Source organism: Leptopilina heterotoma, unplaced genomic scaffold, assembly GCF_015476425.1.
Source record: "Leptopilina heterotoma isolate Lh14 unplaced genomic scaffold, ASM1547642v1 Lhet_26, whole genome shotgun sequence".
In the NCBI taxonomy this organism is placed as follows: Eukaryota; Metazoa; Arthropoda; class Insecta; order Hymenoptera; family Figitidae; genus Leptopilina; species Leptopilina heterotoma.
Genome location: NW_025110969.1, coordinates 2802353 through 3090710, shown reverse-complemented (window position 1 = coordinate 3090710; position 288358 = coordinate 2802353). Strand labels below are relative to the sequence as shown.

At 24.7% G+C, this 288358-nt stretch overlaps 10 protein-coding genes across 14 annotated transcripts; 6 read left to right on the top strand and 4 right to left on the bottom strand.

The window, feature by feature from the left end:
* The first annotated feature begins 28503 nt into the window (after positions 1-28503).
* Positions 28504-29502, top strand: LOC122503355. Its single transcript, XM_043613859.1, has one exon. The coding sequence runs from the start codon at positions 28504-28506 to the stop codon at positions 29500-29502; it is 999 nt and encodes a 332-aa protein (XP_043469794.1).
* Positions 29503-29616: 114 nt separating this feature from the next.
* LOC122503354 lies at positions 29617-30168 on the top strand. Its single transcript, XM_043613858.1, has one exon. It carries the CDS (start codon positions 29617-29619, stop codon positions 30166-30168), a length of 552 nt encoding a protein of 183 aa, XP_043469793.1.
* Positions 30169-30182: 14 nt separating this feature from the next.
* Positions 30183-31608, top strand: LOC122503353. Its single transcript, XM_043613857.1, has 2 exons — positions 30183-30190; positions 30573-31608. Exons 1-2 carry the CDS (start codon positions 30183-30185, stop codon positions 31606-31608), a joined length of 1044 nt encoding a protein of 347 aa, XP_043469792.1.
* A 46944-nt stretch (positions 31609-78552) lies between these two features.
* Positions 78553-79775, top strand: LOC122503352. Its single transcript, XM_043613856.1, has 2 exons — positions 78553-79528; positions 79606-79775. Exons 1-2 carry the CDS (start codon positions 78553-78555, stop codon positions 79773-79775), a joined length of 1146 nt encoding a protein of 381 aa, XP_043469791.1.
* Positions 79776-81038: 1263 nt separating this feature from the next.
* Positions 81039-99978, bottom strand: LOC122503374 (cystathionine beta-synthase). Its single transcript, XM_043613881.1, has 6 exons — positions 99564-99978; positions 92960-93069; positions 90473-90822; positions 85410-85663; positions 83821-84091; positions 81039-81721 (listed from the first exon to the last, which is right to left on the bottom strand). The coding sequence occupies exons 1-6, from the start codon at positions 99644-99646 to the stop codon at positions 81230-81232; spliced, it is 1560 nt and encodes a 519-aa protein (XP_043469816.1). The 5' UTR covers positions 99647-99978; the 3' UTR covers positions 81039-81229.
* A 5847-nt stretch (positions 99979-105825) lies between these two features.
* On the bottom strand, positions 105826-136572 carry LOC122503325 (protein pigeon). Its single transcript, XM_043613818.1, has 10 exons — positions 136429-136572; positions 135991-136127; positions 132955-133480; positions 128200-128462; positions 117249-118366; positions 111674-112015; positions 109620-109834; positions 107496-107699; positions 107344-107415; positions 105826-106199 (listed from the first exon to the last, which is right to left on the bottom strand). The coding sequence occupies exons 1-10, from the start codon at positions 136484-136486 to the stop codon at positions 106129-106131; spliced, it is 3006 nt and encodes a 1001-aa protein (XP_043469753.1). The 5' UTR covers positions 136487-136572; the 3' UTR covers positions 105826-106128.
* On the top strand, positions 114643-125694 carry LOC122503329. 3 transcript variants are annotated; one of them, XM_043613824.1, is made up of 5 exons: positions 114643-114750; positions 121549-121716; positions 124286-124445; positions 124573-124747; positions 125593-125694. In XM_043613824.1, exons 2-4 carry the CDS (start codon positions 121625-121627, stop codon positions 124735-124737), a joined length of 417 nt encoding a protein of 138 aa, XP_043469759.1. In that variant the 5' UTR covers positions 114643-114750; positions 121549-121624; the 3' UTR covers positions 124738-124747; positions 125593-125694. The 3 variants fall into 3 exon arrangements, with proteins under 3 accessions (XP_043469759.1, XP_043469760.1, XP_043469758.1); XM_043613825.1 differs by having other exon boundaries at positions 114680-114695; XM_043613823.1 differs by lacking the exon at positions 114643-114750 and having other exon boundaries at positions 121432-121716.
* A 35-nt stretch (positions 136573-136607) lies between the features above and the next one.
* LOC122503327 (tRNA selenocysteine 1-associated protein 1) lies at positions 136608-147595 on the top strand. 3 transcript variants are annotated; one of them, XM_043613822.1, is made up of 5 exons: positions 136608-136739; positions 137852-138049; positions 142443-142762; positions 146734-146840; positions 147220-147595. In XM_043613822.1, exons 1-5 carry the CDS (start codon positions 136659-136661, stop codon positions 147342-147344), a joined length of 831 nt encoding a protein of 276 aa, XP_043469757.1. In that variant the 5' UTR covers positions 136608-136658; the 3' UTR covers positions 147345-147595. The 3 variants fall into 3 exon arrangements, with proteins under 3 accessions (XP_043469757.1, XP_043469755.1, XP_043469756.1); XM_043613820.1 differs by having other exon boundaries at positions 146644-146840; XM_043613821.1 differs by lacking the exon at positions 136608-136739 and adding an exon at positions 137306-137540 and having other exon boundaries at positions 146644-146840.
* Positions 147580-206213, bottom strand: LOC122503326 (protein pellino). The gene is made up of 7 exons (XM_043613819.1): positions 205388-206213; positions 186445-186636; positions 175116-175347; positions 164891-165100; positions 157794-158081; positions 154532-154878; positions 147580-148172 (listed from the first exon to the last, which is right to left on the bottom strand). Exons 1-7 carry the CDS (start codon positions 205396-205398, stop codon positions 148046-148048), a joined length of 1407 nt encoding a protein of 468 aa, XP_043469754.1. The 5' UTR covers positions 205399-206213; the 3' UTR covers positions 147580-148045.
* A 3477-nt stretch (positions 206214-209690) lies between these two features.
* Positions 209691-238392, bottom strand: LOC122503372 (Golgi apparatus protein 1). Its single transcript, XM_043613879.1, has 13 exons — positions 237574-238392; positions 233397-234371; positions 227922-228026; positions 227374-227658; positions 225313-225482; positions 222323-222443; positions 222011-222204; positions 221681-221900; positions 219221-219547; positions 218897-219076; positions 214951-215179; positions 214334-214440; positions 209691-210669 (listed from the first exon to the last, which is right to left on the bottom strand). Exons 1-13 carry the CDS (start codon positions 237910-237912, stop codon positions 210502-210504), a joined length of 3420 nt encoding a protein of 1139 aa, XP_043469814.1. The 5' UTR covers positions 237913-238392; the 3' UTR covers positions 209691-210501.
* Positions 238393-288358: the final 49966 nt, after the last annotated feature.

Sequence of the window (288358 nt, the reverse complement as noted above, 5' to 3'; positions counted from 1 at the left end):
TTTCACTAAACTTAAAACTTTTCGACTTATTTGCAAAAAACTAATTTTTTATTACATTCTCATCATATGAGAAAGTATTAGTTTTGGTCGAAAATTGACTTTCGCTAATTTCATGAAATCTCGACGTTTTGGGGTCCCCTGAGTCCGAAAAACATGGTCTAAAAAAAGTGTCTGTCCGTATGTCTGTCTTCGTGTCTGTCTGTAGACACAATGGTGTCCCTACGATAACTCTTGAAAAACTTATTGCATCAACTTGCAACTTTGTATGCACAAAGTTAGTGTTAAAATACAGATCGAGTTCGTTAGCCAGCAATTTTCGTCGAAAACTACGCAAACTACAGTAGTTTCAAAATTTTGAAAATTCAATTTTTTCAAATTTTATTATTTTTAACTTTATATTACTTTAGATTAGACAAATACAAACAACTTTTCTTTACAACATTTTTTCATAGAAAGTCAAATTTCGAAGTTATAGGCTCTTAAATAGTAAAAAAATACTCAAAAATTCTAAAATAAAGCTAAAAATCAAAATTTCTCAAAGAGAAAAAAATTATTACATTAATTTCTACATATTCTCACCCCATTGTACTCAAAAAATGCTCACATTAACCAAAAACTAGTAATTTCCGGAAAAACCACAGTATATATATATTTTTTATCATTTTTTTAACAAAAAATCCATATTCCGACTCAATTATCTCCAAAACTATTGCCTATGGGAGCTTGCTGCCAGAGACTTTTTTTCTCGTCTTACCATCAGCTACAACTTTGCTGTTGACAACTTTTCACTAAACTTAAAACTTTTCGACTTATTTGCAAAAAACTAATTTTTTATTACATTCTCATCATATGAGAAAGTATTAGTTTTGGTCGAAAATTGACTTTCGCTAATTTCATGAAATCTCGACGTTTTGGGGTCCCCTGAGTCCGAAAAACATGGTCTAAAAAAAGTGTCTGTCCGTATGTCTGTCTTCGTGTCTGTCTGTAGACACAATGGTGTCCCTACGATAACTCTTGAAAAACTTATTGCATCAACTTGCAACTTTGTATGCACAAAGTTAGTGTTAAAATACAGATCGAGTTCGTTAGCCAGCAATTTTCGTCGAAAACTACGCAAACTACAGTAGTTTCAAAATTTTGAAAATTCAATTTTTTCAAATTTCATTATTTTTAACTTTATATTACATTAGATTAGACAAATACAAACAACTTTTCTTTACAACATTTTTTCATAGAAAGTCAAATTTCGAAGTTATAGGCTCTTAAATAGTAAAAAAATACTCAAAAATTCTAAAATAAAGCTAAAAATCAAAATTTCTCAAAGAGAAAAAAATTATTACATTAATTTCTACATATTCTCACCCCATTGTACTCAAAAAATGCTCACATTAACCAAAAACTAGTAATTTCCGGAAAAACCACAGTATATATATATTTTTTATCATTTTTTTAACAAAAAATCCATATTCCGACTCAATTATCTCCAAAACTATTGCCTATGGGAGCTTGCTGCTAGAGACTTTTTTTCTCGTCTTACCATCAGCTACAACTTTGCTGTTGACAACTTTTCACTAAACTTAAAACTTTTCGACTTATTTGCAAAAAACTAATTTTTTATTACATTCTCATCATATGAGAAAGTATTAGTTTTGGTCGAAAATTGACTTTCGCTAATTTCATGAAATCTCGACGTTTTGGGGTCCCCTGAGTCCGAAAAACATGGTCTAAAAAAAGTGTCTGTCCGTATGTCTGTCTTCGTGTCTGTCTGTAGACACAATGGTGTCCCTACGATAACTCTTGAAAAACTTATTGCATCAACTTGCAACTTTGTATGCACAAAGTTAGTGTTAAAATACAGATCGAGTTCGTTAGCCAGCAATTTTCGTCGAAAACTACGCAAACTACAGTAGTTTCAAAATTTTGAAAATTCAATTTTTTCAAATTTCATTATTTTTAACTTTATATTACTTTAGATTAGACAAATACAAACAACTTTTCTCTACAACATTTTTTCATAGAAAGTCAAATTTCGAAGTTATAGGCTCTTAAATAGTAAAAAAATACTCAAAAATTCTAAAATAAAGCTAAAAATCAAAATTTCTCAAAGAGAAAAAAATTATTACATTAATTTCCACATATTCTCACCCCATTGTACTCAAAAAATGCTCACATTAACCAAAAACTAGTAATTTCCGGAAAAACCACAGTATATATATATTTTTTATCATTTTTTTAACAAAAAATCCATATTCCGACTCAATTATCTCCAAAACTATTGCCTATGGGAGCTTGCTGCCAGAGACTTTTTTTCTCGTCTTACCATCAGCTACAACTTTGCTGTTGACAACTTTTCACTAAACTTAAAACTTTTCGACTTATTTGCAAAAAACTAATTTTTTATTACATTCTCATCATATGAGAAAGTATTAGTTTTGGTCGAAAATTGACTTTCGCTAATTTCATGAAATCTCGACGTTTTGGGGTCCCCTGAGTCCAAAAAACATGGTCTAAAAAAAGTGTCTGTCCGTATGTCTGTCTTCGTGTCTGTCTGTAGACACAATGGTGTCCCTACGATAACTCTTGAAAAACTTATTGCATCAACTTGCAACTTTGTATGCAAAAAGTTAGTGTTAAAATACAGATCGAGTTCGTTAGCCAGCAATTTTCGTCGAAAACTACGCAAACTACAGTAGTTTCAAAATTTTAAAAATTCAATTTTTTCAAATTTCATTATTTTTAACTTTATATTACTTTAGATTAGACAAATACAAACAACTTTTCTCTACAACATTTTTTCATAGAAAGTCAAATTTCGAAGTTATAGGCTCTTAAATAGTAAAAAAATACTCAAAAATTCTAAAATAAAGCTAAAAATCAAAATTTCTCAAAGAGAAAAAAATTATTACATTAATTTCCACATATTCTCACCCCATTGTACTCAAAAAATGCCCACATTAACCAAAAACTAGTAATTTCCGGAAAAACCACAGTATATATATATTTTTTATCATTTTTTTAACAAAAAATCCATATTCCGACTCAATTATCTCCAAAACTATTGCCTATGGGAGCTTGCTGCCAGAGACTTTTTTTCTCGTCTTACCATCAGCTACAACTTTGCTGTTGACAACTTTTCACTAAACTTAAAACTTTTCGACTTATTTGCAAAAAACTAATTTTTTATTACATTCTCATCATATGAGAAAGTATTAGTTTTGGTCGAAAATTGACTTTCGCTAATTTCATGAAATCTCGACGTTTTAGGGTCCCCTGAGTCCGAAAAACATGGTCTAAAAAAAGTGTCTGTCCGTATGTCTGTCTTCGTGTCTGTCTGTAGACACAATGGTGTCCCTACGATAACTCTTGAAAAACTTATTGCATCAACTTGCAACTTTGTATGCACAAAGTTAGTGTTAAAATACAGATCGAGTTCGTTAGCCAGCAATTTTCGTCGAAAACTACGCAAACTACAGTAGTTTCAAAATTTTGAAAATTCAATTTTTTCAAATTTCATTATTTTTAACTTTATTTTACTTTAGATTAGACAAATACAAACAACTTTTCTCTACAACATTTTTTCATAGAAAGTCAAATTTCGAAGTTATAGGCTCTTAAATAGTAAAAAAATACTCAAAAATTCTAAAATAAAGCTAAAAATCAAAATTTCTCAAAGAGAAAAAAATTATTACATTAATTTCCACATATTCTCACCCCATTGTACTCAAAAAATGCTCACATTAACCAAAAACTAGTAATTTCCGGAAAAACCACAGTATATATATATTTTTTATCATTTTTTTAACAAAAAATCCATATTCCGACTCAATTATCTCCAAAACTATTGCCTATGGGAGCTTGCTGCCAGAGACTTTTTTTCTCGTCTTACCATCAGCTACAACTTTGCTGTTGACAACTTTTCACTAAACTTAAAACTTTTCGACTTATTTGCAAAAAACTAATTTTTTATTACATTCTCATCATATGAGAAAGTATTAGTTTTGGTCGAAAATTGACTTTCGCTAATTTCATGAAATCTCGACGTTTTGGGGTCCCCTGAGTCCGAAAAACATGGTCTAAAAAAAGTGTCTGTCCGTATGTCTGTCTTCGTGTCTGTCTGTAGACACAATGGTGTCCCTACGATAACTCTTGAAAAACTTATTGCATCAACTTGCAACTTTGCATGCACAAAGTTAGTGTTAAAATACAGATCGAGTTCGTTAGCCAGCAATTTTCGTCGATTACTACGCAAACTACAGTAGTTTCAAAATTTTGAAAATTCAATTTTTTCAAATTTCATTATTTTTAACTTCATATTACTTTAGATTAGACAAATACAAACAACTTTCCTCTACAACATTTTTTCATAGAAAATTAATTTTTTTTTTTTAAAGTTTTTGGGTCAGGCTAGCTTAACTGGGTTAAAAAAGTTTTATTGATTTTCTAAAATGTTATAACTAAAATATATTCATAAAAGTTTTAACATTTTAGAAAATCAATGAAATTTTTTGAATGCAGTTTGTCTGGTCTGACCCTTTTTTAAATTTTAAGTTTTGGTCCTATCTTGTTGGAAATGGTTTTTTACATTCTAATCACATGAGAAGGTATTAGATTTGATGAAAAATTGACTTTTTATACCTCAGGTTGAATGAAAATGGCGACCTTTTTTTCCCATGGACAAAAAAAACAGCTAGTCCTATGCGTTATTTTTGCTCATAGAAAAAAAATGCCGCCATTTTCATAGAAGTCGAACAAGTGAATGAGTTTTACTCCCTGTCGTCTGCTATCTTAAATCGCCACTTTTGTGCCTTTGGAATAAAAAATATCGTAAGTTACACGGGACTTAAAGGCTGCCTTTACGGTACCTTGTTGCTTAATATACTATTTGCTAATTTTATGAAATCTTTGCGTTTTGAGGTGCCCTGAATCCAAGAAACATGGTCTGTCGATTACGTCTGTCTGTCTGTCTGTCCGACGATAACTTTTGAAAAACTTAATTTTTTCAAAAACTTTTTTCGAATTTTTGACTTTTTGTCTCAGCTTAGTGGAGGTGTTTTACTTTTGCTTGTTAAAACGATGGGTAAATATCACATTCACTGTATCCAAATTTACATGTTTTTAATCATACACTTGATATATATTTACAAATCACGTATATAGGGAAAACGGGACATAATGGCTAAGGGGCGTAATGAATAATTGTAATTTATTTAAAAATCGTAAATCGAAATGATTTCACTCCTAAGACAACTTGATGTACTGCAAGTTTCTACAAAGGTTGATTATTTATTATTCAATAACTATTGTAAGAAATATAGTAGAAAATCTGTATTTCACATATGAAAGTAACTTTTCAAAATTTTCATTTTTTCATTCTAATTTTTTTAAAATAACTTTAAAAAAGAAACTAAAATCGCGTTTTAAGCTTGAAACATTTTTTGAGGGTCAATTTTAGATTTTTGATTCACACTTACTGTATTGATAAAAATTACAAAATATTTCCTAAGTACCCCTAGGGCGTGTTGGCTAATGCAACACGCTATGTATAACCCGTGTAGAAATTTACCGTGGAAGTGTATGAGAAACTGTCCAGTTGCGCTAGATTCAATCTAGCAACTAGATGGGAAAAAAATTGGACAAGTGCGAGTTGTACTCGCACTGCAATGGCGGGTTCCGCACACAAATATTAAAACAATACTTGTAACATTGATCGGTAATTGGTAGAATTAAAATAAACAATTATAAAAATATATTAAAATCATTTGATAAAAAAAAATAACTAAAAAAAGTTAAAGTATTGTATATCTAATATTGTAAACAATAATAAGCAGAGGAACTATAATAAATTTTGAAAATTTTGTTCCTCTGCTTATTATTGTTTACAATATTAGATATATACAATACTTTAATTTTTTTTAGTTATTTTTTTTATCAAATGATTTTAATATATTTTTATAATTGTTTATTTTAATTCTACCAATTACCGATCAATGTTACAAGTATTGTTTTAATATTTGTGTGCGGAACCCGCCATTGCAGTGCGAGTACAACTCGCACTTGTCCAATTTTTTTTTATTTTTAGTTAAGAAATTAAAGTCAGAAAACAACCTCTCATTTATTCTCTTAAAATTTAACTCTCTTCCTTAAAATATTTAATGCCACGTGTTTAAACTAAAAAAAATTAAAAAAAATTTTTTTTTTTATTTTTCTTCAAAAAGTTTCTTAAATAAATTTTTTGTCGTCAGACTGTAATAATACACTAAGATACCAATTTTCAGCTCATTAGGTCAAATAATGTAAAAGTTAGGGAAAAAAAAATTTTTTTTTTAAATTTTTTAGTTTTTCCTTGACAACGCTATGGCCATCATTACATATCAAGTTCTCTATATTTTTCCTGTAATATTCGAGTAAAAATACACCAGCATGCAAAATTTCAGCTCTCCATGTCGAATAGTTTAGAAGTTAAGGGGGGGGAATGGTCACTTTTTATGCATTTTTGGCCAAAAATCTTGTTATTTCCTTGACAACGCTATGACCATCATCTCCAAACACATTCTCTATATTTTTCCTGTAATCTACGTGTGAAAATACATATCTGTACCAAATTTGAGCTCTTTAGGTCAAATAGTTTAGCCGCTAGGGGGGGGACACGATTTGGCTACGGTCAAGATTTTGTACAGTTATTTTGTCTAGTCCTTGTCTAGTAAAATAAATCATTCCTAGCCAGTTCCTGGATATTAAAATAAGCAGTTTCTACATACTGGGAATAATTGTTAGGTTTATAAATAATAGAACAATATTTTTCAACTTTACTCTTTTGTTTGTTTAACTTTTAAACAAACAAAACAGTAATACAAAAGTATTTGTTATTATCACAATTCCTCTTACAATTATTTTTGAAATTAATTGTAACATATTTTGCTACATTGGATTTTTTCTTTAAAACACAAACACATTCACTATAAAGATTCGTACTTGTATACCGATAATAAAATTAATTGTATATTATATTGTTGCAATCACAAAAAATTTACTTAAAATTACCAAAGTTTTATTACTTATTATGAACATTATAATATGAAAAACAATCTAGACTATTAATGATGACATCACATGTCCTTTTTCTAATAAATCTTTTTTTCGCTGTAATATATTTAAACTTCTACACTGTCCCTGTTCAAAAATGGAAAACTGAAAACTTTTCACTAGATTTATAAATTTGATTTTATCTTCACAACAAGATAAGTTACAAGTGTAGACTCTTGGTTTCTTTTCATCAAGCACTACGTCAAGAACTGATTTCGTCTGCTAGCTTAGTAGACTCTCAGAGCCACCTTCTCCACGAACTTGTACTAAATTCTTAAGTCAGCGTCCTAGACAGTGCCCAGCTAATTCTTGGACAACCTGCTATACAAACTTGTACTGAATTTTCAATTCAGTATCCTAGACAAATTTTAGCCAGATTCTAGACTGTCTTCATAGCGAAGAAAATAAAGGGGAAAACTGTACATTAACATTTCGGGGCCAGGACAGTTTATTCAGAATAATTTTCCACGACAAATGCTATCTAGCTGTAGTCTATTTCTAGGAAGGCCACGACAAATTTCTACACGGGAAAGAGCAATACCTACGATACCGACGAAGTGTACGTTCATTGTAGAAAAAAAGTAAGCGTAATATAGGGACGTTCGACTTTTTAAAAGAAAGCTGAGGTACTAGAGTAACTTTTCTAGGAGATAAACACTTAATTAAAACAAAAATGTCCGTGTAAATCAACAAAGAGTGAAAAGTTAGCCATTACGCTCCGGTCTACACTACACAAAAACCTTGATACTAATACTTTAAGAATATTTTATCTGCTTCTGCAAATAATATTTCTACTAAGAGTTAGTATAATTAAAAATAACTTCACAATTTAAATCATCAAGACCAAAAATATACATTTAAATCCACTTTATCTCGCAATCATCAGCAAACAAAAACATGTGATGAGAATGTAATCCTTAAAGTCGTAGTAACTTTAAGAAAAAAAATGTTTTACGAAACATATAATAGGAAACAAGAACAAGAACACAAATAATGCACAACAATTGCAGACCGCCGCAAGCGAAGCGAGCCATTTGCGCGCGAAGCGCGTAACAACACACGGAGCGCGAAGCGCGACGTGTGGAATAATCGCCGGAGCGCGAAGCGCGACGATCAATATTCGCGCGCCCCGAGGCGCGCTGAAACTTGCGAGCGAAGTGAGCCCCCGCGCGAAGCGCGGATGAGAATGTGTCCGCGCTTGCGCGGACAGATTTTTTCATCTTAATTCGGTTTTTTGAGTCTGTTTTTGAGTGGTTTTTTGAGTTTATCTCAAAATTTTGAGCAAATCTGTCTATTTTGACTTTGAATTCGGATTCAGCGTGAAAAAATACATAGGAATATACTTTTGCAGTGTCACAGAAAAAATTTTTCATTTTCGTCATTTTAATTCGGTTTTTTGAGTCGTTTTTTGAGTTTAGCTCATAATTTTGAGCACATCTGTCAATTCTGACTTCGAATCCGGATTCAGCGGGAAAAAATACATGGAAATATGCTATTGTCATGTCACAAAAAAAATTTTTAATTTTTTTGGTTCAAATTCGTGTTTTGAGTCGTTTTTTGAGTATAACTCAAAAAAAAGAACCAATTTGAGCATTCGGACTTCAGATTCGGATTCAGCGGCCAAAAATACATGGGAATATACTACTGTAGTGTCTCGGCCACGACACTTTTTTTTTTGTGTGCCTGTGTATTTTAAGAGAAAAGTGGTCGAAAAAATTAACATTGATTTCTGTAACAGTCACATGCTGTTAAAGTCGTTCTACAGGCGCAAAAATTTAAAATAAGTATGTTAGAAAATGTAGTACGTAAGAAAATTTCCTCGGGGACACTTGTAAACGCTAGCATTAAGGCGAAAAGATGAGTGTATAAATAAATAAATAAGGTTTTTGCCTTATGATAAGTTATTTATGCTTATCATCAATTTTTTATTTATTTTCAGTGAATTACATATAAAAATGGATTTGAATACGTGGAATTAAGTCAATATAAACCGAAATTTCAAAAATATTTGATTCGTAGTTTTGTAAAGAAGTCAACTTGAAATAGTAAATTTTAATTTAGAATGATCATGGTAATAATTTTGACGCTATTGAAGATACAGAAGATGTAATCGGTAATTTGGAAAATAATCAAAACGCTGCAAATATTAATGATATAAGTATCGCGGAAAATATTCAAAATTTGCAAGGCAATGTAGACAATTTGGAAAATGTTAGAGATGTCGAGGTAGATATGGATACGGATCGGAATTATGGTAGTGAAGAGTATATTGAAGATGATAGTGATGACAGTAGTGGTGAGAATACTGAAGATGATAGTGATGACAGTAGTGATGAGAATATTGAAGATGATCAAGAAGATAACATTAGTAGAGTAGAATGGGGTAAAATAGGTATGGGGGCAAAATAGGTCGATGGTGTTTCCGTCGGTATGTTATTTCAGATACCGCACTTATTACGTGTATTGGAAACATAGTAGAAATCTACTTTATCGAATATCATTTCGGCTGTCACAGTGGATTGCTTGTCTTAGTTACGGCGTAGTTTATTTTGTCGTTCGTTCTTTTGCGACGAAGCAATATTTTTCTTCTCCATTGCAGTACATTTAAGCAAGGAAAATAATTGTCAAGTAAGTTTTTTCTTACATAAAAATTATCGCTAAACACGAATATTATGTTAGATTTTTGATATTTTTTATTTTGAAAAAAATATCAACACCAACATAAAACATATGCTTGGGGGCACGATAGGTCAGCTGTCTGGGGGCAATGTAGGTCACTATTTTGAATGAAAGAAAGTAAACTTGAATCATTTTTACAGGAAAATGGTGCGTAATTATATGCGTCAAACGCAAAAACGAAGTGAAGACGACATAAAGAACGCAATTGCTGCTGTTCGAGATGGCGCCAGTATTCGATTAACCTCTAAGAAATCCAAGATTCCGTTCGAAACATTACGTGCTCGTGTGAAAGGAAAGTGCTCGTCATCAATGAAAGAGCGTTTACAGATATTTAATGATGAACAAGAAAAGATGTTGCGCGATTACTTGGTTAAATCAGCAAATATGTTCTACGGACTTTCATATCAACAAATACGCTCACTTGCTTTTCAATACGCATGCAAATTGAAAAAAATTGGAGTCATGAAAAAAGTGCCTGATTCCTGGTTTGCTAAAAATTCTGACGAAGAACCAGCAGCTAGCCGAGATTGGCTGGATGGATTTATGAAACGCCACCCTGATTTGAGTTTTCGCCGCCCTGTGCAAACTTAAATCGGTCGTGCCGCAGCTTTCAATAAGCCAGTCGTAAACGCATTTTTTGACATTTACGAAAGAGTGCGCTATTCACATCAGTATAATGCTGCTGATGTGTGGAATATGGATGAGACGGGACTGTCTACTGTCCACAAAACCAAATTTGTTGTCGCACCTAAAGGTACCAGATGTGTTGGCGCAATAAGTTCTGGCGAACGAGGTACGAATGTGACAATGACACTTGCAGTATCAGCTGCAGGCGATCGAATCCCGCCTTTCTTCATTTATCCACGGGCAAAATTCCAGGACAAGTTTTTACTGCATGGAACTGCAAATGCAAAAGGAGTAGCAAACGGTTCAGGATGGCAGACCAACGACACATTTTTGGAATGGCTGCAGCACTTTAAACGTTACGCGATCCGATCCAGCACTGAAAAAACTTTGCTCATTATGGATAACCACGAATCCCACATGACAATTGCTGGATTAGATTTTTGTAAGGAGAATAATATTGAAGTGCTAACTCTACCTCCGCACACCAGCCATCGCATGCAGCCTCTTGATAGAGGAGTATTTGGGCCGCTCAAAACCTATTTTGCCCATTCGTGCAAGGCTTGGATGTTGAACCATCCTGGTGTTCCTATTACCATCGACCTCATTGCTGAACTGGTTGCTAAGCCATTATTGAAAGGTGCTTTAAGCATGAATATTGTCGCTGGATTCAGATCAAGTGGCATATGGCCATTTAATCGTGACATTTTTGCGGAAGATGATTTCATGCCGGCATTTGTAACCGATCGACCTTACGAGGGCGAAGCCGATCAAGCGGCTGATTCATCGAATACCCATCAAGAAGATGCTCCATCGAATGCCCAACAAATGGCTGATTCATCGAATGCCCATCAAGAGGCTGCTTCATCGAATGCCCACCAAGAGGCTGGTCCATCTAATGTTCGTCAAGAGGCTGATCCATCGTATGCCGATCAAGAGCCCGGTCGATTGAATCTAGACCAATTAATTTCAATTGAAGACATTCGACCATTTCCCAAAGCTCCACTGCGCAAACAATCGAATCGAGGCCGGAAGAGACGTACTGCTTTACTTCTCACGGATTCATTGATGCTGGAGTCTTTAAGAGCTGAGCAAGCAGCTACAATTAAAAAAAAATTAGCCGCCGAAGACAGAAAAAAATCAGCAGCTGAAAGAAGAGAAAAAAAGGGAGGCAGAAAAACGACAGAAGCAAAAACAATCCGAAAAAAATGCACCAAAGCGCAAGCGTGGTCGTCCTAAAGCTACGCAAGCACACTCCGACGACAACGAAGACACCGAAGAAGTCATTCGCAAGTACAAAACCAGACGTAACCGTTGAAAATGGATGTCCTTTATTTTTTGTTTTTATGTATTAATTCCAGTATTCATATTCTCGAAATAAAATTTTAAGCGTTAGTTTCCTAAAGTTGTACATGGTTTTATTACATCTCGAATATAGTGACCTATCATGTCCCCAGATTTTTAAAATCTCAAAAAAAAGTACCTTTGCTTTATTGAATCTAACTTGAAAAATATTTAAACAAACCTAAAGTCAGTATGGCCAAAGTGTAGCGAGATAAATTACCTTTCTAATGCGTGGTTATATGTCAAAATCAGTGCAGGCACATTATCGTACGAACGCTCTAAAAAAACCGACCTATCTTACCCCACTCTACTCTAATAATGGCAATATAAATGAAGCAGATAGGGATAACAATGAAAAAAAGAAGGCAATAGGTAAATTTTTGCTACAATTAAGAGTGTTGTCTACGTTATCTGAAGGTGATAAAAACTCTATTTTGTTAAATCTGCAAAATGTTATAAAAGTTCATGAACGTGAAACACTACTTGAAACAGAGATCATCCTGGCAGCGTAAGGTGTCAATTCACGGAAATTTCTTTTTACGGAATTTTTTTCACGGAAAAACAAAAGACGGTTGAATTGTAATTTTAGGAAAGTTGTGAAAATAGCTTTAAAGCTATTCTTATTAATTTACAATTGTTAATTAATTTTTTAATTATATATGTTTTTATTAATCGGTGTTAAATTCTTTATCATGAAACTGCTAAAAAATAAATTTGAACAACAATTTAAAGGTTAATTAAACTTCAATTTTCATTAAAATATTCTCATTAGGAATAAAATACAGAATAATTTTTATTAATTTACATTAATAATAAATAAATAATGTTATTTAATATTCATTTAAGATATAATTTTTTTTAAATCACTGATATACATTGATGAACATTTTATACTTTTTCAGTCAAACATTTTTCACTCATTAGAAATATAATTTTTTATTTAGATTTAAAAAATTGTTTCTCTTTTAATATAGAAGACGGATCTGGAAAACGGGTCCGGTTTCTTTAATTACAGAAAAGTGCGCTCTGAAATCGACAAAATGTGGATATATCAGCTGCTGCATTTTCTTTAGTAACAATAAAATAAGGAAAGTGCAAGTATTCAATTATTTGATTTGGTCCTTTTAATTAACTATTTTTAAAGATTAAAAATAAAAAAGAAATTTTTTTCCTTTAAATTACTCAGAAGTAAGTTTTTTTCAATGTCTTTTTATTGAAAATATTTTTTTCCAAACTACGAGAAATTATTATTGTTTGTATTTTTTTTTATTGTTTGTTTTTTAATTTGTAACTTTTTTCTTAATCATTCGCAATTTTACGAATTTAATTTTTTTCTTACAACTATTAAGAAATTTGTATAAACGTCCGCATGAAATGTGCACATTTTGTCTGTTCTATATTTTTAAAATAATCCAATTTATTAATTTCTATAAAAATTCTTTTTTTATTCTCTATATATGCTGGGCACACCGTAGTTTTAATTAATTTATCGGTAATTTAAATATTTAATTTTCTTGCTTCTTAATAAAAAATAAACGGGCCAATTTGTTGGTTCTTTGTGAATGTTGTAAATTTTTGCCATCTCCGACAGTTCCTTGCATCATAATAGTTTGCTTTTGAATGAAAATACATTGGACTTACACGCATAGAAAGGGTTTGCTGTGGCAGCGAACATTTTGCTGCCACAGCAAACCTTGTTTGTTGAAATAGGGACAGCGAAAAAGTTCGCTGTGAGATCAAACAAGTTCGCTATGACAGCAAACTCGCATAAATTTTTACTAATGTTTGCTGTCACAGCTAACATGTTCGCTGTCACTGCAAACTTTTTAGCTGTGGTAGCTAATTTTCAGAGATTTCGCAGCAAACATCTGTTTTCTGCTGCAGCTAATTTGTTTTTTTCCGTGTATTTATATGGGTAAATTTGGAAATTTTGAGAGGTATTAGAAACCCTTTAGGTAAAGAATTTGATGAGTTACAGAATTTTAAGGTTCTAAATGAAAGAATAAATATTAAAATTGTAGAAGTATTTCACAAATTGAGAAAGAATACGACAAAGCTTAGGGGAGTGTTATTAGAGTTGGGCATAATTTTGACTTTTCTTCATAACTTCCCCTGTAGAACGAATTTCGCGATTTCGCGCATATTGCTGGAAAGATCAACTCAAATGCAATGTTTTTGCTGAACATTATAAAAAAATTTGACCAAAAGATTTGCAGTAATAAGCAATTTAAAAAAAATGTTGTCATAGTTGAACATGGTTGCCAGAGTTAGGCCACTGTTGAAAATCAATAAAATATTTAGGTAAATGATTAAAAATGACCTTCAAATGATATAATGGCACTTGGGAATGAGGAAAGGAACCATGCAATTAAAATAAAATTCCATATTATGCATTTTCATATACCTTTAGATAATTTATTCCTCATGAACGAAATCCAACAATATCTCTGGTTCTTCTAGAAAATTATTCGTGACAATTTTTTTTAGTCAAAAACAGCTTTAAGGGGTCATCCATAAACCACGTAGTCTCTTGAGGGGGAGGGGGGGGTCAAAATTCCCCCAAAAAATAGGGCTACGTGGTTTATGGACGACCCCTAAGATAAAAAGTCAATAGATCTTAAATTTTTGTCCTTCTCCATTTTGAAAATACGTGAGATTAAATAAAAATGGACCATACTCTCTAACTCTGAATCAGTGAAATTACACTAAAGATCAGTGAAATTTGACTTATTTTCAGTGACTCTATTCTCGCGATTTAAATCAGTTGAATTTCACTGAATATCAGTTAAGAATTACTGATGGAATATCAGTCATCTTTCACTGATTAGCTAAATAAAAAATTAATGGAAATTTATGTCACGCAAATGGAAAATTTCAGTTATTTTTTAATTGTCCAATTAGTAAAAAATGACTGATATTTCAATCATTTTTAACTGATCTTGAGTGAAATTTCACTGATTTAAATCGCGAGAATAGTGTCACTAAAAATCAGTGAAATTTCACTGATTTAGTTTTAGAGAGTATTCTAAAACTGAAGAAAAAAGAAATAGTCTTTTAGAATTAAAAATTAATAATATTTTGTGTCCTTTATTAAAAAAATTATAATCATAATTCGACAGCAGGGCTGTCGAATTGTTATATTTTATTCAATATATATTTTAATTCTTTTGTAACATTTTTGTAGTATTTTTTCTAAATATATCCCAAAATTCTCTATAATGTGTATATGTTAGTATGTATTCTCATTTAAAAGCAAACTATAATGTTGCATTCCAAGTGGAAATATTACACGGAATACTTTTTTCAAGAGTTATTACGAAACTTACAGTATAACCTCGGTTATCCGAGCTTAGATTATCCGAGATTCCGGATTATCCGAGGCACTAAACATGCTCGGATAATGCGGAATAACTCGGATAAAACGGATCGAGCGACTAAATTTGGAGAAAAAAATTTACAAAACCACTATTTGTGATCATTGAATTTAAAATTTCGTCCATTTTTGTCGTTTAATATTATTCTAACACTTTAAACGCATAAAAAATAATTTAAAATTATGAAATTTTCATTTGTTCCGTGTTATCCGAGTTTTCGATTATCCGAGGCACCTCTTCCCTACATTACCTCGGATAATCGAGGTTCTACTGTATTCAATAACTCAGGATATGGAAAAAAATTTAGAACTTTTTTTAAAAAAGTTCAATATTCATTAAAGAATTTAATCTCCGCATTAGGCGAAGAGATCTTTTTTAAAATCTCGAGGTCTCAAGTTCGACTACTCACGCGGGCAAATTTTTTTCGTTAATTTCACATTTTTCTATTTTTAAACCAGTTCAGGACTTTTTCAAGAATATTCAACAAGTAGTCCAGAAATCTAGGAATTATTATAATAATTCCTAGAATCACTACCGGGAGATTTTCGGGAATAACTACCGGTAATTTTTCCTAAAAAATCTCCCAGTAGTGATTCTCGGAATTATTACGGGTAAGAAATTTCGGTGAAAATTTGTGGGAATATTTCCACCTGGGAACAAATTTTTGGAAATGACAGAAATTTACAACTTTCACAAAGAAGCTACAAAATGAGCTCTTTTAATTTTTCTTAAGAGGCGATCAAATTAACACTTAAATTACCGACAAATTTTATAGAAATTGATAAATTGGATTATTTTAAAAATATAGAACAGACAAAATGTGCCCATTTCATGCGGACGTTTATACAAATTTCTTAATAGTTGTAAGAAAAAATTAAATTCGTAAAATTGCGAATGATTAAGAAAAAAGTTACAAATTAAAAAACGGCTACCAAATTTTTCAATAATAATTTCTCGTAGATTGGAAAAAAATATTTTCAATAAAAAGACATTGAAAAAAACTTACTTCTGAGTAATTTAAAGGAAAAAAATTTCTTTTTTATTTTTAATCTTTAAAAATAGTTAATTAAAAGGACCAAATCAAATAATTGAATACTCGCACTTTCCTTATTTTATTGTTACTAAAGAAAATGCAGCAGCTGATATATCCACATTTTGTCGATTTCAGAGCGCACTTTTCTGTAATTAAAGAAACCGGACCCGTTTTCCAGATCCGTCTTCTATATTAAAAGAGAAACAATTTTTTGAATCTAAATAAAAAATTATATTTCTAATGAGTGAAAAATGTTTGACTGAAAAAGTATAAAATGTTCATCAATGTATATCAGTGATTTAAAAAAAATTATATCTTAAATGAATATTAAATAACATTATTTATTTATTATTAATGTAAATTAATAAAAATTATTCTGTATTTTATTCCTAATGAGAATATTTTAATGAAAATTGAAGTTTAATTAACCTTTAAATTGTTGTTCAAATTTATTTTTTAGCAGTTTCATGATAAAGAATTTAACACCGATTAATAAAAACATATATAATTAAAAAATTAATTAACAATTGTAAATTAATAAGAATAGCTTTAAAGCTATTTTCACAACTTTCCTAAAATTACAATTCAACCGTCTTTTGTTTTTCCGTGAAAAAAAATTCCGTAAAAAAAATTTCTGTGAATTGACACCTTACGCCTGGCAGTGCAAACGGATATTCACTTATCAGATTTTATTGACATAGAAGAAAAAGTTAATTCTTTAGATTGTATCTATGAACTGAATAAGCGACGAAAACGAGAAAAATTTTTTCAAAAAGAATTCAACGTTGTTAAACCGATAAAACACATTTTAGGGACAAGATTTGTTAAGCATGGTTCTGCTAACAATGGTGAGAATCGAAACATTAAAATTAAGAAAGATGAAATGATGTACGTTCCAATAGCAGATGTCATAAAGATTTGGGTAAGCAATGAGTATTTCCCTTCCTTGCTTTATAATCATGAGGCTCAAGAGAATTTCTATTCATCTTATGAAGATGGATCGTATTTTATGAATCATGAATATTTTAAAAATAAACCTGACGCCCTTCGCATTTTTCTTTACTACGATGATGTAGAAATGTGTGACGGTTTAGGATCTAAATCTTCTGGTATTCAGAAGTTAGGAATGTTTTATTTTTCCATAGGAAACATGCATCCTAAATATCGTTCTGAATTTAAATATATCAACCTAGCTGCTATCGTTAAATGTTCTCGCATTAAACTATACGGTATGAGCAAAGTTTTGGAGCCTCTCATCAAACAATTCAAACTTTTGGAAAATGGAATCGAAGGGCCAAATGGAAGAACAATTTTTGGAAGTTTATTTGTGATACAAGGAGATAATTTAGGTGTTCACGGGGTAACAGGTGTTAAAGAAGGATTCACTGCAAATCATCATTGTCTTGACTGTATGGCGTCTCTTGAAGACGTTCGTGCAATGACCACGGAAGATACTAGTATTCTTAGAACTCCAGAACAATACGATCGTCAAGTTTTGGAAATAGAGGAAGCACAAGGAAGGGAAAAAGACATTTTAAAAACAAATTATGGTATAAATAGAAGATGTGAATTAAACCAACTTACTGGATTCCAAGCAGTATTGAGTGCTCCTCATGATCTTGTCCATAATTATTTACTTGGAACGCTTACCTTACATGTGCAACTTTTTTTTTCAAAAAGTTGTTCTAAAAACTTTAAGTATAAATACTATCAATGAAAGGATAAAAAACTTTGATTATGGTTATAATGAACTTTCATCAAAACCATCGACAATAAGGTCTCAGCATCTTGTACCGGGTAACAATATTCATCAAAATGCAAGTCAGATATTTCTGTTGGCTTTCATTATTCCATTTATTGTTCAAGATGTAGTTGAAGAAAATTGTCCACATCTGGCACTTTATATCCAGTTGTTAGAGATCATATCCATCGATTTTTCAACGTCTATTAGTGTACCAATACTTGAATATTTACAATTTATTATTGAAGATTATTTAGAATCTTTTAGAGATTTATACAAAGATGATGAAATTGATGGAAATGTTTCTCCAAAAAGAAACTTATTACCTAAGCACCATTACTCTACACATGATCCAGGACACATTCGAAGGTTTGGACTGTTGATTACATTTTGATGCATGAGAATGGAGGCAAAACATCAATTCTTTAAAAGAATCGTGCAGGCTATGCGCAACTATAAGAATCTACCGTATACATTATCGAATCGTCATCAGTTATATCAAGCATGGAATTTCCAATTGCCTCTTCTTAAAAGCTTTACTTTCGGACCATCTAAATTAAATTTTGTTGAGAAATTAGAATTTGCTAATATATTTCCAAATGACATAGCTTTAGTGACAGTTCCATGGATTGACTATGAAGGTGTAAAATACGTTTTAAAAAAATGTTACATTCCTGTTGCCTACGATTCAGAACTTCTACCTACTTTTGCGAAATTAATTTCAATTGTCTTAACAGATGGTTTGCCAATTTTCGTTTGCAAAAAAGTATCTACTGTTGTCCACAATCTAAAACTAATGTCTTACAAAATAAAAAGATCTGAAGAATTTATCTGTTACACACCTGAAAACCTTATAGCACATTACATTTACCATAGTCACAAATTTGAAAGAAAAGATTTTATTTTTATCAAACAATGTATTGGCGACTTGCATTAATTTAAAATGAATTAACATTAAAAAACCGACTTTAACGGGTTAGAAAACTATTATACTATACATTTAATAAATATTTTAATTCCATTAATTTATCAAAATATATACTTTTCTTCGCTTCTAATATCACTTTTCGTAGAAAAAATTAATACAAATTTAGATAAATACATAAATAATGAGCTGGAATTTTGATCCGAGAGGAGTCTTAAGGGGGAAATGTTTGTGTAATGAATGTGATGCTAACGAAATGAAGGAAGGTATATTTCCAAACTGTGGATATTGCGGATGTTCTCCAGTAAAACATATTGTTGTCGGTAAGACTTATTTTATATTGATAAAAAAGTATTTAATACGTTTCCCGACATATTCAACTCATAAGGGCGCTAGCTAGACAAAAATATTTTACAAAATTTTTATATAGGGGGCTTCCACGTCAAGGAGAAACACCCCGACCCCAAAAATTGGTTTTGATAAAAAGGGTTCTGTTACCAAAATTTTAGCTAATTATATTTACTTTAAAATTCAAAGTGCTAAAATAGAAAAATGAATATGGCGAATTAAAAAATGGTGAACGAAGTACATAAAAATACTTGATTTTGTTTAAAACTTGTTACCGCAGGGATTTATGATCACTGAACACAAAGCTGATTTAAAATATATTAAGGGGAAATCTTTGTCCTCTGAAGCGGGCTAAAGAGATAGGTTTCTTTTATCTTAGTTCGACTCTAAGAGAAAATTCAACTTTTTCATTTACACATTCAAATTATTTGCACAGTAAGACATCTAACTACTCAGCCTCTTGTAAATCCCCACGCACCCTGCCTCGCGGAGCAGTATATTGTGGGGTTTACACTACATTTTTATTCACACACGATGCATAGTTTTATATGATAACAGGAAAGAATGGCAATAGAGTGCTCGCACAAGAAACCACGTTGCACCTATCCACCCTATCCACATCTGATACATATCCTCCTGACTGTAACGACAAGTCTGTTCGGTAGACCTTGTCGTGGTGGCGGGGCTTTCAACTAAAGGACAACCAAACAGCAAGAAAAAATGAATTCAAAAAATTCTGAGAAGGTACCCCATGTGAGCAGGCCGGAAACAGGAAATCTCACCATCGGTCCCAGGACCGATGCTCAAGTGCGCGCGGATTGTGGGGGCACACAATTTCTTGCAGTGCCACGAGTGATCGTAGAAAGGGTATGCTTGCGGCTCAGAAAGGAGGAGGCGACTTGTCTCGAAAAAATGGAGTTGGAGGTCGCAAAGATGATAAAATCTTGCGACATTCGGAAGACCGTCAATAGGACCGTAAAGGATGGACTCAAGGTCATCGACGTCCTGCTAAAGGAGACAAGGGCAAAGCATGCCGCGGCCGAAGAGTCGGACGTTGATTTGGCATGCGTTCTGAGCGGTGCGGAATGCAACCGCAAGGACCGTAAGAAAGCGAGAGAGCGTTTCTATAGGCGTTATCTCAAAAGCGTCTTAAGAGATGCTCAGAAACGGAAGAGAGAGGGTGACAGTCCAGAGGAGACTCCGATAAGGACGCTTTCACTGCTGAGGTCACCAAGGCGGTTGGAAGCATGGATAAGGTGCAGTCATTGGATCGAAGAGTTACACTCGAGATCCGTGATTTGGATTGCCTTACCCAAGAAGCTGAGGTGCAACAAGTGTTGTCTGAAGCAATGGGTAAGCCAGTAAACAGGAGAGTGACGGTCTTAGGACCCAACCGCCGAGGAATGAAGCTCGCGGTTGTAGTCACCAACCTGGAAGAGGTGAACAGGCTGGAGAAATTGGGACACGTAAAAATTGGTTTTATGTATTGCCCAATCAAAAGAAGAGTAATGGTCGTCCGGTGTCATCGATGCCTGGGATATGGCCATATTGGAGCCAAATGCCAGAAGGAGGACAGATCGGCTGCGTGCTTTAAGTGCGGTGAGGCCGGTCACAGGTTCTCCAACTGTAAAAACAATTCAAGTTGCTTTTTGTGCAAAGAAAAGATTGGCAATAAGGTGTCAACCACCCATATTGCAGGAAGTGGAGGATGTGGAGTCTTCAAGGACGGCCCTTGAGGAGACGAAGAAGACTCTCGCAAGGACTAAAAGTAAATAAGGAATATTAAAAGGAGCGAATAACTTTTAATTATTTATTTTATTTATTTAAATTATTTTTTTGGGTTTTTTTTATACTGTCCTTTTAGTTTTTATTCTTCTGACTTTTATATATTTGTTTATTTTTTGATTTATTTGTGTTTTTATTTAACTTGTCCCTTCACAATTTTATTTTTTGACCTTTATATATATATATATGTTTAATTGATTCATTTCTGTTTTCTATGTCCGTTTACAATTTTATTTTTTAACTTTTTAACATTTGTTCCTTTAATCTTTGACATTGAAATAGTTTAAAATATTAACTATTAACGCAGGAGAACCGCAGAGAATGAACTAAGTCGCACCAGCGACAGAGTTGGAGCGCCACCCTCGAAGGCTAAAGTCTTGCGACAGTTCCGAGGGTGGGTGAAGGGCTTCAAAAGAAGGGTTACGGGTTTTAGTGGGTCGGGGCTGGCAGTAGGTCGCCAGCTTAGTAAACAATTTTATAATTTATCTTTATCTTATACTCTTTCCTTTTATTTTACCAACCCCACATAACCTTGGAATGCGGAATCCAAGGTATCTGTATGCAGATTTCCCAAATTCCCTAAGCAAAAATAAAAAGGAAAATTATGATTTTCTAAATACAAACGAAAAGCAAGCAGTTAAACGCATATGTATTGATGACATTCGTGATGAAAACAATTTTGTATCTAATACAAATGTTCTGACGGACCAAAGTAATTTAATATTTACGAGGTCAATTTCACAAGAAGAAAAAATCTACGACTCTTCTGAAGATTAATTTGACACAACCTGATGCTTTAAATAATGAAGCTTCCTTGCAATTAAAAGGTTTTTTGTTTATTTTACTTTCTTATAAATTTTTACTTTTGCTTTGTCAGACACTAATGATGATATGCATGTTTACAGATAATTGTGATGTAGACAGAAATGATTTATTAAGCAATGCATGTAACGAAAACAGTTTTAAATTAAATACAATTAATGTTCGAACAAATTCATTTCTTTATACTGACATATCTCAAGGGGAAAAAAGTTTGTCAGCAGAACCTCAAAAAGCTAAATCGGTTTCAGAATCACCTACTTCGAATGATCAAGGTAGCTTGCAATTAACAGATATTTTTTGTTCATTTCATAATTTTGGGATTTTTTATTTTGCTTCTTCATAATCTAATTTCAATGCACGTTTGCAGATAATTTTGAATTTAAAAGGAATGAGTTATTTGAGTTTTTGAATAGTAGTTTAGACGGTAAAATTATATTAGGAGTTTATAAGAAAACCAAAGAACTCGACCATAGTAGGCTGAAACACATGGTAATTTGCCATGAATTAAGTGAAGACCCTATAAACTACAAGTAAGTTTCTAGAAAAGTTTCTCATACAAGCTTGTATGAAAACCCTTACAAGAACGGATATTTTTGGTTATCCTATAGAACGTCCTATTAGGGATATCCGAAAATAAGGATGTCTCAAGTATAACCTTTAATATTTAATTTTTGAAAATTTAGAATTTTATTTAGATTTGTTTTGATATAATTAGTTAAAAATTTTATTATTTTAATTTATTTTATATTTACTTTCATATTTATTTTTTTAAGAATAAATTTACACATTAATTTTTAAAAACCTTGTTGTAGGATCTCATCGGAAACGTTTTTAACATTACGTGATTAAATAATTGAGCTTTTCCTAAGTGAAGATCCAGAAGTCTTTTATGTGCCTGCAGAAAGTCGAAAAAATAATTATTCTCGTCAAGACATAGGACCTCGCGGTTCTCTATACAATTATTATAAAATTATAAGGAAGCAATTACGAAAGGCTGGATTATTAGAACTCTCCAAGAATGGAAGATTTAGTACAGAAAGTAATAAAAACATTTATTAAATCAATTTATAAAAATGTTTACATCATAAGTATTTAAATATTAATATATTTGTTGCAAATTATACAGGTGTCTCAGAAAACAGAAACGGCTTAAATTTAAGCGTAGATGACAGTTCAGTCACAGAGGAGCACATTCAGTGGAAAAAATCATTCAAAGAACGTACAAAGTTGCTTACAAAAAAAGGACAGAACAAACAAACCGTACCATTAGCAAAATATTTTAAAAGCTTTTCCTGCCTGTCTGCTCCAAGTGGAGTCTCATTTCTGGAACAAGATTTTCACATGATAATTTCTGATCTTTCAAAAAATGAAATTATATCTCAGGAAAACATTCCCAGATACTCTACCTTATTAATTGAAACTTGGCCTGTCTTGTCGGGAAAAATCATTCAACATGCGAAAAATTTGAAAGGGAAAGAAGTCACGGAATTTCTACTAGAAAACAAACATGTCATCGATGCAGGTTGCTGCGACAACGCAGTGGCTTTGCTGCTAGTTCCCTTATGTTTAAAAATCGTAAAATCGATTAAAGTAGCAGGTGACGAGAAATTGAATTTTACCAAAGAGGAAATTGCGAAAAGCTTCATTTTACATGTAAAGGTAAGAATTATAAAATAAAAATTTGTTGTTTTTTAAAAATAAATTAAATAATAATAATAATTGTTTTTTAAATAATTAATAATTTTTCTAGGAGTTGGACAACATCCATGAAGCAAAAACTAACTTTGAAAATTGGTTCGGAAATGTAGGTTTACCTCTTCATCCGTATTTGATCTTTCACGGAAAAATTGAAAATTTTCAAGCATACCTTGTATTAAACAGTGAGAAATACGTTTACAGTGATCATTTGAAAGCATTAGATGCATGTTACAAAAGTTTAATTGCATTGCATACTGTTCCTTTTTTATGCGATAGTGTATGGGCATTTTTCGAAAAAATAGTTTATGGCTTAAATTTTTTTAAAGCCAATTCATTCGTTTCGAAATTAATTGCTGACATTAATAAGCGTTAACTAAATTTCTAAAAAAGTACGTTTTAATAATTATTTATTATATCATTAATATGAAGTTTTAAATTAATAATTTAAAAATGGATCATTTATTAATGTTGAATCATATTCTAACGTTTATTTTATTTCTCTACGGAGATCCAATGTTACCCAGAAAAATCGTTCAACTTGTTGTTGATTATGTTGATGATTTTATTCGAAACGTGTATTTACCGTCGCTTAAACAGGACGTTATCAACGTTTTAAAAAATAATGTTTCAGATTCTGTATTAAAAAATGTAGAGAAATGTTTTAAAAAGCATTCCACGGTATTCGAACCTGTTAAAACAGAACACAAGAGATTTAATATTTTGAGAAAAAAAGGCTTTATTAATTTTAAAAAATTTAAAATTGGAGAAACGTTCGTTGAAAAAATTGTTAATAACGAAATGCTTTTTGTACCAGAAGACATATTCGGGATTCATGTTCTATTGCGAGAAACACTAAAAATATTTTTGGAAATTCCGGGAATGTTTAGCGAAATATGTAATTACATTCAAAGTCTTTCTCAAGAATCATACGTAATAACTAATATTATACAAGCAAATTTATGGTTAAGCATATATTCCAAAAAATGTGTAGATAGCATAGTTCTTCCCTTGTACAATTATTACGATGAAATTGAAACCGGAAACCCACTTGGAAGTCACGCTGGAACAAATAAATTCGGAGTCAATTGCTTGTTTACCACCACATATCGCTTCCCGATTATCTAGTATCGTTTTTTCTACCTTAATACACATTGACGATAAAAAGAAATCCGATAACGAAAGTGTTTTTAAAAAACTTATTGATGAGTTGAATTTTCTACTAAATACAGGCATTTTTCTTTACATCGATGGTGTTCTCAAACATGTTAAATTTCAGTTAGTATTAATTTTAGGAGATAACTTGGGCTTAAATCAAATATTCGGTCTTGTTGAATCTTTCAAAGCTAACGTTTGGTGTAGAATATGCACAGCAACATCAGAAGAAACTTCTGAAATGGTCAATGAAGATCCATCTAAACTAAGAACAAAAATTAAGTATTATAAAGATAGCACGACGTTGAATACTTCTGAAAGCGGCATAAAAGAACCTTGCGTTTTTCACAAAATGACAGACTTTCATATTGCTCAAAATCTGACTGTTGATATGATGCATGATATTTTAGAGGGTGTTTGCGTATACGTACTTCGCTTTATACTTTCCGCTTTTATTTTTGATAAAGAATATTTTACCTTAGAAAAATTGAACAGTCTCATTCGCAATTTCGATTTTGGTTATGTGGAAAAATCTAACAAGCCACCGATAATTACAATAAATAAAGTAAAAAATAAATTGAATTTAAAAATGTCTGCTGCGGAAATGCTTTGCTTCGTGCGCTATTTAGGCTTAATAATTGGTCATTTTATACCCGAAGGTGATTCCCATTGGCAATTGTATCAATATCTGCGTCAAATAATTGATGTTATAACTTCACCTAGAATAGTTCCAGCTGACGTTAAAATATTGAAACAATTAATACAGAACCACAATGAATTATATATACGGCTAGGTGGAAAACTTAAGCCTAAATTCCATAATATGGTTCACTACCCTCGTATTCTGCTAGAAAATGGACCATGCATCAACTTTTGGTGTATGCGTTTTGAATCACGCCATCGAGAAATTAAAGCAAATGCGCTGGTGAATAGTGGTAGCAAAAATTTGTTAGTTAACATAGCAACAAAGCAAATGCTGCAAATGTGCCAAATGATTCATTCTTTGGAAGTTGAAAAAAGTATTTCATTCTCTAGGCCTGAAAATAGTAGTAAAGAATGGTCGAACTTTTTTAAGCAAAATGAAATTAATAAATGTAAATGTTATCAACAAGTTAATATTCATGGCACTATTTTAAACGTTGGTATGTTTTTGATTCTTAATATACAAAACATTGAGAAAGAATTCGGAGAAATCATCGAAATAATTAATCTTGATAATGATGTTTACTTTTATGTCAATGTTTTTTTTGAAGTGACTTTTGATCACCATTATCATGCTTACATCGTTGAAAGTTGTAATAAAACTGCTCTAATTAAATATAGTGATTTACCTGTGATGGTTACAACTTTATCTATTAAGACGAATGATACTCATTTTATTGCTGTTAGATACGGTTTATAATTTTGTAAACATATTCTTTAAGAAATGAATAATTTAAGTGAAGATCAGTTTAAATAATAAAAAATATAAGCAAAGATTTTTCTGTGTCAAAACAGATGATTTGTAAGCATAATGTTTCAATAAAGGATATTTTTTATTAATAAACTTTATTTTAACACAAAATAACTTTATTTACTTCCGAGGAAATGATCCTATTCTATATTTTAAGAGTAGTAATTTGGTAAATTCATCATTAAATTGAGAAATTGTTGTCTACTACTTAACTTTTTACAAATTATATTGACAAAGATCCGTATAAAAAATTATTTTTTTGTCATACATGTAATGTTTATACAATTTTTAAAATGTAAAAAATGAATTTTATGAAATAAAGTTAAAAAATAAAATAATAAAATTACGAGTAATTGTGTAATTTATACACAAAATTATAAAATAGATATAAAAGTTTCTTAATAATTCGTAAATTTATTAATAAAAATTGTAGAAAATTACAAAAAATTGACTAGATAAAAAGCGATACAAAACTTAAAATTATAAAGTTTTACTACTCTGAATTTTTATTCATTTATTTTAAAAATATTAATTTAAAAAAATAACAAAATAGACACAATTTACAAAAAAGATATTAAAATACTATTTTTTCTAATTGTAAAGGAATGAATTAAGAAATCACAGTTGAGGGCGAAATTAATCATATATCTATCCCTGTCAACCTTATTCCCACTTTTCCAAATTTTGCGCAATTCAGTCAGTCGTCACCTTGATATTGAATTAAAAGCACCGTTTCGTTATTGCTCAAATTCATGTTCAAATTAATTCAATTAATTCTATCTAATTTTAAGAGTGAGTAAGGGGGTAAGTGTAAATAACAGAGTTAAATAAATTGAAAAATTATAACTGTTTTTAATGTGTCAAGTTATTCTATATTAAACCTAGTTCGTTGGTAAACAAAAAAAAGGTTTCGTATGAAAATGAACATAAAAAATTCTACAAATTTCTTAAAGTGAAAATACTCTCCAAAGTTAAAAATTTAAATGAAGTGTAACTCAATTTACAAAATGGCGATCCTGACAGGATACTAACGAACAGTGTGTGTTTAAAAAGTGATAATTTGTGTTAGCATCAACACGTGCTTAGCCATCTTGAAAAGGAGTATAGTGAATTTCCGCCATTATTCAACCACAAGATGATCACGTACCTCATCGTGACGTCATCACCTTATCACCTACACCACACTCTTCACATACCCCCATAAGAAAGGACGACTCATTTCCCTCTGGTGCGAAGAGAAAACCATCGTTCAGTTTGAATAGTCTACTCATTTGACAGTTATAATCATGAGTGACAAAGATAAAGAGAAATCTCTTAGGTTCATGGATCCACTGAAGTCTGAAGTATCCAAAGAAGAGCAAACCCAACTCTTTGATCATCTTTATCAAGAACAATCATTGGAAATAGAAAGCTTATATCGATCAATAAATTATGTTGAAAATCTGCAGGAAGATCAACATCAAGGCCCTATTCTCGAGAATCGCTCTAAACACCTGTATATGTCGTGGTCAAGCATAACATCACGTCATTATCGGCTACATCAGATAGCAACGCCAGAAGTAAAGAAAATTCGCTCTTATTTTACAAAGAAATGTTACGAACATCTAGAAGAAAGGTATCTAAACATCACTGATCTAATCTCACTGTGGATGACTTAATGTCAAAATCAGCTGTCATCAAATCAACTTCAACTACCAAATGTATCAACGCAAGAAGGATCCAACATCAAGCTGCCGACCATCAAGATTCCAACATTCTCCGGTAAGTTCACAGATTGGGTAGCATTCCGAGATTCATTTCAATCTCTTATTATTGATCGAAATTCCTTATCAAGTTTAGAAAAGTTACACTATTTGAAGTCATCTGTTCAAGGTGATGCTAATGAGTTAATTTGTAATGTTCCCCTCAATGCAACCAATTTTAAAACCGCTTGGACTTTGCTTGAAACGAGATATTCAAATATTCGTGCAACTGTAAATGCTCATTTAAATGAAATTTTCTCACTAGAACCGTTAAAAAAAGAATCCGCGACACAATTATTAATGATGCGAAATGTTATAAATCGAAATCTTTCCGCTCTTCAAAACTTAAAACGACCTACTGAATTTTATAGCGACATACTAATAAACCGAGTCGTTGTAAATCTCGATTCCAAAACTCAACGTGATTGGGAATTAAAATTATCGAATAATACAGAATGTGCAACTTTCGAAGAATTTGACAATTTTCTTTTAGCAAGAATTCGAGCTCTTGAGGCGCTCAATCACGTTGATCCGACTCAAAAATCTGTTCAAACGAAACAATCTCAATCTCAAGCAAACTCTACGCCAAAAAAAATCAAAGTCATTAACAGCAAATTCGTATGTAGTTACATTTCCCAAACCAGAGTACCCAATCTGTGAACAAAATCACAAAATTTATAAATGCGATAAATTTGAAAGTATGTCACCATTAGATCGATATAATAAAATAAAACAATGTAAACTCTGTATAAATTGTTTAGCAGCTAAACATAAGGTGCAAGAATGCACGAGCTCATACACGTGTCGAAAATGTAAACAGAAACACTATTCATTGCTTCATCGCGATAACTCGAATACTAACACAACACAATATAAATCGGAAAAGGAACATGAATTAGAGTCTAACAATAATGAAACAGAATGCAAAAACGTTAAAACACATTTTTTATCCACAAATAAAATTGTGCCAAAAACAGTTTTACTCGCGACAGTTCAATTAATGGTTACGTCAAATAATAAAAAAATTCAAGCTCGTGCATTGTTAGACCAAGGTTCAACATTTTCCTTCATATCAAATAAATTAGCAACTGCTTTAAACGCGAAACGAAATCGAGTGTCCGCAACGCTGTCAGGTTTAAGTGGAACGTCAGCAGGAACAGCATCATCAGCTGTTGATATAAATCTCATGCCAATCCACTCTGAAAATCCCGTCTTTCAAACTGAAGCATTAGTCCTTCCTAAAATCACATCTTATATCCCTGAAAAAAGAATTGCGTTAAATAGATGGCCTCACTTAGCAAATCTCGCGTTATCAGACGATCCATCAAATGAATCAGAGATACATATGCTCATAGGTGTCGACCTTTACGGAGCAATAATTTTAGGTGAAATAAAAAAAGGAAATGCGGATGAACCAATAGCACAAAAAATAGTATTTGGCTGGGTGTTATCAGGGCCGATTTCGTCTACAGTCACAGATAATGATCCACTTATTTCGGTACATCATTGTCTGTCACTCAAACAATTAAATTCCACAATCACAAAATTTTGGGATGATGAAAATATTCCTGATAAAAAACTATTATCTCCTGAAGATGAATTTTGCGAATCCCATTTTTTATCTACTCACAGTCGTATTCCAGATGGTCGTTATATGGTTCGTCTTCCGATTAAACAATCACCCCCAAAAATTGGCTAATCTCGTTTTATAGCTGAAAGTTGTTTAAAAAGAAATGAATCTAAACTAGCAAAAAATCCCACTCATCGTGATCTTTACACTCAATTTATGAATGAATATGAAAGTTTGAATCACATGACTCGTCTTAAAAACCCAATACAATCAATATTTCCAATTATTGTTTACCTACCCCATCATCCGATAATTCGGGAAAGCCAAACTACAATACTTCGAGTAGTTTTCAATGGCTCAAGCATAACATCAAATGGAACGTCAATTAATGACCACATGCATATTGGTCCCAAACTTCAGTTAGACTTACTCAGTATTGTTTCTCAATGGCGTTTATATAGTTTTGTTTTGTTAGCGGACATAGCAAAAATGTACCGCCAAATACTCGTTGATCCTCGAGATCGAGACTATCAACGAATATTTTGGCGAGAGTCATCAGAATTAAAGATAGAAGAATTCCAATTAAATACTTTTACGTACGGAACTCGATCCGCTCCATACCTTGCCCTTAGAGTCCTTCAACAATTAGTTAAGGATGAAGGAAACAATTTCCCAGCAGCGTCTTTAGTAATTCAACATGATACATTCGTCGATGATCTTGTTTTCGGGGAACACAATTTGAAGGACGCTTTAAAGGTCCGTAATGAAGTGATTGATTTATTACAAAAGGCTTAACTCCCCCCGCGAAAATGGGCAGGTAATCATCCTGACTTAATTGCAGATATTGATCAAGCAGATCACGGAATTTCATGGAATTTAAGTTCCAACCAAGAAAAGGGTATTAAAGTTTTAGGTATCAAATGGAATGCAAGTACTGATACATTCCATTTTCCCATTAATTTCGAAATCCCAAAAAACTTGACTCAACGTGTAGCGCTGTCATTGCTCTCAAAACTTTTTGACCCTTTAGGATGGATAGCACCAGTCATTATAATTGGAAAAATTCTAATGCAACGTACATGGTTGAGTGAAGTTAATTGGGATGAATCTCTACCAAAACAATTACAAACTGACTGGTTAAATTATTTTCAATCACTTGAATCACTCTCAAACCTATCAATTTCTCGTTGAAATTTCAGTCATCCGTCAAACCAGTGTGCTGAGTTACATGGGTTTGCGGATGCATCGAAAGTTGCCTATGGAGCAGTTATTTATCTTCGCATTATAAATGAATCTGGAGAAATTAAAGTTTTATTAATTTCTAGCAAATCTAAAGTTGCTCCATTAAAAGAACAAACTATTCCAAGATTGGAATTGTTAGCTGCTTTACTCTTAGCACGACTAATTACCTTTATAAAAAATATTCGAGCTTACAAAGACCTTCCTGTGCAATGTTGGACCGATTCTAAGGTTGTCCTCGCCTGGTTGAATGATCATCCATCAAAATGGAAATTATACGTAGCAAATAGGGTCGCTGAGATTCAAACTCTTTTACCAAAAATAAAATGGAAACATGTGTCTACAAAATCAAATCCAGCAGACTTAGTATCGCGAGGTCTCAGTCCTACTGACCTTCAATTTTCTACTCTGTGGTGGAATGGGCCAGATTGGCTCACGAAACCTTTAATTGAACAAAAAAATGAAATTGATTATTCTTTAGGTGAATTTAATTTAAAATGCAGACCGGTTACATGTCAAGTTAACACGTCAAATGATCATAATATAATTAATTCTCTAATGAAATTTTCTTCTTGTCAAAAAACAATTCGTATTCTCGCGTACATTCTTAAATTTATACGAAGGTTAAAAGAAATGGTTGATCACGTTAAAATTCCTATAAAAGAAACAAACAATAATTTGACTGCAATGGATATAATGTTATCAACAGATACTTTATACAAATTAATCCAAGAACAACTATTTCTAAATGAATTAAAAGATTTAAAAAAAGGAATAACAGTATCTCAAAAGAGTAAACTTTATTCATTAAATCCATTTCTCGACGAAAACAATCTTATTCGATTAGGCGGTCGATTAGAAAAATCTCAATTGCCTTTTAATCAAAAACATCCTATAATTCTAGCAAAGCATCCCTTAACAAAATCTTTGATTACTCATATTCATAATAAATGCATACATGGTGGCATGAAATTTACTTTAAGTATACTCAGATAAAATGTGTGGATTCTAAATCCTCGTCCCCAAATCAAGTCCGTAATTGAAAATTGTCTCCCATGTATTAAAATTAAAGCAATTTTAACTTCTCAAATCATGGCTGATTTACCAAAACCTCGTGTAACAAAACCAGAACATGCCTTTGTCCACTGTGGTCTCGATTACGCTGGTCCATTAAATGTACGAATGGAAAGCGGTCGTGAATCTAAATCGTGAAAAAGTTACATTGCCTTATTTGTGTGCCTGTCTGTCAAGGCCGTGCACCTTGAGCTTGTATCTGATTTAACAACAGAAGCATTTTTAGCTGCATTTGATAGATTCACGTCTCGTCGTTGCACTCTCACCCATTTGTATAGCGATCGAGGATTAAATTTTAAAGGTGCTGATCGAATGTTAAATGAGGCATTCAATCAAGCAACATCAGATGTTCGATTTAAAAATTTGCTCGCGAATGATAAAATTACCTGGCATGTCATCCCCCCAGCAGCTCCTCATTTTGGAGGACTCTGGGAAGCTGCTGTTAAAAGCGTAAAATCACATCTAAAACGCATTCTTTTAGACAAAACTCCCACGTTTGAAGAACTCACTACATTATTAGCAAAAATTGAAGGAGTGTTAAATTCTAGACCTCTTGGAGCTTACACTGACAGCGTTGATGACCTTGATCCGTTGACACCGGGTCATTTTCTAACAGGTGGACCTATTATTGCCGTACCTTCTCTATTAAACTTATTAAATCTGAATGCAAATCGATTGTCTCGTTGGCAACAAATTCAATATTTATATGAAAGTTTCTGGAAACGCTAGTCCGATGATTATTTACAATCTCTTCATCATCGAACCAAGTGGAGAATACAAAAATCACCTGTAAAAATCGGACAAATGGTTTTACTGCGAAAACCAGACTTGCCGCCAACAAAATGGAACATTGCTAGAGTAATTGAGTGTTACCCTGGTTCTGATAATGTAACGCGCGTCGTAAAATTAAAAACTAGTACATCCGAGTATGTGAGACCTATCACGGAGCTTGTTATGTTGCCTTTTGAATTAGAAAAGAACGATTAAGAAATTATTTAGATTCATAAAATAATCTAATTAGTATTTTCATTTTGTAAAATTTATTTCATTGTAATTTCATTCAAACTTTACGTTTAGTTTTCAATTATGTTACTTTATTTCGAAATTATTATTTCAAGGTTGGCGGTTTGTAAAGGAATGAATTAAAAGCACCGTTTCGTTAATGCTCAAATTCATGTTCAAATTAATTCAATTAATTCTATTTAATTTTAAGAGTGAGTGAGGGTGTAAGTGTAAATAACAGAGTTAAATAAATTGAAAAATTATAACTGTTTTTAATGTGTCAAGTTATTCTATATTAAACCTAGTTCGTTGGTAAACAAAAAAAAGGTTTCGTATGAAAATGAACATAAAAAATTCTACAATTTTCTTAAAGTGAAAATACTCTCCAAAGTTAAAAATTTAAATAAAGTGTAACTCAATTTTCACTAATAAATTTTAATTTAAATATTAATTTAAGTTATAAAGGTTTTTTGAAAACTACTCAAAAACAATGTTATTACGTAAAATATTGTATATTATTATTTTGAATTTTTCATAAAATAGATAATTTTCTTACAATAAAAATAAATTTAAAAATAAATTAATAAAAATGAATTTCTGTTTGACTAAATTATTTATTTATTTATTAATTTAATAATACTATAACTATATAAATATCCTGTACTTTGTACTATATTCAATGATCTACTGGTTAAATCATTATATTATTATATTTTTATTTGTTATATGTTCATGCGCGCGTGCATTTTAGCTTTTCTTATACGAGTTGAGCATCAACTGAACATGCTGGAATAGACACGCGGTATCCAGAGCATGGGCAGCTCCTACCCACAAGCCTGAGTCGCAGCAGCACACAGTCTATAGATGACTGCTGCTCCGTGTGTAGCGCAGCGCTTGCGCATAATTTTTTCCCGTCCAATCGCACCCGACAGACGATTAAGCGACAAAACAAACCTTGAATGTCACCCTACCGACCTCGCACGCCCTCGTACCACGTGCCTAGATCGAAGAGCCCTTCACCCCTAAGAACCAAACGGAATTGCACTCGTCCGCGATCTCCCCAGTGCCGAACACCCAACTGCCCCATCGACCACGACAATCCCCAAAAATATACAATTAAACCCAACCCGGAATCCGTTACCCCAGGCGAGTATTACAACATTCCCATTATTACTAATCCACTGTCGGACCCCAAAAACCTGCCACCTAAGCGCATACCATCTCTCCTGGACATCGTGGTAAAACCACCCAAGAAGGTTGCACCAGATTTAATAAAATGGCTCCGCCGCAGCAGCAAGAAAGGTTGCTGGACGTGTGGTGACCAGGGTCACTTATGTGAAGATTGCCCCAACCCCATTATCGACATCAAGGATGTTTGCCGGACATGCGGAGACATTCTCACCAACAACAAGTGCCCAAACTGTGCACTGACTTCCCGCTTGTAATTAGAAAATAAAAGTTTTTTTTTATAAATTATGTTTTCCTTTAATTGTTACCCAACTTGCCTTCCCTGAACTAATTTCCTTTTTCTTACTTAGTCTCACAGCGCCCTCTTGGCTTCATCTAAGGATGGGGGTGTTGTAACGTTGCAAATTTTTCATAAAAATATTAACAAAATTTCATGATAAGTTTGCATGAAATTTAATTGTAAACAATCATTTTTTTATAAACAATAATAATAACTAAAACAAAGATTAAAATTAAGACTAGTTTGTTATATAAACATTAATTTAATAATATAAATATTATCTATCGTTTCGCTTTTGCAAATTTTTGTTTTTCGTATTCTCTGAATATTTCTAGTATTTGAAATCATCGAAAACGACGTTCGTCGGTCAACCTGCAAGCAGAGTTCCCCTCTCGTCGTTGACAATTTCCCAATTTCTCTTGAGAAATGACTCCTCGAGACTTGCCGCTCTCGCTATGTTTCCCCCGTTTTCGCTTTCCCCTACCTACCGGAAACTACTTAGTCACCCAAATTAACTTGAAATAATTTTGAAATTGTTACCTTTTCTTGCACCTAACCCGAGAATTGTTATAAATAACAATAATACCCTGAAATTTATTAACTTTAATATTATTCCGGAATTTTTATTATTATTCAGAAGTATTATTTGTGAAACAAATAAGGGAGAATTTTCTCGTCAAATTTTCTTCGTAGTAAAAACTTCTTGTCAATCAGGCCCGAATTAATCGTTACTAAAGGCCCGCTCTGATTTTCGTATTTTTGTATTTTTGATATTTTATTGGATTGTTGGTTGTTTATTTGGTTTGTAATCAGAGTAGCTACAAATTAGGAACTAATTTCCTGAAGCAAGTCGATGGCGAGAAAGACACGGGTCAAGATACCGAAATTTGGATGCCGACAGCTGTTCTTAAAGTTGAAATTGGCCTATGGCTTTTCCAGTGGTTACGCTCCTTTTCCGGCGTAAGAATACAAGATTGACCAAGGGCTACCGGCGGGGAGAAGCAGAGAAGGACCAGCGAGGTAGCACGCCGACAATCATCGTTATCATCGTTCTTTTTTGCTCCTGCCTTCGCTGAAAATGGACGCGTTTTACTCGAATTAAGGAGATATCGTGTGCTTTTTCTTTCTTTGAATTTGCTTTTACTCTCGATATCAATATTAAATTTTCTTCTTCCTTTTGGTGTTTCTTTTTTTTGTGTGGATTCAACTGCAAGTTGCTGTAATTCTTTTATTGCTGCCAAGTAATGTAAGTTTGTAACATTATAATTAAAAGTGCTAAATTTAATTTATTAAATTTCGAAATTTGATTCAGCTGGCCTCATGGCTGAACAAGAGACTTCCTTTTATTTTGTTATTTAAAATTTTATGAATTTGTTTCCATTAAAAATGGATTTTATTAAAATTGAATTTTATTAATTGGTTATTCAATTTTGATTGGATAAAGAGTAAAATAATGTCTCTTGTTCAACCACGTGTTGCCTTTTGTTACCCTTTTTCCCCTTTTATTCTCAAGATTTTATACTAAATTCTTCCCTGTTACCCAAGTTACCAACCCCACAATAATTTTATTTTATTAAATTATTGAAATTACCCCTTAGCTTTCCCCAGTTACCATATTCGTTACCCTTTTTGGTACCCCTTTTTTTGGCTGAACAATTTGTTTAATTTATGAATTTTGTGTGAATATTCATGTATATTTTGTGTATTTATTTGTTGTATTTTATGTTTCTAAAATTGAAATTTTCTATGAAATAGTGATTTGTGCTATATCTTATTAATTCGATTTGTTACCCTCGTTTGTACAATTTTAACGTTTTATTTAAAATATATTTTATAATTTTGTTTTAAATTTCTGAGTATAATTTCTTCGAACCACGACGCTTCCTTTGACCTTTTGGTCCTAGCTAACCGGCAAAATTCTTTATATTTTATTCGTTTCTCAACCAAACCCCTTTTGCTCTTGTTTCGAAATTTTGTGAATTCAGTTTTATATTTGGATTTAAAATTTGGTGAATTTTAATTTTGTTTTATTTGAAGCGACGATTAGTAGAGAATAATGGTCTTATTTCTCTCTAATCTAGGTTCTTGATTTGGTTTGTAACTTGACTGAAATTCATTTTAAATTTGTTTGTTTAAGAGACGATTACTAGAGAATCAATGGTCTTGTTTCTCTGGAATCTAGGTACTTGTTCTTGTCAATAATTTTAGTATTGAAAATTTTAAAAAATCAATGGTCTTGTTTCCTTAAAATTTTATTCGTTTTGTTAATCTCTAATTTTCTTTTATAAGAAAATGTCCTTAGAAAGGACTGGCGCTCAACAAATTATTTGGATTGAGAAATGTATAAAGTATTCCTCTCTCCTTCCTTCCAATTGTATTGGGTATCAAGACTTTGGCTAAAATTTAATATTTTTTTTGTTGTTGTTAATAAATTTTCTTTGTTTACAAATTGGATCTTATTTATTGTTTGCTCTCTTTGTTTCTTGAAAACAATAATTTTTGTTGTTATTATTATTATGATTGTTTATAACAAACTGTTATTTTTGATTGTTCAAAAATTTTATAAATATTATTATTTGTTGAAAAACCCATTACAAAATGAAAGGTGAAATTATAAGGAATATTTTATTATATATCGAAAAATACTCAAAAATCGGTCCCGTGCTTAATAAATCGATTCAACAAAATTTTTTACTGTATTTTTGAAAAAAAAAATTTTATTTTGAAAAATTCTGAAGGGACATGATTTGAAGTATAACATATTTAAATTTCATTAAAATCCATTAAATTGTTTCAGAAATATGCACATTTAAAAAAAATCTTATATAAAAATTTAAAATGGCGTAACTTTTACAATTTTTAAAAATCCTTTAGTACATTTTTTTGTTATTAAATATAACTTCACCAAATTACAGAATAATCTAAAGACCCCATGCAAATTGTAATTTTTCTGATGGAGTCTTACTTTAAAGAATGTAAACAATAGTTATTTATGATACAAGTGCGTAAAATACGTAAGAGTCAAACAAGTATAATCTGATTTACGCACGAGTGCCATACGAAATTTTTTGCAACACTACAACAACTAAACTTGCACCAATATAGCCAATATAACTGTAAGTTTAGGTGTAGTAAGGGAACTGTTAAATAAAGTTTTCCAGAAACTAAAATAAAAGAATGTGATTGTACATTGTTGTTTAAAAGCTTAATGTAATTGTTTCTCATCAAACAGTCACAACGATACGTAAAGTAATAATTTAACGCACTAAAAATCACTTTACACACTAGAAATTACTTTACACACTGCTAGCAGTGTATAAAGTAACACTTTACACACCGCTATAGAAAGAAGTACTTTACACACAGTTTTCTTTGTGTAAAATTCAATTTTACAGGTCAGTGTTGCAAAAATTTTCTTTTTAAATTTTTTATTTAAAAAAAATCTATCGTAGACCCTTTAATTTAAAACAAAGAACACTCAAATGGATTAAAAATTATACGTTTTAAAAAGTTAATTGTAAAAAATAGCCCACTGTGATGCTTGCAAGTGATTTTTGAAAATGTTTTAAAACTCATTTAACACATTAGGCCCATTTCGTGACTTTTTGGAAAATCTTCTCTATAAGGCATAAATAAATTTAAAAAAAATATAAAAATCTGGCCTTACTTAAAGTTAAAGAAATTTATTTATTTATTTAATACATATCTCCGCAGTCTAAAGAGGACCATAAATGGATAACTAAAGTAGTGCTATAGCGAAAAATCGGGGTTCTGTTAATCAACTGTAGATCTTTTTTTGCTATATAAAACGGTTCAATAAAACGAGACAAGATGCGAGGTAGTCTAAAGTTAATCATGTTTAATAGCGTCGGACAATCAATGAGATACCTGATAATCTTAAAAATACATAATACAACCGATATAATACGCCTTTCCTCCAAAGTTACATAATAAAAACGCTGACACAACAATAAATGATCACAGCCTCTGGGCAGGTATCTGCCGTCTTTTTTGAAAACTAAAAATTTAAGAAAACGCTTCTGAACCTTATCTATCTGTTCTGAATACTTTTTAAAATAAGGAGACCCTATTTCCGATGCATACTCCGCAGGGGATCTGACCATTGCATTAAATAATAGCGTTAAAGTTGTAATGTTCGAAAAAATTTTTGATGATCTCATTAGAAAGTCAAGGCGTTTGTTGAGTGTAGTGACCATCGAAGAGATATGATCTTCAAAACTCAAATCATACGTAAAAGTTACTCCAAGGTCACATGTCGATGTCACTCTGGTAACAAGAACATTATCGATAGTGTAAGGAAAAAGAAAAGGGAAACCCGATTTATTGAAAGAAAGGATATGACATTTAGAGTAATTTAGAGGAAGTTTATTATCAGTGTACCAGAGCGAGATCGCATGAAGATCGTCCTGCAAGGCAGTTGCATCGAAAATAGAATTAATACGACGAAATATTTTAAGGTCGTCAGCAAAAATAAGTGCACAAGATTGAATATTATCAGTCGTTAATGAATGAATATTATATGTCGTTAATGTAAACTGTGAAAAGGGTTGATCCCAGAGAGGAACCCTGGGGTACGCCTCGTGTGGGGACGAAGGGAGGAGAAAGGTAGTTTCCCGAGGCTACTCTGTGGGATCGGTCCTTTAAGTAGTTGAGAATTAAAAGTTTGAGATTCATCGGGATATTTAACAAATAAAGTTTTTTACCTAGGATTGTGTGATCAATTGAATCGAAGGCTTTTGCAAAGTCCAGATAAATCACGTCAACTTGATATCCCAACTGCAAGGATTTAGTAATGAAATGCGTTATAATTGCTATGTTAGTCGTGGTTGATCTCTTCGTTATACAACCATGTTGATTCTCAGAGACAATAGACTTAATAGCATTATTAAGAGTTTGTTTAATAGTAAATTCAAAAATTTTAGCAAAATTAGGAATAATAGCAATGGGTCGATAATTCTTGCAGTCGGTCTTATCACCAGATTTAAAAACAGGTATGACCTTGGCGGTTTTCCAGATTCTCGGGAAGGTAGCAGTATTTAGAGCGATATTAAAAATGTAAGATAATGGAAATGCTAATGTAGTTATGCAGTCTTTCACGAGAAAACTTAATTAATTAAATTAATTTGTTTATAAAAAAAATTTTGTTTAATAAAAAATTTAAACAAAAATTTTTTGTTTAGATTTCTTAAAAGTCAAAAGAAAACTAAAACTTTCATTTTTTGACAACTTTTTCCTAAACTCAATATTTTCGTACTTATAAACTACTGAATATGGGTCTTCAATTAAAAGTAAAAAATTTCGAAAATTCATAACTCGAAAATTTGGACAATTAAACAAAAATTAAAAAATACGTATCTGTTTTTTTCGATACAGAACAGAAAAAAATATTTTTGGCCGATTTTAAGAGGTCGACTGAAATCTTAAGTGGAATTGCTCATATATAATGTTGAATATATAAAATTGTAAAAGTGCAGATAAAAATCACAGAATAAATTAAAATAGTAAAAGGACAAGTAAATCACAGAATTAATTAAAATAAACGGAACAAAGGAATTAAAAGCTGATTTAAATTACGCTTTTTGGCGGTCGTCGAAGTCTTTTCTCACCATAATCGACCAGCGACTCCACCTGCCACTGTATCCAACGATGATGATTATGAAAATGACGAAGTGTGCTTGGTTGGGGACTTTTGAATTAATTTACCATTAAATATTTTATTAGAGAATTTAAATTTTTGCGCTATGTGTTAGTTCCCTCTGTCGGAAGAAAAATGAACTACTTTTGGTTGGGGACTTTAAAATTAATTTACCATTAAATGAATGTTCGCGACAAGTGTCGGTAACTTCTAGTGGTTATTAGTTTCCAAAAGCCACCACATTTTTTTGTGAAGTGTAAAAGGGGAAGATGATTCTCCATTGTGGGGGCACACTGGAGAGGGAATTCGGGTATATAAATGAGTGCAGGAGCATAAGACTGCATCAAATGGATCCAAGTAGCAGTAGCAGAATGGAGCTGAACCACGAGGAGCAAGGCAGCCAGGCAGAGACAATCATTCTACTGTCAGATGATGATGAGGGTTATGCTGTATTAAACGATATGCAGGAAATAATCGATAGCGTTGCGGAAGTGGATATGAATCCTGTAAACTTTGTAGAAGATAAAGGATTTTACGAAAACGTGCGTTATTTGCAGGACGCTGAAACACAAACTGATCATCTGCAGTTTTTAGATATAGATATATCTGAGCAAGATGTGCAACAAATTTGATATGTACTGGGTATAACACAGGAAGATTTCTCAACGCTTGATAATATAAATGTAATTATCTTTATTATTAATAAATTTAGAAAATTTAAAGTTATTTACGATTATATTGTTAATTAACTTTGAATTTATTTTTAATTATATTCAGTGATTTTAAATAATTGATTAAAATAATGTTTAATATAAAATATTTGTTTTAGTGTAATGAGTTGATGGAGAAAGCGCCAAGTCCACCAACTTCTGAGGCTTTAAATTTGTCACCAGAGCGACCAGCGACTCCACCTGCCACTGTATCCAACGATGATGATTATGAAAATGACGAAGTGTGCTACAGATGTGAAAGACGAAGATACTTTCATCACTATCGCCCTAGTAATAGAAGTCACAGACGCCATCGTCATCGTCATTGAATGACAGAGAAAAAAAATTCATGAATCATCATTGAACGAAAGAAAAAATAAAAAAAATGTATAACTTCTTAAACAGTTTTAATGAAACCTGAAATATATGTGACGCGATCTGAAGAAAGGGACCTTAGAAGCAAATCATTTTGAGGTTGGGTTAGAGTTACTTTTTTCTTTTTTGAAAGTTTCTTTTTACTTATTTCGAATTAAAATCAGTGTTTATTAAATATTTTAGTTTTAATGAAGACTTAAACTTCAATGATTTATATTGACAGTTGATCCTTTTTTTGTATTTTCATTTAAAAAATTGCAAACATAACCTATAATTTTTTGCTTCTAAGGTCCCTTTCTTCAGATCGCGTCACATATTTTTATAAAAATTTACACTACACAGTTGTTTTATTTTCGTTTTAGTTGCAAAAAAATTATTTTAAAGAAAATAATAATGTTTAAGTTGAAAAAAGCTATAAGTATACTAAGATATATCTGTCACTGGTCTCGCAATACTGATGGTCGTCTCGTGTTCTCAACAATGATTCACTTTCTCTCCACAGTGGCGCTGTTGTCATCGTCATGCTTTCTCCTATGTTACTTCATCTCTCTCTCTTTTATGTTAATTATATTTTGTTTTCTTGTTGGCTTTATGTTGTTGACAACGATTAATCGATATTTTTTCTTCATGGTAGCGCTATTTGAGTCGTGTTTCTGTCGTTCTCTTATTTTAAATTACTTTTTCCACTCTCTTTCTTTCACTATTGCGTTCTACTATCTCTCTACGGTGGCGCTACTGTCCATTAGTACCGTTCCTCGTTCTTGCTTAATAATAATTTTGATTAATTTAGTTTCCACATTAGCGCTACTGTCATCATACTTGCTTTTTTTTGTAGCTTTGTTTCATATTTCAGACGTTCTGCTGTTTACCTTGTTTTCGAGTTTTGTTGTTTTTATTTCAACTTACGTATTATACACACCCATCTCTGCTGTTTGTGGACAAGTTTGTTCATTTAGTGGAAAAGACGCATAAGGTTGCAATATTGTGGATGTGGCTTAAGACTTAGTTGACTTTTGTAAACACGTCGTTAATAAGTTCAAAACAAAAAACGAGAAGAACTGAACGTGACTGTCGCTCAAAGAAAACTAATTTTGTTTTATTTATATGTGTGTATTACAAATTAAGCATGGAGATAAACGATTCCAATGTAATTGCTATTAATTATCACAGAAATAATAAAAAATATTTCTGTCATCGATCCACGAAAGGTTGAATTAATTGATTTGAAAGTGCTGCATTACGAAGTGCAACCAATAAACAAAATAATATTAGAATTGTGTAAGGAAATAGATAACAAGGTAGGATACATTTCGTTTAAAGAAATAAGTTTAAACTTATTATGTTAAGTACATTGTAAGCATGTGATTTACACATAAGCTCGTCTCTTTGTGTAAATAAATTAATCTAATTTAAATTGGTTTATATTTATAGATTCGTAAAAAAGAAGAAATAAGAGAGACTTAGGCAAATGGAGATTGCTTTTGTAAAAATCCAGTCCAAGAAAAGTCAGCTCAAAAGTATGAGTAAACAGTTAGAAAAAATGTGTGAAAAAATAATCGACCAGGTAAGATAAAATTACTTTTAATGAAATAAGATTGAATCTATGACGATAAATATATATTAAGCATTTGATTTGCACAACCTCGTCCCTTTTTTATTACCCATAATAGCAGTGTTTAACGATGCTGTTTTCTCCAGTGCAAGAAATCATTATAAAAAAAATATGAGTAAATTATAAACAATTCGTTCATTTTTTCAGATCTGTGAAGAAGAGAATATTAGAGAAGACATTAGTCAAATGCAGATTACTTTCAAAATTTTTCAAGAAGAAGAAGAAGAAATTCTGCTTAAGGGGACCAGTGGAAAGTTGAGACAAGAAATAAGTACATTACAAATCAAAAAAAGAACAGCAAAAACATGTGAAAAAGTAGATGACCAGGTAAGATTGAACTGAAGTTTACAACGTCAAATCTGACGATTTTCTAAGTAACAATTTTGAAAATTGTCAGGTTTGACGTTGTAAACTTTAGTTCAATCCAGGTGAGATAAGTTACTTTTAAAGAAATATATAAACTATTGAATTAAATTTAGTAAGCATGTGGAAATTCTTGGTTATGATTTTTTTGTCATGCAAGTTAAAAATGACTTATAAATTATTTTCCATTTAGTTTTAATATTAAATAATAATCAATCTTTTATACTACACAATTAAAATAAATATAAGTTTAATTAAGATTATTCTTTTATTTTACAGATCTGTCAAAATGAAAAATTGATTGAAGAAATTCAAAAACGCCAATTTGAGCTCACATCAATTCAATGGAAGCAAGATATACTTAACCAAATGTGGGAACAGTTGAGAGAGGAGAATAAAACACCGGAAAAGCAGAATGGTATGTACACAGAAATTGACAGTGAGATAAATGAACAGTTGAGACAAGAGAATAAAACACTGGAAAAGCAGAATGGTATGTGCACAGAAATTGACAGTGAGATAAATGAACAGCTGAGACAGGAGAATAAAACACCGGAAAAGCAGAATTGTATGTGCACAGAAATTGGCAGTGAGATAAATGAACAGCTGAGACAGGAGAATAAAACACCGGAAAAGCAGAATTGTATGTGCACAGAAATTGACAGTGAGATAAATGAACAGTTGAGACAAGAGAATAAAACACCGGAAAAGCAGAATGGTATGTGCACAGAAATTGACACTAAAGAAGAAATCGATCAAACGTTGAATGATCGTAAAAGAAAATTTGCAGTGATACACAACAAAATAAAACACTTAGATTCAATTCCTTTACCAGAAGAAACTCAAAACTACAGAAGAAAAAAAACAGAACAATCACAGGGGGGGAAATCGAAACCAAAGAAACATGAATTACACCTGGATAAATTGAAAACACAAAACCATTTGAAACAAGAAACACAGGAAAGGAAATCTAATAATAAAAAGGTAAAACACAAGTGGAAAAATTTAAAAATAAAAAAATAAGACAAATAAATCAAACACAAGAAAGTAAATGTAAGCCTGAGCTTACAAAATTTCAAAAAATTATAAGAAAAATAAGGAACACACCTCATCCTAATAGTTGAAACATGAAACAAGCAGAAAAACAACCTATTAAAAAACAAAATCTTCAACAAAACAGTTAAATTCAAATTTATAATCAAGAATTACACAATCACACACACAAGAGGTATTAGACAATTTTATCTTACAGAGAATTTGCATACCACCTAAATTAATCAGCCCAATAAAAACACCACCAGTTTCACAAGCATTAACACTAATTCCGATAACATTAGAAATGTTAATACCCATGTGGAAAAATTCCTAGGAAAGTGCTCCTTGGAATTTCCGCCGGAATTCTTACAGGAATTTCCGACGGAATTCCGTCGGAACCCAATAGGAGTTCCGATAGAATTCCGATAAAAATTCCGTCGGAATTCCGATGGTTAAAAAAAATTTTTTTTTTAGTGCAAGAAATCATTTTCGCAAGTTCTTGCTAGTAATGCCATGTAAAATAGTTCCAGGGAGAAAAAAAAATTTTTTAAGATAAAGAAAACTATCACTTATTTTTTCATTATAAATTAAATTAAAAAACATTGAACAATTAATAAAAGTGTAAAAAGCATCATTGATAGTTTAGACTGTTATTCAAAATTAATCAATTTATCATTATTTCGAAAAAATAATTTAGTTAAAATATGTTTAAAAATTTTTTTTATCAAATAACCTAATTTTATTATGTTTATCAATTAATTACGATTCAGTGAAAATAATAAAGTAAATAAAAACTCACGGAATATAAAGTATTTGCGATAAACTTCTAAATATTTTCTTAACACTTTTTTGTATTTTTTCAGGTTAAAACATGTAATTTGTTTTCAACTAAAAGTTGTCTCATCACTTCAATATTGAAAACTTGCGTACATTAATTTTTTATATATTTAAATGTTTATTAATTATATTCATATATTTAGTAATAACATAAAGAATCGAATTTTTCCATTCTGTACAAAAAGTGTTATCATCATTTGAAAATTTGGAAAGCATCAAAGTGACAATTTGTAATCAAGAATATTTTCTGTTTATTGGTTAACAAAATAAAAAGTATTACTAAATTTAGAAGTTAATCGCAAGTACTTTTTATTCTGTGAGTTTTTATTTAATTTATTATTCTCACTTTTTTGCAATTATTTGATAAAATTATCAAAAATAGGTTATTTGAGAAACATAATTTCAAAGCATATTTTGACTACTATTTTAATTTTTTTGACAGTTTGATTATTAAATAATGATAAATTAATTAATTTTGAATAAAAGTTAATGGGTTTTTACACCTTTATTGAATTTTCAATTTTTCTAATTTAATTTCTAATTTAAGAAAATGACAGTTTTCCGTATCATAAAAAATATTTTTTTTACTCACAGGAATTTCTCGGAAACATTTTCTCATGGATAGTGAAAATTATTGCTTTATCTAAATGGTCAAAATCGCGAAGAACGAAACTTTTGTAACGTAACAGTCTTTTTAAAACGTTTATAACTTTTAATTGATATATAAATACAAAAAATTTATATTCCTATGCAATATTGTTTTAAAAAAATATATTTTAAGATGCAAACATAAAAATTTATTAATTCCTTGTTATTTAAAAGTTACAGACAAAACAAAAAGACTGTTACGTTACATGCTCCGCGATTTTGACCAAATATTTTCCAAATTAAACTTTCACTAATCTTCATTAAACCATTGTAGTAATTTATGTTTAACTATAACAATAATAATGAATTCGATTAAAAAATATTTATTGTGTATGTTTAATGTATTCAATGGTATTTTGATAAAAAAAATTAATAATCATTTAAATTAAATGCACTTAAAACATTGTATTGTATATAATGGTATTTTTATTAAAAAAATTGACACTTTTGATGATTTGCAAATTTTCAAATGCTGATAACACTTTTTGTACAGAATGGAAAAATTCGAATCTTTATGTTATTACTAAATATATAAATATATGAATATAATTAATAAACATTTAAATATATAAAAAATTAATATACGCAAGTTTTCAATGTTGAAGTGATGAGACAACTTTTAGTTGAAAACAAATTACATGTTTTAACCTGAAAAAATAATTAATTAATTGATAAACATAATAAAATTAGGTTATTTGATAAACAAAATTTTTAAACATATTTTAACTAAATTATTTTTTTCGAAATAATGATAAATTGATTAATTTCGGAACTCCTATTGGATTCCGACGGAATTCCGTCGGAAATTCGTGTAAGAATTCCGGCGGAAATTCCAAGGAGCACTTTCCTAGGAATCTTTCCACATGGGTACTTCCACCACCACCACCACTCTTACAACCACGTGAAACAAACACGCAAGAAAACAGGCAATCATCTCTTGATGGAATGAACTCTGCATTGGATTCTATACCCTTAGATATACAATCATACTTATCATCTGATGACGATATATAAAATACTTTTTTTCAACGATTATAATTTTTGTTCAGAAAAAGTTTACTTCACGTAAAAACATAATTATTTTTTTGTATGACAAAGCTTTGTCACAATAAGGTTTTATTTTTTATGATTATGTTTTTATAATAATAATTTTTTGTTCAGAAAAGTTTACTTCACGAAAAAACATATTTTTTGTATGACAATGCTTTGTCATAATAAGGTTTTATTTTTACATTCTCATCACATGAGAAAGTATTAGTTTTGGTCGAAAATTGACTTTCGCTAATTTCATGAAATCTTGACGTTTTGGGGTATTCAAAATACAAACAATTTTCCTCTATAACATTTTTTCATAGAAAATTAATTTTTTTTTAAGTTTTTGGGTCAGGCTAGCTCAACTGGGTTAAAATTTTTTTATTGATTTTATAAAATGTTATAACTAAAATATATTCATAAAAGTTTTAACATTTTAGAAAATTAATGAAATTTTTTTTACACAGTTGGGCTGGTTTGACCTTTTTTTAACATTTCAATTTTTGGTCCTATCTTGTTGGAAATGGTTTTTTACATTCTCATCACATAAGAAGGTATTAGATTTGGTGAAAAATTGACTTTTTATACCTCAGGCACAAAACAGGCGCTTTTAGATAGCATCCAACAGGAACTAAAAGCCATTCATTTTTCCACTTGAATGAAAATGGCGACCTTTTTTCCCCATGGGCAAAAAAAACAGCTAGTACCATGCGTTACTTTTGCTCATGGAAAAAAAGGCCGCCATTTTCATATAAGTCGAACAAGTGAATGACTTTTACTCCCTGTCGTCTGTTAGTAGAAAAACTGTATTTCACATATGAAAGTAACTTTTCAAAATTTTAATTTTTTCGTTCTAATTTTTTTAACATAACTTTAAAAAAGAAAGTAAAATCGCGTTTTAAGCTTGAAACATTTTTTTAGGGTCAATTTGAGATTTTTGATTCACACTTACTGTATTGATAAAAATTACAAAATATTTCCCAAGTACCCTTAGGGCGTGTTGGCTAATGCAACACGCTATGCATAAAGAGCAACCTACGATACCGACGAAGTGTTCGTTCATTGTAGAAAAAAAAGTAAGAGTAATTTAGGGACGTTCGTTTTTTTAAAAGAAAGCTGAGATGCCAGAGTAACTTTTCTAGGAGATAAACACTTAATTAAAACAAAAATGTCCGAGTACATCAACAAAGAGTGAAAAGTCAGCCATTACGCTCCGGTCTACACTACACAAAAACCTTGATACTAATACTTTAAGAATATTTTATCTGCTTCTGCAAATCATGTTTCTGCTAAGAGAGTTAGTATAATTAAAAATAACTTTACAATTTAAATCATCAAGACCAAAAATATACATTTAAATCCACTTTATCTCGCAATCATCAGCAAACAAAAACATGTGATGAGAATGTAATCCTTAAAGTCGTAGTAACTTTAAGAAAAAAAAGTTTTATGAAACGTTTAATAGGAAACAAGAATAATAACACAAATAATGCACAACAATTGCAGACCACCGCGAGCGAAGCGAGCCATTTGCGCGCAACAACACACGGAGCGTGACGATCAATATTCGCGCGCCCCGAGGCGCGCTGAAACTTGCGAGCGAAGCGAGCCCCCGCGCGAAGCGCGGATGAGAATGTGTCCGCGCTTGCGCGGGCAGATTTTTTATGATTATGTTTTTATAATAATAATTTTTTGTTCAGAAAAGTTTACTTCACGAAAAAACATAATTTTTTATGACAATGCTTTGTCACAATAACGTTTCATTTTTTTTTGTTTTTATAATAATTTTGTTAACGAAAGAGTTTTCTTTGAGTAAAAAATCTTTTCTTTATGATAATTATGTTTCCATAATAATAATAATTTTTTTTGTTTTCTTTTTATATTTTTTTATTTACGAATGTAAATTTGTAAATATGTAGAAAGAATGTGTATTTTGTAACGAAACGAAATGTCTTTATTTTGAGAATTAAATGTTAAAAAACGACAGAATAAAAAACAATGTAAATTAAATTGTCAATTGATTTTTTTATTAAAGTATGAACACGTAAATACATATAAACATGTAAAATTTTAAATTATTAATAATTATACAGAAGATTTACACGTTAATATTAAATTCAATATTGTTATAAACACCTCCCAGGTAAATCATTTGCAACTTATTGTTATTTTCTGCTTCCTGCATTGACATCCAGGTGGCGTTTTCAAATTCGAAAGCCTTCGTGAAACGGGCAGGTAGAAACACGTTGAAGGTTTTGTTTAACTCGGAAACAATTCTCTCTCCATTCGTCCAACAGCATTAATTCTTTGTAGATCCATGGTGACCTCAAGTTCCTGGTGATGTCCTCGGAGTTGCTTTCCACCAAACTCGGAGTAGGTTGAATGATTTTTGTTTTAGAATTGGCCCTCTTTTATACCGAAAAATTAACCCCACCACACACTAAATGCGCAAAAACAGTTGCGCAAATGTAAAATTATCCCCACCATAAATGCGCAAAAACAGTTGCGCAAATGTAAAAATATCCCCACCATAAATGTTTAAAAAACAGTTGCGCAGATGGAAAAAAAATTGCACAAAAATGGTTGCGCAGATGCAAATAATTGCACAAATCAATATATACAAATTTTTTTTTAAATACCAAAAATTATTGAAAATTTCTGATTTTTAAGATTTTTATAAAGTGGGAATTCCCCACAGGCGGTCGAGCGCCACAGAGAAAGGGAGTTCCCGCAGAGACTCAACTCAACGCAAGAGTACGGTTCACGTTGCGCGTGCGTTAGCTACCTCTCTGAAACGTATCAAGTACTTCCAAAAACTTCATTTGAAATTAAAGATTATTTAAAATTATTTTTTTTAAATAATATTTATAGTTTATTACTAGTTATGAAAAAAATTAATATTTAAATTATTTTTTTTTAATATTTAAAAACTAGTGAATTTTAATAATTCTTTTATAAACTATTGTTTATTTATAAAAATAGGGTAGGATATGAAAATAATTAAACAAATTAGTTAAATTTATAAAATATATTTTATTTTTTAAAAAAGATTGGCATTTTTATAAAAATCTTTCAGTGTTTCAGTAGAATTTACAGTAAAATATCCATTGCTTGAATCAACTTCATCACGATTTCTTATAAAGAATTCACTCTCAGATTTTAAAATCCAATTTCTTAACATTATAACATTATTTGCTGCACACCATTTTTTATACAGAGTATGATAGGTACATATATGCGATGACGTCTCAAACTTAAGCTTTTTAATTGAAGGACAATTAAAATCTTCAAGGTTTTGTATATTAACTACATATTTTTCAAGCCACCTTTGTTTTTCCAACCCCTTCACATAGATTTTACGTGCGCCTGCTAGTACCTCCTGGAGAATTGATCGTCTTTCTTCGTAAGGTTCGTCACCAGCAGTCCATTTAAGGCCATGGTAGTTATGAATTAACCATAAATTCTCACTCTTATATCGCCCAGGTAGAGAACTCCAGCTGCAGGGTGGCTCGAACAGGTATACCATTGGTTGTTCATCTTCCTCGAGAGGTAGAATGGCCAGCTCCTTGAAGATGAAATCGCTGTATGATCTTTTGAAGCCTTGGATGTCCACGATGAAGTCCATTCCCAAGTAACCTGTAAGTTTGCAGCAAACTTACACAACAAGATTTGCAATCTTACACGTAAGCTTGCTGCAAGTTTGCTGCAAGTACTAAAATGTCGTACTTGCTGCAAGATTGCATAGCAAGCTTACGACAAGCCCACAATGCAAGCTTGCAACAATATTACTATGAAAGTTTGTCACACACTTACATCGACAGCTAACAAAAGTTTTACGCGGCAAGCTTGCTGTGAACTTTAACAGTAAACTTCCCACAAGCTTCTCTGAAATTTTTTTTAATTTGTAATGTATTTTTAATAATAAAAAAACTTACAAATCAATTATTAAAACTACAACTTTCATTATATATATTTGAAATAAAGACACAATTATTAGGATAATAATAATCGTCGTATTCTGTCCATTCTGTCCTGGTCTGTCCAGTCTGTCCACACTTGAAGTTAGACTATTGTGCATGCTTTTGTTTTTTGATATATTCTGATAGATAATATTATACGTCATTATTTTTTCACTAATTTTTTAATTTAATAATATTATTTTTATTTCTCAAATAATTCAAAAATATTTTTATTAATTTAAAAAAATTATTAATGTTATATTATTCATTATTTCCTTTGTTTCTAAAAAATAAATCCTGCAAAATATTTTCTTTTTTTTTATATGAAAAACTTAATTACTTGCCAAAATTTTGACTTCTTCCCTAACCCTAAAGAAAATTCTGATACACTCTAAAAATGATTAGACACTCAAAAAATGTTCTATTACATTTATTTACCAATTTCTGAAATTATTTAAAAACATCAATAACTTCTTTTCTAAATAAATTTTAATCATTATTATTTTCTCACAGGAATAAATTATTTTTAATAATTTTTGAAAAATGTTCTTTGAGAATTTTAAAATCCATTTGTTTGCAAATCAATTTTACGAAATTTAAATTATTCAGAAATTCTTCAATTAAATACGAATTAAAAAATAAACACTTCAAATACTTTCAGGATAAAATTTAATGAAACTTTTTTAATATAATTAATTCTACAGAATTGTTAGTTATAAGTATGAAAAATACAAATTTTTATAGAATTTGATTTGAAACCATTTTAAAATTTAATTATTTCTTAAAATTCATGCTATAATGCTTTTAATAATAAATTATTATGTAAAACTTTAACTGAAATTCATTTTGAAATAAATTTTTATTAGATAATTTAATAATTTAAATGCAAAAATAAATAATTTATTTAATATTTAAAATTTCTTAAACTTGAAGTCTCATAAAGAATTTTATCAAAACATTTTTAAATCATTGATTTCTTTTAACGATTTTTCATAAAATTTTTAAGAACAATTACATTTTCCGATTAATTTGATTAAAATATTGTATTAAAAATAATTTAAACTCTGCCATGAGTTTTATTTATGAAAATAATTGAATTCCTAAAAGAAATTTTATTATTTATAAAAATAATTAAATTATTGCTAAGAAATTTATAAAAATATTGTAAATAATACATTTCTTATTAAATTTTTTAAAAATAATTGACATTTTGACGAGAATATTAAAAAATTCTTGAACATAATTGAAGCGTTTTGTGCAGATACAGCATAAGTCCATAATTCGAAATTGTTCAGGAATCAATAAAAACTATTTTTCTCGTAAATGTTAAGATTTTTTTTAATTCGGCTTTTTGCATTATATTCTACTAACCTATAAGTTAAAAAATCCAATATGATTAATTAATTATCTACTTAAAATAAAAAATTAAAAATAAATTAACATTTGGACTTATGCTGTTTCTGCACAAAATGAAATGAAAAACACAGAAAATTTATTAAATCCAGTGAAATATCAAAGTTTTATAAAATATTTAATAACAATTATTTAAAATATTAAATTTGGATAATTTTTAGTAACATTTTATAAATAATAAAATTGTTTTAAGAATAAATTTAACCAATTTTCAATATTTTCTAATTTTAAAATAATTCAGTCACCTCTGTCACTTTTTGCTTCCCATGAGTGATTTTATTTATTATATAAACTGTTTAATATAAATTATTAAAATACGTCAAGAATATCACAAATAAATATAAAACTTATCATGGACTTGTGCTGTTTCTGCACAAAATGATATTTTAATTATTTTTTTAAGGGTTTAGAGTTTAGTCACTTATTTAATATTTTACCAGATTGAAAAGCTTCATTTAAAGATAAATTTTCAATAAAAAAGTGATTTTCGAAAAAATGGACTTATGCGGTTCAATTGAATTTCTGCGAAAAATTTTATTACTTTTGAAAATAATTGCATTTATGCAATCAGTTATAAATTTTCAAAAATTCAATTTATTATTGGGAGGCTTAAAAATGAATTTTGTGCAAAGTTAGCAAAGCATTCAAAATTTTTGCTCACAAATTTTTTTAGTTTTTTTTGTTATTTGTAACAGGAATTTGTCGTAAATTACTGAAGTAACATTTCAAAGAAATTTAACTAATTCATTTTTTCACCCCGAGTCAACAACCTGACTCGGGGTGATCGATAATTTCAACTCTATTATTTAATTAATTCATTTTTTGAAGGCACAAGTAAGGCACTTATATAATTTTATGCAAAGTTAGCAAAGCAGTGATAAATTTTGTAAATTTTAATTTTTAACGAAATTTATTTTTCCTACTAAACGAAAAAGTAGACATAATTCGATAATTTCTATTTTATAGTCATAATTTTCGCACAAAATTTTGTTTTTTTTAAATATTTGAATTCATTTTTGTGATTACACATGTGTAATCCCGTTTTTATTGTTTATAGGCATTATTATTAATTATCTATTGATACTAAGAGAAAATACACGCGCGCGTTTGTTTAGCTGTTACATAGGTATACAATAATTTAAAAAGATAACATTTTTGTAATTTTTCATAAATTTTTCGAAGAATTTTTTATTAAAATTTTGTAAAGATAATTTTATTTCTTTTGAGTAATAATAATAATAAATTAAATACTTCATTTGGCGGGCGTGACAGTTGCTACTTATTTATATTACTTAATAAAAAAATTTTAAATACAAATTTCATAAAATTCAATTATTTCTTTAATTTTTAAATAAAAAATTATTCATAAAAAATAATTTTTTCTCGACAGTTTTTCAATAATTAAATTATTTTTAAAAAATCAATTTTAAATCTGTAAAGTCTAATTATTGTTAAAAACAGGAAAACTTTGAAATAAATAAAATCTTTTCAACGCTTTTTCAACGCTTTATAAAAATAGTGATTTTGTGTAGAATTCTTCTGAATAATTGAATTTTTTAATGCTAATGACATGAAAATAATATTATTTAATTTTGACTAGAAAACTATTAGAAACAAAATAACAAATAAGTAATTAATTGTAATTAAATGTAATTTATTTTTGATAATTAATAAGTCAAAAATACTGTAATAAACATATCTTCCATTATCGTCTCATTGGCAATCACGCTTTTCTATGAACAATAGTCAACCTTAAAATATAACATGCTTAACGGAATAAAAATTTAAGTCTTATTCTCATGTGACATGTAATGTAAAAATTACATTATTGTTATATATGTTATTCTTCACGCGCGTTATTTGTGCTAGTTAGGATAATAATTTATTAACTTTTAAAATAAATATATACATATTGAATAATTTGTTTTATTATTTATTTTGTTATTTAATTTGAATGTAGCAAAGGAAGCAGTATTAGCCTTTTGCTGCAAGGAATTCTCCATACTTTACACAAAATATTTTTGGTTGATGAAGAAAAAATTCCATTAGTAGGCTTTCCTATTATGATGCTTATGCATCTTGAGTCAGGCTCATCATAAACTTTATCAATGGGCTTGATTTTTTCAAAAAAAAATGTAACTACATTATTTTCAAGTACAATATTTTTCGTTATTGCGAAAGTTCCATCTTTTAAAAGGACACAACTATTTTTCAACGATGTAATAATGAGGGTTAAAAGTTCATTTTTAAAAATTTTATATTGCTCAACTCCTGATGCAAAAGTTCCTAATGGAGCATTGTTATGTTTCCCTTTCAATGTCTCTCCGGAAACAGTGTCATTTAAATTACTGTCCTCGCGCTCAAAGTACCTAGAAGATATTTGTTGTAGAGGTTTATTTCCCATTCTGACCATCCTCTTAATTGTTGACATGTAGTTCTCGAACTTGAAGGCACTAAAATCATCTAGTGGTCCATATTTTCTGACGTCGTCACATAAATGTAATAAATTATGAACGTTGTGTGAAACGTATTGTTTTCCATAATTTTTTTCAAATCCGATAACAAATTTTTTTAATAAAACTTCGCAGTACTCTATGATTTCTTCTTTAATGATGCGCCTTCTATTAGCTAGAATAGAAATTTCTGAGTGTAACAATATAAAATTATTGTATATTTCGAAGGATAGAATATTTTTCAAGACAATTGGACCCGTATATAACAAAAATGTCCGGAATTCAGTTGCTTTCCAGTACTTAAATTCAAATAAAGACCTTGATTTTCTACAAAATTCAACAGGCGTGCTTTTTTTTAAATTAATAATTTTTTAGAAATTTTGTTTATTGTAGTAGCACTCAACCTAACCGACAAAGAACCACTCATCCATAAAGTTAATAATTTTTTCGTAACTCCAAGTAGCACCAGATGCATATAGTCAAGAGGAACTGAGGACATGCAACCAAATTTTGGAATTCGTGTCATAATGTTTTCTCTTTGGGTGAACTCAAGTCGTTATATTGATGATTGATGAACTCGTTGTCAGTTCTTAGTTGAAATGGTCCAATGCCTGGAAAGCACACTGTTCCTGCTTTTTTCTTCTTTCCTCCTCTAACGGATTTACGAAAATATTCCCCCTTTATTTTACATTTCGAACAGCTGTTGTAGCCTGTGTGTTAGGGTGCCCAAAAAAATATCCGACTTTTAATTTTTTTTAATGCTACCTCGAAATATTGTTCTTCAATGAAAAATATTGAGTACGTATTTTTTCTTTTTTAAATAAAATCATTTTTAAAGGTCGCGCTAGTCCATTTTTCATGAAAAAATTGATTTTTTCAGCTTTAAGTTCTGGAATAGCTAAAAACAATGTAAAAATTAGTTACTATGCACGTAAAATTATTTACATACTTCTACCTTAAGTTTACAATGTTTCCAGCAAAGGAATAAATTACATACAAGGCATAAAGGACCTTAGAGTTGGCCATATTTTAGTTTTTCCGTAAAAGTATTTCCAAAATACCCACAAATAAATTTTTTAAATGACAAACATTGGTGGGATTTTGTGGTGGGATAAAAATGCTTTCTCTAAATACTTTGGATAAATAATTAATAAAATTTCAATGGACATAAATCATCAAAAAGTGTAAAAATTGATAGTTTGAAAATGACCTATCACGTCGGGATTTCTTGTAATATTGACATAAATTTCCAAAAAGTGTCTAATTCAGCCATTTCACGAAATTTTTTTTGGTAACCAAATTTTTTTTCATTTTGAAAAATTTCATCGTATAATACTATGTCCAAGCTTTAAAACCCATTTTTAAAAATCGCTTCACGATTTTTTCTAAAAATGTTACGTGGATTTGAAATTGTTTTTATTTAGGCTACATTTAGATAAATGTAGGTATACCAAACTTTTGAAGTTTAAGGTAAGTATATGAAACGGGGTAGAGGTAAAATAACACAATTTTTAACAAACATATACACACGGAGAGAAATATCTGGGCTTTTTAGCATGAAAGTTCTTCATACTACAATTGCAAGAGACCTATGCGATTTCAGTAAAAGTTTTCTGCAATGTGATTGGTCGGCCTAGGCTCTGGGCGTGGCCTAATAGCCAGTTGCAAGAGTCTAATACCGAAAAAGCACAGGATTCTTGCAATCACAGTATGCTGTCTTGCAGTTATAGTATACTAACAATTCATACTTTTAAAATACAAAGCATTCATGCTATAAACGATTGATTTTTCTCTCCGTGCACTACAGTCGGGATTTATCGGTACGGCTTCACGCGCACGGCCCAAAAACATACCAATCTTTAAATCACAATTTTTTTGTAAATACGAATGTCAGAAAATTAACAAATATACCATTCGAAAGATAATTAAATTCTACGATTAATAACACATAACTAAAAATTTTAATAATTTATACAAAATTTGCAGCAAGCGGTAAATTTGACAAAAAAATTTAAAAAATAAAATTTTTTAGGAAATTTTTTCAACTCCTGCACATTTTTTAAAAATTGTAGAAAAAATTTGAAACTTATATAGGTTTAATCATTCAAGTCTCATCTTTAATTTAAGACCAAAAAAGTTAAAAAAATCTCAATCGGTTATCGAGATATCATTATAAACGGCCGAGCATTTTCAGCCAAAAACCGTTCAAAATCGACTAATTCAATGCATTTGTCAAAAAACATGCTCGGACGTTTATAATGATATCTCAAGAACCGAATAAGATTTTTAAACTCTTTTGGTCTTAAATTAAAGATGAGACTTGAATGATTCCACCTATATCAGTTTAAAATTTTTTCTACAATTTTTAAAGAATGTGCAGGGATTGAAAAAATTTCAAAAAAAATTTAATATTTTAAATTGTTTTGTCAAATTTGTCGATTGCTGCAATCTTTGTATAAATTATTAAAATTTTCAGTTAAGTATCATTAATCGTAGAATTTAATAATCTTTCGAATGGTATATTTAATAATTTTCTGACATTTGTATTTACAAAAAAATCGTGGTTTAATGATTGCTATGTTTTTGGGCCGTGCGCGTGCAGCCGTACCGATAATTCCCGACGGTAGTGTATAATCAATTTTTATATTGGTAATTCATTTTAGAAAAATTGTTTAAACAAGTTTTTATACACAAATTAGAAAATATAACTTTACTTTTTAAAATCATTCATTACATTATTCTATAAGTACATTTTGTTGTTCAATGAAAACATTCATTACGTTTAAATTCAGGTAATCCTTTTTTTATTAAAAAAAATAATTTCAAAATTCAAAATACTTACCTCATCCTTCATTGTTTTATATACCTAAGGCAAATTTCTCAACTGCCCAGGTCAAAAAAAATTTATGTTGTTGAATTTTCTCGAAACTTTGCCAAAATGTTACTATTATAAGTGCAAGTGTAAATATAAATATTATTGAATTTAATAAAATGTTTTTTGACTTACGGAGTTTCAAAATTTTGACCCTTATCAAAATATATATTCTTTGATTTAATATATTGATAAGTCAAATTGAATGAAAACATTTTTTTTCATCGCCAGCTTGTAGTTCGTAAAAAACCCTTTAAAAATCACTATTCACAGTTATAATTTGATTAATTTTGCCTATCAATATATTAAATCGAAAAAAATATATTTTGAAAAAAGTCAACATTTTGAAACTCCGTAAATCAAAAAATATTCTATCAAATTAAAAAAAAATTATATTTACACTTCTACTAATAATAGTGACATTTTAGCAAAGTTTCGAGAAAATTCATTTTTTGACAAAAACAGTTGAGGAATTCTGACCCACCTCAAATTTGCTTAAATATAAACAATTTCAAGTCTACGTAACTTTTTTTGAAGAAATCGTAAAACGATTTTAAAAAATGGGTTTTAAAGCTTTTTTTTTGCTTAGGGAATTTTGGGAAATCTGCCTACAGATACCTTGGATTCCGCACTCCAAGGTTATGTGGGGTTGGTGTTATAAAACAAAAGGAAATATACAAAAAGAAAAATAAATATATAAAATAGTAAATTTAATAAACTGGCGACCTACTGCCAGCCCGACCCACTAAAACCCGTAACCCTTCTTCTGGAGCCCTTTACCCTCCCTCGGAACTTAAAGCTTAGACATAGTATTATACGATGCAATTTTTTAAAATGAAAAAAAATTGGTTAACCAAAAAAAATTTCGTGAAATGGCCAAGTTAGCCATTTTTTGGAAATTTAGGCCAATATTAAAAGAAAACCTGACGTGATGGGTCATTTTGAAGGTCGGATTCGTCTTCTACATCGAAAATGCGTAAATTTAATCTAGATGTGATATTTATGTACCAGAATTAAGTCAAAATTTGCAGGCCAGTGTTATTTGTATTTCATTTTCAAACTATCAATTTTTACACTTTTTGATGATTTATGTCCATTGAAAGTTTATTAATTATTTATCCAAAGTATTTAGAGAAAGCATTTTTATCCCACTACAAAATCCCACCAATGTTTGTCATTTAAAAAATTTATTTGTGGGTATTTTGGAAATACTTTTACGGAAAAACTAAAATATGTCCAACTCTAAGGTCCTTTATGCCTTGTAAGTAATTTATTCCTTTGCTGGAAACATTGTAAACTTAAGGTAGAAGTATGTAAATAATTTTACGTGCATAGTAACTAATTTTTACATTGTTTTTAGCTATTCCAGAACTTAAAGCTGAAAAAATCAATTTTTTCATGAAAAATGGACTAGCGCGACCTTTCAAAATGATTTTATTTAAAAAAGAAAAAATACGTATTCAATATTTTTCATTGAAGAACAATATTTCGAGGTATCATTAAAAAAATTATAAGTCGGATATTTTTTTGGGCACCGTGTCCCGTTTTTGAGAATTTAATTGTTGAAATTGCATGTTTTTATATGGGCTCTTATGGGGAGTGTTATGTGAAGTGCACTATTTTGATAATAACTTGTGTAAAAAAGTTAAACTTTTTTTAAAAATCATACTCTTTTAAAGTTTAATACTTTTGGAATAATTTAAACAAATAATTGAGTAAACCGACTGTCCTGATTTTTAGAAATAACATTAAAACTGACGTAAAATTACAGATTTTCTAACCTCTCTAACATATTACACAGAAACGTGGCAACGTCGCAATGTAATCATATACGAATGAAATCTTATTCAGTGTTACCAACACTGTTTCTAGCATGCATATGGAATGCGCTGTTGTCACGATCTCCATGCTCATAAAATTTTTTTACAAAATTTTTTTCACGTAATTAAATAATTATTTTAAAAAATATTTTTTAAGAATAATGAATTGGAATTATTAAAAATACTATTTTTTATGTCTAATATATTAAGTATTGCATATTTCACTTATAAAATATATATTAAAACAGTTGGTATTTGCAGTTTTAATCCCATATAAAAGCATGTGAATTCCCCTCTCGCCGCCTGCCCCGAAAAGACAGTCATCATCCTCCTTAAACATCGAAAAAGTGGAAAGGTTATTTCACAAAAGTGTAAAAATCTACTAATTTCTTCGAATTAAATTCGCGTTTAGTTTACTATTATTATCTATTATTTTTTTTTATTGTTTATACTCCTGCCCTATTGGCCTTACGCACTTCGACAAGAGTCCCCGAGAAATACTTTTTTGGATTAAGCATAACCATTCTACTTAGAAATTTTCTATATATTAACCTAATTTGCGTCTACAGCCGACTTTATTAGGAGTACTCGCATTACGCCTGGACCACCCGTCAATGGGTTTTCTCGCCAGAGAAGAGGGAAACTGTAGAAAACCTCTCCTGAGTACAACCGGTTTATCGACAGTCGAGTTCTAATGGTGTGTACCGGACAATAATCGACGGTGCACATCATTATACCTCGACGTCAAACCTCCCGCTCAGATTGTCTCACGTGCCGGAAAAATACCAAGCCAACTGGGCGCGAACCAAGGGTACTTATACCCTTGGTCCTTAAACGACCACCAACGCCAGGCATCTATCCGACTGAGCCAATCTGTCGGTTATTATCTATTATTTTTTTACTCTGCAGTACTAAATAAAGTTTTCTTAATATACAGACAAAGAAAATTTGTTATACTTGCTTTTATAACACAGGCCTACAAAATTTAGAATTTTGTCAGACCCAGAAACGGGATAAGTCAATTCCGATGTAATTTGTCACCTTGAATCCAAAACTGGCAGCGAAATTGCTCTATCACGCCAGGATTCTTAGATATTCTAACCTAAAAGAGTAAAAAAGGCCATTTTTGGCAACATTCGACTCTCAATAAAATCTACAAAAAATTTTTTTATCATTCCAACAAATTTTAAAGGAAAGTACAATTATTTACCTTTCAAAATATTCTACACCTGATGCGATCCGACTTTTTTTCACGAAGGTACAACAATTTAAAGTTTAGGTTACACGACCTAAAAACTGAAAAAAGGAAGAAAAGAATAATTGGAATGTACTTTAACGTAAGCATCTGATTCTTAATATTTTGGGATCGTTGATTAGAAAACCGATGTCGGATTTTCAAAATTCAAAATGGCGGCTGTTAAAATAAAAAATTGATCGGATTCGCTTGAAACTTTTTACTCAGGGGTTTTTGAGGTCGCTAATTACGAATCTGATGTCAGATTTTCGAAATTCAAAATGGTGGATGTAATATGGCGACATATTTTTAAAAAATTTAACGGATTTGCTTGAGACTCTTCACTCGGGTGTTTTTGAGGTCGCTTATTACGAATCTGATGTCAGATTTTCGAAATTTAAAATTATTGTGGATCTAATATGGTATTATATGTTAGTAAAATCGAAAAAACATGAAATTCAAACATTTGGGGCATAATTTATACACTCTTTTAGTAAAGAAAATTAAAAGTTTTATTTTTCTTAATGAACCTTTACACATTTTTCTTCAAAGGATCTTCGTATAGTTGGTTTCGTTTTTAGAATATAATACAGAATCACTCCCTTGCTTATTATCTGGACCTGTAAATACATCTTTTCTCAATTTAGATATCTATAGCTGTGGTAATCTTTTTTTCAAGTACTCAAAAGACTTCGAATTTCACGTTTTTCGATTTTACTAACATATAATACCATATTAGATCCACAATAATTTTATATTTCGAAAATGTGACATCTGATTCGTAATAAGCGACCTCAAAAACACCCGAGTTAAGAGTCTCAAGCAAATCCTTTAAATTTTTTAAAAATATGTCGCCATATTACATCCGCCATTTTGAATTTCGAAAATCTGACATCAGATTCGTAATTAGCGACCTCAAAAACCCCTGAGTAAAAAGTTTCAAGCGAATCCGATCAATTTTTTATTTTAACAGCCGCCATATTGGATCCGACATTTTAAATTTTGAAAATCCGACATCGGTTTTCTAATCAACGATCCCAAAATATTAAGAATCAGATGCTTAAGTTAAAGCACTTTCCAATTATTCTTTTCTTCCTTTTTTCAGTTTTTAGGTCGTGTAACCTAAAATTTAAATTGTTGTACCTTAGTGAAAAAAAGTCGGATCGGATCGGGTGTAGAATATTTTGAAAGGTGAATAATTGTACTTTTCTTTAAAATTTGTTCGAATGATAAAAAAAATTTTTTGTAGATTTTATTGAGAGTCGAATGTTGCCAAAAATGGCCTTTTTTACTCTTTTAGGTTAGAATATCTCAGAATCCTAAAGTGATAGAGCAATTTCGCTGCCAGTTTTGGATTCAGGGTGACAAATTACATCGGAAACGACTCATCCCGTTTCTGGGTCTGAAATTTGTAGGCCTGTGTAATAAATAGAAAAATCATTATATAAACCCAGGCGCAAAATTTTTTTGTTTTTTTGTTGAGCTGTGTCTGCATTTTCCAAGCTTTTGCATTTCTTGAAATTGTTTTTTCGCTTCGGGTAAATTTTCCGGCAATAACCGGCGCGCTTGTTGAGCCAACGGTGGGCCATGTGTATCCCTATTGAAAAAGAACGACTGTAAATACGGGCGTAAATATGACTGTGAATACGACCCTAAATACGAGCCTCAGTAGGGTGGTGTAATTGAAACAGTAAATACAGCCGTATTTATTTCCGTATTTAGGGTCGTTTTTACAGTCGAATATGAATACTATTTTTTTCCATATACATTAAATATAATATTGCTCTAAAATAATATATTTTTTCAGATAAGTATTAAAATATAATTTATTCTTAAAAATTTGAAATTTTAAAGCGTTCAAATAAAAGAAATGCAGAATGCAAAAAAACAATTTAAGGATATGTTAGGAATGGGGATAATATTATTTAACAGTAGTAGAAGATGATGTTTTAATACTATTATAATTATACTATAATTATAATTGTTATTTAACATATAAAAAATATATCACGGTACCCTGGAACCAATCTCAACCCTCAACGTTCTCCCTTTCAAAGATTCCTGTTGCAACTTGTTTGGGGTACCTCACTGAATATTTTCTAACAAGAAAAATCAAAATCCGTCATGCGCTTTTTTTTATTTTAATTTTTGTGTTTTTAGCGCCAAATTTAAAGAAAGACTGGTTTTTATGATCATTTAAAGAAAAAGTCAACTTCAACTGGTCAAATTTTGTTGAAGAAATTATACAAAACCATAATTCTGGTAGAAAATTTTCCGTAGAATCGGAATCTGACGTCGGCTTTCAAAATTAATGCAGCGGAATCCCAGAAAATCCAGAAAACTATAAATATTCTAAAAAAAAATCTTACCGTCGTTTTTTCAGTGGCGTAGGAACCGGGGGCAAGGGTGACAGTTGCCCCCCCCCCAGTTATATACATATTACATTGTTAAATATATCTATATATGTAGTTTGCTCCCCCGGAAAATAATTCGTTCCTACGCGGCTGCGTTTTTTTAAATTGTCTGGCAAATTTTATAAAAATAAGGACAATTTCAAAATTTATCAATATTTCCCAATAAGTAAAAGTTAAGTTTTTAAATTTGCAAAACAAAATATTATAAAATGAACATCTTTTTGTCAGTAATTAAAATTTTGAATTTAAAAGTTGAGAAAATCTAGGGTCTGTTTACAACGATCCTACTGATTCTAAATTTTCTGATTTAAATTTTCTTTCAGTTATTAAATATATAAATAGTGAAAATTATGTTATTCGATTTTTATTACAACTTTTAATAATAAACAGTTTCACAATTTCCGAAATTAATAGATTTAAAATATAGTTTTAATAACCTCAATTAAAGATATCAAGATTAAACGATTACATGTGATTACTGTTGTAGTCACACACAGATTTTAAAGAAAATTTAAATCAGAAAATTTAAAATCAGTAGAAACGTTGTAAACAAACCCTAGATTTTCTTAACTTTTAAATTCAAAATTTTAATTACTGACAAAAAGATGTTCATTTTATAATATTTTGTTTTGCAAATTTGAAAACGTAACTGTTACTTATTGGTAAATTTTTATAAATTTTGAAATTGCCCTTATTTTTATAAAATTTGACAGACAATTTGAAAAAAACGACGGTGAGATTTTTTTTAGAATATTTACAGTTTTCCGGATTTTCTGAGATTCCGCTGCCAAATTTTCTACCAGAATTATGGTTTTGTATAATTTCTTGAACAAAATTTGACCAGTTGAAGTTTTCTTTAAATTATCATAAAAATAATTTTTTTTTTAATTTAGCGCTTGTCGTAAGATAAATTCTTAAAGATTTTGAATAGTTTCAATCAAAGTAAGTACTAAAGGTAGATTAATCAAATAAGTGCAGCCGACTTTATTTTAAATGACAAAAGATTTATTAGTCCGTATTGACATACACCAACAGATTTGAACAGTGTTAAATGTAAAGATCTTTCTCACGATCTTTACTCGACAATAACCCGACGCGTTCTGTCTTGTTTTTGGGTTTTCCTCGGTTAACCAAGGTTCGCCAAAACGACTCCCTCAATACCAGGACCACTCTTCTCCTTGGTTCCATATGGTTTTCACATGGTCCCCAACTAGTCCTTTCCGCACGAAGCCTTAGAGTCATAAAAAAAGGAAAATCTTTGCCTTCGTTCGTTTCAATGTATTTGTCGAAATATTATTCCGACAGCGGCCTCTCCTGACATAAGTCGTCCACGACTTAATTTTTCCTCTTGACACACTTCGTTCTGTAGTAAACTTATGACAGACAAATTCAACTGAGTTAATGTTTTTGTTTTCACTCTACTAAGAGTTTGGAAAGGATCAATGCGATTCTCATTACAATACAGACTAATGGAGCGAAGTGGCCAATTCGCCTTCATTATCTTATTGACCTGAGAAACGATTGCTTTGGGATTATACAGGAAAAAAATGAAAATGGAATCTCCTAGGGCTTTCCCTCACAGAAAATGGTCAATCACATTTTCCTGCAAGTGCCTAGTTAAAACCATCTGGGCCTACCGGGTTTTCCTCACAGAGAATACCTCTCGTGCATACCCGCATAGACCTACCCGGAATAAAATAGACCTCCTTTCCCCATAAGTATACATTGTAACTAATGTAACTCCCGTGGGTGTCTATTTATTCCGTTTTAAGCGTGCCTTTTTAGTTTTAGCCATGCTACAACTCAAAAGTAATCAGCCGCTTCTTTTAACATAAATACTTAAACCTGTCGTGGTACCGGGCTCATAATACTAACTCGTAATTTCACCCTCGGCACCACAGATTTAATCCTAGTGTTCAGTATCGCTTTGCACCTGGACTCGATAAGATGCTCAAGTCAGAACTCTTATTTACTTATTCTCACCTTATTAGTGCCTAGTCCAGTGCATCGAAGGTGATCCACCTGTGCATACTGTCAACTGCAACAACATTCCTTTTATTCTTTCCCCTCTTCATCTCTCTCAAGTCCTCGACTTCATACCTGTCGTTTGGCAATACCGCAGTGACCTTGAACGGCCCCTTTGCTTTTGCCAACAACTTTCGGCTCGTTCCCGTCGATGGTGGTTCGGCGGTTACCATGACGATGTCATTTACTGAGTACTTTGGCAGCTTGAATCTTTTGGAATCAAATCGTGCCTTCTGTTTCTCCTGTTCGTCATCGGTGACCTCCCTTGCCCTGCGACGCAATTCTGTCAAATCAACTGCGTCCAGAGTGTCTTGTATAGCTGCCAGCAACGATGCGTCAGCGGTACTCTTCGGTTTGTACCCGTAAAGTAATTTCGACGGGCACTGTTGTGTGGTTCGGTTTGTTGTATTGTTTATGCCACTTTGCACCTTTTTGGCATAAAGATCCCAGTCGTCTTCCTCAACTCCTGCACTGGAAGTTGCAAGAGAGTTCAACACCGTTGAATTGATTCTTTCTACTTGTCCATTTGCTCGGGGGGTAGCAGTCGCGTTCAAAATATGCTTTATACCATATTCCTGGCAGAATTTAGTAAACATGTGTGATGTGAAACAGGTGCCTCGGTCACTAATTATTCTTGAAGGAACTCCAAATATTACGAACATTTGGTCTTTGTATTTTTAACGTGCTCAATTACACAGAATTTCGTAAAGCCAACCACGATATTAAGAAGTTGTGTTTTGTTTCTCTTACTTTTGACAAATGGACCCACGTGATCGATGTGTATGGTATGAAAGGGTATCGAAACTTTTTCTATCGGGTGCAATAAACCGGGTTTTCTACCTGACTGAGCTTTGTAATATAAGCAATTCAGACAAGACTTTACGTACTTAGAAACAAATCTACGCATCCCCTTAAACCAGTAATTTTCTTTTATCTTAGCTAGTGTTTTATCTAATCCGAAATGGCCTTGTTCATCATGTCACATTCTGACGATATTGAAACGTGAATTTCTTGGTACAACCCATCTATTTCCCTCTTCCGTACGTCTAAAAACTACACCGGCTCTTAAATCGTACACGTCAAAGTACTGTTTCGTGTCGGGTTTTACCTCGCCATCTCTTAATATTTTTCGTATTAGATAGAGTTGTGCAAAAAGCTCGAAGCTCGAGGCTCGATCGAGCTTTTTCGAGCTTTTCATTTTTCGAGCCGAGCCGAGCCTAATCAGTTCGAGCTCGAGCCGAGTTCGAGCCGAGCCGTGTAAAAAGCTCGAATAGTTTCGAGTACTCGAGTTAATTCGAGTACTCGAATTTTTCGAGCACTCGAGGGAATTCAAGTACTCGAATTTTTTCGAGCTCTTGAGTAAATTCGAGTTCTAGAGAAAATTCATAGAATTTAGCATTTATTATATTTAGCAAATAGAAATATTGATTCAGTAATTCAAATAAATTCGAAATTTCTTACTTATTAATAGTTTTTTTAGTAAGTCAAAAGCTCGAATCCATTCGAGTACTCGAATTCACTCGAGTGTTCGAATTTAATCGAGTACTCGAATTTACCCGAGTACTCGAATTTTTCGAGTACTCGAAGTCACTCCAGTACTCGAAAATTTCGAGTACTCGATACATCGAGCCGGCTTGGGCTCGGCTCGGCTCGAAAAAATTTCGGCTCGGCTCGACTTTTCGAGCTTTTTGCACATCTCTAGTATTAGATCGATGTCAGGATCTTGAATTTGCGCAATTTTAATCCATTCGCTATCAGTGACGTCAACATGCAGGCATTGAATGGGATTTCGACTCAAATAGTCCACATGTGCCCCTTGTATACCAGGCCTGTAAATTATTTCAAAATTGAAATCCTGCATGTAGACCCACCATCTAGCGACCCTAGGTTGTATATCTTTTTTTGTCGCTGTGGCCCGCACAGCGGTACAATCGGTCACAATTACAAATTTTATGCCTAACAAATAAACACGAAATGCTTTGAGTGTCTCATAAACAGCGAGAGTTTCAAGATCGTAAGAATGGTATTTTCCTTCAATAGTCGTTGCTTTTCGACTGTAATAAGAAACCACATGTTTCTTTCCCTCTTTTTTTTTGGATAAGCATAGCCCCCAACTCGATGGAGCTAGCATCTGTATGCAGTTCGGTTTCGAGCAAAGGGTCGTAAATAGACAAAATTGATCTGTACGAGTATTCGTTTTACCTCTTGAATCGCTCTTTTGTGTTGAGGCCCCCAAAGCCACGGGGCGTTCTTTTTTAAGAGATCTGTTAACGGCACAACTAATCTCGCGTAATTTTTTATACATTTTCGAAAATAACCTGTGAGACCAAGAAAAGATCTCACTTGTTTAACGTTAGACGGTTCCGGAGCCCTTTCCAAGGCTCCAATTTTCGCCTTGCCCGGTTTTACTCCATTTTCTGAAATTTCCCTTCCAAGATAATTAATTTCCGGTTGGAAGAATTTACACTTACTTAAATTTAAAGTAAATCCGTCTTTTTGTAATGCTTCGAGAACTAGTCGCAAATTATTGAAAGCTTCCTCGATCGTTGAAGCTGGAATAAGAATGTCGTCGATATACACTAGGGCTATTGTGAAACGTAATTCGCCTAGAGTTCGATTAATAGCTCTCTGAAATATCGCCGGACACTTCCGTCCAAAAGGGACTCTTAAAAATTCCCATTGACCGTCAGGTGTAACGAATGCGGTAATTTCAATAGAGTTTTCACTCATAGGAATTTGATGGAACCCAGACTTAAGGTCTAATGAGGTAAAATATTTTTTTCCCAATAACCGGTCTATGTGATCCTCAATGTGAGGGAGGGGGTATGCATCAGTTTTTGTTTTTTTATTAACACCGCGATAATCGATGCATAAACGTACACTACCGTCTTTCTTCGACTGTAAAGAAATAGGGCTTGAATACGCGGCGCTACTTTTCCGAATCACTTTCAGCTTTTCTAATTCAGTAATTACTTTATTCGCTTTCTGACGGTCGTCGAATGACCATCTACGCGGGTGATAATGAACGGGCTCAAAATCAGTCAACTCTATGCACATTTCGCAACTACTTACTAAACCTATCTCACTCATATTTAGTGATATCGTCGAACGAAACTCGTTCAGAATTGTAAGTAACTTTTCAACATTTTCTCTACTCAATCCCTAAGAATTTATATCTTTTTCTAAAATTGGATCTCTGGCTACTTCAACCATATTAACTTCGTTGACTAATTGTGTATTTTTGCTGGCGGTTTCATTTACGAGTTTTGTTTCGTTTAAGCTTGCTATTCCCGTAACTCCTGGATTATTAAAGACATCGCGCCCGATAAGAATCTCTTTAGTTAATTGATCATTCGGCACCACGAAAGCTTGTACTTTCACAGGTATGTTATCAATAATTAATTCAAGGGAAGTTTTTGCGAGAGGTGTCGTAACTGCATGATTAAACGCCGCGAGAGTCTCAAGTGTAGGCGTTAATTTTAATCGATTATTATCCGATTTCTTATGTTTTGATTCTGGACAATCGCGCCTCACATGACCCGACTTGTGACAAATGTAACAAGTATCTTTATCCTTATCTTCTTTTCTTTTTGATTTTTCCGCTTGTCTATCTCGACCTCGACTTTTATCCGCATCTCCCCTTTTTACCGAATCATTAAACCCGCTAAGACAACTGTATAGTTCATGAAGAGTCCTGCAACGCGCGGCTAGTACCGTAGTACGTATGTGATCGTCATGTATCCCTTGTGCTACATAATCTATCAACCTTTCGTCGGATAAGTCTAATTTTAAAGCGTTTATTTTTCCTAGCTTTTTAAAACAATAGGCCTGAAGGTCCTGACCTGAAGTGCTTTTAAAGCTTGCCGCTTCTAAGAGCGATTTACCGAAACTTACACCATCCGGAAATTGTTTAACAATAGCATGCGAAAATACTGGCCAAGACAGATGTGAGTCATGTAACTCATTGAACCACAACTTGGCGTTCCCTTTTAATTTGCACACCGCTAAATAAAGTTTCGTTTTGTCATCCCAATCATACAAAACCCCACACGTATTTATTTTTTCGAGCCAACCCGATGCTGTAAGATTCTTTTCTGCCGGGTCAAACTCTGGCAGAAATTTGTCATTAATAAAATGATTACCTGACTTCTTCGAGGATAACTTTACAATACCCGTGAGAACATCAGTGAGCTTTGCAAAGTCCGTGTTAGAGCTGGACGCTGTTTCCGTTGGCGAATTCCTCTCCACAGAATCCCGGCTGTAAGTTCGAGTACGACGGGACCTTCCGTCTTTACATCTCCGACTTGATTCGTTAGAATCAGATCGACACCTTTTCTTTCCACTTCCGTGGTGACGGCGTTCGTGCGATCGACTACGGCCCATGGTCGATAAAAACAGCACAAATTGTTTTAAACCTTTGTTAAATTTTAGTTTGTTTGCACAGCACTTGAGTGACACTCACAGTAGCACAATATTAGTTTACTTTACACTGAACCGTGATAAACCACCCACGTTATAAAGGGACGATATTTTATCCCACTTCTGATTTGTCGTAAGATAAATTCTTAAAGATTTTGAATAGTTTCAATCAAAGTAAGTACTAAAGGTAAATTAATCAAATAAGTGCAGCCGACTTTATTTTAAATGACAAAAGATTTATTAGTCCGTATTGACATACACCAACAGATTTGAACAGTGTTAAATGTAAAGATCTTTCTCACGATCTTTACTCGACAATAACCCGACGCGTTCTGTCTTGTTTTTGGGTTTTCCTCGGTTAACCAAGGTTCGCCAAAACGACTCCCTCAATACCAGGACCACTCTTCTCCTTGGTTCCATATGGTTTTCACATGGTCCCCAACTAGTCCTTTCCGCACGAAGCCTTAGAGTCATAAAAAAGGAAAATCGTTGCCTTCGTTCGTTTCGATGTATTTGTCGAAATATTATTCCGACACGCTAAAAACACAAAAATTGAAATTAAAAAAAAGCGCCCGACGGATTTTAATTTTTCTTGTCAGAAAATATTCAGTGAGGTACCCCGAACAAGTTGCAACAGGAATCTTTGAAAGGAAGAAAGTTGAAGGTTATAATTGATTCCAGGGTACCGTGATATATAGGTATATATCACTTTATTTTACTCACAGATACAAAAATACATATAATACAATTTGTAAAAAAAATGATAATTTTTACAAGTTTACATTTATTTTCACAATTTTCACAATATGCTAGATTTTGACAGGTTAATAGCTGTCAAAAAATTTATGATTTACAAAACAATCAAAGTTTTTGTTAAGAAACGAAGTTAAAAAACGAATTTGATCAACCGACGCGACGCGAATCACAACACCGCATGACCGCAAGTAAACACTGTTGTCAAGAAGGTTAGGTATACAGAGATGGAAAGTTACGTGTTACTTGAAATTAAATTAAACTAAACGCACTAAGAGTAACTCCAAAAAAATCTATAAGCTCATTATATTTGTTTGCCTCCACACTAAGTCTATTAATAATAGAGTTATCAAGATATCATGTTCTGGCAGTTGTTAGTTTGAGTAATTGTGATCGACGAGTAGTTTTCCGTGGAACATAAAATTTAAAGAAACTCAAAATAAAAGGACAATCAACCAACCAATTAATTATCTTAAAAAAATAAATGAGATCTGCAAACAATAGTCTCGTAGCAAGCGGGGGGATATTCAGTACAGACTGTAATTCAGTGTAATCATGACTATAAAAATCATAACGCAAACCAATTTGTTTATTATATGTATTTTTGTGGCTGTGAGTAAAATAATGTGATATACATATACCTATATATATTTGTTTGTGTTATATTTTTTATATGTTAAATAACAATTATAATTATAGTATAATTATAATAGTATTAAAACATCATCTTCTACTACTGTTAAATAATATTATCCTCATTCCTAACATATCCTTAAATTGTTTTTTTGCAATTTGCATTTCTTTTATTTGAACGCTTTAAAATTTCAAATTATTTAAGAATAAATTATATTTTAATACTTATCTGAAAAAATATATTATTTTAGAGCAATATTATATTTAATGTATATGGAAAAAAATAGTATTCATATACGACTGTAAAAACGACCCTAAATACGGGAATAAATACGGGAATAAATACGGCTGTATTTACTGTTTCAATTACACCACCCTACTGAGGCTCGTATTTATGCCTGTATTCACAGTCATATTTACGGTCGTTTCTTTTCAGTAGGGTGAATGAAGTGCATTGTGCCCAGTACGGATGTTTCGATGCCCGAATAAGGATTAGTGATTTCAGGAAATTCTTTAAGAATGTCGGCAAAAGGCATTTCGCGATTTATAGTACTGACTGTTACATCCCTAGATATAACTTTCTTTTGTTTTTGCTTCTTATTAATTTTAATTTTAATAGTAAAACAAGGTAAATAATTTTAATTAGATCCTAGACATTGTTATGTTCATTAGTTCATTATTATTAATAATTAATGCTTAAAAATAAAGGGCATGATTTTATATATATATATATATATATATATATATATATATATATATGTGTGTGTGTATGATTGTGTATATAATGCAAATGTAAAAACATATATGATAAAGTAGTAAGTTTTTGCGTTAACAAGTTACCTACTAAGTCTATTGAAATTATAATCGACCGCGATCTAGACTTATGTGATAAGTGGGCGGCGGTCGGTTCATTATCTATACTCATGGTAATTAATCTGCTCCGCTCGCTTATCATAACAGCGCAAAGTCATATACGTGTAAGAAGGTTCTTGATTTAGACACCAGAGTCCTGAATTCAAAACTATAAACATGAATGCATGTAAAATGACTAAGTATATGGGAGTTTAAACAAATTATTGTAAAAGCGAGTGTCATATTACTTGTCTATGTTAATAATTGTTATAAATGAAATGAATACTAACTACGTGCTTTCTAGAAATCGGCTAGAATACGTGACTACGTGACTTATAGATTTTAGCTCGATTACGTGCCTTTTAAACAAATCATCCCCAATCAAGTAGTTTTTAGCTACTATATAAACCCCTAGCTTTCTTAGAGCATTTGTCAAATACTCCGGTGTGTTTCTGCCCGAACGGTATCGTCGAGTCGGCCCTTCGATTGTAATATTGAGTTGTAGAATCAGTGTTAAACATCAAGAGAATATTTGTTTTCTGTAAGGAAATAACTTGCACTATTCTTAATTTATATAATTACTTTCGTCGTATAATAGTTCAAATTTACTATTCTCTTTCTAATTTAATAAAATTAGTGCAAGTTCTTTCCGATTACTAAGAAGACAAGTTTTCTTTTGGTATCAAGGTACAGTGTCAGAAAGAACACTTAGAGTTTGTGAAAAGAGCTATCGAAATAGTCGTTTTAGTGCTAAAAGTGCTAAAATACGAACTAAAAACTTATAACTACATACTATTTGTACTACGGTGACGCAAGCCTGGTTGCAGTCACATCATTGTAATCTCATTATCAACAAAACTTCAAAATTGTAAGTAACTGTAATTGTTTAAACTAAACATTATAAATAAACAATCACATAAAAGGGAATATGCATATATTTATTTAACGGAAACCCGTAGTTTCTTTAAAGTCAAACGAATTCACACTTAAAAATAAATGTCAAGTCTTACCAACTTGACTAATCAGCAACTTGTCTCCATTTTACTAATAAATTAGAAAACTAATCTAAACCTTAGCTCGGGTCGTAACACTGACACTCTTGAATGCGACCGATTTTATTGACCCCTGTTTTCGTAAATTTGTAAGCGCATCAATGATCTTTTTAGATGTAATGTCCACTAACAAAACATGATGTGACAGAAAGTCGGCGCCCAAAATGGGGTAAGGAACATCTGCCGCGCAAAAATCCCACACAAAATCTTTACGCAATCCTAGATCAACTTCTAAATATTTTTCGCCGTACGTTGCAATTTTCGAATTGTTTGCTGCATAGAGTGTAAATTGAGATGGTTTCGAATTCCTAACTTTATTCCTAGGGATTAATAAATTATATATCTGATCCGGTATCAATTAAATAATTAAGATGGTTACGCTTATCGAAAACATGTAACGCTTGGAAACCCCGCCAAAACCGATCGCGTTTATTCGGTATGGCGATTCTGGTTTTCCGGTTTTTGTTGATTTATCCAACTACAGAGTTCGGTACATATTTTTGCAGCTTTTTTATATTTTGAGTGGTACTAACAAAGTCCTGATGAATCTGGAGATTTGGAACAATCGCGAGATTTATTATATCGAGAAAAAGAACGTGAACGGTTTTGCGAATAATCACGACGATGAGGTCGACCGCGTCCTCGCCAATTATTATTTAATTTATTTTTAATATTTTTAATATCTGATAAAATTGCGTCTATCCAAGCTTCGATTGTCGAAGTTGTTGTTTCAATGGCTGACACTGGTACGTTAGGGGTTGTTGGTTCTGCATTTCTTCAGTGATTCTATCCGCGTTACCTGCTAATTCTTTCAAATCTTTAGTTGAACTTGACGCGAGTATTTGTCTGTGTAATGGAGGTAGGTGTTCCATGAAGAGAGAGCGCAAAATATTGTCTCTACAGACACCTTCCGCTTTTCTAATAAGTTGAGCAAGTATAAAGAATGTTTTACCGTCTAAATGTCGGTGATTGAATGGCTTTTTCCCGAAGAATGCGCTCCTGTTCCCGGGTTAGTACCATGCCCTATAAGCATGCGCGATGTAATTTATCATTTGTCTATAGCACCAAAATCAACACGAATCAAATTGCATTAAATTACGTTAAAACCCGTAAATCGGAATTAATATCGAAATGAAAAAATAAAAACAATTATTCAAAAAGATAATATATGACTATTAAATTTAATCCTTAACTATCAATTGTCAATATTCGCCGTATTCCGGACCGCAATTATAATATTTTTGTTCTCCTTATTTATGTTAGAGGAAAAAAAATTATCTCAATTTTCGATCAATATTACTATCACTTGATTAATAATTATTTGTTTTAATAGTGATACACTTTGTATACATTTAAAACAATCACGAGTTGACAGCCATATTCAAATGGTGAATATTATTGAAACGAAACCCCCGAGTAATAAATTTTAACCAAATACAATTATTTTTTAAAATTCATGTCCGCCATATTACATCCGCCATTTTGAATTTTGAACATATAGCGTTATACAGTAAGAATACCTAACTGTCAGTCAGTCCTCTAACTGTCAGTCAGACACTCTTATGCGGCGTTCAATGTTCGCTCACTCGCACTCACGCTTAGGGGTGATTCATAGTTAGATACTCTTACTGTATAAGTCATGGAGTATAGACTTAAGGAGACCAATCTTATATGCATGTACTTCACTGAAAGGCGCAACATTTTGTCGGAAGTACATCAGTAGTACGTGTACATCCTGTAGATGGCAAACGATCGCATATATAGTCGCTTGATTAAGTCCTAACCGTCCTAACCTTATTTTTGCTGTATTTTGAAATTAAAAATAATTTCAAATAATACATAGGTAATATAAAATTATGACAATGAATTTTATTTTCATAAATAATAACATTCTTCGAAAACATTCAATTATTTTTAATACAATTTTTATAAAACTTCACTAAAGGATTCAATTTAAAAAAAACAAAGAAATTCTTCAAAAAATTTAATTATTTATAAAAGTTATAATAAAATTGATTAAAAGAGTTTAATGTTCTATCAATAATTTTAATAAAGTTTTAATAGGCACGTGGCCACTGAATAACATGACCTTTATAGTAAAATTAATTATTACTATAATTTGAGGTTATTAACATAACCTCAAACTAAAAAGTGATCTAACAATTATGACAAATAGTAGCTCATTCTGTTCTTTAAAACATTCTTTACAATTACATTTGTTAAATTTTGTTTAAAATATTTTGTTCAATAGTTAAGCAAATAAAATAAAAAAAATTTTTTTAAATAACTTTTGAACAAAATATTTTAAACAAAATTCAACGAGTGGAAATGTAGAGAATGTTTCAAAGAGTAGAATGAGCTATTATTTATCAAAATTGGTTACTGACCCTTAAAGAAAAAACACATAATGTTTAACAATTATGATTTTACATCAAATTTTGGTCCAACCTAATTTTTCCTGATAATTGTACAACTGGATCTTTCATAATTTGGTGAAATCATTTTATTTATGGTTTTATTTGCTGTTAAAAATCACTTTTTAGTTTGAGGTTATGTCAAGCGATCGACACTCCTGAATCAAAAAACTCTGTAAAAAGCACATTTTTTCACAAAAAAGTCGCACAATCCGAGCCCTGTAATATAAACTTTGTATTGTTATCTTATTATTATTATATTTATATTTATAATTTGAATATATAGTATATACATGAATTAGTAAACTTATAGAAATCCATGTTCATTTTAAAACTTCAGCTATCTATGCGATCGTTGCGCGCTATACGAGAAGATTCAGAACCATGAACTTCCGACATAAAATGGTTGATTTCATACACACTACATTGGTCTCCTTAAGTCTATACTCCCTGGTATAAGTAATGGGTCAGACCAGAAACCCTTGAAAGTTCATTCGCTATTGAAAATAATGCTGCACAGAAAACACATCACAATTAGTTAATTTAAGTCACTTTTGACGGACATATTATAACCTCAAATTTAATTTAGCCTCATATGACAATGTAGACATGAAGAGGGGACTCTAAAGTGATCATACAAAATGAATATGGACAATTAATAGTACATTATGCACCAAGGATCGTAAGTTCATCTTTATGATCGGGCGAGTGTCATGAAGATGAATACGATCCGAGGTGCATACGACTGTTTATGCAACACAGACTGTAATAAAACAAGCTTAGATCGAAAACACTTTTTTATTTACAAACACCTGAAGACAAAAACGAGATAATATGTGACATACTATTAGTGTACCGATATACATTCAAACGTACTCCCCTGTCTTGTCGCGTAGGGGGGGGTTCGGGGGGTCTCCCCCGATGGGGTGCAGGGGCGGAGCCCCAGTCAGGGGGTTCGGGGGGCGAAGCCCCCCGATTACAAAAAACCAACTTAAAAGAATAATAATAATTTTTGACATTTCAAAGAACCCCATTTAATAATACCCCAAGCCACCGGACGCGTCGGGGGCGAAGCCCCCCGAAACCTAGTCGTGTGCTTCGACGTATTAATAAAAATAATTTCATTAAAGAACAAAAACAGAATTTTTCACACGAGCGATCGCGAATCTTAGGTTAGGTTAATTGACAGTAGAGTTGGTTGCCAGGGACCCTCACCAAGCGCGAATGAGCATGCGCATGCATTTGGTGAGAGCCTCTGGGAACTGTGCCTCTGACAGCATCTAGTTACATTACATCCTACTTTTGTACAGAAATAGTAACATTATAACCCGGTTATTGGGTCTATAATGTAACTAACACGAAATAAAGTGTATTCCCCTCCAGCATTATTCGCACCGGGCTATAATAAGTAACTTAAAACCTGCAAAACTGGTGGCGTAAAGTGCGTATTACAGTGCTGTGTTGCATAAACAATCATTATATTTAGATTAAAAATTATTTTCTTGACTTTTTTCCGTTTATTGACAGATTCAGAGTGAACCATTTAAACGGTCAATTTTGCCCCTCGCCATTCAAAGATTGACATTTTTCTGCAAATTTTAAGTGGTATTTAAATGATTTTTGTTCAAACTAAAGATGGGCAGCGTGGTGGTAAAGTTGAGAAAGAATTCCCCATAGGTAAGACGGTCATTGGATCGGCATATTTTCCATATGATAATAAGAATAATCCGCCAATTAAAATTCGCAGGTTGGTAGAATATTGTATGGAAAAAGGACTTCCTCTGCTGCTTGGCTGTGATGCAAACTCACAACATACGGTGTGGGGAAGCACAAAGGACAACCAGAGAGGACAGGAGTTACTTGAATATATAATCGGAACGAATTTGGATATTCTTAACACGGGTTCGACCCCGACTTTTATCAATGCTGTTAGGCAAGAAGTGATTGATATTACTCTCTGCTCTAAAAGTATTGGAAATAAGGTAAAAAAATGGAGAGTGTCTAATGAACCTTCGGTTTCTGATCATTCACAGATTGTCTTGGAGGTGGAATCTGCGGTTCGTTTGGAAGCCAAGTGGATTTGTAATCCCAGAAAGATGGACTGGGCTAAGTATAACTGAGAACTCAGAGAAACACTTTCTGGTTTACCAGGTAAGATTAGAGATCATCAAACCCTGGACGAAGTGGCTAGTAACTTTACAAAGGCCATAAAGGCAGCCTATGAAAATAGCTGCAAACCGACGAAAGAGTTTTTGGGAAAAGATGCATGCTGGTGGAACGAGAAACTAGAAAGTCTCAGGAAAAAGCCAGGAGGCTTTCTAAGCGTGCTAAGCAAAGACGCACGGCTAGTGGTTGGTCTGATATTACTAACATGAGGGACGACTACAGAAACGAAATAAGGAAAGCAAAACAAAATAGTTGGAATGCTTTCTGTTCTAGCATCATATTCAAATCAGTTTTTTTTCAAGAAAAAAAACTGGTGAGAAACTTGCTAGGGCAAGTCTGACGTTGGGTTATGTTCCAAAAGCGTGGAGAGGTACGAAAGTTGTATTCATACCGAAATTGGGCAAGAACGGGTATACCTCACCGAAGGATTTCCGTCCTATTAGCCTCACATCTTTTATTCTAAAATTAGTTGAAAGACTAGTGGATAGATATATCCGCAGTGAGATCTTAAAGCAGTATTCCCTACATAAAGATCAATATGCGTATAGAGCTGGATGCTCTACGAAAACAGCCCCGGCTAAAGCGGTTGACCTAATTGATAGGCAACTGTAAAACCAGGGTTTTGCAGTAGGTGTCTTTATGGACATTGAAGAGGGCTTTTAGTCAGGCCACTCCGGAGTCCATTAAAAGAGCTATGATATCTTTTAATATCCCTACAGTAATTGTTGTTTGGAGTTGTCATATGTTGGAAAACAGAAACCTCCAGTCAGCAAAAGGGTACTCAGTCCTGGAAGGCACAGTCTATTCTGCATGCCCACAGGGGGGTGTCCTTTCACCTCTGCTTTGGTTTCTGGACGAACTACTGAGACTCCTAACTGAAGCAGGATTTCATGCAATTGGTTACGCAGACGATATTTTGTTACCGTTCGTGGTAGTATTACCTTGATGTAATACTCGAGGTGGCTCAAAAGGCATTAACTCTTTGCCGTAAATAAGTTTTCCCCACCTCAGAAACAAGCAGTTTGACAGTTGAATCACGTGGACAATATCAGGGCCGGATGTTAGTTTGATTTTGAGGTTATGTTTACATAGGATATTTATGTTTGATAAAAGTCTTTAACAATCAAATTTACCATTTTTAAATTGTAATAAATTGCAAATATACATTTGCACTTTACACAAAAAATCATATTTTTAGTGATCAATTAGTATAATTAAATATAATTTATTGTAAAATATAAATGGTTCCAATTTTAAGAAGGTACGATCCTGCAAGTTTAGACACTTACATACTCACACATAACTAACTTATCAACACAAGCATAAACGCCTCTTCTCATTGGCTGTTCCCCCAAAAAGGACTCTAGACGACATTTCGTAACATATCAACGGCAAAGGGTTAAACCAGGTAGATAAATGGTTTAAAAAGGTGGGTTTATCTGGTAACCCTGGGAAAACAGAAGCTGTTATCTATACTAGGCGATACAAGTCTTTCCTCGCGTTCACTTGTGGGAAAGAGCTTCAATTTACAGAGCAGGCAAAATATCTATGAAGCGATTCTGCTTCCTAGGCTGACCTATGCTTGTGTGGTCTGGTGGGGTTGAGTTGAATTAAAAACATCACAAACAAAATTGGAAAGGGTAAGGGAAATGGTCCTGAGAGGCATAACGGGTGCGGTGTGCACAACGCCCACTGCTGCCCTTGGTGCTCTCCTGGGGCTGGAACCCTTACACCTTACAATTAAAGCAGCGGCGGCTAAGGCTGCCCTGAGACTTGGCAGTTCTAAGGGCTGCAGAGAAGTGAGCAGATGGCGTCTCCCTAAGAATCTAGTGAGGAGGCCTCTTCTCAATATGATCAGGGACAAGATTGTCCCTTTGTACCTTCTTGATAAAAAGTACAAGATTAACATACCTACCAGAGAGGATTGGATGAATGGACTGGCGACCATTTCGGTTAATGGTGATATCTGGTATACAGATGAATTTAAAAGCGGGAATGAAGTCGGTGCAGGAATCTATCACGTAACATCTCAAGGGGGCCACTCGTATAAGTTAGGGCCCACTGTTACTGTGTTACAAGCCGAAATTATAGCGATATTCTATGGTGCTGTTGAAGCTCTAGAAAGTTGTCATGATAAAAATATTTTTATCCTTTCGGATAGCAAGGCAGCAATTTTCTCCTTGAAACGATATGTAACAACATCACAGCTGGTTGGTGATTGCCATGAGGCTCTTAACAGATTAGCTGGAATTAACCGCGTTACCCTTCTTTGGGTTCCTGGTCACAGTGGATTCATTGGTAACGATAAAGCGAATGAACTAGCCAAAACAGGTGCTAGGGAACAATTTATTGGGCCTGTCCCTCCTGTTGGTGTCTCTGACAAATGCTTGGCCCTGGAATTTAACCGGAGGCTGACAGTAGAGCACCAAAGGGTGTGGCAGGCAACTAAGGTCTATAGGCAGGCCAAAATACTCTTGGGAACAAATATTAATCTCAAGAGGAAAGCGGAATTCCGCAAACCTAATAAAAAAGAGGCAAAAATCATAACAGGGCTGTTGACCGGTCGTGATGATTTGCGCTATCATAGGCATAAAATGGGGATGATAGATGATGATTCTAAATGCCGTAAGTGTGGAGAGGAAAATAAAACTTCGATACATTACGGGCTACTTCTTTCTTGGAGAAACCGTTATTGCCACCAGGAGCCTGGCCGAAGTTCTTTTGTTGTGGAAGGGATTTCGGATGTAGGGGTGGCTATGGGGAACGTAAAGGAATTACCCAAGCGTTGGTGGTCGTGATTCAAAAGGTTTCGTGGCTGCAACCCCTTGGCTCTGCGAACTCGCAAAAGGGCGGACATTTAGTTTTTGCCTGAAGTTCGCAATGCAAACTCACGAACTTCCTGCGAAATGTTGTGTTATGTGGGAGTAAGAATGTGTGTCTTATAGAATAGGTGTGTCTTAAAGCATTCGGGGTCCATGTGCACAGAATTGGTCTGTTTAGCTTTAAAAATTCCATATTAATTTAATTTAATTAATTAATCCTGGATTAAAATTTGAAGGTCAATTCGAATTTTTAATTAATCGCAAATCGTACATAAAAATTGGATTAAATTTCTTTTTCTTGATGATCTTTTAGTTTTTCTCTACTCTCGGAAAATAAACGCCGACTGATTCAGTGGTAGTACCTGTATAGCACTTTTTGTCGCAAGATGTACTAACGTATTTTATTAAACCTCGTTCAGATAAAACAACTGGGATTTTTTAAAATATATTTTTTTTATTGTAAAGTACAATTTTTCAAATGCCGGAGATAATCTTAAATTCAAAGTTAAGTAATTTGCTTGAGTTGAAATTAAAATTTTTTTTGCTGTTTTACATAAATATAGGTAATACAAAATATATATCTTAAGATAATTGAAGCTACAATTTTAGTTTAAAACTATAATTCGTTTCTTTTTATAGGTCATAAATGAATATCCGTTTAAAAAAATCTTGTACAAATTCGTTGATATTTAATGATATGTTAAATACTTGAAAAAACATTAAGTAATTGACTTATTGTAAGAACAAACAAATGTGCTTCGTGATTGACAAAGTTTAAAAGTTGACAAACTATTGATTCACACTTTCGTGATACAGCAGAAAATTCACATAGTTTTTAGTCAAGATGAATATTCACTTTTATTTGAATATTTTAATAAAACGAGTTTTAAAATATTTGTTTCTAAAAAAATAAAGAATTTCAATTTTAAAAAAATTAACAAATTGTCTTTATTAAATTAATTTGTCACAGTAGGTAATTGACTATTGCCACTAAAATGTATAATATTAAAATATCATTAACAATATAATAGTATTTATATAATACAATATATTATATTATAATTTAATATTATATAATTAATAAGATTAATAAAAACATTTACTTTCAATTTCGCTATTTTGATTTAACTTTAATTTTATTTTGATTTGACAATTTTTATAAATTTTTCTTAAAAATAAAAAGAAAAGGGTAGAAAATGTTTGATTTTAGGTGATTTTTTAATTAAAGGATTTTTTTTAATTCTCCTTTTTTATCAAAAAGGAGAAAAGAGGTAAAAAAGGGAAGATTAAGTAAATAAGGGGACTAACTGTGATCCCTGCAATAACTTTACTGCAATAACTTTACTGAAAAAACATATCTTTTGAAACGATATTGAGATTCAAACAAATGAAATAAAACTTCATAAAAAAATAAAAATGAATCAACTGTGTAAATAAAATTAAACTGATTTTGTCACCCAAAGTTCACACAGCGTGTACATTAATTGGTAATTAATTGTGGATATTAATTACCGTTTTTACTAGAATTTACAATGGTACACTTTGTGCCATTTGTGTGTACCTCGCCATTACTAGTTTGACCTTTATTAATAAATTCAAGTAAATCTATTTGACTTGCAATTCCAACAAATGCTCCGTCATTATGTTCATCTAAAATCACAGCGAAATGTTCCTTTTCAAGCATTCTCGAAAGACGACCGAGAGAAGTTGATAAAACTACTTTTCGATATTGATTGGACATTATTTTTTCTGCGTTGTCTGTTTTCACTGCTTTTCCTGATATCAATGAACTTAAAATTTCGTTTAATGAAACGAAACCCAAGATTTCGTTTTTCTGATCAACGATTGGTAGCTGATGAAACTTTCCATCCTGAAGAATGTTAATAGCGTCCTCGCAAGTTGATTCTTTTGATAAACTAGTTGGTTTACTAAAATGAATAGAGGATACTGGAAGATTCCACCACCATTTATTGCTTTCTACCGGCTCTGGAGGATTCTGCAAAAAAATTTCATTTTTAAGCTGCAATAACAGGTTTTGCATTCAATAATTAATTTTTAAAAAGTAGATTTAAGACTGAAAAGAAATAACAAAAAAAATTTGATATCGAAAAATAAGATTTGACGATTATTTAAAAAACTGATTTAAAAATAATTTTTAAAAATAAAAAACAATTCTTTAAAATATAAAATTCATGTCAAATAAATTTGACAACATTTTCAATTAAAATTTAATTAATTTTTTCAAAATTTTTACGAAAATTTATCACTCTTCAAAAAATTTTAATTACAATTTTTCAAAAGACTAATTTTTTCTCTTAATTTCTAAATTAAATTATTCAAAAATTCAATAATTTTTTCTTCAATTTTTAAATTAAATTATTCAATTAATACTTTAATAATTTGTTACGAAATACTAAATTAATAAAATTTACAACAATTAAAATTTTCAAAGACTTTAATTTAAAAACCTCTTGAAGTGCAAAATTATTTCTAAAAATTCATACAATAAATAAAATAAAAATAACTCTTCTATTATTCAATTATTACCTATCTGAAATATTAACTGAAATTCACATTTAAATCAATTCTTATTAAAAATTTCTACGAAAATTCAATCAATTAATTAAATACAAAAATATGTAATTGATAGAATAATTGATTATTTCTTAAAATTAAATTCTAATGAAGAATTTTATTAAAATTTTTGAAAAAGATTAATTTTTCTTTTAAAAAAATGTTATTAAAATTTTTAAGAATAATTGCAATTTTCGAGAAATTTTTTTAAAATTGTATTAAAAAATATTGAATTTTTGAAATTAATTTATTTAACTTGTAATGAAAAATTTTATTATAATTTTATGAAAATTAAATTTTTACAAAGAATTTCGATATTGAATTCTTCCGATGAATTTTATAGAAATCATTTTAAAATGGTATTTGATTTTTTCGAAAATTTTTATGAAAATTGTGTTTTAAATAATTGAATTGCTGTGAAAATTTTATTATTTATGAAAATAATTAAATGTTTGCAAAAAATTTTTTTTAATCTTTAAATTTTTTTGGGAAATGTTATTGAAATAATTGATATTAAAAATAATTGGATTTTGCCAAATTATTATTACGAAGAATTTCGTTAAAATTTTTGAAAATGATTAAATTCTTTCAAGAAATTTAAATGTAATGAAATTAATTTTTAAATTGTAATAAACAAATTATATCAAAATTTTTTTAAATAATTGAATTCTTTGAAGAATTTTAATAAAAAATTTTAAGATTAATTTCATTTTTCAAGGAATGCAATTAAAATTTTATTAAAAATAATTTAAATCCTGCGATAAGTTTTATTAGTTATGAAAATAATTGAACAGTTGCAACGAATTGTATTAAAAATTGTCAAAAATAATTGAATTCCAGAGAAGAATTTTATTATTTATCAAAATAATTGAATTCTTTCGAACAAATTTATTAAAATTTTTGAAAATAAATGAATTTTTTTGAAGCATTTTTCATTAAAATTTTTAAAAATAATTGGATTCCTTCGAGAAATTTAATTACAATATTGTATTGAAAGTAAAATTAGCAAAACTCAATTTTCGACCAATTCTTGAGGTGATTTTTATGAAACTTCTTTTAAATAATTGAATTCATGTGAAAAATGTTATTTCTTGTGGAATTAATAATCAATTCTTACGAAGAATTTTATTAAAAATTTTTAAAATAACTGAATCTTTTTGAAGCATTTTTTATAAAAAATTTTGAAAATAATTAAATTCTTTCGAGGAATTTAATTATAATTATATTGAAAATAATTGAATCCTTTTGAGTAATTTGTTAATTAAAAATTGTATTTTAAATAATTAAACTCCTCCAGAAAATTTATTTTTTATAAAAATAATTTAAATTTTTCAACGATAATTTTATTAAAATTTTCAAAAATAATTGAATTGTTTCAAAGAATTTTATTAAACCTTTTTAAATTGTTTCTAAAAATATTTTAAACATTTTTAAAATAATTTTTTTATTTAAATTATTATCCGATCTCTAAATTATTGGAGAAACCTGAATTTCCCCTTAATTATTTCTTCTAATTCTTACCAAAAATCCTCGACTTTCCATCCAATAATCGGATATGAATTTCGTCATATAATTTCGAATTCCATCAGGCAATAGGACAACAACACGTTTGTCTTCCGGTAAATTTTTCGCCAATTTCAAGGCAGACGATAAATTTGCTCCACTACTTCCTCCGACGAGAAGACCCTCATCTTTTATTAAACTCCGCGCAGCAATAAATGATTCGCAATCGTTCGATTTTATCCACATATCAATGACTTTATTATCCAAAACAGTGGGTACAAAATCATATCTGCAAATTGAAAATAAATTTATTTAATTAATTGAAATAAATTATTTTATCATTAATTAATTACATATAATAATCTAAATTTACGATTTCTTTTAATCGCAAAATTATTCGAAATAACTTCTTTTTTAAATAAAAATATTTAATTATTTTTATTTTTCCACAGGATTGAGATTTCGAATATTCGTAAATTCTTTAAATAAATAAACTGTAAGAAATTTTAGAAATTTTCCCAAGAAAAATTAAGAAGCAAATTCCACTAATTATTTAGAAAAATTTACTAAAATAGATAATGGAATTTTTCTAAAAAATTATCAAAAACTTTCTATGAATTTAGAAACATTCTCATGAAATTGTGTTAAAAAAATCCCAAAAGTTTGGAAAAATTTCCATGTAACTTCCATTTAACTTGAAATTATTTTTTAAAAAAATTAAATTAAACTTTTTCAAAAAAATTAATTCTTCAAAATTTCCAGTTAAAAGTACAGAAAATTCATATTTTCAAATATTTTAATTTGAAACCTTTTCAAAATGATACAATTATTTAAATACAAAAGTAAATATTTTATTTAATAATTGAATGCTTCTTAAAATAGAATTCTCATAAAGAATTTTATCAATAAATTTTTAAATAATTGAATTCTTTTGACGAATTTTAATCAAATTTTTAAGAATAATTACATTTTCGAGGAATTCTATTAAAATTGTACAAAAAATAATTAAAATTCTGCGATGAGTTTTTTTATTTATGAAAATAATTGAATTCCTAAAACAAATTTATTATTTATAAAAATAATTGAATTCATAAAAAAAGTTTATTATTTATGAAATTAATTGAAGTATTGAAAAGAAATTTATAAAAAATTTTGTTAATAATTCAATTCCTATGAAATTTTTATTATTTATGAAAATAATTTGTAAATGTTTGAGTACAATTTTATTAGAAAATTAAATTCTTTCAGGAAATTTATTAAAATAGTAGATATTGAAAATCATTGAAATGAGGAATTTTTTTTTAAATATTTGAATTTTGGAGAAGAATTTTGTTATTTATAAAGATAATTGTGATTTTAACGAGAATTTTTTTAAAATTTCGAACATAATTGAACTTTTGTAAGAAGAATTTTTGCAATCATTTGTAACTTCTCAAAAATTCAATTTTTAAAAATATTTTTAACTAAAATTTTTCTATAAATCCATTATTTTTAATAATTTAATGATAGTTTTTCAAGAATAAAATAAATAAATTGTTGTAAAAAAGAAGTAGAATAAAAATTAAAAATAAGAATAGAGAATTTTATTATTAGAAATTAAAATTTACCCAATTCCTTCGACTTCATAAAATGTAACCGGAGTTTTATTTAATTCTGGAGGATCAGCGAGAATACTGCCTTCTGGGTCAACAGCAACTATTTTTGTACTAGGCGATAATTCGCGAAACTTACGACCAATACCGCTAATAGTACCTCCAGTTCCTGCTCCAGCGACCAAATAATCTATTTTCCCTCCAGCTTGCTCAAAAATCTCCATTGCTGTATTATCATAATGCGCCAACGGATTTCCCGCATTAGTGTACTAAAATGAAAAATATTTCTCAAATAATTAAACTCAAAAATTTATCAAACTAAATTTCTTTGTAAATATTTTTTTTCCTCAACAGACGTTATTTGTTTTCATATTATTTTTTAAAAATAATAAAGGATAAAATTGAAAACAGTAATTTTTAGTAACTATACTTAAAAATTTTTCTATTTCTAAAATTTTTGATTTACGATTCATTTTAATTAAATTTCAATGATTTAATAATTATGTAATTACAAAATTTTCTATTTCTAATATCAACTTCTATTTTTAAATAAAATTCGTGTCAAGAATTAAAAGAATTATTTGCAATGAAATTTTAATAAAATTTCTCGAAAAAATTAAACTATTTTTTTTTAAATTTTAATAAAATGCTTAAAAAGAAATCAATTATCTATTATCAAAAATTTCGAAAAAATTCTTTATAAGATTTCAATTATTTTCAATACAATTTCAACTAAATTCCTCAAAAGAATTTTAAATTTCTTCGAAACAATTATATTGTTTTCTAAAATTTTAATAAAATCCTTGTCAAGAATTCAATTATTTTAATAAAGGGCGTTGCCCTTCTATAGTGATATAAATATAAATATAAAAAAATTAATATTTTCATAAATAATAAAATTTTTCTGAGACATATAATTATTTTAATACAAGCTCAATAAAATTTCTTAGTAAAATTAAATTATTAAAAAAAATTTTAATAAAATTCCTTGAATGAATTCAATTATTTTTAAACACTTTAATAAAATTCTTTAGAAGAATTCAATAAATAATTATTTTCAGTAAAAAGAATTTTAATTAAATTCTTCAAAAGAATGAAACTTTTCTTCGAAACAATTGAATATGTATTTTTTCTTTTATTATCTTCATAAATAATAAAGTGTTTTGCAAAAATCTCATTATTGTCAATACATTTTTAATAAAATTTCTCTAAAGACTTCAATTATTTTCAATTCAATTGCATGACAATTTCTTGATAAAATTCAATAATTTAAAACAATTTTAATAAAATTCCTTGAGAGAATTCTATTTTTTTTTTAAATTTGATAAAACTCTTATTAGAAAAATTCAATTAATTTCAGTACAATTTTTTTGAACTCCTTTAAAGAATTTAAATTTTTTAAAAAGTTTTTTTCAAAAAATTGTAATAAAATTCTATGCAAGAATTAAATTATTTCAGATTCAAAATTACAAAAATTGCAACACTTTTTTTAGCAAAAAATATTATCTTTTAAATTTAAAAAAATTCACTTATTAATTTTAAATTATGGAAAATAAAATGATTTCTAATTTTTTTTCTTTATTTTTATACTTTAGAATGTTAAATTGAATTTAAAAATTAAATTAATACCATTTTCAATTAAAAACAATTTTTTTCAATAAATTTCATTAATGCATAATCTTTAAAACATAAAAACCAGAATTTTATTAATTTTGAAATTCAAAACATTTATGAACAAAAATTAAGAAAAAAGCAAACAAAAACAACTAAAATCAAACTGTGGACAGACTTTCGGAATACAACGATTATTAATAGGGATTATTTATAATAATAATAGTAATGATAATAAAAAAATAATAATTATAACAAGAATATTAATATTAATCCTAATGTAATAATTGAAAAAAATTGAAAAATTTCAAAGCAGAAAACGCAATTTTGAGTTGAAAAAAAGTATCGTCGAAATAAATAATTTACGTGAATTTTGAAATAAAAGTTTTCAAGTGACTTCTTTTAAGAATATAAAAAGGAAATAAATGTGTAATTTCGCAACCATGTAGATGATAAAATGACCTCAAAAAGTTTTCACATTTATTAAGATTTACATAAAATTCTGACGTACGTATTTTTTTTTTAACTTTTTACCTATACCGCAGATTATAGAATTGAAACCGATAAATTTTGGAAATAAATAACGAGTTAAAAATAAAAAAAAAAGAATTAGTAGTAAAAATAGAATCTTGAAAAAGAAAAAAGATTTGAAAGCCACAATAATTTTGATAAGCAAATCTAATATAAATGTATTATGCAATAAATGCGAAGCAGAGTGAACAAAAAAAACCGGATTTAAATATTGTTCAACCGCATGTAATAGATAGGGAATTTATATTTTGTGAAATCAAACTCTTTGTCAACAGGATATTTTTATATTTATTTCTTTTTTCAATTTTAAAATCTAATTTAAGTAAAAATATTTTATTTCAATCTTCCTGAACTATTAAAGTTAAAAATATAGGTATTTGTTTTCTAGAATTCTTTTTAATAAATTTAACGCGGAGATTTTTCATCATCTTCAATAGGAAGTATTTGAAATTGATTATAATTTCCATTTGCATTTAATTTGAATTCGTAATTCATTAATATTTAGCGTTAGAATTGTTTAAATTTAAATGTATAATTACAGTATTTTTTCTTCAAACCGTGAGCTTGATAATTTTGCAAATAAAAAGAAATAATTATTTTGTATTTCAGTGTAATTTATTTTAAGTAAAAAAAAACTTTTTTTTGTTTATGTAATTAAATGGTAAATTTTTTGTTAGAAGTAGATTACTATTTTTGTATATTTGAATATGAATCTGATTATTTATATTTTTAACTATATTATATCATTATTATTTTTAATAATTATTATTAATTTTTTATTTTTCTTAATTCGTTTACTAAATTTTACGAAATAATTATTATTTTCTAAAATTTTAATAAATCCTTCTGAAAAATTCAATTATTTTTTTTAAATAGTAAAATCTTTGCAAAATTTCAATTATTTTCAATAAAATGCCACGAACAAATTTAATTTTTCTCTTAAGGGCATTTGAACCATGATGACGTCACAGCCTTAAAACACATGCTTTGCAGAACCTATGACGTCATAATGGTTCAAATGCCCTTAATTCGTTATAAAATTTCACAAAATAATTAAATTATTTTCTAAAATTTTAATAAATCTTTCGAAACACTTGAATTATTTTTATAAATAGTAAAACTCTTTGCAGGAATTCAATTACTTGCAAAACAATTTTAATTGAATTACTCGGAAGAAATCAATTTTTAAAACAATTTTTAATATATTTCGAATAAATTCAATTATTTTCTAAAATCTTAATAAATTCTTGGAAACAATTCAATTATTTTTATAAATAGTAAAATTCTTCGCAATAATTCAATTATTTCTATAAATAAAATTAAAAATTAAATTAATTAAATTAATTATTAATTAATTAAATATGAAATTAAAATTTTTTGCACGAATTCAATTATGTTCAAAACAATTTTAATTGAATTCCTCGGAAGAATTATAATATTTTCAAATATTTCAAAATATTTCAATTATGTCCTAAAATTTTAATAAATTCTTCCAAACAATTTAATTATTTTTATAAATACTAAAATTCTTTGTAGGAATTAAATTATTTATAATACAATTTAAATACAATTACACGAAAGAATTTAAATGTTTTCAAAAATTTCCATGAAACTCAATTTCAACAAGAATTTAAAATTCTCTAAAAATAATTCAATTGTTCTCAAAATATTTTTAAAAAATTATATAAGAAAATTAAATTACTTTCAATGCAATTTTTAAATATATTCGTCAAAAAAATTGAAAGAATTCAATTATTTTGAATATACTGAATTAATTTTAATAAAATTCTTTACAGAAATTAAATTATTTTTTAAACAATTTTAATTGAATTTCTTGAAAGAATTTAATTATTTTTAAATATTTTCATAAAATTCTCCAAAATAATTCAATTATTTTCTAAAATTTTAATTATAATAATAAATAATTTTATAATAATAGTAAAATCCTTTGCAGAAATTTTGATTTTTTTTTCAAAACAATTTTAATAGAATTCCTCGAAAGAATTTAATTATTTTTAAATAATTAAATTTAATATTAATATTTTCAAATATTTACATAAAGTTCATTTATTTCCTAAAATTTTAATAAATTCTTCGGAACAATTCAATTATTTTTGAAAATAGTAAAATTCTTCGCAAGAATTAAATTATTTTTATAAATATAAAATTCTCCTCAGAAATTCAATTATTTTCAAAGTTGTTTTCAATATAATTTTAATGAAATTCTTCTTTATAAAATTCATTTTTTTTGTTTTCAAAATGGCCAATTAAAATTATTTGAAAAAAACTCCATTATTTAAAGAAAATATAAATGAAATTCTTCAAAAGAATTTAATTAGAATTTTAAAAAATTTTAAGAAAATTCTTGGCGAGAATTTAATTATTTTCATAAATAAAAAAATTCTTCGAAGGAATTCAATTATTCTTTTTAAATTTTTTGATAAGATTCTTTGCAAAAATTCAATGATTTTCAAATTTCAATACATTAATTTTAAAATTAAATTTTTTTTTTTTTTTTTTTTTTAAATTGAGAATATTTAAAAAGAAAAATTTTAAAGAAGTTAGGAAACTAAAAAACAATCAGCAATTAACTTCAAACTAAGAACAGATTACCGGAATACAACGATTATTAAAATATTAATTATATTATTAATTAAAGTATTATTCTTAGATTTTTTTCTTTTTATTTCTCTTCAATTTTCTTTTCTTTGCAAGCCTCTGTTTATATTTTGAAATAAATAAATTGTTAACCTTTATTAATAACTATTTAATAGTTATAAATTGTTATGAATTTAATAATGAAATTTCCATCAGTTATATTTAATGGTTATTAATTGCTTTTAATAATTAATTAAATTAATTTATGATTCTGTAAAAAGTTTAACAGCAAAAAAAAAAAAAAATTGAAGGTGTTTGAATTCTAGGAGAAAACTCACTTGATCGAGAATAACGCTGTCGGGAATTGATCTTTGTAATTTTTGCGATACTGCAATGTGACCTTCGGGACTATTCCAGGCAGCTTCCGTTGGTGTTCTTACAACTTGTGCGCCAAGTGCTTGAAGCGTATAAAGTTTTTCATTCGACATTTTCTGTGGCATTACGATTATACATTTGTATCCTTTTGCAGCAGCTGCCATTGCAAGACCAATTCCTGTATTTCCACTTGTTGGCTCAATTATAGTGCAACCCGGTTTTAATAAACCTTTTTCCTCAGCATCCTGAATCATTCTCACTGCTATTCTATCTTTCACTGAACCACCTGGATTCATGTACTCGCATTTCACAACTGAAAACATTTTTTTCAAATCATTTTACATTAATTATTTATGTTTTATAAAAAATAATTAATTAGTAATTTTGAAAAAAATACAAAAAAAAAATTGAAATCTTCGTTTTTAAGAATCTTTACTAAACCTATTTTTACGTTACCAATTTTAATGTGTTTAATATATTTTTTTATATTAATTTTTTTTTGTAGTAAACTCTCAACTCTAATTTTAAAAAATGTAATAACTAATACAGGATTTCCACAAAAATTTTATTTTGTTTTTCCCTCATTTCCAGACAAAATTTTCACTTTTTCCCTGACCCTAAAGAATATTCTGATTCACTCTAAAAATTATTAGGTAGTCAAAAAAATGTTCTGTTACATTTATTAAATTTAATTGTAACATTATTTGAAATAATTTATTTTGATTTATTTTTAAATAAATATTTAGTCATTATTATTTTTTCATTGGAATTAAGACTTTCAAAAATTTTAAATTCAAACCTTTTGAAATTCAATAACTTATAAGAATATTATTTTCTACAATTTTTAAATAAAATTCTTCTTTAAATCAATTATTTTTAATAATTTTTTAATAAAGTTCTTTTAAGAATTTTCAAATTTATTTGTTTACAATTCAATTTTACGTGAAAATTCGATTATTCGGAAATTCTTCAATTAAATATACATTAGAAAATAAAAACTTGAAATAATTTTAAAAAATACCGATTAAGCTTTTTGAAAAAAAATTAGTTACACAGAATTTTTAATTAAAATTATAAAAAATTCAGATTTTCAAAGATTTTAATTTGAAACCTTTACAAAATTCAATTTATTTCCAAAAATCCCAATTGTTAATTACTTCTCAAAAATTCAATTATTACCTAAAACTTTAATTAAAATTAATTTTTAAATCAATTTTTTTTTTTAAACTTCTACGAGAATTCAATTATTTAAATGCAAACATAGATAATTTATTGAATAATTGAATGTTTCTTAAAATTGAATTCTCGTAAAGAACTTTATTTAAAATATTAAATTTTATTTCTTAAATTTTTATTTTAAATTAAATTTTAAATTTATGTAAATTTTATATATTTAATAATTGAATTCCAGGGAAATTTTCATTATTTTAGAAAATAATTAAATATTCGTGTAAATTTTGTCAAAATTTTTTTGAAATAATTGAATTCTTTTGGGAAATTTTATTATGATTATAGTTATTCAAATTAATGAATTAAGAAAAATTTTTGAAAATAATTAATTGAAATTTTGTCATGAATTTTATTAAAAGTTTTGAAAATAATTGAATTTTATTACTTTTGAAAATAATTGAATACTTGTGATAAATATTGTTATTTACGAATAAAATTGACTTCCTCCGAATGATTTTATTATTTATGAAGATAATTAAATCCCTGAAAGGAATTTTAAAATATATGAAAATAATTGAATTACTGCAAAGAATTTAAATGTCAAATTTTAAAACATTTAAAATTTTCGTAACATTTTTTGCAAATTCTATTTTAAATAATTGAATTCATGTGAAATTAAAAATTTTTTTTTTTTATAATAATTGAATGTTCTAGTAGAATTTTATTAAAATTTTTGTTGAATAATTAAATTCTTTTGGGAAATTTGATTAAAATGGTAGAATATTGAAAATCATTCAATTAAGAAAAATTTTTGAAAATAATTAAATTCTTGTCATGAATATGATTATTTATTTATTATGAAAATAATTGAATTTTCTAATGAATTTTATTAAAATTCCTAAATATAATTAAATTTCGGCGAAAAATTTTCCTATTTATAATCGAAATGTTGACGAGAATTTTTTAAAAAAGTTTTGAAAAGAATTGAATTTCTGGAAAGAATTTTGATATTTACTAAGATAATTGAATTTTTTTTTAATTTTTGACAAAGTTAATAAAAATAAGTGATTAAAAAATATATTATTTCTACTCTGTTGAGTGTAATTAATAGTTTATAATTTCTGAAATGTAATTCGGGAAATATTAATTTGAAAGCTAAAGAAAAAGTGGAAAAATTAAGAATTTATATAAATAACAAAATTCCTTTCTTTTGCTATTTATATTGATTATTAATTTTTATTATTATTTTTATAATAATAATAAATTAAATTAATATTTACACATTTCGCATTTTATTCCGTGTTCCTTGGGAATTTTATTCAATCGTACCATTGGAGTTTGACCAACTGCTTCTAAAATATTTGGTAATGTGGTTTTTCTGTCAGCGGCTCTGAAATCAAAAACAAATACAAACTATAAAAAAAGATCTAGGATTTATATTATATTTTTTTTACGAATAATGGAATAAATTATTTTTTATTTATAATTAAATAATGATAATAATTTTATTTAATTATAAATAATAATAAATAATTATAAATAATAATAATAATAATAATAATAATAATAATAATTATTGATAGCCAATTTTTTTAAAAAACGAAAAAAAACATTTTCCGATGGTAAAAAAAATTATTTTTACATCAAGGCCTTTCTTTTGGCAGAGTTCATGAAAAGAAATCAACTCTAAAGTAAAATAAACAAAAATTTGCAAATTTCTCTTCCGGATATATTGTCAATTCAATGCATTTTTGTGTTTAAAAAAAAGTCTAAAAGTGTTTTTATATTATAATAGCTAAACTTGAGAAGAAAAGAAAACGTTTTTTTACTTGTAACATAATTTTTATTTCTAAAAGTGTAAAAAAAAGAATGGATAAAAAATAAATGATCGTCTTATAATATCCTTGAAAAATAATTGGAATAATAAAAATCTTGAGTCTTCTTTTTACACGTGTTAGATATATGTGATTCACTCATCGTATGTAAATTTAAATACATTGTCTAAACTCTATTATTTAATTTTAATGTGTTTAAGTAATAGAAATTTTTATCTTTTATTTATTAAAATTTAATAATTTTTTGAAGAATTCGTTTAAATATTTAAAAATATATACATTATATTCTTTAGTTTTAAAACTATAAATTAAAATTCAGTTAATTTATTTTACTTAAATCATTATAGATTGAAATAATTTATTATTTAAATAAATAATTTCAAACTTTTTTATTTTTATCAATGAATACTGAAAAATAATTTTTCAACTTTGATAAATTCTTTTACATTAGGTATAAATAGAGTATTCTTTCTAGTAATAACATTTTTTAATTAATATTATTGTTATTATTATTAAATAAATAAAATTATTAATTATTAGTAATTACAATTTTATTTTTTAAATTATTATTAAAAAAATATTTGATTTTAAGAAAGTTGCGCGTTGACGAAACGCAAAAAAAAAGAAAAAAATTCTTTTATTATCATTATTGTCATTTATTGCAATAAAAATTAATACAGTAATAATATTTTGACTCATTTTCACTATTATTAAAGCTGATAAACTTTTAAATCTTTTTAATTCCTTTACCTTCAATTGTCTCAGTCAAGGAGAATAACAATATTCTTATCATCTATTACTTTTTCTTTTAAAAATAATATTTCGGATTATTTTAAAAATAAAATTAATAATAAACTTATTACTTTTGATAACTATTAACTTTTATCTCACACTAGTATTTAATTCTAAATCCTTCGTTTACTTTAAAATTAAATTGTCTTTAAATGTGATTATTACTTTTTAATTCTTCTTTTAAAAAATATCACGAGTATTAAATTTATATATTCTGTACGAAATTATAATTATACCAAAATAATAATAACAATATTTTTTATATTTTCTAACAATTTAATTTAATAATAATAATAATTATTATTATTATTTTGGTAATTTATTTCTTAATATTCGTGATATTTTTAAAAGGTAGAATTAAAATTAATGATAATAGTTATATATTCATACAAATTTATCACTTAGTAATAATTATATAGTTAATATTGAAAAAAAAGGACCAATAATATTCTTTTCAATTTGAACTTGAAGTTCAACTATTTTTTTTTTTTTTTTTTTTTGAATTCGTTTTTAAAAATTTATTCACCGTTAAGAATCTTTTAGAAATATTGTGCGTGCTGATCCAGATATTTACAAATTCAAATAATAACCAAGGCAGAAGTGAAACAGTTATTTCTCCAAGGTTTTACAATTTGCAACAGATGACAATTTTTGTTTACAAAATCAATACAATAGATTATAAGTATTTACACACTATAGTGGCATTTGCAATTAATCAATAAACTTGTATAATAAATTCACTTCTGAATTCTTTATAAACAATTTTATTTATGATTTATTAACTCGTATATTTAATTCTCTAATTACTTATGTATTTATGTTTCTTTAATTATTTAATAATTATAAATAGTAATTAATTAATATCTATATATTCATTTAAATTATAAAAGTTATATTATTATATATTTAATTATAATAAATATATTTTATAAAAAAAAAAACAATTAGTAATTATTACCTATTATATGAATTTAACATAAGTAATTTGTTAGTTAAATTATTACATGTTAATTTATGTAGATAAATTATGAAATAAATTATATGTAATAATTTTTTGGTAATAATTTAATAATTTTTTAATATAGACATAAATAATAAATTTATTAAAAATTTTAAACGATTTTGTAATTTTTGAAAATATGAAAATATCGAAAATAAAAATTTTATCAAATTCTCATGTAAATAAGGCAAATTTTAATGTTCTTGTTGAGTGTAAATTTTTTTTTTATTTTCTCACTTTTTTCTTTCGAACACCTGTGAGAACATATGTTTACATAATTTTTATAAATAAATTACGAAATGAATTGATATATTTCTGACAAAATAATATCGCATTTTACCACTGAAAAAAATTTAGCAGCAAGAAATTCAACTAAACAACTACATTCTGAGATTAGCAAAAAAAAAAAAACTTGATTTTATTTTTCCCTGATTTTCAGATTAAACTTTGACTTTTGTCCAAACCCTAAAAATATTTTAGTTTACTCTTAAAAATAATTGAAACTCCAAAATATGTTTATGATACATTTTTTTGGAATATCTTTAATTGTAAAATCACTTGGAACTTAAATACATTTCTTGAAATAAATATTTAATTATTATCCATTATTTTTCCATTATTTTTCGGAAGATTTAAAAAAAAAATTCAAATTTCAAATCCTTTAAAATCGAATAATTTTTAAGAATTGCTACACTGTAAAGTTATTAAAAATTATTTTCAAAATTCAATTATTTTCTAGAAAATTTAACTATAAAAATTTTTTCTAAAATCCACTTGTTTACAAGACAATTTCACGAAATTTTGAATAATTTTAGTTTTTCAATTAAATATTATAATGTTTACAAATATAACTAATAGTTGGAAAAAATGTGAATAAAAATGTTTCAAAAAACTAACTTATTCGGAATTTTCAATTAAAATCTTTTACAATTCAACTTTTTTAAATCTTCAATTTGAAACTTTTTAAAATTCAATCTATATTAAAAATATTAATTTAAAATTTAAAAAAAAAATAGTTACTTATAAATTGTTGTGGAAAAAGCGAATTGACATTAATGCAAAATACGGTTTTTTAAAAATTTATTTTCTAAGAAAAGAAATTTTATTTATTTTTGATTTTTTATTTACTTCATTTATTATTTAAAAATTCATTTTTATAAATTTCGTATCACTTTTGTTTCTAATTAGTTCAAATTTTTACTAATTCAAATTTGTTTTGTGAAAAAACAATAAAAAAAAAATTTTAAGGATTAAAAAAAATTATAAAGTGATTAATTTTTCACTATTTTAAAGAATGTGAAATTTTTTCTCTTTCAAATTTTTTTGACAAATTTAATAAAAATTATATTTTGTTTAATTATTGTTAGAAATAGAAAGAATTTAAAATTAAATTTAATACAATTTCTTTTTTTAAGTCTGTTACATTGGACAAAAAAAATTAACAATATTTTTTTATAAATTCTAAAAATTGAATATTTTTCCAGTACTTTTGATAAAATTCCATTCCCTGAATTAATTTAAAAAAATTCATAATTTAATTAAATAACAAAATTAAAAACAAAGAAAAATTAACAAAAAAATTCAAAACAAAGGCAAGAGTGTGAAAGAATTCTTTTTATCTTGAACTAAATTTTAATATCTATGTAGGTATGTATATTTATTTTACAATGTGCACATAAACATAAAATCATTGATTTTCTACAGTTTTGTAAAATGTTTCAAAGAAATTTTATATATATGTGCAATGTAAAAGTGGAAAAAAAAATTATTATCATTTTCAAATCATTTTCTTTTTTTCAAACAAATGCCAAGAATTGACCTTGGTTGGACAGAAAATCGATCCTTTTATCATTCAGCTAATGAAATGGTTATAGTTTATAATTATTTAAATGAACCTAGATACTACAAATGATGTTCTACTTTTAATTATTTCTTCTTGTTATTATATTTTCTATTGTGATTATTTTTTATACTGCTAATATTTATTTACATGTTTATTTTAATTATTGTTGTTTATTATATTTGTAGAATTACTTTTTTTTCTTACAATAAATTTTCCTTATTCTTTTTTGCAATTTTGTCCTTCTTTTCCTGTTTTTACTGCACATTTTCTATATATTTATTTCTCTTCTATATTTTTGTATTATTGATTTTGTTATTTGCAATTTTTCCACAAATATTTAAAAAAAAAATCTATTAAAAAATTCTATTATAATTTGTTTACAATTCCATTTTGTTAAATAAAAAATATTAAAATCAAATTTATTTCAAAATTTCTGAAAAATACAATAAAAATAGTAAATTGGCCTTTTTCGAAATATTTTCAACATATTTATTTTCTTACTATTTATCATTTAGATGCATATTTCATATTTATTTTTCATTCTTTACTTTTTTATTTCCGTTATAGAATTTTTTTCACTTTGGGAATAAATAATATTTTGTTTACAATTTCGCAATTTGGTGTATTTTTTTTTACTGTTTTCGTTATTTTTATTGTTAACTTTTGCTATAAAAATAAGTTCAAGAAACATTTAGAATATAAAGTTTTTTCATAAAAAATAACGACCAACTTTGAAAAAAAGCTATAAACAGATATACATTTTAAAAATTTTACCTGAAAATCATTTTTTTAATAAATTTTTATTAGAAAATTTTTCGAGAATTCAATTATTTACACACAAAAATAAATAATTTATTTAAGAATTGAATATTTTTTAAAATTGAATTTTTATGCAGAATTTTATCAAAATTTAAAAAAATAATTGAATTCTTTCGGTGAATTTAAAAAAAAATTTAAAAATAAATGCAATTTTCTATCATTACCTATATTTAAAATATTGTAGGAAAAAATAATTTAAATTCTGCGATAAGTTTTGTTATTTTAAAAATAATTAAATTCTTGTAACGAATTTTATTAAAAAAAAATTTTTTTAAGAATTGAATTCCTGTAAAGAATTTTATTTCCAATGATAATTGAATTCCGGAGAAAAATATTATTATTCCTGAAAATAATTAATTTCTTGTGAAGAATTTTATTCAAATTTTTTTTAAATAATTGAATTTTTCAGAATTTCAGAAAAAAATTTTAAAAATAATAATTAATTTTATCGAAAAATTTCATTAAGAAATTGAAAATAATTCAAATCTGACGAAGAATTAAAAAAAAATTCTTTTTTAAACAATTGAATTCCTGTGAAAATGTTTATTTTTTAAAAGAATTGAATTCTTGGGAAGAATTTTATTCAAATTTTTTTTAAATAATTGAATTCCCATAAAAAATTTATTTATGAAAATAATTGAATTCTCAAGAAGAATTGTATTGAAAATAATTGAATTGTATAGGAAAATTTGATTAAAATTGCAAGTTTATTAACTAAATCTTGTAAAGAATTTTGTCAAAATTTTTTTTAAATAATAGAATTTTTAAAAGAATGTTGTTTAAATTTTTCGAAATAAGTAATTGAATTTCTCAGAACTATTTAAAATTTTTTTCAATTCTCTGAATATATTTGAATTTTTTGGAGAAACTTAATTAAAAAATTAAAAAATTAGTGAAATTTTTATTAAAATTTTGTTTAAAATATAGAATTCTTTTGTAAAATTTTATTAAATAGATATTAAAAATAATTGAAATGAGGAAAATTTTTGAAATTTTGCCAGGAATTTTATTAAACAAAAAACACTAAAATTCATAATGTTCTTATAAATTCTAAAAATTTAATTTTTTCCAGTAGTTTTAATAAAAATTCCCTGACTTTTCCCTGAATTTCCTGCGACTTGTGTCAACCCTGAATATTATATTTTGAACATAAAAATTTATATTTAAAATTATTTTCATTAGTTTTGAAATAAATTAAAAATTTATTGGAATTAAATTCTATTAATTTTTTTATTTATTTCAAAATGAATAAAATCGAAGTAAAAAATTTATCCTTTATATAAAAAATGAATAAAATAATTTATTTTCATAATATAAAAACATTGTTTTCTAAAAATATTGCAAGAGCTTTTCCTTAAAGAAACGTAAACAATACAAAATATCAAATAATGCAATTATAGTCATTTTGAGACTGAAAAACTGAAAATTACTTTGAAAAAAAAGAATATATTTAAATAAAGTGATAATTTTTTTGTAAATAAGGTAAATTTAAAGAATAGGAAAAATAATTGTAAATAAGAAAAAGGAAAAAAATTCAAATGTGATTTTCTCTTTAAAATAAATAAAAATAGAAAAAATGATAATATTTGACTCACTTGCTACGATTTGTATGAGGACTATCCGTAGAATTTGCCTTCCACGTGCACTTTGACGGATTGTCCGGTCTTATGAGCTCCATTTTTTTCTAATTTCTTCTCTCAAAACTATTACAGGTGGAAGAGATTAAAAAAAATTTTTTATGAATATGTAATAGTTGAACTTGTTGAATGACTCGGCGTGATATTCAATAATCGATTGATGCACAAAGAATGGAAATTTCCCTTTTTCAACAGTAAAACGTTTGATTGTAACAATTTGTTTTATAATTAATTGTACAAGCGATAATTATATTACTCAACACTGAAACTCTCGGAAGTACAATGTGAAATTGTGAATGTGACGAGTGAGTGAAAGGAATATAGAAGAGACGAGACTGGTCTGATACTCGCGTCTCGCTACGCATTCGTATGGGGAGAGAACACAGGAGGGGGAAAAATGGAATGTCAATATCCCCACACAATATCAAACTAAGGTTCATCCGGAGACCGGAGTGCATGGAGAATGTCCCATAGAAATCATTTTTTAAAATATGGTTAAAATCTTTAGAATTTTTCTTTCTTCCAAATTTTATTTTATTCTTTTAGTTTTGAATATTTTATAATTTCCAAAGTAGTATTTTTTATGCCGAGAAGTATTTCTTTCGATTCTTATTTTCTTCGACCATATTTGCTATTTCGGTCGATTGAAAATTCGACTTGGACGTTTCAATAGAATTCTATTTATTCTATAATCTATTCTATTCTACGATTCCTAAACTCACAAAAAGTACTGGAAAAAATTAAATTTTAGAATTCATAAGAAAATTCTTAATTTTTTGTGCCTTTTTTGTTTGCCTCAAGCTATTAATTGCATTTTAAAAGACTTGCGTCTACAATTTTCACAAATAAATAAACTTCAAAAAGGTTTCAATTTAAAATTTTGGAAATTTCAATTTTGAATGATTTTATTTAGAAATTTTAATGAACTTGGATTTATGAAAAATTTTAATAATTCAAATTCTTCTAACATTATAGTTACATTTCTCAATGTAAATTTAATTAATTAGCTAATTACAGAAATTCAGTTAATTTCAAAAATAAAAAAATTCTTCGCAGAAATTCAATTATGTTCAAAAAATTTTTTTTAAATTCTCGTGAAAATTTCAATTATCTTTAGAAAAAAAAATTCTTCTCCGAAATTCAATTATTTTCAAAAATTTTAATAAAATTCTTGTCAAAATTTCAATTATTTTCAAAAAATTTTCTCAATTCAATGATTTCCAATATCTACTATTTAAATGAAATTTTCTCAAAGAATTCAATTATTTTAAAAAATATTAATATAAATAAACATTTAATTATTTTCATAAAAAAATAAAAATTTCACAGGAATTCAATTATTTACAAAAATTTTAATAAAATTGGCCGCAAGAATTCAATTATTTTCATAAATAATAAAATTTTGACAGGGATTCAATTATTTTCGTAAATAATAAAATTCTTTTTAGACATTCAATTATTTTCGTAAATAATAAAACTCAATGTTAAATTTCAATTATTTTAAATAAAATTTTAATGAAATTCCTCGAAAAGTATAATTTTATACTTTTTTATTTAAATAATTGAATTCTATAATAAAAATTATTATAAATAATAAAAAAATAATAATAAAATAAATAAATAAATAATAAAATTTATTTTTAATAAAAATTGTTTGAAAAATAGATTTCACTTAAAATTTTAGATAATAATTGAATTTTAAAAACATAGCGTGAATTTTTAGAAATAATTGAATTTTGAAAAGGTTTCTTATTAAAATTTAATTGAATCGGATAATTGAAATTTTGGAAAATTTAATTGTAAACAAATGAATTTGAAAATTCTCAAAGAACATTTTGTAAAATTATTAAAAATAATGGATTTATAGAAGAATTTTAGTTAAAAATATGAAAAAAAATTTATTTTGGAAAAATTACAAATTATTGCAGAAATTCAATTATTTTGCAAGAGTAATAAAATTCTTCGCAGAAATTTATTTATGTTCAAAAATAATAAAATTCTTTTTAAAAATTCAATTATTTTCATAAATAATTAAATTCATAGCAGAATTTCAATTATTTTTAACACAATTTTAAACAAATTTCTCGAAAAATGTAATTATTCTTAGAAATTTTATAAAAATTCCTCAAAAGAATTCAATTATTTAAAAATTTGTTGATAAAATTCTTTATGAGAATTGAATTTTAAAAAAACATTCAATTATTCAAGAAATTATTTATTTTTGTATTTAAATAATTGAATTCTAAAGATGAATTTCAGTTAAAATTTTAGACAATAATTAAATATTAAAAGCAATATAGCGTAAATTTTTGGAAATAATTGAATTTTAAAATTAATTTTTTTGGAAAAGTTTAATTGAATTTTTTTATATTGATTGAAGTTTTTATTTTCTATAATATATTTAATTGAAGAATTAACGAATAATTGAAATTTCGTATAATTGAATATTGTAAACAAATGTATTTGAAAAATTGTCAGAGGGCTTTTTCAAAAATTAATTGATATAACGAAGAAAAACAATTTTTAATTTCTAATTGAGAATCTTGGGAAAATTTCAAACTAAACTTGCGTGTCGAGAAGCAAACAGAAGATGAAGACTGAAAATAGAATAGAATATTAAATAAGTGTGCCAGATATTAAAAATTAATAAGATATTTATTTTCTGTTTAAAATCTTAACGCAATTGCAAATTTTCTTTTCACTATCACATTTGAAAAAAATTGCTTTTTTAATTTATTTTTATTATTTTTATTATACATTAATTTATTTGTTTATAAAATACAGATGGTCAAAATAAACGCATTCTCCGTTCGTTCAAAATACTTTGGAGATATGATGAAATATTCATTTTAATTTATAATTAAATACAGGGTTGCCACAAAAATTTAGTTTTGTGCTTTTCCCTGATTTCCAGACAAAATTTTGACTTTTTCCCTGATCCTAAAAATTATTTTGATTCATTCTAAAAAATGTTAGATACTGAAAAAAATGTTCTATTTACATTTATTTAGAAATTTCTTCAAAAGTAAAATTATTCGTAAACATCAACAACTTCTTTTTTAAATAAATATTTATTTATTACATAAAATAAATATTAAAAATAATATAAAAAAATATATAAATATTAAAATAAAATAAATATTTAAAAGAATGAAAAATTCATAATTTTCAAAAATTTAAATTTGACACCTTTTCAAAATTCAAATATTATTTCAAATTTTAATTGAAATTCATTTCTAAATCAATTTTTATTAGAAAATTCTACGAAAACGGAATGATTTAAATACAAAAATAAATAATTTATTGAATAAATGAATGTTTCTTAAAATTGAATTCTCATAAAGAATTTTATCAACAAATTTTTAAACATGATTGAATTCCTTTGACGAATTTTAATAAAAATTTTAAGAATAATTACATTTTTCAACATGCAAATAATTGAATTCCTGTGAAATTTTTATTATTTATGAAAATTATATATAATAATCGTCGTGATTCCAGATTTCCGGATCTCTGTCCACACTTGAAGTTAGTTATAGTTATTCTTTTGTTTTTTATACGTTTTGATAGAAAATAGAAATATACATATATACATATACATACATTATAATAATCGTAAGTTTCAGCAAATTATCTGCATTCATTTGTTTGTTTTGAAAATTTAATTTTGTGGGTTAAGTATTGGCATTTTTTATATATTTTTTAATGTCAAACTTTTTAATGTGGAAAATACTTTACTTATTAAATTGTCTCGACTTCAACATTTTTTCTTCTCTTTTACAGGATTTAGCTTCATTATTTTTGTGCTTTTGGAAAATACTTTACTTATTAAATTGTCTCGACTCTTTGGTAAAAAATCTAAAATTATTAAAAATTCGAAAAATTTCAAAAATCCGTTTTTCTTAAAATTCAACATTTTTTCTTCTTTTTTATGGGATTTAGCTTCATTATTTTTGTGCTTTTGGAAAATACTTTATATATTTAATAGTCTCGACTCTTTGGTAAAAAATCTAAAATTATCAAAAATTCGAAAAATTTCAAAAATCCGTTTTTCTTAAAATTTAACATTTTTTCTTCTTTTTTATGGGATTTAGCTTCATTATTTTTGTGCTTTTGGAAAATACTTTACTTATTAAATTGTCTCGACTCTTTGGTAACAAATCTAAAATTATCGAAAATTATCAAAAATTCAAAAATCCGATTTTCTTAAAATTCAACATTTTTTCTTCTCTTTTACGGGATTTAGCTTCATTATTTTTGTGCTTTTGGAAAATACTTTACTTATTAAATTGTCTCGACTCTTTGGTAAAAAATCTAAAATTATCAAAAATTCGAAAAAATTCAAAAATCCGATTTTCTTAAAATTCAACATTTTTTCTTCTCTTTTATGGGATTTAGCTTCATTATTTTTGTGCTTTTGGAAAATACTTTACTTATTAAATTGTCTCGACTCTTTGGAAAAAAATAAAAAATTATTAAAAATTATCAAAAATCCGAAAAATTGAATTTCTTAAAATTCAACATTTGTTTTCTCTTTTATACCATTTAGCTTTATTATTATTTGAATTTTTATTCAAGAGAAAAAATGGAAAACTGAAAAAATTTAGAATTTTTTAAAAATTACAGGCCTTTTCCATGATTTCCAGAAGCCTTTTAAAAATTCCATACCATTTCCATGATTTCCATGATTTCCAGATTCTGTAGGAACCCTGCTTTTGTCTGACTTTCTTCTAAATTATCGAATTCAGTGATTTCTGGGGTGAATTTGGTTAAGTTGTAAAATGATTAATTTCTATTTGAATTCGTTTTTTTTTAATGTAGAAATTCTGATGTTAATTTAATTCTTTTTTCGTTATGCACGGCAAAAAATATTTAGCTGGATGAACTACAGATTTCACTTTAGTAGCGAAATTATTTAGTGCTTCAATTAATACTTTCGTTATTCTAGAGAAACTTATCGCTATTTCAAGTAAAACTTTTTTCAGTGTGTAATAATTATTATTTCTTTAAAAAGTATTTAATTTAAAAAGGCTTTATAAAATAAGCAATGCAAAAGTTGACCCAGATACTAATTGTAATTGTTCTAGCCATAGTTTAAGTCTAGTAATGTAAATTCTATTTAAATTGAGACCATTGAGTGAAATTATTTGAATTTTAGTTAGTTAAATCTCTTTGTTAGGTTATAATAATTATTTCTTTAAAATTTTTTAAATTGTTTAAAATAAGCAGCCCCATACAACATTCCCGCGCGCTTGCGCGCGGATAGTTTGGCTAGTAGTTAAATGTTTTCATAGAATTTTCTTAAATTTTTTTAAATATTTGAATTCATTTGGAAAATTTTATTAAAATAGTAGATATTGAAAATAATTGATGTGAGGACAATTTTTGAAAATAATTAAATTTCGGAGATTTTTGTTACTTAGAAAAATAATTGAATTTTTGACGAGATTTTCTAAAAAATTTTGAACATTATTGAATTTCTGCGAAGAATTTTTTATTTTTGAAAATAACTGAATTTCTGTAATTATTTGTAACTTCTCAAAAATTCAATTAAACTAATTTCAGAAGAATTTAAATTATTAAAATTTTTCAAAAATCTAAGTTCATTAAAATTTCTAATTAAATTCATTCAAAATTAAAGTTTCCTAAAATTGTAAATTGAAACCTTTTGAAGTTTATTTATTTGTGAAAATTGTAGACGCAAGTCTTTTAAAATACAATATTAATAGTTTGAGACAAACAAAAAAGGCACCAAAATTCAGAATTTTCTTATGAATCCTAAATTTTAATTTTTTCCATTACTTTTTGGGAGTTTTCAAACTTTAAAAAAATAAAAAGTAAAAAAAATAATAAAAATGTTATAATTTTTCGTGAAAAATGCGAAAGAGATAAAAAGAAAAACAGTTTAGACAGAAGTTAGGCAGCAAAAGTACAATAATAAAACTGTATTTAAAAACTCTCAGGAATAATTTTTATTCCATTTAATAATATTAATAACAAAGTAAATTAATAATCAATAACAATTCAATTTATATTTCAAAATCGATACGATGCATTTCGAGAACTAATCATAAAAAATTAATTAACAAAATAAATAATATTAACAAAAATTATTACATACTCAACAATCAGTAAAATTTTTTTCTAACTTTTACATATTATAAATAACTTTTCATTTCGATTATTTTCATTTCGAATTAGAAATTATTTTTTTGATGAAAAAAATGTATAAAAATTGAAAATAAAAAAAATAATAATCAAAATTAATTTGAAGGCCAAACTACAAATTGATCTCAATTGGATTAGATAAGATTAATAAATTAGATTCATTTAAAAAAATAACGAATTGTACTTTAGAACGTTGAATGATTTTCTTTACACTACAAACGAAAATAACTGCGAATCACAGTTAATGAGAAAATTGAAATAGACTCTTACCTTTTGAGATCAAGAAATTTTTCCTTTTTTTTTAGGAAACGTTAAATGCAAATAAAAAAGAAAATAAAACTTAGATTCCATGAGATCAGATGAAATCTTCGATTGATGTCACAGTTGCTTCGTTCAATAAACCAAAATCTAATTCCGTGAGGCTTGCTGAAAAATAATTTGGTTTTTAATACTTTTTATCACTATTATTGCTGAAAAGAATTCAATAAATTTCTCCAGAATTCATTTCAAGAATTTCATCAAAATTATTTTTAATAATTCAATTCTTTCCAGAAAATGTAATTAAAATTGTATATATAGAAAAGAATTTAATTATTGGCAAGATTTTTATTAAAATTCTTTAAAATAATTAAATTGTTTTGAAGAATTTATTTCAATTTTCTTGAAAATTTTAAAAATAATTGAATTTTAAGGAGATTTTCTTTCAAGTTTTTAAAATAATCGTGTTTATCATAAATTATAAAATTCTTCTGTAAAATTTCAATTATTATCATAAATGATAAAAATCTTCAGTAAAATTTCAATTATTATCATAAATGATAAAATTCTTCAGAAAAATTCAATTATTTACAAAAATTTTAATAAAATTCGCCGCAAGAATTCAATTATTTTCTTAAATAATAAAATTCTTCAGAAAAATTTAATTATTTTCAAAAATTTTAACAAAATTCGCCGCAAGAATTCAATTATTTTCACAAATAATAAAATTCTTCGCTAAATTTCAATTATTTTCTTAAATAATAAAATTCTTAAGTAAAATTCAATTATTTTCATAAATAATAAAATTCTTAAGTAAAATTCAATTATTTTCAAAAATTTTAATAAAATTCGCCTCAAGAATTCAATTATTTTCTTAAATAATAATATTTTTCGCTAAATTTCAATTATTTTCTTTAATAATAAAATTCTTCAGTAAAATTCAATTATTTCCAAATATTTTAATAAAATTCGGCTCAAGAATTCAATTATTTTCATAGTTAATAAAATTCTTCGTAAAAATTCAATTATTTTCAAAAAATTAAATAAAACTCTTGTTAAGAGTCCAGTTATGAATAAAAAGCTGAATTGAAATAAAATAATTGAATTCTAGCGTGGAATGTTATTAAAAATTTTTTATTTTTAAAAAAAAATTTAATTCTTGACAAGAATTTTACAATTTATAAGAATTGATGTTTTTTCTTGAAAATATAAAAAAAAAATGTTTTTAATTCGTAAAAATTAAAATTTTGAAAATGCAAAAAAAATATTTCAAGTCATAAAAATTGAGTTTTTGAGAATATAATGAAAGTACCTTTCGCCGTAAGTAAATCTAGAAAAGTGTCCAAAGGAGATAATCGATTAGCAGAAGGAAAAGCGGAAACTCCTAAAAGAAGTAGTTAATTAGATTTTTTAAATTTTTAATTGTGAATTGAAAGAAAAGTAGTTTTATAAATAAATAAATACCACTGTGAGGATGTCGATGTTGTTGTTGCCTACTTCGATTTGGACAAATTTCACCAGACAAAATATTTGTCGCGTGTTCCCTTGCTCTTAACATGAGACTAATTGGATGCAGCCACTGATTTAATAAACGTTTTGCTCGAGATCTTGGCAGCAATGATAATAGTTGCAATTTTCGTGGAATATTTTCCTTCGTGTCACTCACATCTGAAATAATTATTTTTTACTTTAATCACTTTCTTCACTAATCATTAATATATTTTTATTTCATTTTCTTTATTCTTTTTGATATCTTCATTCTTTCTTCACAATTTTCTTATTTTCAGATTTTTTGCAATTTTCTCCAGTATTTCTTTCACTTATTTTCTTTCTATTTTTAATAAACAATAAATTAGGCTAATAATAATATATAATAAACTTAACTTCAAATAATTAAATTCCAGAATATCAGTAAAAAAAAGTTACTAATTTTAATTAATTTAAAAAAGATTTTATAGTTAAAAATAATTGCAAATTTTCAGAAATAATTAAATTTCAGAAGGTTTTAAACTCAAATTCTTCGAAAATTACAATTGCTTTGAAGAAATTAATAATAATTAAATATTTATTCTAAAAATTATTTTACTTTTAAAGAATTTTATTTATAATTCTGAAGAAATTAGGTTTCTAAGAAATTTTAATTCTATTGTTTAAAAATTTTTGAATTTCATTTAAATTTTGAAATAAATTTTATTAAAGAATTGGCATTAATTTATTGAAATTTTGTGAAACATTTAAATCTTAAAAGCAATCAAATACTTTTAAAAATAGTAATAAAATTTCGGAAAATATTGAATAATTGAATGTTTTAAATAACTATACAAAAGCAACATAAACAATTAAATAATCCACAAATTTTCGAAGAATTTGAAATTTCTTCGAAACAATTATATTATTTTCATACATAATAAAATTCTTGAAAGGAATTCAACTGTTGTTAATTAACAATTTTATAATAACATTTCTGGGAATAATTTAATTTTTTAAAAAAATGTAGTAAAACTCCATAAATACAATTCTTTTGAAAAATGCAATTATTTTCAACAAAATTTCAACTATATTCCTCGAATGTATTTAATTATTTTTAAAAAAATTTAATAAACATCGATGCAAGAATTGAATTATTTTTATAAATGATAAAATTCTTCGGAATAATTCAATTATTTTCAATTTAATTTCAATAAAATTTCTTGATAAAATGCAAATATCTTTAAAAATAATAATAAAATTTCTGAAAATAATTGAATTTTCGAAGAATTTTAGATCAAAATTCTCAAAATAATTGAATGTTTTAAATAATTATACACTAAAAGCACAGAAAATAATTGAACTGTCCACAAATATTAGTTAAAAATTTGAAAACTAATTGATTTTTTAAAAATTATAATACATTTTTGTGAAGAATCAGATTTTCTCAGAATTCTTATTTAAATTTTTTTAAATAATTAAATTCGTTAAAATATATGGAAATTCAGGAAAATAATTAAATTTTCAAAGAATTTTTGTTAAAATATTCTGAAAATAATTGAATTTAATACCTGAATTTTTAAAGAGTTCTTATTTAAAATTTGGAAAAACTGAAAAAATAGTATTACAATTATTAAATATGAATTTGAAACAAATTTAAAATTTTTAAAAATCGTTAAAATTATTTTTGAAAATATTTCAGTTCTATTTTTAAAGTTTAAAATTGAACTTTCAAAATTACGTACTAATTGAATATTTTTAAAGTAATTTAAATTTTCTATAATTTTATTAAAAGTAAAATTGAATTTTATTGTAATTTTTTGAAAATAATTCAGGGAATTTCTCCACAGTTTCTTATTTTGTTTTTAAGATATCTAGGCACCCTGAAGGTATTAAATCTTTTTACTTCTAAATGTTTTCTATTTTTATAATTTCTCTAGAATTTCTTTTTATAGGGATCAGGGAAAAAGGCAAAATTTTGTCTGAAAATCAGAGGAAAGTCGAGAAAAAACAAAATTAAATTTTTTTGGTAATCCTGCAAACCTATGGAAGATGAAAATAAAATTTTCATCAATTAGCATAATCTTATTAATATGAATAAAATTTCTTCAAAATTCTTACCAGCCATAATGATTTTCGCCACGTCTACTTGTAATTCAAAAGCGGAATGTTTCACGTATTGCAGAAACATTGAATATTTCAATGTTCTATATCCCAAATAAGTGAAGAATGAAGTGAATCCTTGAGGTACAGGAAACGCAATACTTTCAGTTGCATATTTATAACGTTCCAGTAACGTAAAAAGCCACCATCGTCTTGCTTCGTCTAATTTATCTCTGTAATAAAAATAAACTTTCATCAGTTTCTTCTTTCACATATAGAATTAGAGAGAAAAAGAAAATTGTCATTTTAGACTAAAATATAAATATACCATATATAAATATAAATATTAATATTAATATAATAGAATTTACACTCAATAATTAATTTTTAAAAAGTAGCAAAAAGTAGCTTTCAAACTAAAAAAAGTAGTAAAAAAGTAGGAAGCTATCGAAAAATTAAACTTGACGACCAAAAAAACTCGTTTTAGACACTTCACAAAATTGGCAAAAATTCCATTTCATACTTCTTATTTTCCTGACTTTTTTCTAATTTTCATCAAAAATATTTTACTTCTTTCTTATCCTGCTAATAAATTCAATTCCTGCAAATTTATAAAACGTTTTAAATAATTGACTTCTTTTGACTTATTTTATGCAAATTCTAATTTAAATAATTGAATTCCTGAGAAATTTGTATTATTCATAAAAATAATTGAATTCTTACGAAGGTTTTTACAAAAAATTTTTTAAATAATTGAATTCTGTTCAGAAATTTTAAGAAAATAGTAGATATTAAAAATCATTGAGTTGCGAAAAATTTTTCAAAATAATTAAATTTTGCAAAGAATTCTATTAAAATTTTTGACAATAATTGAATGTCTGTGTGATATTTTATTAAATTCTTTTGAAAATAATTGAATTCCTAAAAAGCATTTTATTATATGTATATAAAAATAATTGAATTCTTGCGAACGATTTTAATAGAATTTTTTAAAACAATTAAATTTCCAAGAAGAAATTTATTACTTTAAAAAATAATTGAATATTTCTTCTGATGAATATTGTTATTTATAAAAATAATTGAATTTTGCAAAGAATTATATTTAAATGCTTCAAAATAATTGAATTTTCGGAAATAATTTAGTTATTTATCGACATAATTGAATTCTTTCGAAGAATTTCTTTGAATTTCTTTTTAAATAATGGAGTTTCTTTAATAAATTTAATTACAATTTTTAAAGTACAGTAGAACCTCGATTATCCGAGGTAATGTGGGGAAGAGGTACCTCGGATAATCGAAAACTCGGATAACACGGAACCAATGAAAATTTCAAAATTTTAAATTATTTTTCATGTGTTTAAAGTGTTAGAATAATATTAAATGACAAAAATGGACGAAATTTTAAATGCAATGATCACAAATAGTGGTTTTGTAAAATTTATTTTCCAAATTTAGTCGCTCGATCCGTTTTATCCGAGTTATTCCGCATTATCCGAGCATGTTTTGTGCCTCGGATAATCCGGAATCTCGGATAATCGAGGCTCGGATAACCGAGGTTCTACTGTAATTTAATTCTATGAATTCAATTTCTTTCAAGTTTATTTAAATTGTATTAAAAATAATTGAACTCCTGAGAATTTTATTAAAATATTTAAAAACAATTGAATTCATGTGAAAAATTGTAATATTTTTGTATATTAATTGAATTCTTCCAAAGAATTTTAAAAAAACATGTTTTTAAATAATTGATTTTTCGAGGAACTAAAATTAAATTTTTAAGAATAATTACATTTTTCGAGCAATTCCTGTAAAATTGTATTAAAAATAATTGAATTCCTGCGATGAATTTTATTATTTATGAAAATAATTGAATTGTTGCAAAGAATTCGATTATAATTTTTGAGTATAGTTTTTTGATTTACCGAAAAAATTTTTTAATTTAAATCTCGATTAAAATAAGAGAAAAATACTTTGGAGAATATTGAAGAAATTTGATATCTTTTTTTTTCGAAATAAATCATCTCGAGAATTATTATGAATTAGAATTTTAAATGAGTAAGGGATAATCTTACACAAGTGAAAAGCCACGTTCTTGTTCTAATCTTGAATCAACATTTGCAGTTTTGCACAACATTTGACATAAAAGGCGTGAAGTTTCCAATTGAGCGCTAACATGTTTTGAAGACATTGCATGAACGTGCAATGGTGTGCAACTGCCTTGAAAATTCTTCGTCGACGACTGTGTGCCATGTTTCAATAGAAACATTGATAATTCTCTTAAATTAACCGCCACAATGTGCTCCTGTTTCGATGCTGTACAACTCTCCATCTCAATAAATGGGAGATTCGATTCAAAATATTTATGAGATCGACTGCCCATTAATTCTCCGAGTGTTGCCGAAGTCACTGGAAGACTGAAACAATAATTACAAAACAACATTTTTTATTATTTCATAATTTTTAATTTTTATTATTATTATTATTATTTTGGAAATTAAAAAACTTTATATTTTCAAGAACAAACATCAATTATTGAATGATTACAGATTCAAAACTTAAGTAATTCACTTATTAAGTACATAATCTCTAACAGGTTCAATTATTATCTTGAAAAATTGTAATAAAATTGTTTCAAAAAATTCAATTGTTCTCAAAAGTTTTTAATGAAATTCTTTGTAAATTACAATTATACTTTCAAAATTTTCAATTAAAATTATTTTCAAAAATTTCATTACTTTTACGAAATTTTATGAAATTCTTCTTCAAAAAAATATAATTTTTTACAAAAACTCTAATAAAATTGTTTAAAAGAATTCAATTTTTTATGAATAACTTTAATATACTTTAAAAGGAAAATTATTAATTACAATTAATAATAAACACGATTTTTTTAAAAACTTAAAAGAAAATCTTTGTAAAATTCAATTACTTTCAAAATTTACAGTAAAAATTATTTTTAAAAAACTCCATTATTTTCAAGAAAATGGAAATAAATTCGTTAAAATAAGTAAATTATTTTAAAGAATTTTAATAAAAATCTTGCCAATTAAATTATTTTCAATACAATTTTAATGATAATTTCTCGAAAGAATTCAATTATTTTCCAATTTTTTGGTATAAATAATTAAATCCTTGTGAAAAAATTTATCATTTCTGCAAATAATTGGATTTTTGCAAACTTAAAAAATAAGTGAATTTTTGAGAAGAATTTTATGAAAATTGTATATAAAATACTTGAATTCCATCGAAAATTTTATTATTTATGAAAATACTTGAATTTTTAAATAGAATTTCATTCAAATAATTAAATTTTTGGGAAAAAAATTTATTATTTCTGCAAATAATTGAATTTTTGCAAAATTTTAAAAAATAAGTGAATTTTTGCTAAGAATTTTATGAAAATTGTATTTAAAATAATTGAATTCCAGCGAAAATTTTATTATTTATGAAAATAATTGAATTCTTGAATAAAATTTTATTGAAATAATTAAATTCTTGCAAAAAAATTTATTATTTCTGCAAATAATTTATGAAATTTATGAAAATTATATTTAAAATTAAATTAAATTTTCTCGGAGAATTTTTACAAGATTTTTAAAAATAATTGAAATTTTCGAAGAAATCAATTAAATTTGTATTGAAAATAAGTGAAATGCTGAAAAGAATTTTATTATTTTAAAGAATTTAAATTAAAATCTTGCCAAAAATTAAATTATTTTCAATACAATTTTAATTATATTTTCTCGGAAGAATTCAATTATTGAAAAAAATGTTGATAAAATTCTTGAAATGAATTTAATTACATTCATATTTTTTGATAAAATTTTAAGAATTAAAATGTGTAAGAAAATTACACGAACTTTCAAAATTTTTCAAAATTTAATTAAATGCAACTTTTAGCGACTTATTTTCAAAAATTGAGAATTTTACGACATTTTTTCCAAATATAGCAACAAAATACTATATTTTTAATGTAAATTGTAACTTATTTCGATTTTTATAGTGTAAAATCTTTAAAAAATTATTTTTGAATAATTATTTTAAGTTAATTAAATTTTTAAAATGTAAGTATACCTATTTTTAAAAAAATTTTGAATAATTGAAATTTTGTAAAATTTAATTAAAAATAATTGGTTTTTTTTCAAGTAGTTTAAAAAGTTTTGGAAAATCAAATTTTGGAGAATTTTAATTGCAAACTTTGAAAATAATTGAATTCTCAAAAAGTGTAATGAAAAATTTTTAAGTGTAAATTTAAAAATGAAAATTATTAAAATAAAAGCTTCTAAAAATTATATTAAAATATTTTTGAAACTTTCGAAAATAATTGTTTTCTTTCGCAGAAAATTAAAATTCTTCCCAGGGATTTAGTTGAAATTTTATTGAAAATTATTAAATTTTTTAAAAGAATTGTATCAAAAATTAAAAAAAAATAATATAATTTTTTTATGGAGGTTTACTAAATACTTTTAAAAGTGAATGAAGTCTTTCGAGAAGTATTATAAAAATTATATTGTCAACAGTTGAATTCCTTTGAGGAATTGTATTATTTATGAAAATAATTTAATTCTTACCAAGAATTTTAATGAGATTAAAAAAAATATAATTGTTTCGAAGAAAAATTAAAATTCTTCTGAGGATTTTACAAACTTTCAATAATAATATTTATCTATTTATTTACACTAATAGGTAATGCAAATTTAAAAATATTTCTAAACGAGAAAATTAAAAACATTTCCTGTAAATAAAAAAATTGGAAGTTAAATTAAAAATTATTTTTTAAAATAAGAAATATTTCGCTACTCGATTATTTTACCAGTGATACAATAAATAGCGGAATAAAATGTTTTCAAATATCATAAACTTACACGTACGCGATTTCTAGTGTACATTCCTAGTTATTTTCTATTTCTACCAATCTATATTTAAAGATTATGCGAGTGAAGACAGTGAACGATTTTATAAAATAATAGATAGTTTACAAGAGAAACAAAAAAAATTAAATATTAAAATATTCGAAAAATCCGATTTCAAAAGAATGTTAAAAATCTTATTTTCTGAATAAATAAACAGTTTAACTAATTAGTGAGATAAAATGTAAAATTTTCTCAAATGTTTGTCCATTTTATAAGTTTTAACCTCTGAATAAAAAGTTCGTTTCTATTCTTACACTATTTTTTTTTAATCTTTCTAAATACTTTAATACAATCGCATAATATTAACAATACTATATGTATAAAAAAAATTTCAATATTCCAAATTGTGATAAAATGGAAATTAAAAATAATTAATAAAGAATTAAAAATTATGAAATAATAAAAAATTTTATAAATAAATTAATTTTTTCGATTTTTGGAAGACTTATAAAAGGTAAAGGAAAAACTAAATTTCTCGAAAATTGTAGTTAAATTATTTTTACTAATTTGCTTACTTTCTTATTTTCTTATTTACATAAATATTAAAGTATTTCGCAGAAATTCATTTATTGTCGATAGAATTTTAATAATATTTTTCGAAAGAATTCAATTATTTTTAAAAATTTTAATAAAACTGGATGCAAGAATTGGATTATTTTCATAAATTATAAAATTCTTCGATATTCGAAGGAATTAAATTATTTTCAATACAATTTTAATCAAATTTCCACGAAAGGATTCAAATATTTTAAAAAATGTTAATAAAATTCTTTGAAAGAATACAATTATTTTTAAAAATTTTGATTAAAGTTTAGAAGAATTCAATTTGATTATAATACAATTTTTATTAAATTGTTTGATAGAACTTATTAAAGAAATTAATGTATTTTTAAAAACTAACTTTCATTAATTTTCATTTTTAAAACGCACTTGAAGATTTTTCATTAAAATTTTTTGGAATGCCATTACCTATTTTCAAAATTTGCAATTGAAATTCTCCAAAAGTTTATATTCGAAAATTTTAATAAACTACTTGAAAAAAATCAATTATTTCCAATTAAATTTCACAAAATTTCAATGTATTTAAAAATTTTATGTTAACAATTGTAATTATTTATTTTACTATTAAAGTTTTATTAACATTTTTGAAAGAAAATTAAACTCATATTTAAACAATTTTAATAGAGTTTTTTTAAATAACGTAATTTTTTTAATAATTGTAATTGAAAATTTTGAAAATAATTGAACTAAACAAAAATTGAATTCATGAGAATTTTATTACTTAAAAATTAATTGAATTGTTTCGAAGGATTCATTAAAATTTTAGAAAATAATTGAATTCTTTCGTGAAATTTTATTGTAAATAATTGAATTTATGTAAAGAATTATTTTACTATTTATAAAAATAATTGAATTATTTCGAAGGATTTTTTTATATATTTGAGATAATAATTGAATTCTCTTGAAAATTTATGGAAATTTTGTCGAAGATAATTGAGTTTTTGCAAAGAATTTTACTATTTAAAAAAATAATTGAATTGTTTCGAAGGATTAAAGTTCAATTTTCTTGAATATATTGGAGTTTTTCTTAATAATTTTTACTGAAAATTTTGAAAGTAACTGAATTTTATGAAGAATTTAATTATTTTCAATAATTGTAATAAAATTCTTTGCAAAAAGTCAATTTATAAATAATAAAAATCTTCGTAAAAAAAATTCAATTATATTTATTTAATAAAAAAATTCTTTTCAGTTTTTCACTTATTTTCAAAACAATTAAAAATATTATTTGATTTCTTCGAAAATTTCAATTATTTTTAAAAATCTTGTAAAAATTCTCAGAGAAAATTCAATTATTTTTGAAAATAATTGAATTTCTCATAGAAGTTCAATTATATAAAAAACTTTTAATAAAATTCAATTCAAGAATTTAATTATTTTTAGAAATAATTAAATTCTCGATGTACTGAAAATAATTGAATTCTTGTAAAGTATTTATAAAAAAAAATTTGAAAATAAATGAATTCATTTCATTTATCAACATTTTTTTAAATTGTAATTGAATTCTTTCGAGATAATGTAATTATTAATTAAAATTGTATTAAAAGTAATTTGGAATAAGATTTTTATTAAAATTCTTTAAAATAATTAAATTGTTTTGAAGAATTTATTTCAATATTCTTGAAAATAATGAATTTTTTAAAATTAATTTTTACTGAAAATTTGGAAAATTGGAATTTTATGAAGAATTTCTTTGAAATTTTAAAAATAATCGTGTTTATTATTAATTGTAATTAAAAATTTTTCTATTTAATTATATTAAAATTATTCATAGAAAATTAAATTGTTTTCAACAATGTTATTAGGGTTTCTGTAAATAATTATATTTTTTTTAACAATTTCCTTAAATTTCGTAAAATTTTATTAAAATTGAATTGAAAATAATTGAATTTCTCCGAAACATTTTACTATTTATGAAAATAATTGAATTCCTCTCTGAAGAATTTTATTATTTATGGAAAAATTTTTTATTCCTTCAAAGAATTTTTTTATTTATGGAAAAATTCTAATTCTTGCGAAGAATTTTCTTATTTTTGAAAATAATTGAATTCTTGCGGAGGATTTTACATGTTATAAAAATAATTGAATTGTTACGAAGAATTTTATCTGAATTTTTGAAAATAATTGAATTTTTTTGAAGAAATTTGGTTTTTATAAAAATAAAAGAATTTACCCTCCACTTGGTGACATTGGCGTACTGGATCTTGACAAAGCTTCCGGTTGATAGCAAGCCAAAGACATGAGTAATTTTTCAGCAACTTTACTCGGTTTAAATCGTGGTAAATCTCCATTTCGTTTACTCAATTGATCCCACAATTTTGTCCACAAATCACTTCTGTATGGCACTAATCTCTGTTGAGGTGACAATAACATCACAGAAGTATTCCAAAGTTTTTCATGCGTCAAACTCACATTGAGATCATTAATTTTCGCATCCAATTCAGCGCACTCCTCCAATGTAGTGACAGGTAACAATGCCAACAATGGCATTGTATCAACAAGTAAATTTTTCTGCACCAATGTATTTGAGCCGCTTATTAAAAATTCTTGTAAAATTTTTGCCAAATCAAGTGAACGCGGCTTCTCCGCCGCTATTGAAATTAATTCCGAAACAATATCCAAATCGTTACGATGACAAAAGAAATAATGTAAAATCGCCAGGCGTACGTCAATCGACTTTTCGTTCGTGAATGTTTCGATTAAAAATTTCATCGGTATTGTTAGATTGACGAGATTTAATGTTGGAAGATCGATGGTGAATATGTCCGACGAGCATTTTGAGAGGGAATTATTTTCCTTGCTTGACTCCTGGAGATTTAATAGTGGAACGAGATAGGACGATTCTGTGGGTACTGTTGGTAGAGGACCGCATAAAATATGACAACAGGGCTGATGATGAAGACCAATTTCGAGGAGATGAGTGAAGGAATTTTGCACGAAGACAATCATGTGATGATTTCCATAGAGGGCAAATGTTGGTCTCATGAGTTTTGCACGACTCCAAGGAATTCCCGGAATTACACAATGAATTACACAACTGTGATGAAGAAGTGTTATGGAATATGCGAAGTGAACTGTATTCGAGTCGCTCAGTGCTGAATCGAGAACGTGTTGCGGTGGCTTTATTGGACGATAGAGATAATGATGACAGACGCAAACCATTCCTTTTGAATCTGATATTACAATGAGATCCAGAGAGCAATCGTGAACGCGCAATGGAATCACATCATCTTCATAGGTTCCACAGTTGTCCGCATCGGGAAGCTGAGGTAGATTCAGTGGAATGTTCAACTGAAAATAAAAAAAGAAATCATTATTTGAAAAGTTAATAAATTCGGAAATAGAATTTAAGACTTAAAAACTTAACATTATAAATTCACCATAATGAATTGATCAAAAATATTTACTATTTACTTCTTTCTTATCTTGTTAAAGAATTGCATTCTTCCAACGAATTTTATTGAATTGTTTAAAAGAATTTATTAAAATTATAGAAAATAATTGAATTCTTTAGTGAAGTTTTATTGAAAATAATTGAATTTTTGTGAAGAATGTTATCACCTATTTATAAAAATAATTATCAAAAATAATTTCAGGGTTGCCAAGCTTTTACTCATTTCAAATTCCCTGACTTTTCCAGGTTTTCCAGGTTAAAAAACGAAATTTTTCCAGGTTTTTAAAACTACATTTATATTTTACAAAATTTTTAATTCAAACCTTTTTGAAATTAAACATCTTATAAAAAATTGTTATAAAACATGAAAATACCGATATCATTCGATATCTTCATGTTTTATAATAATTAAAAATGTTGGACTGATAAAATCATCATTTTATACCTATTATAAGAATATTGTTACTGTAACTTATTTCTAAATTACTTTCATTATTTTAATTGAATTATTGTTTTCCACAATTTTTAACTAAAATTCTTCTTTATAAAGTGTAAATGAAATATTATTAATAATTTCTGAAAAATTTCATTCAACATTTTCAAATCCTTTTGTTTACAATTCAATTTTACGAAATTTCATCAATTATTCAGGTATTCGGAAATTCTTCAATCAAATATATATTAGAAAATAAAAACTTCAAATAACTTCAAAAAAATTCAATTCAACTTTTACAAAAAAAATTAAATCCACACAATTTTAAGTTAAAAGTATGAAAAATTCAAACATTCAAAGATTATAATTTGAAACCTTTTAAAAACTCAATTATTATCTAAAGTTTGAACTGAAGTTCATATTTGAATCAATTATTATTAGAAAATTCTACGACAATTCAATTATTTAAATACAAAAAAAATAATTTATTGAAGAATTGAATGTTTTTTAAAATTCAACTCTCATTTAAAGAATTTTATCAACAAACTTTTAAATAGGTAATTAAAATTCTTTTGACGAATTTCAATAAAATTTTTAAGAATAATTTCATTTTTCGAGAAATTAGATTAAAATTGTATTAAAAATAATTGAATCTCTGTAAAAAAATTTTATTGAATTGAGAAAAGTTATTAAATTTTTTTGAAAATAATTGAATTCCTAAAAAGCATTTTATTATTTTTAAAAATAATTGAATTCTTGTGATAAATATTGTTGTTTATGAAAATAATTGAATATTGCAAAAAATTTTATTAAAATGCCTCAAAATAATTGAATTTTCAGGAATAATTTTGTTATTTATCGACATAATTGAATTCTTTTGAAGAATTATTTATGTAAATAATTGAATTCTTGGGAAGAATTTTATTAAAATCTAAAAGAATAATTGAATTATTTAAAAAAAATTTATTAAAATTGTATTTAAAATAATAGATTTCTTTCGAACATTTTTATTAAAATATTTTTAAATAATTGAATTCCTGTGAAATTGTATTAAAAATAATTGAATTCCTGAGAAGAATTTTATTAAAATCTAAAAGAATAATTGAATTATTTAAAAAAAATTTAATTAAAATTGTATTTAAAATAATTGATTTCTTTCAAACAATTTTATTAAAATATTTGAAAATAATTAAATTCTTGTGAAAAATTCTAATATTTTTGTAAATAAGTGAATTCTTTCAAAAGAATTTAAAAAAAAATTTTTTTTAAATAATTGATTGTTTCGAGAAACTAAAAATTAAATTGTTTTAAATAATTAATTTTTTCGAAATATAATAAATATTAAGAAAATTTTATTTGTGAAAATAATTGAATTTTTCGATTAATTAAATTCAAATAGCATTAAAAATAATTAAAAATCTTCGATGAGTTTTATTATTTACGAAAATAATTGAATTTTTGATAACAATTTTATCACAATTTTTTTTTAAAAATTGAATTTACATGAAAAATGTCTTTATTAGTAAAAGCAATTGAATTATTGTGAAGAATTGTATAAAAATTTTGTTAAATAATTGATTTTTTTGAAAATGCTTTTCTAAATTAATTTAATTCAAGTGGAAATTATATTATTTATGAAATTAATTGAATTTTTGATGAATTTTATCAATTTTTTTTTAAATAATTGAATTTTTTGCGAAGTTTTATGAAAATATTAGATATTGAAAATAATTGAATTTCGAATTTTTTTTGAAAATAATTGAATCGTTTTAAAGAATTTGATTCCAATCTTTAAGAATAGTTTTTTAATTAGCGAATTTAATCTAGTGGAAATTCTCAAAAAAATTTGAAATTTTTCAGAATTTTAATTATTTTTAGTACAATTTTAATCGAATTCCTCGAAAAATGTAATTATTCTTAAAAATTTGATTAAAATTCATCAACAGAATTCAATTACTTAAAAATTTGTTGATAGCATTCTTTATAAGAATTAAATTTTAAAAAACATTCAGTTATTCAATAAATTATTTAGGTACTTTTGTATTTAAATGCGCAGGCAGTTGAAAATAATACAATGAGAGTGAGGGAGAAAAAGCATGAATTTGAATTTTCTTACTCCCTTACTCTCATTGTATCTCAGCTGCCTGCGCAGACAGCAGCGAGTAAGGTAGTTCAAGTTGGGTGGGGGAAATCCAATATGGCTGACATCAGCTGATTTACCGGAGGACAAACAATGCATTGAATTCAATGGGACAAATCAGTTTTTTAACCATAACTTTTTAAATATTTATTTTTGAACCATAGTGTAATGGAAAATTATTCTTTATTTATCGAAATCTATTTTTTAAAACAATAAAATTTAATTTTTTGGTTTTATTGTTTTAAAAAATAGATTTCGATAAATAAAGAATAATTTTCCATTACACTATGGTTCAAAAATAAATATTTAAAAAGTTATGGTTAAAAAACTGATTTGTCCCATTGAATTCAATGCATTGTTTGTCCTCCGGTAAATCAGCTGATGTCAGCCATATTGGATTTCCCCCACCCAACTTGAACTACCTTGTTGTGGCAGTACCTCTATACGTTTCCATAGAAACGAAAACAAAAGAAGAAACGTTTGTGACTTTGTGTCATATTCTCTAGTTTCTTCTGTTTCTTAAATGGATTCACATATCGAGAGATAAAAAGTGATAAAAAGAAAATACGGAAAATACATATAATGTCGGAAATAGCCGATTATTTTAAAAAGAATATAATAGGATATTCTTCTGACGAAATGATAAAAGCAGTTTGCATCGGAGAATTAACAGTGTAAGTATAATAAATTTATTTATTATAAATAAATATTTGATAAAAATTCTCTAATTATTATATTAATTAATTTTTTTTCAAACAAATTTCATGAAAGAATTTAAGGTTATAAAATATTTAGAAAAAGTTCAATTGTTTTGTAAAATTTTAATAAATCATTCGAAACAATTCAATTTTATTTATAAATAGTAAAATTATTTATTTTCAATACAATTTTAATAACATTTCATGAAAGAATTCAAGTTTTTAAAAAATTTTTAACAATATTTTTCGAAAAAATTCAATTATTTCCTAAAACTTTAATAAATTCAGGGTTGCCACGCTTTTGCTCATTTCAAATTCCCTGACTTTTCCAGGTTTTTAAAACTACATTTATATTTTACAAAAAATTTTTAATTCAAACCTTCTTGAAATTAAACAACTTTTAAAAAAATTGTTATAAAATAATAATTAAAAATTACTTTCATCATTTCAATTCAATTATTGTTTTCCAGAATTTTTAACAAAAATTCTTCTTTAAATTAATTATTCATTCATTTTAAATAATTTTTGAAACATTTCTTTGAACATTTTTAAATCCTTTTGTTTACAATTCAATTTTACGAAATTTCATCGATTATTCGGAAGTACTTCAATCAAATATATATATATTAGAAAATAAAAACTTGAAATAACTTAAAAAAAATGCAATTGAACTTTTACAAAAAAATTAAATCTACACAATTTTAAGTTAAAAGTATGAAATATTCAAACATTCAAAGATTATAATATGAAACCTTTTCAAAACTCAATTATTATAAATAGTTGAATTTTGAATAAAAATTTTAATATTTATAAAAATAATTGGAATTTTGACAATAAATTTTTTAAACTTTTGATCATAATTGAATTTCTGCGAAGAATTTTATTACTTTTGAAAATAGTTGAATTCTTGAGACGAATTTTTCAATAATATTTCTTTTTTAAATACCTAATTATTTTTAATACAAAAATAAATAATTTATTGAATAATTAAATGTTTCTCAAAATTCAATTCTCATAAAGAATTTTATTAACAAATTTTTAAATAATTGAATTCTTTTGACGAATTTTAATAAAATTTTAAGAATAATTACATTTTTCGATGAATTCGATTAAAATTGTATAAAAAATAATTGAAATTCTACAATGAGTTTTATTATTTATGAAAATAATAATTGAATCCCTGTAAAAAATTGTATTACATATTTATAAAAATAATTGAATCTCTGTAAAAATGAATTGAATATTTTAATAATATATATTATTAAAAGTGATAAATTCAATAATATTAAATAAATTGAATATTTTTGAAAATAATGGAATTATTGCAAATAAATTTATAAAAATTTTGTAAATAATTGAATTGCTGTGAAATATTTATTATTTATAAAAAAAATAATAAAAGGTTTGCTTAGAATTTTATCAAAAAATTTTTTAAATAATTTATTTCTTGTGAAAAATTTTATTAAAATAGTAGATATTGAAAGTCATTGAATGAAGAATTTAAAAAAAATTGAATTTGTTAAAAAGAATTTTATTAAAATTATTTTGAAAAAAAATTTCACTAATATTTTTGAAAATAATTTAATTCTTTCAAGAAATTTAATAAAAAATGAATTGATAATAATCATTAAATTCTAATAAATAAATTATAGGAAAGCATTTTAAAATAATTGAGTTTCTTTGATGAATTTTAATAAAATTTTTAAGAATAATGACATTTTTCGAGAAAAATAATCACTTTTTCCATTAAAATTGTATTAAAAATAATTGAAATTTTGCGATGAGTTTTATTATTGATTAAAACAATTGTAAATCTATAAAGTTTTTTATTATTTATGAAAATAATTGAATTATTGCAAAAAAAATTGTAAAGGTAACTCTTTTAAAATTGAATTAATTATGAAATATTTAAGTCAAATTTATTAGATTTCAAGAAAAAGCACAATAACTTTAGAAAACAATAACTTTCCAGGATTCCAATCAAAATTCCCTGACTTTTCCAGGTTTTTTCAAGGTTTATAAAATTCCCTGACATTTCCAGGTTTCCAGGTTGCGTGGCAACCCTGTAAATCCTTTGAAACAATTCAATTATTTTTATAAATAGTAAAATTCTTTGCAAAAATTCAATTATATTCAAAACAGTTACGAGAAAGAATTCAATGTTTTTCTTAATTTGTTATATTAATATTTCCAAAAAAATTCAATTATTTTCTAAAATTTTAATAAAATTCAATAATTAAATGTTCAATTTCAATTATTAACAAACACGTTTATTTTAAATACTTGAAAGAAATATTGTTCTTAAAATTCAATTATTTTCAAAATTTTTAATTAAAATTATTAAAGAAACTCCATTATTTAAAAAAAAATTCAAAGAAATTCTTCAAAAAGAATTTAATTAGAATTTTCAAAAATCTTAACAAAATTCTTCGCGAGAATTTAATTATTTTCCTAAATAATCGATGGCGAACAATTTCCCGGAATACAACGAATATTAATATATGTAATTAAAAAATTATTATTGTATGTAATTTAATTATTTCAGGGAATTAATTGCATATGTAGAATCAGTAATACCTCCTCAACGAGTAGGGAAACAAATGGTACAAAAATGCATTTTAAACAATGCCAGTGGATCAAGAATTTTGGTCAAAATTTGGAACGAACAAATCGATCGTGTGAAAGCATGTATTCAACCAAATTTTGTAAGTAATTTAAAAAAAAAAATTTTGAAAAATATTTAATTCATTCACATTTTTATTGATTAAATGAATTAAGCAATTTGAAATTAATGATTTTTAATATAAATTTATATTTATTTTATTATAATAGATTCTTCATGTGGACTCAGCTTCGGCGAGACATCTCACGAATTTCAGTAAAGAATTAGTAGGTAATGTCAATTTTGAATTGTATATTCAATCACATACAAGAATAAATGTTTTGGGCGTTCGCGAGGTGAATACTGATTGCGAAAAAATTGAGGCTGGAATTTAGAGTTTTGGAGGTAATTATTTAATTATTATACGTAATTTTTAAATTTAATTTTATATAAAATTTATTTTTATTAAAGTAATAAGTTTATATTATATTTTTAAAGTTGTTTATTTTATCATTTGTTATTATGCATATCGGGGTTGTCACAAAAAATTGATTTCCCTTCATCCCAACTTTTCTATTTTCAGACAGAGTTTTGACTTTTTCTCTGATTGTGATTCTTACAAAATGAAATTATTTTAGATGTCATTGATTAACTATATTAATATCTGCTTGATAAAATAATATTACAAATTAGAAAATTTTCAAAAATATTTCTTAATATTTTTGTAGAAAATTCTCAATTTTCATAAGGAATTATTTATGAAAATTGTAAACGCAACTCTTTTAAAATTGAATTAATTTTGAGATATTTAAGTAAAATTATTCATTAAATAATTTATTTATTTTATGATAGTTGTTCAAGATTTAAGTTAGGTAAAAAGAAATTTTTGGCAGAAATTGAAAAAATTGAAGGTTTTGTATTAGAATTCGTGGTGATTTTATTGTTTGAGTCAAATAAAAAAGACAAAAAAAACTCAGAATTTTCTTATGAATTCTATTATTTTTAAAATTGTTAATTTTATTTAAAAAAGCGAGTGAGAAGTTAGCCGCGCGCGAATTGTTACTAGTGATATTAAAACAATATATAAATTTAATAATTACAGGAATAAAAATATCAAAGTATTCTTTTAAAAATAAAAAATTTCCTAACCTGTGGCAACCATGTATGTATAATATCAATAAGAAAAAATAATAAAATTCATATATTTATGTAAATTTCCTTTGAAATGAAATTTAATTTTTGAATTTCAGATCCAGTCTACCTGTCAATTGAATCGTTCAAAAAAAAGAACCAAAAAAAAAATAAAATTGAGTAATTATCTAATTAATATTAAATATATATTATGTTAACTTAAAGTTTAATTAATATTAAAAGTTATTATTAAATAGTTCATATTGTTCGATTTATTAAATAAATAAACAAACTTAAACAAAAAATGAAGTTTTTAAATATAATTTTTACCATTTAACATTTTTATTTTTGTAAATAAACAATAATACTATTCATATTGTAATTGCAAATATATTAATTTAATAAATTAATATCTTTAAATCACTAAATTGAATAAAAATACAATTTTATAATTAAAACGTATTATATTATTAGAAAATTTTTTATTTTAAAATATAAATTTTTGAATAATTTCAGATTCGAACTTTAAAAAAAAATGCAATTATTAACAAATTTACTAATTAACTATTCTTGTTTATTAATTTCAAAAGTTTTAATAAAATTCTTCGCAAGAATTCAATTTATTTTCATAAATAATAACATTCTTCGTAAGAATTTACATTATCTTTATAAAATAGTAAAATTTTTTGCAAAAATTCAATTATTTTTACACAAATTTTTAATAACATTTCACGAATGAATACAATTATTTTCTAAAATTTTCATAAATCCTTCGAAACAATTCAATTATTTTTTTAAATAGTAAAATCTCTGCAAAAATTCAATTATTTTCAAAAAAATTCCACGAAAGAATTAAATTTTTTTCTTAATTCGTTACAAAAAATTTCAATAAAATTCAATTACCTATTTTCGAAAATTTTAATAAATTCTTCGAAAAAATTCAACAGGGCTCGAACAAGTGAAAGTATTTGAAAATACGGACTTTACGTATCAAAAATAAAAAATTGCGGATTAAATCAATTTTTATGAGAAAATTCTACTAGAATTCAATTATTTAAATAAAAAAAACCATTTATTGAATAATTACATGTTTCTTAAATATGAATTCTCATAAAAAATTTTATTAATAAATTTTTAAATAATTGAATTTTAATAAAATCTTTAAGAATAATTACATTTTTTCGAGGAATTCAATAAAAATTGTATTAAAAATAATTGAAATTCTAAAATGAGTTTTATTATTTATCAAAATAATTGAATTCCTAACAAGAATTTTATTATTTACTAAAATAATGGAATTTGTGTGAAATTTTTATTATTTTATGAAAATAATTAAAGGTTTGCGTAGAATTTTATTAAATTGTTTTTAAATAATTTTGAATTCTTTTGGAAAATTTTAATACAATAGTAGATATTAAAAATCATTGAATTGAGGAAAATTTTTGGAAATAATTGTAATTTTGCAAAGAATTTTATTAAAGTTTTTTAAAATAATTGAATTTCGGAGAAGAATTTAATTATTTCTAAAGATAATTGAAATTTTGACAAGAATTTTATTAAAATTTTTGAAAACAATTGAATTTTTGCGAAGAAGTTTATTATATTGAAAAGATAATAATTGAAATTTTGATGAGAACTTTAAAAAAAAAAAATTAATTCTACAGAATTGTTAGTTGAAAAGTATGAAAAATTCAGATCTTCCAAGATTTTAATTTGAAACCATTTCAAAATTCAATTCTTTCTAAAAATTCATGCTCCAATGCTTTTAATATTCCATTACAATCTAAAATTCCAAAAAAAAAATTAATTTTCAAATCAGTTTTGATTAAAAAATTCTACGAAAATTCAATTATTTAAATACAAAAATAAATAATTTATTGAATAATTGATTACATCTTAAAAATAATTTTTTATAAAGAATTTTATCAACAAATTTTTAAATAATTGAATTCTTTTGATGAATGTTAATATAATTTTTATGAATAAATACATTTTTCGAGGAATTCGAATAAAATTTATTGTATTAAAAATAATAAAAATTCTGCCATCAATTTTATTATTTATTGAAAATAATTGTAGTCCTAAAAAGAATTTTGTTATTTATGAAAATAATAGAATTGTGGCTAAGAAATTTAAATAAAATTTGTAAAAAATTTAATTTCTGTGAAATTTTTATTATTTTGTGAAAATAATTGAAGGTTTCTAAATTCTACACAAATTTTATTAAATTTTTTTTTAAATAATTGAATTCTTTTGGAAAATTTCATTAGAATAGTAGATACCTATTAAAAATCATTGAATTGAGGAAACTTTTTAAAAATAATTGAAATTTTGCCAAGAATTTAATTATTTCTAAAAATTATTGAAATTTTGACAAGAATTACGGACCTAGTTCGAGCCCTGATTCAATTATATTTATGAATAGTAAAATATTTTACAAAAATTAAATTATTTTTAATAAAATTTCATGAAAGAATTCAATTTTTAAAAATTTTTTAATAATATTTTTCGAAAAATTACAATAATGTAATTATTGAGTGTCAGATTCTTCGTTTTTTAAAAATACTTTTTACATTTTAAATTCAACTATTTTTGAAATGTATTTATGTCTAAAAAATAATCTAATCATAAAAAAAAGTAAAAAAGGTAACAAATTATGATAATAATTTTTTTAAATCTTAAAGAAATAAATAAAATAACAAGCTTCATCTTTAACAACAACTTACCACCGTCTCGTGAGGAAGATCATCGTGAAATTGAAATCCGCTGAGCGTTGGTGAGGAATTTGATGGTTTAGGTAGAACTCCAGGACTCATGTCAGTGAACAAACTCACCGCAGGTTTTCTTTCGTGAATATGATACAAAACCTGATTCGTCGAGTCCCATTGTGCCCATAAAAAATTTTTCACCAATATTTCTGATCTTAATTCATTTACTAATTGTTCCTCGTTCTCCAATACATCAATCGCAACAGTGTACATTTGAATATCTGTAAATAAACAATTCAAATAAGAGACTACCTTTTTTAAATAAAATTAGTAATTTTAAAAATAATAGAATTGAAAAATTTTCTAATTTAAATTCATGTTGAAAACACTAAAAAAATTCAATTTTGAAGGAATTACAAATAATTGCAGAAATTTAATTATTTAAAAAAAAAATAAAATTCAACTATGTTCAAATTTTAAAAAAAATCCCACTTAACTTTATAAATAACAAAATTCTTCTCCAAAGTTTAATTATTTTCATAAACGTCAAAAAAATTATTGTCCTAAATTTAATAATTTTCAAAAAATTTTCTAATTTCAATGATTTTCAATATCTACGATTTTGTATTTAAAAAAAAAATAAAATTCTTCTGACAAATTCAAGTATTTCGAAAAATAATAAAATTCTTTGCAACATTCAAATTATTTCAAAGATTTAAATCAAAATTCTTGTAAAGAATTTAATTATTTTTATAAATAATTAAATTTTTCAGGAAAATTCAATTATTTTCATAAGTAAAAAATTCTTGTGAGGAATTCAATTATTTCAAAGATTTAAATCAATTTTTTGGAAAGATTTCAATTAATTTCATAAATAATAAAATACTTCTGAGAAATTAAATTATTTTCAAAAATAATAAAATTGTTTGGAAAATTTGAATGATTTAAAAGATTTTAATCAATTTTTTGGGCAAGAATTCAATTAATTTTCTAAATAATAACATTTTTCTTAAGAAATTAATTTTTTTTCAATTCAAATCGCTGCATAAATTCAATTATTTCTATAAATAATAAAACTCATTTGTAGAATTTAAATTATTTTTTCATACAATTTTAAATGAATTCCGCGAAAAGTGCAATTATTTTTAAAAAAATCTGATTTAAAAACAAAATTGATTTTTTTGAAAAAATTTTTAAATAAAATAATAGAATTTTCAAATAATTGCAGAAATTCAATTATTTGAAGAAAAAATAAAATTCTTCTTATAAAATTCAACTATGTTCAAAATTTGAAAAAAATTTTTCGTAAAAATCCCAATTACCTTTATAAATAACAAAATTCTTCTCCAAATTTCAATTATTTTCATAAATGTCAAAAAAATTCTTGTCCTAATTTCAATAATTTTCAAAAAATTTTCTAATTTTAATGATTTTCAATATCTACTATTTTAATAAAATTTCCCAAAAAGGATTCAATTATTTAAAAAAAAGTTTAATAAAATTTTATGCAAACATTTAATTATTTTCATAAATAATAAAAGTTTCTCAGGAATCCAATTATTATTTTTATAAATAATAAATTTTTTTTAAGGAATTCAATTATTTTCATAAAAAATAATTTAAAATCCTAGAAAATAATAATTGAATTAAAATGATGAAAATAATTTTGATGAAGTTACAGTAACAATATTCTTATAATAATATAAAATAATGATTTTATTACTTGGTCATCTTTAATTATTATAAAAAATGAAGAAATCGATCACTCCGAGTCTACGACTCGGAGCAATCGATATCTTCATATTTTATAACAAATACTTTTATAAGTTGTTTAATTTAAAAATGGTTTGAATTCGAAATTTTTGAATGTCTTAATTCCTGTGGAAAATCCTGTTCCAAAAATAAGATTAAAAAAATAGGAATTTTGCGAATATTTTTCTTCTTTTTCTAAAACAAAATAATAATTTTGTTAAAAAAATTGTGATTCATAAACAAAAATAATGCAAAATAAATTGCATTATTATTAACTTTTTTATAATTTTTTTTTTAAATATTTCCAATTTTAAAATTAATATTTTGAAAATCATCGAATTGTTGCAAAGAATTTTATCAAAAAATTTGATGATAATAGAATTCCTTCAAAGAATTTTATTATTTAGGAAAATAACTGAATTCTCACAAAGAATTTTATTAAAATTTTTTAAAATCCTAATTAAATTCTTTTGAAGAATTTCTTTGAATTTTTTTTTTTAAACTAATGGAGTTTCTTTAATAATTTTAATTGAAAATTTTTAAAGCATTTGAATTTTATGAAGAAGAATTTTATTAAAAGTGAATTGAAAATAATTAAATTCTTGCGGAGAATTTTACTAATATTTATAAAAATTGTTCCGAAGAATTTATTAAAATTTTTGGACATAATTGAAATTTATGGAAATATTTAAAAATATTTGAATTCATCCGAGGAATTCAATTAAAATAGTTTAAAAAATCGTTGGGTTTTTGTAAAGATTTTACTATTGAAAAAAATAATTGAATATTGTTTAGAAAGATTTTACTATTTATAAAAAATAATTAAAATGTTTCGCGAGAATTTTTGACAATTTTAAGAAATAATTAAATTGTTATGAAGAATTTTATAGAAATATTTTCAAATAAAGAAATTTTTCGAGAAATTCAATTAAAGTTGTTTCGAAAATAATGGAATTTCTTTAAAGAATTTTATCATGGTTGCCACAAAATCTAGATTTCAAAATTCCAGGCTTTTTCCAGGTTTTCCAGGTTAAAAATATTAAAAATTCCAGGTTCAAATTTAGGAATTATTTGTGATGAAAAAACAAGTATTTTACAAAACAGTGTTAACAATATTCATTATTATGTAGTTATACATTAATGTTCTCTTAAACAGTTAAAATCACAGGCATTTTTATGTTTATTTTTCTGAAAGTGATACTTTTCATATTCGATTTTTATATTTATTTTTTTTTTAATTATATGGTTTTTTCTATTGAAACTACTTTATTTCATACTCAAAAGTAAGAATTTAAGTTGCCCAAAATTAATTTGAAAATATTAAAGTCTTTCTTCTTTGAATTTTACTCGGGCCAATATGTAAAATTTAAATATTTATAAAAGCAATAATATTCCTCTTTTTTATAAATATTATATAGAAAAATTAAACATCAGACCATTAACTTTATTTTAATGTACATTCACATTTTTTTTATAATATTTTTAATGTATAAAAACATCATTAATCATCGTGAAGTAATTTTAACTTAAACTGAAGACAAAATTTAAACATTTTTATCACATATAAAACGGAGGTCCAAAAATTTTTAAAATGCTAATAATGATAGAAAAACATTGTATTTTTTGGTACTATTTTTAAAAAATTTCCAAGAGTTTGAAAAAAACGATAGAAATTTAGTTCTCTTATAAATTATAAATTTTTACTATGAAAATGGTTAATAATATTATTAGAGAGTAGATTCTATAAAATTAATCGAGATATCAAAAATGTAACTTTCAGAAGAATCAGCCATAATTAGAACATTGAAGTCATGTCTAAATTAAATAATTTTTATCTTTAAACTTTGTTCAAAATCTTGAAAAAAAGCAACTAGTAACAAAAAATTTTGACAATCGTAATACTAATAAAGATATAAAATCCTTTTTTTAGAACAATCTTAACAACATTTTTCACAGTTTTAGTCAATAATTAAAAAAAAATTAAATTAATTTAAAAAGAAGATAACATGGAAAAGGAAAATTGCATGTTAACATTTTTAAAGAAAAATAACATGTCTACTATTTTCGTTCAACAAAATTCCCGGTTTTTTCCCAGCTTTGTCCTATTTTTTCCCGATTTTATTCTCATCAATTTTAAATTTATTTGATTTTGAACATAAATAAAACTACAAATGGCTTCCAAAATTTTTATTAGAGTTTTTTTATGAATAATTAAATTCTATTGACGAGTTTCTTTAAATTTTTTGAAAATAATGTTTTTTTAAAAATTTTAATTAAAAATTTGGAAAATAATTGAATTAAACAAAGAATTTTTTCAATTTTTAAAAATAATCTTGTCTGTTCATAATTATAATTGAAAATTTGATTAATTCCTTTCAAAGAATGTTATTATGTATGAAAATAATTTAATTGCGTAGAATTTTCTTAAAATTTTTGAAAATAATTGAATTGCGGAGAACAATTTAATTATTTATAAAGTTAATTGAAATTTTTAGGAGAATTTAAAAAAAATTTTAAACATAATTGAATTTTTGCGAAGAATTTTATGGAAAAGACAAATTTTTTTTTCTTAATTTCTACATTAAATTATTAAAAAATTCAATAATTTTCGTAAAATAAATATTTAAATATCTATTTCTATTTATTTTTTCACAGGAATTAAAATTTTAAATAATTTTAATTTAAAAGCTTTTTGAAATTTAACTATTCATAAAAATTACAACTGTAATTCTTTCAAAATTTACTTATTTTATATGAGCAATTTGACAATTTTTGTTAAATTTTTATTTAAATTTTATTAAATTATTTTTTGAAAATTTTTTTATTAACAATTTTGAAAATAATTAAATTATTTCTATAAATTTAATTACAATTGCATTGAAAATAATTAAATTCTTGTGGTCAATTTTATTATTCATGAAAATAAATCCTAAATTCTTTTGAGAAATTTAATTAAAATTAGTTTTTCCTTAATATTAAAAAAATATTTTTTAATTTCCTAAAATAAATTCCAATACTCACATTCTTGATGAACGAGCAATACAAATTTTTCCATTGTTCGTTGATCTTTCTCACGATATAAAAATTGAATTCGTATTTGTTTCGTTTTTTCCGCTTCTAAAGTATGAATTTTCTTTTCTTCTTTATTTGTAAATTCGAGAAGAAATGCTTGATACACTTCCGATTCAGAAGTAGTTTCATTATTGTTTGTGTGTGTTTCTTTATTTTTTTTCCCTTCATTATCACAATCATTAAAATTTTCCTTCGTTTCTTGATTATCAAGTTTTGAACTTTCAGTTGGAACTTGTTTATTTTCATCTAAACTTTCATTTACTTTTTTATTGTCAACTTGTGAATTTTCTTGTGCACCTTTTTCACTAATTTCGACAATTTCTTTTGTTTCACTGTCTATAATTTTTGACGTACCCTGAGGACAACATTCTTTACTCTTTTCGGAAATATTTTTCGTTATGTATCCTAATAGCGAATGACTTTGATTTATAGTCGCTTGTATAAGATTAATTACCTCGGGGAATTTGTGTAAAACCTGAAATCATTATCTTTATTATTATTAATTATTAAATAAATATTTAAACATTGTTATTTTTCCATAGGAATTAATACAAAAATTTCTAATTTAAACTTTTTTGAAATTCAGCAACTTAGAAGAATATTTTTTATTATAAAACTAATTAAAGATGACCGATTGATAAATTATTTTATATTATAAAAATATTGTTACTCTAACTTCTTCAAAATTATTTCCATCATTTCAATTCAATTATAATTTTCTAATTAAAATTCTTCTTGAAATCAATTATTTTTAATAATTTTTTAAAAAGTTTTTTGATAATTTTCAAATCCATTTGTTTACAATTCAATTTTACAGACATTTCGATTATTTGAAAATTCTTCAATTAAATCTATATTAGAAATTTAATTTTGACACCTTTTCAAAATTGAATTATTTCTAAAAATTTTCTATTATTTGTAATTTCTCAAAAATTCAATTATTTTCTAGAGTTTCTAACAAAAATTTTTTTCTAAATCAATTATTTTTAATATTCAGAGAATATTTTTCTGCATCAATTATTTTTTAATTTTTATGTAAAATTATTCATTAAATAATTTATAAGTAATAATGTTACAATAATTTTTCAAGAATTAAATTGTTTTAAATAAATACAATTTCATATTCTGTTCAAATATTGTCAAAAGTAAAAAAATTTAAGTTTTTTTTGTGAATTCAACTGTAATTCTTACCAAAATTCGTATTTTGACGAATTTAAATAACATTTTTAAGAATTATTACATTTTTCGAGGAATTCGATTAAAATTGTATTAAAAATAATTGAAATTCTGTAATGAGAGTTTTATTATTTATGAAAATAATTGATTGCTAAGAAGAATATTATTATTTATGAAAGTAATTGAATTTCTGTGAAATTTTTATTATTTATGAAAATAATTAAATGTTTGCGTAAAATTTTGTTAAATTTTTTTTTAAATCATTGAAATTTTGACAAGAATTTTATTAGAATTTTTGAAAATAATTGAATTTCGGAAAAGAATTTTATTATTTATAAAAATAATTGTTATTTTGATAAGAGTTAAAAAATTCTTTTGAACATAATTAAATTTCTGCAAAGAATTTTTTTTTGATTTTTTTACCATTCAATTAAAAATTTAAAAAAATACTTCTTTAGAATTGTTTATTAAAAGTATAAATAATTTAATTTTTTTGGGAAACTTTATTGAAAATAATTAAATTTATCTGGAAAATTCAAAATAATTGCAAATCTTCAAAGAAATTTATCAGCCTCTTTTAGAATATTTGAATTTAAATATTTTATTAAAATTGTATTGAAACAATGCAATTATTTTTTTAAATAGTATAATCTTTACAAAAATTCAATTATTTTTAAAACAATTTTAATTGAATTCTTCGAAAGAATTCAGTTTTTAAAAAAAATTTTAACACATTTCAAAAAAATTCAATTATTTTTATAAATAGTAACAATTTTTTGCAAAACTTCAATTAATTTTAAAAATAGTAAAATTTGTTGCAGGAATTAAATTATTTTTAAATCAAATTTAAATAAAATCACACGAAAGAATTTAATTATTTTCAAAAATTTTCATAAAATTCAATTTCAACAAGAATTTAAAATTCTCTAAAAAATAATTCAATTATTCTCAAAATATTTTTAAAAAATTCTATATAAAAATTAAATTACTTTGAATGCAATTTTTAAATATATTCGCCAAAAAAATTGAAAGAATTCTATTATTTTCAAAAAATAATAAAATTCTTGTGATGAATTCAATTATTTTGAATATACTTAATTTTAATAAAATTCTCTAAAGAAATTCAATTATTTTATAAACAACTTTAATTGAATTTCTCGAAAAAATCTCATTATTATCACATATTTCTATAAAATTCTTCATAACAATTTAATTATTTCTTAAAATTTTAATAAATTCTTCGAAACATTTCAATTACTTTTATAAATAGTAAAATTCTTTGCAATAATTCAATTATTTTTATAAAATAGTAAAATCCTTTGCAGAAATTCAATTCTTTTCAAAACAATTTTAATAGAATTCCTCAAAAGAATTCAAATTTTCAAATATTAACATAAAATTAATTTATTCTTTGTAGAAATTCAATTCTTTTCAAGAAAATTTTAATAGAATTCCTCTAAAGAAATTAAATTTTCAAATAATATGAAATTTATTTATTTTCTAAAATTTTCTTTTGGAAAATTTATTAAAGTAGTAGATATTGAAAATCATTGAAGTGAGGAAAAGGTTTGAAAATAATTGAATTAAAAAAATTTTTGAGCATAATTGAATTTTTGCAAATAATTTTATTACTTTTGAAAATAATTGAATTTTTGCAATCATTTTTAACTTCTCCAAAATTTAATTTTTTTAAATGTTTATCACTAGAATTGTTCTTAAAATCCTTTATTTTTAATAATTAATTAAATATAATATATATATATTAAAAAATGGAATTAAATAATTATAATTTATTATGACATAATTTACCTGTAGTTTATTGTTTAATCGGTCGTATCGACCTATCACAGAATAAGACTTGAATTCGTTATTTGACGGAATTTCTTCTACCCATCCTAATAAAATCGAACCATCTTTCTCTTGTCCTAATAATTTCCATTGTATTGCTGAAATTGATAAAAAATTTTGATAATTTTCGTAATCAATAGACTTATTAGTAGATAATAACATTCAATTTAAAAATATTGATTGCTTCTTTTAATAACAATGTAATTCAATTTATTTCTTCATTACAACATATTAAATTCTAAATATTAAAAATTAAAGTTTCGAATAAAACTCCAAAATATATCCAATTTTTAATTCTTTATTTCTTGATAAAGAAAAAATTTTATAATCTTTCAAATCTGATATAAATAATAGTATAAATTACAGAGCAAAAATGTAAATAGAAGAAAAAAAACTCACCCGAGATGTTGCTTTGTTCTAAAAGAAGACATAATTGGGCAGCAAGATTGTCTGCCATTTTCTAAGAATGTTAAAAATCAATTTTTTGTCATTTGTTCACAATTGTTATTGAATGTAGAGAGTGAAAAAAGTTTAGTCAACAACTATACGACAGCTGAGTGCATGCAATTCAGAAACACGCATGTCAACACACTGAAAAGTTTCTGGTACATTCTTGTTGCTTCGCCACAATGCCGCGCTTCAGGGATAATTACGATTTCGATAATAAGTATGGAAAAGAACGCAAAGATTTCTATCAATTATGGTGTATGGTAAGTGTTTTATAATATTTCACGCATCTATCCATCTTTTATCTTAGAATAATCATTAATTATGTGTTTAAAATGAATTTTGTTGACAAAGCCTGGGGAACCTAACCTCAAAATCACATATACAGAATTTATTAAAATTCACCTAATTAATAACAATTATTTTCCATATTTCAACCATTTTTATTAATTCCATCAATATATCATGATAATTGTTTAGATTAAATACTTCATAACTGTCAAACATTATTTAAAATAATATTTTATTCGGTTTCCAGGAAAAACATCTTTAAATTTAGTGTTGTTTCCGGTAAATTCTAGGGAAATTTGTGTACATTAGAAATGTCACTAGATTTTTGAAAAATTTTGTTTAAAACTAACTCAGAATACCTTAAAGTTAAAAAAAAAATTATCGAAAAATGTAAAATATCGAATTAAAATTTTCTTGTAAAATTTTAAAAATCGGTAAAAAATTTCAATTTTATAAATATTTTAGAATTTGTTTGAATATGGAACTCACCAGAATGCGCTAGTGTTTCGTAAGATGAAATGGATGAAATTCAGAACTGTTTTCCCATCTTAATTGTTCAATAAAAAAAACAGCTGTCTGCTGTTTTTTAGTGTGATAGTGTTGTCACCGGTGTTTTTTTTATAAAAAAACACAAACTTTTAAGTGAAATTTCAAAAAATAATATTTTTTTTATTATTTTTATATATTAAATTAATTTCCAAATACTTAGTTTAATTTTAATTCGGAAAAAAATGTCGGGTCCGATGGTTTTGTGTCAATTGTGGATGGGCGGTGTTAGTATTTGCTTATATTGAACGTTTTCATAAAAATAAACAAATACTTAATTATAATAATTTATGAATTTTAACGCTAATTTTAGAAAATTAATTTTTAATGTAATTAACATGTGATTTTCATTGGAAATATTTTAGAAATTATTTTTATTTCGTTATTGCTCCAATTTTTTAATTTTGTTTATTTGTATGATATTTTACATAATATTAATTATTTTACATGGGATTTTAGTTGAATGTTGTGAATTACTCTTTGAAAATTAAAAAATTCAAAGAAGTTGTAAACATAATTGAATATTTTTTATTTACAGTTGGAGCCATATATGACTGAGAGCTTTATTTTAAATGCTTTTCACAAAATGAATGAACAACCACAAACTGTAAAAGTAATGAGGAATCGCTACACTGGAGAACCAGCTGGTTATTGTTTTGTTCATTTTCCCACTGATGAAATGGCTCTCGACGCAATGCATAAATTAAATGGCAAAATTATTCCTGGCTCAAATCCGGTATGTTTATATTTTCTTATTTTATTAACACTTACTTTTCAATTCTTAAATTGGTATAATTGATTTTTTAAGAACAAATTTTAAGCTATTAGGTACAATTAGTAATTTTTCAGCTATTGATTTATTTCCTTTTGTACATTTAATAACAATAACTCACTCTAAATAGCGCCTAAAATTTGGTGGAATAAAATCCATAAGTGCTTTTCTTTAATTGAGCTGCCGGATCAAAGAAGGGCACATAACCCATTTGAATTACATTGGTTATGTGCCCTTCTTTGATCCGGCAGCTCAATTGTAGAATTAATTTATTAATAAAATATTATTAATTGCTTTAGTCAAACAATCGATTTAATTTAAAAAAAAATAAAAAAAGTTTTTGTAAAGTTTTTTAATTAAATTGAGCTCCCGCGGACAATAACTCGATCTGCGCTCGGACGCACTCTCTAATACCAGTCGGGTGGCAGTGAGTGGCGCAGAGGCGCTCACTGCTCCCCGACTGGTACTAGCGCTTGCGTCCGAGCGCAGATCGAGTTATTGCCCGCGGGAGCTCAATTAGAATTAAATTTGTTCATTTATTTATTTACTTTTTAATATAAAACAATCATGGATATGTTTGTTTATATTAAAAAGTAAATAAATAAATAAACAAATTTAATTCCAAATTTTTATTTTTATTATAGGTAATAAATAATATTTTAAACATGTTTTCAGTCCTTATACAATTTAGCAAAATTTTGTTTGTTTGTAATAAAGTAAAAGTAAACAAAACTGTAAACAGTAATTTCAAAAGAATTTCAATTGTATCCCCTTTTTCACATTTTTTGACGATTTGTCACCTTTTTCCCCTCTTTTGCTGATTTGTCCCCTTTCTCACCTTTTTCTAATCAAAAATAAACAAGTTTTTCTTTTTTTGAAATCTTTTTCAAAGTGTAATCATAAAATTTAGACTCAAAGTTATAGAATTCATTGCGTTTTATTTCTGATTTAGATTATTAACACCACAACATAATATAAATATGTTTTTTTATGTTAATAATTTAAATAATATAGATATCGTATAAAGAATTTTATAAATTATAAGGTGGTTCATTCAACAGAATGCAGACCTTTGGAAAAAAATTAATTAACATTCAAATAAATAAAATATTATTATTAATAGTTTTTTCTAGCAAAAAAAAAAAAAATTCTTTTAATATAAAACCTTCAATTTTTTCCATTTCTGACAATAATTTCTTTTTAAATAACTTAATTCTTGAAAATCTTTCATAAAATTATAACTTGAAAAGATTTTAACTTCAAATTTTATAAAATTTCAATTTTTAATGAATTTCATGAGAAATTCTAAAGAACTTACATTTTTGCAAAAATTTTCAAAATTTAAATAATTCTAAAATTAGTTAAATTTTTTAATATATGTACATATTTAATTAATTATTAAAAATAATAAATATATCGAGGAATTTTAGTTAAAAACACTAAAAAAAATTTTTAATTTTGGAGAAGTTTCAAATAATTGCAAAAATTCAATTATTTTAAAAAATAATAAAATTCTTCGCAGAAATTCAATTATTTTCAAAAATTTTAATAAAATTCTTGGCAAAATTTCAATTATTTGCAAAAATTTTCCTAAATTCAATTATATACAATATCTAATATTTTAATAAAATTTTCCCCAAGAATTCAATTATTTAAGAAAATTTTTAATAAAATTCTACGCAAACGTTTAATTATTTTCATAAATAAAAAAAAAATTTCCACAAGAATTCTATTATTTACAAATTTTTTATAAATTTCTTCGCAATAATTCCATTATTTTCATAAATAATCAAACTCATCGCAGAATTACAATTAGTTTTTGTATAATTTTAATCAAAATGATACAAAAAATGTAATTATTTTTAAAAATTTTATTAAAATTCGTCGAAAGAATTTAATTTTTTAAAAATTTGTTGATAAAATTTTTTATGAGAATTCAATATTAAGAAACATTCAATTATTCAATATAAATTCTTTATTTTTTTATTTAAATAATTGAATTCTAGTAGAATTTTCTGATAAAAATTAATTTAAAAATGGATTTCAGTTAAAATTTTCAATTATAATTGAATATTAAAAGCATTATAGCGTGAATTTTTAGAAATAATTGAATTTTGAAAAAGTTTCAAATTGAAGACTTTGAAAATCTTAATTTTTCCTATTTTTAACTAACAATTCTGTAGAATTAATTTTTTCAAAAAGTTTAATTGAAATTATTTGAAGTTTTTATTTTCAAATATATATTTAATTGAAGTATCTCTGAATAATCGATGAAATTTCGTAAAATTGAATTACAAACAAATACATTTGAAAATTCTAAGAATTTTAAAAAAAATTATTGTAAATAATTGATTTAAAGAAAAATTTTAATTAAAAAAATTAGAAAATATTAATTGATTTGAAATGATGAAAATAATTTTGAAGAAGTTACGGTAAAAATATTTTTTATAGTGAAAAATAATGATCTTATCACTCGGTTATCTTTAACGATTATAAATTGTTAAATTTCATAAAGATTTGAATTTGAATGTTTTGAAAATCTTAATTCCTATGGAAAAATAATAATGATTAAATATTTTTTTTTTTAAAGCAGTTATTGTTGTTTTCGAATAATTTTACAGTTAAAGAAATTCGTAAATAAATGTAATAGAACATTTTTTTGAGTATCTAATCATTTTTAGACTGAATCGCAGAATATTCTTTAGGGAAAAAGTCAAAATTTTGTCTTGAAATGAAGGAAAAATTCAAAGTAAGAAAATTTTTTGAAATTAATTGAATTTCGGCGAAGAATTTTTATATTTATAAAGATAATTGAAATATTGAAGAGAATTCAACTTAAAACATCAAGGAAATAAATCTCATTTTTAAGAATTTTAATTTTTCAAGATTTTGTCATAAAATTCAAGGTGTTTTCAAGGTTTTCAAGGAGTAAAAAAAAATTTAAGTATTTTTCAAGGTTTTCAAGGTAGCTGGACACCTTGGTTATATCTGTCTTTCAAAATTTTAAATTTTCATATTAATATGTTTAAAAAAGAGTCAAAAAAGGGCAATTTTAAGATTTTTTCTAAAATTTATTTTCAAAATAATCGTTATTTTTAAAACTTTAAAAATTTTTTAAAATAATTGAATTCCTTGAGAAGAATTTAAATAATAATTTATGAATATAATTGAATTCATGCGAAGAATTTTATTTTTGACAATAATTTAATTCTGGAGACGAATTTCGCTATCATTTTATAAAGATAATTTGATTTGTGACGAAAATTAAATTTTTAAGAAATTTTGATTATTTTTATGGGAAGAATTTTGTTGTTTCTCAAAATAATTGAATTTTTTTTGTAAAATTATTAAAAATTTCTAGAAATTTTCGATTTTTTGCGACGAAATAAAAGTTATTTATAAAAATAATTGAATTATTGCAACGAATTTTATTATTTTATTGAATAATTTAATATTTCTTAAAATTGAATTTTGTCGTCAAGTTTTAATAAAATTTTTAAGAATAATTGCTTTTTTCGAGGAATTTATTTAAAATTCTATTCAACATATTTGAAATTCTGCGATGAAAATAATTGAATTCCTAAAAAAAAATTTATTATTTCTGAAAATAATTGAATGCTTTCGTAGAATTGTATAAAAAATGTTTTCAATAATGAAATTTTTTGATAAATTTTATAAAAATAAATATTGAAAATCATTGAATTGCGAAGAACTTTTGAAAATAATTAAAATTATGCAAAGAATTTTATTTAAATTTTTAAAACTAAGTGGATTTTTGTCGAAAAAGAGATAATCCTTAAAATTGTTAAAAATAATTGAATTTCTTCGAAGAATTTGATTACTTTTGAAAATAATTGAATTCTTATAATGAATATTGTTATTTAAGAAAATAATTGAATTTTGCAAAGAGTTCTATTGAAATTCCTAAAAATAATTGAATTTCTGTGGAGAATTTTGTTATTCATCAAAATAATTGCGTTAAAACTTTTAAAATAAATAAATATTATAAAAATTCATTCTTGTCAGAAATGGAAAAAAATGTTGAAGGTTTTGTATTAGAATTCGTGGTAATTTCATAGTTTATGAGACAAACAAAAAATTTGAGGCCTGAAGAATATTATTAATTATTATACCAATTTTATTTCTGTAGAATCTTTTAACTTATGTTTCTCAATGAAAATTTTAATTTATATTTATTTTTATGAAATTATATGAAAGTACATTATATTTTTGTGAAAAGTTAAAATGAATAATATTAATAAGTTTAAAAAATTTTTAATTAATTTGAAAAATTATTTTAAAGTGGCAAAGTCTTATGTTTGCTATTTGACAACCAGAAAAAAAATTTTAATTGCAGCCAGTTCGGTTTCGACTGAACCACGCAAGTACAACAGGAAAACCAGCATCTGACAGAGAATTCAGCGTTTGGGTTGGTGACCTTTCAACCGACGTAGACGATTATTCTCTGTACAGGACTTTTGCTTCCAAATACAATTCGATTCGAACGGCAAAAGTTATTTTAGACAATAATGGCTTCAGTAAGGGTTATGGTTTCGTTCGTTTTGCTAATGAAGACGAGCAGAAAAATTGTTTGGTTGCAATGAATGGCTATCGAGGACTTGGAACGAAATCTTTAAAAATTTGCAACGCTGTACCAAGGCCTTGGAGTAAATCGGGGTATGTAGAAATTAATTATCAATTATTTCCTGCTTGATAAAGTATTAATATCTATTCCTCAAAAAATTCCCTTATTCATTCGTTATTTTTAAATATACAAAATTAGGCCAGGACTCGAACCAGTGAAAAAAAACCTTACGGATCAAAAATTAAAAATGATGGAACAATTACTGTTGAAATATTGTTGAAGCCAGAATTTAATAAAGTGGAATAATAATGTTATTATTATAGTTGTATTTATTTATACATACTTTTTATACAAAAGATAGAACTTGCGAACAAAGAACGAGTACGATAACGAGCAAAGACGAACAGTGTAGTGGAATTTGTTTGTCATTCAATTTTACAAAATTTCATTTATTAAATATTCGGGAATTTAATTTACCCGGGAATAAGCAGAAAAAAATCGCTTTTTATTTCAATTTTTATAGATATTTATACTGTTCTCCAAATTTAAATTAGTTAAAAATAATTAATTTGGTAGTAAAAAATCAGTAACTGATTCAAATCTAGTATGTAAATAAATTTAAAAAAATTATCGAATTAGAAATTTTGTGAAATTTAACTGAAAATAATTAAATTTGTTAAAGAATTTCATTAAAAACTTGTTAACAAATTGAATTTTCAAAGTATTTTAATTTAATAATTGATAAATAATTGAATTTTATAATGAGTCACATTCTAATGTATTCATGTTTCTTAGTGCGAAGATTAATAATTAAAATTTTTATTAGTTAGTTTAAAAAAAGATAAACACTCAACATTTTTTAATGAAATTGAATTTTTGCAAAGTTTTTTTGAAAATTCTGAAAAATAAGATTTTTAAAATTTTTCTATTCTATTGTTCCAAGATAATTGAATTTTTATAAACAAATAATTGAAAATTTTTGAAATAATTGAAATTTCTTTACATTCTAAAAAGATAACTAAATGCTTTTAAAATATTTTATTTATATTTTTCGAAAATAATCAAGGAAAGTTAGTCACCGTAATTATAATTTTATTTTTAAAAATTTCCTAAATTCAATTATTTTGATAAATAATAAAACTCATTTTAGAATTTCAATTATTTTTAATACAATTTTCATCAAATTCCTCGAAAAATGTAATTATTCTTAAAAATTTTATTAAAATTCGTCGAAAGAATTCAATTATTTCTAAAAACTGTAAAAAATTCTTCTGAAGAATTCAATTATTTCCATAAATTTCCATAAAATTCTGAAAAAAACAATTTAATTGTTTCCAAAAGTAATAAAATTCTTCTCAGAAATTTAATTATGTTTACAAATTTTTTAAATTCTCCTTAAAATTTCAATTATTTTTATAAATAATTAAATTGTTTTCCACGATTGAATTATTTTCAAAAATTTGAATTATTTTCATAAATAATAACATTCTTTGGATGGATTCAATTATTTTTATAAATACAGTAAAATTATTTGCAAAAATTCAATTAGTATCAATACATTTTAATAAAATTGAATTAATGAAATTTTCAATTATAATTATGAACAGACAAGATTATTTTAAAAAGTTGAAAAAATTCTTTGTTTAATTCAATTATTTTCCAAATTTATAATTAAAATTATTAAAAAAAAACATTATTTAAAAAAGTTTAAAGAATCTCGTCAAAAGAATTTAATTATTCATAAAAACACTGTAATAAAAATTTTGGAAACAATTTGTAGATTTATTTATGTTCGAAATGAAATTAAATTTAAATTTAATGAGAAAAATAAACCGGGAAAAATTAGGACAAAGCCGGAAGAAAACCAGGAATTTTGTTTAACGAAAATAGTAGACACCCTGTAAAAGTATACAAAAATTAAATTTTCAAAGAAAAATTTTTGAAAATTTAATTTTTTTTTTTTTTTTTTTAATTGAAACCTTTTCAGAATTCAATTATTTTTAAACATTCATGCTATAATGCTTTTAATATTCAATTATTATCTAAAATTTGAACTAAAATTAATTTTTAAATAATTTTTTATTAGAAAATTCTACGAGAATTCAATTATTTAAATACAAAAATTAATAACTTATTGTATAATTGAATGTTTCTAAAAATTGAATTCTCATAAAGAATTTTGTCAACAAATTTTTAAATAATTGAATTCTTTTGACGAATTTTAATATAATTTTAAAGAATAATTCTATTTTTCGAGGAATTCGATTAAAATTGTATTAAAAATAATCGAAATTCTGCAATGAGTTGTATTATTTACGAATTAAATTAAATCTTTGTAAAAAAATTTATTATTTATGAAAATAATGAAATTATTACGAAGAAATATATAAAAATTTGTAAATAATTGAATTCCTTCGTGAAATTTTTATTATTTATGAAAATAATTAAATGTTTGCGTAGAATTTTAACAAATTTTTTTTCAAATATGTAATTGAATTCTGTTGGAAAACTTTATCAAAATAGTAGATATTGAAAATCATTGAATTAAGAAAAATTTTTTATAATAATTTAAATTTTGCCGAGAATTTTATCAAAATTTTTTAAAATAATTGAATTGATACCAAGAGTTTAATTATTATTTTTAAAAATATAATTAAATTCTTGTCATTTTATTAAAATTTTCAAAAATAATTTAATTCTTACGAAGAACTTTATTAATTTTTTTTAAATAATTACATTCTAGCGAAGAATTTTATAAAAATCATTTTAAATAATTGATTTTTTTCGAAAAATTTTATGAAAATTGTGTTTGAAAATAATTAAATTCCTGTGAAAATTTGATTTTTTTTTTAAAATAATTGAAAATTCAAAAAAAGAATTTTATTATTTAAGAAAATAATTACATGTTTAAGTAGAATTCTATCAAAAATTTTTTAAAAATAATTAAATTCTTTTTTACGAACAACTTTATTAATTTTTTTTAAAAGAATTAAATTCTAGCGCAGAATTTTATAAACATCCTTTCAAATAATTGAATTCTTTTGAAATACATTTGTTGAAATTATATAAAAAATAATTAAATTCCTAAAAAGAATTTAATTATTTGTGATAATAAATGAAAAAAATTTTATTATTTATGGAAAATAATTGAATTATTGCGAAGAAATTTAGAAAAAATTTGTAAATAATTGAATTTCTGTGAAATGTTTAATTTTATTTATGAAAATAATTGAATTATTGCGAAGAAATTTATAAAAAATTTGTAAATAATTAAATTTCTGTGAAATGTTTAATTTTATTTATGAAAATAATTAAATATTTGCGTAGAATTAAAGAGAATTTTTTTTCTTTAAATAATTGAATTTTGTTGGAAATATTTATTAAAATATAGTAGATATATTGAAAATCATTGAATTGAGGAAAATTTTTGATAATATTTGAACTTTTGTCAAGAATTTTATTAAAATTTTTGAAAATAATTGAATTTCGGAGAAGAATTTTATTACTTTTGAAAATAATTGAATTTCTGCAATCATTTGTAACTTCTCCTAAATTCTCCAAATTATAATTTATATAGTAGAATTTACCAACTTTTCTTGCTTTTTCAATCAAATTACGGACTCTTTACAGATCTTTTTTTTTTTTTAAACTGACTTTTACGGACTTTAAACAAATTTACGGACCCAGTTCGAGACCTGAATTAGGCAGAAAATAAAACAACCTTAAAACATTTTCATTAAATATTTGCCATTAATTAAATTATGTTAAAATAACTATTTAATTAAATTTTCTTGGCCCAAATATTAAAATTTTTCCTTTTTTAATTAATTTTTTTTGTTTTGAATACCTAGTTTTTTTCTCCTGAATTAAAAATTTTTTTTTCTATTTTTACTATTGTCGTATGGCTGTAAAGTTCTTCGTAACATTAATTTAATTTTATTATAAAATTCTGTCATATTTATGAACTCGACAGATCTTCTCCTCCGCATTCATCTGCTGATTATTCCTCGAATCTTGGCTCAGAATCTTATAATTATTATGATACATCTTCTTATTGGAACAGCTACAGTGCTTGGCAACAAGGATATTATGAAAGTGAGCCAACATCGGAAAGTTATGGCACTTACATGGCCGATCATAAACCCGAGGAAGACGAACTGGAATTAATAGGTTTGTAGTTTTCTTTTTTATTTAAAAACTTATTTTGTTAACCCTTTCTCTCACAGTGTTAAATTTAAAAAACAAATCTCCTTTTTCGTAAAACAATTGTTTATTAGTTAAATTTTGTCACTTAAAAAAGTTGCGACTATTTTTTATTTAGTAAATAGTTTGATTTTATTAATTCAAAATTTTCGAGGAATTTTTAGGAATTTAATCATTCAATTTTCTATTTTCCCTATATTTAATAATATATGAAAATTTTGTGTTTTTAATTTTATTTATTACAATAAAATCAAAGATATTTTTTTTAAGTAAAAAAAAGTGATACAAAGGGTTAAAATTCAGTATAATTGTTTTTTTTAAATACATTTTTTCTAATTTATTGCAGAGCACTCGACGCCAATCGACACTGACAAATTGAATCGAGAAGTGATCGAGCAAGATTACAATTTATGGGACGCCTTGGAAAGTTCAAAGTGGATTCCATGTGATACTCTTGAATTATGCTACTAACTAATAATTAACTAAAATTCATTTTAGACTAAATAATTTTATCAAGAGAATCAAAAGACAAGAAAAATAAGTCCTCAATCATTCTTCCCATTGTCGTAAGTTCTTCGAAAGCCACACGATATTTTTAAGAATAATTTTTTTTTTTTTCTTAAATAAATCATACTAGGATTTATAAGTATTTGATAATATAATTAATTTAAGAATAAAAAGAAATAAAAAAAATTAATAAACAAAATTACATAGATCAAAAACACTTTATTTTTCTCATACTAACATGTATCTTATGTTTGTAATGAATTTAAAAAAAATGAATATAATCGATATCTGTGGAATGCAGGTTGATAAAAGTTTATACTGGAAGTATACGAATATGCAAGTCGTGTCTTTGGTAAACGAATTTCGAAGCCCTAGAAGGATATTGCGGGAAAGCTTCTTTTTTTTGTACAATATGATTTAATGAAATAGATCTAGATTTTTTTTTGTTTCATTTCAATGGGGTCTACCTACGCGTGCCGATCAAAGAAAACCAAAAAAGCAATCTTCGCTCATTGCACGCAGCTTAATCTTTTTAAAAATTCAATATTTCAATAACTTACAGCAATAAGGCTCTAAAATCCGGAATTTCATCGTTTCGACCCGGAATAAAAAATAATTACTTCTGTACATATTACATATTTTCAATCAACTCTCGTGCAAATACACTAATCTACATGATCTTGAAATATGAGCTTCACGTATCCTGGACTTCCTTCCAGCGGTACCGCGCAGAAAGGACAAATAGCTATGTATCCATTTGTACCATGTGGGATAGCTACCTTTTCCCAATACCTGTAGACAACAATTTTTCATTAATTAACTTTCAACAAATTACCTTAACTGTAATTAACAGGGTTGCCACATGTCAGGAAATTCAAGGAAAAGTCAGGGAAAGTAGAATTAGTCAGGGGAATCAGGGATTTTGATACTAATTTCAAATTTGACATCAGATTTTCAAAATTAAAAATAATTCAACTTTCTTGTACGAGGAAAATTGAATTTCGCAAAAATTGTTATTTGATACCTAAATTAAAAATAATCATCATCACGAAAATTTACAAAATTTTATGCAATTTATTTTTCACAATAATTTAATTACTTTCACTAATAATAAAATTTTTCATGAATTCAAATTCAAATTTTTTAAAAGAATTCTTTGTAAAATTTAATATTATATTTAAAAAATTTTCGCAATTCAATGATTTTCAATATCCCGGGTTGCCACGATTTTGCTCATTTCAAATTCCCTGACTTTTTCAGGTTTTCCAGAATTTTAAAATAAAATTCTTCTTTAAATCAATTTTTTAAAATAATTTTTGAAAAAGTTCTCTTTTGAGAATTTTTAAATCCATTTGTTTACAATTCAATTTTACCTAAAATTTCGATTATTCTGACATTCTTCATATATTAGAAATTAAAAACTTCAAATAATTAAAAAAAAATTCTATTAAACTTTTTGAGAAAAATTAATTCTAAATTTCCTTAAAAATTTTGTCAAGAATTTAATTATTTTTATACCTAGATAATAAAATTATTCGCAGGAATTCAATTATTCTCAAAAATTTTTAATAAAATTTTTCGAAATAATTCAATTATTTTTAAAATTGACAAAATTCTTCGCAAGAATTCAATTACTTTCAAAATTGATAAAATTCTCCGCAAGAATTCAAGTTTTTTCAAAAATTATAAAATTCTTTGTAACTTACGTAATTTTGATTATTCTGACATTCTTCAATTAAATATATATTAGAAAATAAAAACTTGAAGGATTAAAGAAAAATTCAATAAAACTTGTTTAAAAAATAAATTCTACAGAATTGTTAATTAAAAGTATGAAAAGTTCAAATTTTCAAAGATTTTAATTTGAAACTTTTTGGAAATTCAATTATTTCTAAAAATTTACGCTATATTGCTTTCATTATTCAATATTTTATTAAATAATTGAATGTTTCTTGAAATTTAATTTTCTTAAAGAATTTTATGAACAAATTTTTAAATAATTGAATTCTCTTGATAAATTTTAATAAAATTTTTCAGAATAATTTCAATTTTGGAATTTTGACTAAAATTTTAATTAAAAATAATTGAAATTTTGCCAAGAATTTTATTAAAATTTTTGAAAATAATTTAATTCCGGAGAAAAATTTATAAAGATTATTGAAATTTTGATGAGAATTTTTGTAAATTGTTGAACACAAATAAATTTCTGCGAAGAATAAATTATATTATACTTTTGAAAATAATTGAATTCTTGAGATGAATTTTATTAAAATGTCTTTTTAAATAATTGAATTCTTTTATGAAATTTTATTGAAATAGTAGACATTGAAAATAATTTAATTTTGACAAATTTTTGAAATTATTAAAATTTTCTGCGAAGAATTTTATTAAAATTATTTTGAAAAAAAATTGAATTTTTACAAAGAGGTTTTTAAATTAATTGAATTCCTTTGATGAATTTTAATAAAATTTTTAAGAATAATTTCATTTTTCGAGGAATTTGATTAAAATTGTATTAAAAATAATTGAAAGTTTGCGATGAGTTTTATTATTTATGAAAATAATGAAATGTTAACGTAAAATTTAATTTAATTTTTTTTAAATAATTGAATTCCTTTGGGAAATTTTATTAAAGTAGTAGATTTATTAAAAATCATTGAATTGAGGAAAGTTTTTGAAAATAATTGAAATTTTGCCATGAAGTTTATTCAGATTGTTGGAAATAATTGAATTTCTAAGAAGAATTTTACTACTTTTGAAAATAATTGAATTTCTGCAATCATTTGTAATTGCTTCAAAATTCAATTTCTCTTAATGTTTTTAATTAAAATTCTTCTATAAATCCATTATTTTTAATTATCAATTAAAAATATAATTATATTAAAAAATTTAACTAATTTCAGAAGAATTTGAATAATTAAAATTTTTCAAAAATCTACCTACTTTAAGACGATTTCTAATTGAATTCATTCAAAATTGATATTTTACAAAATTTCAAATTAAAATCTTTTGAAATTCATCTGTACTTATGAAAATTGTAAACGCAACTTTTTTAAGATTTAATTAATTTTGAAATATTTATGTAAAATTAGATTTCAAGAATAAACTTTAGAAAATAATAATTTTCCAGGTTTTTTCAAGGTTTATAAAATTCCCTGATATTTCCAGGTTTTCCAGGTTGCGTGGCAACCCTGATATCTACTATTTTCATAAAATTTCCAATCAGAATTCAATTATTTAAAAAATGGTTTGTAAAAATTTTCGTAAGAATTCAAATCTTTTCATGAATAATAAAAATTTTCATCAATTCAATTATTTAAATTAGAATTTACATAAAATTATTCGAAAGAAATGAATAATTTAAAAAATTTTATAAAATTCTTTGCAAGAATTAAATTATTTTTTATAAATATATTTTAAAATCTTTCATGAATAATAAAATTCGTTGCAGGAATTCAAATTATTAGCAGGATAAGAAAAAAGTAAATATTTTTGATAAAAATTAGAAAAATAAAAAATATGGAATGGAATTTTTGTCAATTTTGTGAAGTGAATAAAACGAGCATTTTCAAATCCTTTTGTTTACAATTCAATTTTACGAAATTTCAACGATTATTCGGAAATTCTTCAATCAAATATTGGAAAATAAAAACTTCAAATAACTTAAAAGAAAATTCAATTGAACTTTTTCAAAAAAATTGAATCTACACAAACTTTTAGTTAAAAGTATGAAAAATTCAAACATTCAAAGATCAAAATTCAATTATCTACAATTTTAACTGAAATTTATATTTGAATCAATTATAATTAGAAAATTCTACGACAATTCAATTATTTAAATATAAAAGTAGATTATTTATTGAATAATTGAATGTTTCTTAAAATTCATTTCCCATAAAGAATCGTTCTCAACAGATTTTCAAATAATTGAATTCTATCAACGAATGTTAATAAAAATTTTAAGAATAATTACATTTTTCGAGAAATTCGATTAAAATTATATTAAAAATAATTAAAATTCAGCAATGAGTTTTATTATTTGTAAAATTAATTGAATCCCTAAGAAGAATTTTATTACTTTTGAACAATATTTAATTTTTGCGAAGATTATTATTACTCTTGAAAATAATTGAATTTTTGCAATAGATAATTATATTTTTCACTTCTCATAAAATATTATGATGTCAGAGATTACAGAATCTTTTTTCTTTGAAATAGGTGAAAAAGCGAATGATTTTCTAAAAATACTTTTCTGTTAAAACCGTTTTTTAATTATTTTGTAATAAAAAGGGCAAAATATAAGCAAGGTGAAACATATGGGTGATTAAAATTAAAATGTCATTTTTATATCCTAATAAAATTGTTTTTGGTCAATTAATTTTCGTAATCACTTGTTCTGCTTAAATTAATAAAATCTTTAGTCACTAGAATTACTCTGAAAAAAATGGACACAAAAATTAATGGCAAATATTGTACTTTTTGATTTCGGGTTTCCCTGATTTTTTTTAACATTCTCCCTGATCCTTTTAAAAATCAATTTCAAGAAGAGTTCAATTGTGAAAAAAAAGTTTATTTTTAGAAGCAAAAATTTAATTCAGAACTTTAAGAGTGTCTACCGAAAACGAAAAATTTCATTAAAATTATTAAAAAAAATTCAATTATTTTTAATAGAACTCTGGGAAATTTCAATTACATATTTTCAAATTTTTTAATTACTTGTTTATAAAAATTAAACTATCATTAAAAAATAGGAGAGAAATATTTTAAAAACCTAATTTCTTTTTTATTTTTCAATTTTATTTAATTAAAATTCTTTGAAAATTCGATTTTTTTTAAATAATGAGAGTTATTAACACATTTAATTATTTTTAATTCAATTTCGCAAAATTGCTATTAATTTGATAATTCTTAAAATAATAATCTTTAAAAATTTGAATTAAAATTTCTCAGAAGGTAAATTTTTTCAGAATTTTAAATAAGATTATTAAAAATCTAAATAATTTTGTAAATAAATATTTAATATTTTTAAGGTGAAAAAATAAATTTGGGAAGAATTCAAAGTTTTTAAGTTTTTTAAACATTTTTTTTAAAGACCAAAGAAACAGATTTTTTCTAGTAATGTTAGAAATTTAATATTTTTTCCAGTACTTTTAATAAAATTCCCTGACTTGTGCCTGTGGCATCGCTAATACATCTTATATTCTAGTCAGACAAAAAAAGAGTATCGATATCACTCAATTTCAACACCGAAAAATCGACATTTTGTAGGAGCCAAAAATACTATTTTAATCACTCATATAAGTTTTTACAGACATAAAGAAACTTCCTCTGGTTTTTCTTAAAAATTTTGTAATCTAGTTTAAATTTCGAAGAAGAAATGTATTACTTTTAAAAATAATTGAATTCTTGTAATGTATATTGTTATTTATGAAAATAATTGAATTTTGCAAAGAATTTTATTAAACTGCTTCAAAATAATTGAATTTTCGGGAATAATTTTGTTATTTATCTTTAATAATTGAGGCCTTGGATCCAATAACTCGCCCGACGCTCGAAGCCACGCGCTAATACCAGTCGGGTAGCAGTGAGTGGCCCAGAGGCGCTCACTGCTCACTGACTGGCAGTTGCGCGTTCCTCCAAGCGTCGGGCGAGTTATTGGATCCAAGGCCTCAATTGAATTCTTTCGAAGAATTATTTATGTAAATAATTGAATTCTTGGGAAGAATTTTATTAAAATCTAAAAGAATAATTTAATTTTTTCCAAAAAATTTAATTAAAATTGTATTTCAAATAATATTGATTTCTTTCGAAGAATTTTATTAAAATATTTGAAAGCAATTGAATTCTTGTGAACAATTTTAATATTTTTGTAAATAATTGAATTCTTCCAAAGAATTTAAAAAAACATTTTTTCAAATAATTGATTTTTTCGAGGAACATTACCTGTAAAATTTTATTAAAAATAATTGAAATCCTGCGATAAATTTTATTATTTATAAAAATAATTGAATTCTTGAGGAGAATTTTATTATATTTATGAAAATAATTGAATTATTACGAAAAATTTTATTAAAATTTTTAAAAATAATTGATTTTCTGTGAAAAATTTTGTTATATTTGAAAATAATTGAATTCTTCATAAGAATTTTATAAACATTGTTTTAAATAATTAATTTTTTCGTAATATAATAAATATTATGAAAATTTTATTTTAAATAATTAAATTCTTGTGGAAAATTTTATTTGGGAAAATAATTGTATTTTTCGATTAATGAAATTAAAATAGTATTGAAAATAATTGAAATTCTTCGATGAGTTTTATTATTTATGAAAATAATTGAATAATAGAATAGTTGCAAAGAATTTTATTAAAATTTTCAAAAATAATTGAATTCTTGAGGTGATTTTTATTATATTTATGAAAATAATTGAATTATTGAGAAAAATTTTATTAAAATTTTTAAAAATAATTGAATTTCTGTGAAAAATTTTGTTATTTTTGAAAATAATTGAATTCTTCATAAGAATTTTATAAACATTGTGTTAAATCATTAATTGATTAATTTTGCTTAGAATTTTATCAAAAAATTTTTTAAAAAATTGAATTTCCATGTAAAAAGTTATTATTAGTGAAAATAATAATAATAATAATAATAATAATAATAATAATTTTTATTTTACAATATAAAAATTTTGTTAAATAATTGATTTTTTAGGAAATTTTTTGAAATTGCTTTTCTGAATTAATTGAATTCCTGTGGAAATTTTATTATTTATGAAAGTAATTGAATTTTGGATGAATTGTATCAATTTTTTTTTTTAAATAATTGAATTATTTTGCGAAATTTTATGAAAATGCTAGATATTGAAAATAATTGAATTTGGAATATTCGAATATTTTGAGAATAGTTTTTTGATTATTTCTAGTATTAGCGAATTTAAAGTTGTGGAAATTCTAAAAAAAACAGAAATAGTAGCTTTTTGTAGCTGAAATCTAAAAAAGTACCTAAATAGTATAGCATAACGTAAAAAAAGTAGTATAAATAGTAGGTTTTAGCAGATGAGTGCGAAGCCTGAACTTATAGAGAATTTAGAAAAAAATGAAAGATTGAAAATGAAAATAAGGAATAGAAATTGAAATGGATACGCACTTTACAGTCTTTTCTGTTGCCATGTGCCCGCAGGGGCTAAATGCATACGTTGGTGGGCCACTATCAACGTAAAATGCTGGTTCTATTCCCATGCACAATTTTACTATCGGTCCAGCAATCAAGCACATAGGACATCTCCTGGTCGCTTTGTCCTTCTCCTGACCCCAGTCGTGGTGACCTTGCACGTGCCCACATTTCAAATAAACGTAAGGCTGCTGTGCAGCGTGAGGCTGTGGCATAGGCTCCGCTGAAGATTTTCGAGGAATCACCAGCGTATTCAATCCGACTGGACATTGCGGCCGACCCGCATTTATGGCGTCTACCAGCGCCTCCAAATCGTGTTTTGTCTGGAAAAAAGAAAATCAATTTAAATTTTTCATTTCATAAACGATAATAATACCCTTACTATACACATTTCCTCTTTTCTCCCTTTTACCCTTTTATTACGCATTTAACTTATTTTTCGATAAATTTTATTCACTTTACTCAAATTTTCTTTTATTACAATTTTTAAAAACTTCTACTTATTACTTTTATTTATTTATTTATTTATAGTATATTGTACTTTTGCTTTCTTTTTTTCTACATAATATTTATTCTCTTTTTTGCCCTTTTTCATATCTGCATCCACAAATAATATTTGCGATCATTGTAAAGAAAAAAAATTGTATTAAAGTTTCGAAACCACATCCGGCTTTCTCTTAAAAATTTTTATTCCATAACTGATTTTTTTTAATAACCGCATCAAGTGATCATATTGAGAAATAATCTTTCAGTTCTTTTTCAAAGCTGATAAATTCGTATTTAATTTCCAGGCCTCGGATATTATGATTTTTCCGACTATTTTCAAATAATGCGACTTTTATCGATTTTCTTTGAAAATTTATTTTTGAATATTTTTTCTAATTAAATTTTCAAAATATACAATTAAAAAGATTTTGAATAATTGAAATTTTGTAAAATTTAATTGAAAATAAATCATTTTTTTAAAGTATTTTATTACAATTTTCAAAAATTAATTTTTAAAGAATTTTAATTGAAAATTTTGGAAATAATTGAATTCTCCAAGTTTTTAATAAATAATCTTCAAGTGTAAATTGAATAAAAATGAAAATTAATGAAAATTAGGTTATAAAAATAATATTAAAACAGTTTTGAAAAAAGTAATTCTTTTAATTACCTATATCGTTCTAATTTTTTAATATTCAATTATTTTCAATATTTCCGAAAATTCAAATACATACACAAAATAACAATATTTTTTGTAATTAATAATTTTCTTAATAAATTTTGTTAAAATAATTGAATTTTTCCAAAGAATGTTATTATTTATGACGAGTATAATTGAATTGTTTCTAGGAATTCCAAAAATTTTATTAAAACATTTAAAAATAATTGAATTTTATTAATACTTTTAATAATAATTGTATTCCTTCCAGAAATTTTATTAAAATTCCATTAAAAATAATTAAATTCCTTTGAAGAATATTATTGTTTGTGAAAATAATTGAATTCCTCCGAAGAATTGTATTGTTTAATAACTTTCCTATTAAATTATATTAAAATTATTCATAGAAAGTTAAATTATTTTAAACAATTTTATTAGAGTTTTTTGTAAATAATTACAGTTATTTTTTAAAATTTCATTAAATTTGGTATAAAAAATGTATTTTTTAAAAATAATTTTAATTAAAAATTTTAAAAAATAATTGAAATTTACAAAGAATTTTATTAAAAAGTTTTAAGAACAATTGAATTGTTTAGAAAACTTTTATTAACATTTTTTAAAAATAATTGAAACTGTTAGAGAAATTTTATTAAAATTGTATTGAAAATAATTGAATTTCTCAGAAGAATTTTATTATTTGCAAAAATAATAATTGAATTCTTGACAAAAATTTTACAATTTATATAAATAATTGAATTGTTTTGAAGAATTTGATCACAGAATTGTTAAAAATAATTGAATTTTTATTAAAACTCTTGAAAATAATTGAATTTAAATAATATTTTGAAAAAATAATTGTATTTTTTCGAGAAATATGATTAAAACTGTATTGAAAATAATTGAATTCCTTCAAAACGTTTTATTATTTATGAAAATAATTGAATTTTTGCGGAGGATTTTACAATTCATAAAAATAATTGAATTATTTCGAAGAATTTTATCTAAATTTTTGAAAATAATTGAATTATTTCGAAAAATTTTATCTGAATTTTTGAAAATAATTGAATTTTTTGAAGGAATTTTATTAAAAATTTTGAAAATAATGATTTAAAAAAAAAGAATTTCTTAAAAATTGTCGAAAATAATTGAATTGCTCTAAAAAATTTAAATATTAAATTGTAACAAAGTTAACTAGAACTTCAATCAAAATAAAATACATAAAAATAGTTTTTTTAAAATAAAAATTTGTTAAAACTACAAAAGGCAAATAAATCAATTTGCAATGTCGTAAATTTAAACGTATAAATTTAACTAAAGAAAAGTAAACTGTATCTTTTGAGGTGACGTTAAAGCAAAGACTGGAAAACAAATTGAAAGCGAAACGTGAGAAAACATAAAAAATAGAAATCAATTTTTTCTTTGTTTATAAAGATAAAGACAATGGCGTTAGAATTCAAATCTTAAATCTTTTGTTCATCGTAAACCCGTTCATATGATAATCTTGAAAGATGACTTAACTGCATCTTTTAAGACATCCTGTGTTTGACTTTTCTCGTAAAATTGACATAAAGAGGTCGTAAACGTCAAGTAAAATGTTTACTACAAAAGTCGGACAGTCTTTTTCATGTTGTTCAATAAGTATTTCTATGTTTTTTTCTACTTTCAAAGCATTTAAAATAATTACTGTATAAAAATTAAAAATCGATTCTATTCATCTTATTCATTGGAAATCATTAGGATTCACAATTTTTTTCACAAAAAAAAAATGATACTTAAACAGTTTGCAAATTACTCATTTTTCCAGAAAAGAGGAAAATTTTTTTCACTTTACATTTTTCTTAAAAATAAATTTATTAGTAAAAAGTATACAAATTCTTTTCTTGTATTCTGTTAATTTTTCTAAAAACTATTTTTTATTTTTATTGACAATTAAAAATAGGTAAATACTCAGAAGTTCATATTTCGTTTTTTAAATTGAGTCGAAAGCAAAATGAATTTATTAATTATTATTTCGAGAAATAAAAATAAATGATTTGAATTACGTTCGCCATTTGGAAAAAGGGAATAAAATGAAAAATAATTGAGAGAACTTACGGGAGATTTAGCGAGTCCCTCCGCTGATCTCCAGAGCAAAGTTGCTCCACAAAGATCAATTAAAGTGCCATCTTTGAGAATATTATTCTCATCTTCGACGAGATTGCCCTTTTGTTGAGCGCTGCGACTTTCTCTTAAAGTGAAAACTCCGCCGCCAACGCTAACTTCCCGCCAGCATCCACACTGTGCCTCTCCTCCATAAAATTGTCCACGAGGGTGCATTATCAATACACCATTTGTTGTCAGTCCATCAATCTCTCGATATTCTTGCCATTTTGTCGCCTTTTCCTAATCAAAAAAAACAATTTCTATAATTAAAATCTTGTTAAAAATATATTTCAAAATTCATTTAAAAACAGTGTTGGCACAAAAATTTTAATTTTTTTTTCTCCGACTTTTCCCTAATTTTCAAACAAAATTTTCACTTTTCTCCTGAACCAGGGTTGCCACGCTTTTGCTCATTTCAAATTCCCTGACTTTTCCAGGTTTTCCAGGTTAAAAACGGAATTTTTCACTCGGAGTGATCAATATCTTCATGTTTTATAATAATTAAAAATGAACGACTAATAAAATCATTATTTTATATTATAAGAATATTGTTACTGTAACTTATTCAAAATTACTTTCATCATTTTAATTCAATTATTGTTTTCCAAAATTTTTAATTAAAATTCTTCTTTAAATTAATTATTATTGATTATTATTAATAGTTTTTAAAACATTTCTTTCAACATTTTCAAATCCTTTTGTTTACAATTCAATTTTACAGAAATTTCATCGATTATTCGGAAATTCTTCAATCAAATAATAGAAAATAAAAACTACAAATAACTTGAAAAAAATTCAATTGCACTTTTTCAAAAAAATTAAATCTACACAACTTTCAGTTAAAAGTATGAAAAATTCAAACATTCAAAGATTAAAATTCAATTATCTACAATTTTAACTGAAATTCATATTTGAATCAATTATAATTAGAAAATTCTACGACAATTCAATTATTGAAATACAAAAGTAGATTATTTATTGAATAATTGAATGTTTCTTGAAATTCAATTCCCATAAAGAATCGTTATCAACAGATTTTCAAATAATTGAATCCATAAAAAGAATTTTATTACTTTTAAACAACATTTAATTTTTGAGAAAAATATTATTACTCTTGAAAATAATTGAATTTTTGCAACAATTTGTAACTTTTACAAAATTCAATTTTTTTCGTGTTTTGAACTAAATATCTTCCATAAATTTATTATTTTTAATAATTTTTGAAAAAGTTCTTTCATATTTATAAAAAGAATTGAATCTCTGTGAAAATAAATTGAATATTTTTGAAAATAATGGAACTATTGCAAAGAAATTTATAACAAATTTGTAAATAATTGAATTGCTGTAAAGTATTTGTTATTTATAAAAATAACAAAAGGTTTGCTTAGAATTTTATCAAAAAATTTTTTAAATAATTCATTTCTTTTGGAAAATTTTATTAAAATAGTAGATATTGAAAATCATTGACTGGAGGAGAATTTTTGAAAAAAAATTGAATTTGTTAAAAAGAATTTAATTAAAATTTTTAAAAATAATTGAATTTTGGGGAAAAATTTTAATATTTATAAAGATAATTGAAATTTTGACGATAATTTTTCCAAACTTTTGACCATAATTAAATTTTTGCGAAGAATTTTATTACTTTTGAAAATAATTTAATTCTTCAGACAAATTTTTTAATAACATTTCTTTTTAAATACCTAATTTCACAGATTATTCGGAAATTCTTCAATCAAATATATATATTAGAAAATAAAAACTTGAAATAACTTAAAAAAAATTCAATTCAACTTTTACAAAAAAATTAAATCTACACAATTTTAAGTTAAAAGTATGAAAATTTCAAACATTCAAAGATTATAATTTGAAACCTTTTCAAAACTCAATAATTATCTAAAGTTTTGACTGAAATTCATATTTGAATTAATTATTATTAGAAAATTCTACGACAATTCAGTTATTTAAATACGAAAAAATAGTTTATTGAAGAATTTAATGTTTTTTAAAATTGAACTCTCACTTAAAGAATTTTATTAACAAACTTTTAAATAGGTAATTAAAATTCTTTTGAAGAATTTCAATAAAAATTTTTAAGAATAATTTCATTTTTCGAGAAATTAGATTAAAATTGTTATCAAAATAATTGAATCTCTGTAAAAGATTTGATTGAATTGAAAAAAGTTTTTGAAAATAATTGAAATTTTGTCAAGAATTTTATTAAAATTTTTTTTAAATAATTGAAATATTGCCAAGATTATTATTAAATTTTTTAAACTTTTGATCATAATTGAATTTCTGCGAAGAATTTTATTACTTTTGAAAATAATTGAATTCTTGAGACGAATTTTTAAATAATATTTCTTTTTAAATACCTAATTATTTTTAATACAAAAATAAATAATTTATTAAATAATTGAATGCTTCTCAAAATTGAATTCTCATAAAGAAGTTTATGAACAAATTTTTAAATAATTTAATTCTTTTGGCGAATTATAATAAAATTTTAGAATAATTACACTTTTTGAAGAATTCGATTAAAATTGTATAAAAAATAATTGAAATTCTGCAATGAGTTTTATTGTTTATGAAAATAATAATTGAATCCCTGTAAAAAATTGTATTACATATTTATAAAAATAATTAAATCTCTGTTAAAATGAAATTAATATTTTTGAAAATACATAATGGAAATTATTGCAAAGAAATTAATAAAAAATTTGTAAATAATTGAATTGCTGTGAAATATTTGTTATTTATAAAAATAATAAAAGGTTTGCTTAGAATTTTATCAAAAAATTTTTTTATATAATTAATTTCTTGTAATAAAAAAATAGTAACTATTGAAATCATTGAAATCAGGCAAATTTTTGAAAATAATTGAATTTTGGAGAAAAATTTTAAGTAAAATTATTCATAAAATATTTTATAAGTCTTTTATTATTATTATTATTATTATTATTATTATTATTATTATTATTATTATTATTATTATTATTATTTTATTATAGTTCTTAAAGAATTAAAGTATTTAAAATAAATTATTGTGAGAAAAAGAAAAAATTTAAGGTTTTTTGTATTAGAATTCGAGGCATAAAAAAGACACAAAAATTAAGCATTTTCTTATGAATTCTACAAATTTAATTTTTTTTACATTACTTTTAATAAAATTCCCTAATTTCCCTGGCTTTTTTCTGAATTCCCTGAAGAAATAATCGTAGAAACATTATTCGTAATAAAAATTGAATTTGCAAATTTTGAGAAAAAATTTCAAATTTTTATAGTTAGTGTAAAAAAGACTTTTAATTAACTTACAAAATTAAACAGCAGACCACGATTTTCTTTTCTTGAAATTAATCAAAAAAGATGTGATAAAAAATATTATTAAATAAATACATAAATAAATTATTATTTATTAGTGTACAATATTTAATATTTATTATTTCCATTATTTTTCACAATTTTATACTTTTTGAATATTTGAATATTTTTCTTGTGTTCAATAGATTTATATTGTTTAATTATCTTAAGCATTTTGTAATTATTTCCTGTTATTAGTGATCACAGTTTCTTTTTCCTTTAAAATATGTTAAAAAGTGAAATATTTTTCTAAAATAAATGACGCAGGTAAAAAAAATATTACTTGAAATAAATTAATAGAGGCGACAGTTAAATTTTAGTTCATCGAAATTTACGTTTCCTAGGGGTGACAATTTATATTCCAACATTATTAGAAATGTAAAATTGAGCCTCAAAATTCGATAATTTGAATTGGGACGCCAAATGAAAAATGGAGAAAAATTTCATTATTTAATAAATTTTCTAATAAAACTTCGTTTACAAGTTTAATTGATTTTAAATTAAATTTTTTTTAAATACTCTTGCCGCGATTTGACCGCATAATTTAAAAAAAAATTTCAATTTTTCAAAGGATTAAAAATATAAATTTATAAACTGGTCAAAAATAATTTTTAAATGTTTTATTAATTATAAAATATAAAATAAATAAATACGAATTCGTATTTTTCTTTTCTTTCTTGAAAATTTATATTTAAAAAGTTTAATTAATAATTGAATAGATTTGAAATTTTCGTCGAATAAATGTCGAAGAAATATTTTTTCAACATTTCTAAACTGAATTTAATATTTCAAAAAAAAAAAAAAATTGAATCTGCAATCTGAAAACATTGTAGATTCAATTTTTTTTAAATGCATTTAAAAACTAATCGAAACACTGATCTGAATTTAATATTAAAAAGAAAAATTTATTCTGCAATGTGAACACATCGTAGATTCAATTTTTTTTCAAATTCATTTAGAAATTAATCGAATCATTCAAGATTGAAAAAACTAGTATCAATTGAATTTTATATTGATAATCGTTTGATATCAGTTATTTGTTCGCAGTTTAAAATTGGTAGCTGTTTGCTTTTTTGTAACCAAACTTTTTAAAAAAATTTTCCTTAGAAATATTTTGAATTTTAAAATGAATGTATTGAAAATCATTGAATTCTTGCAAAGAATTTTAGCAAAAAATTTGAAAATAAATGAATTTCTACAAAGATTTTATCAATATTTTTATTCATCAAACAAATTTTTTAAATAATTGTATTATTTCGATAAATTTTATTAAAATTGTATTAAAAATAATTGAATTCTTGAATAGAATTTTATTATTTATGAAAATTTCTCCTTTCAAGTGTTTTGAATAAAAAAAATTTTTATTGAAAATCATTGAATAATTCAATTCTTTCAAAGAATTTAATCAAAATTTTTGCCAAAAATTGAATTCTTTCGACAAATTGTATTAAAAAATTTGGAAATAATTGAATTCCATCAAAGAATTTTATCAAAATTTTTGAAAATAATTGAATGCTTTTGATAAATTTGATTAAAATTGTACTGCAAATAACGTTGAAAATAATTAAATTCATCAATTCTTATAAAACATTTTGTAAAAACTTTTAAGAATAATTAAATTTTTTAGAAAAATGTCTTTGTAATTTTTAAATATAATTGAATCCTTCGGAGAAATTTTATTAAAATAGTATTGAAAAATAATTGAATTCCTAACAAGAATTTTATTATTTATAAAAATAATTTAATGTTTGCAAATAAATTTTATTAAAACTTTGAAAAATAATTGAATTGTTCTTAGAATTATATTAAAATATTAGAAAATAATTGAATTCTTTTAAAAAATTTTATTGAAATTATATCGAAATAATTGAATTTTTTTAAGTAAACTTTAATTGAAATTATATGGAAATAATTGAATTATTTTGAAGAATTTCATCATTACTTTATGCAAATAATTGAATTCTTTCGAGAAATTGTATCAAAATTTTGTAAAATAATTGAATTCTTTTGATAAATTTTATTAAAATTGTATTAAAAATAAATGAATTCTTGCGAAGAATTTTATTAAAACTTTTGTAAATAATTGAATTATTTGAAGAATTTCTTTGAATTTTTTGAAAATAATGAAATTTATTTAATATTTTTCAATAAAAATTTTATTAAAATTTTTAGAAAGCAATTAAATTCTTCTCAGAATTTTATTTCAGATTTCTTAAATATAGTTAAATTCATTCTATGAATTTCATTAATAAAAAAAAAAATTAAAAATTTTTATACTCAATTTTATCAAAATTTTTGAAACTGACTGAATTTTTTCGAGATATTTTAGAAAAATTCTACTGAAAATAATTGAATTCATGCGAAGAAATGTATTATTTATGAAAATAATTCAATTCTCATAAAACATTTTATCAAAACTTTTATAAAAATGTTATTGAAATTTTTAAAAATAATTGAATCCTTTTGAGAAATTTTACTAAAATAGTATTGAAAAAAAATTTAATTCTTGACAAGAATTTTATTATTTATAAAAATAATTAAATATACTGGCGAAGAATTTTATTAAAACTTTGGAAAATAATTCAATTGTTTGAAGAATTTCCTTGAATTAAAAAAAATGGAATTTCTTTAATATTTATATCAATGAAATATGTTGAAAATAAATGAATTTTAAAGAATTTCTTTCCAGTTTTTAGAATAATCGAGTTCGTTAATAATTGTAATTAAACATTCCATTATTGAATGTTATTAAAATTTTTAGAAAGTAATTAAACTCTTCTTAGAATTTTATTAAAATTTTCGAAACTGACTGAATTCGTTCAAGACATTTTAGAAAAATTGAACTGGAAATAATTGATTTCATGCGAAGAAATTTATTATTTATGAAAATAATTCAATTCTTATAAAACATTTTATCAAAACTTCTAAAAATAATTGAATTTTTTAGAAAAATGTTATTGCAATTTTTAAAAATAATTGAATTCTTTTGAGAAGTTTTACTAAAATGGTATTGAAAAAAAATTTAATTTTTGACAAGAATTTTATTATTTATAAAAATAATTTAAAAATAAATAAATAATTTAATAAAATTTTTGAATATATAATTGATTTCTTTCGTGAAATTTTATTAAAATTTTAGAAAATAATTGAATTTTTCAATTTTTGTGAAGAGTTTTATTAAAATCTTTGAAATTAAAGTATGTTATTAAATATGTTCTTAATAAGACAATTTTTTTAATTTTTCTCGAAATTTTGAATTTGAAATTATTCAAAAATTGAAGTTGCTATTTGAGAATAAAAAATATAAATATAAAGTATAAAAATAAAAAATTATGATAAAAAATAATCATGACTCTAAAAATAAATAACATTGCGAAAAAATGAAAAAGTTAAATTATCAAAATAATTTTTCTACGCCTGAAAAAAACAATGTGTGTTCCTTCAAAACTAAAAAGTATAACAAAAACTGCAGATATACCCAGGACGATAGAATTATCATTTAAATTGTTAATTGCTATTCCACGACCTTCGTAACACGTAACGTGCATACGAAGAAGCAGAGAAATAAAAATAGGAAAAAAAAGCTTTGTGTAATCGAAGAAAATGGATAATAATTTGTTTTTATTTTTATGCCTGATTGATTGAGTGAATTGTCAAGGTGAAAAGCTTGGTGGGAAAAATGTTATACTTACGCCTAGGAAAATATTTCTAGAACTATCAAAACCGGCAGCGTAAATTCTTGCGATTCCAGGATCATCGCGATCTGCAAGAATTCGACATGCAAACCTGCTGATGGTGCTCTGGGCAACGCGACCTTCACTCACTGCAGATGCGCCATCAGCACCTCCTGCAGATGTGTCCATTACCACGAAGTCAATAGGCGGTTCCGAGGATCGACCGATCTGTAATGCACATATTATTCAAAAACGTTAGTCATCCATCACTTCTGTTTCTGTTTCTCTTTCTCTTTCTGTTTCTGTTTCAAGTTCATTGGAATTTCAAACAGAAACTCTTCTCTCAAGTCATTTTATTATTTATTATATATTCTCTCAAATTATGTTATTGAGAGATGAAGAGATGAATTTTTGCAACGTTACAGAAAAACGTGAGCTTTCTGTCACATTTCACAAAATAATTTACAATATTTTTATAATATTTATAATTAAACATCTCATTTTCATTAAATTTATTTTGTGTTAAAATTAACATTATTTTCATAATTAAAATTAAGAGAAAAGTAAATAAAATTTAAACGACAAAAAAAATTTATATGGATAGAAGAAACTAATAATTATTATTTTATAAATAATAAATAATAAAATACATACACTTCTTTTTTTACTTATTTTACATATACAGACAGGCATATTGGTTTGACTTTAACAAGATTACCACAAAAATTTAATTTTGTTTTTCCTTGATTTCCAAAAAAAAATTTTGACTTTTTCCCTGATCCTAAAGAAGATTCTGATTCACTCTAAACATGATTAGATACTCAAAAAAAAAGTTCTATTACATTTATTTAAAATAAATATTTAATCCATATTTAAATCAATTTTTATTAGAAAATTCTGCTGGAATTCAATTATTTAAATACAAAAATAAATACTTTATTGAATAATTGAATGTTTTTTAAAATTCAATTCTCATAAAGAAATTTATCAACAAATTTTTAATTAATTGAATTCCTTCGACGAATTTTAATAAAATTTCTAATAATAATTACATTTTTCGAGAAATTTGATTAAAATTGTATTGAAAATAATTGAAATTCTGCGATGAGTTTTATTATTTGTCAAAATAATTGAATCCCTAAGAAGAATTTTATTATTTTTGAAGCATATTTAATTTTTGCGAAGAACATCTTTACTCTCTTGAATTTCTGCAAATAATTGAATTCTGCAATAATTTGTAACTTTTCCAAAATTCAATTATTATCTAAAATTTTAACTAAAACTAATTTTTAAATAAATTTATTGAATAGTTGCATATTTCTTAAAATTGAATTCTCATAAAGAATTTTATCAATAAATTTTTAAATGGTTGAATTCTTTTGACGAAATTGAATAAAATTTTCAAGAATAATAATTACATTTTTCGAGAAAGTCGATTAAAATAGTATTAAAAATAATTGAAATTTTCCAACGAGTTTTATTATTTATGAAAATAATTGAATTTTTAAATGAAATGATTTATGAAAATGATGAAATTAATGCGCAAAAATTTATAAAAAATTTGTAAATAATTGAATTCCTTGTAAAATTTTAATTATTTTATGAAAATCATTAAACATTTGTTCAAAATTTTATTAATATTTTTTCAAATAATTGATTTTTTTCGAAAAATTTTATGAAAATTGTGTTTTGAAAATAATTAAATTCCGGTGAAAATTTTATTATTTATAAAAATAATTGAATTCCTAAAAAGAATTTTATTGTTTACGAAAATAATTGAATCCCTGTAAAAATTTCATATTATTTATGAAAATAATTGAATTATCGCGAAAAAATTTATAAAAAATTTGCTAATCATTGATTTCTTGCAAAGAATTTTATCAGAAAATTTGATAATAATTGAATTTCTTCGTAGAATTTTATTATTTATGAAAATAATTAAATTTTCGAAAAGAATTTTATTAAAATGTTTCATAGGTAATCTTCATTAAATCCTTTTGAAGAATTTCTTTGAATTTCTTTTATATAATGGAGTTTCTTTAATAATTGTAATTGAAAATTCTCAAAATAATTGAATTTTATATGAACAATTTCTTGGAAAAATTTTATTAAAATTTTTGAAAATAATTGGATTTCGAAAAAAAATGTTATTATTTATAAAGCGATAATTAAAAATTTTTGAAAATGATTAAATTTTCGCAATGAATTTTATTACTAAAATTCAAATGCATGAATGAAAATAATTTGTAAATGCTTGAAGTACAATTTTATCAAAAAATTGAATTCTTTTAGGAATTCTTTTTCCCGTGTAAATTAAATAAATAAATAAAATAGTAAATATTGAAATCATTGAAATCAGGCAAATTTTTGAAAATAATTGAATTTTGGAGAAGAATTTTGTTATTTATAAATATAATTGTGATTTTGACAAGAATTTTTTAAAAATTTTGAACATAATTGAACTTTTGTAAGAAGAATTTATCAAAATTTTGAAAAATGATTGAATTCTTGCAACGAATTTTCGACGAATTTTAATAAAATTTTTAATATTAATTACATTTTTCAAGAAATATGATTAAAATTGTATTAAAAATAATTGAAATTCTGCGATGAGTTTTTATTATTTGTGAAAATAATTGAATCTCTAAGAAGAAATTTATTATTTTTTAACAATATTTAATTTTTGCGAAGAATATCATTATACTCTTGAATTTCTGAAAATAATTGAATTTCTGCAATAATTTCTAATTTTTCCTAAATTAAATTTTTTTCCTGTTTTCAACTAAAATTCTTCTATAAATGCATTATTTTTAATAATTTATGAAAAAGGTCTTTGAGAATTTTCAAATCCATCTGTTTACAATTTAATTTTACGAAATTTCAATTATTCGTAAATTCTTCAATTAAATATTATTAGAAAACAACTTCAAAAAATTTCAAAAAAAAAATTCCATTAAACGTTTTGAAAAAAATTAATTTCACAAAATTTTTAGTTAAAATTTTAATTTTCAAAGATTTTAATTTCAAACCTATTCAGAATTCAATTATTTCTAAAAATTCATGCCATATAATGCTTTCAATATTCAATTATTAGGTATTTAAAAATTTAAACTAAAACAATATTGAATGTTTTTTAGAAAATTTAAATTTTTTAAAAAATTTATTTCATCTAGGATTTATGAAAATTGTAACCGCAAATCTTTTAAAATTCAATTAATTTTAAAATATGTAAGTAAAATTATTCATTAAATAATTTATTTATTTTATGATAGTTGTTCAAGATTTAAGTTATTTAAAAAGAAATTATTGTCAGAAATAGAAAAAATTTTAGGTTTTGTATTAGAATTCGTGGTAATTTCATAGTTTACGATCAAACAAAAAAGACCAAAATTCAGAATGTTCTTATAAATTCTAAAAATTTAATTTTTATGAGAATTTAACTTTCTAAAAAAAATTATAATTACAATTCTTCAAAAGACTAATTTTTTTTATATATAGTTTCTAAATTTAATTATTCAAAACTTAAATAATTTTTGTTAAATATAAATATTTGGGGTAAATGTAAACGGAATATCTATTTTTCACAAAAATCGTAAGTTATTTTCGTTAAACGATATTAAGGGGTGGAAAAAATGAAAAAAAAATCGTAGATGTATAGTAATTGAACCAGTTGATTGATAATGCATCATATACCATCAAGAATCGAGTTTTAGAAAATATTATGCAGGTTCAGACCTGCAAATGACTCACACGAAGGAGGTATGGAAGAAGACCCAATATCCTTTTCTATATGTTATTTTACATTATCCACAAAAGAGTCATAAAGAATTTTATCAACAAATTTTTAAAATGGTATTTAAAATTCTTTTGACGAATTTTATTAACATTTTTAAAAATAATTTCAGTTTTCGCGAAACTAGATTAAAATTGTATTAAAAATAATTGAATTTCTGTAAAAAAAATTTGATTGAATATTAAGAAAAGTTTTTTGAAATAATTGAAATTTTGCTAAAAATTTTATTAACATTTTTGAAACATTTTTGAAAATAATTGAATTTTGGAGAAAAACTTTATTATTCATAAAAATAAATGAAATTTTTAAGAGAATTTTTTAAAACTTTTAACCGTAATTGAATTTCTGCGAAGAATTTTATTGCTTTTGAAAATAATTGAATTCTTTCAAGAAATTTAATTAAAAATGTATTCACAATAATACTTCAATTCTAATAAATAAATTATAGGAAGGCTTTTTAAATTAATTGAATTTCTTTGATGAATTTCAATAAAAACCTTTTGAAATTTCAATTATTATAAAAATACAGGCTTTCAATATTCAATTATTTTCTATAATTTTAACTAAAATTCATTTTTAAATCAATTTTTATTAAAAAATTCTACGAGAATTTAATTATTTAAATTCAAAAATAAATAATTTATTAAATAATTGATTAAATAATTCTCATAATTGAATTCTCATAAAGAATTTTATCAACAATTTTTTAAATATTAGAATTATTTCGACGAATTTTAATAAAATTTTTAAGATAATAATTAAATTTTTCGAACAATTCGATTAAAATTATTTGAAATTCTGCGATGAATTTCATTGTTTATAAAAATAATTGAATTGTATTCTTTCGAAGAGTTTTATTAAATTTTTTTCAAATAATTTAATTTCTGCGAAGAATTTTGTTATTTATGAATTACGAAGATAATTGAATTCTTTAGAAGAATTTTATTAAATTTTTTGAAAATAATTTAATTTTTGCACAAAATTTTGTTATTTTGAAAATAATTGAATTTCTGGAAAGAATTTTGTTACAACTTTTGCAAATAATTCAATTCTTGGAATAATTTTATTAAAATTTTTAAGAAGAATTGATTTGTTTTGAAGACTTTTATTAGGAACTTTTAAAAATAATTAAATTATTTCAAAAAATTTAATTAAAATTGTATTGAAAATAATTACATTCTTGAGAAGATTTTTAACAACAAATTCTTAAATAATTGAATTCCTTTGACGAATTTAAATTAAAGTTTTAAGAATAATTGCATTTTTCGAAGAATTCGATTAAAATTGTATTAAAAATAATTGAAATTCTGCGATGAGTATTATTAATTAAAAAATAATTGAATCACTTTAAAAAATTTGATTATTTATGAAAATAATTGAATTATATTAAAATTGATTTTATTAAAATCGAATTAATTTTGAAATATTTAAGAAAAATTAGATTTCAAGAATAAGTATAATAACTTTTTTAGAAAACAATAATTTTCTAGGATTCTGATCAAAATTCCCTGACTTTTCGGACATGAACTATTTTTCCCGGCCATAAAGAAAAACTTAAAAATTATTTTCAAGTTTTCAATTCAATTATACTTTCTAAAAATATTAACTAAAATTCTTCTCTAATGAGAACTTTTAATTAAAATTTTGTAAAACTCAACTTTACTAAATCTTTAATTTAAAACTTTATGAAAAAAATAATTTAACATTCTGAAATATAAAAACAGTTACTTATATAAATTATTATTGAAAAACGAACCAAAAAAAAATTTTTTTTTCCAAAACTAATCGCATTTTTAAGAAATATTTTAATAAGTAATTTTTTTAAAGTTTATTCACATTAACTTTCATTACCAAACTTTTATTTGAAGATTTTTTATTAAATATTTTGAGAATTAAATTATTTTTGAAATTTGTAATTTTACTGTAAAATTTGATTTTCAAAAATTTGAATAAAATACTTTAAAAAATTAATTGTTTTCAATAATATTTTACAAAATTTCAATGAATTAAAAGCTTTTTAATTGTGTATTTAAAAAATTGGGTTATCCAAAAAATTTAATTATCTTAAAGAAATTATTCAAAAATAATTTTATTATTTGACTTATAATTATTTTTCACACTCTAAAAATAAAAATAAATTGTCTTTTGAACCAAAGGCCTGTATACGTAAAAAAATGTTTAATAAAAATTTAATCTGTATAACTTATAATTTATAAAATTTTTGTTCAGTGTAAAAAGTGTCGAAAATTTGAAATTTTTGGCAAATAGAAACTTTCAAAGATTTGATATTTGACTTGTAAATTTTTAATAAATAAAAGTTGAAAAGAAAATCTGTTATTTCCATTAATGACAAAATTAATCGAACATAAAAAATAGGTGAACAAACAAACAAAAGAAAAATAAACATTTGTCCCTTTTCTGCGATTTTCTGAAACCTTTCTTCTAAAAAAAAAAGAAGAAATATATTTTATTTAATAAAGTAACTTATATAAATACAAGAAAGTCGCTTATGTATGTGTACGTATGCGAATACGAGCAAAGTTTACTAAGTCTTCACGAAACATGAGAATTGAATTGCTTTTGCAAAACTCCAGCTTTCCTCATGTTCACGACTTCCTTATGCAATGAGGCCTTCACGAGACACACGCGTATATTGCTAAAACAATTATCACTGCGTAATTGATTGTAAATCAAACAATAAAAATTTTGTACGCTGATCACACATTATAACATCTGAATGTCACATATTTATTTATTTAGAATCTATAACAGTAAAAACATAGTCACGTTATTGCTACATAGTACAAAAATTCAACCTTGAATTTTTTTTAAAAATCAATTCTATATGGACACAAATAAATTTTTTAAAAGAAACAATTGACTAAAATTCTAAAACTTTTTCTTGTCCCGAGAATTTATTATTTAAACATTTAAATTTAGTTTTAGGTGAATATCAACAAATCATTATTACCAATAATAGGTGAATTATATTTTTTTAAACTACACGACAAAGAGTTGCTAAAAAATTTTACGTAAAATAAATTAACGTAGAAAAAAATTAATTTATATTAAATCAAAATTTGATTTTCGTTGTATTTTTCATTAGTTTGTTTTTTCCCAACTTTTCCCTGATTCCGATAATAATAACTTCAATTTTCACTCTTTGTAAAATACAATTAGTTTTCTGCAATTTGAATTTATCAAAAACCCGATTATTTTTTATCATATTGCAGGGTTGCCACGCTTTTGCTCATTTCAAATTCCCTGACTTTTCCAGGTTTTCCAGGTTAAAAAAACGGAATTTTTCCAGGTTTTTAAAACTACATTTATATTTTACAAAATTTTTAATTCAAACCTTTTTGAAATTAAACAACTTTTAAAAAAATTGTTATAAAACATAAAGAAATCGATTGCTCCGAGTCCTAAGAGCAATCGATTTCTTTATGTTTTATAATATATAATAATAATTAAAAATTACTTTCACCATTTCAATTCAATATTATTCTTTTCCAGAATTTTTAACTAAAATTCTCCTTTAAATTAATTATTCATTCATTTTAAATAATTTTTGAAACATTTCTTTGAACATTTTTAAATCCTTTTGTTTACAATTCAATTTTACGAAATTTTATCGATTATTCGGAAATTCTTCAATCAAATATTAGAAAATAAAAACTTCAAATAACTTATTAGAAAATTCTACGACAATTCAATTATTTAAATACAAGAAAAATAATTTATTGAAGAATTGAATATTTTTTAAAACTGAACTCTCATTTAAAGAAATTTGCCAACAAATTTTTAAATAGGTAATTAAAATTCTTTTGAAGAATTTCAATAAAAAATTTTAAGAATAATTTCATTTTTCGAGAAATTAGATTAAAATTGGATTAAAAATAAATGAATCTCTGTAAAAAATTTGATTGAATTGAGGAAAATTTTTGAAAATAATTGAAATTTTGACAAGAATTTTATTAAAATTTTTGAAAATAATTGAAATATTGCCAAGATTATTATTAAAATTTTTAAAAATAGTTGAATTTTGAAGAAAAATTTTAATATTTATAAAAATAATGGAAATTTTGACAATAAATTTTTTAAACTTTTGATCATAATTGAATTTCTGCGAAGAATTTTATTACTTTTGAAAATAATTGAATTCTTGAGACGAATTTTTTAATAATATTTCTTTTTAAATACCTAATTATTTTTAATACAAAAATAAATAATTTATTAAATAATTGAATGCTTCTCAAAATTGAATTTTCATAAAGAATTTTATGAACAAATTTTTAAATAATTAAATTTAATTTCTTGAATAAATAAATAAATAAATAAATAAATAAATTCTTTTGACAAATTTGAATAAAATTTTAAGAATAATTACATTTTTCGATGAATTCGATTAAAATTGTATAAAAAATAATTGAAATTCTACAATGAGTTTTATTATTTATGAAAATAATAATTGAATCCCTGTAAAAAATTGTATTACATATTTATAAAAATAATTGAATCTCTGTAAAAATGAATTGAATATTTTAATAATAGGTATATATTATTAAAAGTGATAAATTCAATAATATTAAATAAATTGAATATTTTTGAAAATAATGGAATTATTGCAAAGAAATTTATAAAAAATTTGTAAATAATTGAATTGCTGTGAAATATTTATTATTTATAAAAAAAATAATCAAAGATTTGCTTAGAATTTTATCAAATAATTTTTTAAATAATTTATTTCTTGTGGAAAATTTTATTAAAATAGTAGATAGGGTAAGTGTGGGTATTTCTGCGAATTTTTAGTGTAGGTTAACTTTGCAAAGCTCGTCTAAGTTTACGAAAAAATGAAATGCAGTTTTTTCATTTACAAATTAAAGTTTAATTATTATATTTTCCAAACAATTAAACTCAATCAAATTTCGTTACTTATTTGTATTTAAAAAAGTAAATTAAAAACTAATTGTCAACACATGTATTATTGTTGACTCGCGAGTAATATTGTGTGACATTTATGAAGGAAACACCAATTATTGTGCGAGCATTATTGCAGAAAATCAGGTGTCGCATAGCGCGCTGGTTGTCAAAAAAGAGGTTATGTTTAGTATGCGTTGCGCAGTAAACGTATTTAAAAATCGCAATAATACTAACATGCAGTAAAAATTCTGCTACTAATATAGTTTTAAGTATTATTAATTAAAAATCAATAATAGATGGGTAAATTAATATATTTTTCAAATAATAAAGTGTACTTCTTTCATTAGTAACACTGAAACATGTATACTATAGAGAATATTGGAAATATCAACGTTTTTTAATATGCATTCATGACTGACATATTTGATAATTTCACAGAATTCTGTCATAATATATTTTAAATTTAAATAAAGAAATTAATAATTGTCGGAATGTACATTTTTATGAGCTATTCTATCAAGTAAGATTCAAAATAAATTTTGTAATTATTTTGAAAAAATTAGGCGTATATTTCAAAATGAAAATAATAATTTTTTAAAAATCGCAATAATTGTGTCACTCGCAGGAATACCCACACTTACCCTATTGAAAGTCATTGAATGGAGAATTTAAAAAAAAATTGAATTTGTTAAAAAGAATTTTATTAAAATTATGTTGAAAAAAAAATTCATTAATATTTTTGAAAATAATTTTAGTCTTTCAAGAAATTTAATAAAAAATGAATTGATAATAATAATTAAATTCTAATAAATAAATGATAGGAAGGAATTTTAAAATAATTGAGTTTCTTTGATGAATTTTAATAAAATTTTTAAGAATAATGACATTTTTCGAGAAAAATAATCACATTTTCCATTAAAATTGTATTAAAAATAATTGAAATTCTGACAAGAATTTTATTATTTATTAAAATAATTGTAAATCTATAAAGTTTTTTATTATTTATGAAAATAATTGAATTATTGCGATGAAAAATTGTAAAGGCAACTCTTTTAAAATTGAATTAATTATGAAATATTTAAAAAGTAAAATTTATTAGATTTCAAGAATAAGCACAATAACTTTAGAAAACAATAACTTTCCAGGATTCCAATCAAAATTCCCTGACATTTCCAGGTTTTCCAGGTTTCCAGGTTACGTGGCAACCCTAAAAATTGACCAACTAATTTAGGAAAAAAAAAAATTTTTATAACATTTTTTTTAATTGAAAATAATTTCAGAGAATTCATTAATCAAAAAATAGCTCAAGAAATAATTTTTTTCCTTCAGTATTCTCCATTACAATAAATAAGATTTTCTTCAATTTCTTTCATTTAAATGAATTGAATAAGAGTCGAGCTTGACCTTATTTAGCATTTCCAAGCAAAGAGGATCAATTTTCATTGACAAAGAATAATGTCTGTTAATTTTTGCAGTGTCCTTGGGGTGAAAAAATAGGGTTTGTAAATTTATCAACAACTGTCAGCTTGCCTGAAACATGTCAGTGTCTTCATCCTCGGTGTATTCTACGATCACAGCTTGCGTCCTTGAAAGCGTGTACGAGATCGAGTGCTGTTTCGTGTCTAGGATTGCTTGCGAGCTGTGTGGCGTTTTAACAATATAGTGTTTGCTTCTTTTCACACCATTGGCTGTTGCTCTTTTCAAAAGAACAAATTTACTTCTTCTTCGGCCACGATCACCCGGTGGAAGATAACCGTTGTAACTGTAACGAGGTCATCATACTTTAGATTAGATTAGATACCAAAAAAAAAGAAAGAAAAGAAATTATTTTAAAATAAAAGGAAGAAAAAAAAATCTCCCTCTCCTCTCCCGCTTGACTTTCTTATTTTGAAATGAAAGTTTTCAGGAAAAGACTACGATTATTACTAATCTCTTGGCGATTAACGATATAATCACAAGTGGACTACAGTTTATAAATTACACATTTTGATAAGAAAAAAAAAAAAAAAGAAAGACATTTTCAATGGTATTTTTAACCCGATATCAATATTCTTCAGTGTTTACAAGTTTTGTCATCAAAACAATGGACTTTTTTTCTCAATTTTCCTCTTCTAGAATTAACCCGTTGAAATCGATTTAGAAACAATGGAACTGAAAATTTCTATCGATTCAAATGGTGTTAACACGATTAAACCCGATTGATAAGTTGGTCTTCCCCAACCCAATTGTTCTCAATCGAATAATGTCATCATCAAATACGAGAACTATTTAAAAAAACCTTTGTTCAGTTTTTTTTTTATTTTTTACTATATTTGACGCTTCACGGTGAAGCGACAAGAAATTTAAGGGAAATGAAAAAAAAATCAAATTTTCAGGGCTCGAACCAGTGAAAGTATTTAAAAATACGGACTTTACAAAAATATAACCAGTCCGAGTCTAATAAGAGAAAATTCTATATGATAAAAATATTATTACTGTAACCTTTTCAAAATTATTTTCATTATTTCAATTCAATTATTATTTACAAGATATTACAAGAATTTTTAACTAAAATTCTTCTTTAAATCGATTATTTTTTAATAATTTTCGAAAAAGTTATTTGACAATTTTCAAATCCATTTCTTTACAATATTCAATTTTACGAAATTTAAATTATTCGTAAATTCTTCAATTCTTTTATTCTTCAAACAAAAACTTAAAATTATATAAAAAAATTCAATTTAACTTTTTCTATAAAATTAATTTCAAAATTCAATTTTATTTCTCAAAATTCAAGCTACATTGCTTTTAATATTCAATTATTATCTAAAATTTTAACTGAAATTCATTTTTAAATCAATTTTTATTAGAAAATTCTGCTAGAATTCAATTATTTATTTATTTATAAATACAAAAATAAATACTTTATTGAATAATTGAATGTTTCTTAAAATTCAATTCCCATAAAGAAAATCAACAAATGTTTAATTAATTGAATTTCTTCGACGAATTTTAATAAAATTTTTAATAATAATTACATTCTTCGAGAAATTTGATTAAAATTGTATTAAAAATAATTGAAATTCTGCGATAATTTCTATTATTTGTAAAAATAATTGAATCCTTAAGAAGAATTCTATTATTTTTTACCAATATTTGATTTTTACGAAGAATATCATTACTCTCTTGAATTTCGGCAATAATTTGTAACTTTTCCAAAATTAAATTTTTTTTCCTGTTTTTAACTAAAATTCTTCTATAAATGCATTATTTAAAAAAATTTATGAATTTGTAAGTTTTCCGAAATTCAATTATTATCTACAATTTTAACATAAAACTAATTTTTAAATCAATTTTTTAGAAAATTCTACGAGAATTCAATTATTTAAATACAAAAATAAATAATTTATTGAATAATTGAATGTTTCTTAAAATTCAATTCTCATAAAGAATTTTATTTATTTATTTATTTATTTAAGAAGTATACGGGAATTTATTTATCAATAAATTTTTAAATAATTGAATTCTTTTGACGAATTTGAATAAAATTTTTAAGAATAATTACATTTTTCGAGAAATTTGATTAAAATTGTATTAAAAATAATTGAAATTCTGCAATGAGTTTTATTATTTATGAAAATAATTGAATTCCCAAATGAAATGATTTATGAAAATAATGAAATTATTGCGAAGAAATTTATAAAAAATTTGTAAATAATTGTATCAAAATTTTGTAAAATAATTGAATTCTTGCAAAGAATTTTATTAAAGTTTTTAAAAATAATTGAATTTTTACGAAGAACTTTATTAATTTTTATTTAAATAATTGAAAATTTTTAAAGTAATTGAACTTTTTATGAACAATTTCATTCAAGTTTGTACACTAATCGTGTTTCTTAACAATTAAAATTAAACATTTATATCTCTTGAATTTTATTAAAAATTTTTGAAAATAATTATTGAATTCTTTCGAAAAATTTCTTTAATTTATTGAATACAATCGAATTTGTTAATGATTGTATTGAAAATAATTGAATTTCTGAGAAGGATTCTATTATTTTTGAAAAATAATTTAATTATTATACGATGAATTTTACTATTTATAATAAAAAATTTAATGATTTATTTAATAATTGAATGTTTTTTAAAATTTAATTCTTTTAAAGAATTTTATCAACAAATTTTTAAATAATTTAATTCCTTTTAAATTCCTTTTTAAATTTATTATTTATTAAAATAATTGAATTCATGAAAAAAAATTTATTATTTATGAAATTAATTGAATTATTGAGAAGAATAATTTTGTTATATTTATAAAGATAATTGTGATTTTGACGATTCTTTTTGTTTAAATTTTGAACATAATTGAACTTTTGTAAGAAGAATTTTATTACTTTTGAAAATAATTGAATTTCTGCAATCATTTGCAACTTTTTCAAAATTCAATTCTTTAAAATATTTTTAACTAAAATTTTTCTATAAATCTATTATTTTTAATAATTACTTAATGAAATATATATTGCTAAATTTAACAAATTTCAAGAATAATTTCAATTATTAACATTTTGCAAAAATTTTAAAATTAAAGCATTTTTAAGTTCATCTATTTATGAAAATTGTAAACTTAATTCTTTTAAAAGTCGATTAATATTGAAATATTTAAGTAAAATTATTCATTAAATAATTTATAAGTAATAAGTTTATAGCAGTTCTTCAAGAATTAAGTTATTTTGAAGGAGATTACTGTCAGAAATAGAAAAATTTTAAGGTTTTGTATTAGAATTCGTGGTGATTTCATAGCAAAAAATAAAAAAGACACCAAAATTCAAAATTTTTTTATGAATTCTAAAAATTAAATTTTTTTCAGTACTTTTATTAAAAATGTCTGATTTTTCCTTGAATCCCCTGTCTCAGAATATATGATTATTGTGGTTATAATAGTAATAATCTATATTCCAATTCATTTTTTTTAATTTAAAAAAAAAAATTTTTTTGTTCTTTTTTAAAATTTTTAATTTTATTTGAAAAATATGTATGAAGTTAGTTAGTGTTGCCAGTTTATCTTTTAAAAAGCAAATGATTTTCCATAAACAGAGTTGCAGAAAAACTTTCAGTGAACATATACGATTTTGCAAAATTAATTTTTAAAATTCATCTCTGTATAGAGTATGTGGCCCGCGTCCTCGATATTTTTCAACGAAGCTTTTGTTGGCAAACAACTTTAATCCTGTAAACTAATGCGAGAATCGACTAGACAGGTATATATCATTTAATACCTTTATATATTAAATTTTTATTGCCTCGGGAGCCTTTCCTTTAACAGTTTTAAAATTCATATCAGGCTTCCTACATAAGCAGCTTAAATTACTCCATTCTAGATTAACGTATCACATACTGTAAATTGGATACGCTATCTTGCTGCATTTACTGAAAAATATGCACTAATGAATGGCAAATCAAAGAATTATTAATTAACCGAAAGCTGAAGGTTCATTTAAAAAAAGAAAAATTTAAAAAATTCATAAAACAGAAAGATTAATATTTTCTTCAAATTATTCCAAAACTGCGATATTATCACTAATTAACAGTACAATTATTTCCAAAAGAATATAATTCAAGTATCCCGTAAATATAAGGTTGTTATCGTCATCATAATTATTACTAACAAATAACAATTGATTGGTATTTTCGTTTATTGGTGATACAAAAAGAAAACATTGTAAAAAATATAATCAACTTCAACAACCGTTCATTAAAGTTATTTATCATTTTCTGCATTTCCATCAATCGATACAAACAATTTTAAATTACTATCGATTGACACTGTATCATCCATCATTATCTTATCTATCATATCAAAAACTATACCAATTCAGTAGAAGAATTATCGATATATTATTTTTTACTACATCTGCCAATTAGAAATTCAAATTAATCGAAATTTTCACAATGTTTTAAAAACATCGATATTATCTACTATAAATTAGATTAAAAATTACTCAAAATTCGAAACTAGAAGAATTAAATTAACAGTTATAGATATTGTATTTGATTTAATTGAAAATTGGTACATTATTAATTAATAATGAGTTATTAAATTTACCACAAATTTTATTTGTGGTAATTAATAAATTACCTAATCACTATTTCAGACTTCGCACTCGATAATTAATTTTAAAAAAGTAGCAAAAAGTAGCATTTAAACTAAAAAAAGTAGTAAAAAAGTAGCTTTCGAAAAATTAAACTTGACGACCAAAAAACTCGTTTTAGAAACTTTAAAAAAAACTGACAAAAATTACATTTCATACTTTTTGTTTTCCTGGCTTTTTCCTAATTTTCATCAAAAATATTTACTTCTTTCTTATTCTGCTAATAAATTCAACTCCTGCAACGAATTTTATTATTCTTGAAAGAATTTTAATATTTATAAAAATAATTTAATTCTTGCGAAGAATTTTACAAAAATTGTTAAATAATTAATTTCTTTCGACTAATTTTATGCAAATTCTCATTTAAATAATTGAAATCCTGAGAAATTTTTATTATTCATGAAAAGAATTGAATTCTAACGAAGATTTTTACAAAAATCTTTTTAAATAATTGAATTCTGTTTGGAAATTTGATGAAAATAGTAGATATTGAAAATCATTGAATTGCGAAAAGTTTTTTAAAATAATAAAATTTTACAAAGAATTCTATTAAAATTTTTGACAATAATTGAATGTCTACAACTGTGTGACATTTTATTAAATTCTTTTGAAAATAATTGAATTCCTATAAAGCATTTTATTATTTTTAAAAATAATTGAATTCTTGCGAACGATTTTTATTAGAATTTTTAAAAATAATTGAATTTCCAAAAAGAAATTTATTACTTTTAAAAATAATTGAATTCTTGTGATGAATATTGTTATTTATGAAAATAATTGAATTTTGCAAAGAATTTTATTTAAATGCCCCAAAATAATTGAATTTTCGGAAATAATTTCTTTATTTATCTTTAATAATTGAATTCTTTCGAAAAATTATTTATGTAAATAATAAATTCTTGGGAAGAATTAATTATTAAAATCGAAAAGAAAAATTGAATTATTTCAAAAAATTTAATTAAAATTTGTATTTAAAATAATTGATTTCTTTCGATCAATTCTATTAAAATTTTTGAGAATAATTGAATGCCTACAACTGTGTGATATTTTATTAAATTGTTTTGAAAATAATTGCATTCCTAAAAAGCATTAATTTTATTATTTATGAAAGTAATTAAATTTTGCAAAGAATTTTATTAAAATGACTAAAATAATTTAATTTTCGTGAATAATTTTGTTATTCATCGGCATAATTGAATTATTCTTTCCAAGAATTATTTATGTAAATAATTAAATTCTTGGGAAGAATTAATTATTAAAATCGAAAAGAAAAATTGAATTATTTCACGATCCACAAGTTTTGAACGTTCAAATGAACGAAATACTTTTTATTAAAAATATTTTCATAAATTGCTGATTGCAATAAAAATTAAAAACTTTAATTTTATATTGAGAAACTTTATAATTAATTTTATTCGTAGTGACACAAAATATTATAATAAAAATTTAATTTGAAGAAGAAAAAAATAAATTTCGTTCATTTGAACGTTCAAAACTTTAGGATCATATTATTTCAAAAAATTTAATTAAAATTGTATTTAAAATAATTGATTTCTTTCGAACAATTTTATTAAAATATTTGGAAATAATTGAATTCCTGTAAAAAAAATCCTAATATTTTTGTAAATAATTGAATTTTTTCAAAGAATTTTAAAAAAGATTTTTTTTTAATAATTGCTTTTTTCGAGGAATTGAAATTAAATTTTTAAGAATAATTACATTTTTTGAGCAATTCCTGTAAAATTGTATGAAAAATAATTGAAATCCTGCGATGAATTTTATTATTTATGAAAATAATTGAATTCCTGAGAAGAATTTTATTATTTATGAAAATAATTGAATTATTGCGAAAAATTTTATTAAAATGTTTTAAAAGAATTGAATTTCTGTGAAAAATTTTATTATTTTTTTAAATTATTGAGTATTTTAGTTAATTAATTTAAAATAGTATTAGAAATAATTGAAATTCTTTGATGAGTTTTATTCTTTATGAAAATAATTGAATTCTTGCTTGGAATTGAATAAAAAAACTTTTTTTTATTAAATTTCCATGAAAAATGTTATTATTAGTGAAAGTAATAGAATTCCTGTGAAAAATTCCAATATTTTTGTAAATAATTGAATTCCTTTAAAGAATTGAAAAAAACCTTTTTTTGAATAATTGATTTCTTGAAGGAATTGAAATTAAATTTTTAAGAATAATTACTTTTTTCGAGCAATTCGATTAAAATTTTATTTAAAATATAATTGAAATCCTGCGATGAATTTTATTATTTATAAAAATAATTGAATTTTTGCAAAGAATTTTACTATTTATATAAATAATTGAATTCATTTGAAAAATTCTATAGATAATTAAGAAATTAATATTCAATTATTCTTTTGAAAAATTTTATTTTTTATAGAAATAATTGAATTATTGTGAAAAGTTTTATTAAAATGTTTAAAAAGAATTGAATTTTTGTGAAAAATTTTGTTATTTTTGAAAATAATTTAATTCTTCCAAAGTTTATCAAAAATTTAAAAAAAAATGAATTTCCATGAAAAATGTTATTATTAGTGAAAGTAATTGAATTATTGTGAAAAATTGTATAAAAATTTTGTTAAATAATTGATTTTTTCGAAATTTTTTTGAAAATGCAATTCTAAATTAATTAAATTCCTGTGGAAATTTGATTATTTATGAAAGAAATTGAATTTTAGATGAATTTTATCAATTATTTTTTTTAAATAATCAAATTCTTTTGTGAAATTTTATAAAAATACTAGATATTGAAAATAATTGAATTTCGAATATTTTTTGAAAATAATTGAATTTCGAATATTTTTTTTAAATAATTCAATTTCGAATATTTTTTGAAAATAATTGAATTTGGAATATTTTTTGAAAATAATTAAATCGTTTTAAAGAATTTGATTATAATTTCTGAAAATAGTTTTTTGATTTCTAGTATTAGCGTATTTAAAGTAGTGGAAATTGTAAGAAACAACAGAAATAGTAGCATTTAGTGGCTGAAATCTAAAAAAAGTACTAAAGGTAAAAATTGATTTTATCAAAATTTTTATAGTTAAAACTTTGTACTTTTTTCATTCTCATAAAGGAAGTGTTGGCTTAACGATCTTAAAAGTAAGACACAATATTAGCTTTCTACGGGCGACTTGTTTATAATCACGTTTTTCTTATGATCGTATATATACAATAAGCTTCATAAACTGTAATCAAATGGCGAACAGGTGAATGAGCTCTGACGTCGCTGCATTGGATTAAAAAATTTAAACAAAAATTTTTTATGACACATAAATTTATATTTTGACAAAATGTAAATTGTAAATCAATTTAATCGAATTTCCTGTTTCATTTTTTGATTCTGGGTCACGATTTTTTTTCAAATTTTGTTTTTGTTTTTAAATATGACTATTTAATTAAGAAAAAACAATTTGTTAATTTTATATCAATATGTAATAATAATAATAGCAATAATAATATTAAAATAAGAATAATATGAATAGCAATTAATACCTATTTATTAAATTATTTTCATTAATTCAAAAAAATTTTTAATATTAATGAATAAGTAAATAAAATGAAAATTATGCCAAAAAAAGACTATTCCTTAAGACGTAAACTTTTTTCTTTATTTAAAAGTCTGAAATTTCAACGTCATTAATTAACCAGTTTTCTTCCAAAACTTCCTGGTTCGATAAGAAAACAAATTATTGTACTTACATTATATGTAAAAGAAAAAAAAATGAATAAGGTGTATGGATTAATATTTGGGACAATATAATCAGGCACTTTTATATGCTGTAATTTTCAAGTAAATAAAAATAATAAATCATTGTTATAATTCAATTGTTTTATAAAATTTTCTTGACAAAAAATAATTGTAAACAATGACATTTAATTGTATTTAACCAAGTAATGTATAAAAATTGCAATCATTTAATTAACAGCAAACATTTTAAAACGAAATATCTATAAAAAAAATTCTTTAAATGAAAATGAAATTTTTATGATTTAAACTTTTAAATGAACGTGACAATAATTTGATTACTCCTTTTATAATCTGTATTTAATTAAAGACATTGCTTTGTATATTAAACAATAATAATTTTCCAACCAAATTAAAAGTTTATTTTTCATTCTTTTCTATTTATTATATAGGTATTATGTTTTTAAACTTTAAAGTATATAAAAAACTAACAAATTTTGATACTAATTTCAAATTTGACATCAGATTTTCAAAATGGAAAATAATTAAACTTTCTTGTACGAGGAGAATTGAATTTCGCAAAAATTGTTATTTGATTCCTAAATTAAAAATAATCTTCATTAAGAAAATTTACAAAATGTTATGTAATTTATTTTTCACAATAATTCAATTACTTTCACTAATAATAACATTTTTCATGAAAATTCAATTATTTAAAAAAATTATTTTCGTAATATTTATTATATTTCAAAAAAAATAATTATAAAACAATGTTCATAAAATTCTTACGAAGAATTTAATTAGTTTCAAAAATAATAAAAATTTTCACAGAAATTCAATTATTTTTAAACATTTTAATAAACTTTTCCGCAATAATTCAATTATTTTCAAAAATAATAAAATTCTTCTCTGTAATTCAATTATTTTTGAGAATTATAATAAAATTCCTACCAACTATTCAATTATTTTCAAAAATAATACAATTCATAGCAGGATCTCAATTATTTTTCATAAAATTTTACAGGAATTGCTCAAAAAATGTAATAATTATTCTTAAAAACTTAAATTCAATTCCTCGAAAAAATGAATTATTTAAAAAAGTGTTTTTTTAAAAATATTTTTGAAAGGATTGAATAACACTTTTCAAAAATTTAATAAAATTGTTCGAAAGAAATTAATTGTTTTAAATACAATTTTAATTAAACTTTTTTGAAATAATTCAATTATTTTTTAAAATTTTAATAAAATTTTTTCTAAGAATTCAATTATTTACACAAATAATTTTTCGAATGAATTCAATTATGTCGATAAATAAGAAAATCACTCCCGAAAATTCAATTATTTTGAGGTATTTTAATAAAATTCTTTTCAAAATTCAATTATTTTTAAAAGTAATAAATTTCTGCTTGAAAATTCCATTATTTTAAATAATCCTAATAAAATCGTTGTAAGAATTCAATTCTTTTCATAAAAAATAATAAAAATTTTCATCAATTCAATTATTTAAATTAGAATTTGCATAAAATTATTCGAAAGAAATGAATTTTTTATAAATATATTTTAAAATCTTTCATGAATAATAAAATTCGTTGCAGGAATTCAATTTATTAGCAGGATAAGAAAAAAGTAAATATTTTTGATGAAATTTAGGAACATAAAAAATATGGAATGGAATTTTTGTCAATTTTGTGAAGTGAATAAAACGAGTTTTTTTTTGTTTTTCTTGACATTAAAAAATGACAATAACCCACAAAAATTAATTTTCAAAACAAATAAATGAATGCAGAGCATTTGCTAACGGAAAGGATGTTTTACTGTAATTATTTACAAAAAATGCTTCTTCTTTCACAAATTTAAATATTTTTTTATGATTCTTGTTTCATTGAGTTTCTTACACTCTCTTTTACATTTAAGGATGACATGGGTTTTATGAAATTTTAATTTTATCAAAAGTTAGTGTTTTTAATTATGTTCTGATATAGTTGAAAATTCAGGTGCAGGTCCCCTTAATACAAAAGTTTGTATAGAAAATTAATTATTCTTTTAAATCGTTGTAAACGTCATCAACGTTATAAATGATGAATATATAAAATGAACATTTTTTAAAAAATTATGTATTTTAAAAACAAATCGACTTATTTTAAGAAATTAGTTTTTTCAATGCCATTTTTTTTGCTTCAATTCGTGCAGATACTTTGGTATCTTCGACTATAATTTTATTTTTATTTATCAGAATTTTAGGTGGTCAATCTTTTTCTATTTGATTATATGTTTGTGGTTCATATATTATTTATCAAAATAGAATAAAAATGCAAATGAGAAAGGCACTATTAATTTTTTCCTAAAATTTTTTGTTTTTTAAGTAAAATCCAAATATCAGTTCATCCAAGTAAAATCGTCAAAACAATACCAATTGCGTTATAATTTTTATCAACTTCACTTTTTCGGATAAATAACGATTACTTGTATAAAATTATTTTCCCAAGAGATTAGTCATAATTTTAGATAAAAAATTCCTCTGAGGGGAAATTTTCCCATTGAGATTAAGCAGGTTCTCCAGCTGCTACTCTAAAAAATCGATTTTTCTCCAATTATCTTCAAATTTTGAAAAAATGTTTCTTTAAGTGCGCTTTAAATGTGATAAAAATTTCAAAACCCTTTGCGATGGTAAACTTTGAGATATTCAAGTTCAAAATTCAACTTCTACATGCGATTATGTTAAAAATCTCGCTTTTTAACATGATTAAGGGTTCTGAAATTCTTACCACATTTGAAGTGTACAGAAAGAAACATTTCTTCAAAAATTTGCAGAAAATTTATCGAAGATATATTTTTAAGAGTAGCAGCCGAAGAACGTCCTTGAGAGGAGATTAGAATAGAATTTGGAGAAAGTTAACTTTCTAGGTATAAGGGTTGATGTACAACAATGTTTTGAAAGGAAGCTGGAAAATAGGAAAGGGAAAAGGTATTTTAAAAAAAAAGTCATTAGGAATGGGATCATCTTTCATTTTTCCTCACCCAAGGATGACTAGTTCGCCATATTTAACCGCTTGCTTAGACTTATCGTGATGATGACTTTGAGACCCATGAGAATTGACATGGGCGTTGTGATTGTGACTCGTGTGGACTTTATTGTGAGGACTGTGTGGTTGGCCAACAGCCTCGCCCCCTTCTACTAGAGTTGGGGTTTCGCTGCTGCTACCATCTGACCTGTAATCATTAGAAAAAAAACAATATTTATTATAAAAACAACTCAAGATTAACGGGTTTTACCTCTCCGCGCGAATAATTGCTCCTCAACAAAGCATTCAAGTCAATATTTCATTTCCTTTCATTCATATTTCTCTTTTTCTATTTTTTATAGTATTTTCTCCGCGCATTATAAGTCTTGAGAATTTTTTCAATAAAAACTTCTCTCTTAACTTTCAAAACTTCTAACAAACAAATTTTACATAATTTATTTCCAAAAATTTGTGTATATAAATAAAAAAAATTAGAAAAATAAAAAAAAAAAGTGAATTATTATTAAAGAAAATCTGACAATTAACGGACTAATTTCTAATCAGATCAGGGTTGCCACAAAAATTAAATTTTCTTTTTCCCTGATTTCCAGACAAAATTTTGACCTTTTCCCTGACCCTGAAAAATATTCCGATTCAATACAAAAATTATTAGATACTCAAGAAAAGGTTCTATTGCATTTATTTACGAATTTCTTTAATTGTAAAATTATTCGAAAACATTAATAACTTCGTTTTTAACCCATTAAAGATAATTAAATTTTATAAAGAATTCTTTTAAAAAATTTGGCAATAATTGAATGTCTGTGGGAAATTTTATTAATTTTTTTTGAAAATAATTGAATTCCAAAAAAGCATTTTATTATTTATATGAAAATAATTGAATTCTTGCAACGATTTATTCGAATTTTTTAAAATAATGGCATTTTCAAGAAGAAATTTATTATTATACTTTTAAAAATAATTGAATTTTGAAAAAAATTTTATTAAAATACCTCAAAATAATTGAATTTTTGGGAGTAATTTTCTTATTTTTTTTATTTATTGACATAATTGAATTCTTTCGAAAAATTATTTGTGTAAATAATTGAATTCTTAGAAAAAATTTAATTAAAATTTTAAAAAATAATTGAATTATTTCAAAAAAAATCAATTATGTAAATTGTATTTAAAACAATTAATTTCTTTCGAACCATTTTATTAAATTTTTGAAAAGAATTATTCAATCCTTCCAAAAAATATTTTAAAAAAACATTTTTTTAAATAATTCATTTTTTCGAGGAATTGAAATTAAGTTTTTAAGAATAATTAATTACATTTTTTGAGCAATTCGTGTAAAATTGTATTAAAAATAATTGAAATCCTGCGATGAATTTTATTGATTTAAAAAAATAATTGAATTTTTACAAAGAATTTTAATATTTATATTTAAATAATTGAATTCGATTAAAATTGTATTAAAAATAATTGAAATCCTGCAATGAATTTTATATTATTTAAAAAAATAATTGAATTTTTACAAAGAGTTTTAATATTTCTATAAATAATTGAATTCATTTCAAAAATTTTATAGAGAATTAAGAAATTAATATTCAATTCTTTTGAAAAATTTTATTCTTTATAGAAATAATTGAATTATTGCGAAAAATTTTATTAAAATGTTTAAAAAGAATTGAATTTCTGTGAATAATTTTGTTATTTTTGAAAATAATTGAATTCTTCCAAAAAAGTTTATCAACATTTTTTTTTTTAAATTGAATTTCAATGAAAAATATTATTATCAGTAAAAGTAAAATTTTGTTAAATAATTGATTTTTTCGAAATTTTTTTGAAAATGCAATCCTTAATTAATTGAATTCCTGTGGAAATTTAATTATTTATGAAAATAATTGAATTTTAGATGAATTTTATCAATTATTTTTTTGAAATAATTAAATTCTTTTGAGAAATTTTATGAAAATACTAGATATTGAAAATAATTGAATTTCGAATATTTTTTGAAAATAATTGAATCGTTTTAAAGAATTTGATTATAATTTCTGAAAATACATATTAGCGAATTTAAAGTAGTGGAACTCCGAGTCTTCGACTCAGAGTGATTGATTTCTTTATGTTTTATAATAAATTTAAGATGACAGAGTGATAAAAATTATTATTTTACGTCATATAAATATTGTAACTATAAATTCAAATTTTTAAAGATTTTAATTTGAACCCTTTTGAAAATTCAATTATTTCTAAAAATTCACGCTATAATGCTTTTAATATTCAATTATAATTTAAAATTTTAACTAAAATTCATTTTTAAATCAATTTTTATTAGAAAATCATTCGAGAATTCAATTATTTAAATACAAAAACAAAAATAAATAATTTATTTAATAATTGAATATTTCTTAAAATTGAATTTTTATGAAGAATTTTATCAAAATTTTTAAAAATAATTCAATTCTTTCGGCGAATTTAAAAGAAAAATTTTAAGAATAAATGCAATTTTCTATTATTTTATTTGAAATTGTATAAAAAATAATTGAAATTCTGCAATAAGTTTTGTTATATTTATGAAAATAATTGAATTCTTGGAACGAAATTTATTAAAAACTTTTTTAAAGAATTGAATTCCTGTGAAAAATTTTTTTTTAGCCAAAATAATTGAATTCTGGAAAAAATATTATTATTTGTGAAAACAATTAGTTTCTTGGGAAGAAGTTTATTCAAATTCTTTTAAATAAATAAATTTTTAAAAATTTTTTGAAAATAATTAAATTCTATCGAGAAATTTCATTAAAAAATTGAAAATAATTGAAGTCTGACAAAAAATTTTATCAAATTTTTTTTTAATAATTGAATTCCTGTGAAAATGTTTATTTTTGAAAAAATTGAATTCTTGGGAAGAATTTTATTAAAATTTCTTAAATAATTGAATTGCTTCCAAGAAATTTATTTTTTACGAAAATAATTGAATTGTTTAGAAGATTTTTACAAATATTTTTGACAATAATTATTGTATTCCTAGGAAGGATGTTATATTTTACGAAAATAATTATTGTATTCTATGATCAATTTTATTATAACTTTTCAAATGTATAAAGCATTTTATCAAAATTTTGTTTAAATAATTGAGTTCTCGAGAAGAATTTTATTATTTATGAAAATAATTGATTTCTTGCGAAGAAGTTTATTCGAATTTTTTTAAATAATTAAATTCCCATTAAAAAATATATTATTTGTGAAAATAATTGAAGTCTTAAGAAAAATTGTATTGAAAATAATTGAATTCTATAGGAAAATTGTACTAAAATTGAAATTTTATTAACTAAATCTTGTAACGAATTTTGTCAACAATTTTTTAAATATAATAGAATTTTTAAAAAAATTGTATTTAAATTTTTCGAAATAATTGAATTTCTCAGAACTATTTTTTTCAATTCTCTGAACATATTTGAATTCTTTCGCAGTTTCTCTCTGCTTTCGAAAAACTTCATTAAAAAATTTGAAATAATTGAATTGGTTCGAAGAAATTTATAAAAAATTGGTAAGTAATTGAATTCCTGTGAAATTTTTATTAAAATTTTGTTTAAATAATTGAATTCTTTTGGAAATTTTTATGAAAATACATTTAAAAATAATTGAAATGAAGAAAATTTTTGAAAATGATTAAAATTTTGCCAAGAATTTTATTTATCAAAATTTTTGAAAATAATTTTAATTTCAGAGTAAAATTTTTTGATTTATAAAGATAATTGAAATTTTGACAAGAATTTTTAAAAAATTTCTGAACATAATTATTGAATTGAGGGGCCGGATGTATCAACTGCCTCTACGCTCGAACGTGTTGTCTGTCTCTTTTTTCGCAAGATAAGATGTCGGAAAAAGTATCTGAAATTCCGAAGTCAATGAAAAGCAAAAATAAAAATTGTTCTCAATAGAGCTTATATAAATACACATTTTTTATTAAGAAAATTTTGTTCTGTGACTTTTATTTTTCTTGATAAAAAATAAAAACTAAATTTTTCCACCGGATTAAAATAATTAAATTTTAATACTCAACTCGTGATATTTTGTTAACCAATGAAGCAAAATAGTTGTAACTTCACATACCTTCGTAGAAAACCTCGCTGATTCCAGCGAAATGATTAAAATAATAAAAAAGTATAATTTGTTAATAATTTTTAGCTGCAAAGTAAGTATTGTCGTGACACGTGTTTTAGAAACTTTGAACGAAAAAACATTGCGATGAAGTTTCGAATTTAAAAAATTTTTTTATTCTAACTTGTTAAGTAGTATTTGATAAAGTTTTTCTGAAAATATTGCTTTCTTTAACCGATAACTATACTTTCTACAACAGTTTGTTTAAAAAGACGTCAGCGCGCTACGAGATGTTTCGCAGCGCAGCACTCGCAAGTAAACGACAACTCCATTGATATAAGTCTATATAATTGTTTTTGACAGGAGAAAAAAGGGTTTATAATATAAATAATAATTATTTTCAAAACATTTGAAATAAATCTAAAAATTTTTTAATACACATTTTACATTTCGAGTTATAAAAATATTGTAATACATAGAATGTAACTGGATTACTTATACCGTATATTAGTCTATGGCAATTTTAATACTTTTACGTTACGTAACAACTAAACAATGAGTAATTTAATTTACATTTATTTTTGTAACATTTACGACGCTAACTAATGAATTATTATGCATAACTTTGGTTTGTTTTTTACCCTTTTCAAGTTTTTAAATAAAACATTTTTAATAAGAAAATAATGTTCTTTAAGATAATACGACGTTTTTCTTTTAATTTTAATAAAATTATATTCTCGTTTGGTACGCTGTGTACATTTATGCATAAAAATGTTTCGTTCCTTTAACACGTAGATTTTTATAGTTTACAGAAATATCCAAAATTCTGTTTATTTAAACGATCAAATTCAATTATCAAAGTTTATTGCAAATTTGAATTAAAACATAACTTAACATACCTCATTTCGTAATTTTTTGCAAACATTGTGTTTCCATGTACTTTCATTTTTTGGCCTTTTTCTCCCACAAGACTTATTTGTGTCACTCATCTTCACACATTAAAAACTATTGCAATAATGTATTTACAAGATTCGTCTTCAGGAGACAAACTCCTACTGACATCCGGTTTTTGACCAAAATGGCCAAAACATTTTCTCAATTGTGATAAAAAAATCTCAAAATCCTGGGAAAATTGTATTGGGTTTTACCGAACCCTTTTTTTTTGCAGTCAACGGTCGCGGCAGCCGCGATCCATCTGGACACCATATTTTTCCGAAGAGTGAAAAAAATCACAACTTTGAGAAAAATGGTATATAAAAAAGGGTTACTTTCTTGAAAAGTGCATATGATAACAAAAAAAATCTATTGTATGAAAATATCTGCCAAAATACAGATATAAATAAAATAAAAATAGGTTTTAACGTCAAGTATTCAATACAATATACAATTATTGTACAATTTATTTTGCGAATAATTCTGCAATATTTTTTTAAAAAATATTTCTCATGTTATTTACTTACAATACATGTTAAAATAAATAAACTGATGCTACTGTTATATAAAGCTAAACGAATCGTCATAATCCATAGTTAAATATTATATAAAAATAATTACTTTGATAGCAAAAATTCAGTCAAAAATTAAAATAATAATATTTTTACTAATCTTAATAAACATTTATTAGTTAAATTAACATCAAATTTATGTCAAAATAATTATACACTAATTATTTGCATGTCAGTAAATTTGAACTATTTTTAGCCGGTTTTGGCTAATTATTATTGGTTACTTTTTAACAATAATTAATAGTTTTTAACTAAATTGCTATTGCAAAAATTTATCAGTGACTTTACTAAAAATTGTATTTCTTTTCAGTAAAGAAATGAATAAACTAAAATAGTCTCAATCTGTTCCAAACAAACAACTTGGGAATCAATGTATTCGTTTACTTGCGAGTGCTGCGCTGCGAAACATCTCGTAGCGCGCTGACGTCTTTTTAAACAAACTGTTGTAGAAAGTATAGTTATCGGTTAAAGAAAGCAATATTTTTAGAAAAACTTTATCAAATACTACTTAACAAGTTAGAATAAAAAAATTTTTTAAATTCGAAACTTCATCGCAATGTTTTTTCGTTCAAAGTTTCTAAAACACGTGTCACGACAATACTTACTTTGCAGCTAAAAATTATTAACAAATTATACTTTTTTATTATTTTAATCATTTCGCTGGAATCAGCGAGGTTTTCTACGAAGGTATGTGAAGTTACAACTATTTTGCTTCATTGGTTAACAAAATATCACGAGTTGAGTATTAAAATTTAATTATTTTAATCCGGTGGAAAAATTTAGTTTTTATTTTTTATCAAGAAAAATAAAAGTCACAGAACAAAATTTTCTTAATAAAAAATGTGTATTTATATAAGCTCTATTGAGAACAATTTTTATTTTTGCTTTTCATTGACTTCGGAATTTCAGATACTTTTTCCGACATCTTATCTTGCGAAAAAAGAGACAGACAACACGTTCGAGCGTAGAGGCAGTTGATACATCCGGCCCCTCAATTTTTGCGAAGAATTTTATTAGTTTTGAAAATAATCGATTTTCTGTAATCAGTTGTTCTTAAAATTTCGATTTAAATTCATTTAAAAATTGATATTTTCTCAAATTTCAAATTGAAACATTTGAAGTTCATCTATTTATGAAGATTGTAAACGCAACTCTTTTGAAATACAAATAATTTGGAAATTTTTAAGTAAAATTATTTATTAAATAATTTCTAAGTAAAAATTTTATGATAGTTGTTCAAGAATTAAGTTATTTAAAAAGAAATTATTGTCAGAAATAGAAAAAATTGAAGGTTTTGTATCAGAATTCTTGGCAATTTCATAGTTTATGAGGCTTCAGAATTTTCTTATAAATTCTAAAAATTTAATTTTTTTTAATAAAAATCCATGACTTTTCCCTGATTTCCCTGACCAATTCTAATTTTCCCGAGTTTTCCCTGAATTCCTTGACCTATGGCAACCCTGCTGGTGCAAGTTTTTAAAAATTTATTGTAGCGGAAAAAAAATTTAAAAAGTGTAGTAGTAAAAATTTTTGAAATGTTTTAAACGTGCTTCAGAACAACAACTTTGAGTCTGACTTCGTGGGACAATGAGACACCCTGATGTTTAGAGGGTTCTTAGACCATATGATAAACATATGGTCTAGGTTAGACGAGGAAAGAACGGCGTTAGAATTTTACGAGTCCTATGGAAATCTCTTGGTTTTCCAAGGGACAGGTAAGGAAGTTTCTCCTTTGGGTCCAAAGTGGATAGATGCACTTTTCATCTGTGCGAAAATGCGTCGTTACAAAATATCGTTTCGATAACATTAGTTTTTACATTTTATGCTCGTCCACTCTTACACTCAACATTCTTTTCGTTTCACCAACATAACAAGCTGAACAATCTTTACATTTGATTTGGATTTCATAAACGCAATTAGTCTTATTATTTTTCTGAGTTATATCTTTGCCTTTTTTAATAAGTTTGTTATTATTATTTACTTCAGATATTGTAAATATATTGTTTTCATGTAAGAATTTTGTAGTTTTATAGTAAAGATGTTCTGAGTAAGGTAAAACAATTTTTTTGACATTACGGTAGAAGAGTTCCTTGTTCACTCGTTTTTCATTCAAATATTAATCATATGAAGTCGTTTCTCCAATTTTATCAATAAAATTCGAAGGATATTTATTAGTTAAAAGCAGATTTCTGGCAATATTGATTTTTACATTCTCATCACATGAGAAAGTATTAGTTTTGGTCGAAAATGGACTTTTGATAATTTTTTAAAATGGATTCGAAAGGTGAAATATAGCACTTGACTTTATATTGTAAAATTTTAACCAAAGCTCTTTCCTATCATTTCAAAATCCTACAAAATTTATAGTTTTACTAAAAGAAATTAAATTCGGAAAGTTTGAATCATATGACAATAATCAGGGTTGCCACAAGTATTTAATTTTATTTTTCCCTAATTTCCAGACAAAATTCTCACTTTTTCCCTGACCCTAAAAAATATTCTGATTCACTCTAAAAACTATTAAGAAACTCAAAAAAATGTTCTATTACATTTATTTACAAATTTCATTAATTGTAAGTAAAATTATTCAAAAACATCAATAATTTCTTTTTTTTTAAATAAATATTTAATCATTATTATTTTTCCGTAGGAATTAAAATTCTTCAATACATTTAAATTTAAACCTTTTTGAAATTCAAAAATTTATAAGAATATTATTACAAAACATAAAGAAGGCGATCACTCCGAGTCTTCGACTCGGAGCCCGTGTGGAAATCTGCCCAAGTTAGCCCAGTTAAAAACTGGGAGCCAGCTGGGCCCCACCTGGGCTTCCCATTTTCATAAAAATATTAACATTATAATAGAAAAAGTCTGAAAATTAAATATAACTATTCACAATAAATCATTCTACAATTAATTCATAATAATAATAATCATTATTATTTTAAACAATTTATTATTGTCAATAATTATAAACTTTTATTGTACTACACTAACAGACATTTAGTTTTATTGAAATTTTAAAGTTGTTCCAGCTGAATTTATTTATTTAATAATTAACTCATCAAGGTATAACGGTTTTTAATACATTTTAATAATTGTTTAAACAAATAATTGTTGTTATTTATTAACTTTTGATACACATAACTTAGAAACTTGCAATTTTTTTCCTAATTTTGCAATTAACTAATACGAACGACATAAAATAAAGAAAATTTATGGTTTTAACAATTCAGAAATTGTATAAACAAATGATTGTTGTTATTTATTAACTTTTGATACACATAACTTAGAAACTTGCAATTTTTTTCCTAATTTTGCAATTAAGTAATACGAACGACATAAAATAAAGATAATTTATGGTTTTAACAATTCAGAAATTGTTTAAACAAATTATTGTTGTTATTTATTAACTTTTGATACACATAACTTAGAAACTTGCAGTTTTTTCCTAATTTTGCAATTAACTAATGTAAATAGTAAATCATTCAGATGTTTTATGATTTTAATTTTAACAATTTATCAAATGTTTAAACAAATAATTGTTGTTATTTACTATCTCTTGACACATAGCATCTAGAAAAATGAAGTTTTTTCTTATTTTGCAATTAGTTAATCAGAGTAGTAGTAATTGTAAAATTAGAAAGAAACTGCAAGTTTCTGAATTGTTTGTATCAAAAGTTAATAAACAATAACAATTATTTGTTTAAACAATTTCTGAACTGTTTAAATCATAAAATACTGTTATTTCATACTTTTCAGATTAGTTAAATGTAAAATTAAAAAGAAACTGCATTTTTTTAGGTGCTTTGTGTCAAAAATTAGTAAATAACAACAATCATTTGTTTAAACAATTTTTGAATTGTTAAAACCTTAAATTATTTTTATTTCATGTGGTTCGAATTAGTTAATTGCAAAATTAGAAAAAAACTGCATCTTTCTGGAAGCTAGTGTCAGGAGTTACTAATTAACAACAATTATTTATTTAAACAATAACGACTGCAATATAACATTAGTAAAATTTATTATATATAATAACAAAAATCGTTTACAGTGAAAATTATTAATTAGTTTAGTTTTTCTTTAACATTTAATAATAAAACTTTGATGTAATTATGGTCATCTTCGTACATGAATTGACAATTGACAAACATGTTAACATTTTACGGAAGCATTTTAGAGTTTGTCTATTGACCCACTCACGGTGGGTTCCGGTCAGGCGAAATAATATTGTAAGTGGGCGTGAGCTGGGCCCTACCTGGGCTTCCCAGTTTTTGAGGACCCACATCAATAATTATATAAGCAAAAATTTCTAAGTCCAAACCTAAAAATTTTTTTTTCAACAAAAAATTAATGTTTATAATGACTTAGATTAAGAAAAAACGTGTTTTTAACAAAAATGTATTCACAATATTTTTTTTATGTAATGTCCACATAATTAATTAGTAAAAATTTCTAAGTCCAAACAACTAAAAAAAATTTTTTTTTTTAGACCAACAAATTAATGTTTATAATGATTGTAAACAATAAAAAACACATTTTTAATAAAAATGTATTGATATATTTTTTTCATAATAATATAAATATTATTTTAAGAATATTTATCGTTTATTATTACATTATTAATATTGTTATTATTATTATTAAACTATTTATTTGTTACGGTGTATTCGTATCAGTAAGTGCTTTATTGAATCATTACAGCAGATCAACAAGTCACTGACAATAAAACGTCGGTGTTCAGTAGTTAGTCTCCGTAGTATAGTGGTTAGGGCGTTAGTCTAGTAGTCCGTAGGTCATAGGTTCAATCCCCGCGTGCGTTAAATTTTATTTGTTTCTTAGGTTTGCGTTTATTCCGATTTTTCTGCATTGTATTCGTATAAGTATGCAATTTAGTGATTATATATACCGTTTAATAATTTAATTAACAAATTTCTAATTTTTTTATAAATTTTTAATTTATAAATGAAAGGATATATATTAATTCCCACATATATGCTAACATTATTTATGAATTTGCTTTTGGTCACAATTTCATTAAAAAAAGTAAAAATCGTTAAATAATAACGTTATTTATTTATAATTCGACTTATTTGTTATTAATAAACAATTTATTCATTAATTTAAATGAACACTAAATCTATGGGCCCCAGCTGGATTTTTCCTAGGTGGGCTGTGGCTGGATTCACCGTTACAAGCCAAGGAATCGCCCACCTGGGCCATCCCTGCTGGGACCCACCTAGAACCTGGGAAGCCCACCTGGGACCCACCGTGGGCCCACCTCACTTTTCCACACGGGAGTGATCGCCTTCTTTATGTTTTGTTATGATTTAAATTACCATGCAATTTTTCGAAAAAAATTTTATTATTTACAAAAATCCTAATAAAATTCTTCGCAAGAATTTAATTATTTTTTCAAGTAGTAAAATTTCTCAAACAAATTCAATTATTTGAAAAAATTGTAATAAAATTCGTTGCAATAATTCAATTAATTTCATAAATAATAAATCGATTGTTCGGTAATTCATTTCTTAATCAATTTTTAATAGAAAATTCTAGAAAAACTGAATTATTTAAATTAGAAAATAAATAATTTATTGAATAATTGAATGTTTGTTAAAATTGAATTCTCATAAAGAATTTTATCAACAAATTTTTTAAATAATTCAATTATTTTGACAAATTTTAATGAAATTTTTAAGAATAATTACATTTATCGAGGAATTTAATTAGAATATTGTATCAAAAATTAATTAAAATCCTGCGATGAGTTTTATTATTTATGAAAATAATTAAAAATTTTCTCAAAAGTGTTATAAAATTTTTCTAAAGTAATTGAATTTCGGTGAAGAATTTTATTATTTATAAAAATAATTGAATTCTTGAAAAGAACTTTGTTAAATTTTTTTTAAATAATTGAATTCTTGCGACGAATTTTATAAAAATCTTTTTAAATAATTGATATTTTTCGAAAAATTTTATGAAATTTTGTATATTAAATGTAATTGAATTTCTGTGACGAATTTTATTATATATGAAAATAATTGAATTATTTCAAAGAAATTTATTAAAAATTTTATAAATTATTGAATTCCTATGAAATTTTAATAAGAATTTTATTCAAGTTTTTAAAAATAATTGAATTTTGAAGAAGAATTTTATTATTTATAACAATAATTGAAATTTTGACGAGAATTTAAAAAAAATTTTTTTAAATAATTGAATATTAAAGAATTTTATTATTTATAAAGATAATTGAAATTTTGACAAAATTTTTTTTTTAAATTTTTGAACATAATTGAATTTCTGCGAAGAATTTTATTATACTTTTGAAAATAATTTAATTCTTCCAACGAATTTTATTCAAGTTTATAAAAATAATTGAATTTCGGTGAAGAATTTTACTGTTTCTAAAAATAATTGAATTCTTGAAAAGAACTTTGTTCAATTTTTTTTAAATAATTGAATTCCTGCGACGAATTTATGAAAATAATTGATTTATTTCGAAGAAATTTATTAAAAATCTTGTAAATTATTGAATTCCTGTGAAATTTTGCCAAGAATTTTATTCAAGTTTTTAAAAATAATTGAATTTCGAACAAGAATTTTATTATTTATAACAATAATTGAAATTTTGACGAGAATTTAAAAAAAATTTTTTACATAATTGAATGTTAAAGAATTTTATTATTTATAAAGATAATTGAAATTTTGACAAGAATTTTTTTTAAATTTTTGAACATAATTGAATTTCTGCGAAGAATTTTATTACTTTTGAAAATGATTGAATTTATGGAATTATTTGTAACTTTTCCAAAATTCATTTTTTTTTAGTATTTTTAACTAAAATTCTTCTATCAATTTAGTATTTATGAAAATTGTAAAAATGATTCATTAAATAATTTATAAGTCATAATTTTATGATAGTTCTTGTAAAATTAAGTTATTTAAAAAGAAATTATTGTCTGAAATTGAAAAAATTGAAGGTTTTGTATTAAAATTCGTGGTAATTTCATAGTTTACGAGGCAAACAAAAAAAACATCAAAATTCAGAGTTTTTTCATGAATTTTTAAAATTCAATTTTTTCCAGTACTTTTACTAAAAATCCCTGACTTTTCCCTGACCAATTTTACTTCCCCTGACTTTTCCCTGAATTCCCTGACCTGTGGCAACCGTAATAATAAATATTAAAAAAGAAAAATATTCAATGCATAAATATCAATTTTCAAAATAAATTGCAAAATAGAAAGAACGTAACTTCATCGAAAGTGAATATTTATTGCATATATTGGAGGTAAGCATCTCTCATTATAATTATTTTCCAAATTGATGTGGAAGTCGCCAATTGAGGAGAAAGGATTGAAGAGAATAGTCACAAGGCGGAAAAGTTACAAAATGATAAAACGAACAAAGAGTTTGAAAATGAATGTGTACGTGAGAAGTAGGTACACATATTTGTACTTTTGTCTTTCATGGTCGGCGAAAGGATTAAAAGTATTATAAGTGTAAATATTAAAAAAAAGAAAAGAAAAAAAATGTGGGAAAAACCTTGCAAAAAAAAACTGTGCGCGATAGAAACCTCGCTATTACAAAGGAAATTACAACGAACTGAAAAAAAGTGAACATTAATCATTTAGCCCACAGAAACAAAATTGACTTCAAATTGGATTTTAACTACGTGTTATAGTTACTTTTTTCGAATTCTTGAAAAGAGAGTTGAACAATACAAAAATAAATAAGCTACGAAATTATAACAATTCTTTTTGTACTTTATTTTTATTCATCGATTCTAAAAATTACTCTATTTCATACTTTACGTGCTTTTTCATAATTTGATATCAAATCGATATTCACTATACTATATTATTATCAAAAAGGTTAGAAACGCTATTCAGATGTAAACATTGCTCATAAAAAAAAACCTCTGTATAACAGTAATTATAAACGATTGTAACTATATAAATGATTATAATTTACAATTTCCTTAATTATTATTGGTAGCATTTAGTGAAAATTGATAGCAAATTTAAACTGTTACTATGATTAAATTTAATTTTAGGTTATTTTCAGGCGCACAACTGCTTCATCAAAATAATTCGATATTGTTATTCAATTGAATTTTAAACTTTATAATTATCATTTACAGGTAAATTAAGTTCTGAGAATTAAATTCTGACAAATAATTTCTATTATTGTGAATTAACATTTGACAAAATTTATTTCATTTAAATATTTTTAAGCAAATTTTACATTTCTAATTATTTGATATATCAAATATTAACATAATTTTTATTTTAAATATTATAAGCAAAGTACTGCCGAACCTTATAATTTACCTAGTGTATCTTTTTAATTACAATTCTTATTTATAGAATGTAATTTTTGAAGAATTTTTATTGTATAACATTTAAAAAATTTTAGTTAACTTTATTCGAAAATAATTGAATCTTAAAAAATTATGATACAACAATTCTAAAATTTTGTTTTTTAATAATATTATAATGTAATTTTTCGAAAATAATTGAATTTTTTAAAAGAATTTTTATTTAATTTAAATATTTAAAAAAAATTTAATTTATTTAATTTAAAAATATTTTAAAAACTAATTTTCTGATGAATTTTAATTAAAAATTTTGAAAATTATTGTTTTTTCCAAAATGTTAAAAATAATTCTAAAAAATTTTAATGTTATTATTTTTCGTGTTTTTTTTTAATTTTTGAAAACAATATATTTAAAAATATATATGGAAAATAATAAAATTCAATTTTTAGAAATTCTAAGAATTACTTTATTCCCAAAATATTTTAATATAATTTTTAGGAGTAAAATTTCATTAGTTTTCATTTTTCAATATACACTTGAAGTTTTGTCATAAAATTTTTTGAGAATCAATTATTTTCAAAATTTTGCAATTACTATTCTTGAAAAATTGTCAATTATAAATTTTACATAATTTCAATTATTAAAAATTGTTTAAATAAATTATATATTTTAAAAATTTAATTTTAATTTGTTGAAATATTTGGAGGAAAAGTCGAAAAAATTCAAAAAATTTTACATTTTACCTATATTATTTAAATATTTTTTATATTTTAAAAAAAAATCAATTTTTCAAAATAAGTGGAAAAAAGTCGCATTTTTTAAAATAGTCGGAAAAGTTATAATATCCAAGGCCTGTTATTGAAATTTGAATGTACGATGTACGATAAAATTTCCCTTGTAAAAATTACTGTAAACTACATTCTTGCAACGAAATAAAATACATTTATTGGTCTAATTTCTAACTCGAATGTTTTTAGATGCTAAGTTTTTCAATAATTCTTGGAAACCATCCATTAATGTTTCAAATTACCATCGATTGGATAAAAATAGGTCCTTGTTTCAGCTTGAACTGAATTCAATGAAACATGTAAATGTAATATTAAATTTGAATTAGAAAACTGATATATATGTGAATAGAAGAAGAGTGCATGTTTAAAGAGCTCGAAACAAAAATGTTAGGAAAGGCATCAGGTATAAGTTAATCTATAGGAGTTCTTAGACCCAGTCATCAATACCGACCTACTGGCAGACTAACTGGCCCAGATTCCACTATTAAACACCGCTATTCCATCAAGAAACTCTTTTAAAAAAATTTACGAAAAAAACAATTACCTACGAATTTACGTCTCTATTCTACAAAATTCAGACAAAAATTAATTTAACTCACACAAACACAATTTTCAAAATCATTACATCACTAAATGTATCCTAATTTTCATTTAATCGAAACATTCAATTAGATCTATTTTTAAACTAAAATTCGTTGGAACAAATTGACATTTTGAATTGTTTTTGATATATTTATATTTTTCTAATAATCACATAACCTAAAATTCACAACGACTGCGACTTATAAACCTTATAAATGCACGACTTATAAGTAGAAAACAAGAAAAATAAAAAAAATTAATGATTAATGTAAATAATAATAATAAATTATAAGAATTAAAAGAATAAATAAAGGTTTTTCATTTACAGAACGAATATTTTTCTATGATTTATTTGTAACCTAAATGTTTGCTTAAATTCACTGTAAATAAATATTTACTTATCGATAAAAAAATGAATGAATAAAAATAATACGAAAAAAACATTTTCAATCAAGATTATTTCTCTATTAAAAAAGTTTTCATAAATAAATTACTTTATAATAATTAAGTGATTTCGCCATTTCAAGTTTATTTTTTTTAATAGTAAAAAAAAAAACAAAACAATTTTTGCATTAAATATACATTAGAAATCGACCTTAAGTCCACGTTAATTCATAATAAATTACTAAAGAATTTACGCTATTTTACGTGATTCGGAAAATTTCTAAAAGTTGTTCGAGAAAATGACTATATTTAAATAAATTGTTATCTAATGATTTTATAATATATTTTAATTAGTTCCTGCACTGCAAATGCGAAACTATTATTATAAGTGGAAAATATAGATACATTGTTAAATGGAAATTTTACAATTTTACTAAAATACAGGCCTCGGATCGACTTTAACGAACAAAAAAATCGATTAAAAATAGAAAAAAAGTCGAAAAAGTCGTTTATTTAATTAATCAGAACTTGTATAATTTTGCTAAATAAATATTTAAATATTTCTTATTAATTTCTTTTTTCACAGGAAGATATTAAGGTAAAATATTTTCAAAAATTTTAATAAAGAAATTCGTAAAATTAACTTTTTAAAAATATTTCTAAATAATTTTTGAAAGACAATAGTTTTACAATTTATTATTTACAATTAAAAAATCTCCAAAAAATTAAATAAAATTTATTAAATAAATTAAAATTTGGTAAAATCTTTTAAAAAATAATAAAAATTTAGTAAACTCAAATTTTTGAAGAATTTTAATTATTATAAATAATTTCTCAAAAATTCTAAAATAGTAAATTTTTCTAAAATTTTAATTTACTTTTTTCGAAGATAATTGAATCTTAAAAATTATGATAAAACAATTCTAAGAATTAGTTTTCTATAAATATTGTAATGTAATAATTTTTCGAAAACTATTTGACACTTTTTGTATGATTTAAAAAAAAACTAATTTTTTTTGAAGAATTTTAATTAAAAATTTTGAATATGATTATTTTTTCCAAAATGTTAACAATAATTTCTAAAAATTTTTAATGTTATTATTTTGTGTAAGTATTTGAATTTTTGTGAAATATGTATTGAAAATATTGAATATCGAAAATATTGAAAATAATTGAATTTTAAAAAATTAGAACGAAATAATTTAGAGAATTATTTTTTTCAAAACTATTTTAATACTATTTTTAGAACCTAATTTTCATTATTTTTCAATTTTATTCAATTTACACTTGAAGATTATTCATCAAAATTTTTGAAAATTAAATTATTTCCAAAATTTTCAAATAAAATTCTATAAAAGTTAATTTTCAAAAATTATAATAAAATACTTGAAAAAATGATTTATTTTCAATTATAGAAAATTTCAATTAATCAAAATCTTTTCAATATTGTATATTTTAAAAATTTAATTAGAAAAATTATTCAAAAATAAATTTTCAAAGATTTATCTATTATTTTACTTTTAACACTATCAAAATCAAAATAAGTTGCATTTTATACTAAAAATATGGTATTTTGTAACAAAATTTGGAAGAAAAGTCGAAAAAGTCGCAATTATATAATATAAGTCGATAAAACTCTCAATATTTGAAAATAGTCGAAAAAGTCATAATATCCGAGGCTTGAAAATAGAAACTTTTTTTTGTTTTCTGAAAGAAATTTAAATTTCCAAAAGTGTTATCGTTGGAAAAATTTTTTTTTCAATTATCGCAAAGATTATCTATAATTTATTACATTTTAAAGGAAAGATTTTATTTTATGTTGCAAAAATTGATTTTTATTAATAAAAAATTAAAATGAAATCTGAAAAAACAATTTTTATCGTTTAATATGGCAGAAACAATGGAATTTCTTTTGTTATTAGAACAATTTTTTCACGGTCAAAAATATAGTCTTCGTCATGTTTTATGAAATTAATTTATATCTTTATTGCATGAAAACTATTCCTTTGTTATTTTTTTAATAAAAAAAACCAACGTTCACTTTCTCATTTATATATTATATATACTAAAATATCATTTATAACAAAAAGATCTTGTGAATAGATTTTGTAATACTGAAGGTAATTTTTTTTCTAGGCGTTCAAAGTTGGTAAATATATTTCGTTTGTTTAGATAAAAATTTAAATAAGGAAAATGCGAATTTCTAAAATGTACTTACAAAATTTTGAAATCCCGACACAAGAATCTAAGAATCTGACTTGCAAAATAATTCTTTCTATTTTGTAATTCTCCAAAACATTAAAAGTATTTTTAAATTATAATTGAAAGAAAAATTCTTAAGTAACTATTCGTTTTTACAGGGAAATTATAAACCTATAAAAATGCAATTTTCAACCCAAGAAGTTTCACAATAAAAAAAGATTTTAAAAAATTAATTTTAAATAATGAAGGTTTCTCATTATCAAAAATTACTGATAATTATAAATAGTTTTAAATAAAAATATCTTGTAAGGTTAAAAAAACGAATGCATAAATATTTAAATAATTTAAAAACATTGCACACTCATCACTGATAATCAATATTCGAAAGTGAAACAATTTAAAAGAATTTTCAGTCATAATTTCAATTATAATAATTATCGTCATAAGTTTAATTTATATAATTCTTTTTTTTTATTTCTAACACTGTGTGTGTTGGACATTTTGACAAAAAACAACAGAGAATTGCGATAAGATAAAATTGTTTGCGCGATTTTAAAATTATGTACATTTATTTGAAGTGACAGGTTATAAAGCAATTAAAAAACCTAATAGTTTTCAATGAATGAATTTGAAAAGAATTAAGGAATCAAAACAAAGTAATCAGCTGATTTGAAGAAAACAAAAACGGAGTAAACATCACTGAACAAATTTTCCTCTATCGTATGGCGTCCTGAACTAATCGTGTAAATAAAATCGATGTTTACATGCGTTTTTACTTTAAAAAACCAAAAAAATACGTAAAGAACACTTTTTACCGAATTTTATTTTTAACTTTCTTCATATGCGAATCTTCATCTAAAAACACAACTAAACTTTCTATGAGAAACAGGTGTTCTGGAAAAGAGGAGGGCATTACAAAAAAAATCCAATTATCGATAGGACTGATTTAATTAGAAGCCCCTTTGCATAAATATCTGTTTAGACGATGGGTCGATTTACAATTTACAACCACTCTTTAACAAGGAGGGGAAAAATATAAAAAAAAGCTGATAATTTTATTTCCTTACCGTATGACCATTGCGGGATCCGTGTTAGAGCCAATTTTGCTGTTGCGATCGACAAACTCCACGGGAGCCACTTTGAAACACGTTCACAAAAGTGAAAAATTTATTTCCAACACCAGAGTCGATGTTTTATTTAAAGAGAATTTCCGAATCATTGATTATTTTATTTACAACGCACGAATAAGTTTGTAAAAATTGTTTAATAATAAATAAGTCACACGATTATTCATGTTTACGAGTCTTCTTACGAGACTCTGTATTGACCACAACAGAGAAATTCATATAGAACGCCAACTTTTTGTCCCGAAATTTTTTTTTTTTGATCAATGAAAATTTTCACTCTTTCCCCAGCAATGTTTATTAAATTAGATTAAATTCACACGTTCCCGTAACGAAATGAATAATTGTGCCCGGTTCGTTTCTGTGCGCGAAAACAACAATTGTTTTCGCGTTGCAACGAGTGTTAACAGGCCACAACACGCTGCGAAACAAGGACACACAAGGACGGAAGTGTGAGTGCGCTTCGCGGAGAAAAAAAAGTAATCAAAGGCGCAACAATACTATATACCCTATGCAGGGCAGGGATTATTATTGTTTAGTTACTGGCGTCACCGTACGAGGAGCTGTTATCAGTCTGGCCCAAAAGAAACTCGAGAGACCCAAACAAAAGTAAAAATTTATGTAACAAACTAACCTAGTCGTATGATAATTTTTCTAAAGCTATACTTATTTCTAATTCAAATAAATTACTTTCTCTACACTGTATATTCACTTATTGTCCATTCGAACTGCAAATTAAATATTAAAATGAAAAATTTAGTTTTTCTGCCTAAGGCTGGAGTCCCATGGTAGCGTTTTGCGTTGCGTTTTGTAACTAGGCAATGAGTGCAAATAGAGCAAACCTATATCTGTATCTCTCTCACACTCATGGCCTAGTTACAAAACGCAACGCAAAACGCTGTCATGGGACTCCAGCCTAAGTCTGAACTCTGAACGACGACACCTGGTGGTCGTGGTATGAAACTTTAAAGATAAAGAAGAATTATTTATGAATCTATACAATGTTGCAGAAAATTTATCTCTAGAAATTTAGGAAACTTAAGTAGAGCAAGTGAGTTAATTTAATTTTTACTTACTTTGATTGTTTTTACTTGATTGTGTAATTGTAAATATCACTTCAATCTTTTAAAAGTCCCTCCTTTTCGTCATCTCATTTTCAATTAGCTGAAGGAATGGAAAACGGAAAAGTTATTGGCTGTTGAATTAATTTGGACAATAAAAAAAGGTGTGACCGTGCTAGCGTTTTCACTTTCCACACCCTGGGTATATGAACAGAGCTTTAGATCCATCTACTGCTAACTTCACTCCAGTGATTTACGGCAACAAACATTTGTTTACATTTTTTTTAAATAAAAAAAAATTAATAAACAAAAAAATACCTGAATAAACTTTAAAAGAAAAAAAGTATTAAATAAAAGAAGAAAATATAAACGAAAATATAAAGTATAGTGAAATTTCCAAGTATTTATAATTCGCATATTCCTTTTTCCTTTTCCAAAATGTCAAACATAACCTATAAATGTTTAAAGTCAGAGAGTGATTTTCTAATGTTATGAAATGTTATGAATTATGATAATGATTAACTTTTAGGTTTTTTTTTTAATTTCCACTAGTTTAAAATTTTAAATTCGCTATTACTAGAAATCAAAAAACTATTCTTAAAAATTATAATCAAATTCTATAAAAAAATTCAATTATTTTCAAAAAATATTCGAAATTCAATTATTTGCAAAAAATATTATAAATTCCATTATTTTCAATATCTAGTATTTTCATAAAATTTCGCAAAACGATTCAATTATTTAAAAGAAAATTGACAGAGTTTAATTATTTTCATAAATAATCAAACTTCCACCGAAATTCAATTAATTTTAGAATAGCAATTTCAAAAAAATTTCGAAAAAATCAATTATTTAACAAAATTGTTATACAATTCTTCACAATAATTCAATTACTTTCACTAATAATAAGATTTTTTATGGAAATTCAATTAAAAAAATTTTTTTTTTATTAAATTCTAAACAGAAATACAATTATTTTCATAAATAATAAAACTCATCGAAGAATTTCAATTATTTTTAATACTATTTTAAATTAATTAATCGAAAATTTTAATTATTTTCAAAAATAACAAAATTTTTTACAGAAATTCAATTCTTTTAAAACATTTTAATAAAATTTTTCGCAAAATTCAATTATTTTCATAAATAAGAAAATTCTTCTCAGGAATACAATTATTTTCATAAATAAGAAAATTCATCGCAGGTTTTCAATTGGCATTTCAATTAGCAACGTTTGCTAAGAATTTTATTAGAATATTCAAAAATAATTGAATACTGTTCAATTATTTTCATAAATAATAAAATTCATCGCTGTTCGTAAATTGTACGATAAAATTTGTAGAATTTTAGAGAAATTACAAATTATGTATTGTAGAGATTCAATTATTTTTAAAAGTAAGAAAATTCTTCGCAAAATTTCTATTATTTTCAAAAAATTCCCTCAATTAAATGATTTTTAATATCTACTATTTTAATAAAATTTTCCAAAAAAATTTAAATATTTAAAAAAAATTTAATGAAATTCTACGCAAACCTTTAATAATTATTTTCATAAAATAATAAAAATTTCACAGAAATTTAATTATTTACAAATTTTTTTATAAATTTCTTCGCAATCATTCAATTATTTTTAAAAATAATAAAATTTTTACATGGATTCAATTATTTTCGTAAATAATAAAATTCTTTCTAGGAATTCAATTATTTTCATATATAATAGAACTCATTACAAAATTTCAATTATTTTTAATATACAATTTTAAACAAATTCCCCGAAAAATGTAATTATTCTTAAAAATTTTATTAAATTTCGTCAAAAGAATTCAATTTTTTAAAAATTTATTAATAAAATTCTTTATGAGAATTCAATTTTAAGAAACATGCAATTATTCAATAAATTTTTTTTGTAAGCATTAAAGAGTGAATTTTTAGAAAAAATTGAATTTTGAAAATGTTTCAAATATGAATTTTTATGTTTTTAACTAACAATTCTGTGTAATTAATTTTTTTTTAGAAAGTTTAATTGATGATTTTTTTAAAAATTATTTGAAGTTTTTATTTTCTAATATATATTTAATATTGAAGAATTTACAAATAATTAGAATTTTGTAAAATTGAATTGTAAACAAATGAATTTAAAAATTCTCAAAGACCTTTTTCATAAATATTATTAAAAAAAATGAATTTATAGAAGAATTTTGGTTAAAACACTAAATAAAGATTTAATTTTGGAAAAGTTACAAATTATTGCAGAAATTCAATTATTTTCAAGAGTTATAATATTCTTCGCAAAAATTAAATATTGTTAAAAAATAATAAAATTCTTTTTAGGGACTCAATTATTTTCACAAATAATAAAACTAATAGCAGAATTTCAATTATTTGTAATACAAATTTTTTTTATGAGATTGATTCGGAAAAATTGTTAACTTCTTTAAATAATTAAATTATTGTAGAATTTTCTAATAAAAATTGATTTAAAAATGAATTTCAGTTAAAATTTTAGATAATAATTGAATAATAAAATTATACGTTTTTTATATTATTTTCAATTTTTATTTGAAGAATAAAAGAATTGTATGATTTACGAATAATTGAAATTTCGTAAAATAAAATTGAATATTGTAAAGAAATGGATTTGAAAATTTTTAAAGAACTTTTTCGAAAATTATTAAAAATAATTGAATTAAAGAAGAATTTTTGTTAAACATTTCTTGAAAATAATAATTAAAAATTTAATTTATTTTGGTAATGATTTTATCATTCGGGTATCTTCATGTTTGATAGTTATGGAAAATTTAATTTATAGTTTTACTTTTAAGTAAAATGTTTTTTTTTTTTACTCGGACTGGTTATATATTTGTCAATAATTGGTCCGTAATTTTTCATTTTTGGTCCGTAGAGTCCGTATTTTTAAATATTTCCACTGGTTCAAACCCTGTTTAAGTACAAAAAAGTGATAAAATAATTCAATATTTTTAAAAATTGCAATTATAACTCTTCCTTTGGATTTTTTTAAATTAATAATTAAATATTTTTTAATTAAAAAAAATGTTACTTGTTTTAAAAATTGAAACAAATTTGTAGGATGAGAGTATAAGATTAGAAAAAAAATTTTCTATACTATTTTGAATTCCTCTAAAATATATAAATAATAATAATTTTTAAAAATAACACAACTGAAATTCTTGCTTTCTCCAAAGAGTTTTAATAACTCTTTTTTTTTATTTTAAAATTTAAACTACAATATTTAATAAAAATTAAGAATACAATTGATAAAAATGAGATTACACGTAAAAAGATCAATTTTTAGAAAAAGAGTTTTCGTAAAATTATACTTATAATATAATATAAATCAAAACGCTTCAATTTTCCAATATTCACATATTATATAAATGTCGAAATGATAATATTCAGAACACTTTGGTACATAATTCATTATCGTGTAAAAACAATTCTTCTATTTTCTATATTATTGACAATATACATTTTTACATATCATCACATTTCACATTATTAATACATAAAAAAGGTAGAAAAAAAAAGAATTTTTATCCTTACCGTTCGCGTTTTGATAATTCACTATCGTTTTTTTATACAATCAACATTATCTCGCATTTAATTCTATATTTATCAATATCACTAATTCTTAGAAAAAAAACAAAAATTGAAAAAAAAAGTTTCTATAGAATTTACAGTAGTTAAAAATTTTTATTAATTACCTATTTTTACTGTGAAACATTTTCCAAGAAATTTGTGAAACATCCAAATGTTTTTAATTATGCGTAAACAAATTTTGATATTTATATTAAATATGATTTTCGCATTTTTTTACTTATTGATGGTAAGATTATTTATAAACCAATTTTTTTTTAATTTCGTATTTTCCTATTCGTTATTCTTTTTTCATCATTAAATTTGAAACAGCAAATTAGCTGTAATATTCTATACAACAGTTTCTTTATGAAAGGCATAATGAGCCTTTGCAATCTTTCATCACTTATTTTTCATCATCATCATTGATCTTCGCGTTAATCTTCCGCAAAAAAGACCACTGACAAATATCATACCAATCATTGATAATGCGACAATTATGAAATATCTTCTTGCCGGTGAACGATTTACTGAATCGTATAATTCTTCAATTGAATTCGGCGCTATAGCCTGAAAATATTTTAAAATTAAATTAATTATTAAATTATTAAATTAATTAATTAAATTAATAAAATTAAATGAATTTGTATAGTTTAGATAAGACTTGAATTAATTAATATAATTTAATTTAAAAATTGGAGTCATTAACCCTTTGAGGACCAGTGATTTTTGCAGGCAATATGAACAGGGTTTTTTTTTAGATTTCACCCACTAAAAGCTATTATTTCTGTTTTTTTAGAATTTTCACATGTTTAAATTCGCTAATACTAGAAATAAAAAACTATTCTCAAAAATTATAATCAAATTCTTTAAAACCATTCAATTATTTTCAAAAAATAATCGAAATTCAATTATTTTCAATAATTAGTATTTTCATCAAATTTGGCAAAACAATTCAATTCTTTAAAAAAAATTGATAAAATTCATCCAAAATTCAATTATTTTCATAAAGAATAAAATTTCCACAGAAATTCAATTAATTTTAGAATAGCAATTTCAAAAAAATTTCGAAAAAATCAATTATTTAACAAAATTGTTATACAATTCTTCACAATAATTCAATTAGGTACTTTCACTAATAATAACATTTTTCATGGAAATTCAATTATTTAAAAAAATTTTGAATAAAATTCTAAGCAAGAATTCAATTATTTTCATATATAATAAAACTCATCGAAGAATTTCAATTATTTTCCCAAATGAAATTTTCCACTAGAATTCAATTATTTACAAAAATAACAAAAATTTTCACAGAAATTCAATTCTCTTTAAACATTTAAATAAAAATTTTCCCAATAATTCAATTATTTTCATAAATAATAAAATTCATCGCAGGTTTTCACTTATTTTTAATACAATTTTACAGGATTTGCTCTACAAATTTAATTTCAATTCCTCAAAAAATCAATTAATTAAAAAAAAATGCTTTTTTAAAATTTATTGGAAGAATTCAATTATTTACAAAAATATTAGAATTTTTCACATGAATGCAATTATTTTCAAATAATTTAATGAAATTGCTCAAAAGAAATCAAATTTGAAATACAATTTTAATTAAATTTTTTGAAATAATTCAATTTTTCTTTTCGATTTTAATAATTAATTCTTCCCAAGAATTTAATTATTTGCATAAATAATTCTTCGAAAGAATTCAAATATGTCGATAGATAACAAAATTATTACCGAAAATTCAATTATTTTGAGGAATTTTAATAAAATTCTTTGCAAAATTCAATTATTTTCATAAATAAATAACAATATTCATCACAAAAATTTAATTATTTTTTTAAAAGTAATAAAATGCTTTTTAGGAATTCATTTATTTTCATAAAAAATTTAATAAAATGCCACACAGACAAAAATTGTAATAGAATTCTTTGTAAAACTGAATTATTTTTAAAAACTTTTCGCAATTCAATGATTTTCAATATCTACTATTTTCATAAAATTTCCAAACAGAATTCAATTATTTAAAAAATGTTTTTTTTTAAATATTTGTAAGAATTCAATTCTTTTCATGTATAATAAAAATTAAGGGGACAGATGCAATAACAGACGAGGCGCTCGAACTGATTCGAGCAAAAAATTGTGTAAATTAAGAAAAATAATTTTGAGAAAACTTGTGCTTTATTTAATTTCTTCTTCTCTTTCGAGAAAATTTATTTGACAGATAAGTTTTTCATTTTCTCGTTGTAGTGAGAGATCAGTCCGAGCGCCTCGTCCGTTATTGCATCTGCCCCCTCAATTTCTCACGAATTCAATTATTTAAATTAGAATTTGCATGAAATTGGTCGAAAAAAATCAATTATTTAAATTTTTTTTATAAAATTCATCGCAATAATTAAATTATTTTTATAAATGTTTAAATTCTTTGATGAATAATAAACTTCGTTCAAGGAATTCAATTTATTAGCAGAATAAGAAAGAAGTAAATATTTTTGATGAAAATTAGGAAAAAGTCAGGAAAATAAAATATAGAATGGAATTTTTGTCAGTTTTGTGAAGTTTCTAAAACGAGTTTTTTCTGTCGTCAAGTTTAATTTTAGAAATTTTTAGAATATTTTAATTTTTTAAAAACATTTTTGAAATATTTTAATAATTCAAATTCTTCTGAAATTAGTAAAAATTTTTAATATATATATTTAACTAATTATTAAAAATACTGGATTTTAGTTGTAAACACTAAAAAAATTCTTGAAAAAATTTCAATTATTTTGAAAAACTTTCTAGTATTTTCCATAAAATTTTTAAAAAGAATTTAATTATTAAAAAAAAAACGTTGATAAAATTCTACGCAAAAATTTAATTATTTTCATAAATAATAAAAATTCCACAGAAAATCAATTATTTTTAATTCATAAATAAAATTTTTATCGAATTCCTCGAAAAATGTAATTATTCTTAAAAATTTTATTAAAATTCATCGAAAGAATTCAATTTTAAGAAACATTCAATTATTTAATAAATTATTTATTTTTGTATTTAAATAATTTAATTCTCGTAGAATTTTGTAATAAAAACTGATTTAGAAATGAATTTTAATTAAAATTTTAAACAATAATTGAATATTAAAAGCATTTTAGTATGGATTTTTAGAAATAATTGAATTTTGAAAAGGTTTCAAATTAAAATCTTTGAAAATCTGAATTTTTCATACTTTTAACTAACAATTTTGTAGAATTATTTTTTTTCTTTAAAAAGTTCAATTAAATTTTTTTTGAAATTATTAGAAATTTTTATTTTCTAATACATATCTATTTAATTCAAGAATTTGCGAATAAACGATGAAATTTCGTAAAATTGAATTGTAAACAAATGGATTTGAAAATTCTCAAAGAACTTTTTCAAAAATTATTAAAAATTGATTTAAAGTAGAATTTTAGTTAAAAATTCTTGAAAATAATAATTGAATTGAAATGATGAAAATATTTTTGAAGAAGTTACAGTAGCAATATTCTTATAATATAAAATTATGATTTTACCACTCGGTCATCTTTAATTATTATAAGTTTGAATTAAAAATTTTTGAAAATCCTAATTACTTATGGAGAAATAATAATGAGGGATCTCAATAATGATTGAATATTTGTTTCAAAAATAAAAGTTATTGATGTTTTCGAATAATTTTACAATTAAAAAAATTCGTAAATAAAGGTAGTAGAACATATTTTCGAGTATCTAATAATTTTTAGAGTAAATGAAAATATTCTTCAGTGTCAGGGAAAAAGTCAAATTTTTTCTGTAAATCAGAGATAAACAAAATTAAATTTTTGTGGTAACCCTGATGAACATTTTTCGATAACTCGTTCACAACTTTCTTGATTTTAAAAAGTGAATATTGAAATAATATTTTATTTTATTTTATTTATTTTTATATATTTTTTTTTATTTATTTATTTAAAAAAAATTTTTTTTTTATTTTATTTTTTTTTATTTTTTATTTTTATTTTTAATATTTTTTCTTCAACCCTAGTAAATATTCTATTCCAAACTTTGGTCTCCAAATAAAAAAATCTTAATAACTTTCCCTGTATAAAACTTGTTCAAAAATCAAAAATTGCGATTTTTTAAGAAAAAATTCGGTCCTCAAAGGGTTAATTGCTTCGAATTTGTATTATTTATAATTGTTAATTAATTAAATTAAATGAATCATTAAAAGATAACAAGTATTTACCTTCGCAGCACTTCTGAACATTTCCATTCTCATCGTAAGCATTTTAAAGCAATCTGGTTGTAAAGATTTTTTGGAATCTTGTAGAACATTTTGTAGACAAGTTATATCTGAAAACAGATTTGAAATTACGTTCTTGAACGAAGGAAGATTTTCGAAAAAATAATAATTATAATAAAGTGGAAATTACAAAATCAAAACGTTTTTAAAGATTTAATATGAAAAAACAATAAATAACAGAAAGATTTACAATTTAATATTTTTAAAAACTTCGTTAATTGACGCCTTTTAACTTTTTTAAAAACGAAAACAAAAAATAATGCGACAATTTATTTTCTCTTCAAATTCATGTTATTTTTTAACAATTGTCTTTTAACAAATATAATGCAAAAATTTTTCAAAAATTTACGGACAAGAAAATTAAAGATGAATTTAATTGAAAAAAATTCTTTTTCGATTATTAGTTTTTAAAAACGTTGTGAATTTCACCAACATTATAGTTATTTTGCTTTTTTTTGTGTTTATCCACAATTAATGGAAAATTAAATTCCTTCAGTATTAATTTTCTATTTGTTGTAATTGCAAAAGAAAAAAGTGAAATGTTAATTAATTAAACTAACGCCTTCCTGCTCCCTGTGGAACGTCACTGCAATATTTCGTAACATCCACTGCGCAAGCCGTTTGCAAAAGAGGATCAACGTGAATATCCGCTCTCGCTTCCTCTATAAGATCGGCAACTTGCATTCTACATTCTTCTCTCATTAATTTATTGTCCGCATTGAATTCCTTCTTTAGACACTCCTCAACTGATCCAGGCTCATTTTCTTCTGCCCCGCAAATTGTATCGATCTAAAAAAAAAGAAATTATTACAAATACTCAATTTTTGTCACCACCATTTGTGAAATAATTTACTTGTTGAAATAGTTTACTTATCAATACTTTATTTATTCAGAAATAAATTAAATTAAACAGTAAATTAATTTACTGTTTAATTCATAAGCAATTTCTTTTTAAATTAAAAATTAATTTATGTAGAATTAATAATAACTTTATTTTAAACTAGCATTAGATATGCACGTGCACATTCGCAGTCAATTATTAATTGAATGCAATACAATTGAGCATTAATTAAAACTATACAATTTATGCTCTCATTTATTTTCATTATCAATTTTAACAAAATAATTAAAGAAAAAATTAATGAATTGTACCAAACAATATTATTTTCATAATATTTTTAATGTTTGTTTGAACCAAAAATATAACATTGATTTTTTAACAATAAAAATTGTATATTATTCCCAAGAATCGGTTCGCGAAATGATTCGATTTTTACTTATATTGAAGTGGCGGCAAGGGACAGCTTTTCAAAAATTTATCCATTATAAAGAGATTAAGTTCCTTATAAATATTACGTAACAATGATGATTGACCTCCCCCCCCTCCCATGTAACATATGATAACATTTTCTCGAACCCCCCCTCCCCCCTAAACGTGTTACGTAATTTATGGACAGCCCCTTATAAAATAATATTAATTTCCGTATTCTTTCATTCATCCTGTCCGAAGTTTCAAGTCAGTTTCTGTGTATGCTTTTGTTTTTTTTTCTTTAAAAACTATTGTTTTACAAATCGAAAATATTCCGGTATTTTTTCATGATTTATAATAAGATAATATTAGAAATTAGAAAGTTAAAAAAAATTATGATTAACAAATAAAGAATACACCCATTCTGTTTGTTATATGCTTTTTTCTGTAACAAATTTCGTTTGACTGATCTAAATTATTATGCAAATTATTCTTCTTTTTATTTATAAAAAATACTAGAAAATTATTAATTTGTTAAAAAATTTTAATTAAAAAGTAGGAAATATACCCATTTTATGCATAATTTTTATGTCTCAATAACAATATTGTTTACAAACTCATTTTTTTCTTTTGGGAAAGAAAAACATTAGATATTCCCGTTTCTTAATATTTTTCTAGAAAATTCTCAATTTTCATAAAGAAATAATTTGCATCAATTCTATTTCTTAATTTCAATTGTTTTAATAAAATTCAAAGTTTTTTTAAAATAGAGGAAAAAAATGTTTATAAATTATATTTGTCAATTTTAAAAATTTAATTGAAAATGAAACTGAAAATTTTTGAATTTTTAGAAAATAAAGGAAAAAATGTTATTGAAAAAAAATATTCTGTTAAATTTATTTACGAATATCTTTAATTGTAAAATTGTTCGAAAACAATAATTTCTTTTTTTAAATATTTTAAATATTTAATTACATATTATTTTTCCGTAGGAATTAAAATTCTTCAAAAAATTCAAATTCAAAACATTTTGAAATTAATCAACTTTAAAAATATTGTGTGTGATCGATTTCTTCATGTTTAAAAAAAATTAAAGAGGATCGAGTGATAATTTTCAAATCAATTTTTATTACAATTGAATGTTTCTTTATATTTAATTCTTATAAAGAATTTTATTAATACATTTTTAAATAATTGAATTCTTTTGACGAATATTAATAAAATTTTTTAGAATAATTAAATGTCTGTGTGTCATTTTATTAATTTTATTTTTAAAAATAATTGAATTTCTGAAAAGCATTTTATTATTTATGAAAATAATTGAATTCTTGCGAACGATTTTATTAGAATTTTTTAAAATAATTGAATTTCGAAGAAAAAATTTATTACTTTTAAAAATAATTAAATTCTTGTGATGAATAATGTTATTTATGAAAATAATTGAATTTTGCAAAGAATTTTTATTTAAATGCCTCAAAATAATTAAATTTTTGGGAATAATTTTGTAATTTATCGACATAATTGAATTCTTTTGAAGAATTATTTATGTAAATAATTGAATTCTTGGGAATAATTTTATTAAAATCTAAAAAATAATTGAATTAAAATTGTATTTAAAATTATTGATTTCTTTTGAACAATTTTATTAAAATATTTGAAAATAATTGAATTCCTATGAAAAATTCTAATAGTTTTGTAAATAATTGAATTCTTTTAAAGAATTTTAAAAAACAGTTTTTTAAATAATTGATTTCTTCGAGGAATTGAAATTAAATTTTTTAGAATAATTACATTTCTCGAGCAATTCCTGTAAAATTGTTTTAAAATAATTCAAATCCTGCGATGAATTTTATTATTTATAAAAATAATTGCTTTGTTAAGAATTTTTAAAAATTTTCAAAAATAATGGAATTCCTGAGAAGAATTTTATTAGTTATGAAAATAATCGAATTATTGCGAAAAGTTTTATTGAAAATGTTGAAAAACAATTGACTTTCTGTGAAAAATTTTGTTAATTTTGAAAATAATTGAATTCTAGTGGAAAATTTAATTTGTGAAAATAATTGAATTTTTCTATTAATTAGTTTAAAATAGTATTAAAAATAATTGAAATTCTTCGATGAATTTTATTATACATGAAAATTAAAAATAATTGGAATTCTTCGATGAGTTTTATTATTTCTGAAAATAATTGAATTATTAAGACGAAACTTATAAAAAAATTTGTAAATATTTGAATTCCTGTGAAATTTTTATTATTTTATGAAAATAATTAAATGTTTGCGTACAATTTTATTAATATTGTTTTTAAATAATTGAATTCTTTTGGGTAATTTTATTTAAATAATAGATATTGAAAATGATTGGAATGAAGAAAATTTTTGAAAATAATTAAAATTTGTCAAGAATTTTATTAGAATTTTTGAAAATAATTGAATTTTGAAGAATTTTTTTATTTATAAAGATAATAATTGGTATTTTGTCGAGATTTTTTTGTAAATTTTGAACATAATTGAATTTTGTGATAAGAATTTTATTACTTTTGAAAATAATTAAATTTCTGCAATAATTTGTAACTTCTTCAAAATTAATTTTTTTAGTGTTTTTAACTAAAATTCTTCTATAAATCCATTATTTTTATAATTAATTAAATATACTTTAAAATTTTACTAATTTCAGAAGAATTTGAATTATTAAAATTTTTCAAAAATCTAAGTTATTCTTTAAATTTTCTAATTTAATTCATTAAAAAATTGAAATTTTATAAAATTTCAAATTGAAACTGTTTGAAATTAATTTATTTATGAAAATTGTAAACGCAACTCTTTGCAAATATTTTTATAAAAAACAATTTGATTAAAGATTTTTACGTTCTATTATTTTTAAAATTGCTAATTTTATTTAAAAAAAAATAATTGTTTGGTACAATTAATTAATTTTTTCTTTAATTATTTTGTAATCAGATTTACTTCTGTTTGTAGTACAAACTTAATTCTGATTTTATTTTAAAAAAATTAATAAAGATAATTGAGATTAGCGTAACAAACATTGAGATAGTTAAATAGAAATTATGCCAATTTTTCTAATTTATTTTTAAAAAATTGTAATTTTCATTAAAGGATAAATACTTAATTTATTTAGAATTTTTCAATTAATTTATTGAAAGTTAATAATAAATTTAATTTTAAATTAATAATTGATTGAAGATTTTCAAAGGCAAAAGCAGTTTTCATAAATTTATGAAATTGATTACTTACTTCGTTGGCACATAGTGTGGCTAATAAAGGATTTAAATGATAGTTCAGAGCAGCTTCTCGTAGAACATTTGTCATTTGATGCTCACATTTCGTACTCAATTTTGATTCTCTGAATTTAATTTTAAGACACCTAATAACTTTCCCCTCTAGTTCTCTATCCATAGGCTCGTTTTTCAAAACCTAAAAGAAAAAGAAAGTTTCATTTAAAAAAAATCAAGTACTTCATAGAAAATTAAATCTATTATTTTTTAAAAAAGTAATTTTTTGTCTCCTTTATTGTTTTAAAAATATATTTTTTTTTTTAAATTTCTTTCATTTTTTTACCTCTTTGCAATGCTTATTTATATCCGATGAGCAGGAATTTTGCAACGCTGTATTAAATCGATAATCTGTATTCTGTTCAATCATTCTTTGAATAACGAAATTTTTGCATTTTTCATCAAATGTTGAATCGTCTTTATATTTCTTTAAACAATCCAATATTTGCGATCGTTCTACTTTGTGACAAAATTGTGCCACCATTGAATGACAGTTATTCAATAAAGCATAATCAATGGAACTGTCTTCAAACTCTTGTTTTCGTACTTTAAACAACTGTTTACGACAATCCATTGATAGATGGGATTTTTGTGTTGCCAAACATTCCAGAATCTGCGAGGAAAAATTATAATTTCACAATTACAGGCTTCACAGTGCCAATAAAAAGTATTTTAGGAGAAATGAAAATAGGGGACTTTTAGGGGATCATAAAAATTAGTAAAATAAAGATAAAAATATAATTTATTTATACAGGGTTGCCATAACAATTTAACTTTATTTTTCCCTGACTTTTCCCTGATTTCCAAACACAACATTGACTTTTTCCCTGACCCTAAAGAATATTCTGACTCTCTCTAAAAATTATTAGATACTCAAAAAAAAGTTCTATTCAATTTATTTACAAATTTCTTCAAAAGTAAAATTATTCGAAAACATCAATAGTTTTATTTAAAATAAATATTTAATCATTTTTTTTTCATTGGAATTAAGAGGTTCAAAAATTTCAAAGACTGACAAAATTATTATTTTATTATTATAAGAATATTGTTACTGCAATTTCTTCAAAATTATTTTTATCATTTGAATTCAATTAACATTTTCTAGAATTTTTAACTAAAATTCTACTTTAAATCAATAACATCAATTATTATTCAATTAAACATTTTCAAAAAAAATTAATTCTATAGAATTGTTAGTTAAAAGTACGAAAAATAATAATTTAATTCCACGAGAAATCAATTATTTAAATACAAAAATAAATAATATTGAATGTTTCTTAAAATTTAATTTTTACGAAGAATTGTATTAACAACTTTTGAAAATATTTAATTTCTTTTAAGGAATTTAATTAAAATTTTAATGAAATTTATTATATTAAAGAATTTTATAACAATTTTTGAAAATAATTGAAAACTTTTTGAAGAATTTTATTAAAATTTTTTTAAAATAATTGAATTCTTGAGAAGAATTTAAATAATAATTTTTGAAAACAATTGAATTCATGAGAAGAAATTTATTAAAATTTTTGAAAATAATTGACTTTTTGAGAAGAATTTTTAAAAAATTTTTGCCAATAATTTAATTCTTGAGAAGAATTTCCCTATCTATTTATAAAGATAATATTTAATCTTGACGAGAATTTTTTAAAAATTTTGAAAATAATTTAATTTTTGCAAAGTATTTTATTACTTTTCAAAAGAATTGAATTTTGATATTTATGAAAATAATTGAATTTTGGAAAAGAATTTTATTAAAATTCCTTAGAATAATTGATTTTATGGGAAGAATTTGTGCGATTTTCTTATTTATCAAGCTAATTGAATTCTTTTGCAAAATTAATTAAAAATTTTTGAAAATAATTGATTTTCTGCGACGAATTAAATGTTATTTATGAAAATATTTGAATTATTGCAACAAATTTTATTGTTATATTGAATAATTGAATGTTTCTTAAGATTGAATTCTTTCCTCAAGTTTTAATAAAATTTTTAATAATAATTGCATTTTTCCAGGAATTTATTTAAAATTGTACTAAAAATATTTAAAATTCTGCGATGAAAATAATTGAATTCGTAAATGAAATTATATTATTTATGAAAATAATTGAATATTTTCGTAGAATTGTTTAAAAAAGTTTTTTCTATAATTAAATCTGTTGATAAATTTTTTGAAAATAGTAAATATTTAAAAACATTGAATTGTGAAAAACTTTTGAAAATAATTGAAATTTTGCAAAGAAGTTTATTTAAATTTTTGAAAATAATTGAATTTTTGTCGAAAAATTTTGCTATTTGGAAAGAAAATAAAAAAATTATTAGGTATTATTATTATTTTTTTTTATTTATTTTTTTTTGAATTCTTGACGAGATATTCGTTCAAATTTTTCAAAATAATTGAATTTCTTCGAAGAATTTTATTACTTTTGAAAATAATTGAATTCTTGGGATGAATATTGTAATTTATGAAAATAATTGAATTTTGTACAGAACTTTATTAAAATTCCTAATAACTATTGAATTTCTGTGAAGAATTTTGTTATTTATCAAGATAATTGCACTTTGCTAAATTTGATGTAAATGCATCATTAAAAGATAAAAGAAAAAAATAGGGTAAATTTTCAAAATAGAGTACGTTTAGGGGCCAAAATTAAAAAAAGGGACTTTTAGGGAAAGAGGGGACAGACTGTGAAGCCTGCAATTACTTTTCTACGCTAAAAAAGAGAAATATTGAAATTAAAATACATACTCGAGAATTTCCAGGTACAACGTTGTGGCATAAATTTTGAATATCAGTCTCACAGGCTTTTTGTAAAATTGGATCAAAATGAATATTTTCTCTTTGCTGATATAATTGTGCCTTCAATTGTTGACGACAATTTTTTTTAATACGTGGTTGATTTTCTTTCATTACATCCTCTTGAATAATTGAACTCAAACATTCAATCACATCGGCGCTTGTTCTCGCTCTAAAATCAATAATTCATCTTGAGACAACAATCCCCAAAAAAAAAAATTAAACTTAAATTTTTTATTTGCTTTAAATTTATTAAATTTTTAATTTTCAAATTCTACTTACTTTCGACAATATCTTAAAACGTAAGATCTGCATGCTTCGTTAAGCTTGTAAGTAAAATGATAGCTCTTGAGGGAAATTAATTGAAAATGTTCCACTGCTGCTTTGCATTTGTAATCCGTTGTTTCTAAATCATTTTTGTGCTCTATTAAACACTCCATCATGTCACCTTCATCCTTGCCACGTTTGAAAATATCCTTTGAACATTAAATATTAATAATTAAGAGGCAAAAATTGATAATATGAAAATATAAAAATTAAGCAAATAAATTGAGTAGAAAAATATTTGAAAACATTTTATAAACACTTATTTACCTGGCAATAATGTTCAATAATTCGAGAGCAAGCATTTGTAATCAGTGGATTGAGTTCAACTTGTTCCGCTTGTTCTTCCGTAAAATTGCCAACAGCATCCTTACACTTTACACTCTTAAGGCTATAAAAAATATAATCATTATTAATTAATAATGATATTTGTTAACATTTGTTAATTACTTGTTAATTATTATTAATTGCTAATATACCAATTTACTTCAAGATTACTTAGTAATCAAGCCTCGGATATTATGACTTTTTCGACTTTTTGCGACTATTTTCAAATTGAGCGACTTTTATCGATTCATATTAAAAAATTACGATTTTTTCGACTTTTGTTACAAATTTTGCGACAAAATACCATATTTTATTATTAAATGCAACTTATTTCGATTTTTATAGTGTGGAAAGCATAACTATAGACAAATCTTTGGAAATTTATTTTGGAATACTTTTTCTAATTATTAAATTTTTGAAATATACAATTAAAAAGATTTTGAATAATTTAAATTTTGTAAAATTTAATTGAAAATAAATCATTTTTTTAAGTATTTTTATTATTTTTGAAAATTAACTTTTAAAAAATTTTAATTGATAATTTTGGAAATAATTGAATTCTCAAAAATCTATCTTCTTCTATATATTAATAATCGTTGCATATTTTCTTTTTAAATGTTTTCAATTTTTAAATTAATGTACTGAATTTCATTGACTTCTTGCAAAGTATTTATCAAAAATTTTGAAAATAATTGAATGCTTTTGAGAGATTTCATTAAAATTGTACTGAAAATAATTTAATTCTTGGCAAGAATATTATTAAAATTTTTGAAAATAATTAAATTGTTTTGAAGAATTTATTTGAATTTTTTTTAATAATTTTTATTGGAAATTTTGAAAGTAATTGAATGTTATGAAGAATTTCTTTTAAGTTTCTAAAATAATCGCGTTTATTATTAATTGTAATTAATAATTTTATTAAAATTATTGACAGACAATTAAATTCTTTTAAATAATTTTATTTGTTTTCGTAAATGTAATTAACATTTTTTGAAGAATTTCTTTATAGGTATTTTGTAAAAATAGTGTAATTTTTTTTAGATAATTTTTACTGTAAGTTTTGAAAAATAATTAAAATTTACAAAGAATTTTATAAAAAAAAACTTTTGAGAACAATTGAATTTTTTAAGAAAAATTTTATTACAATTTAAAAAAATAATTGAATTTTTGGGGACGAATTTCACAATTTATAAAAATAATTCACTTGTTTCGAAGATTTTATCAGAATTTTTGAAAATAATTCAATGTTTTGAAAGAATTTTATTTAAAATTTTGAAAATAATTGAATTCAATCGAAAAATGTTATTAAAATGTATAAAAGTAATTAATTTTTCTTAAAAATTTTAGAAAAACTGTTGAAAATAATTCTAATAGTTTTAAAAATAATTGCATTCTTTCTAGAAATTTCATTAAAATTGTATTTAAAATAATTATATTCCTCCGAGGAATTTTATATTTTATAAAAATAAATGAATTCTTCCAAAAAATGTTATGAGAATAATAAAATTGTTTTGAAAAAAGTAAAATCTCGGAATTATTTCATTCTAATTTTTTAAAATTCAATTATTATTTTCAATATTTTTTATATTCAATATTTTCAATATTTCCGAAGATTCAAATACTTACACAAAAAAATTTAAGATTCAATTACCTTCGAACAAAGTACATTAAAATTTTAAAAAAATTTGAGAAATCATTTATAATTAAAATTCTTCAAAAATTTGATTATTATTTTATATTTTTTAAAAACTCAATTATTTTAAAAAAATTTTATCAAATTTCAATTATTTTTCAAACTAAATTTAAATTCTTTTTTAAAAGTTAATTTTACGAATTTCTTTATAAAATTTTTTGAAAATACTCTACCTTAATATCTTTAAAAAGAGAAATAAACGGTTTCAATTGTTGTAAAAAATTGAATTTTTGTATTTAAATAATTTAATTCTCGAATAACTTTCGGAAAATTATTAAAAATTGATTTAGAGATGAAGTTTAGTTAAAAATTGTAGAAAATTATTGAATTTTCGAAAGGATTATAGTTATAATTTTTAGAAATTACCTATTAAATTTTAGAAGTTGAAATTTTTAAAACTTTATTTCCAGTGAGAAAAGAAATAAGAAGTATTTAAATATTTATTTAGAAAAAATTATTCAAGTTTTAATAATTGAATTTAGAAATCAGTGAAGAATCAGGGAAACACAAAATAAAATTTTTGTGCCAACACTAAATTAAATAAACGACTTTTTCGACTTTTTTTTCTATTTTTAATCGACTAAAGCGACTTTTTTTGCTTGTTAAAGTCGATCCGAGGCCTAATTAATTCATAATTAATTTTTACTTATTTAAAATTTCATTTTAATTTCTATTATTTTCTCATTAATGGAGAATTAATTTCGGACAAATTTGTAGCATAATATTCTAATTATATACTTAATTGTTTATTTTTTAATTTTTATAGCTAAAAAAATATTTTAATATTTTAATATCTAGTATTTAATATTTATTTATTTTAATCTTTTTAATATTTATTTAATAATAACTTTTTTATTAGGATTTCAAATTATATTAGTCATTAAAGCACGATTTTATGAAATGCATTTATAATACATCTTTAATGTCCATTTTGATTTTATGCTTGAAAAAGAAGAATTAAAAACAAAAGGTTTTAAAAGAAAATTTCTAAATGAATTACAAAGAGATACATTTGTTAGCAAATTTCTTTCTACGCATTTCAAATTAAAAGTCAATATTTTTTTCTCATTCGAAAGAATAATTTCCAATTTTTAAAATTTGGAGTAATTATCAGATAAAGAAGAAATTGGTTACTAGATAACGATTCGAAAAGAGTGAAACTTTTAGTAATAATTATAGTAAAAATTGACTTTATCACAATTGGGAAAACTAATTTGGATTATTAATTAATTAATTATACTTCTCGTAATTATCTTGAAGGCACAAAATTTCTTCTCCCCTTCCCGTTTTGTCGTAGCAAAATCCTGCGAGATCATTTAGACAAACATCCTCGATTTCTGGCAATAAATCGACGTTCATCGCTCTTTGTCGCATCACTCTTTTAATTTCTTCAGTACATTTTCTCTTTAGCTTTAGGAAAAACAAGAATTTTTAGAATGGAAATCTTTTTAGGTTAAAATAATATTTATTTATATATAAAAATCTATTATTATTATTATTATTATTAGATATTACTAGAATTAAATACATGCATATTTTGACTCAATTAATATTAATAATTAATATTAGGTATTATAAGAATAATTGTACAATAGGAATTCTGACAGTTTTTTTCATTTATTTCTAAATAATCAGAATTTCCTTCAAAATCGTGATTAAAAAATAAGAAATTATGCAACAAATTTTAAACTTTTTTTTAATTAATACTTGAAATAATTTTCGAATTTTTTTTTACAAATAAATAAAAAAAACCTGCATAATTTTGATTTGTCAAAAATTACAATAGTTTTATATTACGTTTTACAAAATTATTACATTTTTTTTAAATAAGGAAAAAAATTTACATTGTTTCTCTTTCTCATTTAAAAACTTGTCACGACAAAGCAAAAAATGAAATCAATAATTTTTTTACATTAATAAACAATTTTCTGTATTAATAAAAAAAAATGTGAAAAGTATAAATTCTAGGTCGATTATTAAAAAAATACTAAATAAATAATTCTTATTAAATAATTTGTAAAAAGAATTGTCAATTTTTTATTGATACTTATTAAAAAATTAATATTGAAATTTTGTTAAAAAATTGTAATAAAGAAAAAGAAATTATGCAAAAAAATACTAAAAATTTTGTAAAAATAAAGAGATTGACAAATCAAAACTATGAATTTTTTTCATTTATTTTATCAAAATCTTTTTAAATTCTCAGCTTTATTTTCAATTAATAATTGTGATTGACTAATCGAATAGAAGAAAATGTTTGCTTATTTATAATTAAAACTTGGAATTTTGCTAAAAAATTGTAATTAGGAAATATAATTGTTCGAAATTTATTTCTTAAAAAAAATTTAAGAACAGGATTTTGTAAACCTAAAAATTGTAATTATAAAATAGAAATTATACAAATTTTTGTCATGAATTTGAAAAAAAAACTATAATTTTGTTAAAAACTGTCATTAAAGAATAAAAATTTTGGATAAAAAAAATATGATTAACAAATCAAAATTATGACAATTTTTTGTTTTATTTTATAAAAGTCTTTTAATATTTTCAATTAAATATTGTGATTGACAAATCGAATTTAAAACAAAATGCTCTTTCATTTATAAGAAAACTTGGAAATTGGAATTGGAATAAATTTGCTAGTGATAAATAGAAAATATGAAATTTAAATATTCAAATTTTTAAAAGATCTTGAAAAGTTTCAAAATAATATTTTTCTTCTTCTTTAATTTTTGGTAATTATGACAAAAGTAGTATTTTTCAAGGAAAAAATTTTTTTTAATAAAAATTTTTTAATCGTAAAAATGCTTTAAAAATAGTGAAATTAAAAATTTTGAGTTGTCAAATTCTTAATGAATATAAAAATAAATTTTCTATGAAATTAAGATTGAGTTTTAAAATATTTCATTTCTGTCAAAAAATAGAATTTGAAAAATAGTAAAAAAAATTTTTTAACCAATTTCTTTATGATCATCGAACTCGTATCAAAAAATTACTATAAAATTGATTGTCAAAGATTTAATACTTCATATAGCTAAAAATTTTGTCTCAGTCTTCCCTTAATTATTTAATTAACCTAATAATAATTGTTACAAAAACAAAAAAATTTATTTATTTTTAATTCTAAAAGTCTAATTAATTTTTTTTTCGCTGGAAAATGGGAAAAACGGTTTGAAATTTTAAGGTATGACAAAATGTAATTTTTAATGTTTATAAAATGAAAATTTTCATGAGAAATCAAAATGTTATAAAATGAATAGAAAAATTGTAGTTTTAACTTTGCTGATTGAAAAGCTCTTACCGTCATATTTTTTTGCGGATGATTAGCGTAACGATGTAAACAAGGTAAAACGAGAGGACCTCTCTCAGGGTCCATTTCAGTTCCATCATTTGACCAAGCACTCTTTGCATGACAGAAGTGAATAGCGTCTGATTTGCAGGCTCGATACAATTGTGGATCAAGTTTATAATCTCTGGCGACGAAATATTGAATTTGAATAAGAGCTGCTTCACAAGGCTCTGTCATTCGACCGGTACCCAAATTTTCCATCAGGCACGATATCACTCTGGCGTTACCTCCTTGGATCTAAAAAAATGCATTTTGCAAATATTTAACAATTACGAGCGTATTTCATAAAACGCATTGGTCCAGAATTTTTTATTTACTCTAAACGTTCAAGTGTACGAAATCTTCTGTCGATATAAATATTTTCAAACAATTATCGAGTGGAGTAAAAAGCAAAAATTTGAATTAAACATATTTAGAGATTTTAAAATTGAAATCATCATCGTTATTCATTTTTATGGAATTGTGCATTGTAATTATAAATTTGTAATATTCATTCTTACATTGTTTCCACAAGCCATACTAACAACTGGCTGACATGCTTCCCTCAAGACTGGATCAATTCTCCAGTCCTCACCAATATCAGCTTCCTTTATGAGTGTTTCCAACTAAAATACAAAATTTAGATAATTAGTAAAAATTAATCAAAATTTTAGTAAAAATAAAAAAAATCAGTTTTCTGTTTCTTATAAATATTCATTTTTAAATTACTATTTGCAGTAATTTTTTTCTTTTTTCTATTGGACAAGTATAATCTAAAATAAAAACTGTCACTTCACCACTTCAATTTTTAGATAATTTTAAATCATGGCAGGGTTGTCACGCTTTTCCTCATGTCAAAATTCCCTAACTTTTCCAGGTTTTCCAGGTTAAAAAATGGAATTTTTCCAGGTTATCATTATTATTTTTTTACAGAAATTAAAATTCTCAAAAATTTTAAATTCAAATAAGAATATTATTATAAAACAAGAAGATATCGATTACTCCGAGTCTTCGACTCAGAGTGATCGCTTTCTTCATGTTTTATAATAATTAGAACTTGATACTATCATTATTTTATACTTACTATAAAAATATTATTACTGTAATTTCTTCAAAATTATTTTCATTTCAATTCAATAATTCATTTCTAGAATTTTTAACTAAAATTCTCCTTTAAATCAATTATTTTTAATAATTTTTGAAAAAGTTCTTCTTTGGGAATTTTCAAATCCATTTGTTTACAATTCAATTTTACCTAAAATTTCGATTATTCTGACATTCTTCAATGAAATAAATAATTAGAAATTAAAAACTTCAAATAATTAAAAAAAAAATTCCATTGAACTTTTTGAGAAAAATTAATACTAAATTTCCTTAAAAATCTTATCAAGAATTTAATTATTTTTATAGATAATAAAATTATTCGCAGGAATTCAATTATTCTCAAAAATTTGAATAACATTCTTCGAAATAATTCAATTATTTTCAAAATTGATAAAATTCTCAGCAAGAATTCAATTATTTTCAAAAATGATAAAATTCTTCGTATAAATATTCAATTAAATATATATTACAAAAAAAACTTCAAGAATTAAAGAAAAATTCAATTAAACTTTTTTAAAAAAATTAATTCTACAGAATTGTTAGTTAAAAGTATGAAAAGTTCAAATTTTCCAAGATTTTAATTTGAAACCATTTTAAAATTCAATTATTTCTAAAAATTTACGCTATATTGCTTTCAATATTCAATAACAATCTAAAATTTCAACTGAAATTCATTTATAAATCAATATTTACTAACAAAAAATCCATGAGAATTTAATTATTTAAATACAAAAATAAATATTTTATTAAATAATTGAATGTTTCTTGAAATTAAATTTTCATAAAGAATTTTATAAACAAATTTTTAAATAATTGAATTCTTTTATGAAATATTATTGAAATAGTAGACATTGAAAATAATTTTATTTTGACAAATTTTTGAAATTGAGCCTTCCAATTCTATAACTCGCCCGACGCTCGGGCTGGTTTCTCTTATGACAGTCAGGGCTGTAAAAAAAATAAAAAAATGAAAGTTGAAATTTTTAACTTTTAAATACACTACCATACAAAGCATAAAAATGCGCAACTATTTTTCCTTTGACATTTTTTTCTAGGAATTATATTGTCAATAATAATGGACAAAAACTAAAAAATTGTGATTTTTCAATTTAATTAAATTTCGAAACATAAATCGTCATATTTTGAACAAATCTGCATGAAATTAATTGATATTTGGTACACTTACTGATTCAGGTCTATAGATGACGACAAAATGATAAAAAATTTAAAAAAAGCTATTGTTTTTTTATTTTGTAATAAAAATAGTGGTGTGTCGGTAAAAACGGTTTCTCAACTTCAATGAAAAAAAGTATGCGGTGAAGTTTTAAGTTAAAGGAACTTTCAGTGAGAAAGTTGTTTATTAATATGTAATGAAGTTTTCTGGAAGTTTTTAGACTGATTCATTCAAAATTAAGCGAAATATGGACCATTTACCAAAATGCGCCACGCCGCGTATTGACAAATTTCGCCGCTGTGTGAGCCGCTGTGGCAATGGCGTAGTGAACACGGCGTATTTGTCAACAAAAAACATGTGTTTTTTGTTAACTTTACTTAATAAATATATATTCTTTAATATAATGTAATAAACAAATAAATATAAATAAAATTTAAAATTCTTAAAATGAACAATATTTTTTTTATTAATTTATGATTTAGTAATAATAATACTGAATAATAATTTAATACAATATATTTTACAGTAAAACATTATTTTTTTAAATTGATTTCAGGTTTTATTGTTTAATTTTATATATTTATTTTATTTTTGTGTTTTTTTATGTGATTTTTTAATAATTATGAATTAATAAAAAAATTAATGATTAAAATTAAATTAAAATTTTATTTATTTATTTATTACATTAAAATAAAAAATTATGTATTTATTAAGTTTTTTTACTAGTTTTCGATTTGGACATGATGCAAAACGTAGACGTAAAAATACGTTGAGCTTATTTCGTTGTAAATTCTTTGCCACGAAAATAAAACACTAAAGAAACATGAAAACTAAAAACTTTTGTTGTCAATCTATAAAATAAGCACAATTTAAAAACCCTTTAGCATTTTATCTAAAACAATTTTTGACTCACATGTTTTTTGTTTACAAATACGCCGTGTACACTACGCCATTGACACAGCGGCTCACACAGCGGCGAAATTTGTCAATACGCGGCGTAGAGCATTTTGGTAAAAAGTCCATATTTCGCTTAATTTTGAATGAATCAGTCTAAAAACTTCTACAAAACTTCATTACATATTAATAAGCAACTTTCTCACTGAAAGTTCCTTTAACTTGAAACTTCACCGCATACTTTTTTTCATTGAAGTTGAGAAACCGTTTTTACCGACACACCACTATTTTTATTACAAAATAAAAAAACAATAGCTTTTTTTAAATTTTTTATCATTTTGTCGTCATCTATAGACCTGAATGAGTAAGTGTACCAAATATCAATTAATTTCATGCAGATTTGTTCAAAATATGACGATTTATGTTTCAAAATTTAATTAAATTGAAAAATCACAATTTTTTAGTTTTTGTCCATTATTATTGACAATATAATTCCTAGAAAAAAATGTCAAAGGAAAAAAAGTTGCGCATTTTTATGCTTTGTATGGTAGTGTATTTAAAAATTAAAAATTTCAACTTTCATTTTTTATTTTTTTTACAGCCCCGACTGTCGTTAGAGAAACCAGCCCGAGCGTCGGGCGAGTTATAGAATTGGAAGGCTCAATTATTAAAATTTCTAGGAAGAATTTTATTAAAATTATTTTGAAAAAAATTGAATTATTACAAAGAATTTTATTAAAATTTTTGAAAATAATTGAATTTTTTTGAATAAATTTAATTAAAACTTTATAGAAAATAATACTTAAATTCTAATAAATAAATAGTAGCAAAGGTTTTTAAAATAATTGAATTTCTTTGAGGAATTTTAATAAAATTTTTAAGAATAATTTCATTTTTCGAGGAATTCCATTAAAATTGTATTAAAAATAATTGAAAGTCTGCGATGAGTTTTATTATTTATGAAAATAATGAAATGTTAACGTAAAATTTTATTAAAATTTTTTTTAAATAATTAAATTCTTTTGGATAATTTTATTAAAGTATAGTAGATTTATTAAAAATCATTGAATTGATAAAAGTTATTGGAAATAATTGAAATTTTGCCATAAATTTTATTAAAATATTTGGAAATAATTGAATTTCTCAGAAGAATTTTACTACTTTTGAAAATAATTGAATTTCTGCAATCATTTGTAATTACTTCAAAATTCAATTTCTTTTAGTGTTTTTAATTAAAATTCTTCTATTAAACGTATCAAAATATTTTTTTTTTTGAAAGAATTTAAAAATACGGACTTTAGGTACGAACGAAACGTATCAAAATATTTTTTTTTTGAAAGAATTTAAAAATACGGACTTTAGGTACGAACCAAAAATGAAAAATTACGACCATTTACAGAGCAATTACTGATGAAAATATAACCAGTCCGAGTCAAATAAAAGAACATTTTACTTCAATTATTATCTAAAATTTTAACTGAAATTCATTTTTAATTCAATTTTTAAATTGATTAAAATTTTTATTATAGTCAATTCTACTAGAATTCAATTATTTAAATACAAAAGTAAATGGTAGGTGGTCATTCTTTCTAAATAATATTTTCTAATCCTATTTTTCTAAAAAAAGCGAAAATTGAATTCTTATAAAGATTATAAAGATTTTTATCAAAAAAAAAATGTTTAAATAATTGCATTCATTTAAGGATTTTTTATAAAGATTTTTAAAAATAATTACATTTTTCGAGGAATTTGATTAAAATTGTATTAAAAATAATTGAAATTTTAATTTTATTATTTACGAAAATAATTGAATCCCTGTAAAAATTTTATTATTTATAAAAATAATTGAATGATTGCGAAGAAATTTATAAATACATTTGTAAATAATTCAATTTATGTGAAATTTTTATTATTTCATGAAAATAATTAAAGGTTTGCGTAGAATTTTTTTAGAATTGTAGAAAATTTTTGAAAATAATTGAAATTTTGCCAAGAATTTTATTAATTTTTAAACATAATTGAATTTCAGAGAAGGATTTTATTATTTATCAAGATAATTGAAATTTTTATGAAAACTTTTTTAAAATTTTTGATCGTAATTGAATTTCTGCTAAGAATTTTATTACTTTTGAAAATAATTGAATTTATGCAATCATTTCAAACTTTTTCAAAATTTCCAAAATTATATCGTACAATTTACGAACTTTTTGTATTATCTCAATCAAATGACGGACTTTGCGGACCTTTTTTCAAAAAAAAAACTGATTTTTATGGATTTGAAGTAAATTTACTGACTTAATTTTTAAGAAAAAATTGAAAATAATTTTTTTCTCTTAATAAACAAAATAATACCAAATGATATTTTTTTATTTTAAATAGTACATATGAGTACCGAAAAATACTGAAAATTTTGAAAAAAAAGATGGCATTTTTGCGAAAAAATTTTTTTTTTCCAAAAATTGAATTTTTATCGTTGTTTTTCATTATTTTTCATTTTGCGTAATTTTTGCATAATTTTTGCATAGGTGTATAAAAAAAAGAAAAAAAAATTAGCGCAAGAGCAACAAAAAAGGTTGAAAATTAAAAAAAAGTATTTTTTTTGCTAAAATCTTAAAATTTTCAGCTATTTTTAAATAAGTATGTTTTCTATTTGTTTTCGTGTATTTTCTAATTGTTGTCACGAATAATGAATAATAATAATAATTAATAATTAATTAATAATTAATAATTAATCACGAATAATAATTTTCATTTAAAAGCCATCGAATTAAAGATTAAAAGTTGTAAATATTTTCTAAATAAAATATTAATAAATATTTATTACCGCTCTCTGACATTCTGGCGATATTCTAAATCTGTTATTCTTGTAACGTGCATTGTCCATTAGACAATGAATCGTTTTGCCGCCAACTTCCAAACCTGAGCAAAATGTCGAAATATCCGTTGAGCAACGATCAACAATTTCCGGCGACAAACGATAATCGTTCATCAACATTTTTCGATGATCAAATATTTCTGCTTTACAGTCCTGTGAAATTTTACTGCCATTCTTTTCCGCCGACTCCAAGCAAAGTAAAATTTGTGCGAGTTTTATTTCCCTGTCATTTGAAACTGAACGTCGACAATGGTTTTGCTTAATATCCTCACGACATGCCTTCACCAAACCTTTGCTCACTTTATAATCCAGCACCATGAGTTGTTCGCGTCTTATCAATTGCTCCTGACATCCTTTTGACATTGTTCTATGCATTTTATGTTGCATTAGACATTTTATCACTTGTCCACTTCCTGGTCTCACTTGTGGACACAATTGCATTTGCTCGCGGACACATGCAATATGAAGTTGGCGATCTAAATTAATATTTCCCGATTGAATTTCGGAAATTAGAAATATTCTCTTTCGACAGATATTCTCTAATTTATCGGCGTGCTGCTGTAAACAGGCGAGAATTTCACCCTGAGCAATATCCTTGCTCGATTGTATTCGTCCGCATTTAAATTCTTCAATATCGTGTTGACAATCCGATAAAAATGGTGCGATTATTCGAAAATCACTAAATGCCAACCATTCCCATCGTTGGATAAAATCCAAGCAATGAACTCCTCTTATTTGATCTCTTTTCTCTATTAAACACGATAGAAATGATCCGGGAATATTTGAAGGGCAATTTAAATTATCCAATTCATCGCCACAAACTTGTTTCGCTTGTTTTTTAATATTATCATTGTCGGAAATATTCATCATGTGTTTGAATATTGAATGCTGGCATTTTGAATCGATTGTCGCAATCTCGTTGGGCTGAAAAATATTATTATTATTTATGTTTGAAAATAATTCTTCTGCACCTAATTTAAATATTTGAAATGTTGAGTTAATATTTCTACAGGGTTGTCACAGGTACTGGAAAAAATTTTATTTTATAAGAAAATTCTGAATTTTGGTCATTTTTGTTTGAATCAATAACTATCAGGGTTGCCACGCTTTTGCCCATTTTAAAATCCCTGACTTTTACAGGTTTTCCAGGTTAAAGAACGGAATTTTTCCAGGTTTTTAAAACTACATTTATATTTTACAAAATTTTTAATTCAAACCTTTTTGAAATTAAAAATCTTATAAAAAATTGTTATAAAACATGAAAATATCGATAACTCGTGATCGATACCTATCTTCATGTTTTATAATAATTAAAAATGACCGACTGATAAAATCATTATTTTATATTATAAGAATATTGTTACTGCAACTTATTCAAAATTACTTTCATCATTTTCATTCAATTATGGTTTTCCAAAATTTTTAACTAAAATTCTTCTTTAAATTAATTATTATTGATTATTATTAATAATTTTTAAAACATTTCTTTCAACATTTTCAAATTCTTTTGTTTACAATTCAATTTTACGAAATTTCATCGATTATTCGGAAGTACTTCAATCAAATATATATATATATATATTAGAAAATAAAAACTTGAAATAACTTTAAAAAAATGCAATTGAACTTTTACAAAAAAATTAAATCTACACAATTTTAAGTTAAAAGTATGAAAAATTCAAACATTCAAAGATTATAATTTACAACCTTTTCAAAACTCAATTATTATCTAAAGTTTTAAATGAAATTCATATTTGAATCAATTATTATTAAAAAAATTCTACGACAATTCAATTATTTAAAATAAATACAAAAAAAATAATTTATTGAAGAATTTGATGTTTTTTAAAATTGAACTCTCATTTAAAGAATTTCAATGAAATTTTTAAGAATAATTTCATTTTTCGAGAAATTAGATTAAAATTGTATTAAAAATAATTGAATTTCTGTAAAAAATTTGATTGAATTGAGAAAAGTTTTTGAAAATAATTGAAATTTTGTCAAGAATTTTATTAAAATTTTTTTTAAATAATTGAAATATTGCCAAGATTATTATTAAATTTTTTAAAAATAATTGAATTTTGAAGAAAACTTTTAATATTTATAAAAATAATTGAAATTTTGACAATAAATTTTTTAAACTTTTGATCATAATTGAATTTCTGCGAAGAATTTTATTACTTTTGAAAATAATTGAATTCTTGAGACGAATTTTTTAATAATATTTCTTTTTAAATACCTAATTATTTTTAATACAAAAATAAATAATTTATTAAATAATTGAATGTTTCTCAAAATTGAATTCTCATAAAGAATTTTATGAACAAATTTGTAAATAATTGAATTCATTTGACGAATTTTAATAAAATTTTAAGAATAATTACAATTTTCGAGGAATTCTATTAAAATTGTATTAAAAATAATTGAAATTCTGCGATGAGTTATATTATTTATGAAAATAATTGAATCTCTGTAAAAAACATTTGATTATTTATGAAAATAATTAAATTATTGCGAAGATAAATTGTAAAGGCAACTCTTTTAAAACTGAATTAAGAAATTTGAATTAAGAAAATTGAATTAAAGAAAAATTAGATTTCAAGAATAAGCACAATAACTTTAGAAAACAATAATTTTACAGGATTCCAATCAAGATTCCCTGACTTTTCCAGGTTTTTTCAAGTTTTATAAAATTCCCTGACACTTCCAGATTTCCAGGTTTCCAGGTTGCGTGGCAATCCTGACTATGAAATTACAATGAAAACCTTCAATTTTTTCTATTTCTGTCAATAATTTATTTTTAATAACTTAATTCTTGAAGAACTAGCATAAATTAAACTTTAAAAAAGTTTACTTATTAAGCACATAATTAATAATTATTGTTTATATTTTCAATTCAATTATTCAATTCAATTATTTTCATAAATAATAATATTCTTCGGAAAAATTTAGTTCTTTTTATAAATAATAAAATTTTTTGCAAAAATTCAATTATTTTCAACAAAATTTTAATAAATCTTTCAAAACAATTCAATTGTTTTTTAAAATAGTAAAATCTTTGCAAAAATTCAATTATTATCAATAAAATTTCACGAAAGAATTCAATTTTTTTCTTAATTCGTTATAAAATTTTTCAAAAGAATTCAATTATTTTTTAAAATTTTAATAAAATTCTTCCCAAAAATCCAATTATGTTCATAAAAAGTAAAATTCTTTACAAAATTTCAATTATTATTAAAAAAAACATATTTTTTTAATAAATATTTAATTAATTATTAAAAATAATGGATTTATAGAAGAAATTTAGTTCAAAACATTTTTAAAAAATTGAATTTTGGAAAAGTTTCAAATTAAAATCTTTGAAAATCTGAATTTTTCATACTTTTCACTAACAATTCTTTGGAATTAATTTTGTTGAAAAAGTTTAATAGAATTTTTTTTTGAAATTATTTGAAGAACTTTCGAATACTCGAAATTTTGTATAAAATCGAATTGTAAATAAATGGATTTAAAAATTTTCAAAGAACTTTTTCAAAAATTATTAAAAATAATTGATTTAAAGAAGAATTTTAGTTAAAATTTCTAGAAAATAATAATTAAAATGAAGTGATGACAATAATTTTGAAAAAGTTACAGTAACAATATTCTTGAATTTAAAAAAAGGTTTGAATTTGAAATTTTGGAAAATCTTCATTTTTATGGAAAAATAATAATGATTAAATATTTATTTAAAAATGAAGTTATTTTATGTTTATTGATGTTTTTGAATAATTTTAAAATTAAAGAAATTCTTAAATAAATGATGGAACATTTTTTTTAGTATCTAATCATTTTGAGAGTGAATGAGAATATTCTTTAGGGTCAGGGAAAAAGTCAAAATTTTCTCTGAAAATCAGGGAAAAACGAAATTAAATTTTTGTGGCAACCGTGTTCTTGTAAATAAATTGCATTGATAAATAAAAATTAAATGTTAGTAAGATATTTTTTAAAAGTAAATAATTGTTGTCGCAATTAGTATATTCTGATTTGGACTTTTAAGGTTAGGTTCAAAAACAGGTGAGAAGGAATTTCAAACTATTCTAATGAATAGAAAAATATTTCAAGTAAATAATAAATAAACATAAACCTTTAAAGATTGTAGACACTCCCATAGTTGCATATCGTCATTATGTGAATCAGTATTACCACAAAGTCGTCGGAGATCATCCCGGCATAAAGGATCATCAAATAGGTTATGATTTTTCTCTTGATTATTATTTACGCTATTTTGTTGTACAACATTTCGTCTAATTCTTCTCATCGAAGATTCATCATGAAAAATCCATCCAACTTTTGACGATTGTTCAAAATTGTTATTTTTAGAAACACTACCATCATTAATTGTTGTTGTATTAACACCGTGTGAAATTAAACAATGTACTGTCAGAATTAAAAGTACTTTAAAAAATTCTTTAAAGCCCCTCATTTTTTTAACGAAATAAACTTAAATTTTTATTATTAATAAGTTTAAACGTGGTTTAAACGTTAATTCTATACAATATATTCATAACACTTGTTTGGATTTTGCGTTTTGACACTTGACGATGAGAGTTAAAAGAATATTATTATCACAGTTGTATAAAAATTAGTGCCAAACTACCAATGGTGTTTTGCCACGATTAAATGCACATTCTTCGAAATTATTATTAAAAAAAAATGTTTCCGCTTTGCATTTTGTAATATATATACAAACACAACAAACTTAAAGGGAAATTTATGATTACTGGCCACATCCGCATATCCGGGTTATAAAACTGTCAAGTGAATATACAATATTAATAATTAATGCAAATTTTTTATTAATAGAAAGAAGAATTATTTTTTTAATTGAGTAGTAGTTGGTTATTAATCTTTCTTAGTTAATAAACTATTACATGCTTTTTTTAATTTTTTTACAAATTAAAAACTTCTTTTAGTTCCTTAAATTCTCCACTAGGGACATTGAGATCGTTTAACCAACAGAGAAACATATCTTTATTTTTTAATTATAATTTTTGTTCAAGATAACTACTACAAAATAAAAATAAGAATTTTTCGACATTTTTTGATAAAACAGTTGTATAAAAACAATAAATTTTATTTAAAATAACTAATATTGATTAGATTGAATAATTTTTATTATCGCGTTTTTGAGAAGTTACAAGAGATGGCGCCACAATGTAGTTAATAGTTAATAGGAAAAGAATAATCTTCTTCTCCTTATACGACTCTTTGTCAATACAAGGTGACAGAATCCAGATGCTTTTAATTAATAATTTTAAAAACTTTAAGGTATTATTATCAGTGACGAATTTTGTCTTATTCACATAATTTATTTTATCATAAAATTTAGAGATGAAAAATTTAAACCAATCAATTATTGTTTTTTCCTCTTATCGTAGAAAATAGCTTGACCCCCCCCCCACCCCGTTTCCCGTGAAGTGCCACGTGGTTTGTGGAGGACCCCTTATGTAAATAAATTAAAAATGATAGTATAGCTAGTCAGTTAAAATTTATTGCGCAGCCTGAGATTATTTAAAGAAATTATTTTCCAGATAGCACGTAACCTTGCGGCAATGTTGCCTCGCAATGTTGCACGATAATATTGCCGCAGAGGCGCATGATTATTCCCAAATGTCCGGCGCTGGTATGTTTCGCAGACTTATTTTTGTGCAATAATTATGGTTAGGTTTTTTTAAAGGATTGCAACAAAACTTAAATGGCATTTTTACGTTTTATTTAAATTAAGAAATGCTCATGTACTACAGGAAGAAAATAAAAAACAATTTCAAATAAACAAAATGTATTCACGAGCACATCACTTTACGAAAAAAACATGAAAAACTATACAGTTTGAAAAATTGTATTAACAGGTAACGAGAATATACGTCTTATTTTAAGAGGTTATTTTATAGAATAAAATACACACTTTGTTTAGGTTAATATAATTATGTGAACATTAAACAATAAATAGTAAGCTAGAAACATTTAACGTATCGACATAACGATAAAGAATGACAGCTTACCTGTGCGTGTCTACTGCGCAAGTCACGTCGCGCGCAACGGCTCATAGCAGTCTGCATGGCTCCACTAAATAATTTTTTTCTCAAAAACTATTATAGATACCAACTTTGTTAAGGTCTTAAATTTTTCAGGACATTATAAAGAATGTTCATGAATTTTTTGAAATAAATCAAAGATATACTTTTCGAATTATTTAAAAAATAAACAATTTTTTGTTAATAACAATTAAAATTTTTTTGGGTTAATATTTTTGTTTTAAAATGCTTGTAAATACGAGTAATTTAATACAAAACCCATCTCAATTGCTTTAAAATAACGGAAGTTATGATAAATAAAAAAAAATAATGCTAAAATTTTCAAAATTGAATAATTTGGAAAATATTTCAAATTTTTCAAAAATATTTGGTATTTCTTTTTTTTAACCCTTTAACTAACTCAAATTATCAATTTTATCAAATTTGCTCAAATAATCATAAAATGTTGTGATCAGTTGACGTGGACTCGCTCATATGATAAGTTGGTAGTTTTTGTAAAAAGTGTCAGTGTGCAGAAAAAAAATTGTTATAGAAATTAATAAAAAATGATTGCTTACAAATTTCACGTCATTTAAACCAATATATTAGTTCCGTTTCCGTTGGGTAAAACCGAAAGCAGAATTTTATGAGTGCAAGTGAGATAGTCAGATATAGCACCATCCTTTTCACTCTCATAAAAATCTGCATGAGTGCGCGTACCTACTGCGCATCGAATCGAATGATTTATCTTATTGTGGACTCAACCTCATGAAATTCTGTTTTTACTTTTATTTATACGTTTTCTACTCATCATGAGACTTTACCCTTGAAATAAGAAAAGATTCTTTTCTCAAATTTCGATTGAAATTTTAAATAAGGAGAATAATTATACCAAATTATTGAGAAATTGAAAATAATAATTTTTGCGTCCCTTTGATAGTGCATTTTGCTCGTGCCAATGAAAAGATAGTTGTAGAAACACCTTTAGATATTCTTCAGAGGTGTTCTGTCAGTTTCTAGTGTCAGTGCGAATTAATTATTATAATAATGTTATGTTAAGATGTGATTCCCAAAAAATACAAATTTCATTTTTTTTTTATTTTTTGCAATTCGTGAAAGCCGACAAACAGTCATTCGGAATTGTATGAAAAAAATTTTACCAATTAAAAGAAGTTTTTTATGGTTATGTTTCAGTTGTAAGCACTTCAGTTTAAGGTTATGTTTAGAAATTATTAAACCTCTTTATACTTTTTTAAAATATTTTAATGATTACATTATAATGAAATGTTTTTTCAAATATTTAAATTTTTTGGTTGGAATTTTACAGGTGCTTTTAATATTAGAAACACGTTGGAATTTTTGAACTCATTCGTTATCCGTTAACAATTATTTGACATAATGGAGAATTGATAAGTGACACTGGACGAAGACAACGGAACAAGACTTATTTTGTCGACCTCGTGAAAAAAGGTATTGTGTTTTGAATTTATGATAGTTTTCTTAAGGATACAGTGGATCTTTATTAGAGACACCTATTTCAATGATGCTTTGAAATTCATGAGCCCTTTTTATCTTCGTTTCCTTTCGGTATAATATTCAAAACTGTGTGCGACCCTTTTGAGTATATACTTTCCAAGGAAATTATCTTTTAAAAGGCGAACAGTTGACATATGAAAAATGTGACTTTTCATTTTTACAAATATTTAATTATTGAAAAAATGGTAAAGAGAATTTTTCAAAAGAGAATTTTTTCTATACCACAAGAATTATTCATTTTTATATAAATTATCTTGGGGTAGCATAAAAGTACTTTAAATTTTTTTTTTAAATTCTATAGGTATATTTTTTTGGAAAAAACAAAAAAAAAAAAGAAAATTTCTTTTTTTTGAAGAAGAAGATTTAATAAAAGTGTATAGAAGTGTATATAGAAGATTCAGTGTATACAAGATTAAATCTTCTATACACTGAAAAAAAATTAATTAATTTTATCGATTAATTGACTATTATCAATTATCATGAAAATAATTGAATTCTTGCGAAGAATTTTATTAAAATTTTTGAAAATCCTAATTAAATTCTTTTGAAGAATTTCTTTAAAAATTTTAATTGAATATTTTGGAAGTAATTCAATTTTATAAACATTTTCTTTCAAGTTTTTAAAATAATCTTGTTTCTTAATAAAATTGAAATTAAACATTTAATTATTGAATTTTATTAAATGAGAAAATAATTAAATTCTTCTCACAATCAGAATTTTATTATAATTTTCTAAAATAATTTAATTCATTCAACATTTTTTTTAAATATAGAAACTAATTGAATTCTATCGAAGAATAGATAGATACTAATAAAAATTCCCACAATAATTGAATTATTTCAAAAAATTTGTTTAATTTATCGAATACAATCGATTTTGTAAATTGTAATTAATAATTTTACGATTAAAATTTTATTAAAAATTAATTATTAATTATTATTAATATTATTAATAGAAAATTAAACTCTTTTAAACAATGTTATTAGAGTTTTTGTGTAAATAATTGAATTCTTTTGAATAATTTCTTTTGAGTTTTTTTTTAAAATAATATACTTTTTTGAATAGTTTTAATTGAAAATTTTGAAAATAATTGAATTAAAAAAAGAATTTTTTTCAACTTTTTGAAATAATCGTCTCTGCTAATACTTTATAATTAGAAAATTGATTATTAAAATTTATTAAAATAGTAGTGAAAATATAATTAAAATTTTTTTTAAAATTGAATTCTTTCATGTTTTATTAAAATTGTATTAAAAGTAATTTAAGTTTTGCAAACATTTTTACTATTTATAAAAATAACGGAATTGTTTTGAAGAATTTATTAAAATCTTAGAAAATTGAATTCTTTCGTAATATTTTATTGAAAAATAATTGAATTTTTTTAAGGATTTTACAATTTAAAAAAATAATTGAATTCTTTCGTGAAATTTTATTAAAATTTTATTGAAAAATAATTGAATTTTCGTAAGAATTTTACTATTTAAAAAAATAATTGAATTTGTGCAAAAAATTTTACTATATTTATAAAAATAATTGAATTACTTTAAAAAATTTATTAAAATTTGAGAAAATGGAATTCTTTTGAAAAATTTTATAAGAAATTAAGAAAAAAGTTGAATTCTTTCGTGATATTTTATTAAAAAATAATTGAATTTTTGTAAGGATTTTACTACCTATTTAAAAAAATAATTGAATTCTTTCGTGAAATTTTATTAAAATTTTGTTGAAAACTAATAGAATTTTTCTTAAGAATGTTATTATTTATGAAAATAAATTGAATTCTTGCGAAGAATTTTATTAAAACGTTTGAAATTAATAAACAAGAATAATTAATTAGTAAATTAGTTAATAATTGAATTTTTTTAAAGTTTGAATATGAAATTATTCAAAAATTTATATTTTAAAATAAAAATTTTTTTAATTTGTATAATAATAATATATTGAATATCACACGTTCCGCGTGAGATGATTTTTGAGAATCAAGTTTAGAAAAATTTCAATTGCATATTTAAGCAATATTCTCGAAAAATTTTAATTAGAAATCTTCAAATGAAAATTGAAAGATAGAAATGAATAAAGTTTATGTTGAAAAATTAATTGAGCTGCTGGATCAAAGAAGGGTACATGACCCATTAAAAGTACATTGGTTATACGTTCTTCTATGATTCGGCAGCTCGATTAAAATTAAAATATTTTTAAAAAGTGATTACTATTTATTAAAATTCTATTATTTTCAATTATGTATTTTTGAAAATTCAAGTATCTATAAAATGTAATTATGTTAAAAATGTTTATAAAATATAATTTTTTAGAATTATTATTAAGATTATTATAATATATATATATAATAATTATAAATATAATTATTTAAATTAAACTTAAAAAACATTTAAAAATTACGCAGTTACAATTATTATAAACATTTTAATTTTTGTACTTAAATAATTGAATTCTCTAAGAAGTTTCGAAAAATTATTGAAAATAATTAATTTTGAGAAGAAAATTAGTTTAAATTTAAAAAAATTTAAATTTCGTTTAGAATTTAAAATTAAAATTTTTATTTTTAATTATAAAAAAGAATTATATTTTGAATGGGTTACAGTTGTAATTTTTAAAAATAGGTAATTAAAGTTTACAAGGTTTAAAATTAAAATTTTAAAAATGAATTATATTTTGAAAGGAAGTCTAAAATAAAGGACAGTTAGATGCAAAAATTTTTATATTTTAAAAATTAATTATAATAAACACCTTTAAATTGGTAAAAAAAAGTGAGATTAAAAATGACCGACACAACTGATAATTTTAAAGTGTTTTATGATAATTAATTTTAAAAGTATAAAAACTTTTGCATCTCACTGCCCTTTCTGATTATATTTTAGAAGTTATTCCCAAAAAATTAGTTTAATTTATTTTATATTTTAAGAGAAAAATGATCGAAAAATTAACATTGGAAATCTAACAGTCACGTGCTAGAGCATTATTTTTTTCGGATCCGATGCCTGTAATTAAATATTTTAAATGTTATGTAGTTAAATCACAAGATTATTTTTAAGGGCACGTTAAATAGAAAATCAGTTTTTTTCACTTTCGACCCCAAGTAATTTAAAATTAATTCCATATTCCACTTTGTATACATTAAATGTTTCGCATTTTTGTAAATGTGTTGATATTTAAAATTCAAGGTAAAGTTTTTAATAGTTTGGAGGGTTTATGTGTTGGGGAAATTTCGAGGCCAAAGGGATAAAAGTCGGAAATCATGACATCCGGGATGGAAGGGGCTGTGACTCTTTGCTTACACATTTCCTGTCCCTCTCATTCCTATTCTCTCTTTCTCTCTTCTTTTTCAAATAATTTCTTTCATTAAAAAAAAGGATGCACCCTAACCCTTGAGAGTCTGCATGAATAATATACCTTTCGCCCTCATTAAATTCTCCCCTTGCGGTCAGTGAATATTCTGTAGCGCGATTTAAAAGTGAATCCTTGCGTATATATCTCGATGTATTATCAAGTAGCACAGGTGTTGTAGAAAAAAAAATCAGAAATCTAATTATCTCCGGTTGTTATATTAAAGGGGGTGAATTAAATTTATATTCACGATTTTATAATGTTTGGAAAAAGAGACTTTTCTAAATTAGCCAGAGGCGTTGATTCTATTAATGAATATAAAGGATATGAATATAATTTTTAAAAAAAGTATTTAAAAAAATTAAGTTTAAAATGTTAATTAAAAATCGCTGCTATGTTGTTGTACCGACATTTTTACTTTTTTAATTAATTTCCTTAGAATAGTAGGTAAAAAATTACACGAATTTCAAAATTAATTTCCTATTTGTATGGTATGAATTTTTATTTTGTCCAACTCTCCCTTAATTTCTCTTTAAATTTGACGTTTAATTGTTTACAGGCCTCGGATTTTATAACATTTTCGATTTTTTCGACTATTTTCAAAAAATGCGACTTTTTATTTTTTCGACTTATTTTCAAAAATTACGACTTTTTCGACTTTTCTTCCGAATATTGCAATAATTTTTAGTATAAAATGTAATTTATTTTCGAAATTTACAATTGAAAAGAGTTTCAATAAATATTGAAATTTTGTAAAATTTAATTAAAAATAATTAATTTCTTTTAAAGTGTTTTTTAAAAATTTTTGAAAATCAACATTGAATGAAATCCATGGGTAATTTTGTAGAAAATATATGTTTTTGAATCCATAAAAAAATTGCCTAATGGAAGAATTGATTTTTATAATTTTAGAAGCATTTAAAAAAAATCTTTGTTTTTAGGCTGAAAATGCTATTAAAAACAGATCATAATTTTTATGAATAAATAAATAATAAATAATATTTGTAAAAAATAAAAAAAATGAATAATAAAGGTTTTATTATTAATAATAATGCTAGAAAATACCATAATTATTCAATTTTTTTATTTGAAAATTCATTTGTTTAATTTTTTAACTAGTATTAGATCATAATTTTGATAAATATATAAATTAAAATTCTTTTTGAGGATTTAGTTAAAATCGTATTAAAAATAATTGAATTCTATGATAAAAATTGAATCTAAATTTTTTTTATATTTATAAATAGTAAAATTCTTTGCAAAAATTCAATTATTTCCTAAAATCTTAATAAATCCTTCGAAACAATTCAATTATTTTTATAAATGCTAAAATTCTTCGCAAGAATTCAATTATTTTTATAAATATAGTAAAATTCTTTGCAGGAATTCAATTATTTTCAAAACATATTTAATTGAATTTCTCGGAAGAATTCAAATATTTTCAAATATTTCCATAAAATTCAATTATTTCCTAAAATTTTTAATAATTTCTTCGAAACAATTCAACTATTTTTATAAATTACTAAATAAATTTTCAAAACTTACAATAAAAAAGAGTTTTAATAATTGAAATTTTGTAAAATTTAATTGAAAATAATTGATTTTTTCAAATTGTTTGATAAAAATTTTTGAAAATAAACTTTAAAAGAATTTTAATTGCTAATTTTGAAAATAATTGATTTCTCAAAAATTTGAATGAAAAATCTTCAAGTGTAAATTTAAAAATGGTAATTAATGAAAATTAGCTATAAAAAAAATTATATTAAAATATTTTTGATAAAAATAATATTCTTATAATTTTTGCATTCTAATTTTTTAAAATTCAATTATTTTCAATATTTTTAAATACAAATTTCCAAAAATTCAAATACATACAATAAATAATAACATTAAAATTTTTTACAATTATTTTTAACATTTTAACAATAACATATGACTTTTTTAGATTTATTAAAATTTTGGAGAAATCGCGTTTATATTAATAATTGAAATTCTTCAAAAATTTAATTATTTTTTTAAAATAGAATTTACCAAATTTCAATTGTTTAGAAATTTTTCAATTCTATATTAATTGAAAAACTATTAACTTTCATAAATTATTTTAAAAATATTTTCGAAAAATTAATTTTAAGAATTTCTTTATTATCATTTTTTGAAAATTAATTAATAACTTAAAAAACATGGACAGTGAGAATCATTATAAAGAACTGAATTTCTGTATTTAAATAATAAATCTGTTTATATTGTGACTTTGGGTTCTTGTACCCAAGGTCACAATATAAACAGATTTATTTAACAAAAATTAAGATCCTGAAAACATTCTAAGTTCTATTTAAATAGTTGAATTCTCTAAGAACTTTCGGAAAATTATTAAAAATAATTGATTTCGAGAAGAAGTTTGATTAAAAATTGTAGAAAATAATTGAATTTTAAGAGAATTAAAGTTGTAATTTTTAGAAGTTATTAAATTTCGGAAGATTTTAAATAGAAATTTTTTAAATTTGATTCCCGTATAAAAATAAACAAGAAGTATTTAAATATTTATTTAACGAAATTATTCAAGTTTTAAATAATTAAGTTTTGAAATCAGTGAAAGATCAGAAGAATAAAAAATAAAATTTTTGTGATAACACTGACACTTTTTTTTCTATTTTAAATCTACTAAAGCGACTTTTTTTGCACCTTAAAGTCGATCCGAGGCCTGTTCACGAAGTTATGGTAATGGAAGCCTATAATGTTATCATAGCGGTGATAAAATATTTAGTATTTTGGCTCTCTCCTTCTCAATCTAAGCTATTTTGGCTATAGATAGGTGTAAAATTTCATGAAACTTTGCAAAATGAAAAGTTTCGTGAAACTCTGGAAACGTTTCAAAGTTTCAAGAATAGTTTTAATTCGATAAAAGAGAACTGAAGTTTACTCGAATAATAAACTTAACCTACGATTTTTTGTTCCTCAGGAAGCGTTTACAAATTAGGAAACTTTTTAAAATTTTTATCCCCCTTCCTTCCCCCATTCATTTTTTTTGCCCAAGGGAGAAAATAGACTCCAACGAAAAGTTGAATGACTTTTTAAAATCACTATATATTTTGCCTTTAGAAAAAAATTTCGCTTTAGGTTTTGATTTGATAACGAAACAAAACTTCATTTTCCATTATACTTTCGGTTTTATTATAGAAACACAAATCAATTTAAATTTTTAAAATTTGACACTAAAAACTCTTAAATACAAAGTTTATTAAAATATATTAATTTTTTTAAATTCCCTGTCCGCCATATTGGATTAACCATTTTTAATTTCTTTTTTTCAACTATGCAGCAGTATAGTTTGAAATTAAAATTAAACAAAGTTGACTTTTGATATAATAAAACTTTTAATAATAAACTTTTATATAATAAACTTTTGATAATCTAATAAAAATTGTTAAATAATTGATTTCTTTCGACTAATTTTATGCAAATTCTCATTTAAATAATTGAATTCCTGAGAAATTTTTATTATTCATGAAAATAATTGAATTCTTACAAAGATTTTTACAAGAAATTTGTTAAATTATTGAATTCTGTTTGGAAATTTAATTAAAATAGTAGATATTAAAAATCATTGAATTGCAAAAAGTTTTTAAAACTAATTAAATTTTGCAAAGAATTCTATTAAAATTTTTGATAATAATTGAATGTCTGCGTGGTATTTTATTAAATTTTTTAAAAAAATAATTGAATTCATAAAAAGCATTTTATTATTTACGAAAATAATTGAATTCTTGCAAAAGATTTTATTAGAATTTTTTAAAATGATTTAAAAATAATTGAATTCTTGTGATGAATATTGTTATTTATGAAAATAATTGAATTTTGCAAAGAATTTTATTAAAATGTCTGAAAATAATTGAATTTTTGGAAACAATTTTGATATTTATCGACATACTTAATTGAATTCATTCGAAAAATTATTTATGTAAATAATTGAATTTTTGGAAAGAATTTTATTAATATCTGAAAGAATAATTGAATTGTTTCAAAAAAATTTAATTAAAATTGTATTTAAAATAATTTATTTTTCACGAACAATTTTTTAAAAATATTTGAAAATAATTGAATTCTTCCAAAGAATTTAAAAAAACATTTTTTTAAATAATTGATTTTTTCGAGGAATTGAAATTAAATTTTTAAGAATAATTTCATTTTTTGAGCAATTCCTGTAAAATTGTTTAAAAAATATTAAAGGTAGAAGAAGTTAAGTTTTAATTGTATTAAAAATAATTTAAATCCTGGTAAAGAATTTTATTATTTATGAAAATAATTGAATAGTTGTTAAGAATTTTTAAAAATTTTCAAAAATAATTGAATTCCTGAAAAGAATTTTATTAAAATGTCTAAAAAGAATTGAATTTCTGTGAAAAATTTTGTTATTTTTGAAAATAATTGAATTCTTTATAAGAATTTTATAAGCATTGTTTTAAATAATTATTTTTTTCGAAATATAATAAATATTATGAAAATTTTATTTTAAATAATTGAATTCTTGGGGAAAACTTTGTATTTGTGAGAATAATTGAATTTTTCGATTAATTAATTTAAAATGGTATTATAAATAATTGAAATTCTTCGATGAGTTTTATTATTCATGAAAATAATTGAAATTTTACAAATATTTTTAAAAAAAAATTTTGAAAAATTTTTTGTAAGATTTTTTTTGTAAGATTTTTGTAAATGTTTCGAGAAATTCGATTAAAATTGTATTAAAAATAATTGAAATTTTGCGACGAGTTTTATTATTTGTGAAAATAATTGAATATATCCCTAGGAGAATTTTATTTTTTTTTAGCAATATTTAATTTTTGAGGAGAATTTTAATACCCTTGAAAATAATTGAATTTCTGCAATAATTTGTAACTTTTCTAAGATTAAATTTTTTTTCGTGCGTTTTTAACTAAAATTCTTCTATAAATACATTTTTTAAAATAATTTATGAAAAAGGTCTTTGAGAATTTTCAAACTCATTTGTTAATTCAATTTTACAAAATTTCAATTAATCGTAAATTCTTCAATATGAAATACCTATATATTAGAAAATAAAATCTTCAAATAATTTTTTAAAAAATTAGTAATTAAAATTTCTTAAAAAAATTAATTCCACAGAATTGTTAGTTAAAAATATGAAAAATTTAGATTTGCAAAGATTTTAATTTAAAACATCTTCAAAATTCCATTATTTCTAAAAATTCACTATATATGGCTTTTAATATTTAAATATTATCTTAAATTTTAACTGCGAAATTCATTTTTAAGTCATCAATTTTATTAGAAAATTCTACTAAAATTCGATTATTTAAGAACAAAAATAAATAATAATTCATTGAATAATGGAATGTTTCTTAAAATTCAATTTACATAACCGAATCTAATATCTATCTATTTTTGGGAAATTTAATTTAATTTAAATAAATTTTTTATTTAAAATAGTATCTAGATATTGAAAATCATTGAAATTAGAAAATTTTTTGAAAATAATTGAAATTAGGACAAGAATTTTTTTTGAAATTTATTAATATAATTGAACTTTAGAGAAGAATTTTGTTATTTATAAAGATAATTGGGATATTTTTTATAATTTCGAACATAGTTGAATTTTATACCTAAGAATTTTATTTTTTTTTTAAATAATTGATTTTCTGCAATTATTTGTAATTTCTCCAAAATTGAATTTTTTTTAGTGTTTTCAACAAAAATTTTTATTATAAAATTTCTAAATTCCATTATTTTTAAAATTGCTAATTTTTTTTAAAAAAATGTATAGTAAGAAGTTAGCTAGTTGATGATTTGCTAGTTGATGATTAATAACAATTAACAACTTACATCAACCTCCTAATGCAAATTTACTTTAAAATACGAATTTTACAAATAAATTGCAACAAAGTTTATTATTAGACTCTAATCGTCATAGAAATGTTAAAATAATATTAAAATTTTAAAAATTTACAGAATTTCTATGAAATCTCCAAAGAAATTCCATGGAATTTCCAGGGGGTACATCCATGGAATTTTTCGACGTGTGGGGAGAAAAAATATTAATAAAATTGCTAGGCAAAAAAGGTTCCGTTGACATGCAAACATTTTCACTGTTGAGAATATTGTTATCAAGTCAAATGGAATGTTGAGAAAAAAATTATCTTGGTCCTTTCTACGCCTTGACTCAGCTCAACTTGGTTCAAATTCTTCCCTCCCGTCACGTGTGTATGTGTACACAAGTGTGTGCTTATGCGTGTCCTTTATTCGGGGTCGTTGAATTCAGATCCGAATTTGACATTAATTCCTCTTACATTTAGAAAGTCGATTTCATTTTTATTAAAATTCTGTTTAAAATTGAAATTCTTTTCAAATTATATTCAATATTCTTTTGAAAAATATCAATTTTTGGTACACCTACACATGTACAAACCAAAAAATAAAAGAGTGAATAAATTCTTTTCAAAAACTTTACTATATAACATAAAAAGAAAGTGATTTTTTCTAACGAATTTCGAAACCCTTTTTTTTAATAGATAAAATAGATATTAGAATTTTAGGGATTGCTTTGTATCGAGAAAGTTGCGATTTGTGAGCAGCAATGCAGTTCGAGGTTGAAAGTAGGTAGGTAGGTAGGTAGGTGGGTAGCCGGAAGTAACGGTAACTACGAGCGACTTCAATCCTTGAGCGGGTTTCTGGAGTCAAAGAATTTCGTAACTTGAAATTCGGATTTAACTCCTTACGAATCCTCTCTTTGTCCCTTTTTTATATTCTTACTTCATATTTCTTTGGTAATGCGCTTCCCATCGCTTTATTCATCCTCAACAATACCCCGTGAATTAACATATTTATAACTCATATAGAATTTGAAGCACAATTGTCACCCTTTTGTTACATGAAAATTTTCTCAATGTTTAACAAAGTTTAATTTACAAAAAAAGTTTTTTTTAATTTAAAAAAACTATTATAGTTGCATTTTTTTTGTGGAAAGTACGATTTTTTCAAAAACGGAAATTTTGAATCGCTTCGAAAGAAAAATTTTAAAAATATGTTTTGAACTTGTTAAAATTTTCAGGACATCAGAGATATAAAGTCGACTTGTTTGATCCACCCCAAAACCGGTTCCATGTTGGCTGCAAACAATTTCTCTCCTTTCGCACCCTTCCATTCCTTCATACCTGCAAACAACTCTCATCGCTTTACCGAGAAAATTCAATATTCTTTTCATTAATCTTTCATTATGTTTCTTAATATTAGTTTGATAATTTTTAAATACAGTAAATTTTGGGTTGAAAGGAAAAAAAAATTATCTTGAGGGATGTATGTATTGCACCTGCGTTGCTACCCTTGCGTACGTCACTGACACTGAGAGAGATAAAGAAAAAGAGAAAGAGAGGGAGAGAGAGAAGGAGTCAAGTTTAGATTTAGTCTTAAGCGAGAATGTATTCTTCTCCTTTCAGTTTTTCGATCTACGGGGTTGTTGGTGAACAATGGTCGTCAGGGACGAGGCTGTTGACCCCACAGTGTGCCGCTCCCACAACGCGTTACGTCAGACTATCGCGCACTGTTACAATCCTTCCTTCAAATTTTAAGAACCCTTATACTTTTTAATAGTCGAGGCCCTATTATTTTTAAAATTTAACGCTTCATCTTTTTTCATTATACACCGGTTTTTGAGTTTAGAAGTGAATCCTGCTTCGTGCAGGATGCGACTTTTCATTCGTTATCAGCGCATCAAAATGTAAAAAAAATTTTAAAAATTTTTAATTTTCTATTCCCTTTTTTAAAATAATTACTTTTTTGATAGTTTTTTTTACTTATTGATCCTTAACTTTCGATTAATGGTAATTTGCTTATTTTCGAATTATTTTTTTTCGAACTTAAGGCTCGAACTAGGTTTGTAAATCCCTAGGTTCGTAAGTCCGTAACTTTTACTTAAAGTCTGTAAAAGTCAGATTTTTTTTAAAAAAGGTCCATAATTTGAATGAGAAAAGACGAAAAGTTCGTAAATTGTACGATATAATTTGGAGAATTTTAGAGAAATTACAAATGATTGCAGAAAATCAATTATTTTCAAAAGTAAAAATTCTTCGCAGAAATTCAATTACGTTCAAAATTATTTAAAAATTCTCATCAAAATTTCAATTCTTTTTATAAAAAATAAAATTCTTCTCCAAAATTCCATTATTTTCAAAAATTAATAAAATTCTTGTCAAAATTTCAATTATTTTCAAAAAATTTCTTCAATTCAATGATTTATAATATCTACTATTGGGATAAAATTTTCCAAAAGAATTCAATTATTTAAAAACAATTTTGAAATTTTACGCAAACCTTTAATTATTTTCATAAATTGTAAAATTTTTTGCAGAAATTCAATTATTTACAAATTTTTTATAAATTTTTTCGCAATCATTCAATTATTTTCATAAATAATATTTTTACAGGGATTCAAATATTTTCGTATATAATAAAATTCTTTTTAGGAATTCAATTATTTTTATAACTAATAAAACTCATTGCAGAATTTCAATTATTCTTAAATTCAATTTTAATCAAATTCCTTAAAAAATGTAATTGGTTCTTAAAAATTTTCAAAAAATTTGTCAAAAGAATTCAATTATTTAAAAATTTGTTGATATTCTCTTTATGAGAATTGAATTTTAACAAACATTCAATTATTCAATAATAAGTTATTTATTTTTGTATTTATAAAGAATTGAATTCTCGTAGAATTTTCTAAGAAAAATTGATTTCAAAATAAATTTCAGTTAAAATTTCAGATAATAATATTGAATTTTGAAAGAAGTTACAAATGATTGTCAAAATTCAATTATTTTTAAAAATAATACAATTTTTCGCAAAAATTTCAATTATGTTCAAAAATTAAAAAAAATTCTTGTCAAAATTTCAATTATCTGTATAAATAATAAAATTCTTCTACAAAATTCAATTATTTTCAAAATTTAATAAAATTCTTGTCAAAATTTCAATTATCTGTATAAATAATAAAATTCTTCTCCAAAATTCAATTATGTATTTTCAAAAATTAATAAAATTTTTGTCAAAATTTCAATTATTTTTTTTCAAAAATTTTCCTCAATTCAATGATTTTCAATATTTACAGTATTTTTATAAAATTTTCCATAAGAATTCAATTTAAAAAAAATTTAATAAAATTCTATGCAAACATTTAATTATTTTTATAAAATAAAAAAAATTTCACATAAATTCAATTACTTATTTACAAATTGTTTATTTTCTTCGCAATAATTCAATTTTTTTCATAAATAATATATTTTTTTACTAGGATTTAATTATACTTTCGTAAAAAATAAAATTCTTTTTAGAAATTCAACTATTTTCATAATTATTAATAAAACTAATTGCAGAATTTCAGTTATTTTTACTAGAATTTTAATCAAATTCCTCGAAAAATGTTATTATTGTTAAAAATTTTATCAAAATTCGTCAAAAGATTTCAATTATTTGAAAATTTGTTGTTAAAATGGTTTACCAGAATTGAAGTTTAAGAAACATTCAATTATTAAATAAATTATTTATTTTTGTATTTAAATAATTGAATTCTAGTAGAATTTTCATATAAAAATTGATTTTAGTTAAAATTTTAGATTATGATTGAATATTAAAAGCATTTAAAGCGTGAATTTTTAAAAATAATTGAATTTGAAAATGTTTCAAATTAAAATTTTTAAAAATCTGAATTTTTCATATTTTTAACCAACAATTCTGTGGAATTAATTTTTTTGAGAAAGTTTAATATTACGGATTTTTTAAAAAATTATTTGAAGTTTTTATTTTCAAATAGATTTTTAATATTGAAGAATTTACGATTAATTGAAATTTTGTAAAATTGAATTGTAAACAAATGAATTTGAAAATTCTCAAAGACCTTTTTCATAAATTTTTAAATATAATGGCATTTATAGAAGAATTTTATTTAAAAACACTAAAAAAAATTTTAATTTTGGAAAAGTTACAAATTATTGCAGAAATTCAATTATTTTCAAAAGTAATAATATTCTTAGCAAAAATAAGGTAATTATTCTTCAAAAATAATAAAATTCTTCTTAGTGATTCATTTATTTTCACGAATAATAAAACTCATCACAGAATTTCAATTACTTTTAATGCAATATTTTAATCGAATTTCTCAAAAGTATTCAATTATTTTTAGAAATGTTATTAAAATTCGTCGAAAGAATTCAATATTTTTTTAAAATTTGTTGATACAATTCTTTATGAATTATAAGAAAAATTCAATTATTCAATAAATTATTTATTTATGTATTTAAATATTTGAATTCTAGTAGAATTTTTTAATAAAAATGATTTAAAAATGAATTTCTAGTTATAATTTTAGATAATAATTGAATATTAATAGGAATGTAACGTGAATTTTTAGAAATAATTGAATTTTGAAATTAATTTTTTTAAAAAAGTTTAATTGAATTTTTTTTGTATTATTTTAAGTTTTTATTTGAAAAATTAATGGAATTGAAGAATTTACGAATAATTGAAATTTTGTAAAATTGAATATTGTGAATAAATGGATTTGAAAATTGTCAGAGGACTTTTTCGAAAATTAATTGATTTAAAGAAGAATTTTATAATTAAACATTCTTGAAAATTTCAGTTTTTAAAAATTAAATTAAGGTTTTGCATTAGAATGTTTTTTGATTAAACATATTAGGCGAAAATCGTGACGGTTGAAAGTTGATTAAATATCGATTTATAAAACAACGAATTTTTCATTTTTAAGTACCCACATCGCAGTTTTTCTATAAGGATATCAAAATGAACCAAAAACGTATCAAAATTGTTTCTATGCAACGTTTTCTCACGTTTTTTTTTCTCTATTTGGTATCCTTAGAAAAACTGTGATATAATATTATTTATAGAATGTGAAAATTTACCATTAAGTCGTTTTCTCAGGAAATCTTGATCATCCGAGACACCGATAAGGCGTACATCTCGTGATAAGATTTCAGGTCATGTGTATTGTTTGGCTAGTGCAAGATATACACGACCAGTTCACATGTTCCTTTTTTAAAGAAATTCTTAAATCTTCAAAGAAATTTATTTAAAAAATTTAGTCCATTTAAAAATAAATTCAATTCAATTTTAAAAAAATGGTTCATTCATTCATTCAATCGTTGTAATAAGGTCGAAAAATTCCGTTTCTTATTTTAAATGAAAATTTAGATTAATTTAGAAGTCTTTTAAATTTTTGCAGGTTTAAAAAAGTTACGATTTCATTCATCATTTATTGATTAGGAAAGGTGATAAGAAAATGAGGTCAAAATATTAAATATTAAACCGATTTTTGATCCTGAATTTTTGTTTTATACTTTTTTCATGAAGCTTATATTCTGGATTTTCTTTTTCAAAATTGAGTTTAGCAAAGAATTTTAATGTTATAGGTATACTTTTATCATTTCTGCTATTCTGTTTCGTAATTACAGAAGTAAAAAAACTAGTAAGTAACAAATCTTTTAACTTATAAAATAAACTAAAATGTCAAAAGTTTAAACCTTTATTTCCCAAAACATTATTTTTCTAAACCGTGTTTTAACAAATTTCAAAACTTCTTGTTGCATTCCATTCGTTAAAAGTTTCCACAGATACTGAACTTCGGACATAAAAATTATATTTATTAAATTTTTAAAATAAATGATAAATTATTAGTAAACTTTTAGAATCTTTAAAAAACAACTGATAATTGATGAGTTTTGGTGAACAAAATTATTTGCTAAAATTTGTTTACATAAATTAATAGTTTCATTTAAAAATTCAACAAGTTTTCAAAAATGAACTTACATTATTATACAAGAAATCTTAAAGAAAAGATAACTGGGCTATAACTGGCTTATTGATGGGAAACGGAACATGGTTGAACTATTTCAAAAACATAAAAATTTGCTATTTAATGAACTTCTGTCAAATAAAAACTGTAATTAATATATTTTAGGGGTTATTCATGCATCCCAAACCCTAACTTGACTCGATTGTCTTTCTATATCTGTCGAATTGATCAAATACCGTAATTAAAATAATAAAAATGTCACTAGAAATTTATCACAAACCACTTGTACGTTTATGTGGTCGCTTCTTCCCTTTCAACTTGAATGCACCGACTTTCTCTTTTTTTTAAAGTGCCTTTAAAAAAAAACCTTTAACGGTTTCTCCCCTTAAGTCACGTATACAGGTAGTTTTCACCTGTTTTAAAAAAAAATACTTTTCCTAAATTCTCACACTCGCAGGACACAAATCCATACACCTTGCTTAAAAGCCCTCCTCCCCCTTTTATATATTTATAATTGTGTAATTTTATGCGATAGGTAATTTTATTTTTTTTTACTATTAAGGTTTAGTTGACAACAGAACTTTCTGTTTGAATCTTCTTTACAGAAGAATCAACCACTGTAAAAGTAATTTTACGGCGTGATGGTCAATAATGCATTGTACCTTTCGGATTAAAATTGAAATCGAAATCGACCCTCCAGTAAGAGTCAAGTCTACCTGTTTCTACCTGCTCGACTAACATCAAGTTGGGGGGATAAAGAAGCTGAATAATGTTATTTCGAAAGGGAGAGAATGAAAACCTGGTCGATGAACAAAAGGTCTATTCAAATGTCTCCATACCGTGAACGAACGGCGCTAAAAGGGGCAATGCTTATTTTTCAGAAGGGGTGCGGCTTTTAAATAGAAATTATTCATTTATCGGTTAAGCCACTTGATCTCACTGTTATAGGTAATTATATTTTTTATGCACCTGAATTTCCATGAATTGTTTAAATAGAATTTTTTTTTATTAGAATTAATTTTAATTTTAAAAAGAAGAAATGGAAAAATGATAGAAATTTTTAATATTGTTTTTGGTAAGGTTAATATCCCAGTTTGGGAATCTGTACCAATTTGGACATAGCTGCGTATACAAATGCAAATTAAAACAAAAATATGGTGTTGTTACACCAACAACAAGTCTGTTTAGCTAAAATAAATCGATTAACCTTGACTCTAATGTTGATTGCCCTGAGGCAATCAATACTGAATTTACAATTTTTTTTTAAATTTAAAAAATTTTCTATTTTATTTAGGAAATAAAAATTTTAAATACTGTGTTATCAACAGGGTTGTCCGGGATATTAGAATTGGTCTGGGAAATCAGGGAAAAGTCAGGGATTTTTTATTAAAAATACTGGAAAAAATTAAATTTTTAGAATTTATAAGAACACTCTAAATTTTGGATTTTTTTTGCTTACCTCATAAACTATGAAATTGCCAAAAATTCTAATACAAAATCTGCAATTTTTTCTATTTCTGACAATAATTTCTTTTTAAATAACTTAATTCTTGAAAACCTATCATAAAATTATTACTTAAGTTAAAAATTATTTAATGAATAATTTTACTTAAAAATTTCAAAATTAATTGGATTTCAAAAGAGTTGCGTTTACAAGTTTTAGAAAATTTCAATTTTTAATGAATTTAATTAGAAATTTTAAGAACATACTGATTACGGAAATTCAATTATTTTCAAAAGTAATAAACTTCTTCGCATAAATTCAATTATTTATTTATTTATTTATATGTGTTTATATGGAATTATGTTAAAAGTTTTTTTTAAATTCTCGTCAAAATTTCAATTATTTTCATAAATAACAAAATTCTTCTCCAACATTTAATTATTTTTAAAAAATTTAATAAACTTCGTGGGAAAATTTCTATTATTTTCAAAAAATTTTCCTCATTTCAATTATTTTTTATATTTACTATTTTAATAAAATTTTCCAAAAAAGTTCAATAAAAGCAAAATTTTAATAAAAATTTTACAGGAATTTAATTACTTACCAATTTTTAATTTTTATAAATTTCTTTGCACCAACTCAATTATTTTTAATTTTTTAATGAAGTTTCTAGAAAGAATTCAAATATATTCAGAGAATTGAAAAAAATAATTCTGAGAAGTTAAATTATTTCAAAAAATTTAAGTAAAATTCTTTTAAAAATTCTATTTAAAAAAATTTTGACAAAATTCCTTACAAGATTTGGTTATAATAAAATTGCAATTTTAATAAAATTTTCCCATACAATTCAATTATTTTCAATATAATTCTTCTTACGAATTCAATTATTTTCATAAATAATACATTTTATATGTGAATTAAATTATTTTAAAAAATTTGAATAAATTTTTCGCAAGAAATCAATTATTTTCATAAATAATAAAATTTTTCTTGAAAATTTAATTATTTTGAAAATTTTTGATAAAATGCTTTATAAATTTGAAAAATTGTAATAAAATATTGGTCATAGAATTCAATTCCTTTCGTAAAATATAACATTCTTCCTAGGAATACAATTATTGTCAAAAATGTTTGTAAAAATCTTCGAAGCAATTCAATTATTTTTATTATTAATTAATTATTTATATTAAATTATTATTATTATTATTTATATTATTTATTTATTATTTTATTATTATTTTTATTAATTTTTCACAGGAATTCAATTATTTAAAAAAAAATGTAATAAAACTCTTCGTCAGATTTTAAATTTTTATTCAATTTTTTAATGAAATTTTTCGATAAAATTTAATTATTTTCAAAAAGTTTTAAAATTTTTTGAGAATTTCAATTATTTAAAAACAGTTTGAATAAAATTCTTCGCAGGAATTCAATTTTTTAAAAACAATTTTAATAAAATTCGTTGCAAAAATTCAATTATTTTCATTAATAACAAAAGTTATCGCAGATTTTCAATTATTTTTTATACAATTACATATAATTTTGAATAAAATGATAAAAGAACGTTTTTTTTAAATTCAATTATTTTTAAAAATTTTGATAAAATTCTTCATAAAAATCCAATTTTAAGAAATATTTAATTATTTTATAAATTATTTATTTTTGTATTTACATAATTGAATTCTTGAAAAATTTTCTAATAAAAATTGATGAAAAAATGAATTTCACTTAAAATTTTAAATTATAATTGAATATTAAAAGTATTATAAAAATAATTGAATTTTGAAGAGGGTTTAAATAAAAATTTTTGAAAATTTGAATTTATAGGAACAATATTCTTATGATATTTATTTATTTTTATTTATTTACAACATGAGATCCCGCGATCCAAAGTGGATCATAAATGGGTAACGAGAAGTCGTACAATCTTATCGTGAAAACCATACATAAATAATTATACATATATCTCTTAAAAAGAATAAACAATATAAGCATAAATATATGTATAAATTTTTTTTTTATAAATATATAAAATAATCATTTTATCACTCTGTCATCTTAAATTTATTATAATTTATTGAATTTCAGAATAAGGTTTGAATTTGAGAATCTTAATTCCTATAAAAAAATAATAATGATTAAATATTTATTTAAAAAAGAAGTTATTGATGTTTTCGAATAATTTTATTACAATAAATCATCCCTATAGGGATGAATATAAGATTCATAATACTTTTTAGCTTATTGGTTTGTAATGTTAGAGGTTTATTAGAATCCAATCTGTCGATTTCATATTACTGACAAATATTTATATTTCAAACGTAATCTATTAATTATTTTTATATTTTAACTGCACAAAAATCATCGTAAATAAATTGGCAGCCTTTAAGTCCCGTGTTACTTACGATATTTTTTATTCCAAAGGCACAAAAGTGGCGATTTCAGATAGCAGACGACACACGGAAAGAAAAGGTCTGGAAGAGATATCCATAAAAATATTGTTGAGCAGAATATTGTTGTGTTATCCAATTCAATGGAAGAGACAACTTTCAGAATGGAAGCACATTCCATATTCAATGGATGAGGGAGCCATATTATATATTGTTGAATCAAATATGGATGTGACATCCATAGGCATGGTTGGGCTTACAATTCATGCTATGGATTTTCACATATGGCTGCCTCATCCATATAAACTTTGGTTGGGAGATCCATAGTTAGTTCAAAATTTCGACACATGTTGCGCGCAATTCATTATCATGGCATCCATTTAAAAATGGTCGTCTCAATTTGTCCGTCGCGTCGGTCTCCTTTCGCGTCTATATAATCGCGTTATGAGTTTATTGTGTATAAATAGTGTTATAATTGTTTATTATTTATTATCGTTATTGTCTATTAGTGTTTATGTAAATTCATTTTCATGAAATATGTGTAGAGTATATAAGGAATATTACATGCTTAAATATTGTAGTTGCGTGTATAGTGTAGTGGATAGCGTTAGTGTTTAGTATGCGTTAGGTCTAGGGTTCGTGTCTCCCCCCATCGGTTAATAATTTATTTCGTAAATATGCGGTTATTCAATAAGTGGTGTGTATTAATTAACAAAAATGTGTATAAAATATCTCAAGTGACATTGAATTTAATTAATTGAGCGATTCAAATTTTTTGTTTCCCATTTCCATTACTATGGATCACCCAACCATAGATTTTTTGCTGCTCCAACAATATACAGCCAGCCATAGAATATGGATGCAGCAAACTTAACTATTATGGATATCCCGTATTTTTCAATATAATATGGCTGTGATATCCATGTATCTGGATGTGTCAACTATTCTTTTTTCTCCGTGCAAAACATATGTAGACACTACATTGTAAGGCCTACATCAATTGACTATAGAAAGGCCTACGTATATCCTACATAGATACTACATCTTATAGGTCTTCATAGGAAAATCTACGTACACTCTACATAGAATATACATAACTTGGCCTACATAGAAGGCCGATTTTAAGGCTACATAAATACTACGTAGTATTTACATAGTCCGTGTTATATTTTTATTCGGGTCTGCTTATAAACTTTAAAATCAACCACGCAAATATTAATGCTAAACTTTAAATTTTTTCCATATCTGCCAATAAAATTGATCTTTATAGAAGTTGAAATTAATTTTATTTTAAATAATTTAAATCTTGAAGAAGTTTCATAAAATTGTTATTTATAAAATATTCAGAGAATCATTTTACTTAAAAATTGAAAAATAATTGGATCTTAGAATAGTTGAGTTTACATGCAATTTGTAGAAATTATAGAATTTCAAAAGGTTTTAAATTGTATTCCCTGAAAATATTCTCGAAAGACGCAAAAAGTTACTTCAGGAGTACCAGTTGTTGATGACATAATTTTATCTTAAGATTTTGCTATATGATCAACAATTTAAAAACTTTTTCTTTCTTTAAATAATTAAAGACTTACATAGTAGATTGAAAAATTGCGAAAAAAATTAAAAAACATTTTATTTTTTGCATGAATAGAGATTTTAAATTTATGAAAATTTTGGTGCTCTTATATTTCACATTAAACTACAATTTTAGTTTTATAACTAAAATTCACAGAGTATTTCCATAAAATATAGATGTAATTTTACTATATTTTATGGAACAACAACTTATTCAAGTGCTATTTTTTCGTTTTTTCCTAAACGTACACTGCATTTAACGATATTTTTCGAGTCTTGAATCTTGTCTTGGTCTTCACACTTACTGTCTCGTCTCGTCTTGAATAGACAAGACGAGAAAAAAGTTTATCTTGGTCTTGGTCTTGACGATGATTGTCTCGTCTCGTCTCGAAAATCTCGAGTCTTGCGGCATCACTAAGTGTATTTTTAAACAAATTATTGAACCCTCGAAGGCTAAAGTCTTACGACAGTTCCGAGGGAGGGTAAAGGGCTCCAGAAGAAGGGTTACGGGTTTTAGTGGGTCGGGCTGGCAGTAGGTCGCCAGTTTATTAAATTTTCTATTTTATATATTTATTTTTCTTTTTCTTTTTTTTTATATTTCCTTTTGTTTTATCACACCAACCCCACATAACCTTGGAGTGCGGAATCCAAGGTATCTGTAGGCAGATTTCCCAAAATTCCCTAAGCAAAAAAAAAAAAAAAAACAAATTATTGAAACATCTTCTATTTTTTATTTTAGTCGATTTTTCATTATTGGTGGTAGATTTCTATGCAAGACACCTTCCTTTTTAAAAAGCAATTTGGATTTTTTGTTTCCGATTTGTCAATCTTGAGATAAACTGTCCGCAATTGGACAACTAACTTTTTGGAGTTTCGATCTGAATGCTGTCTGCAGATTATGATATTAAATAAAAATTAAAAACAAACCATTATTTTTATTCTCCAAATATGTACTAATATAGGCAAAAAAGTTTTTTAACTATTTATAATAAAAAACCTCAGAAATTTTTTTTTTAAATTTGGTCTTTTAAGAGCCTTCTAAAGTGTAGTAGTACCATAATGCCGAAATTTAGCTTAATATTACCATCTTTGGCATTGGGACGCGTCGCGTCTTCGTTGCGTTTTGGCTCATTCTGGAACGACCCTATCATAGCTTGAGAATTTCCGAAATTTATGGAGTAATGTAAGAAAATATATCTTACGTAAGAAATTCGTTTAACCAGCTACCCACCCATGTAAGTTAACATAGAAAAATTGTCTACCCACCCCCCCCACCTAAATGACCTTACGTAATTTATGGACGGCCCCTACACTGAAAGAATTTTAGGCAGGCTGCTGGCTTTTCATGTCCGAAATCAGTGCCCCTTGCGCAGGGCTCGCAGCTCACCTCAAAAAAGCGAGCATCTACTCCCGAAAGGTGAGCAGCTGCCCCTGAGGAGTTGCTGCTTACCTTTCGGGAGTAGATTCTCGCCTTTTTGAGGTTAACTGCGAGCTTAAGGCAGCGAGCTCTAGCGGCACTCATGTAAAGCCTGCAGCCTGCCCAAAATTCTTTCAGTGTAACCTACTAAAAAAAATCTGCCCGCGCAAGCGCGGACACATTCTCATCCGCGCTTCGCGCGGGGGCTCGCTTCGCTCGCAAGTTTCGGCGCGCAGAAGCATGATTTGCAGAAGCAGATAAAATATTCTTAAAGTATTAGTATCAAGGTTTTTGTGTAGTGTAGACCGGAGCGTAATGGCTGACTTTTCACTCTTTGATGATGTACTCGGACATTTTTGTTTTAATTAAGTGTTTATCTCCTAGAAAAGTTACTCTGGCATTTCAGCTTTCTTTTAAAAAAACGAACGTCCCTAAATTACTCTTACTTTTTTTTCTACAATGAACGAACACTTCGTCGGTATCGTAGGTTGCTCTTTATGCATAGCGTGTTGCATTAGCCAACACGCCCTAAGGGTACTTGGGAAATATTTTGTTATTTTTATCAATACAGTAAGTGTGAATCAAAAATCTCAAATTGACCCTAAAAAAATGTTTCAAGCTTAAAACGCGATTTGAGTTTCTTTTTTAAAGTTATTTTAAAAAAATGAGAACGAAAAAATGAAAATTTTGAAAAGTTACTTTCATATGTGAAATACAGTTTTTCCACTAGCAGACGACAGGGAGTAAAAGTCATTCACTTGTTCGACTTATATGAAAATGGCGGCCTTTTTTTCCATGAGCAAAAGTAACGCATGGTACTAGCTGTTTTTTTGCCCATGGGAAAAAAAGGTCGCCATTTTCATTCAAGTGGACAAATGAATGGCTTTTAGTTCCTGTTGGATGCTATCTAAAAGCGCCTTTTTTTGTGCCTGAGGTATAAAAAGTCAATTTTTCACCAAATCTAATACCTTCTTATGTGATGAGAATGTAAAAAACCATTTCCAACAAGATAGGACCAAAAATTAAAATGTTAAAAAAAGGTCAGACCAGCCCAACTGTGTAAAAAAAATTTCATTGATTTTCTAAAATGTTAAAACTTTTATGAATATATTTTAGTTATAACATTTTATAAAATCAATAAAAAAATTTTAACCCAGTTAAGCTAGCCTGACCCAAAAACTTTTTAAAAAAATTAAATTTCTATGAAAAAATGTTATAGAGGAAAATTGTTTGTACTTTTCTAATCTAAAGTAATATAAAGTTAAAAATAATGAAATTTCAAAAAATTGAATTTTCAAAATTTTGAAACTACTGTAGTTTGCGTAGTTTTCGACGAAAATGGCTGGCTAACGAACTCGATCTGTATTTTAACACTAACTTTGTGCATGCAAAGTTGCAAGTTGATGCAATAAGTTTTTCAAGAGTTATCGTAGGGACACCATTGTGTCTACAGACAGACACGAAGACAGACATACAGACAGACACTTTTTTTAGACAATGTTTTTCGGACTCAGGGGACCCCAAAACGTCGAGATTTCATGAAATTAGCTAAAGTCAATGTTCGACCAAAACTAATATTTTCTCATGTGATGAGAATGTAATAAAAAATTAGTTTTTTGCAAATAAGTCGAAAAGTTTTAAGTTTAGTGAAAAGTTGTAAACAGCAAAGTTGTAGATGATGGTAAGACGAGAAAAAAAGTCTCTGGTAGCAAGCTCCCATAGGCAATAGTTTTGGAGATAATTGAGTCGGAATATGGATTTTTTGTTAAAAAAATGATAAAAAATATATATATACGGTGGTTTTTCCGGAAATTACTAGTTTTTGATTAATGTGAGTTTTTTAAGTACAATGGGGTGAGAATATGTGGAAATTAATGTTATAATTTTTTTTCTTTGAGAAATTTTGATTTTTATCGTTATTTTCGGATTTTTTAGTATTTTTTTGCTATTTAAGAGCCTATAACTCCGAAATTTGACTTTCTATGAAAAAATGTTGTAGAGGAAAGTTGTTTGTATTTGTCTAATCTAAAGTAATATAAAGTTAAAAATAATGAAATTTAAAAAAATTGAATTTTCAAAATTTTGAAACTACTGTAGTTTGCGTAGTTTTCGACGAAAATGGCTGGCTAACGAACTCGACCTGTATTTTAACACTAACTTTGTGCATGCAAAGTTGCAAGTTGATGCAATGAGTTTTTCAAGAGTTATCGTAGGGACACCATTGTGTCTACAGACAGACACGAAGACAGACATACAGACAGACACTTTTTTTAGACCATGTAATTTTACATAAAAGAGTATAAAAAGGAAAAATTAGCCTCAAGATTAACAAAAAATATGAAAATTACGCAATTTTATAGAAGAAAATACAAAAAAGTAATTTTTTTGCTAAAATCATAAAATATTCGTAAAAAGTGCAAACAGAATCCTATTCAAGATTAATAAAAATACGCATTTTATTTTTTTTTGAGTAGGATAACATATGTCATTGCGAAAATAATTCGCTATTTATATCGTCGGAATGCCTGCATGATTTGATATGGATCTTTTCATAATAATTTTGCCGCAAAAGTACAAAAATCTAAAAATTTACAGTGTTGAACTTTAAATAACTCTTAAAGGAGATAATTTATCCAAAAATCATAAGAAACCGTTTTTTTAGAGCGTTAAATTTCCTACCAGAATATATATATATATATATATATATATATATATATATTTCTCATTGATGTAAAATGGAATATTTGACGAAAAAAATTAATTTGTAAAAAGAAGCAAAATCTCATGTATTTTTAATGGGAAATGTATCGTCTTTGGGGCAAGGTTTATTGTGAATATTAAGGGTTTATTTTGGTCTGACATTTTGTTTTAGATGGTGAACGAATAATTAAGGGGGCGTCGCAAGAAATATAAACAACTTGGTAAATAACGGACACCCTAATGCCCATATAAATAACCTTATTAAACCTACATAACAAAATGTACGTATAAATACGTACTTCATTCGTATTATTTTTAGCCCAAAATATTTATATCCCATTTTCAGTGTGGTATCGAGTTCTGAATACACCGACAAAATGAAGATAAGCTTCGTAATCTTTCCCATTTTAGTTTGTATTATCAGAAGTATAGTAGAATCAAATCTGTCACCATGTTTGGAACGTTTGAGAAAATATTTAAGACAAGAGCAAAACATACATCAAGTAATGGTCATTGTTGAAAATAAAGTAAAAATCAATGACGAAAAAATGCTGTCGGTCTTGATAGGAAACTTACCTGCACTTTTAGTAAATTTGCATAATGCGAACAAAGAAGTAATAGAGAATTCAAAAATCCTTCAATTCATAAAAAACCCTAAATTAACCCTTTAACGCCCAGTGGTACATACGCTGTACCACAAATGCATTAAAGTCATCATAACTTTGAAACTAATACATATTACTAAAAATTTTAAATTCTTAGCTCTAGTAAAACTCTTCCAGCAGATAATTAAAAAAAACTAAAGTAAAAAAATAATAATAAATAAATAAAATAATAGTAAATAAAAAAAGTGTCAAGATACATTTTCTCCTATGACGGACGAAAAAATTAAAAAAAATTAATCAGATTCGTTTAAAACTTGTTACTCGGGGGTTTTTGGGGTCGCTGATTACGAATATGAAGTTAAAATTGCAAAATGCAAAATGGCTGATCCAATATGGCGGACGAAAAAATAAAAAATAATGGGATTTATATGAAACTTGTCACTCGGGGGTTCTTGGGATCGCTGATTACGAATATGAAGTTAAAATTGCAAAATTCAAAATGGCGGATCCAATATGGCGGACGAAAAAATAAAAAATAATCGGATTTATATGAAACTTGTCACTTGGGGGTTCTTGGGGTCGCTGATTACGAATATGAAGTTAAAATTGCAAAATTCAAAATGGCGGATCCAATATGGCGGACGAAAAAATAAAAAATGGGATTTATATGAAACTTGTCACTCTGGGGTTTTTGGGGTCGCTGATTACGAATAAGAAGTCAAAATTGCAAAATTTAAAATGGCGGATCCAATATGAAGGACAAAAAAATAAAAAATAATGGGATTGACATTAAATTTGATGCTTTGGGTTTTTGGGGTTTCTGGGGTTAAAATGTTAAGAATCATAGTGGTGGATCTAATAGGGCGAATTATGTTTAATAAAAGTAAGAAATTTAATCCATTTGTGAAAGGAAACCTGGAACGCTTGACACGAACGAAAAAGAACAAATGAAAATCAGCTGGCCAATCAATAAAAACAATTGACAACCCTGGAGCGCATGACTTGAATGAAAAAGAACAAATGATAGTCAGCTGATAACAATATTCAAGTAAATCCTATTTAATTTTTAATTCTCGTCCGCCATATTGGATCCGCCATTTTAAATTTTGCAATTTTGACTTCATATTCGCAATCAGCGACCCCAAAAACCCCGGAGTAACAAGTTTCTTATTAATCCCATTATTTTTTATTTTTTTTATCCGGCATATTGGATCCGCCATTTTAAATTTTGCAATTTCGACTTCATATTCGTAATCAGCAACCCAAAAAACCCCCGAGTGACAAGTTTCATATAAATCCCATTATTTTTAATTTTTGCGTCCGCCATATTGGATTCGCCATTTTGAATTTTGCAATTTTGACTTCAGATTCGTAATCAGCGACCCCAAAAACCATTATATACCAAGTATGGTTGAAATCGAATCGGTGGAAATAATTCGGGCTTTAAAGGGTTAACGACACTGTTTACAGTTGCAATTTATGTTAATGATTTAACAGACGTTAGAAAACTAACCAGTCCAATCAATATGATAAGGTCACTCTCATATAACAAAGGTCATCCAAAATGCTTGTTTCTGATATATTCACTGCAAAAAAATTTAAAGTTTGAACGATTTTTAAGAACAATGTGGAAGAATAGATTTCTTGATGTAACGATTTTGCATATTGTAGCAGTCAGAAAAGAAGGATATGAAAATACACTTCAAAATAATGAAAATTTTTTGGCTACAATTAAACAATTCAATCCGTATTTTCAAAAATATACAATGGAATTGTGTAGTCGTCAGGTTCAGCTATTCCCAGATAAGTTGCGCGATTTAAATGGATACATAATAAAGTATGGCACTTACAACCAACCCATGACAAATTTTGTAGAATTAAATAAAACAGGTTATCCTGCTATAATGAAGGGAAAAGTTATTTCCTATACTAAGTTTCTGTCTCAGGTGATGAACTTTCAACTTGCATTTATGAAATCAAATGAAACAGCGTTTGGAAGATTTGATTGTAACAACAAAAGTATTAACACTGGTTACAGTAGAAAACTTGTATACAATGAGATTCAATTGCTTTCCACCTATTTAACACAGCTTCCGAATTGTCTTTATGATAGTATAAGTTTTGGCAGGCAAGATATAATAGTTCTTGTTCCTATTATAACGAAAAATAATAGTGGAATCGAAGGAAAATTATTGCTTTATTTGAATGCTTCACTAAGTATCTTGCTTATTTTATTAATTTGGATACTTATTAGAATTTTAAAATTCGATCGTCGTTATTGGAAGCTTATGTACATTATCCAAATTGTTCTTCAACTTTGCGCTCCTCGGGAGCCAAAGAAGACAAGAGAGAGATTGATTTTTTCTTATTTGCTTATTATCAGCTTTGTTTATTCTTCCAATCTCTTCGGATCATTAACTGGTATAGATTTGGCTGACGAAACAGAATTAAAATTTGATTCGATAGAGGATGTATATGAATCTCATTTGCAACCGATTGGCATTACCTTTATCAGAGAATTAAGTATATTGTTTGACGAAAAAAGCACACAAAAGTTTATTAAAAAACACGTTGGCTATGAACATTTCATAGAAACATGCTTACAACGTATTATCAAGTATAAGAATATTAGTTGTACAATGCAAGGCAATGAGGCGGAAATAATTATTGAGAGCACAAGAAATGTGAATGGAAAACCTCAAGTTAAAGTTGTCAAAGAGACTTTGTATCCATCCCAACTATCTCTTTTTTTAGAAACGAATTCACCGTATACTCGAAAATTTGAATATATTTTACAACAGGCTTTAGACGTTGGAATTGTTGATAAATGGGAGAAGGAGGACTTACAGTTTTTTAGAAAACCGAACGTAGATGTTTCCTTGCAAGACATTGCTCCTATAGATATAAGATTACTGCTTCTTTTACTACTTGGAATAAGCATCTTGGGATTTTCGCTTTCGCTCATTGCATTTCTTTTGGAAATTTTAGTGTACAAATTTGTGAAATCTTGAATGGTGGAGCAAATTTACTAAATCAGATTGTCATGAATAGATTGTGAATTGTTTGTGGAATGATTAAAATTACATTATAAAGAATATTCCACTTTTTCAATTTTCTCCACTAAGGAAAATGACTCATCAGTAACTGATATATGGTTTCCTACTAGCAGTTTGTAAGGCAGTGTGGATTTATAGGCTGTGTGTTTAAAGTACGGACATGTTCGCTGTTTATAAGAAGGGACTAAACACCTTCTTATGCCCGAAAGAGTTCTACGATAACGTGAATAGTAATCACATTGATGTTATTGGTAGATGCAAAATCATCTCATTAGCCCTCGATGAAGAAAGTATGACTTTTAAGGACTAAGTACATGGAAGCGGGTTCACATAGAACTTTTCTTACAAATTTATTGGCATGTTTTGTGACGGTGGTTCTGTAATATTAGTATATTCCAGACAAAGACGGGACTTTAATATAGGTATCCAATTTAGTACATTTTCCATTTCGATTTCAAAACCAGATTTTAACGTAATTTACAAAAAGAAGGAAAATTATAATTATTGCCAGAGGGTCATCAATTACAGGAAGGAAAGAAATAACTAAATCTTTTTTCTTAATCTATCTACGCTATCTCTACGGCAACCAAAAAAAGAGGAAGATTAATTGGGTCCAAAAACAGTACAAGAAAGAAACTTAAAAAAATGAATTCAAATATGGATAGTAGTTCCTTCAAGAAATTTTTCATCCCTTCTAATAATATAGTTAAAAGTACTGATGACACTAAAACTATAACTATATGTAGTACAGCCAAGAATTTTATTCTGGAATGTAAGAGGGTTACGAAACTTCTTTTAAATTGTATCACAAAAATATTTATCCAGATTTTAAACAGGAGATTAAACGGATGGGTGAAAAATAACAATCTTTTGCTAGAAAACGAGGCGGGTTTAAAAAAAGAGCGAAGTTAAACAGATCACATTTTTACCCTTAATGCCATTGTTCAGATTCGCTTAAATGCTGACAAAGGTAAACTATTTGTGGATATTAGTAGTGCATTTCCATCAGTCTGCCAGGACCTACTTTGGGAGAAATTATATAAGCTGGGTTCGGGTGTCAAGGTAGTTAAGGTTTTAAAGAGTCTCTATGTCAGGACAACTGACTCTATCAAGGGGTTGAATGGTGTTTCTCGGCCTACAAACGTGACGAAAGGGGTTTTGCAATGCGAATCGATGAACCTAATTCTGTTTTGTGCATTTATTTCAGATTTTGAGCAGTTTTTGAGGGTTGAGGGTATAAGGGGAGTGTCGGTCGATCACTTGACAGAGATACTTGTCTTGGAATTTGACGACGACATTGCTCTTCTGGCTGACTTGGCAGTTGGTTTGAAAAAGGTTTTAAAGGCTCTGTATATTGTCAATAAACCAATTAATTATTAATTTAGACAAAACAAAAATACAAATGCTATGGTATCCAAAGCTAATCTTGCACTATTCAATACAATTTCCTTAATCAACAGAATGAAGCCAAAATCATGGCACCTGTAAAGGAGCTATTTAATATTAGTTTGTCGTTTAATGTTTTAGTGTATGTTGCATATGTTTGGAGTGTAAAATATAAAGACGAAATTGAGAAGATTCAAACCCATCTTTTTAAAAGAGTTTTACAACTTCCTTTTAACACACCGGGATATGTAGTTAGACTAGAAACCAATTAATATAAACTTATTGCTACTAGTTTTAAACTGTATCTTAATTATATTCAGAAAATCCTATCTATAGACAATGAATGTTTTACTAAAAAATTCTTGTTAAATGAGCACAAGGATTATTTGCGTATGAAAGATATGAAAAGTTTGTATGAATCATTACTTAACCCTTTGAGGACCAAATTCTTTTTTCAAAAATTGCGATCTTTGATTTTTAAGGAAACTTTTCAGGGACAGTTATTGAAGTTTTTTATTTGAAGACCAGTGTCTGTCATACGAAATTTTTCAGACTATGTGAAAATTATTGTTTCAATTTTCAGTTTTGAAAATTAAAAAATTTATGCACGAGTTAATAAAAAAATGTTCATGATGCCTGAAAGCAACACTGGTCCTCAAAGGGTTAAGAACGATTTTGGTTACCGTTTATTAGTAGAATGTATGTTTCATAACGAGGAAAGAGAAAAGTTTTTATTGAGTGCGATAGATGATCCCTCAATATTGTCGGCAATTTTTATTATTTGGAAAACCCTAGGGCTTATTCAATTATGAGTGTCTTTCGATTCGTTGAATTAATTGTTCTAAAGAGAATGTATTTTTAAAATTAAATTTAAGTTGTAAGTTCTTTGTAGAGGCAAAATGTCTTTTAACAAATAAACACATCAATACTATACCAAGATCAATCAATAATATACCAAGAAAACAAATTTTTTGTATTTAAATATTTCTCTCTATAGAGAAATTTCGAATTACTATTTTCATTTTATGTTGTTTTATTTAGTTACATATATTATTCATGTATTTAACCAGTAGGCACTAGGTTGTCTTTTGGATGTCCTAAGAATATGCTAAAGGTATACCAGATCTCAGTGTCTTAAGGACATAAAAAAGACAACCTTTTGACATCCTTTAAGACATTCTATGTCTGGTCCATAGATGTCTTCATAAGTGTCTCAAGAATGTCTTTTAAATGTCCTCAATATATCCTAAAAATGTTTTAATGTAATGGTTCAACGTAATGGTTAAATAATATCAAAAATAATCTAAGTGTTTTTTAAACATATTTTTATACTGCACTAAGCATAGACTATCCCACACATGTCCTCAATGTGTCCTGAAAATGTCCTAAATACGTTCTGAAAATGTCTAAATAATGTCCTCAGAATGTCCCAAATATTTCCTGAAAATATCTATATGACACATTTGGACGTCTTTAGACTAAATATAGAATTTGATTAAGACGCCTTTAATTCTGCCTTTAAGACATATTCAGGATATCTTTTTTAAGATATTGTTAAGATATCTTTAGGATATTCTAAAGATGTTTTCTACAATGTCCTAAGAACGTTCTGAAAAGGATATCCCACGGATGTATGTTCCCACTGGGAATGTTTTTCTAATGTTTCTTATTAAACAATAAAGTTATTTTCATTTTTCAGTATTGTATCGAGTTTTAAATCTATCGACAAATGAAGATAAGCTTCATAATCGTTTTAACCTTGGTTTGTAAAGTCGGAAGTATATTACAAACAAAACTGTCACCATGTTTAGAACGTTTAAGAACATATTTTACACAAGAACTAAATGTACATCAAGTAATGATTATTGCTGAAAATAACGAAAAAATCAATGACGAAACTATTTTGTCGCTTTTAATAGAAGACTTTCCTGCATTTTTAATAGATTTTCATAGTGCTAATGAACAGGAACTAGAGAATTCAAGAATTCTTCAATTCATAAAAGATCCTGAATCAACAACGTTGTTCACAATCACTGTTTATGTAGAAAATCTAGCAGATGTAGGAAAACTAACTCGTTCAATAAATTTAATAAGCTCACTCTCTTATAACAAAGGTCATCCAAAATGCTTGTTACTGATATATTCACTGCAAAAAATTTAAAGTTTGAATAATTTTTAAGAACAATGTGGAATAACAGATTTCTTGATGTTACGATTTTGCATATAGCTGGTAAAGAGAGAAAGGAAAATACACTTCAAAATAATGAAAATTTTTTGGCTACAATTAAACAATTCAATCCGTATTTTCAAAAATATACAATGGAATTGTGTAGTCGTCAGGTTCAGCTATTCCCAGATAAGTTGCGCGACTTAAATGGCTACAAAATAAAATATGGTACCTTCAACCAACCCATGAGTCATGGGTTGCTACAGAACCTGGAATACCTGGAAAAGTCAGGGATTTTTTAAAAAAGGTCTGGAATACCTGGAAATGTCCTGAAATATCCTTAAATTTTCCATATTTTGCTTTTAAATATTCAATAATTAAAAAATTTTACTCAAATTTAAAAAAATAATTTTTTTGATCCATCAAAAAATAATTTTAATTTGTCGTTTGATTAAAGAATCTGATATCTATATTATATAATATTGATTTTTAACTCTTTTTATAAGAAAATTAATATTTTTGTTCAAGTAGGTTAATTTAAATTATGTTAATCGTAATATGAAATAATATTACACATGTAAATGTCCTGGAAAAATAAATAATCTGTCCTGGAATGTCCTGGAATTTTAAGTAATATTTTCAGTAGACACCCTGTCTGTGCTTTAATAATCAAATAGAGATAATCTAACGTGAATATTTTTATAATACAGAAAAATTCTAATTTATTATTATTAGGCCAATTTTTCTTCAAAAATTGCTCTAATTTATAATGTTCAAAAGGTGACCTGGAAATTTATCAGATTTGGTACTGGAAAACCTGAAAAAGTCATGGAAATTGAAAAACAGACTTCTGTAACAACCCTGATGACAAATTTTGTAGAATTGAATAAAACAGGTTATCCTACTAAAATGAAAGGAAAAGTTTTTTTTTATACTACATTTCTATCTGATGTGATGAATTTTCAACTTGCAATTATTCCATCAAATGGATTAGAGCTTGGAAGAGTTGATTGTAACAATAGAAGTATTACGACTGGTTATAGTAGACAACTGTTATAAAATGAGGTTCAATTTCTTTCCGTTTTTTCACCACAGTTACCAAACTGTGTTCCTTATGAATTAAGTTTTGGGAGGCAGGATATAATTGTTCTTGTTCCTGTTATAACGCAAAGTAACGATGGAATCGAAGGAAAATTGTTGCTTTATTTGACTGCTTCAGTAAGTTTCTTGGTTATGTTATTAGTTTGGATTCTTATTAGGATTTTAAAATTCGATCGTCGCTATTGGAAAATTATGTACATTATCCAAATTGTTCTTCAACTATGCACTCCTCAGGAGCCAAAGAAGTCAAGAGAGAAGTTGTTTTTTTGCTATTTGCTTATTATCAGTTTTGTTTATTCTTCTCATCTTTTTGGAGCATTAACAGGTATAGGGTTCACTGACGAGAAAGAGTTAAAATTTGATACAATAGAGGATGTATTCGAATCTCATTTGCAACCAGAGAATATCAGAGAATTAAGTATATTGTTTGATGAAAAAAGCACACAAAAGTTTATTAAAAAACACGTTGGCTATGAACATTTCATGGAAACGTGCTTACAACGTATTATCAAGTATAAGAATATTAGTTGTACAATGCAAGGCAATGAGGCGGAAATAATTATTGAAAGCACAAGAAATGTGAATGGAAAACCACAAGTTAAAGTGGTCAAAGAGACTTTGTATCCATCCCAAATTTGTCTCTATTTAGAAAGTAATTCACCGTATTCCCGAAAATTTGAATATATTCTGCAACAAGCTTCAGACTTTGGAATTGTCCCTCAGGACTCGAACCTTGGTTCTTTTTTTGTCATTGTTTTTATTAATTACATACCTTTTGTATTTATAAATAGTGGTTTTCTTTTATTTGCTGATGATTTAAAGCTATTCGAATATAATCATAGCGAACAATAGTTTCTAGAGTTACTGGAATAAATTAATTGTCTATACGTCTGTTTATTAAAAACTGTTTCTCAACATCCAAAAATATGCATCCTATAAAATCTGTTATAACTTCTAATCGACTGAGATTATCCGCCTAGGAACTATTTTCGGAAAATCAGTAGAAAAAAGTTTTAAATTATTGATTTGACATCACTAAGCGCCTAAAATTGTCTTTTTACTCTACAAAAACATAAATTCACTAATCAATACTAAAATTTATTTCTGAACAATTACAAGTGGATATTTTAAAGCGCAAATGCATTAAATATTTACATATACAAATATAAACTAACAAGGCAAGCTTAAGTAAAATGTCTATATTTTTAATAGCACGATGTTAGAATGATATTTATCTACAATGTATTTAAATATGTTTCTATATTTATCTACTTATCATAGACTTTTGTGCACTTGATGCACTCAGACTACTTTTCGCATCCGTTCAGTATACATTCAGTATACAAACAAGTTTCTTTCTGATTAAATAATTTAATTATTGCTTCCAACTACAAGTGATTCTGATAATTACACTAAAAATTGATGTTGATGTACACTAAAAACCACATGAACGAATTAATGATGGATTAATTTATCTTGTTTAATAAATCATTAGAGTCAAATAAATTTCCTAATGAATGGAAAAAGAGATTTATATCTCCGATATTTAAGGATGGCAATAAAAACAATATTGAAAACTACAGGCCAATAACTTTACTTAATTCAATATCAAAAATATTTGAAGGTCCTATTTGTGAGTCATTGTATCTGGCGGTTTCTAATATAATAATTGATGAGCAACATGGGTTTGTTCGTGGTCGCTCTACGATTACTAACCTCAGTATTTTCACAAATTTTCTGGAAACAAATTTAGAAAATGGACATCAGGTGGATGCAATATACGCTGATTTTACAAAGGCCTTCGATAAAGTTAATCATATTATACTTATTGAGAAATTGCGTAGAATGGGATTGTCTTTAAGTATAATTTTATTTTTGGAAAGTTATTTATCAGGAAGATTTCAAATGGTTAAGTTTAAAAATGAGTACTCAGAAGCATTATTAGCAGTTTATGGTGTTCCTCAGGGCTCAAATCTTGGACCGCTCTTGTTTGTTCTTTATATCAATGACATTGAAATTATTTTTAAAATTCTCATTTTTTACTTTACGCTGACGATCTTAAACTTTATAATGTTGTTGGTTCTAGTCCACAAAATATTCAAGCTGATTTTGACCGAGTGATTCAATGGTGTGACAGTAATCAAATTTCTATAAATGTAAAAAAAAGTTATGTCATTTCATTTTCAAAAAAAGTACTCTGATTTATTGTTACACTGTTGGTCAAGAAGAATTGACAAGGGTTACTTGTATTCGGGACTTGGGATTGCTTTTTTGCAGTGACCTTTCATTTAATAGACATACATCTGAAGTAATTTCAAAAGCCTTAAGAGCTCTTGGTTTCATAATTAGAAATGCATCAATGTTTCATAATATTAATACACTAAGAATTCTTTACTTCTCTTTGGTAAGATCGCTGCTGGAGTATGCTTCTGTAATATAAGCGCCATTTTATGATTTTAACATAATTAGAATTGAAAGAATTCAAAATAGATTTCTTCGTTTTGTAGCGAGACAATTTAATGTTCAATTTGACAGATACTCCCATGACTACAGTACATTGAGATTATCATTTAATACTTCATTAATTGCATCCAGAGTTCTTTTTAATGACTTGACTTTTTTTTATAAGATTATAAATGGTATAAATAATTGTTCAAATTTATTATCATTATTTAATATGTCTGTCCCTATAAGGGCAACTAGAAATTATACACTGTTTTTGGAGTCCTTTCATCGAACAAACTACGGTTATCACTCTTTTGTAACAAGATTAAGTAGGAGGCTAATTCGATGTCAAATATTGTTGACTTTTTTGATAGTAACTTCTTAAGATTCACCTCTTCATTGCGTAGGTTTATTTTAGACTTTTGAGTTAAAACTACCTAGCGTTGATTACACAGTTAATATTGTATAATATAAGTTGCGGTTTCAACTTTTAGATTGTAAGAGTACTATGTACGAAAGGGCTTGTCCTGTATACTTGTTAAATATAAATAAATAAACTCAGGTTTGCACTGAAATTGAAGATTATCACTAAAATTAAAGATAACTTGCAGATGGAGATCCATTAATTAGTACGATTTATTCATGTAAGTTTATAAAGTATTTATTTACATAACATAACATTATTATACGTAAAATGTCTATTACATTTTTTATTTGAATGGAATGTTTACAATTTACTGCTGTAAAATGTAATATCATTATTTATTTTTCAGTATTTAATTGGGAAATAAATTTTGTTGAGTTAACTAATATCTAAAAATAGAAATAAATTTTATGAGCATTCTGATTTTGTATTGCAATTGTGCTAATAGTATCATAAACTCAAATCTGTCACAATGTTCAGAACAATTAAAAACCTATTTAAAAAGAGAATTAAATGTACATCAAGTTATGATCATGTATGAAAATTACAATAAAATGAAAAAGAAGCTACCGATATTGATAAAAACACTCCGATTTTGCAAATGGACTTTCAAAATTCCACTAAACATGAACTGCAGAATTCAAGAATATTACAATTTGTAAATAAACCTGAACTAACGACATTGTTCGTAATTTCAATTTTTGTGGAACATTATACAGATATGAGAAAACTATCCAGACCGATTGAGTTCATAAGCTCACTCTCTTATATAATGAAGGTCATCCAAAATGCTTAATTCTGATTTATTCAAAACAAAAAGAATTACGATTTAAACATTTTTTGATAAGCATGTGGCAAAAGAGATTTCTCGATGTAACGATTATGCACATTCCGATAGTTAATAATGAAAAAAATGAGATTGCATTTCTAAGCAGTGGACAATTTATGGCTACAATTCTTCAATATAATCCATATTTTGAAAAGTATTCAAAGAAGTTTTGCTCCAGTCGTAGTCAATTGTTTCCGGATAAGTTGCACGATTTAGACAGGTACGATGTAAAATATGGTACATACAATCAGCCCATGATAAATTATGTAAAAAAGAATTCAACAGGATATCCTGTAGAAATGAAAGGAAAGATTATTTCATTTGCTAAACTTCTTTCGGAAGTGATGAATTTTAAACTCGTCTATGTTCGATCGAATTTAAAAGCTTTTGGAAGATACAATTGTCACAACAAAAGTATGACTACTGGTTATTGTAGAAAACTGCTAAACAATGAAATTTAATTTGCACTTGTGAACGGAATCGTGTTTCCACAATGTCTCTACGGCTATCTGACTTTAGGAAGACAAAATATAGTTGTTCTTGTTCCTATTTTTAAGAAAAAGGATAGTGGAATTGAAGGAAAATTTTTATTTTCTTTGTTGGTTACAGTGAGCATCTTCGCTTTGATATTAATGTGGATTCTTATAAGAATTATAAAATTTGATCATCGCTACTGGAGAATTATGTACATTATTCAGATTATTCTTCAACTATGCGCTCCTCAAGAGCCAAAGAAGACAAGAGAGAGATTGATTTTTTGCTATCTGCTTATTATAAGCTCAGCATATTCATCATTTCTTTTTGGGGCATTAACAGGATTAGAATTTATAAAGGATAAGGAGATAATATTCGATACAATCAAAGACGTCCATGTGTCTGACCTGCAACCGATCGGTTTTCCAAGGGTGGATCACGCTGATAAAATTTTTGGGCAAGTTAATTACCAAAAATTTCTACAAAAACACCTAGGATATGTAGATTTTATTAATATCTGTTTGCAGCATAATATTAGTAAGCATAAGAATATTAGTTGTACAATGCAAGAAAAAGAGGCGGAAATAATGATTGAAAACACGAGAAACAAGAATGGTGAGAGAGAAGTCAAAATTGTGAAAGAGCCTATGTTTCACATATTAATTGGAAGCAATATGGAAACTTATTCACCGTATTCTCGAAGATTTAAATATATTTTGCTAAAAGCAACTCAAGCTGGACTTGTAGTAAAGTGGGAGAAGGACGATTTACGCTACTTTAAAAATAAAAAAATCGATTTTTCGTCACAGAAAATTGTTCCAATGAAAGGAAGAAAACTTTTGTTATTACTGTCAGGCGTAAGCATACTTGGATTTTCACTGTCTTTTGCTGTATTTGTTTTGCAAATTTTAGTTTCTTAAATTGTAAATTTTTGCAAGACATAATTTGTTGTAACAATGTTGAGGAAAATAATTGATTCAAAGTTTCATGTATTGAATTTATTATCTCTCTGTATAAAAAAACGTTTTACCTTTTACATAAGGTAAAAAAAATCAATAAACCTTGACTGCTAGAAAAATTTGTACGCTGAAAAATTTATTTCAATTTAAAAACACTCCTGTTTACAAATGAAATGAAAATTTTCAATCTATAATCAACTTTAAAAAATCAAAAATAATTTGATGCACTTGTTTGTTTATTTCATAGTAAATATGTATTAATGAAAGAAATACAAAATCAAATTACTTTAAATCTTTCAACATATTATTTTTTACTTTGGTTAAATTTGTGACTTCAATATACTTTTTGTATTCTTTCAATTCGTAGTCGCCAACTGACTATTCAAATGAACGAATGTATTGTTATTGTAAACTTTAATAGTTAAAAATGAATTTTTATTTTATTACTGTATAAAGATTTGGCAATGAAAAATTAAGATAAAAAGAGCTACAATAATTCATGTAAGTTAGATAAATATTTGCATTTCTTAATATTGTTAACAGTTTCTAAATAGAATATTGGTGTAAAAGTATAGTACTTTTATACTTAAGGAATCCAATTTTAATATTACTTTTTCTCTTTTTATAAAGAAATAATTACAAATACATATCAGTAAAATATATTAATTTTTCATTTTCAGTACAAATTTGCTCAGAATTATATTTTATCAAGTACTAATAAAGAAATACGAATACGATTTTAATATATCAAATAATGAAAATTATTTCTCTACTTATTCTGAGCCTACTTTGCTATAATGTCACAGGCATGAAAAAATCTAATTTGCCACAATGTTTGGAACACTTAAGAACGTATTTAAAAACAAAAATAAACGTACATCAAGTAATGTACTTGACCGAAAATAACACAAAAATCAATGACGAAAAAGTGTTAGCAATCTTAATAGAAAACAAACCTGTCCTACAAGTGAATTTTCAAGATTTGTCCAAACATACAAAGATAAATTTAAAAATATTTCAAATTGTCAAAGATCCTGAAATAACAACACTTTTCGTAATTGCAATTTATGTTGATGACCTAACAGATGTTAGAAAACTAGCTAGTCCAATCAACGTGATAAGCTCACTTTCTTATAACAAAGGTCATCCAAAATGCTTGTTTGTTATGTATTCCCTGCAAAAAAATTTAAAATTTGAGCAATTTCTAAAAACAATGTGGAATAACAGATTTCTGGATGTAACCATTCTGCATATTGTAGCAGTCAGAAAAGAAGGAAATGAAAATGCAATTCTAGGAAATGAAAACTTTTTGGCTACAATTCAGCAATTCAATCCATATTATGAGAAATATACAAAGGAGTTATGTACATGTCAGATTCAGCTATTTCCGGATAAGTTGCGGGACTTAAATGACTACAAACTAAAATATGGCACTTACAACCAACCTCTGACCCATTTTGTAGAATTCAATTCAACAGGCTATCCTGTTAAAATGAGAAGTAAAGTTGTTTCCTTCATCAAATTTTTGTCGCAAATGATGAATTTTAAACTCGTATTTGTTTCATCAACTGAAAAAGAATTCGGAAGATTGGATTGTAACAACAGAAGTGTTACAACTGGTTATAGTAGGCAATTATTATTCAATAAGATTCAATTTACTGCCTTATTTTTACCAAAGAGTGCAAATTGCCTTTACGGTTTTGTAAGTTTTGGGAAACAAGATATAATTGTTATTGTTCCTGTTATAACGGAAAATAATTCTAGAATTGAAGGAATCTTATTTCTATATTTAGTAGCCTCAATAATTATCTTCGTAGTGCTGTCAATTTGGATTCTTTTAAGACTTTTGAAATTCGATCATCGCTATTGGAAACTTATGTACATTATACAGATTATTCTTCAACTATGCGCTCCTCGGGAGCCAAAGAAGACAAGAGAGAGATTGATTTTTTGCTACTTCCTCATTGCAAGTTGTGCTTTTTCCTCTACTCTTTTTGGAGCATTAACAGGAATTGATTTCACCCACGACAGAGAAGTGAAATTTGATACAATCAATGATGTATATGAATCTGAATTACAACCAATTGGTTTTCAATTTGTAAGACTGCTTAGTACTCTTTTTGAAGACGTTAGCAAACAAAAGTTTCATGAAAAACATCTTGGATATGTGGATTTTATTGATATTTGCTTACAGCGTATTATCAAGTATAAGAATATTAGTTGTACAATGCAAGGTAATGAGGCGGAAATAATTATTGAAAGCACTAGAAATGTTAATGGAAAACCACAAGTTAAAGTTGTTAAGGAGACCTTGTTTCCAACTTTACTTTGTCTTTTTCTTGAAACTAATTCACCGTATACTCAAAGATTTGAATACTTTTTGCAAAAAGCATCACAAGCTGGAATTGTTGTTAAATGGGAGAAGGAGGACTTACATTTTTTTAGAAAACCGAGCGTCGATTTTTTAGCACAAGAAATTGTTTCTGGAGAGGGGATACTTCGTTTTTTACTGTTCGGAATAAGTATCTTCGGATTTTCATTATCTGTTATTGTATTTATTATCGAAATTTTAGTCTTCAAATTCTTAAGTCGATAGGGATAATGCAATTGACTGCACAATATTCTAAAAAAATTTCCAATTTAAAATTATATTGATCTGGTCGACTCTCAGAACCCTACCTTTTATATATAGCTTGTTATTCTGTAAAAATTGGTAGTTGAGAAGTGTATATTTAACTGATTCATTCAAAAATGTTATTAAGTTGCATATATTTTTCATACTTTATCTTTGAATTAAAAAGGAAATTTTTGTTTTGAAAAATATGATTGAAAATGTAAAACAATTATAAGAAACAGTAATAAGAAATACGAATTCATTTCTTATGTTTAGAAATTTATGTAAAGTCAGAAGTCTAAAAGTATGGAGTTAGGTATTGAAAAAAGAGAATTTCAAATTTTACATACGCGATGAGGTAAAATCGATAGACCTTGACTGCAAGGAAATCAATAGAAATACATTACGTTAGAAAAATTTCTTTCAGTTAAAACAATTTTGCATTCTCGATGTTAAAAAATATTAGAATTTTATCTAGAAGTTACTATTTACTTGGTTAGCTTATGTTATGTTTAAGCATTAGGTTAATATAAATAAAAACGAATGAAACAAGGGTAATATAGAATGTTTTTATATACCTACTAACTCAATAAAAAACTCCTTCAATTCTTGTTTTCAAAATATTTTTTATTTTAAGTCAGCACTTACGAACTGCATACCAAATGTTAATAACTGTCCTACATTATAATTAGTAATAAAAAACTTAATTTAGGTATCCCTTAATTTACATATAAATGTAATATCTAAATCAAATTTTATAATTTAATTCCGTTTAAATAGTAAGAAATTCTAATGTAAGTTTTAAAAACATTGAAATAACTAATTTTTTTTAATAATTCTTGTGTCGTTTAATTATAAATTAAAAATTTTCTGGTTAACTGATTTTTATGAAGTAAAATTAAAATGCATTACAAAAAAATGTTAAATAAAATTTTAGTTTAATATCATCATAAATTTTTCAAATTATTGTTTTAAAATATAATAAATTTTTTTTCACAGTATTTAGCTCAAAGTATCAGCTTTTGGAGTATTAAAATTATAGAAGAAAATGAAAACAAATTTAGTACTACTATTGAGTATGGTTTCTTATTGATAAATCGTCCAAGCGCCCATCCTGCCGGAAGGACGTTCCGAAAAAAAGGCTTTTAAAAAAAGGGAATTCAACTTTTCTTTTCTGGCACTCCTTGGGATTAAAGTAGACGAAAAGACGAAAAAATCCATATTTTTGACTTTTTAAAATAATAATTTAAACCATTTTTCAAAGCCTTGAAACTTGCTATGTTTTTAAACAGTGAAAAAAACATTTTTTCGTAAATTTAATGTAAAATCCCCAAAAATCAATATTTTTTGACCGGACAAGTCTCTTTCTCTTCAGAAACGTTCAAAGAATGAAACCTAATTGTTCAATTAAAAAAAAATTCATTTTTAATATTGTTCAGTATATCTGAGTAATACTCAGGCGTGAGTCCCTTTGAAATTGCTCTATAAAATTAATATGGAAGCAGATAAATATAAAACTAAATATATCGTTGGAAAGGTAATGAAACAAGCTTTCAAATGCTGTAAATATCGAGTCTTTAAATTTATAAACCTGGGCTAGGTAGTCTCTTAAATAAAGCGAAAAGCGTCCTGCCGGCAGGACCGGGCTTCGTCATTCTGTGACTAAGAATTATGTGAATTTTTGGAACATGTAACTTCTTCAAACTACCCAGCCCTTAGTTTTGAACTTACAAGCTCGATATTTATATGCGCTGAAAGCTTGTTTCGTTACCTTTCCAATGATATATTTCATTTTTTATTTATCTGAATCCATGTTAGTTTTCTTTAGTGATTTCGGAGGGACTCACCTGAGTCTTTTTCATCCTGCCGGAAGGACGTTGGACGATCTATCATTATGGAGACATATAAAACAAGCAAATCTGAAACAATGTATGAGACACTTAGGAAAATATTTTAAAACAGAATTAAACGTTCATCAGAATATTTACCTGGCTAAAAATAATAAAATATTCAATAACGAAAGAGTACTATCGATTCTGATAGAAAATAAACCTGTTCTATTAATCAATTTTCATAATGCTACCAAAAAGATATGGAAAAATTCAAAAACCTTTCAACTCATGAAAAATCCTGAAACACAACAACTTTGTTCGTAATTACTGTCTATATAGAAGATTCAAATTAACCAACAAATTAGCTCAGTTGGATAGATGCCTCGCTTGGCGGACGTTTTAGGACCAAGGGTACTTGGTTCGCGCCCATTTGGCTTGGTATTTTTCCGGCACGTGAGATAATCTGAGCGGGAGGTTTGATGTCGAGGTATAATGATGTGCACTGTCGATTATTGTCCGGTACACACCATTAGAATTCGCCTGTCGATAAACCGGTTGTACTCAAGAGAGGTTTTCTACAGTTTCTCTCTCCGCTGGCGAGAAAACCCATTAGACGGGTGGTCCAGGCAATTGCGAGTACTCCTAATTTTCAAGTCGTTCTGTAGGCGCGAAAATTTAGAATAAGTTTATAGTATGTAAGAAAATTTCCTCGGGGACGCTTGTAAACGCTAGTATTAAGGCAGAAAGACGAGTGTATAAATAAATAAATAGAAAATTCAAATTATACTGAAAAGTTTACGCTCCAATCGATTTGATAATTTCAGCATCTACCAATAATGGTATTCCAAAATGTTTGTTACTTCTTTATTCTAAACAAATAAACTTGAGATTTGAGCAACTCTTGAAAACTATGTGGAATAATAGATTTCTTGACGTTACGATTTTACACATAGGGACAGTTAATGAAGAGGGAAATGCAATTCTGAGTAATGAGCAAGTTTTTGCTACAATTCATCAATTGAATCCATACTTTGAAAAGTATACAGAAAAAATCTGTTCTCATCGGATTGAATTGTTTCCCGGTAATTTGCACGATTTAAATGAGTATACGAAATAAAATATGGTACATTACAATAAGCCCTTGCAGACTTTAGTAAAACTGAATTCAACAGGTTATCCTGTGGTAATGAAAGGAAGATCTGTTTCATTTACCAAATTGTTGTCGCGTGGAATGAATTTTAAATTCGCATTTGTTCCATCGACGGAAGAGGATTGTTTTAACAAAATTGCTACACCTGGTTATATGTACAAAATGGCCAACAATGAGATTCAATTTATAGCAGTAAATTTAATAATAATAGAGAAGTGTCTTCATAGTTATGTCAATTTCGGTATGCAAGATTTAGTTGTCCTTGTTCCGATTATAATGGAAGATAATAGTGGAATGCAAAGAAAGTTATTGCTCTACATGACAGCTGCAATAAGTATCATTGCTGTAATATCAGTTTGGTTGCTTGTTAGAGTTTTGAAAATCGATCGCCGCTATTGGAAACTTATGTACATTATTCAGATCGTGATACAAATGTCTACTCCCGAGAAGCCGATAATGACAAGAGAAAGATTAATTTTCTGCTATCTTCTTATTATAAGCACTGCATATTCTTCAAATCTTTTTGGAGCGTTGACAGGAATAGAATTTACAAAGGAGAAGGAATTAAGATTTGATACAATAAAGGATGTATATGAATCTTATTTGCATCCTATTGGTCTTATAGGATTGGCTACTCAAAGATTATTGTTTGAGGAAGGAACCAAGAGATATTTTGTAGAAAAACACCTCGGATATAAAGATTTTATTGATATTTGTATGCAGAACATGGTTATTGATTGATAATATAAAAGACATGGATGGAAAAGCACAAGTTAAACTGGTAAAAGAGACTTTGTTGCAAACTTCGATGAACGTTTATCTAGAAAGTAATTCACCCTATTCTAGAAAATTTCAACACATCTTGCATGTGGCTACACAAGCCGGTTTGTTAGAAAAGTGGGAGAAAGAAGATCTGAATACGTTCAAAAATCCTAGCCCCGATAAAGTTTTTGACGAAATTGATGTTATTGGCGGAAGATTCTTCTCTTGTTGTTTGGAATAGGTATCGTAGGTTTTTCACTTTCGGTTCTAGTATTTATACTAGAATTTTTAATTCATAAACTTTTAAATTCACGCTGTATACTCACTATCCTGTTCTGGCGTACTAACCCGTGTGGAAATTGCCCGACTTCGCCTTATTTAAAAAAGGGCACTGATGAGGATTTAGTGAGGCCAACCACACTAATAATGTCTAGATAGGTGATAATAGGGTACTGACTAGAATGCCTTCTTTTTCCAAATAGGAAAATCTAGCTGGATCTATTTATGGCCCTATTAAATATTTTAATCAGGCTCTGACTAGAATGCCCTTTTTGTCTGAACAGGGAAATCTATCTGGTATCTATTTATGCCCCTATTAGGTATTTTAATTAATTTTCAATTTCATTGACAAATCCTAATTTCTAAATAATAAGCAACGAAATTATCAGAAAAATAGTTCTAAACGCATATTAAAATACTATTTAAAGTTTAAAAACTATTTAAGCAAAAATATTTACGATTTTAAAATTTCGAAATATTGCACTTTTTCTCACAGGTGCTAAAGAAATGTTCTGTTAAGTATATAAGGACGATGAGAAAATAGATTCATAGCGTGCGAGTTAGTGTTAAGTTAGTGATAGGTTGATTGGTCGAAACAGTGTTGTTTACATGTGTGTTTGTTTAGTGACTTGTTCAGTATTACTGGCGCAATATTACGCCTGTAGTAAATTTTTGCCTATGTATTTAAAAAAACTAATGAGGCGCTAAAGAGGCCCTCTAGTTAAATCCCCACATTATGCTTTTCTATTCAGGCAGTGACAAGGCAATCTAGTCAGAACCTCTCTATCTTTCCACATCATCACCTGATATTTCAAGCGTGACGAAATTAGACGGGTCCTGACTAATTTTCCTAGTTTGCGCCTCACAAAACGAAAGGGCGTCTATTCAGGGCCTTACGAAGTCCTATTTTCAATTTCTACACGGGAAGAGAAATTTACTTAATTCACCTTTTCGCTAAGGGCGACATTTACACAAATAGATCTATGAAAATCTGCATTAACGACAAAAGAACTGACCTAAGTTTTTGTTTTGTAAAGTAGAGTTACTGAACGGTTGACTTAATATTTTTTGATTAATTTACAGAAAATGAATTCTCCTACTTTACATTGATATTAATTATCAAAATTGAGATTTACACACATGGTAATACATCGTAATACATAATCATGATTTTGATTAGGAAAATGAAAAAGTTTTGGACAATGAACCAAATTTTATAAAACGACGAATATCCGAAATGATCCATATTAAAACAAATCATTACACTATTAATAGAAAAAAAGATATTTTCACTCTAAACAGAACTTTATTTCCCCTTCTCAGACATTTAGACTCTTGTCTATAATGTAAAAACAACACAACTTGCCCCCCTCTATGATAAAACTTTCTTGGACTAGCAAATTTTAATTTATTTCAGTTGACAATGAACTAGTGTATTGAAATGACTTCCTTTCTAATATCTTTTATTTTTCATTTTGACTAAATGTGAAATGTGTTGTATTTAAAAAAACATTTTTAATTATATTGACGAGTAAGAACGCGATTTTTATGTTTTAACGAATTTAGTAGGATGTTTTTAATCATATTTATTAGTTTAGTGCAAAATATTGTTAAGATCTTTATAAATATTGAAGTGTTTTTCTGTTTAAATAAATTTAGCCTGATGAGAATGGCAAACCATAGCCAACAAAACGTCGCATTTCTGACGATACATTGGATTTTATTCAATTTTCACCTTCCCATGATCAGTTATTCTATTAATATTAATTAATATACGAAAGGATTTAACTCTTATCAATCATCAAAACCTAGATTATTCTTTACAGGGAATTATTTAATGAAAGATAGAAAACTTTTTTCCTTACTGTTATGAATAATCATTACGATTTTGACTTTCTTTTGTTCTATTTCTTTTGGAAATTATTCTTTTTAAAATTATAAATTCTTGCAAGACAATTGGGGCTCCTGATATTAAAAGGGCACTTTCAGCATTGATTTTAATTGGTAAAACTGCCCGCCCTTTTATGATCCGGAGCCTCCGGATTGTAAATGTTGTAGTTACAATGTTGAGAAAAATTGAATTAACTTATAATGTATTGAATTTGTTATTTCTCTAAATATAAAAAAATGTTACAAACTTTGACATAATATGGTAAAAGAAAATCAATGAATTTGACATAATATGGTAAAAGAAAATCAATGAATTTGACATAATATGGTAAAAGAAAATCAATGAACCTTGACCGCTAGAAAAATTTACTTTTATCTAAGAAATCTATTTCAATTAAAATACATTTCCGTATATAAAATATGTAGAAAATTTTAAGATATAATCAATTTTAAAAAATCTATAGTAATTTGACGCATTTGTTTGTTTTTTTATAGGGCATATGCATTAAAGAACGAAATATCTATTCAATCTGTTAAAGTTAAATTACATTTAATGATTTAATGCATTATTTTTTACTTTTGTTAAATTTGAGACGTTCGCTAATTTTTATATTCGTTCAGTTCACACTCGCCAACTAACT

Bases quoted from the DNA above. Each gene is read 5' to 3' on its own strand.
- LOC122503355 (XM_043613859.1), top strand. From the start codon at position 28,504: ATGTCACCATTAGATCGATATAATAAAATAAAACAATGTAAACTCTGT.
- LOC122503354 (XM_043613858.1), top strand. From the start codon at position 29,617: ATGACTCGTCTTAAAAACCCAATACAATCAATATTTCCAATTATTGTT.
- LOC122503352 (XM_043613856.1), top strand. From the start codon at position 78,553: ATGGTCCTGAGAGGCATAACGGGTGCGGTGTGCACAACGCCCACTGCT. The intron at 79,529-79,605 runs GTAAGTGTGGAG...TATTGCCACCAG, and splicing joins AGATGATGATTCTAAATGCC to GAGCCTGGCCGAAGTTCTTT.
- LOC122503374 (XM_043613881.1), bottom strand. From the start codon at position 99,646: ATGGAGCTCATAAGACCGGACAATCCGTCAAAGTGCACGTGGAAGGCA. The intron at 90,823-92,959 runs GTAAATATTAAT...AAATGTTTTCAG, and splicing joins CGGAATAAAATGCGAAATGT to TTGTGAAATGCGAGTACATG. The intron at 81,722-83,820 runs GTAAGAATTAGA...ATTTTTTTGCAG, and splicing joins TGGAAAGTCGAGGATTTTTG to AATCCTCCAGAGCCGGTAGA.
- LOC122503329 (XM_043613824.1), top strand. From the start codon at position 121,625: ATGTCGGAAATAGCCGATTATTTTAAAAAGAATATAATAGGATATTCT. The intron at 121,717-124,285 runs GTAAGTATAATA...TAATTATTTCAG, and splicing joins TGCATCGGAGAATTAACAGT to GGAATTAATTGCATATGTAG. The intron at 124,446-124,572 runs GTAAGTAATTTA...TTATTATAATAG, and splicing joins CATGTATTCAACCAAATTTT to ATTCTTCATGTGGACTCAGC.
- LOC122503325 (XM_043613818.1), bottom strand. From the start codon at position 136,486: ATGGCAGACAATCTTGCTGCCCAATTATGTCTTCTTTTAGAACAAAGC. The intron at 107,700-109,619 runs GTAAGAATTTTG...TAATTATTTCAG, and splicing joins GGCGAAAATCATTATGGCTG to ATGTGAGTGACACGAAGGAA. The intron at 106,200-107,343 runs GTACTTTCATTA...ATTATTTTTCAG, and splicing joins AGATTTACTTACGGCGAAAG to CAAGCCTCACGGAATTAGAT.
- LOC122503327 (XM_043613820.1), top strand. From the start codon at position 136,659: ATGCCGCGCTTCAGGGATAATTACGATTTCGATAATAAGTATGGAAAA. The intron at 136,740-137,851 runs GTAAGTGTTTTA...TTTTATTTACAG, and splicing joins TCTATCAATTATGGTGTATG to TTGGAGCCATATATGACTGA. The intron at 142,763-146,643 runs GTATGTAGAAAT...TGAACTCGACAG, and splicing joins AGGCCTTGGAGTAAATCGGG to ATCTTCTCCTCCGCATTCAT.
- LOC122503326 (XM_043613819.1), bottom strand. The intron at 175,348-186,444 runs GTGAGGAAAAAT...ACCTCGTTACAG, and splicing joins GGCGAACTAGTCATCCTTGG to TTACAACGGTTATCTTCCAC. The intron at 154,879-157,793 runs GTAAGTTCTCTC...TCTTTTTTCCAG, and splicing joins AGGGACTCGCTAAATCTCCC to ACAAAACACGATTTGGAGGC.
- LOC122503372 (XM_043613879.1), bottom strand. From the start codon at position 237,912: ATGAGGGGCTTTAAAGAATTTTTTAAAGTACTTTTAATTCTGACAGTA. The intron at 228,027-233,396 runs GTAATAAATATT...TTTGTATTTTAG, and splicing joins CGCCAGAATGTCAGAGAGCG to TTGGAAACACTCATAAAGGA. The intron at 219,077-219,220 runs GTAAAAAAATGA...TTTTTCTTTTAG, and splicing joins TAAATAAGCATTGCAAAGAG to GTTTTGAAAAACGAGCCTAT.